General features: G+C 35.2%; 2 protein-coding genes and 1 pseudogene across 3 annotated transcripts; 2 read left to right on the top strand and 1 right to left on the bottom strand.

The window, feature by feature from the left end:
* Window positions 1–19,452: 19,452 nt before the first annotated feature.
* LOC149800955 (uncharacterized) lies at window positions 19,453–146,041 on the top strand. Its single transcript, XM_089955032.1, has 22 exons — window positions 19,453–19,498; window positions 32,947–34,387; window positions 34,802–34,934; window positions 40,310–40,441; window positions 52,849–53,048; window positions 57,601–57,690; window positions 69,894–69,980; window positions 70,939–71,064; window positions 78,257–78,379; window positions 83,899–83,976; window positions 88,927–89,060; window positions 91,265–91,354; window positions 92,254–92,343; window positions 96,401–96,523; window positions 107,431–107,650; window positions 119,591–119,731; window positions 122,399–122,484; window positions 128,384–128,457; window positions 132,480–135,073; window positions 140,618–140,801; window positions 141,212–141,285; window positions 145,237–146,041. Exons 2-22 carry the CDS (start codon window positions 32,950–32,952, stop codon window positions 145,248–145,250), a joined length of 6,231 nt encoding a protein of 2,076 aa, XP_089811158.1. The 5' UTR covers window positions 19,453–19,498; window positions 32,947–32,949; the 3' UTR covers window positions 145,251–146,041.
* Window positions 42,215–43,111, top strand: LOC149800956 (uncharacterized; annotated as a pseudogene).
* Window positions 146,042–153,407: 7,366 nt separating the features above from the next.
* Window positions 153,408–194,661, bottom strand: LOC149800957 (m7GpppN-mRNA hydrolase NUDT17-like). 2 transcript variants are annotated; one of them, XM_089955034.1, is made up of 7 exons: window positions 194,457–194,661; window positions 187,761–187,889; window positions 174,142–174,325; window positions 169,643–169,668; window positions 161,348–161,449; window positions 157,915–158,162; window positions 153,408–154,322 (listed from the first exon to the last, which is right to left on the bottom strand). In XM_089955034.1, the coding sequence occupies exons 1-7, from the start codon at window positions 194,634–194,636 to the stop codon at window positions 154,163–154,165; spliced, it is 1,029 nt and encodes a 342-aa protein (XP_089811160.1). In that variant the 5' UTR covers window positions 194,637–194,661; the 3' UTR covers window positions 153,408–154,162. The 2 variants fall into 2 exon arrangements, with proteins under 2 accessions (XP_089811160.1, XP_089811159.1); XM_089955033.1 differs by having other exon boundaries at window positions 187,746–187,889.
* Window positions 194,662–220,142: the final 25,481 nt, after the last annotated feature.

A 220,142-nucleotide genomic window follows, 5' to 3' on the forward strand; every position in this document is an offset into this window, starting at 1 on the left:
TACCTTTCCTAGTATTATACTGATAATATAATAAATATAGCCTGGTATATAGCAATACATTGATTAGTAACATAGTTAATTTAATTAACAAGTCAATAACCCACCTAACATCCCTAATTCGGTTTGAATAATACTAAACCACAACCTCCATTCATTTTGTTTTTATTTAGTGATTTTCTTAAACACAGTCACCCCAATTCTACAGCAATTTCAACGACGAAGTGAAAGATCACTACACACAAATACTGAAATAAAAAACGAAAATTCTAGAGTCCGTGGTGCTAGCTTAAGTTAAGAAAGGATAGCCTTTCCGCCAGTCAGTAATTTAGGCAAGATTAAGTCAATCATTACAACACAAAGTTTTCGAACAATAAATAATCAAGCTCGTGCATTCCATTAACCAATAATCAAATTAGTGTGTGTCCATTAGTACTTTCAAGACTGGACTATTGTAACTCAATTCTGTCTGGTTTACCTCAATATCTACTCCAGAAACTTCATAAAGTTCAAAACACAGCTGCTCGGATCATACTTAAAGTACCACGATCAGAGCACACCTCCCCGCTGCTCTGTACCATACACTGGTTATTCATTCGATCCAGAATCAAACACGAAATTTGTTCTCTGTGCTACGTTTCACTGACGGATTCCAGTCCAACATAACTATCCGACTTCACCCACGTGTACACACCAACAAGATACTTATGCTCCTCTTCTGACAATCGTATACTCAATATTGCCACTATGAAAACAAAGTCATGTGGACTACGTTCTTTTGCATTCCAGGGACCAGCAACGTGGAATGAATTGCCAACTGAACTTTAGACACAAAGACATAGTGATCACATTCAAGAGTGCTCTTAAAACTCACTTATTTCGACTGCAAGAACAAACTTGAAGACCTAATAAGGTTTCCTACCTTAAATATTTTCAGCTTGTTTTTTATGTTTTGTAATTTCATGGTGTTTGATTTTGTAATCGTATTATTATATATGTTTTTTATGTTTTATGTGCTGTGTAATGTTATAAAGCGCTTAGAGCTTCTAAAGATTAGGCGCCACACAAAGTATATATATATATATATATATATATATACGTATGAAATATCTTTTTTATATGATATTGGACATATTTGTACTTTCGGTACGAAACAAGTATAGCACTGGACACGACACGACCATCATCGTGGGTACAAAACGACCATTGCTTTGGGTACGAAACGACTCATTTGGGTACGAAACGACTTGGGCACGGAATGACCAGATACCGAAGTCTAGAATTTGATTCATAAGGTTTCGAACTGCTCTGTATTCCTTTTCTCGAAATAAGAAACTTATGTATGTTAACTGATGTCATATTAATTAAGAATGATTCTGATTTTAAAACGCTTTTTTCATGTTACAGCTACTTTTAACTATCATGTCATTGAACTCAATACTTTAGCTTGAACTAATACAAATTTAAAATATCATGTAAGTTCATATGTAAATATGCTGGGAAACAGAGAAAATAGTGTTAAATGATGCTGACATTTGAAGTAATCTAAAACAGTTGAGAGAAATTATACAAAATAGGATCTCCAGAATGTTTGTTATCACCATTGGAACCTCACTAATTAGTAAACAGTCTAATATCTACTAATTAGCTAATGATGAAACTGATATATGCTCTCTTTTGGGGAAATAACACTTATTATGTATGACCATAAGAAAAAGGTCTGTTGATGTTAACTGAGCATAGGTCTAGGGGGAACAATCCGTGGATAACATTATGCTAAATTATATTTATCATAAACTTTAATGCAAATTGTAATTCATTTATACTCCAGTTTTGCCACTGGTTATTTCTATGTGAGAATTTGTCTGCAGAACATCAATTGTTCACAGTATCAGACGCGTTATAATTTTGTTGCCAACTTTCTTCAATATCTGCATTGAATGTATATATTTATCAGAATCCCATTACCTGATGACCGACGCCGTGAATGAATCAGACACATCATAAACATTTTATGTGGCTCTATGTTTCAGAAACATGAAACGCGGGTTTCACTTCCACTTTGTCACGCACAAAGTATTGCACCTCTTCAATTAAATACGTAATGTTTAAATATTTGTAAAAATCGCCAGACACGTTATTTCTTTGCCAAGTTCCATAAAATAATGCATCTGTATAGCCTAATTTGAATAGATAACCACACAACCAGAATGAAACAGCACGAAGTCTATTTCAGACACCTTTAGATCACATTTGAATTGTAATTTTTTCAATTAGTTTGGCTTGGTAATTATCCTTTTAATGACTTCTAACGAAAAATCAAGTTCGCAGTACATTGGTAGGTTTTGGCTGAAAAAGTCTTTCTTACCATCTGTGTTTGGCATAAAGATAAAATATCAAGCAACCTATTTACACTAATTGCTTACCAGTCAACAACAACCAGGCTACTAAGTCACTCTTTAACTGTTTTAATCCAAGTGTGAAAGTATTTCACGATCGCGAGGGAGGGAGAGATGACAGATCTGGGTCTGTGCAGTTTGCATTGGGACTCGATTTATACAATAGTATATATGGTAATTATACTTTTCAGATGGATTTGTTCATTATTATAATACAGTTGTTGTTTTCATCCAATATGTTTTAAATATAATAAATAATATTGAAAGCAGAATATGCTATGACATTACAGCATAATGTCTACACATCTAAATCATGTGGTACTATCATTGATTGAATAAAATAATGTCAAAGACAGATTCAGTGGAATATGAATAAATGTCAGTTTTAATTTTCAAAACTTGATTCAGTGTTTTTCTTATAACAATAAGAGTCTGGCTACTCACAAGAGTGATGGCATTGTTTTAGCAGATGTAAGAAGGTCAAGTCCTGCATGTTCAGCTGGTGATCAAAGAATTGCTTTAAAATGTGACCTTGACCCCAATGTCAAAAGGTTGCATAAAAATGTTCAGAATTAATTGCCTTACCTTTATAATGATTCATCTCAAGTATGAAGAAAATCCATCAAAGTGTTGATGAAATATATGTAACTAAAGTAAACTTGAATGAAAACCCTAACTCAATTTTTCAATGACTGAACTTGGGTCCAAGTTCATGGGAGGAGCGAGTATGTCATAGAATGAATTGCTGAATCTTCATAATGATGCATGCCAAGAATGGTTAGAATATATCAAGGTGTTTAGGAATATCAGCAAATTAGAAAACTTGAAGCAAATAATCTATGACCGTGACCTTGAACCCAAGGTAAACGGGGTTAGAAAGCATGTCATAAAATAAATTGCCTTAGCTTTTTATTAGCGTGCAAAGTATAATGAGAATATATTGAGGAGTTTAAGAAATGTGGCAGAACATGTCATGAAATACCATCCCTTCTACTAAAATATAGTTTCTCAAGATGGGTCATAACAATGTATACTCAAGAAAGCAGTGCATGAAGAATCTGGTTTAAGCATAGGTGGGCTCTCAAAGCAGTGATCTTTGACGACAAGATTTTGATGTATAAACAAATTAAAAACATTTACAAAAAAAAAAAAAACATAAGAAACTGTTCATACTGCCACCAGAAAAGTGACTGCTTTGTCTTTCTTCCCGTTAACATGATCAGTAAAAGTGAGAAATTATATACAAGTATTGATTCTCTAATCTAATATCCTCCTGTTTCATCACCCTATACAGTGCATGATGACATAGAGGTATTTATCTCTTGAAAGTGCATTTGCCAGTAGGAACAATTATAACGTTACACTGTAATAAAGAAATGCGCAACTAATGATTACATGTTGTAGTACTAGTGTGATAATTTGTAAGTCAATGTTATAATCAAAATAACGATTTAAAGGTATATTTTTATTTAAAAAATTTAAATGCTGCAATTTTTACATATTCCTCTCATGGTGATTGTGTGGGAATTAGTTCAAACTGCAACATCAGAATCTGGTTTTTATTCAGCCAAACACCTTTTAGAGTAATAAAGGATAAACTAACATGGACTTCTATAAACCAAAGTGTTGCAAATCAAATCCCAAATAGGCCTAAACGTTCTACCACAAGTCCAAATGTATAAATTTCCTATTAAATTCCAAATAAATTCAAATATTTATTCGTTGATGTTCCTATAGTATCAAGGGTGCTGACATGCCAATGGCCTGTATTGTGTCAATGTGCTAACAGTTTTTTTTTTTGTTGCATCGCAATAATATAATCATAAAATACTCTTGTCTTAATTTAATATAATTCCAAATTAACGTTTCTGTCAAAGAATATAATTGAACACTTTGTAATGCTGGTGAATAATGATTTGAATAAATAAATCCATCCAATATAAAACTTAATCCATATATAAGATTGATTCAGTTGCAGATGTTAAAGCAAGAAGGAGAAATGTTTCAAGTAAGCAACAATATATAAAAAGCTAAGACAATACTAAAGCCAGGGTGTAAGTCAGCCTCCTCTCTAAACCATTTAAAGGTATCAAAATGTGTAAGAATATCCAAATGGAACATTGATATCCCTGCCTCAGATTCAAATAAACATGTTTACCTCCATTAGCAATGATCTAAATATATAATTCGTGATCTTCGAGAAATATTAGCTATGTAATATGCTGTTCACAAAATAAACTTCACTGGTCAGGTACACAATTAACTTGATTTTGGACAAGGCCAAGTGCAAAAAAATGATATATAAAATGCATACTCATTAAGAAAAGTCAATAAAATAATACAAATTAAATATACATAACAATATACAGTAGACTCTAGAAAACGTTGGATAATACTTGGGTTTTAATATCCAAAAGTCATGAAGGTGCAAGTCTACCTCAGGTTGAATAAGTTTCTTTTCGCACATAACAATGTTTATTTGAGCTCTTCTCAGTTTTTTTTTTTTTTTTTTTGATGAAAATTTTAGCATCTCAGACAATAAAACCTGTACTTAATGTACATGTATCTTCCACAGAAGTAAAAGAAAGTATCATTTTATTTATTCTTGTATTCTGTTCCCTAACTATGTATGTAGGAAGCCATTTCATTTGCACAGCATAAAAAAGACAAAAATGTTAGTGACAATTATTATTGGCATCATAATAATTGGCATGGCGTACAATAAAGACAAACTTGTCATTGTCTTCATCATTTCATTATGCTTGAAAATAATCAACAATTAATAAATATCAGGTATGAATCAATGAATCACTTGGTAAGTTATTTTGTCATATGATATTGCCTGCTTTTATAATTTTTAGACAACACACATAAAGAAGCTTGTAAGCACAGCTTGTTTTGTGCGTTTTCTATTGAAATCGTCTTTTGTCACATTATCATTCTTTTGCCAAGAGTTCACCGGTGATTTTCTGATTTTTATCATACATACTTTTCATAAACATTACTGCCATTATTAGAATTAATAATGGGGTTTTCAAAAGTCCAGTCAATTACTGGATTAGTGACAAACAATAATTTTGATTAATCACTTAATATACTCTCAGTCTGGACCAACATATGTCATGATTCAAGAAATCAAACATGCGCTCATTACAGTTTTCACACGTTGGATAATGTATTGTGATTTCAATAGGATTAGAAGATTTTGGACAAGTAAATTACTTCAATTAAGTGGGTGTAATTAAATAATCAATGTTTGGATAATGGATAAAAAAAAGATATAAACAAATGCCAAATTTAGCCTGGACAGGACATATAGTGCAGATAATAATGACATATGTGGATAATAGGAACTCAAACAACTGAGAGTCTACTGTACGTTTACATGGGGGTGGATCTAAATTACATTAGGAACCAGGGACCATTTATTTGAGGTTGGGACTTCAATGTCAATATAAGTTGTTACATGCACACATGCACACAAGTGTGGTTATAGAATGGGATTCTCAGCAGTTTCCAAGTTATAATACTGGGGCTAAGGGCCCTTCAGTCAATACCACTTGCATATACCAGTATGGCTTTAAATTATAATACTGGGGCTATGGACCCTACAGTCAGTATCAGTTGCATATGCAAGTTTGTCTTTAAATACCCATAAGTGTATACTTGGTTATGATGTGGGGATTTCAAGAAGCTCAGTTCCTGTGGGAATGGAAAGACTCCAGGGAATCAAGACTGCCATAAAAGACCGACAATCTACTGCCCGTAAAGAATTTACAGGAATCAATGAAAGACCATTTCTTCTTGTTAAAATTTTTGTTTTGAAACCGTCATTCTTGAGTGACAATATCTTGAAATTAGCTATTATTATTATTATTATTATTATTATTAGCTGTCATATTTTCAAATAAAACATCAGTTTAAGACGTTTCGTGAAAATACCATGCCATCGATTCAGAAGTAGTAGAAGATTTTTAAGATAGCTGTCATGGAAACCATATTTGACACATGACTGACACCATTTGCATTTAAGCTCAACAAGATAACAGAAGTGCATTTGTGAAAACCATATAGTGATATGACCATCAAGATTTTCAAGATTGCGACCATGCTTGACATATTGGATGTAATATCAACATTAGACTCATTCAGAACCAACAAGACTTCATAAGAAGTCTTCTGGTAAAAAGCATTGTCAATATGACTTTCCAGCTAAGCAGAATACACTGGTCAACAGTGAAATCATTACTGACTTGAAAAGGCCCTAATCTGTAGTATTTTGGTGTGCCGAACACGAATATAACCGTGAAAAATTTGTATTGGCTCTCGTTTTGAAGATATTCATATACCTCATTTTCTATGTTTCACTGTGTAAATTTCTCCAGTAGGACTGCAGCAACATCCGGAATAATGATGTAACATTGCATAATACCATCATGCTCACATCATCCACAGTTGATTGCATCATTTTCTGATGCAATGCAATACTAATGCCATGCGGCTGCTGAAGTAAGTTGGCGTCAGCAGTGTACTATACATGTGTAGGCCTATTATACTAATGCCAGGCGGCTGCTGAAGCTGACGTAAGCAGTGTACTATATAAAGCCCAATCAGATAGGTTCAGCATTTAAAATATTTTAGACGTTGTGCGAGACAGTTCAAGCTACTGTTACATAAAACTTATTATTTTATCCATTTACGTACAATAAAGAACAGTAATGCCTCGAAAGTGTGTTAATACCGCGGACAATTTTTGCTATATTTGTGGGGAAGTGACATTTGCCAACCAGAAGAAAAGTATCAATTCTCAAGTGAAGAAGGCATATCATCTTTACTTCGGATGCAAGGTTGGTGACCAAGACAAGCCTTGGGCTCCGCATATATGCTGTGCTACATGTACAACACAGCTTTCACAGTGGTTGAATTGCAAAAGGTCATCAATGCCGTTTGCAGTCCCAATGGTGTGGAGAGAGCCAAGCAACCACCTAAATGACTGTTACTTCTGCTTGGTTCCTCCTCTTTCCGGCGGAATAACGAAGCGAAAGAAGTCGAGAATAGTCTACCCAAACATTCCGTCTGCATTGAGACCAGTTCCACATGGTGAGGGACTTCCTATTCCAGAACCTCCAGCAGAATATTCTCTTGATTCATCTGACGAAGACAAAGGTGAGTCGACCTGTTCTTCTCCTGGTCCATCAGCATGCAGTGATCCAGATTTTCACTGTGGTGCATCATCAGCCCCACACAGAATAACACAGGAAGAACTAAATGACCTGATTCGTGATTTGGACTTATCAAAGAACAAGGCAGAATTGCTAGGATCAAGACTCCAACAATGGAATCTTCTAGAAGAAGATGTCACAATTACTGCATATCGAAAGCGCCACCAGCAATTGGAGCCTTTCTTCAGAAAGGAAAGTAATCTGATATTCTGTTCCGATATTGAGGGCCTCATGAATGCTTTAAAAATCACTCATGACCCACAAGAATGGAGACTATTTGTGGACTCTTCGAAACTGAGTCTCAAGGCTGTGCTTTTGCACAATGGAAACATTCTTCCATCTATTCCAGTAGCGTATGCTGTCCACATGAAAGAGACATACGATAACTTAAGGCAGCTACTGAATTCCATTGAGTATAACAAGTACAGCTGGCACCTCTGTGGTGATTTGAAGGTAGTTGCCCTTTTAATGGGACTGCAGCAAGGATATACAAAATACATGTGTTTCTTATGCGAGTGGGATAGCCGAGCAAGGGAAATGCACTACATGAGGAAGGAATGGACTCACAGGCAGAATGTAGCCATTGGAGAGAAGAATATCCAACACCCAGCTCTGGTTGAGGCTCAGAAAATCTTGCTACCACCCCTTCACATCAAACTAGGTTTGATGAAGAACTTCGTGAAAGCCATTGACCGGACTTTGCCAGCATTCCGATACCTGCATGAAAAATTCCCTCGACTCAGCGAAGCAAAGATTAAAAAGGGAGTTTTTGTGGGTCCTCAGATTCGAGAGCTTTTCAAAGATGACCGGTTCAACAACTTGCTGGAAGGTGACGCGAAACAAGCATGGAATGCTTTTCGCCTAGTTTCTACAAACTTCCTCGGAAATGTTAGGGCAGAAAACTATAAGGAACTAGTAGAAGACATGTTGATGAAGTATAAGAAACTTGGCTGCAATATGTCTCTAAAGATTCACTTCCTTCATTCCCATTTGGATTTCTTTCCTAGCAACTGTGGTATTGTTAGTGATGAACACGGCGAACGTTTTCATCAAGATATCGCAACAATGGAACAAAGATACCAGGGAAAATGGTCCACTACAATGCTGGCTGACTACTGCTGGACACTCCTCAGAGATGCTCCCGAACAGCTGTACAAGAGACAGGCGAAGAAATCTAAGATGTAGTCAATGACTTGATTTTTTATAGGTAGGCTATTACAGTTGACCTTTTACTATTGGAATGCATTTCGTTATGTAAACATTAATTTCTTGCAGATTACAAAAAAACTAGAGCCAATTTTGCAATTTGACTGTCATATTCGTGTTCAGCACATAAAAATTGATAAGAATTGACTAATTTTATTTCAGTAACATGACTTTTGTAAAAATTTGTTGTCCAGTGATATCAATAACAATATTTTCAAAATGGCTGAGATCACAGCCAATTAATCATCATAATAAGTCTTTCAGGAAAATGCAAGGTTGATCTTTCATTATGGAGGAATAGCCATAAAAAGATTTTCTTTTGGGACCAACTAAATCTTACAATGAATGCATGTTCTAAGTGTCATGGCAATAATTCAAGTAGTTTAGAAGGGGTAGTGATAACAAACGTGTTCTAACAAGCAAATAGATGACGGATCACATACAACAGTAAATGGGCTGTCCCACAAGAACTTGTGGTCTATGACCAGCAGCGTTCTGAAGAAATTATTTGTACGGTGTGCCATTTTCACATGAATCACACACTATCTTTCCAGTCACAGGAATGTAGCCGATCAAAATACAACACACATCTGTGTACAAATAACGGTTTTCAAAGACAAAGTGGCTAGCTGTTATCAAGAGGCACATAGATGTGCCAATTCATATCGCTGTCTCTCCTCCCCCCCCCCCCCAAAAAAAAAAAGAGTAAAAGTTTTGGAACTAGGACCTGTCCATAAATATAAATGATGCATGACCTTGACCTACAATAATTGCAACATCCCCAAGTGGATGATTACAATATCACCTCTTTTGTCATCTTGACTTTGACTTGGACATTAATGAGTGCAATAATGCCACTCTATGGATGACAACAATATCCTTTTTGTATTAATTAAGGTCTTAGCCGCCTGAGAAGAGAATTATAAACTTTAGTTTTTACTTCAATGATTTCATATCCATTGGTATTTTTTTTTTCATTTTCTACTAACGTAAATGAAATCAAGAGACAATACTATGTTTTAATGATTATCGAGTCTGGTGTCTGAGTTTATTTTGAGACTAAAACAAGATCACAACTAATTTAATCTGATGTAGATAATGATAGCGTGGCAGGTTGATTTAATACTAATTAAGATCAGATCAGATGAAAGATAATAATTGAGAGAGATACTGATATTCTTTTCCCATATATCGTTGTTTATATAATGCTATAAATTTCTTTATAATATCTGTCTAGATTCCGTTTTCTTTTTATGTCACTAAGATAGTATATTAACATTTATTATGTGCTCATTTTATTCTCCGTTAACTTTACATTGTCAGAATCGTTCAATATTTTACTATATTGCACACCTTCCTATTGCATTCACGTGCATAAAGGAACTACTCTCTATTGTAAACAAACAAGAGACGCAGCGCTAGCACTTTTGATTTGTAAACAAATCATGTACACTCGCGTAGTAGGCGCTTTACGTTTTGGTTGATTAAATTTGTTTCGTAATGAAGTAAAGCAGATGTTTCGTGGACTGCCACATTCCAGCTGCTTTGGCACATTGCGCGTTAACTTTTTTGATACAATGTTTCGGATTTAGGGTAGTTATACATTTGAAGTCAGAAAGGGTCCTTACAAATAACATACAAGTGACAAGGGATAAACTGTCTTCTTTGTCTGATATTAAGAATGCCCCAAAAATATACTTACAGTTTTACATCCAGAATTTCCTCAAAATGTACTTTCTTATTTCTGCAAATCCGAATTACATGAGCCATGTCATAGGCTCTCAATCTGGATTATACATTTCGAAATTGATGAATATGTGCTTGTGTATTTAATTTGGAATACGACATACATTCAGTTACATTGTTTCTTGTAGTGTATTGTCTTAATATAATTAAGCATTAGGTAAAATAAGAAAATATGCATATAGTAAAATGTTACTGAACTTGTATGGGAAAATAACTCGTTTTGTCGGATTAATATACTGCACTCCCAAGGTCGTGCAGTATTTACATCCGAAAAACTCATTCATATTTTCCCATACAGATGCAGTAACCTATAACTCTAGTATCCAACACCCGTACTTCAGCATCATTACTCCGTTTGGAATGATCAACATACAAATATTTACTGTACATAATCCAGGTATCTACTATTCAGTATTCACACAATATCACCAACACATTCGGCTGGAGCGACCAGTATCCCGCTCTTACTATCGAACAAAATGTTAGAGCGACCATTAACTGGTTATCCACTATCCAATACCCTCACATTTCCTGTTACCAGTATCAATGGGAAAATGCACAGACTGTACTCACAAGCACAAATATACATTTACACAAGAGGCTAGGGTTTTGAAGAAAGGCAACGAAATCACACGCACTATCAGCCACATATACTATCACTCATAACCATGAGTGTGAGTACTTACACAATATACCCACAAACATAAATGATATCGCACAAGATGGCATGGGCGGTTAAGAAATCCCACAAGAAATGCAGTCATTAGAACAAACCAATTTATTAAGACGTTACCATAATCCAACAATAGGCTTGCTTAGCATTTGTATAATTGATATAGTCTAATAAACAGAATGTACACATATTTTAGATGCTCTAAGGATCATTGCTACTAGTATTACCCCGCTGTTCGGTAAGCCCGACTTTGTCAATGCATAGAAGTTTCTCCTCTAGTATGGCTGCATTGAACAGGATTCCCTGATTTCCATTCTCCAAAGCAGACGCAGGTCTCTAACAGCTATAACTTAATTATGACAACCTATGAAAGAAATATATGAGTTGATTTTTTTTTTCCATCTCGTGTTTTAAATATGAATAAATAAAATGTGCAAGCTATCTCTTTGATTAATGTTTAATTATTACCGCAAATGAACTTTAAAATTAATGTAACAAAGTGAATACTTGCACAAGTAATTATCGCGGGCGCAGGCTCATTCGGACAGATTATTAAATACATGCCAGTTGAAATATACCAAATTAATTACACATTACTATAATCCAATAGCGGATTAGCGGCATACTTGTTTAATTAATAACAGATTATTGCCTTGTGTTATTATTTCTGTTTGTTCACTGTCCATTTGTTTTATATAAAGTGCTGTACTTGTGTCTATTCGGATGTCCTCAGTGCCACAGTTTCTGAGTGTTCGTCTGTCTATGTCATGCATGTTCTATCTTTCATAATGAAGCCTCTGAACTTTTGATATAATTTTTGTCTTTGTTCATTAGTTTATGTCACAGATTCCGTCTTAGAAATTTGAAACTGTCTGCAACTGTCAGCTTGTCGGAAATCAATAGTCCCTAGTAATGCACTTCTTAGGTCTTTGAAGTGGCCATCTACCAAGTCATTTAAAAGAGATACTACTCAACAATCTACTTTAAAAAGTGGTTAACCGATTCGCAATTGTTATTCGTCCATTCATCGTCGATCACAACCCGTTGTACTGGTCCGTTTACTTGCATCGGCAACTGAGTTTTCAGCATAAAGACAATGTTTTCGATGCAAACAACACTTTCAAAATTGTTTGAAAGTTATACTTCATTATAAAAAATTTACTGAAATATTAATAATAAAATAAAATATAAACTTATTGAAACGAATCAAATTATCTGCCATATCTTTTCGTATCCTGCCTAGTGGTTAGAGCGTCCGCCTCGAATACGGGAGGTCGCGGGTTCGAACCCCGGCCGAATCGTGCCAAAGACTTATAAAAAATGCATTTACAGCTGCCTCGCTTGGCGCTCAGCATTAAGAGGATAGCGTTAGGACTGGTCGGCCTAGTGTCAGGATTATGTGACTGGGTGGGACATGATGCTACATGTCTGCGGCATGAAGCCTCCCCGCCCGCCCCCCCCCCCCCCCCAGTGCTAGATATCACTTTAAACTGCCACACTGCAGACATCGTGGCGATATGACTGAAAAATTATTAAAGGTTCGATAAAAATCCAAATCACACACACACTCTTAACCTACAAGCACTGAGATAACGTCTTCAATGCAAACGGTATTTCAAAGTATTTTAAATTCATACTTCATCATAAAAATGCACTGAAAATAGGAATAATAAAATAGTGAACGTAATTATTGAAACGGAAAAGTAAAGTCCTCATCCAGTATAAAGACAAGCGCACAACACATCTCACAACAGTTTTTAATTTGTATACTTCATGTTAAGAATCAAATTCACTGGATATAGGAAGAATCAAATAATATAAAAAATTAATACGACGTATATTGGTTTAGACACCACATACACTTAAATACTACAGCATGTATTAGAGTAAACGCGGCTCGTAAAAGAGACTGACATAAGGAAATAGTAACAAAGTTCCAAAGTTTCGTGTTTTCAACAAATCGGCGCTCGTTCAGCCTTTTGATCTTTCCGCTGACAGGGTTTTTCATAAGATTTTATTTTGGATCGCGGTCCTTTTTAAAACAATTATGTGAACTTGACGAATGCGCTCCTGTGTTTTTTTTTGACTCGTATTTCAGTGGATCCCTTAAGAACTTCCGCAGAGGTTTTCTTTGCCTTTACTTGACTTATAGTGCCAGTGTTTATCGGAAACCATGCCTCGTTTAGCCGATAATTACCGTCATCGTAACACCAGGGGTTGCTTCCGACGGTGGGAGAGGCCGACAAGTCTCACTGGACAGCTTCCTCCCGCCTCAAGCTGGGCAGCCCCCAGACAATAAGGTTCGTCTGCCTTTCTTGGGTGCGTAGGGCTTAAGGTACGCGAGTACCTGACAAAGCGGACTGCAACTACAGCACCAAAAAATAACAAACGAAAACCAACAAGGAAACCTCCAATCCTCAAGCTAGGTACCTGGAATGTTCGGACCATGCTGACTGGACTCTCGGATGATCTTCAGGCAATCAGCGATGTTCAAAAAACTTCAATCATCAATGACAAAACTTGCAAGACTCCAGGTCGACATCTTCGCACTACAGGAGACAAGGCTACCAGATTCCGGGTCCCTCAGAGACAGGAACTACACGTTCTTCTGGCAAGGAAAGAACGCTGATGAAGCCATAGAGCTTGGTATTGGATTCGCCGTCAGGAACTCTCTGCTGGGGATGATAGAACCCTGCCAACAAGAAAACGGAAGACTGCCATCCCTCTGCCTCCACACCACATCTGGGCCTGCCAACCTGATCTGCGTTTACGCTCCCATGCTAAGCGCCACCGCAGATACCAAGGATGAGTTCTACGACGAGTTAAACTCGATCATTGTCAAAATTCCCAAGGAAGAGAACTTGATATTACTGGGCGCCGTCAACGCTAGGGTGGGTGCCGACCATGACGCTTGGCCTTCATGCAATGGCAACTTTGGCATTGGTAAGATGAATGAGTACGGGAAGAGACCCCTAGAAATGTGCTCATATCACGACCCCAGCATCACCAATTCATTCTTTCAGACAAAGCCACAGCATAAAGTGTCTTGGAGGCATCCCCGGTCCAAACACTGGCATCAACTGGACTTGATTATTACGAAGGGTGTGCTTCTTACCCGTACCTTCCACAGCGCTGACTGCGACACTGACCACTCGCTGCTGTGCTGAACAATGAAGCTTCAGCCAAAGAAAATACACCACTCCAGGCAAGAAGGTAAACCACGCACTGACGTGAGCAAGACGTCATATCCAGACAAGGCTGAGGAAATCACGTATGCCCTCTCCAAGACGTTTGATTCAGAACCTCCCAACGGCAGTGCCAAAGAGAGATGGGATCATATCAGAGAAACGGTGTACAGCACAGCCACATGGATCTTTGGTAAGAAGCAGTCAAAGAACAACGACTGGTTTGAGGCTAACTCCGCCACACTAATGCCAGCCATAGAAGAGCATTGCAGTGCTCACCTGGAATACAAGCGATCTTCCTGCCAGAGGATTCGGCAGGAATACAGGTCTACCAGAAGCAAAGTGCAGAGGTTAGCACGGCAGTGCGCTAATGAATACTGGATTCAGCTGTGTCAGAGCATCCAGTTAGCAGCAGTTATCGGAAACATCAGAGGCATGTACGATGGCATAAATAAAGCAATGGGTCCCACGAAGAAAGTGCAGCACCACTGAAGTCTTCCGCAGGCGATACCATCCACGCCAAGGGCAAGCAGATGGCGCGATGGGTGGAGTACTACTCTGAACAATACTCCAGAGAGAACCACCTGACCAACTATTCCCTCAACACCATTGAAAACCTACCGCTCATGACCGAACTGGACGAGAAACCTACTGTGGCAAAACTAAAGAAGGCCTAAGAGAAACTGTCCTTAGGTAAAGCCCCAGGGAAGGATGGCATCTAAGCAAAAGTCATCAAGTACGTCGGATGGGTGACAGATGGATACTCAAAGATCTTCTTTATTCGGAACTTGTCTCTGGCAAAAGGTCGATCGGACGGCCACATTTCCGCTTCAAGGATGTCTGCAAGCGCGACATAAAAGCCCTTGACATCAACGTCAACACCTGAGAAGAGCTCGCTTTAGACAGGTCCAGCTCTGATCACTGGTTTGAAAGCCAGCGAAGACAAGCTACGCTTGCTAGCTGACAAAAAGCGATCTCAGACGAAGAAGAAGCAGCTCAAACACACACCAGACCTAACCTTTATGTGCAGCAAGGACTGCCACTCCCATGTTGGGCTACATAGCCACAGCAGACGCTGAACATCCACCAACCGGGACATCTCTCATGGGCGCACTTCCATCGTCTCTCGAGACTAACAGATGCCAACAACAACTGTCATCGTGCAGGGCATTTCATAGGTACGTGATCTGCCTGCTGAACATCTCCCTTATCACCTCCACAAATTCAACGAATGACTGTTGCGCATGTCTGATAGCTGTCTTGATATTCCGATATATCTATCCCTCAAATATGTGTTGATACTGATGGACGATATGTATGTCTGATGTCACCTTTTCATCAAAATGTACAATTTGTCTGCCTGCACATCTTTCTGGAAGAAACCTGCGTACACTTTAGACACATACCGGTAACTGGTAATAGCCATATCGAGCGTGAAATTCAAAATGGCCACAGGACAGAGGGCTGTCCTATTCCACGTGGATTTGCATGTCACCAGACATAGGATTAGCTCCAGAAATATAATGTACATGCCACCAAAAGAATCCTTCAGCCGACTGTAGCTCCACAGCCGCGAGAAATGCTGGTATGTGTATAAAATATACACCGATGTGTGCAGTTAAAAGTGTCTGTAGAATTTTTCATGTTTTAATGAATATGTGATATCAGCCTTTAAACCGAAATCAATAACATCACGGGGGTAGGGGGTGCTTTATCGGCCTACTATCTTGATTGTATTGTTCACAGATTCGGCATTGTTGTTAGTCCATCCTCGGTGGACAATTTCATTTCTCACTGGCATATACCCATAAGTTTTTTAATTTGTCTGCTAAAAAGCAATCCCAGTGTTTTTAATTATTTTTACTTTTTGAATGTAGACCGACAGATTGCTTTGTCTCCTTGAGTATTCGATTGAATCACCCGTGCTAAACACTGTCTCCTTCACCAAAGACTAGCTTAACAATATCCTCACGATCCTTGTGACAATCACCATGTTTTTTCAGATGTCTTCTAATGATAACTTGTATGTCTCGTGCATAGAAGCAAATTACAATGGTGAAGATTTTTTCAGAATTGAATTTGACAAGGCTCTCTATATTCGTCTCTAGCAAACTTTTTTTCTCGTCTTAAAAATGAGACAGAGTGTTACAATGTTTTCTCTTCATAGTCCCAACAAATAAGTACTGGTACCATCATGATCGCATTTTCTCATGTTATTCTACTATCAACTGCTCGATTTTTGTTCGATGTCGCGAAAACGCAATATTTACCAACTTTGAACGTCCTGTCAGTTCATATAACACTATTGTTTGGTCTTCGGGGGTAGAGAATGGCGGTGGGATGCCTATTTTTAACGCGAATAGCAGACTGAACATAAGGATTTACATGAATCTGACTGTATTCACTTCCGCCTGCTCATCTGCTAAGTTTTTATTGGTATACATCGAATTTGGGTTTCTTTTCATAACAGGGTTTCGCGGCACACATTGTTCATAATTTGCCTTTCGGATCACGGAGCACGAGTTCTGCATCTTTTTTCAATTTTTGTGAAGACGACACTTGCTGATTAATTGTCTTTATAGATATGGTATGCAATATTCAAAACAACCGGATTCGTGAATATCTTAACTTGGGTATACATTATTGTTTGTTATGAAATTCTAAAAATATAACATCTTTGCTAAGTATTCTTCAGGTTATTCAGTTATTTGTATCAAGTAGAATTTAATTAACGTCTTCTCGTGATTAATTTCGACATATTGGTCCGTGTCTTTTATTGTTCATTTTGTCTCACTGTACTAAGGAATCCTTACATGAGGTGTATGTCAACTTGGTCATGTGGGCTCATTTACTCAGATTAAATTAAATAAAATAAAATTAAATATTATTTGTTGTTTTCTTATAGTACTGCAGTTTCGTATTATTTTATATCACAACGTGTTATATATCACTTTATGTAATTCTGATTGGTCCAGTAAGCCCATACATTTATTGTGCAGTATTCTCTTTACTGATTGGATGTGATCGTGGAAACACCTTTTTAACCCCGCCTTCTGGAGTTTTTTGTTTTCAATGAACATTTTGGAGGCCATATTTCGACTCGACTCCCGAAGGGGATTTGTGAGAAAATGGTCTTCAAACAGTCTGTCCGAATATAGCCAATTGACCCCGACATAAGTTTTTTTTTTTTTTTTTAAATGTCATTTATAACAATATCATCATATCAAAAATGGCGTAAAACCCCAAGACAAGAACAACAACAAAAAATTAATCCAAGGGTCTTGTTCATTTGATAGCGGGTGTGTGGGGTGGAAGTTGGGCGGTATATCTGTAAAATAGAATCCAACCTATATACAAGCATGGTTTAAATGTTAACTTAAAGAAGTAAATAAACTCACCTCTGTTAATAGAAGAATGTGGACATAATCCTGTCTCTCAACTGACCGAACTTTATCCATCCAGAGTATATTTACGCGGTTAATACATGTTGCAAATTCGACTCAAAAAGAAGGTTGTTTACGTCTTCTGTACAGTCTACTGTTCCAAATCAAATACTGCAAACATGCGGTCACAAATACATTACAGTAAATATGAGAATTTCTGCACACAGTATTCCTCTTTTCACATGAATATCGCAACAATGTATAGTTCAGCTGTGAAAGTGACGTTTAGGGTGAACATGGATCATGTACTCTGGGCCTACTCTAACTGGTACTATGTACTGTATCAAACAATGTGCCATCACACGCACTGGGCATTCTGTGTTAAAAACTGATTTTGTCTTTATAAAATGTTCTGTTTCTTCGGATGGATGCTTTGATTTATAGTTTGTGAAAAAGTATAATCTACTTTTACTAGTTCAACTTTGTTGGGATTGTCTTTTTACAAATGAAAGTTGCATTGTCTGTCAGAATAAAGGAAATCAAGAATTCTGTATATCTTAATACTTTCCACTGAAATAAAAACTACGTGATGAAAATAATCTCAAATGGGTAATGATTTAATATTAAATTTATGAAACGAGTTGGATAATGTCCAGCTTGGATCGCAAAAGCTGGACATTATTCAGCTCGTTTCATAAATTCACAACTGAATTGAATTTGGTTAAGATATAGATCATCTCAAATGGGTAATGATTTAATATTCTCAAATGGGTAATGATTTAATATTAAATTTATGAAACGAGTTGAATAATGTCCAGCTTGGATAGCAAAAGCCGGACATTATTAAACTCGTTTCATAAATTCAGTATTAAATTATGGCCCATTTAAGATGGTCCATATCTTAACCAAATTCAATTCAGTACGGTCTGTTTTATGATCTGCAACTTAAATGTCATCAAAAATATTGCTGTGGATTTTACAGTGGTTGTCAGGTACTAAACTGGGCCTCGAAAAGATGATGCATGGTCTTTCATAATGAATACCAGGGTTGTTGGATTTTTGTTTTCTTCTTCAAAACAATTGCAACTATCATTGTGACATCACAGAGCGCAACATTCAAGCTTGTCGTGTGTTTGTCGGGGCGTGTGTATAATGATCTTCCAATGAATATGGGTGTATGAGCTCGAAATAAAGTGACAAATCGCCATTTAAAGTGATGTGTAATCATATTTTATAAAATTACACACATATCTAAAATAATCGGTACCGAATGTCTACATGACCTGTATTAATTGTACATTAACTAGATACTAAATATCACGATGCACATATGCACTGAACGTATAGAAACATACAACGATTTTTAAAAATTTTAAACACTACGAAAGACGGCTGACAAAAGATAACGCATCCGCATCATGATTATATAGATCGTGGACTGATAGGCCGTGTACGTAATGGGCCGATTTGGGTAAACTGATCTTGTTATGGGAAAGTTAGTGGTCCGAGTGGTCCCTGAATCCTTTAAAATAGTTTACTTGCTCGTGCCGGGCATACATATATATATCCGGTAGCTGCATACTAACCGGGAACCAGGCTAGATACAAGGCGAGTATTAAAAAGATACAAGTATACCAGACGATTCTGGCTTCCGATTTACAAGTGGGTTTTTCACTGTCTTGACAGCGTAAGAAAGATTGACCAATTTATCTTATGTAGTAATGCATGAAAAAGAATTTCTGTAAGTATTTGCTGTTTGTTTTTGATCCTGCAGCTAGAAAATAAGAATATAAGATTCTTTGTGTGTATTGAAGTTTGAAAAGTCTTGCCTGTTTAGTCGTAGTCTACTTTCAGTTTAGATTCCAGCTGATAACATGCATCACAGTACAAATTGTTTTTCCATAGACCTATGTGTTAATGTTTGGCGAAATAGATATACTTTCTATCCTACCTCAGCATGTATTTCACAAACTGTTCATAGAGAGCAACGCTAGATTGTCATTTTGACAAAGACAGAACCAGGTACCTGATCGCATATAAGAGAGATAACTATGCTGGAACTAAACATGAGTAAGAGTTATCCAGTCACAACAAATACCTTTTCATTGTGTAAAAATAAAAAATAAATTTTTAAAAATAAAATAAATTATAAAAAATAAAAATGATCTAGATATGAATTAACATTGTTTCACATCTTGCAAAGAGACAACTTTTTTAAAAAGCTGACAAACAGCATAACTCTTACATAAATATGAAAGCTAATGTTTTTTTTATGTCTGAGTACAATGTTCCCTACACATTAAGCTCCATCCCACCACCCCTGGGGTTGTTCAGTTGGTACCACTGTAACTACATTGGGGAAATCATCTGTCACACACACACACACACACACACCCATTCCTTTTAAAAGTCAATAACCCCAATGCTAACCTAAACTTGGGTTGCCAGATTGTTTAAATTCCTGTGTGGGCCAAACTTTTTTTGAGGGTATTGTTTGCTTTTTTTAGAATACTGTTGAAAAAATAAAATGGGAAGAATTTTAGAGAGAGGATAACTTTTTTCATGAAGCTATTTTAAAAAAATTATTCATACTTTTCAAAACTTTTGATTTTTATCAAAATATTTTGCCCCATCTTCAGAAGCTTCAGGTAGGACTGAAAATCACCTTTTTTGGTGTGGGAAATGAAAATATTTCATTCTGAAAAAGGTTGCTTCGAAAATATTTTTCCAGAACATTTTGCCTTTGGCTATAAAGCAGGATGCAGGATTTGTTATGGCCAAATGCAGGATGTCTGGTAACCCTAATCCAAAACATATGCTTTCATTTATACATTCACATTGATATTGTCCTCTATTTTCAAGTATTTTATGAGTGTAAAAAGAACTTTTTATACCAGGGTGGTTGATTACTTGAGGTAGAAAGCCATATACTATGAATGTATAAACAGTGTTTATCATCAATATTAATTGTTTTTCAATAATGTCATTCTAATATAGTTCAGACAAAGTCTATTAAGTCCTAATTGTTGAATGCACTGACCCTTAAATGTTGTGGGGAGAGAAAAAAAACATTTTGATGAAAATTATTGATCGTGATGTGAGTTTTATAACTGTGATCAGTAGACCAACAAGTTGTTCTCCACTTCAGCTACCATTGAAGACAGAGAACATCTTTTTGGAAATGGTAACCAGATAATAAACTTGGTCAAGAAAAGAGGATGTCAGGTCTTTCACAGTGATGTCATTAATAACAGGATGTCAGGTCTATCACAGTGATGTCATTAATAACAGGATGTCAGGTCTATCACAGTGATGTCATTAATAACTGGATGTCAGGTCTATCACAGTGATGTCATTAATAACATGATGTCAGGTCTATCACAGTGATGTCATTAATAACTGGATGTCAGGTCTATCACAGTGATGTCATTAATAACAGGATGTCAGGTCTATCACAGTGATGTCATTAATAACTGGATGTCAGGTCTATCACAGTGATGTCATTAATAACATGATGTCAGGTCTATCACAGTGATGTCATTAATAACATGATGTCAGGTCTATCACAGTGATGTCATTAATAACAGGATGTCAGGTCTATCATAACAAATAACAGGATAGTACCAATTTTATTCAACATGTGTAGCTTTCATTGTGACATCACAGTGTGTGACATTCAGTTGGGTCAGATCACATGACTGTGTTCTGACCAATGGAAATCTTCCCTTCATTTATCAACTCATGCAACTGCAATTATTCTAGTTTGTACTGGATGTGTAATATGTAGGATGATCTTGTCAAAAAATGTCCACATACTTTAACATAATAATAATAATAATAATAATAATAATAATGACCTTATTTAAAGAGGGTAACACAATTAGCTAAAAACTAATCTACCTTGAGGCCCTCATACAAAGGAATTTATTTATTTAAGCTGCATCTCTGAAGCCACTGAATATATTGGGTTTGGAAGAAGGAAATAGAGTGGGCATTTCTAATCTCAGCTGGAATACTATTCCAGAGCAGAGTTCCAGAGTATTGGAAACTTTTTTTAAATAACTCCTTATTTGGTTTGGGAATTTTATACTGTTTGGTAGACATGGATCGCAGGTGGGGAGTATTACCAGGTAGCCTATACTGGAATAGTGATTGTAAATATTCAGGAGCACTATTCTGAGATATCCTGTACATTAATTTGGCTTTTCTCAAACAGATTCGGTCTTTAATAGGTAATATTTTTAACCTACCAGCTAAACTTTCCTTGCTTTCTTTCTGGATTGATATTAGCCCAAATGCTCTTTTTTGAAGATGTGCCAGCTTTGCTATGTTTTTATCATTTGAATTACCCCATACTGTACTACAGTAGTCCAAATAGGGTTGTATGTAACTGTTATAAAATAGTTTCCTGTGCCTTTCAGGGAGAAAATGTCTTATCCTACTGAGAAGCCATAAACTTGAATTGACTTTTTTACTGGTATGTTTGATATGTTCAGTCCATGATAGGTTATTATCTACCAGAACACCAAGTAGCCTATCATGACAGACTATTTGCAGATTTGTATCCTTCCATGTCAGACATAGTTCATCACTATCAAGATTTGTCCTTCTTTGCCGTGTTGAGATAAGTAATATTTTAGTTTTACCAGTATTTACCACCATGCCATTACATGTGCACCAGTTTTCCAGTTTGTTTAGTGCATTCTGTAAAGAAATTTCAAGCTCATGCTTTGTGTTTTGGATGTCTGACAATGTTGTGTCATCTGCATAGAGATCTGTAGATGATATTGAGTCTCTTAGTAAAAGTGGTAGGTCATTAATAAATAAAATGAATAGTAGTGGACCTAGAATTGAGCCTTGTGGTACTCCATATCTAATTGTTTCAGGTTCAGACGGAACATTATTTATGTAAACATGTTGTGTTCTCTCATTTAAGTATGAAGTAAACCATCTAATTGTTCTTTCATCACACTGGTAGATTTTCAGTTTCTTCAAAAGGATTTCATGATCCACCATGTCAAAAGCTTTCCTGAAATCTACAAATACAGTTCCTATTATTCTACCTTGGTCAAGTGCTTGAAGCCATTTATCAGTTAGGGAGATCAAGGCAGTCTCACAGGAATGGTTCTGTCTAAAGCCTGATTGATTAGGGTGTAACAGCAAGTGTTTGGTTAAATATGACATGAATGAGTCATGGACATGTTTTTCAATCAATTTTGACAAGTTTGGTAGTATTGAAATTGGTCGGTAGTTATCAGCATCATCCTTAGAACCAGATTTGTGAATAGGAGTTACTTTTGCAGTTTTCCATATTATGGGGACAGATAAGGTTGCAATACTTAAATTAATTATGAATGTTATGCTATCTACATAACATTGATTTTTGCCACATATATTACTCGAGATGTGTAAATTAAATGATCTTCCAAAAGAAGATGGATATAAGAGGAACCAAATCAAGTGAATTTAAATTTAATCTTGGTTATGTGTAATCAAATTATACAAAATGACACCCACTACTGAAATAGCTAGTCAATTATCAGAACACCTACAAGACCTCCATGACTTGCATTATAATGATAAACATTTGCAGAAACCGTCAGAATTAACACCATTTAAAGTACATTCCACCAGTTATTATAATCATGGAGCACATTTATTCCAGATAACACCTGTACAAACATGTTATTATAATGCAACCTAAACAGCAACAGCAACTCTGCTGCTATCACTAATACAAAAAGGCAACATCTCTATGAAACGAGAACCAACTTATGTACAAAATTATTACAAATTATGTAACTATTTTGGCTTACACTATACACAAACTATATATGTAAATTCAGTAATTCATGACAATGAGAAATCAGAAAACTTGGAACAAATATTACATGAATGATCAAGGATTATCATAATAAAGTAGAAACCAGAAACCTTGAAATTGTCCCAAATATTCATTTTGCAAAAACAAAATCCCCAATTCTCGAGATAGTGGCCTCAAAAAGTTTTATTGTTGGAATCATCCCTGACATTTTTATAATTTTATCCCAAAGTTTTTCTAAAAAGCACCATGATATGTAGTATCCTACATTTGTCTGTCTGTTCATCTGTACCTTCATCTGTCCATTTGTTCATCTGTACCTTCATCTGTTCATCTATACATCTATCTCATACCACATTTACTTAAAAAACACTGGTCAGTTATTTTACCCGTGCAGAGTTTATTTTAGGCTTTACTCTTGCAATATTTATTTTTCATCTTTGGTGCAACAAAGTTCTCCCAATGGTGCCCATCAGGACCATAAATAAGACCCAAGAAAATGAAGATAAAATTTTTTACAGAAGATTTTTCAACTGGGTAACTCTAGAGTATGTCAAATGGAGTACACCTGTTGGCAAATAAGCATAAGAGAATGAATTTTTTTGGCTGACAGAAATGTCTTACTACTGAGTTTGGTTATCTTGGGCACCAATTGAGAGTCCCTGGTATGTGGTTGATAATCATTGATAGAAAATGTAAAGAATAAAAGAAGAAATCTTCAGCAAAAACTTGCTGCATTCATTTCAAATGAATCTCACAAGGAGGGAAAAAAATGTATGCTCAAATGGCAAAAATATATTCTGGAGGGGAATGGTTACTTGAGTATGACGAATTAAAATCCCAGAATGGAAGCCATGTGATGGGGAGACCGATAATGATCACAGGCACTTGAGTCATAGCTCTGTTAATTGCTTTAATATTTTACTGGTATTCACTTTTCCAGCATCTTATACATTAAATCGGTTGTTGAGTCACTCTTTTACACAGTTTGCTTGTCCACCTAAATTACAGTGTTCTGAACAGTGAACAAAATTACAAAAACTTGTAGTCTGACTCCACAAGGACTGGTTTAGAGCATGTAATGGTGGAAAAATGAATATTTTTGGCAGAAATCTATGACAAGTGCACATTTTAATAATATGTCTCTGAATTTTATGATTAAACAGGTAAGAAATAATCTGGGGTATTTTTCTTCTTCTTTATAAACAACTACACTTTTTGACCTGGTAGGGGCCCTTGGGTCCTACTTTTTCTATTTCTGGAACACTGCACTTGTAATTAGTCTGACAGTTGGATGTCATCGTTGGCTCCAGCATCTGTGGTCAGAGTTGAAATGCACAAAATTGGAGATGGTCAGAGTTGAAATACACAAAATTTACAATTACTATGGTATTTTAAAACATTGTTCTGACCAAACTTCATGTATGCAGTCATAGTAGGAAGACATATCTAGTGATGGATTTGACATTTTGATCCCTTGGTCACTGTCAGGGGGTGTTGGTGAGCTATTGCAATTTTTTTGTCTTTTTTCTATTTTTTTTTTATGTAGGGTCAAGTGGTCCATTTTGGTCAGCTACTGGTACCATATATACTAGCTTATAAGACAAGGCCAACTGCAAACTGCATAGACCTAGACATCTGCCATCGCATAATGTGCTGACAGATCTGGGTCTGTGCAGTTTGTTATGAGTAATCAGAAGAACAAACAACATCGACCCTGATATGCAGGTGTATTATGCTATGGCAGATCAAGATCTTTGTTGCTTTCACTTTGCCTCGACTTATAAACTAGTATATGTGGTACTCAGTCAAGAAGAATTACCTTGTCTGCTCAGATGAGACTCTGTCATATTAGACAAGGGTTATTCAAAAAGTAAACAAAGCATAGAGCATTAATGAAACAGTACATACAATAATAGCAATATACAACTCTGTTGACAAATTTACTGGTTACACAGGGATCAAGCTAGACTTGAATTTTAGGGAGATATGACGTTTTCTATTTCTCTTTATCCATACAGTATTTCCGTTTAAAATTGGTTTTAAGCAATAGTTCATTTTCAGTTTGAAAAATCTGTTTGTTTTGTATGTTTATTGTAAACACTGTTGGTACATGTATAAAAATTGTCACATTCATCCTCATTGTATTCATACTTGAAAGTGTGTACGTTTGAGCAACGATCGTCAGAATTAATTGAAGACAATCACAAAGATGACTTACTGACTTTACTCATGGATAAGTAATAAGTAACATTTCCAATAATGTTTATTTTGGCATAAGACTTCAAGAACCTGGTGAAATTTTTAAATTTCAGAAGCCAAGCCACGATCCTATTAGATTTGAATTCATACGCGAACTCTTCCCCAAAATGATAATAAACATTTTACACACCATTTCTCATACTTAAAAAAAGTATTTTTTCAGGTACAAGAAATATACATGTACATGTATTTAAAATTTCAGGAACCATTCCACGATCGTATTATATATCGTATTATGTTCTAATTCATACACGATCTCTTCCCCAAAATGGTATTATTTTTTATTTTTTTCACAAAGTTCAGAGAATGAATCGCGTTTGTGAACATGCTTTTCCTTAATGGTAAAATATTTTAATAAAAAATAGGAAATTAATAACGAGCTCATAAACAAACCCCATAAACATGTAAAACCCGAGAACTAAGCGCAGTAGGCCTGCAATGGTCACAAGTCACTTTTATAAAAAAAATTAAAGTTGAACACATGTACAATTTCATACCCTTTCAGTTTCCAGCTAATTAAGCAGACATTATCTACTGGTCAACTGATTGCATCTAATAACACGCTAAGTCCAGCAAACATCTTGGCGGATTTTATTTTTTGATGTTTATTAAACTGAGAATCTTTCATCAACCACCGCATTGTCTGATGCTTGGTTGTGTATGCAGTTAAAGAAGAAGCACATGTTGGCTATTGTATTCAGAACGATTGTATACAGAATTAATTGAAGACAATCACAAAGACAACATACTGGCTTTACTCATGGACCAGTAATAAGTAACATTTGTGATAATGTTTATTTTGGCATAAGACTTCAGGAACCTGGTGATATTGTTAAATTTCAGAAGCTACACCACGATCGTATTATATTAGAATTCATACGCGAACTCTTCCCCAAAATGATAATAAACATTTTACACACTATTTCTAGTACTTAAAAAAAATATTCTTTCCTGGTTCTATCCTCTTAAATAATCAAACGGCAAAGTCGTTTTCACTTTCCTATCAGAAGAAGGCAAAGTTTACATTTTTAGGCAACTTGTCACCCACTTACGAATGGCATTTTGTCTAAGTCTCAACATGTCTTGATTCTGAGGTCATGTGCTCTGCTTATTCCGCTACATTCGGAAATGAACACAATAACGAAAGCAAAAGTTGTTTATTTGATGTACTTTTATGAATGACCACATGTACATCTCTGCGACTCTCTGAATTCAATCACTGTAAATATCTACATTTACCCACCCGGTGGCCAGTCAGAACCTTTGAACTTGCCACCCAGCTATTGCATCGTGGTCTTTTTTATGTACTCTTATTAAATGGCAACATGTATGTACATCAAGGGGTCTTTCATTCACTGAATTCTGTCATTGTAAATATCAGCACAGCTAATTGATCAACACATTTTCCCATAAAGCAGGTGGCTGAACCAGTACTGGCAAGTCTTTGAATTTTGCTGCACACCTATTACATTCTCAGTGATTTTCTGCATCCCAGATCAAAAATTGGCTTCCAAATACGCATAATTAAGCGTTTCCTAGATCTATTACAGAATAGTTTTTGAAAGCTAGTCTATAGCTGAGTAGCTTCCACTTGAGTAGTTGTAAGGCAGTGCTTCAGTGGCTTTATCTGTATAGGCCATCGCTTGGGCCCTTTTCTTTGGCAGGTAAGTTTCAACAAAATACTATATTAGCCCAGTAATATCCACTTAATAAAGCAATGTTTGGCTGGCTACATCTTTATAAATATTATCTTTATTTATATTGACAGAGTCAAGAACATGGACAGTTCTAAGTGCATGCCATGTTAATGCTAAGGCCTGTAAGATAACCATTATGCATGTTTAGTATGTGTGTGGTCTTGGGAAATGCATGTCAGTTGTGCACTGTAATGGATGGAGAGTCAGTGGGGGGAGGGGGGGATAATCTAAACAAAAAATGGAAAGAGATATGCATTTTGAGTGACAGTGATGTCATTAACATGAATGCTGATGCCGCTTTAGTCAATGGATAGGAATGGAAAAGCAGAGGGCTCACCAGCCAAGAAGCAAATCAGGCATTTCCTTTCAGTGTATACAGCAGGCCCAGCTGGACAAGATGTCTTTGGTGGTACCAATAGGGTGGTACCAGTAGGCCTGATGCCTCAGTCATTTGATGGCCAGTCTTCTCTCCCTACCAGATACAAGCCACATTGAGAGCATGCCAGTCCAGCTCAGATACTGTCTTGTATGCAGGTAGCAACTGGAGGTTAAGCTGGCTCTGTTCCATTATGGTTGGACCCTCCCATCCTAATCAGATTGCATAAGGTCGACACCAATGTTGGAATGATAATGTTGTTCTTACCTTCAATGTCAGGTGAGGGAATATCTTTGTCTAGTTTGCAATCCCGAAATCAGAACACTGGCATTCATATGGATCAACCTACTCATTATAGTGCCATAGAGAACCATGTTTACTTAAAGTCCAGTTTAGTGCCATAGCACCCACAAGATGGGGAATCAACTTGATTAAGAATAAGGAACCATTCCTTACCAATATACAGAGCCAAATAGGCATGGTACTTCTACAGTTCCTTCATATTCCCATGCCACTCAAGGTCAACACATGAGGACCATAGGACAGTCTGTCAGATTTAACTTTTATGGTGCATCTGCTGAGATATTTCAGTCTCAGGGACCTGAGACTATCCTAAGAAGGACTTGCTTAGTAAATAGACTGAAGTTATGGTATTTCAATTGGGACAAACTTCCTGTTGTGTTAGCCATAATTTTGGACAGTTATCACCAACACCATCTAAGATTGTATAAGAGGCATCTGCATTGCCACACTCGTAAAGAGACAACAAATCATGCTCACTAGCTCCACCATCCTTACTCAGCCTATTGATGACAAAAAGAAGACCCTGCTTTCTGAGCATCAGTCAAGGAAGTCTTTCACTTGTTACAACCAGAACTGTGTCCACCACCTGCTTTGTCAACAGCTTGGTCCAAATGCGGACAAAAAGCAGAGAAGGAGATCATTTTTGCCCCAGTTCTTCTCCACAAACCCCTCAATCCATAAAGAAATGACACTATTTTCTTGTCACCTTTCTCATTTATCCCCACCTTTGTCATATATCCCAGTGTGGAGATAACTTCATTTCTTTGCTATTGAATGGGAAAGAAGTGAGCTGATGATCCTTGGCTTCTGTATCATATTCAATGTCCCCCCCCCCTTCCACTGTCCAGGTTCCACTGGAGTAATTGGCCCATTTAGGACTGTCTGTTTCATATCAGTATCCTAGAGATAAAAGCCATAGTGAAAGCATTTCACTGATGGCGGGAGGAAAGGAGCTGGTTCACCAGACCTCTGCATGCTTGTTCAGGATTTTCCAAGGTGGTGTCATCATTAACAAATCCATGTGCGAATTCATAATATTCCAAGCAGACTAAGAGTATTAGTCAGAGTTGTTGCTGTCCCAAAGAAATTAGTTAATTCAAACTGAACGGTCGCTATATTCTATCTTCAGTTCCTTTGAAATGGGTCAGAATCACTTTTCACAGCACCAGCATTCATTTCCAGAAACAGCATCCCACTTCTGTGGTGAAACCTCTTTCCAACCTGGACCTGTCAGTTCATGGTTATCTACAGGACCCAGGAAGGGCATAAGTGGTGCCTAAAATGATTTGAGCGGGTGTGAAGAGGGACATCTTATCTATTTTTACCTTTCAAAGAGGTAATTGTTGATATCTCAGCTCAGGTTGTATGATCCTGAATAAGATGGATTATTCATTCTTCATACAGAAAATTTACCCAAGATCAAATAAATTTGTTATGCATTTGGCTATAGATCAGTCATGTCAAGGAGTCTGCAATCGACCATGTTCCCTTGCTGATATCATACAAGCTTAGCTGTGTGATGGAGGTCAGAATCAACTTTCTCTAGTTTCAACCTCTCAGACCTTTCACCCAAAATCTCACTTAGACCTGATAGGAACTGTAGCATTAGTGCAGTAGAGTCATTCAGCTGCTTTTCATTGATGTGGCAATGTGACATCTGCTGGATTGGAAACATTTTTTCCTTTCTCCCAAAAGTCAGGTCTCTGCCTATGGAGACACTACTTTTGCGGAGTATATCAAATATTTGGAATCTGTCTCACATACCTTAGGGGACCAGAGATGGCCTCTCTCTAGGATAAGGGAATGTCATTCCCACCACCTCTTACCAAGTTTCCCAAGGTATCATGATCAAGTAATATGTTTGAAGAAGAAACACATTTTTGGAGTGAAATTTATTTTTATAAGACTTCCCCAGCCATGATATGGATGCACCCTCATAGACTTCCTGCAGTTACTAGGAGAGTGTGCATTCCATTTTAGTAGTAAGTAGTGTACAGATAGGTTTTCTCACTAATCCCAATATCTAATGTTATGAGTCTATGCTCTTAAAATAAGTAACAGAAAAGGGTGAAAGACAAGATTTGTAAAATTTAACAAATAATTTATTTCCCTATCATACGTGAAAATGAGACAAAAGAACCTAAGGTATTGTAAATTAAATCCCAAAATATTCGAAGAATTACAGGCACAAGTCGTAATAATTTAAAGTCCCAAATAAAACTCTCTACAGGTCTATAATAAATCCAAAACCTGACAGCAATGATGTGTCTGTTATAGCTCCTAGTGTGTTGATGTGCCAACATTCTTTTGTTGAATTACAGAAATAAAATTACAGATTTGAATTCACTATAAATTCCAGTGCATGTTATATCCAAGAATTTTATAAAAGCACTTTTGTATTTCCAGAGAAAATAATCACTTGAATTCAATAATTAAAAAAAAAAAGATTCCAGTTCAAACTACTGGTCATGATATATGATATACTACTTGAATGTGCTAGATGTTAAAACATGAATGCTACAATCCTCTCATTTACAATATATATTGTTCTCTACTTGACCTCGGGTCACAATTAGCATTTTCTATTTTAAAAAATTAGATAATGGAAAATAACCTTCTAGAATGATCGTGATGTTTACAAAATAAAAACAATAATCTGTAAAGTTCACTTAGGAAATTCTAAAACCTTGACACAAATAAACATATTTACTTCTTCTATTAATGACCATACTGATGTTAAAAACATACACATAGAGAATGATTGAGCTATGTATTAGTTGTTTACAATGAATAAAATAAAAAAGTTAATTTGGATCAAGCAGAAATGAACTCAATTTTAGACAAGGTCAAGCCCAACATACAGTGTTACATTACAATAGCATGTAATGAATTATAATATAATCAAACTAACAAACAAACAAAGGAAATTAAATAATACATAACACTAAGAGGAAATCACTCTCACAGATATCTATGTGGGCAGACAACATTTGGTTTTGATAGCTAAAAAGTTTAGTCTGGGTTTCTGGGAGGGCTGGATTTGCAAGGTACTGTATAGGTCATACTCTTATGGTATTATGATCAGGTAAGTATTATTGAAGAAACATCTTTTACTCCAAATTTTTTTTTTAAAAATTGTAATTATTTGAAAAAGACAAAAGGGCAGTTTTCAGATTAATTGATATGTTTCAAAAAATGTATGTGATTAATTAATGGATATTGTCATGGAACAGACTGAATTTAATTATTTGTTTTAATTATTTGTTTTTGCATTTTTTTTGTTCTAGTTGTACAGTTATTGACCTAAATAATATGTTGCTATGTACATAATGATTGACATGTTTATTTATTGAAGAAGTCAAAAATAAGATCTTTAGACTACTCGGTTCTTTATCACACGCTTATAATATATCCGTCTGATTATTTGTATCTGTCCATTGAAGCGTTCATTTGTATCTGTTTCCATCCATTCATCTAAATATCAATCCATCAGTCTATCTATCGATCTGTCAGTCTATTTGTCGATCTAGATAGGTAGTTAGATAGCTAGATGGATAGGTAGGTAGATACACAGATACATAGATATATAGATAGAAAGGTAGATAGATAGGTGGATAGATGGGTGGATGGATGGACAGACAGACAGACAGATGGATGGATGGGTAGGTAGATAGATAGGTCGGTAGGTAGAAAGGCAGATAGATAGATAGGTAGATAGACAGATAGATTGTTGTTGTTGTTGTTCTAGGGTTTAATGCCATTTTTAAGCACAAGATATGCTATACATGGCGGCCAGTATAACTGGTGGAGGAAGAACCCTGGAAAACCCAGGGAAGAACCACCAACCCACAAGAAGCTACTGGCAGGCTTTCCCACGTACCCACACTAGCCAAGCCTTGGACTCGAACCCAACAGATAGGTAGGGAGGTAGGTAGGAAGGTGGGTGGGTGGATGGATAGATGGATAGATAGATAAAATAAATAGGTAGTTAGATAGATAAATAGATAGGTAGTTAGAGATAGATAGATAAATAAACAGATAGGTAGGTAGGAAGGTAGAAATTAGAAAGGTAGATAGATAGGTAGCTAGTTAGTTAGATAGATAGATAAATATATAGGTAGTTAGATAGATATATAAATAGATAGGTAGATAGGTAGGTAGATAGGTACAAAGGCAGATAGATAAAATAGGTAGTTAGATAAATAGATAGATAGGTAGAAAGGCAGATAGGTAGGTAGGTAGGTAGCTACATAGATAGGCAGGTAGGTAGGGAGAAAGGCAGATAGATAGATCGATAGATAAATAGATAGGTAGTCAGATAGGTAGTCAGATAGATAGATTGTTTAAAATTTTGGTTTTTGACTCCTGCTGCATATTGTTAAATCTCTTTTGATCTGTACCATGTGTCATAATGTTAAGAGTAAAATATTAAAATTCCAGTGTAACTGCAAACTGCAGAGACCCAGATCTGCTGTCATATATTGTGCTGGCAGATCTGAGTCTGTACAGTTTGTTAGGAGTGACCAGTAGAACAAGCATGATAGACCCTGAACTACCTGCACATTATGTGGGATCATATCAGGGTCTGTACAGTTTGCCTTACTGATTTTTAGGTGAGTATATATGGTACAAGCACAGCCAAAGCTCAAAGGTCAATCTCATTTTTTATATTGTAGAGAATGAATGGTGAACTTCAAGAAGAATTCATCCCCACAAATATAAACCCTGCTTTAAGAAGATTTAGAACAATGACAACAGATGACAATAGGCTTTCATTGGCAGCCATTAATGCAGACCAGGCTTCATGGAATAATTCAAAACTTGAAGACCCCACCTCCAATCTTCACTTTTTTGGTTGCTCTCGAACCAGACGACAGAGGAATTTAAAGACAGGATATCGGTTAGGACGTGCACATGAGACCAACATGTCCTCTGAAAGTGATGAGGAAATGAATGACTTGGAAATATCCGATTCTGATGATGAAAGAATTGAATCACACTCAGAGTCAGGTGATGCAGAAAGTGTCGAAGTTCAAACTGGGCCTGTAAGTTTCAGTACTTCAAGTTTGGAAGGAAATACGTCTGTCAGTGACAATCTTTCTCAGAGTTGCAAAGCAAGTGATCCTCAGTATGGTGAAAAATATGTGGATGAATCTGCAATTCAGACTGAACTTCCCCTTTCTGGTCAGTTGAATAGTTCAGAAGGTAGTTTGATGACTAACTCATTGTTAAATTCTGACGATCAAAAGATGTGTGCAGATGTGCCAAATATGGATCAGCCATCAAATGACAACACACTAGACAGTACTTTAGCACAGATGTGTGCAGATGTACCAAATATAGATCAGCGATCAATTGATGACAAACTAGACAGTAATCGAAAACAGGAAGAACAAGACTATCTTGGGAAGTTAAGAAGAAAGAAAACAGTTATTGAAGATGATAACAGGCTTGCATTTTATGACTGTCACATTAAAAAAGATAAAGTTTTTCTTCAGAGTAATCAAAATGAACAAATGAATTCAGAGAGTCAGGAAACAACAGTATTGAGTACTTCTGAACCACAGATGAAGATTATTAGCCAAGAAAATTCAAGGACTGCAATGGAAAGTAAGACAAGTAAAGACTTAGATACTGTTCAACACTATGAAACAAGGCCAGAACTTGATCAAGAACATATGGCATTTTTGGCTAAACTTAAGAAAACTAAAACAAAATTTACAGATGATAATAGATTGACATTCTTCTTTGAAAATGACACTGTTGTGCAAGATATACCAGAGGGAGATAACTCAGACCCAGTCCCAGTATCAGGAAGAAATAGTTCGGTTTCTAAAGGACAAAGAAGCTTTGTACCCGATTCAGATAGGCAGACTGTAAAAGACAAGATAAATGAAGACAAACATTTCATAACAGTACAGAATCGGCCTGCTTCAACTGATTCTAACTCAAACAGAAGTACAAGGTCAGAGAATAAATACAAAAAGACAACAGTGTCAACAGTACGAAAGAGCTCAGACAAGGCAAATAATCATGGTCCAGTTCGAAATGTCAAAAGTGATTTACAGAGGCTTTTACAGTCTAAGTCACCAATGGAAGATAAAAAATCAAGACAAGGTATAATGTGCACTTAAGATGGTTTTGGTTAGTGAAACAACTGCATACTATTTTGCATAAGTTTAAGGACATATTTTTGTCACAGTGATGATAATGGTGATGATGATTCACTCTAACTAACCTAAGTTCAGTCAGTCTTATGAGAAAGTCATCTTAGGCTAAAAAGAAATGTGTTTCCTGTTGCATGGTTTTAAAATTAGGTTATTTGGTTGTTATTTTTAACATTATATGTATATAATGTGATTTCGTGTTGTTTTTTTTTACCATGGGGGAATAAAAGTGTTAGAGTCAGCAATGAGAAACAAGGACAGTCGGCAGACCAGAAACACATTTTTTTCTCAATCAACTAATTAGCTCAGTTGATAAGTATACTTACTAAGAGACACTAATTAGTGTTATATGCTGTTCTTGTAGATACAAAAATAGCAGAGAGAAAAACACCACAGACATCACTGAAATCAGAGCCATCACCAAATGTTCCTCCAGCTCAAAAGAGCACTCAGGGGTCAGCAAGTCAAGGGAAAACTTCTGACTTGGACAATTATGAGTAAGTGATTATTTTCCCATATTAAGCAAAGAACTTTAAATAGGATCTTTCCATTCATCCATCCTTCTTTCAGTCCATCCCATATTTGTACAAAAGCACTGAACATTAAATTGGATCTTTCCATTCATCCATCCATCTGTCAATCCATCCCATATTTGTACAAAAGCACTGATCATTAAATTGGATCTTTCCATTCATCCATCCATCTGTCAGTCCATCCTATATTTTGTTCAAAAGCACTGAACATTAAATTGAATCTTTCCATTCATTGATCCATCTGTCAATCCATCCCATATTTTGTTCAAAAGCACGGAACATTAATTGGATCTGTCCATTCATCCATCCATCTATCAATCCATCCCATATTTGTACAAAAGCACCGAAATTTAAATTAGATCTGTCCATTCATCCATCCATCTGTCAGTTCATCCCGTATTTGTACAAATTAAGCACTGAACATTAAATTGGATCTTTCCATTCTTCCATCCTTTTGTCAGTCCATGCCATTTGTGTTTCCACACAGAGATTTTTAATTATTATTAGATTTCAGCCAGATTTATTATACAGATATATATATATATATATATATATATATATATATATATATATATATATATATATATATATATATATATATATATATATATATATATTTGAAATCTGAAATTCCTTTGGTTTTCACCATTATTTAGCTTCAGCATGCAGGAATAAAGTTAGTTAACAATAATCAATTATTCTACTTATTTTCCCATTTTTCTTATTTTTTAATTGTTTGGAAGGCAGTAACTTGATCAAATTACCTTTATTGTAGGTAATGTACATTTGTGTACATCCACTTGTTTTAATTTTTACTTCCAGTCTTGGATTCACAACTTTAAAACTCAAGACTAATAATGAACTTCAAAATTTCAGCATAGATATTTCATAACCTTAAAAAGATGATTGTATTAAATATGCTTGCTTATCAGGGTCTATGTTGTTTGTTCTACTGATTACTCCTAACAAATTGAATAGACACAGATCTGCCATTGCATTATGCATTGACTGAGCGTCTGTGCAGTTTGCAGTTGGACTTGACTCATAAGCAAGTATGCATGGTATTGCATGCACTGAAGTGTGAAACAACATAGCTCTAGATTTATAATGTCCGACATTGTGATAGCAGATCAAAGAAATCTTTTTTCATGGATCAAACAACATGTACAAGCATTTAGAGAGAGAGAGAAGAGGTGGTAGACGTCCATATAATTCTGTTTAAGAGCTGAATCACAAACTCTGATCATTACAGTTCATAAGTGGGATTGATATTTCCTTTTTTTTAATCGATTATTGTTTTTGATATTTTTTTCTTAAGAAACAGTAATTCATTTTTTATTCCTTTATAGTATTTCTTGAAAGAGTTTGGTTATATAAGGCCCCAGAAATATGTGTTTTCTATATCACTGGTTTAAAAATTAGGATAGGTAAGGATTGTTTTTAACATTTTATGTATGTATATATTATAATGATTAGTATATATAATGTACTAAGCACTTCAAATTACTGGGCAAAACCAACTCAGATGCACAGATCAATTTTGGGAATTTATTTTACTTTCTATAAAATAATTTACCCAGGAGACAAAAAGTACTAAGGTCATTGGGTCACTGGGACGATTGACCAGCTGGAAACACAAATATTTTTTCCTTGTTGACCTATTTGTTAGTTTACTATTTTGTGTTATCCATGTCATATTGCAACTGATAACTGAGAATTGCAATCAATGTCATAATGGCATGAGCTTATATATCAAGTCAAAGAAGTTCTAAATAGACCTTTGGTTTGTTTGCAAGTACTGGTACAGTGATGTTTTCAAATATGGATCAAGACTGTCAAAAGGTTCACTTCTTCTTTCTCTCAGTGTAGTCCAACTTTGGACAAGTATTTTTGTAATATATTATTAATCACACTTTGAACTCATGAAGATTTGCCAATGAGAGAGAGGTAAATAACACATTTTGATGATATTATCTTCTCTAAATTTAGAATTATCCATAGGTAGGGCTGGATGAAGTTACTTAACACCTGACAAGACTTGATATTGGACCCTATTAAACCCATTGCACCCAGGTATCTCAAATCTGTATTAGAGGAAACCCATTTCACAAAATTCAGCAGCTGAAGTACACACACTTAACTTAGGTCACAGAGTGAATGAATGATTATTTTCAGACCTTCTTATATTCTGGTAAGAAAGGCAAATGCAAATGTAGTTAGGACGATTTGCCCAAATATATGTATGCTCCAGTATATCCAAATACTGCCCACTATATGCATATACTACCTAAATTTGACCCATGTATACCCAAATACACCAAAATGCTGCCATCATATCCCCAAATGCACCCAAAGTTTGACCAGATAAACTCATATTCTGCCTAGATATTCATAATAACCCAAATATACCCAAATACACCAATATATTGCCACCATCTACCCAAATACACCCAAGTACAACCATCATATCCCCAGATTGACCCAAATGCTGCCATCATCTACCCAAATTAACCCAAATGCTACCCTCATATCCCCAAATTGACCCAAATATTGCCATCTTATACCCAAATTCACCCAAATACTGCCATGAGATACCCAAATTCACCCAAATGCATCCATCATATACCCAAATTGACCCAAATGCTGCCATCATATACCCAAATTGACCCAAATGCTACCATCATATCCCCAAATTGACCCAAATGCTGCCATCATGTACCAAAATTGACCCAAATGCTGCCATCATATACCCAAATTGACCCAAATGCTACCATCATATCCCCAAATTGACCCAAATACTGCCATCATATACCCAAATACACCCAAATACTGCCATCATGTACCCAAATACACCCAAATACTGCCATGAGATACTCAAATACACCCAAATGCTATCATGAGATACCAAAACACTGCCTAGATATTCATAATAATCCAAATATACTCCAATAATGCCCAAATATATTTTGAGATACTGCTTATATATGACCATTGTATACCCAGATACAGACTAGATATATCTAACTACTGCCCAGATACACCTAGATACTGCTCTGATTTACTCAAACCCAGGTATACCCAAATACAGTCTAGATATACACAAATAGTGCCCTAATATACTCCTTTGACCAGGTGCAGCTTATTAAAATACTGCCCAGATATATCCAAATGTTATACATATATTGAAAAGACAAACCACAAAACACATAAAGATAAATTTATGGAGTTTTCTGTACTTCATTTCATTGAAAACATTTATATATTTTAAGATACAGCTGGTAATTAGTAAGGATAGATGAACTAAAGAGAACAAAGATGTTTTGAGAGCAAGTAATGGCTGCAGATTTGAAAAACTGTGACCCTTTTTGCAATTAGGAAACCTCTTGTGGAAAGTCTATTATGGTTTTTTATAAAATACTTTTGACAAAAAAATTGAATGAGAAATGAATTTAAATGTTACTATTGGTAAATTAAAATATGAGAAAAAATTGCTTATTATTAGTCCAAATTGCAAACTTTTACTTATATGCCTTTGAAACATGAATAAGTTTTCCATGTAGATAATATATCAGACACACTGTGAAAGTGTATTAAAAGGGTTCACATTAGCATATATTGGGTTATTTGGGGTGCAAAGTAGTGCTTTAGTCCGAATAGCCCATGAGTATGTTTGTAATTCCAATGAATATTTTGAATAAATTATTACTCTCAAATTATATCTGAACACAACTAAAAATTATTCCACAGACTAATATTGAAACAGTAATGAATAATTGTTTATGTTGCCCTTTATATACAGACTGTCATTTGACCTATGACCCTAGATATGGGTCATTTCTAATGTTAAATTCACTAATTTGTAAACATGGTCAGGCCTTGAACATAATGTTTTAGTAAAAATCTTGTTTGCCACTTGTAACTACGACAAAACAGAGGTAGACAAGTACATGACATTAGTCAAGTAAGTCACAAAACTACCCTTAATAATCATAAACGAAGGTCAAGCACATTATAATTTAAATATATATAACAAGTAAGTGGAAGATGCAGCATGCAGCAGCAGTTCAGTACACACTATAATACACTGACTAGTAGGGTAAACTTGAGTAAAAGTACATTTTCTAGACTTTCAGTTCCAAGTCAGATTCATGTGCTCAAAAGGCAATATGTGTCACTGTTTGAGGCAGCACTAAAATGGTATGCCCCATCAAAAATTTGGAATGGACATTTAGTATTATAATTGTCTACCCATCTGTATGCCCCTCCTTCTGATTAATGTTTGCATTTAGGTCAGGGAAATTATATCCAGCATAATAAGGGATGATGAAGAATTAGTGTTTTATGAAAACTTTTTTTGTTCTGTTTGTATGAAGGGAATGATGCTGGGCAGATGTTAATTAAGTTATTATTAACAGTTTTCTGATTTTACCTTTATTATTAGGTAACGCTGCTGGATTGATGCTAATTGTAAAGCTATTATTAACAGTTTTCAGGTTTTACCTGTATTAATGTAACACTGCTCAATTGATGCTAATTATTAAGTCATTATTAACAGTTTTCAGGTTTTACCTGTATCAAGTTAATGATGCTGCACTGATTCAGATTGTTAAGCGATTATTAACACTTTTCTGGGGATTGCTGCTTGATTGATGGTAATGGTTAATTTAATGTTAACTCATTAACCCCTGGAGATTTTTGTCATTTTTGCTTGAAATGTAAGCAAGAAAGGTATTTTTCATTGACTATTTTGTTCACGCATGTACAGAATGGAAACGTTGGAGTTTTTTTATTGTTTTGTTTCTTGGACAAATCATTTTCATGTCCTGGTCACTTTTTACTCCACATTTCCAACTTGTCTTATATTTGAATAAGGTTTGCCTGTCTGTGTGCAGTTCAGACTGGTCTGCCTTAGATGTCAGGCCATAAAAGTCTAAAATCCAGACACAACATCTGATTCCAACAATGGGCAAAGTTTTAGTGTAAAACAAATCAGGTCACAGAAACTATGTTTTTCTCTCTCTGTTTTATAATGCAAGTAGATTGTCCAGATTATTTAGTATCATTGTAGAGCTACTTTTATGTAATGCCACCCACTTTGTGGTATCTTAAATGACCTTGATGCAACAGAGCATGGAAGTAGGGTACTACCACCTGATGCATAAAAGTGGCACCAGGGATTAATGAGTTAAAACTTTTCTGGTTTTACCTATATCAAGGTAATGATGCTGAACTGATGCTAATCGTTAAGTTATTATTAACAATTTTTTCTGGTTTTGCCCATATCAGGGTAAAACTGCTACACTGACACTAATTGATTCTGTTAACACTTTTCCTCCCAGATGGTATTATAAGGGCATAAACCGAGCAGAGAGTGAGAAAATCCTCAGAGATGAGGGGAATAATGGCTGCTTCATGGTACGAGACTCTAGTCGGCCAGGCATGTATTCAGTATCTCTCTTCTACAAGGCAAGGTAAGTTACTGATAACTCATTTAATTTTGTGGTTGTCAGTTTTAGAGGTTTTGCAAACTAACTTTTTTGTTGGTATACCTAAGTTCATTGATGGGAATGTGGGTCAGTTGTTTCCACAGAGGGGTCATTGCTCATTTGGTCTTTAAATTTTGCTGCCTGTAGCAACCATAAGATCCACAAAAATTGGGAACCAATGATAAACAGGGGATTCACAGGAACCATGGTCCCTGTAATTTGAATAGTTTACGATGGTAATGGTTCTGAAGTTAGTGCATCATAAGAAATGTTTTTAATCTTGGTTCAGGATTTACGTAGTCAATGTAAAAAAATGTCATCATTATTGGACAGATGCCTTGTATTAAGGATACATGACCTTATCGTTTCTTTATGACATCACCAATATGATATCACATGTTACCAACATGAATGTAGCCATATAAAATCAAAGATAGATTGGACATAAAATAACATGGTAGTGACATCTCTCCTATTAATAATGAAAAACAAAGTGCTTATGCAATTTGAATAATTGCAGAGATTGCTTCTCCATTTGAAAGTTGCCCAGGCAGTCCCACCATAAAAGGCAGGCCACTCCTGTTATAAGGCAGACTTGCCTGACACCAAAATAGTATATTTTAAGCACTTTATTCCTCATATGTGAGGTAACACCTTTTATTAGACCACCTTTCTGATGCAGAACCTCTGACCTTACAAGAGGGGAATCACTGTAAGAGTCCTGAGAAAGAAAACAATGAAGAAAATGAAAAAATTTAGAGACTGGGGGAAGTTATTAGCAATTTACAATCTGCTGTAAAATGTGAGTGTGCAGGCTTTCTTTTGTGGATAATGATCTACCATATTGAGTCACTTATAAGAAGAGTCCAAATGCAAACTGCACAGACCTGCCATCACAAAATGTGCCAACAGATATGGGTCTGTGCAGTTTGTTAGGAGTAATCAACAGAACAAACACCATAGATCCTGGTCTGCATTATACTATTCCAGGTCAGGATCTTTGCTGTTTGTATTTTGACTTGACTTATAAGTGAGTATATTTAGTAATTTCAGTAATTGTGTCATAGTGAAATTATTACTTCCCAACATATACTTCTCTTTGTTTACATGATGATAAAAATATGTGATCTAGAACCTGTGTAAATTTGATTTTTCAAAAATACTCTTTCACTTAATTTGTATGGACAATTAGTGATCGGGTAATATTATTTTCTGTAAAGCCTTTGGCTTCACATGTATACATAGCATGTTACTCTGTCATTGACGGGAACAGGCACTCTTCAGAGAAAAGGAAACTTTTTTATCAGTCACATGATGTGTCACCTGAAGTATCCTCTATAAACAAGCCACCCACATGAGGTATCTCATAGTTATTCTGGCACTGTAGCGGAGCGGTAAGTACTATTATAGGCGTGTATTTAGGTGTTTTTTCTATCCAGCTTTGGATGTAGTCCAAGCTGTATGTGTTATTTGTCAAAGTTTCTTTTTGTTTATTTGTAATGGCTACTGAAGAGGACAAAGTCCTCTCAGTTACCAACCTCGAAGCTGACTCTGAATTTTTGGGTTTCGGGCCTATGGATTTTGCAGCCTTTTGCGAAGCTGAGGCAAGTTCCTCAAAAGGAAATGGAGTTATGAAGCCACAAAAACAGAAAAATAAAGAGAAAAAAATTTAAGTCTGTTGTGACTAAAGTTCAGAAAGTGGCAAAACACAAGCCTGTTATGGCGACTAAGTAAGCAAAAAATCTTGGAAAGTTGAGAATGTCCAGTCTCATAGATATAAATAGCCTATCGGAAACAGATATTGAGGTTTTAAAGAAAAAATTGGGCCTAAATGAAATGCATCCTGTTATGGCAGATGACAATGAAATTAATGTCCTTTTTGGTGAACGCTACCTGAACTACATGTAGAAGTTGAAATGAAGGGCCATATATCGATGTTGATGTTACCCCAGCAGAGGGTGATGCAGTTAGACCACTCAAGCAAATTTCTTTGAGTGGAAAAATAAATGGGGCATTGTTTGATACTTTGCAGCCTGATTACAACAGTATTTCTACTACCAATGCTGATAATATATGGCAGTTACCCAAGCTGTTCAAAACTCCCCAAAAAGGAGAGCCAACACCTAAATCCTTAGCAGAGCTGATTAATACCGCATGCACTTCTTTATGTACAACAGATATTGTACAGAAGTACAAGATACCAGAAAACTGATAAGTTGGGTCCCCCACTTGTCAATCAAGAAATTTGGAATGACCTTAAAAACGAGTCCACTCTTATGACAAAGCCTTTAGGGATATACAAAATCTTGTTGCTGCAGGCATTATGCCAATTGTCCAATTAGCAGAATTACTAAAGTCTCAGATTGCGACTAATGAAAAAGCAAAGATCCTAATTTCAGGTGCTATTTCCCTTATGGGTCAGGTGCAATTTCATGTCACCCTAAGAATGAGGTATATGATTAGACCACATTTGAAAAGAAATATTCCAGTCTTTGTAATATGAATATCGCCATAAAGTCCATGCTTTTTGGGGATGATGTGGCCAAGGAGGTTAAAAGATGTGACACTGGGTTTGCACTTGCGACAGAAAGTTTAGCCCATTATCACAGAGGTTACAATAGAGGCCATGGTGCTAGAGGTGGTGGACCTATATGAGGTCCGACCAGAGGGCAAGATTTCGATCTCAACTGTATAGTGCTCAAAATATGTACAGGTATCAACACAAAATTCCAATAAAGGAAGGAGACCTGCCTATACTAGTCCCCCAAATGAGCCTACAAATTAAAATCTATAGAGGTAAGTTCTGTGGGAAAATTTAAACACTATTTTACTATATGGAATAATTTTACTTGTGATCCGTGGATTTTGCAAACAGTTTCAGGGTACAAAATTAAGTTTGATTCCATGCCTTTCCAGTCCTTTTTTCCAAAAAAAATTCCCTTTTCGAATGAGCAGAGAACAATTATATCCAATGAAATCACTGAACTTGTACACAAAGGAACTATAGTTCCATCCACATGTGAGAGTAATCAATTTCTTTTGAATATTTTTATTGTTCCCAAACCTAATGGAAAATATCGGCCAGTGATTAACCTAAAACAGTTGAATAAATTTGTTCATTATGAACATTTTAAGCAAGAAACGTTTCAAATTGTTTTAGATCTCATCCAAAATCATGATTTCTTTACTTATATTGATCTAAATGATGCTTATTTTAGTATTCTAATACATATAGGTTGTCAGAAGTTTCTAAAGTTTACCTGGAATGGTCAACTTTTTCAGTTTGTATGTTTACCTTTTGGGCTTTGCTCCAAGAGTTTTCACTAAGATCCTAAAACCCATTTATGCTTGGTTTAGGCATCAATGCATTAGGTGTTCCTGTTATGTTGATGACTCATTGAATTTGGATGGTGATAGTTACCTTTCCTTGCAAAACACATGGACTATGATTGAGACATTAAAATCTCTTGGCTTCACTATCAGTCTTGAAAAATCAGTGCTTATTCCATCTCCATGAATTACCTTTTTTGGTTTTGTTTTAGACTCTGTACAGTTTAAGGTTTTTCTTACTGAGGAGAAATTGGAAAAGATCCATGTTTTTCCCAAGAAGCACATTGATAGAAAGTATGTAAGAGTATGAGAGTTGGCATCATTTATTGGTATGCATTTTAATGCCTTTTATGCAATCCTGGAAGCCCCAATGCACCACAGCTATTTGGAACATGAAAAAATTAAAGGTCTTAGTGAAAACAAAAATTTTGATAGTACAGTACAGTTATCTCCACAAAGTGTCCAGGAATGGTGGTATCTAAATGTGGCAGACAGGAATGGGAAATCTATCAGAGAAAGATAGAGTGCTACGATTCAGACTGATGCATCACTAACAGGGTGGGGTGCTTATGCACTTTATTCAAACAGATCAGTCTCAGGTAGATGGGACAAGAGTGAGACCATTTTTTCCATAAATTACCTAGAGTTGTTAGCAATTTCATATGCCTCACAAGCTTTTCATTCAGATAACAGAAATGTCTATATTGAGATTCAGTCTGATAACATATGTTCTATCTTGTATATTAATAATATGGGTGGAATGGCATCGGTTCAGTTGGATCAACTAGCGAGACAGATTTGGGAATGGTGCTTGGAAAGGAAAATATTCATATCTGCAGTCCATATTGCTGGCAAACATAATATACAGGCAGAGATTATCTGCCATGGAACTTTTCTGACTTCACTGAATGGATGCTAAAGAAAGAAATTTTTCAAAGATTGTGTGCACAGGCTTTTGTCCCAGACATAGATCTTTTGCATCTAGATTAAACTGTCAGTTAAAGAAGTTCACCTCGTGGTTTCCAGAACCAGGTGCTTTTAAAATTGATGAATTTTCTTTCTCCTGGCACAATTTAATCCCATATATTTTTCCCCCTTTTAATGTTGTTGGGAAAATATTGAATAAAATTATTGCTGATAATGTTAGTAAAGCACTCTTAACTGTTCCACATTGGACATCACAATCCTGGTTGGGGGTCTCGAGTTGCCGAGTGGTCAAAAGCGCTCTCCGTTACGGATCACTGCCATCTCACCTCTGTCTGTGTAGGTTCGAGTCTCGGATTCAGCCAATGTGGGTATGTGAGAAAGCTTGCCAGTAGCTTCTCGTGGGTCGGTGGTTCTTTCCGGGGTTTTCCCGAGTTCTTCCTCCACCATTAATACTGACTGCCATGTATAGCCTATCATGTGCTGAAAAATGGCGTTAACCCCTACAACAACAACAACAACAACAATCCTGGTTTCCTTGACTCTTGTCATGTTTAATTTTCTCTTCCAATTAGACTTCCAAGGCACAAAAATACACTCACTCTTCCACACAATGGCCAAACTCATCCTCTAGGGAAGACTCTATCTTTAGTCGCAGTGACTGTATCAAGAGATTGCTCCAAAACCAAGGACTTTAAACAACAGTTGTAGATATCATTAACAATTCATGGAGACCAGGAACAACTAAACAATATAATTTGGCATGGAAGAAATGTAATTTTTGGTGTAAGGTCAGGGAAATTAATCCCTTTTGTGTCTCTGAGGTAACAGTTATTTCATACTTAGAGTCTTTGGTAATTGAAGATATCATCAATACTCACAAGGCAATGTTACTTACTACTTTTGAGGATGTTTGATAATGCATGGTGCCTCTACCCTTTGTTGATAAATAGATACTTGAAAGGACTGTTTAACAGAAGTCCACCAAAACCAAGATATGTTGACACTTGGAATGTAAACCTAGTCTTAAAATACCTGTGTACCCTTTTTCCTTTGGAAACTAGATCTTTAAAGTTATTAACAATGAAGCTGGTTGCTCTTATTGCTTTATATACAGCTCCAAGAGCACAAACTCTAACATCTTTGAATTTACATAACATGACTTGTATGGCAGATAGAATAGTATTCAATTTTTTGGATTTGTTGAAAACTTCACGACAAGGTAAGATTTTCCAGTTGGAACTACTGCATTATAAGGATGAGAAGCTTTGTGCTATGCAAACTTTGTTGCATTATCTTGACAGGACTAAAAATCTTCGGAAATCTACTCAGGTTCTAGTATCTTATTGTTTCTATAGAGCTGTGACATCTAGTACTATTGCAAGGTGGTTAGAAATGGTTTTAGAACAATTATGAATTGATACGTTTAAATTCAAGTCTCATTCTTACAGAACTACTGCAGCATCAGCTGCTTTCAGACAAGGCTGTTCCTTGCACAATATCTTGAAAACAGCAGACTGGACATCTGTAAAGACTTTTCACAAATTTTATCTGATAGATATTCAGGCTAATAGTATGGGTTTTTCTGAAGCAGTTATTAATAGCATATAAATAGTCGTTTTTGTTTGATTACGATTTGCAGGTTAACACTCATTTCCTTTTTCCTATTGATGTTTGTAGCAGATGTTTTGCTGTCAATCTTTAAAGATGCTATGTATACATGTGAAGCCAAATGCTTTACACAAAATAATGAACCCTTCATTCAAGCATTTATGTAGGATGAGGGGCATTATTGGAGTAAAGTCAGAGGCTGAGCATGTATACACCCACCCATCCTTTGTTGCAAGTTAAGGTTTTACTACAGTGGGGTGTGTCTCCCTGTCTTATATAGACAACAAAACACTTCACTTTAAACTATGAGATACCCAGTGCGGGTAGTTTGTTTATATAGGATACTTCAGGTGACACATCATGTGACTGATAAAAAACGTTTCCTTTTCTTTGAAGAGTGCCTGTTCCTGCCAATGACAAAGTAACATGCTATGTATACATGTGAAGCCTCCAGCTTACTCCAATAACGCCCCTTATTCTTCACAAAGGCTTGGATGAGGGGTTCATTTTCCACTCTTTTCTGTGTAGTTACCTTTTGAAAATGAACATGCGTCTATACATTTTAGGTGATTTTGGATCACTTGAACTCTAGCTCTGTGTAAATTTATATTTTTGAAAAAGTTAGATGCTTTAGAATTTCACAATTAGAGCAATTATCTAAAATTATCTTCCCTAGATTTTTCTGATAATTAACATGGCAGTCTGGTACTTGTAAAATTTGATATAGCATTCATAGGAGATATTAAAACATTTAACATTTAAGAAGACATTGATACACTTAATAATCAAAAAATTTCCCCCAAATTTTGACAATTTTTGATTCCAGATCAGCTCATACTTCATTTTTAGTATTATCCATCCATTCTTAGTTAATTTTCTCTTAGACAATGTATTTATAAAAATGATTTTTTATTTCAGAACTCTATCATTTATAATTAATCCGACAACAGTATTTATGACACTCTACCATTTTTTAAAAATGAACACTAATAGATTGCAAGCAAGACTTACTACTGGGAAAATACACAATGCTTAATTAACAGCATTTCTGGTCAAGTCATATAGCAGGGTTCACTCTCGGATTTTTAAAGTAGGAGTTCAGGACCATTTTAAAACGTAGGAAAACCAATAACAATACGTTTCTTTTTCTTACAATAATTCAGAGCATTGTATAGGTGTGTAACCAGTATAATGGTCATCTGATTGCTAATGCTTGTATATATTGTCTTACATTTAGTATTAGTATAGGTGAATTAAACTAGTAGAGAAAAGTGGTAATTTTTTAATTGTGCAGCTAGAAGGAATCAAGGAAGAGTTTAAAGTTTCTTATTTATATTAATTTATTTAGCTTAATTCCATTTGAAATAAATATGCTTGCAAATGTACTGGAAGAAGAAATAAATAACGCTATTTAATTTTCTTTACTTTTGTTTCATCTTTAAGCAACACAGCAAACTACATTTAGTGACTTTTTAAACAAACATAACAAACTTTTCCACTTAGGTTTGGGATAAAACTCCTTCTGTTCAGGGCCTTCCTCCATCACCATCACCAATTTCATTAGCTCAGTCCTTGCTATAAACATCAGTCTCACAGAAAACAGATTTCCACTGTTCTACATGAATATGTGACAGCAGCTGCTTATGGGTCATATTCTGGTGACTATGTTTTTACTATAATAGCTAATTTTATCAGCCAATAAGATGAAGTCTTGTATCTTCAAGTTTTGGGAAATTGATCAGCATGGCTGAAGACCATCAATGTATGCCAAATGATTTCATTCACACTCAGATTTCTGAAAGCTGCATTTCCATTAGGTCACCAGTACATGACCCCTAAGCATCATACCACATTGTTGCACCTTGAGTAAGCCCAGGGGACATTTTCTACCAGATCCCCATATCTTGATCATTATTGGGGAACAGTGTTACATCATTTGTTTCCTTGGCATACCTGGTAAATGTTGAGCTGTGCAAGTTCAGAGTCTCATGAAGTGAATTTTTCCTTCCATATTTGAGACACATGTGCATACGAATAATAAGGTCCCATTGAAATGTATGATTCCATACTTCATTCCATAAATCTCTCAGTCTTTTAGATGTTATGTTTCTTGATCATAATCTGATCCATTATTTACTCTGTTGGCCAGTCTTACAAAAAGTGGGTTCGTCTGTAGATTTGTGCTTGGTAAAAAAGATATTATGGCCGGTTGCCATTGAAAAAGTACATGTCTGATAATCACTCAAAAATTAAAGTATATCTGCATGTGACACTGAAATACTGCTGGTATTATGACAGTTAACATGTGAGTTATTGCTTTTCCAACAAAGTAAATAAATTGTGCTTTTGTGAAGAATTCCAAGAAGTCAAAAAATGTGTGCACTAGTTTTCTTGGGGTATGTGATAAAATTCAGGTTTTCCAAAGATTGTGAAATGTTTTTATATATGATGGACTCAGGTGTACTGAATAATGTTTAACAAAACCAACCAACCTCAGCCAGACTCAAGCGTGGCAGTGTGAGCTCTTGAAATAATTGCCACATGAGGATCTGGTAATAAAAGTTTAGCCATGGTCATCCAGTCTAGTTCCATCTTGCTTGGTATGCAATGGAAAGCCAAATCAGGGCCTGGAGAAAAAAATTAAGTGAAATGAAAACAAGAGACTCAAGGTAACATTATTAGTAACATCTTTGTGACATTTATGATGTCATAATATCAATGATGTTAACCATTTCTCATTGGATGAGATTAAGATGGGTCCACTTGATGTCAACACACTGCAAAGGGGCATAATTTGGGCCATTTTACCCAAGACTGATATCAGCACAGTCTCTAATCAGATAACATTATGGGCAGATAGAGGCTAGTAAAAAAAATGTTTTTCTTGTAAAACCAGAATGAAGCTTCCCAAAAATTTGGAAAAGCAGTTTCATTTGCCAATGCGATGGGGTGATGTCTAATGTAGCTGTGATGATAAGACAGTAGTATACATATAGACATTTTCACTGGCTGAAAGACTGACCTCCTGCATTGGTAATAGTATTATATTGTACCCTTTACATTATTTAACAATATATTGGGTTTAAATTGTTGTTAAAAATGTTCTTTTTTTTAAATTTGAGGTAACAAAGAGATGTCTTTGTAATTTGACTTCTATAAAGTTTTATTGAAGCAAAGCATCATCTGTTGTTAACAGAGATCATTGTACCCAGTCCTGGTATGATGAAGCTCTCATGGAGTTGCAGGAAATCTGGTTGGAAGAGACTAATCTAAGCAAAGAGTCATAGCACATGCATGTGTAATTAGGCTGTTAATTAAAGCAATGATAAGGCACTGAGAATTAATTAATATGAATCCCCATATCTGCATATCTATAGCCTGTGTGACATCATCTAATCCCTTTACAATTATCACATAGATTCCTTTTGTTAACCCAGCCACTATACAATGGATACCTGCTTTGTAGAAACACAGAGCAAAAGAGAAGTTCACTGTAGGAATTTTCATGTGTTCATTAAAAAACAATACACATTGTTTTGTGTGGATTTCTTTATTACAGTAGCTTAAACCTTGGTTGGTAAAGTTTTATTTGATCAGGTCCTATAAGAAGTGTTGGTGGATGATAGTACAGGTTACATGTTGATAGAATCTGTTTCCTTTTTGAATTAGGGTTTGGTTACACATTCTTAGTACTAAAGTTGGATATGTGCTGGCCCCAGTACAATATACAAAGCACATCATGTTAATGACTGATGTAGAATCTGAAGAGATGCTTTTACACCTCTTTTGTCCTGTACTTTGTGGCTACAGAGTGTTTTAACAATGTGGAAAACATCAGGACCAAAGAAATGCATGCAGAGGGTTATTATGCAAACCTAATGTGTAATGACTTTCATATCAAGCATACAGACTGTCATTTTGGCTCATTTGTTTATCACATCTGGCAAATTGTAACTGTCTCATCATTGAAAGAAGACATGAGTTATATCCATTTTCATAATTTTCAGGGCAGTCCTGAGTGGCCAAGTGGTCGAAAGTGCTCTCTATTACAGATTACTGCCATCTCACCTCTGTCTGCATGGGTTCGAGTCTCAGATTCGGCCAATGTGGTTATGTGAGAAAGCTTGCAAGTAGCTTCTCATGGGTCGGTGGTTCTTTCTGGGATTTTCCCAGGTTCTTTCCTCCACTATTAATACTGGCCACCATGTATAGATTATTGTGTGCTGAAAAATGGTGTCAAACCCTACAGCAACAACAACATAATGGTCAGGGATCATTCAGTATTTTAATTTTAAGTAATTTAAGTTTTGGTTCATGGCTCACATGGAATAGTCACCCATGGCTTCACTTGATTCCCTGTTATCACAGTTCTTGGATAAGCCAACTGTCTTTTAATCACTGAGTTGAGTAACTATATGATAATATTTTTGAAGCTTGAATGGCTGTTTCCAAATCTAATTTATGCAAGTTGGCCGACCTAAGAGTCTGTTATTAGTATTAAGATTACCGCTTTGACTTGGCGTACAAAAAACAAAGATTAGTGATTAATTAAGTCGGTGCTGATTTATGGCATGGATTAAAGTGAGCAGGATGCAATAATCTTGTGTGGTACATACATTTGGGATAGCAGCATTTGCATATTTTATGATCTTCCTGAATAGTGCATATAAAACAAACTTGACAATTTAACAGTACTAATAATAATTTTTATTGCGTGTTATTTGTTCATAAACCAATTTGTAAAGGTGAACCTGTGAACAGTGGTTACCTTCATACAAAGGCCAGTTTTGCCTTATCCAATGGTTGGATATATATATATCTATATATATATATATATATATATATATATATATATATATATATATATATATATATATATATATATATATATATATATATATATATATATATATATATATACATAGAAAGAGAGAGAGAGAGAGAAAGAAAGAGAGAGACACACACACCTACCTGTGTATGAAAGGACCAAGTTCTTTAAAGCTAGACCATTTGTAAATTCATGTCTTGAAATGATTTGAGCTTTGCATTAGGATGCCATCAACATGTCACTTTTAATCTATATGTATCAGTGTGCTATGAGCTCAGGGAGAGATTGAGATATACTGCCATAATTGCTGTGACTTCCTTCTCTTATAAAACAATGTTAAAGAATGTTTTTTATTTAGTTTTATTAATATCAGTATATATTCTTGTGAAAGAAAATTATTTAAGTCAATGGAAGGTATATGAGAAAGTTGAAATATTTTGAGATTTTTGACCTGTCATAAATGGATCATACATGCTTTCATATTAAACCTGATATTTGCCATGCTTGCTTTTATATTAAAATTAATGTGATCTCTCTATTTGTGTCATAGTGATAAAAGTTCACTCACCAACAGTCCTTTTTCTTTGTGTATTTTACATTAGGAGTCTATGATCATAACCTGTGAAAATTTGAATTTTTAAATGATGATTCTGCTATTATTTTGTGGGCAGTTAGTGTCAGGGTACTTTTCTTAATAATGACTCATACTTGGATTATCAGATAAGAGTAGCACAAGAAAATGTGTGTCAGCCTATGACAGTTTTTAGGACTTGGATTGATTGGACTGTTAGCTTTGTGGAAATATCAATGTCCATCCATCTGTCTATTATTAATTTCAGTCCACACAATGACTTGAGTTGTCCATCACCCACAATTGCCCAACTTTGTGTTTGGCTTGCACTTCTGGTAAGGAAAAACCATATCAATTTTAGGTCAAAATGTCAATGGTCAAAGTCACTGACTCTAGAAGAAAAAAAAATCTTGCACAATAGCTAATGTTCTCAACCTTCTACAGTTCCCAAAACATTTTTGCTGGTTTACACTTTGGGTATGGAAGAATCCTATCAATCTTGGGGTTGAAGATGTCAAAGGTCAGGGTCACTGTGACTGTGACTGAAAAAGAAAGATAGCTTCTACAATAACTTGAGTTCTGCATCATCTGCAGATGCCAAACTTTGTGCACAGCTTACACTTGGTGTAAGGAGGAAGTTATAAGATCAGAAATCAAAGGTCAAGATTCTGTGACTGAAAAAATAATAATAGTTTCTGCACAAGAACATTACTTCAACATCACATATCTGGACCAAACTTTATGAATGGCCTTCACATTGGGTAAGGAAAATGTCTATTCGTTTTGAGGTTATAAAATCAGTGGTCTGAAGTTCACTGGGAATGAATGAAGAAAAATGGTTTCTGCACAGTAACATTAGTACAATATCACAGTCCAGGAACATGATTAACACTTGTAAGAGTGAAGCCTATTGATTTTGGGGTACAGAGGCCCAAGATTGAGGTTACAATGACTGAAAAAAGAAAAGTGTTTTCCACACCAAAATTTAAGTTATCTATATAGAAGAATATTAGACACATGTAAGATGTGTAATTTGACATTTTATAAAATATCATGCTTACATTCCAATAAAGGTTTAACTGTACATGTACAGGGAGTTATTATTTTTGTTTCCAATTGCATGTGTAGGGGAAGAAGAGGTCAAGTGAAGCATTACCTTATATCTAAATCAATGAATGATAAATTCTACCTAAATAAGATGAAAGAATTCACCACTATCCCAGAATTGGTGGACTACCACAAACGTCATGTTGGATGCCTTATAACTCATCTTGGGAATCCACCAGTCAAGAAGAATGATGACACTGTCAGGACAAGCATCGGATTTGGTAAGTTGTCTCCTTGAATGCTTGGATACAGATAATGCTCTAATTCTTTTATATGTATATGTATACTGTACTGTATATACATGCTTATAATTTGAGTGCCACTGACAACAGAACAGACACATATTGACACAAATTTGGTCATTGACAATTTCAGTATTTTTCCTGTGGTCTCTGAAGTGACTGCAAAATCACTGCTGACCACTGGTTGAACAATTTCAAGATTTTTCCTGTGGTCTCTGAAGTGACTGTAAAGTCACTGCTGACCACCAGTTGAACAATTTCAAGATTAAATTGTTTTCTTCAGGAAGTTTATATCATAACATATATAACATAATTATATAGTCAGTATGAAGAATACTAAATGTAAATAACAATTTAATAATTAATATTCAATTAAATTTAAGCACTCATTGCAAAGAGTAAAACTTAAATCCAGTCATGTGATGAATTCCCAATTGCTTGAATCTTATTTTGTGATTCAAGATTTCTTTATAAAGCAGGTAGATTTAATGTTGAGATACCAATCTCAGATATCTATCAAATGAAAACCGTGAATTGTTTTTAGCATTATGGCAGAAGTTAGTGGTGTCAAGAATACACTAACGATAATTACCATTTCAAATTGTCAAACAACATGATGATAATATGAATTCCAGGCAAGGACAGTTGGCATTATAAAGAAGAAAATTTGTGCAGAAAACTATTTTTGTCCAAAATGTTGGCTGGTGAATGATAGTAGTTGAGGGTGTTGGGAAAAATAGTCTGGAAATCTGTTCTGGGCAGTTTGTCAGGAATAACACTATATAAAGTTGAACATGACATCATGTTATACTTGCTGATCAACCCATTTATGGACCCTCATTATTAGCATTAAAAAACAAATCCTTGGCACTCCATACTACATTATGCACTAAACTTTACAACATTCATCCTTACTTAAATGTTGTTTCAAAGCTGGCTGGTCTAGAACAGAAAAAAAATTCCAGTTATCTCCCTTTTACTCTTTCGTTCACAACAATTTGAAAACCATTAATTTAATAAATTTAATTAAAATTCCTCTGAAATCGTCAACCTTGAAGTCAATTGGACCACCAGAAAAGTGCAAAGAAATAGTTAACTTTATCAATGGTCAGGATATTGACATCTTTTTCCTAAAAGAAACATCACTAAAAGAATGAATCAGGTGATCAGCCAAAGCTTGTGGATCTAACACATGCGAGTAACCCCATCAGGTCATTCCCACATCACTCCATGGGTGGAATTGCTGTCATCGCAAAGAACTCCATAATTCATGTGTGTCTTTAACTACATTACAACTTTCAAATTCGAACACACATTGTTTGAACTGGTCCAAACTTCACTCAAAATGCAACAAAGGTCAGTCAATTTTTCTGCCTTGTCCACCCTTCTCCTAGTTGAAAAAACAAGCTGATGGAATCTCTATTTTTGGAGCAGTTTCCTAACCTCCTGGAGTATGGAAATTAATAGGTGGCAACCTAACAATTCTTGAAATTTTCAACTTTAATTTTGATGCTCCTGGAAACCCATACACATCAAAACTCATAGATTCTATTAACTGTTTCAACCTCAAACAGTAACTTAGCCAGCCTACCCATACACATGGTTACATTTTAGGTTGGATTCTTCATAGACCTGATGACAGTATTCTAGTCTTCACTGGTGTCCTACGAACTTGAATCAGATCACCTCTGCATCATATGACATCTCAACATATCAGTTCCTAATCCTCCCTTTCTGTTCGCTACTAAGCGAAACCTACATATGATAAATTGATCCCAAATAATGCATGACATGCAAGCAATCCTAAAATCTTTGTTACCTCCTACGGCAGTACAAACTGCCCCGGCAACCACATGCGTATCAATTCAAAAGTGTTTTCCATGGTATACTGAATTTGAATCTCTTTGGATTTGGTACATACATTTATAATGAAGATCACCCCAAAGTCATATGAATTTGATCTGAGTCCGACATTACTGCTGCTTGAGTGCTTAGATTTAATATTGTCTTCACAAACCAATGTTATCTGTATTTGTCTCTCATCCAGGGAATTCCAGTCATTTTTCAAAACTGCTATTGTGAAGCCACTATTGAAGAAACCGATGCTAGACCAAAATGATTTAAAAAACTACCACCCTGTTTCTAACTTCTCATTCATGTAAAAAAAAATGTTAGAAAAAGTTGTTCTATCCCAACTTGTATCTCATCTGAATTCAAATAGTCTTTTAGCAGTCTATAAATTGCATATCACCCTCAACATAGTACTGAAACTGCCGTTCTGCCGTTAATGACCTTTTCTCAGTTTTGAAAAGTAGAAAGATTTCAATCATCTCTTTATTTTACTTGTCTGCAGCATTCTACACATTAGACCATGATGCATTACTTCACCATCGCCAGCACTTATTTGGTATTCACAATACAGCCTTACTATGGTTCAAGTCCTACTTAGTCAACAAGACACACATCATGTCTGTAAATGGAAAACATTCAAGCCCAGTTGATTTATATTTTGGTCTTCCTCTAGGCTCTGTTCTTGGCCCCGTTTTCTTCATTCTGTACAGACAGCTGCTCTCAAGTGTCATAGATCGACATCCAGTGTCTCACCAGTTGTTTGCTGATGATACACGTCTAGCTGCCCAACTGAAGTCGAGGCTACCATCCAAGGCGTAGGGAGGTGCATTTCCAATGTGAAGTCATGAATGACATGTAACAAGTTGTAGATGAATGATGATAAAGCTGAAGCCATTCTCATCACCATGTAAAGACTTTCTCATTCACATCCTTTACCTCAAACAATAAGTATCAGCAATGCCAACATTGAACTGAGATGCATCAGCTCCATTCGCAGTTTTCTTTTGGTTTATGCCACAAAAACACTTGTGTGTTCTTTGGTGCTTTCAAGACTGGACTATTGTAATTCACTTCTATCTGGTTCGTCTCAGTATCCACAGAAAAAACTTCAAAACACAGCTGCTGACTGAGCACACCTCCCCCCATTGTAACTTCACTAGCTACTGGTTTGATTCAGAATGAAACACAAAATCTGTTCACTATGTTACATTACACTGGCTCCAGTCCAATATACCTATCTAACCTCACCATATTACACCCCATGTAGAAACTTGAGTTCCTATTCTAACACTTCTAGTCTGATCATTGTTCCCACTGTTAAAATGAAGTCATATCGACAATGTTTTTTTGTGCGCCAGGGCACAGCTGTGTGGTACGAATTATCCATTGATCATAGACACAAGGACACTGTGATGTAATTCAAGAGTGCTCTTAAAACTCACCTATTTCAACTACAAGAACAGACTTAAGGATTTTATAATGTTTGCTTCCTTAATTATTGTCAGCATGTTTTTGCTTTGTAATTTCATGGTATTGTTTTTGTAAAATCTTGTTGTTATATGTTTTTATGTGCTATCTATTATTGTAAAGTGTGCAGAGCTTCGACAGATTAGACACTGTACTAAGTCCACATTTTAATTATTATTATTATTGTTATTATTATTATCATTATTATTATTAATGTATGACTTTAAAGTAAGTGTTTGTGTGTGTGTGTGTGTGTGTCCAAAACATTTCATCTATTTACTCAAATTTAGCAGTAATCTGGGGTAATCAGTATCCAGTAACCCCCCCCCAACAGTATGAATGATTTTGCTAATAGTGTCACCATTTCCTATCTAAGGTTATTGATTCAGATGTAATAATTAGGGAATGGTAGGTATTTATATGTTTGGGCATGTATGTGATAAAGAGTTACATGTATAGAGTTGGGCTCATTAAAATAGGCTTGGTTAGGTTACTGTTTTGTCTTAAATGTGTGTGTGTGTGTGTCTATATATATATATATATATATATATATATATATATATATATATATATATATATATATATATATATATATATATATATATATATATATATATACACACACACACACATATATATATATTCCCATTATGCAGTGTGATGCTTTATTGTGACTGGGCCAACAGAAGTTATTCTTGCAGCAAGAAAAACATGCACTTTGTGAGCTACAACAAATAAATGGAATTGAATTACTTTTCAGGCATAGAAATTGATTTTTGCTGAAAAATTTGACTTGTGTCTCTAAAGTTATTTCCCCTTACTACCTTGACAGTGATAAACCTGCTGCATTACTGAATTAAACTTGCATTGTGGTCAGATAGGGTTAAGAAGTCCCAATTCAAGCCCCTGTCTTAAGTGGCTGATTATTTTATATGATCAGCCTAATTGGGTTAAAAGTGAGGTGAATCTTTGTGAAGGGGGTGGATGTGTTCAAGGAGGTTTACTGAATAGTGAGTTTGGAAGAAAATATTTTTCCCTGTGCATTAATATTGTGTATATTTCAATTTGTGGCCCAGAAATTGATACCTTTTTACTTGTGGCTATGCCACTCATTAAAATGTCACCTTTTTTGTACTACAAGATGAAATATATTCAGTATTAAAATAGGAATGGAATATATATAAACACTGGGTGTTCACCTGATTTATTTTAGTTAGTGACAGTGATGACACAAGCTCAAGTTCAGAAGAGTCATTTCAGGGTGTAGATGAGAGTCAAGGAGACTTAATCTTAGTGGGACAAGGTGTGTATGATTATCATTGAACTTACTCTGAAAAAATATTAGATGTTGCTGATGTTTCATGTTAGCTGTTCTTCTTCTTTTTCTTCTACTTCTTCTTCTTCTTATTATTATTACTGCCCCCTCCACCCCCAGAATAAGCACTTTTACCAGTAAAATTATAACCTGTTGCATATCAAATGAAGAATAATTGCAGCCCGAATGCAAATGAATGAAAGCAAACATATTCAAGAGTGAAAGTGAAATGAATGAATTTTGGAAAGAAGAAAGTGCAAATGCAGAAGGCAGAAAAATGATTAATAAAGATAAATGGAATGAAGCACAAATGCATTACATGAATGAAGTTTTGAAAATCAGTTATTTTCAAGCTGCCATCATATTTGCATGATAATCCCAGATCTGATTCTTTATACAGACAGTTTTTCTCCCCTGACAAGCTGTGACATTGTTCTTGAGGCAGGCATTTAAAATTGCTAATGATGTGATGTCATATATCATTGTCGGAATGAAATGAAACAAACATTTGGAACATCTAAAATGTGTACATCGGAATGAAGTGAAATGCAGTTGAGGTTATATTTTAATTTTGTATGATAAATTCAGTGTTATGCAGTTAAATTCCTTATTTTTAATAAGAGAGGACATGAAAGTTGAAGTTCTCTCCCTTTTACATTCTTAAAGATGGTAAACCTGTTTTGGTTCTGAATGCATTTTTTAGATCTCACTATAATTGAAGAGCTACAGGATGATGGAGACCGCTCTGGTGGTCTAAGTGGTTAGAGTGTCTGCCTCGGATGTGGGAGGTCTTGGGTTGGAACACACATGGATTGCAAATGGTTGTTGTTGTTGTTGTTGTGGGGTTTAACGCCATTTTTCAGCACACGATAGGCTATACATGGTGGCCAGTATTAATGGTGGAGGAAGAACCCGGGAAAACCCCGGAAAGAACCACCGACCCTCAAGAAGCTACTGGCAAGCTTTCTCACATACCCACATTGGCTGAATCTTAGACTCGAACCGCCGCAGACAGAGGTGAGATGGCAGTGATCCGTAATGAAGAGCGCTTTAGACCACTCGGCCACTCAGGGCCCCTGATTGCAAATGGAATGCATATGGAACATACATGGATTGCAAATGGAATGCACATGGAACATACATGGATTGCAAAGTGAATGAATACAGAATGCAAATGAAATGTATGCAAAAGGCAGAATCGGTAAAATTACCCATTTCAGGGTGTCTAGTTGGAATTCATTATTCTTCATGGAGTGCCAGTTTTTTCCTCATGAATGAGTAGGGATGAATATTATAATACATTTCATCTGTCCATCCATGTGTCTGTCCACGACATCTTCTTACCTCGGGGTATACATCTGTAATAGGGGTATCTTCCTTGGCTTACATCATTTGGGCAGGATCAAATGTCAAATGCATAATATTTTAATATTTTCTGATCAGTTTTCATACATGCAACCATAGAAGAAAGATGCATCATATATGTTGGTGGATGTTTGCATTATGACTAAACTGGGTCACTGTTTGGGAGTGGGGATGAGTACAGGGTGGGGTGGGCTATAGAGGTGGTGGAATGTACAATATTAAGTATGGGGATTTGTGATGGCAAATCATAGTAGCTGCTGTGGTCATTCACATAGTATTTTGTATCAGCCATGAATTTAAAGACCCAATGGACAGTAATCCTACAGTGGAAAGAAAAGAACCCCATCCCCAATTTATTTAAAGTCTCAGTGGATAATGATCCTGCTGTGGAATGAAAAGGACCTCATCCCCAATCCATGAATTAAAAGTCCCAGTGGACATTTATCCTGCTGTGGAACGAAAAGGACCCAATCCCCAATTTATGAATTTAAAATCTCTAGATAATGATCCTGCTGTGGAAAGAAAGGACCCCCTAATCCATGGATTTAAAGTCCCAATGGACAGGGTTCCTGCTGTAGAAAGAAAATGACCCCATCCCCAAATCCGTGAATTAAAAGTAACAGTATGCATTGATCTTGCTGTGGAAAGAGAAGGACTCCATCCCCAATGATTTATGAATTAAAAGTCCTAGTGGATAATCAACCTGCTGTGGAATGAAAAGGACCCCATGCCCAATCCATGAATTAAAAGTTCCAGTGGACAATCAACCTGCTATGGAATGAAAAGGACCCCACACCCAATCCATGAATTAAAAGTTCCATTGGACAATCAACCTGCTGTGGAATGGAAAGCACCCCACGCCTATTCCATGAATTAAAAGTTCCAGTGGACAGTCAACCTGCTGTGGAATGAAAAGGACCCCATGCCCAATCCATGAATTAAAAGTTCCAGTGGACAATCAACCTGCTGTGGAATGAAAAGGACCCCACACCCAATCCATGAATTAAAAGTTCCATTGGACAATCAGCCTGCTGTGGAATGGAAAGCACCCCACGCCTATTCCATGAATTAAAAGTTCCAGTGGACAATCAACCTGCTGTGGAATGAAAAGGACCCCATGCCCAATCCATGAATTAAAAGTTCCAGTGGACAATCAACCAGCTGTGGAATGAAAAGGACCCCACACCCAATCCATGAATAAAAAGTTCCAGTGGACAATGACCTTGCTCTGGAATGAAATGGAATCAGTCCCCAAACCGTGAATTAAACATTCCACTGGACATTGATCCTCCTTGGAAAGAAAAGGAATCTATCACCAATTCATGATATGTAACACTGATGAAAATGCCAGTATTTGTTTGGCAAAAAGAAATTATATTGATTTCAGAAAATAAATGAATTGACATTTTTTTTATATACAATACTGCTATTACTAATAGTTATTATTATTATTATTATTAATATTATTATTATTATTAATATTAATATTATTATTATTATTAGTGATGGTTCTGGACTCTACCACTATTGCCATTTCCAACTCATACCAGCTCTCATTAGCAACCAATTCTCATTCTGGTTACAAAATGCTTTTATTTTCAAATTGAAATTAATGTGGCATTTTCTTTCCTTTAGTGACTTTCACGTCAAGTTTAAATACCAACAACCAACATCAACTTGTGAATGTTTTTTTTTCTTTACAAAAAACAGACCTGAATCACAATGAATCGATGTTTACTTTGCATTTAAAGGGTAGCACATGCTAAATTTGCATGTGCACAAAAGCAGACCAGATGGGGAAAATCATGAAACAATTATTTTATTACATGCTCATGTCATTGGCTTTTAAATAAATATATACATATAAGAATAAAAGTAGGAATAAAATATGTAAATACATTTATCCAGTGTATAATGGTGACTTAACATTAGTTTGATATATACTAGTTCAGAAAATGTGAGCAACCCATTGATGCAAGTCTCGATGTCTTTTATAGATCAGAGGTGCACCATGACCTGATTATAATACAAGTCACAAGGGTCATGGTGGCATTCAGCAGTGACTATTTCAGTAATGGGCATCAATTTTTAGAATTTGACTCTTCATACCTTAAAGTGGCAGCCATTTACTTCATTTGGATTCATATACATCCATATTCTTTTGGAAGGTCATTATTTAGATACCCTGAGAGGCGCATACTGCAAAATCAATGTTAAAGTACGTAGACATTTTTGGACAAAATGAACCTTAAGGTGTGATCAAGTACTATCCGGATGTGATGCCACAGTGAAAGCTAATCATGTTGATAAACAAATTCATGCTAACCTCGATTCTGACGATTCCACTCAATGCACTCTTATTATGACCCAAGTTTAGTACATGGCCACCATTGTAAAAGTCCATAGCGATAGATAATTTTCATCTGGAAGTTTCTTGGTGACAGTTAAGGTGCAAAGCATTCAATAATCAGGATTGAAAAGACTGGTTAAGAAAATTAGTTTTACATTTTAAAAGAACAATTTCTATTTAATTTAAAATGAGTAAATGTGCATACATGACCCATGTGACTTGTACTATAGAGAATGTAAAAGGAAATGCACTTACTGAATTTAAATAAATCATTTAAATAAATATATCACCGTACTGTATAGATGGATGATGCAACTGTTCAGACAGTGATGACAGCATGTTATAAAAGAATGGCCTAAAAGTGATGACATGATGTTATAAAAAATGGCCCAAAAAGTGATGACAGGATGTTTTAAGAAATGGCCTAAATAGTCAGGCCAGGATTTTATAAGAAATGGCCGAAACAGTGAGGACATGATGTTATAAGAATAACTTAAACAGTGAGGACAGGATGTCAAATGAACCAGCTTAAAAAGTTATGGTTGGATATAATAAGAGACTGCTAAACAGTGATGACAGGATGTTATAAGAAATGGCCTAAACAGTGATGACAGTATGTGTTATGAGAAACAGCCTAAACAGTGATGACAGTTAGGATGTGACAAGAAATGGCCCAAACAGTGATGACAGGATGTTATAAGAAATGGCCTAAACAGTGATGACAGGATGTTATAAGAAATGGCCTAAACCTTTGATAATAGGATGTTACAAGAAATGGTCTGAACTGTGATGACAGGATGTTATAAAAAATGGCATAAACAGTGATGACAGGATGTTATTAGAAATGGCCTAAACAGTGATGACAGGATGTTATAATAAGAAATGGCCTAAACTGTGATGACAGGATGTTATAAAAAATGGCCTAAACTGTGATGACAGGATGTTACAAGAAATGACCTAAACCATGATGCCAGGATGTTATAAGAAATGGCTTAAACAGTGATGACAGAATGTTACAAGAAATGGCATAAACCATGATGACAGGATGTTATAAAAAAATGGCCTAAACAGTGATGACAGGATGTTATAAGAAATGGCCTAAACAGTGATGACAGGATGTTATAAGAAATGGCCTAAACCATGATGACAAGATGTTATAAGAAATAGCCTAAACAGTGATGAAAGGATGTTATTAGAAACAGCCTAAACTTTGATGACAGAATGTTATAAGAAATGACCTGATCAGTGATAATAACAATTAGGATGTTATAAGAAATGGCCCAAACCATGATGACAGGATATTATAAGGAATGGCCTAAACAGTGATGACAGAATGTTACAAGAAATGGCATAAACCATGATGACAGGATGTTATAAAAAAATGGCCTAAACAGTGATGAGAGGATGTTATAAGAAATGGCCTAAACAGTGATGACAGGATGTTATAAGAAATGGCCTAAACCATGATGACAAGATGTTATAAGAAATAGCCTAAACAGTGATGAAAGGATGTTATTAGAAATAGCCTAAACTTTGATGACAGAATGTTATAAGAAATGACCTGATCAGTGATAATAACAATTAGGATGTTATAAGAAATGGCCCAAACCATGATGACAGGATATTATAAGGAATGGCCTAAACAGTGATGACAGGATGTTATAAGAAATGGCCTAAACAGTGATGACAGGATGTTACAAGAAATGACCTAATCAGTGATAATAACAATTAGGATGTTATAAGAAATGACCTAAACAGTGATGACAATTAGGATGTTATAAGAAATTACCTAAACAGTGATGACAATTAGGATGTTATAAGAAATGGCCTAATCAGTGATAATAACAATTAGGATGTTATAAGAAATGACCTAAACAGTTATGACAATTAGGATGTTATAAGAAATGGCCCAAACAGTGATGACAGGATGTTATAAGAAATGGCTTAAACAGTGACAACAGGATGTTATAAGAAATGGCCTAAACAATGAAGACAGAATGTTATAAGAAATGACCTGATCAGTGATAATAACAATTAGGATGTTATAAGAAATGGCCCAAACCGTGATGACAGGATATTATAAGGAATGGCCTAAACAGTGATGACAGGATGTTATAAGAAATGGCCTAAACAGTGATGACAGGATGTTACAAGAAATGACCTAATCAGTGATAATAACAATTAGGATGTTATAAGAAATGACCTAAACAGTGATGACAATTAGGATGTTATAAGAAATTACCTAAACAGTGATGACAATTAGGATGTTATAAGAAATGGCCTAATCAGTGATAATAACAATTAGGATGTTATAAGAAATGACCTAAACAGTTATGACAATTAGGATGTTATAAGAAATGGCCCAAACAGTGATGACAGGATGTTATAAGAAATGGCTTAAACAGTGACTACAGGATGTTACAAGAAATGGTCTAAACAATGAAGACAGAATGTTATAAGAAACAGCCTAAACAGTGATGAAAGGATGTTATTAGAAATGGCCTAAGCTGTGATGACAGAATGTTATAAGAAATGACCTAAACAGGGATACAGTTAAGATGTTATAAGAAATGGCCAAAACAGTGATGAAAATTAGGATGTTATAAGAAATGACCTAAACAGTGATGACATTTAGGATGTCATAAGTGATGACAATTAGGATGTTATAAGAAATGATCAAAACAGTGATGTTAGTTAGGATGTTATAAGAAATGACCCAAACAGTGATGACAGGATGTTATAAGAAATGGCCTAAACAGTGATGACAGGATGATACAAAAAATGATCTAAACAGTGATGACAGGATGTTGTAAGAAATGGCCTAAACCATGATGACAGGATGTTATAAGAAACAGCCTAAACAGTGATGAAAGGATGTTATTAGAAATGGCCTAAACTGTGATGACAGAACGTTGATGACAATTAGGATGTTATAAGAAATGGCCAAAACAGTGATGACAATTAGGATGTTATAAGAAATGACCAAAACAGTGATGTCAATTAGGATGTTATAAGAAATAGCCCAAACAGAAAGATGTTTTCATTAGATCAATTCAGGAAGTAGTTTATTTTTGCTGGATAAACTAATTGCAATCAGTTAAAAATGAAAATGTTTTGAAAACTGCCAGTAACTATAGTGCTCCCTCATTATGATGCTGTTTTGGGAGATTAAACTGACCAGTAAATGAGGGAGTCTTATAATGACAGATGGTCCAGTAAGGTTGTTTTGATGAGTCATTAAAGTGACTTGTGAGTGAGTGAGTCTTATAATGAGGAATGTTCTGCTAAGGTATTTTATGGGAGCATTAAAGTGACCTGTGAGTGAGGGAGTCTTATAATGAGGGATGCTCCAATAAGAATGTTTAATCATAGTGCCCAAATACAATATTAGCATGTTATTCATGTTAAACTATCATATCTCCTGTCATATAATATATATAATATACCACTCCCTTGATAACTCATGCCCTGATAACTTGCGAACCCACTTATAATGCGGGGTCAGGCATGGATCCCATTTTTTTAAACCAGAAAAGACCCCAAAAATTTATCCATATTTGTTGAACTTGAAGAAAATCTCGATCAAATTTGGTAACAAAACCTTTGATGTATTGCTCATTTTATTGTCAAAAATGGTAGATAGGACCTGGAAATTTTAATCAACACTCTGAAATATAAAATTTAAAAATAGGTCATACAATTTTTTACATTTTCTTTCCAAACAACATTCCTAGTACACTGCAATTAATGATATGTAAGGAAATTTCAGTGAAAATGTCACATTGAGTGGAGGCAGTACTTTAATAAATAAGTACTGATTAAATAATTTTTTTATCTATCAATTGAAATTTGTGTTCTAGTTCTATCTTATAGTTCCTTTTAAGTGTAATTGTCATAAATGCAATGTGTCCTCTTGTAATTAAATGTAAAATTCGTCAATCTACTGTAACAGCTATGTCTGCGAGCATTTCTCTGAGAACCTAATTAAGTGCTGGCCGTGTTTTGATAACTGACATTCAGAAGTATTTGTTGTATTGTTGCACTGAACCAAAAGCTGGCCTTCTTTGTATTATCATGTTAATTATGTCTTTTGAATCAAATAAAGGAGGTGGAATGAAAGAAAAGTTAAAAGGCATGAAATTCCTACAAACTTAAAATCTAGTGGCCCTGGTCATACATTGGGTGAACTCACTTCATTTGATCAATCGAACACTTATAAATGTTATTGTGTATGTAACATAAACTACCTTAAATTAACCGACTCTTTCATAACTGTGATCAAAGAAAACTGGACAGTCAAGCGAAATGAATACTTCGTAAAATAAAGAGCTTGATTTCACAGATGCGGAACATTGTGGGCAAGCGAGTTTCAGAGAATTCTTGAACTGGCACTAAATTCCAATTAACTAATTCATGACATCAATATTGTACTAATTGAGCAATACAAAAATTGAGTTTCAACATATATGATTGTCTCACGAATTAAATGTTGCATGCTTTTTAAGAAAAGGAATCTTGTTTGATGGTGTATCAATAGTTAATTTAGTTCCCTGCACTGGGGACTCCGATTTGGCAGGATAATATTAAACACCACTACAGGAACCAGACTCATCAAGAAAACAAAAAGCAGTGATGTAATACAGATTTTTTTCGTGTACACATGTTTGTTGAAAGCAGTTGGAACAATCATTCATGCGTTGGACATTTTGAAAAAAATGTTATTTGAACAGAATGATTGTTAAATGAGGATTTAGTCAATAAACAGCCCAGTTCCCTAATGCCACTCCCTCCAACGATTTTCTCGATGTCAAAGCTATTTTTTTCTTCAATTTTTGGAGTCCCATATATGTTGACTCGAGCCTCACTTATAGTGCGGTCTGTTTGTGGACCCCGTTGTGCATGAGTTATCGAGGGAAAGGTGTATGCTGACTGATGAGACTCAAAGCAGTTCGCTTGGAGTAATCAGTAGAACAAATAACATAGACCCTGATCTTGAAGTGCATTTTGTGTTGGGAGCTCAGGATCTATGGTGTTTGCATGTAGACACAACTTTTAAGCGAATATATATGGTGCATTATAGTTGGTTCTCATTAGCAAAAAACTAAAACAGGGTGAAATAATTAAAGTAGCTTTGATAAACTAAATTCAAGCAATGTAATGGGATCCATGACCCTATCTTATAAGCAGCATTATACTGAAGTGGGTCACTGTACTACTACTTCAGCTATTAGCAAAATTTTAGTTGTATAGACTGATCTGAGATATATATATATATATATATATATATATATATATATATATATATATATATATATATATATATATATATATACAGACACACACACACACATAAAAAATGATACGGCTTTTAAAGTGTTGGTATAAAGCAATTTGATACACCAGTGAATACTGTTGGCATATCAACTTGAGATCTGCCCATGGTGCATTAATATACATATATATTGTTTCAACATTAGGTTATACTTCAAAAGCACTTCTATATTCTTCTGTTTAGCCTTATTTCCTTTTAATGAAAAATGTATACATCTTGTGGTATATCAGTGATATATAAGATAAAATAAGATAGATGATAAACAACACCAACCCATAGAATGTGTGATCAGTTTCGCTTTATTGCTTCTTCAGATGTTCGCACTGTACTTTCATGAATGAAAGTACTTCTTTCAGTAGTAATACTACAAAAGAAACATTTAATATGCACTGTGATACCAATTGTGCAACATTATATATATCACAGGAATAGTTCAAGATTTGGCAAATAAAGTACATACATACATACATACAGTCTCACTGCATCTCAACCATTCACAATGATGCGTAAGTCCTAGGCAACAGCTTGAAATGAGTCTCATAGGATGTATGCCCAGGGGAATAGGCCAAGGTAACTAATATGATTGTACAAATTTTACATGTACATTATTTGTATTTTCTTGGTGAAGCATTTTTTGTTTAACTCAACACAGCCTGTATACACACTGATATACCTGTAATCATGAAAATTCGTGAGAGGATGTATCAGGATGACTACTACACCTCCTTAACAAAAGTAGATCACTGTGACCTATATTTCATGCTTTGATGACTTCAGCTCAGTTTTTTATTTTAAGTTTATTTCTCAAACTCTGTTCATATTTTACCAACCTGGGAATAGTTTTTGCAGTTAGCTCATGTCTATAAAGGTTTTGCACACCCTGTACACATACATTTTTAAAAAGTGAAATATATAACTTGGATGAAGGGATGTGTTTTTATAAGAACCATACCCTTTTGGGTCATTTTTACCATTATTTCCTGCTTCACTGACTCCAGTTCAATTTTATGCTTTATGTTTATTTCTCAAGCACTGTTCAAGCTATAATTATCAAAACTGTAAGACAATCTGCATCTCAATTAGTACCACCCTTTCAACAAAAGGTCACTGACCTACATTTTACTTTTTTTTAGACTGTTAAGTTTCTAAAATTTTCCAATGACCACATAGGTTTTTTGTACCTGTTTACATTTGTATCTATAATAATGAAACTGGGTGAAGGCTTTGTCATGATGAGTACAATACCCACCTTACAAAAGTTGGTAAAGGAACTAATTTTCACACCTCATTGACTTTGGGCACATCATTTATCAAGCATAGTCCATGCTAGAATCATTGAACCAGAGTGGATCATTGCAGTTATCTCTTGGAGCCATAAACCTTGTATCTCAGCTGCAAAAGTAGGTCATTGTGGCCAATATTTTATACTTTATTGACTTGAGTTAAATTTTGTGTTTTGATGTTCATTTCTTATGCATTGTTCATGCCAGAATGATAAAATTGATGACATGCATCTGTTTTAGTACCAAATCCTTACAACAAAATATTACCATGACCGATATTTACTAGCTTTGGTTTTTGTATTTTAGATCATGACCTATACACAGTGCCCTACTTTGTAATGACATGCAGCTTGACCTTCTCAATAACTCATGGGGGCCCCGAGTGGCCGAGTGGTCTAAAGCGCTCTTCGTTACGGATCACTGCCATCTCACCTCTGTCTGCGGCGGTTCGAGTCTAAGATTCAGCCAATGTGGGTATGTGAGAAAGCTTGCCAGTAGCTTCTCGTGGGTCGGTGGTTCATTCCTGGGTTTTCCCAGGTTCTTCCTCCACCATTAATACTGGCCGCCATGTATAGCCAATCAAGTGCTGAAAAATGGCGTTAAACCCCACAACAACAACAACAACAACAATAACTCATGCTTCAATGATGTCCTTGAACTTAAAATTCAGGACTTCATTGCTCTTTATGTTAAAATCTTGAAACTTGGTATTTGGAAGAATCTCTATTTGTACTTCACCCTTATAACCAAATAAAGTCACTGTCAGCTGCATTTTATGCTTTGCCAGCCTAGGTTAGGTATTTGTTTTTAGCTCATGATAATGAATATTTCAATATTATTTACATCCTAGCCTTCACAAAATGACCTTTCTAATCAGTTCAGTAGAGAGCAGGAATAAATATGTTTATTCAGTAGTAAACTTTCCAATGGGGAGCCATGGTGGTTCAGTGGTTAGTGTACCAGACTCTATTGTCCTTGGGTAAGGTCTGCAGTTGCCTTGGCACAAAATAATGTACTTGTGTTGCTGTGCTGTAAAGCACAAACCAAAATCAAACCGTATTAATTACAATACATTCTTTGTTATGATAGGTTACTTGCAACAAGTTAACTTTGTGTTGACCATGTGAATGAAGAGGTATTAGGACAGTGGACTGCATGCATTTTGAGTTCTCAGCTGTCACTTTGAAGCCTGTGAATTACATCCAGTAAAATCTGGCATCTAATAGAGGTCATACTGGCTTTCACTCCAATGTTTCTCAAAGCCTGTGACTTGCATCCAGTAAAATCTGTTTTCTAGTAGAGGTCACTGCAAGGTTACTCAAAGCCTGTGGCATGCACCTAGTAAAATCTGATTTCTAATAGAGGTCATGCTGGATGCCACTCCAAGGTTACTCAAAGCCTGTGAATTACTTGCAGTAAAATCTGACATCTGATAGAGGTCATACTGGCTTTCACTCCGATGTTTTTCAAAGTCTGTGACTTGCATCCAGTAAAATCTGATTTCAAATATAGGTCATACTTGATGTCACTCCAGTGTTACTCATAGCATGTGACTTACACCCAGTAAAATCTTGTTTCTAATGGTGGACAGTGATGATAACTTTTGACTAAAATTTCATAGTACCTCTGCTTTGATATGTGTTATTGTTTAACAGTGTTTATGTACTGTCACAGGGTCAACATTTTGTTGGTCAAGATCACTTCAGCCTGAATTTGTTTTCTGCATGATAATTAGTATAATATCGTTGACTGTTGGAGACTACTCAAAGCTTTATCGAGGCAAGCTATTAAAGAATTGATTACGTTCTATTTTCTGTTTCATTTAAGCTTTAATCTTAAATTTCGTCCTTACCTTTAATAGGTGACAACAGTTTGGATACAGAAGATGGACAGTTTTATTTAGAAGAGAGTGTGTGGGACAATGTCTTAGAGACTGAAGCAGACAGATGTAGGTATTAGTGTATTAGTGAAATTTATTGTTGAGATAAATGTAGCAGAAACATCCCAACATTCATCAGCTAATACTGTCTCTTGTTTCTGGTCAGCATGCTTTCTCAAGATGTCTCACAAATGTCTTCTGTTTTTTGCCTTGTACCAAGTTTGAGCAATCCTTAGGGGTTTCTTATCAAAGGGAACTAAACACCATCCACATAAATGGAGAATTAGTACTTTAGAATAAATTTAAAAGTTATTTGACTTGACAACAGTGTGGAGAATTCAAGAGTTTTTGCCAAAAAAATTTGTGTTGGGAAGATTCAAATAAACAACATCATAACAGATAAGGAGAATATTCTGCAGCAGTGAGAAAATAAGTAAACATGGAAAGAGAATTATTTAAATGCTAAGCAATGTATGTACCAAGATTTAAATGACATTTTTTAATGGTTTTACAACACGCATGTCAGCAAGACCCCACTTGCATTTCACGCTTAAGAATAAGAACTATTAATTTATTTTAATTTGAAATAAATCTGTTCTTAAGACAAGAACATTTTAATAATTAATGCTACTTTTAAGTGAAGATATTAAATGCTTTGAAGTTATATGTAGCTTTCCTACTATACACACATACTTTTCACAAATATAGTCACCCTCTGGAAAGGCCACCTGTCTTATAAGGCCACTTTCCCAGTGCAGAAGGGGTGGCTGTTTATTAGGGGGACCACTGTACTTACATAATTCAGAAGAATTCATCATTGTGCAGCAATTGCCTTCATGTGGCAACAGGTATATATCCTCTAGACAGTATCATGTGTCATTTATATATGAATGAAAGCTTAAGGGGGATCTTCACTAATGATTTTTGTAAAGTATATTACCATTATCTTTTATCTCATTCTCTATAGACCATTCAGAAATGTTGTATTTTTATGCATGTTTTCTTTTTCTTCATTTGTTGTTGCCAGGTTTAAAATTGAACCCACTTCCAATTGGTGGAGGCAGAAACACAGTTTTATGTATTGATATATCTGCCAGCATGTCTGGAACTGCCTGGGACCAGATGAAGACAGCATTAGAGGACTTCTTAGAAGGTTAGCAAGAGTATTAAAAATGCAAGAGAGTTTGATATCTCTGAGCCTGAGCAAGATCAAGATCGATCTCTCTCGATCTCTCTCTCTCTCTCTCTCTCTCTCTCTCTCAAGGTCTAACAGTTTTTTAATCCATTTTGTTTTTCATTTCGAATTTTTTTCTATTTTTCCTTATGCATGTCCTTCTTTCTTTATGAATCAGGTTTCTCCTTCAGACCAGTCTTTCTCACAAGACATAAGGCTTTATCATACTTGTATGTATTAATTCTGTTTGGTATTGTATTATCAAGGTTTCCATCAACCATGGTCAGGGTACATTGTACTTGATTACTTTGTACTCTAGAGTCCTGAAAACCCAAGTACTCATCTTCTTTTTTAATATCTGACTTGTTCATGTACGAATGCACATACTCTTACTTTGAAGTGGAAATACCCTATACTTAGAGTATTTGTTGGAGTAGCAATTAAAGTTGAACATTCCCTCCCTGTTTTAAGCTACAACTTGAAGCTGATAAATGTACAAAATTAAACTTAGAGAAAATGGGAAGAAAATAAATATTGAATTCCCGAAAAATGATTATATTTTCTTTTTTGTCAATTAGTGACCTTTATTTTGGGGTCAGAAAGAATCATATTCCCAGGATGTACTGGCAAAGACCAAGAATATTTAATTTATTGTTTATGGGCAACTAGGCATGCTTGTGGTTCAGATCTAGTGTTACTTTTATCTGGTAAATTTTTATGATGATTAAATACACACAATACTGATATTATAACAATTGACTGAAACAGACTGGTAGACCATCCTTTGTCTTAGCCATTAATGTCGTAACACTCGACTGGTAATCCATTATTTGTCTTAGCTATTAATGTCATCACACCAGACTGGAAAACTGAGTCTGGAATTATAATGTAAACTAAGTTAACATTAAATCACAAGTCTGATTTACTTTATTCCATTTTGAGATACAGCTGTGAGATTTTTATCTGCTAAAACAGCAAACATATCCGTAGATATGCAGTTGCTGATGTCCCATACAATCAATCAGTCAGTGCTTCTGCATTTAAAAATGTTGCCCTCAAAGACTGAGGCCACATTCTAGCTTTTTCAAGAACTGAAAATTTAGGAAGAAAATTCACCCCTTCGTTTGAAGAAAGGTGGATGTTTTAAATATAGGAGGGATTAAACTCTTTACCTACCACTGATGTGTATAACCACTGCATACGTGTGACTTGCTTCTGCAGTAATTGATAAAATCCGCTTGTAAACAAGCACTACTATCTGCTATAATGGATATGTCCACATGCAGATTATGTGGACTAGATATTAGAGACAGATCCATTCTGTATGTTAATGTTTCAAATGATCTAAATCATTAATAATGGCAGTAGAAGGATATTTAAACAGTTAAAATAAAGTAAGAAGTGATGGTTCTCTGTGTGAAAGATGTCATATGCAAAATACTGTTACTAATAGGGTTGGGGAGGGGCATTAGTACCATGTGATATTTAATACATGTGGTTGTGTTGATAGACAATGGCATTTAGTAGCGATTTGAGTTTTTTGGTTTTTCAAAGAGTGATATTTCATGATATTTAATTAGTAAGTGTTGGCAGTGATATCGAACCAATCTGTCAAATTCTGAATAGGAGCAAGACAATGAAGATAACACATTGTAGACCATGTGCCCTGCAAGTCAAAGAGTTCACTAAAAATTTGTGTCCTGCCTTCATTTTTTTAAGAGTGGGAAAATAAAGATTTCTTCTTGAAATATTTTCCCTCTGGAGATTTTTGTCATTTTCATCTGAAATATGAATAGGAAACACATTTGGGGGCTGCTTCTGAATACATCCGAATGAATTTGTGTTTAAATGATTTCCATTTGGCCTGATGCCTAGTTGTGTTAGAAATGTCATTTTTCATTGGCTATTTTGCTTGTACATGTGCAGAAGGGTAAAAGTTGGAGTTCTTGTTTTTCTTTTTTTTTTTTGATTAATGGACCCTTAATTTTTGTGTCCTGGCCACTGTTTACTTGAAATCCTACTTTTTGCAAAGATTCACCTATGTGCAGTTCAGACCAGTCTGCTTTAGAACTGAGGCCAAAAAATCTAAAATCTGGACACAAAATCTGATTCCGACAATGGGCAAATTTATTGTGCAAAAGAAGTCTAGTCTCAGAAAATATGTTTTTCCATCTGTACTTTGTAATGTGAGTAAAAAGTCCAAATTATTTGGTATCCTTGTAGAGCTGTGTTTGTCTACTTTTCTGCAATACCAACCATTTTGGCGTATCTTAAATGAACTTGATGCTACAGAGCTCGGAAATAGGGTACTACCTCCTGACACACAAATGTGGCACCAGGGGTCAATGAGTTAAAAAAAAATGGCTGAAACTAAGAATTATGCAGCAAAGTGTATGAAAGAAAAGCAAGATTCTCTTTGACGACCCACCACAGAAATGCTGGTCTTCTAGAGATACATCTTGTAATGTCAGTCTTGGCTCTTCCAGCTTATATCTTACCTTGACAATCTTCATGGCCTTTCCAGACACCTTGTATTCCAGAAATTACAACTAGATTATATTTGAAAAAGTATTTATGTGTACAAATTTGACCTATAACTTGGTATTAAAAGAATGGCAGACTTATTTTAGTGTTAAGTGTGTGTTTGTGTTCAGTTCATATGGAATGGATTTTATTATGAATCTTGTGGAAGTCATATGGACTGCCAGGAAACTTTTCACAGACATTCATTGCAAGGTCTAGTTGGTCCTAAATGAAAATGGTGCTATTAGAACACCCAGTAATTATTGCTACTCTTTCTGAGTGGATGCCCCCTTTTAACATGGGTTTTCCACCAAAAGACTTCTTATGATATCTAGTTAGTCCAAAAATGAAATTTTTATAATCTAAAATCCAGTACTGCTGCCACTGTGATTTTAAAACTCCTCCTATTGCTACACATCCTGAATGGATGGATGGTCATATCAACATGGGATTTTCACCATAATAGTTCATATGATCTCTAGTTGGTCAGTAAATGAAAATGGTGCCTATGTGACATCCATTATGTTCACCGTGGTTGCCATCTTTAAAATCTTGTTATCAATACTTCATCTTAATGTATGGTCACATTGACATTGGGTTTTCACTAAAAGAATTCTTATGATGTCTAGTTGGTCCTAAACAAAAATAGTGCTGATTTGGTATACATTATGTCTGCTATGGAGGCCATCTTGAAAATCTTAATATCACTGCTACTCCTGAATGGATGGTCTTGTTGACATGGATTTTTTTTAATGAAACGTCTTATTATAATGTCAACTTTGTTCTAAATTAAAATAGTGACTCTCGGACATCCAGTAAGGCACTATGTTACTGTCTTGAAAATCTTGTTATCACTACACATTGCAAAAATTATGGCAATGACACAGACTTTTCACTGAAATACTTCTTGCAATATTTATTTTGGTTCTGAATCAGAATAGTTTACTTCTGAAAACCAAAATGTCTGTGCTTTTTGTTAAATGGCTTTTGAAACTAGACCTGATTTTCCCTGGAGTCAAACCCATGGTCATTGCTTGGACATTTGTACTTCTTTGAGCTTATTAACTCAATGGCTTATGTAAATTTATTTTGACCAGACCTTTTACCTGCATTCTAATGAACAGTTTATAGTCAGCACTCTGACATTGATTTCAAGGTCAAAGGTTTTGACTCAGGTAGTGAGCTGTTACTGGCTTAAGTTTATGATAAGAGAGACAAATATGATGGTTTTTACCAAATCCAGTCTGTGGATATACCATATATACTTGCTTATAAGTCACGTCAAACTGCAGACAACAAATATCCTGATCTCTGTACCTAATGCACCTGCAGATCTGGGTCTGTGCTGTTTGTGCTACTGATTACTCCGAACAACCTGCACAGACCCATATCTGCTGGTGCATTATGTGATGGCAGATCTGGGTCTGTGTACTTTGAAGTTGGACTTGACTTAGAAGTGAGTATATATAGAATCTGATGAATGCCTTGAAGAGTACCACTATAGTAACTTTTTATTTTTTTTAATTTAAAACATTATTTATAGATTTAACCCAAAAAGCATTTGTGGGTAAATCTTAACACTGTCACAATGGTGTTCTGTCCATGATATCAGGTTCAAGGTCAAAGGCCATTTGTAATGCAAATTATATAATGAATATATGGCCACATTTGAAACAGAAAGTATGTAATGAACACATAATTGCATTTTTAACAAATAAAGTATATAATGAAGTCACTATTAACCACGTTTGTAACAGAGAAAATATATAATGAATACATTACCAATTTTGTAACAGAAAGTATATAATGAATACATGACCACATTTTTAACCAAAAGTATGTAATGAATACATTATCACTTTTGTAACAGAAAGTACATAATGAATAAATTACCACTTTTGTAACAGAATACATGTAATGAATGCATTACCACTTTGTAACAGAATGTATGTAATGAATACATTACCACTTTTGTAACAGAATATATGTAATGAATACATTACCACTTTTGTAACAGAAAATATTTTTGAATACATGAGCACATTTGTAACAGAAAGTATGTAATGAATACAGGACCACATTTGTAACAGAAAGTATATAATGAATACATGACCACATTTTTAACAGAAAGTATCTAATGAATACATTACCCCTTTTGTAACAGAAAGTATGTAATGAATACATTACCACTTTTGTAACAGAAAGTATATAATGAATACATGACCACATTTGTAACAGAAAGTATGCAATGAATACATAACCACATTTGTAACAGAATTATATTATGAATACATGACCACATTTATAACAGAAAGTATGTAATGAATACATTACCATATTTGTAACAGAAAATATGTAATGAATACATGACTACATTTGTAACAGAATGTATGTAATGAATACATTACCACATTTGTAACAGAAAATACGTAATGAACACATGACCACATTTGTAACAGAAAATATGTAATGAATACATGACCACATATTTAACAGAAAATTTGTAATGAACACATGACCACATTTTTAACAGAAAGAATATAATGAATACATGACCACATTTATAAAAGGATGTATTTAATGAATACATGATCACATTTGTAACAGAAAGTATGTAATGAATACATGACCACATTTTTAAGAGAGAAATTATGTAATGAATACATGACCACATTTGTAACAGAAAGTATATAATGAATACATGACCACATTTGTAACAGAAATTATATAATGAATACATGACACATTTGTAACAGAATGTATATAATGAATACATGACTACATTTATAACAGAAAGTATAAAATGAATACATGACACATTTGTAACAGAAATTATGTAAAGAATACGACTGCATTTGTAACAAAAAGTATGTTATAAATAATGATACTGCATTTGTGTGTTGTTCAGAGTCAGAGGAAAGAACTTCTTATGGATTATGAATACATTTCAGCCCTATGGCTATAAAATGTGGGAAATAGTTATCACATGTATGGTAGCTTGAGACCACATTTGAACTGTTAACATAAATTCATACCCATTGTAGGTATTATTAGATATAACAAAAAAGGGCATTGTTTATTTGTCAATCAAGTGCTAGTGCTTTCACTCACTGTAGAACATGCAGTTTCTTTGAAGTATGTCGAAGAGGCTTGAGTCTAACCTTTAGCTATTGTGCAGGCAAGATGTAGGTGGGGATAACACACTCCACAAAGAGAAATGGCATGTCTTTTGAGAATTTCATGTGTATTGGATCCAAAAAATTTGTGAATATTTAGTGAAAACAATGCTTAAATATGCAGTGAAAATCTTCCCGATGGTAGGTCCCAATCTGCGTATTTTCGGATTTGGAATTGAAAGGACTTTGAGGAAATAGGAATTCATTCACCATGCTGTAAGTTAATTTAATTCTTTCACTCCTGTAATTTGAGAAATAAATTATTTTCAATTATGCAAAACTTGGTTGTTTTGCTATTTCTTGTTGCGTAGTTTAAGTACATGGAGTTGTAACAATGAATTAATGGCAAAAGTAAAAGATCAGTGAGCAAAATTAACATATATTACTTAACCCATGTGGATTCCTGCTTGGTGACACATTCCTTCTTCAAAATATCACAATCAGTGACTTGTGCCTTGATAAGTATATCACAGAACATCTACTTTAACTTTGTATCATATCTCAGACCCGGATGCCCAAGTTTGCAGCTGTAGAGAAATTTTCTGGAACTTTTGACCCGTTCATCATGATGTGGTGTTGCACTTGAAGCATTGCTACCATCACTACATGTAGATGATGTTGGACTGTCAGGTATACCATCAGGTTCAGTGGCTGTGTTGTCTGATGAATTTGCACTAAATCCAAATGCTATTAATTTTGCTAACTTACTCTTAGGATGACACGACAAACACACAACATCTTACTTATGTGTTTAACCATGATAAAGTTGTACTATTGACAGCATATAATTCTGATTGAGATTTTTTCCATTTGCTTTGTATTTATACACAGCAATCGGTACTTCAAAGGTAATAAGTTTTCTTTCAAATTTCAGCAAAACTATTTTATTGGTACAATTAAAGAAAAACAACAGAAGGATTAACCTGTGTTCAATTAATTTAGCTGTTTCTGTTCGAATCTACAGAGGTCGATCAATGGTAGGTATAGTCCGGTAGCATGACTGAGCATATCACAGCATACAGTACTAGGGCCAGATGTCAACATAAGTGGATTATGATGTAACAATCCACTGTAAAGATGGGTTTGCCAATACAAACAAAGGATTTGTTTATGTAACATAAATTCCAGTGCATTGTGTATCCATGTTTTTTGGCTTCCTTTCATGGTTCCTTTGAATGTCTCCATTCCAGATCCATGATTGTATGTACAAATTAAACAGCCAAAAAGGTTGTCACCCAAAAAATTGCCAGATGGTATATTTTTTGGCCAATAAGAAAAATAAAATCATAATTTGTGATTGGCAAAGCCCAGGACAATCCCTGCATGATGCCTTATGAATGTATACACATAATTAATTATAAAAAGAAAGTTTAAAGGTTACGAGTCTTTTCATATTTTAATATACATGTACTTATAATAATATACTTCTGTTAATATACAAATGATCCATCCATACTGATTTTCTCTTTCAGGCCTGGAAGAGAATGCTAAGGAGGATGGACCTGAAGAAAATGTTGCCATTATAACATTTGGGCACCAAACAAGAGTTGCTTTGACTCTTACAAACGATTATATACAAGTTAAAAACACTTTAGGTCAGTTATTTTCATACTTTTTTTTCTCCAATATCTTTGGTAGATTTTGTGAAAAGGAGAGACATTTCTGTTTTTTAGATTTTCATTATTAACTGTCCATTAACTGTATATATAATTTTATATGACTAGGGCAAGTCAGGAGTCTGAACTGTATATTGCCAGCTTGAATTGTGTGCATAATGTGACACCGTTAAAAGTTTACACATAAGAAAATGAGTATGCAGTCAGTTATAATCCACTTGGTTGTCATCTTTAGAGCCATCTTTTTGTCATCTTTACTGCATTCATTCAGTCTCTGGCAAATCTTTTTTAAATGTTTTATTCAGATTTCATTGCTGCCTCTTTGAAAGACTGTTACCAGCATCCATTAACTTTTCTAACTTATTTCATCTTATTAGCAGGATAAGACACATTCCCCATCCTAATTAAATCCCAAAAGGTACAAAACTACTTTTAAATTAGTTGCCAGATCACCTGCTCCACAAACTACAGTGTACACAGAATTAAGTCATTAAATTATGTGATGAAAGAAAATCTTCTTAGTGTCATACAGAGGATCTCAAAATGGTAATGATTTAATACTGAATGTAGGCAGGTGGAGTGTGTAAAAAGTATGTATGTGTACAGGGAGGGGGGAGGGGTCAAGCTTTGCCAGATTTTTGCATGCATACTAAATTGATGGCCCCTAACAAGAAACATTAGATGGTTGGAGCTATTTTACCAAGTAAAAATGCTGTGATTGGATAAAGTTCTGTCAGTTGGGAGATCGGTTTATATCCACATTCTTCTGTGAACAGAGGTGAGTTTATTTACAGCTATAAGTTATATTTAATCCACACTTGTATATAGGGTGGATTACATGTTATAGGTATACTTCCCACACCTCTCCCCATGCCTGCGATAATTTGACCTGTATTCTTAGTTTTGTTTGTTGTTGTTGTTCTTGTTTGGGGTTTAATGCCATTTTTCAGCACATGATATACATGGCATAATGAGCCTCCATGAGGTAAATTGACCATATTCAGGCTGACATGACCTTTTTTCCCAATTCCCATATGGCAGTTGACATGAAAAATGGCAACCAAAATGTTGATAGTTATAGTAATAACAAAAAGTTCCAGAAGGCTGGGTAAGGAAAATTTTCCCACAATCGCAGCCAGTGAGTAAAGGGAATACTGCACAAAAATTTCATGTGAATATTTGGACCAATCAGAATCACATTAAATGATATGTTAACATGTTATCATATCAAGAATATTAAACTGCACATATTATATGTAAAGTGCCAACTAAGTCATAAAAAAAATTATTTATTTTTATATCTCTTACGATGTTTGAAAACATTGTCCATATGTGGAATAAAGATATTTGACTTAAATTCAAGACATCATGAAAGTTATAATCTTCTTTGTATTTATTACTGTATCAGATCACAACATTGTGAAGAATTCTTGTATCATAATTTATTAAAATTTTATAAGAGAAATTCCTACCTGCTATAACTAACCTCATCGACAAGCATTTCAAGTAAAGTCCAATGGTAAAAATATATTTGATCAGGTCCCCATATCATAAAATACCCTTATTAACAGGCATTAGAGGCAAAGTTGGATTGTAAAATTTCATTTCATCAGGCCTCCATATCATAATATACCTAATTGATTGGCATTTCTAGTAAAGTCAGATTTATTTGATGAGGTCCCCATTAGTATAATACACCTAACTGGTAGGCATTTCTAGTAAAGTCAGATTTAATTGATGAGGTCTCTATAGTATAATACACCTAACTGATAGTCATTTCTAGTAAAGTCAGATTTATTTGATGAGATCCTCATAGTATAATACACCTAACTGATAGTCATTTCTAGTAAAGTCAGATTTATTTGATGAGGTCTCCATAGTATAATACACCTAACTGATAGGCATTTCTAGTAAAGTCAGATTTATTTGATGAGGTCTCCATAGTATAATACACCTAACTGATAGGCATTTCTAGTAAAGTCAGATTTATTTGATGAGGTCTCCATAGTATAATACACCTAATTGATAGGCATTTCTAGTAAAGTCAGATTTATTTGATGAGGTCCCCATAGTATAATACACCTAACTGATAGGCATTTCTAGTGAAGTCAGATTTATTTGATGAGGTCCCCATAGTATAATACACCTAATTGATTGGCATTTCAAGTAAAGTCAGATTTATTTAATGAGGTCCCCATATCATAATATACCTAATTGATTGGCATTTCTAGTATAGTCAGATTTATTTGATGAGGTCCCCATAGTATAATACACCTAACTGATAGGCATTTCTAGTAAAGTCAGATTTATTTGATGAGGTCCCCATAGTATAATACACCTAATTGATTGGCATTTCTAGTAAAGTCAGATTTATTTAATGAGGTCCCCATATCATAATATACCTAATTGATTGGCATTTCTAGTAAAGTCAGATTTATTTGATGAGGTCTCCATAGTATAATACACCTAATTGATTGGCTTTTCTAGTAAAGTCAGAATAAATAAAAACGTGAAACAGAACTTAAAAATGATATTGAATATATGACACTGTAAAAATTACTTTTTCAAAAAAATTAATCGATATATTCCTTATAGTCATGCTAACAAAATGGGGAATCATTCTTCTCAGTGTGACTGGTATTTTATTCAGTAGATTAACTGAACCATGAAAAAAAATTTGAATGAAATAGAGGAATTGGCAAACAAAAACACAAACTAATATAACAATTACATGTTGATTATTTCATTGGAGTTCTCCACTGTTTTTAGTTTTAGCCTAGAATCCACATTTAAACACTACTTGTAGTTATCAACAGCTCTGCAGGTATCAGATACTAAATTCAATTTGACAGACCATTTCAGACAAAAAGAAAAGTTTAATTTTTGTTGGGTTAAGTTCTAATTTTTTAAAAGTACAAAAACAGCATTATTTAATGTCAATAAACATAGTAGGTAATTCCTGGTATGGAATTCAGCTTCTTATATTATGAAATGATCTGATTTATTATAACTTCTACTAGAAAATGATTTTCTAGTATGTGCCACATACTAGATAAGATGAGTCTTGTCACTCTCTGTAAGTAAAGCTAATTTTGAGCTGTTGCCTAACTCCTCCCATGTGTGATGACCAGACTTAATTTACCTTAAGAATTCAAGACCATTTTCTATCGATTCCTCCATCATAAGACTGTTAAATATTGGGGGAGGTGGTATTTTTTTTCCCCTTGAAATTCTGTTTCATGTGGAAAAAAATTCTGCCCTCAATTTTACACATTTTGCTGCCTGGACAAAACAGCTACACAAATAACAAGCATAATAAGACTGAAGATGAAATTTTAATAGAATGTACATCTTGACATATATATGCTTAAATGTTTGGTTGTTTTTTTTTTTTTAACAGCACATGATGGTTAAACCATGCCATGGCAAGTAAAAGTGCAATGTCCATTTGCGTACAGTGACCCATATATCACGCATCACTGACTTTGGCTAAATTGTGTTTTAGGGTGCAAGGGTCCAATTTTATGCACAAATTTAATGCCACATTCAGTGGCCTAGTATAAAAAAAATCATAAAAAGTCAAATACACAAGTGAGGTCAAAAAGATCCATATTTTTGGATATCTATGTTAAAACAAAGCATAAGAATATTCACTGTAACAGAAGTCAATGGCAGTTCATAGCAAAAGGAGTTTATGCACCCCAACCCCAAATTTATACCTGCATTTTTCATGGCTGAAGGTCATTTTGACACCATTTGATGCTCACAGTGCAAACACAAGCCCTTTTCCTAGCTGATTATTCTGAAAAAGCATTGTGTACTAAACAGGCTGGTACAATTGAAAATAGTTTTCATTCAAGCCATTTTTGTGATATTTTAATTGCCCTGATCCCACATGTTTACTGCTATGGGGTGTATTCTAACTATTCTTCCTAGCTGAGTATTGCTATCTACATACTGCAGAGCAGTTATGAGATCAGTACATGCCTCACATCAATTTCAAGAACTACATAAGCCCAAAGACCTAGTTCACAAAAATATATCCATATTTTTAATTAGTAAACAATAATAGCTGAAAAATCACACCATTGCAGGGTACAATTTACGAAACTATCCCCTGCCACCTTAACTGTTGGTGTTAGAATCGTTAAACTAGATGATTGTGTACATGTCATTAATATCACACCCACAAACAATGAAGGTCACTGTGACCTAACATTCATATTTATGGGCCTGAGTTTAGTTTTTAGCACAAGATCATTGGTTTTTTTGTACATACTCTCCTAATTGGAATAATGAAACTTGGTGAGAGGATACATCTTGATGAGCACTACTCCCACATTCCAGAAGTAGGTCATTTTGGCCCATATTTTGTGGTTCACTGACTTAAGTTTTGTATTTGATGTTCATTTCTCAGGCACTGTTCATGCTAGAATCGTGAAATTGATGATGATAGGCATCTACTGTGATCTATATTTTATTATTTTTACAAACTTTGGACAAGTTTTTGCATTTTAGGTCATGACCATGAGATTTTGGCATGCTGTATGAATATTATTTAATCCTATAATCTTGAAATTTAGCATGAGTATAAGTACTGAGCCCTTTTTATGTGAGGTCTTAGCTCTAGTAGCTGTCAAGGTAATTGCAGATGCATGTGCTTCTTATATTGGTCATACTGGTTGTCACTCCAAAGTTACTCCAAGCCTGTAACTTATCACCCAGTAAAATCTGATTTTATTGAGTGGACAGCAATAATAGATTCTGAAGCATAGTTTAACAACACTAATTCAAATTCAAAAATTACATATGGTTTTCATCAACTGATTATAGGACCCATGCTGTAATTGTATCCTGGAGTATTTCCATGGAACTTAATTAAGATAGAAACTATTAAGAAACACACCCATTAATCAAATATACATGTACTGGGCACAAAAGGACAAAGTTATCAATTCAACTGACATTGACCCTGTTGTCCATTTCTACCCACATGAACTTAGTCCTTGGGTCACACTTTGGAAACTTAGATCCCCACCCTATAGCTGTATGTATGTGGGCATGCAAAGACAAAACTGTACATGTAGCCGACACTAGTTCTAGCACCCACCCCTATCTCAGCAGCCTTAGCCTTTCATTCATAAATATGGATATCTCCACCCAATAACCATACATACACTTCAAAGGCATGATAAAATACAATTCTTATATGCAACTGATATTGGCCTCTGGATCCCTCCATACCTCCTGAGGGGCTTAGTTCCTGGGTCTTCGCTTGGAATCTATGAAGATCCCCACCCAATAACTATCAACATATGTACCGAGCAGGAAAAGGCACTGTTCCATCAGACATTTTCCTAAGGGACTAAGCCTCAGAGGCATAGACTTCGGGTGGAGGTCAAAACAAGGAAGCATAGCATAATATATTTTACAAACAAAGAATTCATCTTTAAAATTAAACACAGTACATGCATAAATAAAATATTTCATTTTTGTAGATCAGCTATATCCTGATGGGGTCTCCCCATTAGCTGCTGGTATGTGCTTGGTTATTGTACCACTGGTTTGCATACAAGGTAAGATATGACTTGAGTTATCAAAAACATCACACTGTATGCTTGATGGTCTTTGGTATTATTTTCACAACTTGTTGAATGTGTGGATTTGAATGAGTTAATTTCTGGCCCATAGAAGACTGTTTTAAAAAAACAACTACCATCTGCTTTATTTAGTGTAAGTGCTACTGATTGAAGATTTATGACATTTTTGTCTAGTTTTGTTGGTAACTTTTCTCTTTCTTCTTCAGATACATTACCCAACCTTAGGAGAACTATTACTACTTTGCAAATCCAGCCCTCCCAGGTTAAAACTTTGTGTCTAAATAGCTACAAGTTATCTGCCTACATAGGTAGTGGCAGTTAGAGTGATCTTCCCTTCATACCAGGATTGGCACCAAATCCTGTAAATTTAACAGTTACTACTTCCAATTATGCCAGGTAGCATGCTCTACTACAAGTTCAAAACAAGTTATCTAACTTTCAATATGTTATCATTTTGCCATGTTTACACACTCTTAGGTGGCTATGGTACATACCTGCACGGGTCACAGTTGCATCCCCTCACATTGCTATAACCATATTAATATGTTCATGTCTGGTGCATGATACAGAAAACTCATTTATTATTGCTGTATAATTTCCACTGAGACAGGAAAATTACACTTTTAATATTATCTTTTCTAAGCATCTAATTTCATAGTTGTATGCATGATGCTTCATTTTTTTTTACCTGTATGGAACATCATTGGGCCTTTCTTACAAGTAACATTGTCTTATAATGGATATTGTAGCACCCACTTTATAAGTATCAATAATAGCACTTTAGGTCGTTTCTTATGTGCAGGTTTTGTGAATAATATAGAAAACTCCATTATTTTATTGCATAGCTTGTGTCTTGAGAGGATAAGTACAGGTAAGTTTTCTATATATGGTTTACTCAACAGCATCCAGTTCATACATGTAATTAGTATCAGCGATGTTTTTGTGAGTTTTCCTGTACAAGCAGTCAGTTGGCCTTCCTACGGGTAAAAATTGTTACTGGAATTGAATATTCAGCATTGTAGTTACTATAAGTGATGCGTCATTGCTTTTACCTGTATAGCCATCAAAATTTACCTTTTACAAGTTACTTGCTATTAGAATTGATTATTTAGCATCCACTTTGTAAACATTAATAGTGATGCTCTAATTTTCTACCTGTACAGGCTACATGTGCCCCTTTACAGGTATTTGTTATAGTGGGTAACTGCATAAATACTCATAAATTTATAAAGCAGGACACTCACTACACTTCATATATATATTGTCTGCTTTATTTTGTCATACAGATTTAGACCATGAGTGAGACCAGTCTGACATCCACTCAGCATGAGTAGTTTTCTCTGGTTATCATTCATTAAATACATTTCGTACTTCTGTATCATGGGCAGATGTCAATATGTGGCAGTTCTTTGGGTACTAAGGGCAATGCACAGAACATAGCATAAGGGACCTTGCCCAGAACATAGCATAAGGGATAAAAACATCTGTTTGCACACAAGGGTCCGAAACCATATAATTTACTTGGGAGTGAGATGGAGAACAACAACAGCGTCAGTTGCAGTCTCACATATCAAAAATATGGACCAGCTATGTGGATCAATATCCCATACCCTGTCTCACCTCAAGAACTGGACAACATCATGCCGGCCAAGCTGGCCATGTTCCTTCATGACCACTCTCGGTCAATGCATTGGGCTATGACCATGATTGATCATACGGTATCAGCCACTACAAAATGAACTTATCCAATTCCACGAATTGCATTGTGCAGCTAGGCACTTCCTGTGTATGATGCCCAATTTTGTGCCACAATACCCAAGAACCCATGACATGAACCAGTTATACAGCAGACAAACCTGGATAGTGTAGCACTTTGGATGAATCCAGTTTATATAGGCACACTCATGGATCAATCTAATCCACATAGTACCTCTAGTCACTTATGTTGTGTGATGTCCATCTTAGTGTCTCAGTTTCTAAGAGAGAGATCTTTGCTTGCCTCAAGCCTCTGCCACCCAGAAGGAACCCCTACTTAGTGACTCCTTATAAGGAAGTGAATTTATTCCTAACTTGCTGCAAGTGTAGTGGAAAAGTCAAAAGGAGATAAATCATTTTTCCAGTGTCCCAAGAGATCCTCCATATCTCAAATGATATACATTCATGCTCCCCTTATCACAGATCCTTGTAAGGACAAGGCTTCAATCTTTTGTTGCTAAATGGGGAAGATTTACCATGATGTAGACCCAACAAGTGGTTTTATGAGAACTCGGTATCATGTTCAGCGCACCTCCAAGGCCTTTACCCAGAGTTCTTTTAGCTGCAATACAGCACTTATCAATTGTTTGTCAACCTAAGTACATTCAGTCAACTCATTTATGCTCTTGGGTTCATGATTGGATGCAACAACAGGTTCTAATAAAGTCCATTTTAGAGATTGCACAATCAGTGTGGACTTTCAAGAAGTGTGGCTTTATGTCCCCACTCACATGGCTTCCAGAAGTTTTGTGATTCGCCAACAACAGACTTCAAAACAGCAGGACAGTTATTTTCTGGAGCAAGACATGATTTCACAATATATGTTACTCTCCATCTTCTTCTCAATCTACAAGTCAAGAAGGACATCTCCGACCTCATACTCTTTCAAGATTTTGGTTGTTACCTGACTGAACAAGAAACCATTTTAACTGCTCTCAAGAGCTTAATTAGTTCACCTCTCATACAAGTCCTGCATCGTCACTGCTTTGTCAATCTGTAGGCAAGATTAGTGAATATATTTCCTATCTACATGCAGTTCCAATGAGATGGATCAGTATCACTTTTGAATCCCCCTGCTTTCATTGCCAAGTTCAAGATACTATTAATGGGGAATCATATATTGGTAATAATTACTTTCTATTCTGAACACTTCATCTCAAGGTCATTTACAGGACCCAGTGCAAGCTCTGACGTGGAATTTTAGGAAGATTAAACCATTGCATCGAGAGAGATTATGACTCTTTTGCCTTCAGAGAGGTGAAGGACGATATATCAACATGAAAACTTTTGTCCTGAATATAGTAGGCTATCTGTGCTTCATATCAGACTAATCCCACACCAATGAATTTGCGTTGTGTATTGGCTTGCAAAGTTAGAACATTGGCCACAGATGAACGAAATGTTTTCTCTAACTGTAATTTTCCATGCCATGGGTTGGAGATCCAAATGTTTTCAGTTTTTATCAGAGCCTTTTCATCTTAAAAGGTTCATTTCAGTCCGGAGGAACCTTGACCAGTGTTGTGAAAGGTTACCTTTCCAGGTCATTCGACAGCTTCATAAAGATGATGCTTCATGACGTCTGCTGGATTTGTGGAAGGGAACCTTTTTTCCTTTTGAAGCCACTCCCTGACATATGGAGTCTATTTTCCAGTCTTATCTAACTGCTACCTAGGTGGGCAGATAACTTTCAGCTTCATAGTTAACCTGGGAGGGCTGGATTTGGGAAGTAGTAGCAGTTCTCCGAAGGTGTTATGATTGGGTAAGTATTATTGAAGAAACATATGTTACTAGAAAAAATTGGTTTCCTCTAAGAAAGACATAAAGGTGTTTATTTTTGGAAAGGTTGTAAAATGGCAGTCATGATAAATCATAGTTCAAAAAACTTTTATCCAGCATTTGTTGTACTTGAAATTTTAATTTCAGGCATTTTGAACTTTATCAGATTATTTTAAATAAAGTTTTCTGTAGCCTAAAATTGTAATCATGCTAAATTATGTGGTTGTATAGGTAGATATATGTTCTAATGAACTCTGTTAGGGACTTTTGAATATAACATATTGTTTTAATATTGTAACTATTACATATGCATACAAAATGTAATTTTTCAAAATAACGAACATTATCGTATATACTCACTTATAAGTCAAGTCCAACTGCAATCTGCACAGACCCAGATCTGCTGTCACATAATGTGCCAGTAGATCTGAGTCTGTGCAGTTAGGAGTAATCAGTAGAACAAACAACATAGACCCTGACTGACAGGCACTTTATGCTACGGCAGATCAGGATCCTTGTTTTTTGCAGTTTGGCTTGACTTATAAATCAGTTCAGATTGTAATTCATTTCACTAATTCCTAAATACACTGTTGGTGTATAATATCATAAATTTGGATGATGATACATATTGTCTGAGTGATATATGACCTTACATGACCTTTCTAATAAAATTTATGAAAAGGGTCAACTGATTTCTATCTTTTGTAATCCTCAAGGAGTTTCATAAATTTCATTAGAAATGAGGACATATTTAAGATTCTGTTTATCACATGATGAAAAATACTGTTTTGATTTGACCAAAGCATAGAATAGATCTGTGAAATAACTTTGTAATTTATCTGGATGCCTTGATCATTATCTCTTTCCTTTGCATGATGCTATGACATCATTTGTGGCACCGCTAGGTCTTATTACACAAAAATTTACATATATTAAAATAACAATATGGGCATATTAAAGGAAATAACATAGTAGTCACGTGACAAATGATTTTTAAAAAAATATTTAACTTTTATAAGGAAACATTACAATATCTATAAACTTCATTACTTATTGTCTCAAGTGAGATTTGTCCTCCATTTCAAGACCTACATAAATATTTATCTTTTTATCTGGCTCAAATAGGTGAAGAAAAAATTAGAAAGAAAAGGACATTCAGTTACAAGTTATACAGTTTCTCACCATTTTCGCCTTAAAGAAGGTACAGAAAGTACTTTATTTTCATTACAGACTGACAGCATTGTTACATCTTTGCAAGAAAAAATTCTCAATACCTGTTCACTGTTCAATGACTCAGAAGACAAAGACATTTTGTAATACCATTTGGTACTAGCATGCAAATTAAGACCATGCAGATATCTACATATTTATGGAATCTTTTTTCCACTTATTCAGTCACTAGACCAATGCATGTCGATCTCCACGGGATACATGTCTGTCCAAGAGCTGTATTTTTCACTGATGGCAAGGCAACACCAGTTGGTATGATATCTGGTAATGACGAATGTCCAGAAAAGATTCGTGGTGAGGTAAAATGTAATGTTAACTCATTATAACACTGTTTTAAAAGTGACCAGTATTACAGTGAGGGAGGGGCACCTTATACTGATTAGTTTTCTGACATGGCTGTGTGATGATAGAGCATAAAAACAAAGAAAATGTTCGTGAATGATATGAAATTACATTAGAAATGAATTCTTATTATCCTAAAATTTTAATTAAGTGAAATACTCATAATTAACCTAAATAATTACACTCTCCAATTTTTGGGACACCATATTTTTAAATTTGTAATGATTTTAAATTGTGTAAAATAATTGCCAGATACCAGGCAAGTTTTATTTTTAGCCAATGCTATTTATAAAACAACTAGTTGATATGCAAATTTATGAATGCTTACCTATACCCAAAAACTGTGATGAATCAAATTTTGACTTAAAAAACCATTGACTGTTTAGCAAGTATATACGGCAATAAATAGAGATATGAGGACACGCTCCAGTTGATCCACCTCCCTCCAAGCAGTAGATGGTTGACTGGATCATTTATTCCTGGCAGGAGTTGTTGAAGTGCATTGACATAGAGAGGTCCATCTACAAGATGCATGGTACCAGCAATGTCCTTAATGGAAGAGAGGACCATATGTTCAGAAAGGATGATATTCTAGACTCACTGTCACACAGTATCGCACAGTGTCACATTGTATCACACAGTGTCTCATTATATCACATACGGTGATGAAAAATGGCTTGAAGGGTTTGAACCCCAGGATTTCATGTAGACAATTAATATTCTCAATTAGCATGTATGACATAAAGTATTTAACAAGTTTATGGGCCATTATCTTTGTTTTTCCTTCTTCGGTCAACTAAATGGGTTTAATAAAATGGTCAACATCTCCAACATATGATTTCCATACATTGTTATAGTCAGAGTTTTATTCAGTTGCAGAATTTCCTTTTATACTCTCAGTTTTATTGTAGTTGAGACTTTACACCTGTAATAACAGTACAGAAAATGGTTATGCCACAATTAAATTCCTGAACAAGGTTAAGTGATTTGGCTATCGAGGGCAGTCATTGCCACATTTAGATTTGTAGTGTAGAGATAACTTAAAGCATATTTGAAGGAAAATATGGATTATCTTTAAGATTTTTAGAAGTAAGATAATCTGAATATATGTACATCCTTTGGGAGAAGAATCTATTGACAAAGACAGTCTTTACATCATGAAACAGTATCAATAAACAAATTAGTTTTCCAGATAATATATTCAGGAAAATGTATTATTTTCATTTGTACACAAATTATCCAAACAGAAAAGCACAATGTTTAATTTAATATTTGGATATTTAGGTCAATTACAGTAAATAAAATAGCAGTCAAGCTAAATTAAAAACAACTTAAAAACTAAATTAAAAATGTATTGGGCTCAGTGACCCTAACAATGTTATCGGAGGGGCAGGAGCATTATAGTGAGTGATTATTGTACTGGCATCGACATCAGCAACATCATTGACCACTCTGGTGGCCTAGTGGTAACAGTGTCCACCTGAGATGCATGAGGGCATGTGTTTGAACCTTGGCCGAGTCATACCAAAGACTTATAAAAATGGTACTTACAGCTGCCTCGCTTGGTGATCAGCATTAAGAGGTTAGTGTTAGGACTGGTCGGACTGGTGTCAGGATAATGTGACATGGTGGAACATCATGCTATATGTCTGCAGCATGATGCCCCCAGTGCTAGACATGACTAGAAACTGCCACACTGCAGACATCATAGTGATTGACTGAAAAATTGTTAAAGCTACATTAAAAATCTAAATCACACACACAAACAACATCATCATGTTTAGCAAAATCAGCAACTACAGTAACAACTTGTACTACTATTACTGCATTGCTACAGTACTACCGTTACTACAGTTACTAATACCAATGCTATTCTTACCAGTAATAGTGACTATTTCTGAAAGATAGTTGTAATCTGGACATTTTTATATGACTGTTAATGTTACTTCATTGATATCTTTATGAAACTTAGCAGCACTTGTGCTGCAGAATTTGTCTACTGACATTTTTCTATGCAACTGTAAACAAAACAGTGCTTTTGCTAAAAACTGTGATAAATGTTTGCTGATTGAATTTTGTTTCTGACAGGCTTAATGCAGTGATTTTCACTGTTTCTTTTACATACAAAGTTAACTTCTGTTTTGTTTTGTATCCATTTCAGGTTCAGGCAGACTTAATTCATAAGTGTGAAAAGATGTGGGCTGAAATAAAAGTAGAGTTTGTCTTTGTTCCCATTGGAGATGCAGATAGGGTAAGTAAACCAGTCTGCTTTTTCATAGCTTTGTTTATTCTAAATTCACTTAAAATGTCTGCATGAGTGTGAGCTGTGTTATGCATGTTGGTTCAGATTAATTCAGTGTAAATAATAAGTTTAAAATAAAGGTTTGAAATTTCATTTTTCCTTTATATGCACCTGCAATCAGTATAGTAAGTACTATGTATTGTAGTTGATTTTTGGGGGATACATCAAGCTAAAAACCAGTGTGTATTATTTATTTGTGCACTCGTATATTTCAAAACTAATTATTCATGCTTTCATTGGGAATGATTCAGTTTAAGTTACTAATAATAGTATGTAAAATAATGCTTTATGTTAGGTGCATAATAAGTGGAGATTGCAAAATGCAGAATGCCTGAATGATTTTCGTTTGTAAACCTGATATTTTGATTTTATCAGAAAATTGGCTTTTATTCCATAATGCTGAAAATCAAGGAAATAAAATACTTGCCTCCCTGATGTGGGGATATGTGATTTTGGAGCTCTTAGTTATCCATCTAGAATGAATACAGCTGGCAAATTCTTGTCTCATATTTACATGAAAATACTGTCATATGATATGTCCAGAAGACATTTAATTGGTCTAGATGAGCACCTAAAATATTTTCCATGCTTCATTTTTACATTTTGAAAACTTTGCTTATAACTATCACCACATAGCCATTATTGTGCTGATGTGTCTTTAAATGCTTATACATGCATTCATACCAAATAAACGAAAGGTTTGGCTATTTTGTTATGTGATGATCATTGTTTTACTGTACAACATTCTTTGCTATATACAAACATTTGCTAAATCTATGTTCATTACCAATAACTCAGATATGTGTAAAATCTCAAAACATTTAATTTCATTGTTAATTTACTTACAGACAATTTTGGGTACTTTAGCAGAAGGGCAGAATGGAAAACTTGAAGAATACACAAATATGAAGAGATTGACAAGTCTGTCTCGTAACATGGTAAGAACTGTACCATTTTTCAAGATTGTGTAAGCATAACGCTACACTCTGAGTTTTCAGTGGGGTTTGCAGATATAAACTCATGACCAGTTCAGTCTATTTAACAGTCATTGGTCCAGACTTTATGTGTTCCTCATCTTGATTTTGTTTTGGACATTCCTATTACTGCAGATTTAAAATTTGGTAACTTTGTTTAAAAAAAAGTAATTTTCATTTTGGCCAGTGTTATATTTAAGTAATGCCAGATCCAATATCTAAGATGATACACTCATTTATTAGTCAAGTCCAACTGCAAACTGCACAGACCCAGATCTACAATTGCATAATGTGCTGGCAAATCTTGGTATATTCAGTTTGTTAAGAGTAATCGGTGGGACAAACAATGTAGACCCAATCAGTTGCCACATTACATGATGGCAGATCATGGTCTATGTTGTATGCACTCAAATAAAAAGTGAGTATTATACAGTAGTTAAATTTGTGTGCCTTTCAGCAAAGGGTTTTCCATCTAGAAATCTGATGGATACATAAAATTTTGTGAAACTTTCTTGACCTCAAAAACTTCACAATATGGTGAGATGGTAGCTACTTAATTGAGAGAATTACACTCTAGATTAGGCATGTAGAAAGACTAACATTAAGAATATTGGTCCTCTGTCTTTAATGCTTGGTAAAGTTTTATTTCTGGAAAATAGTGTCATGGTACCAGTCATTGATCAACTATTTCAATTTCCAAAGTGCATATTGCTCAGGGCAGCCACAACAGTAATTTTTGGCAACAATTAAGATTTTAGCTGACTGAAAAAGTTGGTACAAAAGGATAACCTAGCAAATAAGCCACTCCTGTATCATCTGTATTTATCTATGCCAATGTGAACATTGATTAGTGGAGTAGGACACGGAGGTTGGGCTGTCTGGAGTCGAGTCTGGTTGTACAAGTTTGTTATACATGAAGTAGCATAATAGACATGCAGAACCATTGTAGGTAGATTTTGCAACTTTTTTCCAAGTAAATAAACACACACAAGATGAGAAAAAAGAGTGCCCCAATGGTTGCATAGGGGTCAAAATTGAGGGTGCATAAGACTAAAAATTCGCATGAATTCACATCCAGCAAATGCAGCACTGTATGGAGACATTTGTTAGATTTAGCCTTATCAGAACTCACAAGCTCCTTATTTGATTTTATATTTCACTGTAGAAAAATGGGGACAATCTCAGTAGTTCATCACATGACTTATCTTTCATTACACGGCCTTCTGCTGTAGTCACAGTCGACACAAACTAGAAAAAAATCTCTAACTTCCATCATTGCTTTAGCATATACTCACCATAATCATGATAAACAATAATTGCAACACATTTACATTCTAAAACATGCAGCAATTTTAGTTAGTGTCCCATAAACCTGACGTTTATTATTTATTAAGATGCAGCAGTTGAAGTTAGTGTCCCATTTACCTGATGTTTATTATTTATTGACATGCAGCAGTTGAAGTTAGTGTCCCATTTACCTGATGTTTCTTATTTATTGACATGCAGCAGTTTTAGTTAGTGCCCCATTTACCTGATGTTTATTATTAATTGACATGCAGCAGTTGAAGTTAGTGTCCCATAAACCTGATGTTTATTATTTATTGACATCCAGCAATTGAAGTTAGTGTCCCATTTACCTGATGTTTAGTAGTTATTGACCAAGTTACATGAATAGATGCTGTAGTCTAAGTCAAAAAGATATTGTTGTATTGTTAGTTTTTAAATTTCAACTTCTGAATTATTATTTTTGAAAAGAAAATCAATTGTAGACCAATGTTTAACTGATGACTATATCATTATTTTTGTCCATCTCATTTAATCATAAGCCTAAGGGGGGCGGTATTTTTCTACCTGTTCACATTTGTATCATGGTGCAGGCTGTCTTCCATACACAGTTTAGATGCTGTGTACTGCCATCACCTCAATGGTCTCTACCACTTTTATTTGAATGCTGGTATCTGTTTAAACATTATTTAATATTTATGCTGACATTTTTAAACCTAAACATTACACTATTTGAATGTGAGAAAACACACTTTTCAGTAATGTACTGTTTACACTATTTTAAGGTGAGAAAACACTTTTCAGTAATTTACTCTACACTATTTTAAGGTGAAAAAGTGCTTTTCATTGATTTACTCTTTACATTATTTTAAGGTAAGAAAACACACTTTTCAGTCATTTATGCTTTACACTATTTTAAGTTGAGAAAACCTTTTCAGTAGTTTACTCTTTACTCCATTTTAAGGTGAGAAAACACACTTTTCAGTAATTTACTCTTTACACTATTTTAATGTGAGAAAACACTTTTTTAGTAATTTTTACTCTTTACTCTATTTTTATGTGAGAAAACACTTTTCAGTAATTTACTGTTTACACTATTTTAAGGTGAGAAAACACTTTTTAGTAATTTACTCTTTACTCTATTTTAATGTGAGAAAACACTTTTCAGTAATTTACTCTTTACACTATTTGAATATGAAAAAACACTTTTTAGTAATTTACTCTTTACATTATTTTACGGTCAGAAAACACTTTAGTAATTTACTCTTTACTCTATTTTAATGTGAGAAAACACTTCATTAATTTACTCTGAACAGTATTTTAATGTGAGAAAACACTTTTCATTAATTTACTCTACACTATTTTAAGGTCAAAAAATGCTTTTCATTAATTTACTCTTTAAACTATTTTAAGGTGAGAAAATGCTTTTCAGTAATTTACTCTTTACTCTCTTTTAAGGTGAAAAAACACTTTTCAGTAATTTACTCTTTTAACTATTTTTATGTGAGAAAACACTTTTCAGTAGTTTACTATTTGCACTATTTTTGGTGAGAAAACACTTTTCAGTAGTTTATTCTTTGCACTATTTTAAGGTGAGAAAACACTTTCAGTAATTTACTCTACACTATTTTAAGGTGAGAAAACACTTTTCAGTAATTTACTCTTTACACTATTTTAAGGTGAGAAAACGCTTTTCAGTAATTTACTCTTTACTCTCTTTTAAGGTGAAAAAACACTTTTCATTAATTTACTCTTTACTCAATTTTAAGATGAGAAAACATTTTTCAGTAATTTACTGTTTGCACTATTTTAAGGTGAGAAAACACTTGTTAGTAATTTTTACTTTTTACTCTATTTTTATGTGAGAAAATGCTTTTCATTAGTTTACTGTTTACACTATTTTAGGTGAGAAAACACTTTTCAGTAATTTACTCATTGCATCTTTTTAATGTGAGAAAACACTTTTCAGTAATTTACTCTGTACACTATTTTAAGGTGAGAAAACACTTTTCAGTAATTTACTCTTTACTATATTTTAAGATGAGAAAACACTTTTCAGTAATTTACTGTTTGCACTATTTTAAGGTGAGAAAACACACATGTTAGTAATTTACTCTTTATGCTATTTTAATGTGAGAAAACATGCTTGTCAGTAATTTATTCTATACTTTTCAGTAATTTACTCTTTAAAAGTTGAATCAGTATTCACAATACACTATTCTGACTTTAACTATCAATTTTCATTAGGATGGAGATAAAAACAATCCTTCCTTACATATTGGTATTGGATAGGAAAATTGCAGTGTCTGATGCAGAATTCTGATGCATGGGTGGAATTTTCTTCTACACTGAAGTTTATAAGGGTTTCCATTAGAATATTTTATCAGTTTTTTAAATGATAACTTATTATAATGGTGCCACACATCTGTCACTAAATTCCCTTGTTAGTTCAAGGATATTGAAAGCATTTATGAGGAAGTGTTCTTTTCCCCATATTTTTAAATTTGAGAGAGTTTGGGGTGGGGAGTAATTCTGATAGATGTGCAGACTTTAAGACTGGCACAGACAAACAAACAGATTGATTTATTTAGGAACTTTGATATTACTCTGCTTTGATAATTAATGACTTTTCCTTTGCTTAAGTAATTGCTTACTTTGCCTAAATTTGTGCTGTTTCCTAATCCATAGACATGCAGGTCTTTTGATGCAACATTCTCCAATTTCAATTTTTGTCCAGGGATTGGCCTGTCAGATTGGTGGACACATGCTGACTGGTATGAAGCCCTCTGATAAGCTGGACTCATTTTTCTTCCAGTCCTTGGTGGCGGCCATCTCACCCAAACTGACCAGTCAAGAAATGGTAATATTTATTGTGAAGACATTTGACCAATTATTCAGGCAAATTGAGTTCAGAATGTTATATTCAATGATTACAGTGAAGTATGTTGTAATGTAGGGGTCATTACCTGTTAGCTGTGGTGTGAGGGAGGAATTTAAGCCAGGGATTCCGAGTCTTTCCCTAGTACTCTGGCAAATGTTTGCACACTGGAAACCATGTATAATGATTTTTGTAACATAGGCAATTTCTATATTTATTTTCATGGATATAAAATGTGTTTTTACCAGAAATGACATTTTTTATTAACATTTAAATTCATGGTTGATGGGGAGCCTCATCGTCATCATTATTATAATTTGTGTCTTTAAATTTGTGGTTGTAGCAACCATAAATCTGGAAAAGAACAAGTAAAAAATGGTGACTTTATAAATTATCAGATATAAAATGAAATTTTTACAACAGTAAGACTGTACAGAAACACATGTAGTTGCAATTTGAGTACAGCTGACACAACAAAATTGTGAACCAGCAAAAACTGTCTCATCATGTAAGAATCTGAGACATCTGTTTGCACAGGGATGCAAGAATCTATAATAATCACCTTTTCCATTTGTCCATTCATTCATATTGCTTATAACCACCAATCTTTGTAGCCTATCACACAATTTTTGATGCCACTTGGTGAATTATATGCAGTTTTTTAATCTCCAATCCAGGAAATCTGTGGAATCATTCAACATATTCTGATGCAGTTTGGTTTGTCTCATAAATGTGATGTGCCTCATATGGTATCACGGTACCAATTGTTTTTCCATAGACCTTAATGCTATAGTTTGGGGAAATAAATATATTTTCTATCCTACTTTAGCATGCATGTCACACACTTTTCTAGAGAGCAGTGTTAGATTGTCAATTTGACAATGACAGAACCAGGTACTCCATTGCATTTAAGAGAGATAACTCCACTGGAACTAGACAGGGGTGAGAGTTATCTAGACACAACAGGCACATTTTCAGCCATGTGTACCATATTTTAAAAAAATCATAAAAAATACAAAATATAATCTAAATAGAAATTAACATACACTCACATGTTGCCAAGAGGCTACACTTTTTTTTAAGCCTAACAGAAAGTATAACTCTTACATAATGCACCAATCACAGCTAGTGTTGTTCTTTATTTCTGAATGCAATCTTCCCTACACCTTAGGCTCCGCCCACCTGGTCTTGCGCAATTGGTACCGTTATACCATATGGGTTTTATCTTGTTAACTCAATTTTGTATAGAGTTATGGCCCTTTACTATTAACTTCATATTTTCACATGGAATGTTGTTTGAAATCTGCATACAGACCATGAAACAGTTATTTTTATTAGTGAAACATAAATAAAATGGAAACAATGTAAATGAATAAAAGATTGAACAAAAACAAAATAATCTGTTTTGAAGAAAACACCATAATTTCAAAATGCAGAATGAATGAAAATGATGAAACATCAGTACATTTCATAAAAGCATTTGAAAATGGATTATTTTCAAGCTGTCACTACAGAAGTCCTTTTGTATAATAATTTAGGATCTAAGTAATGTCATCTTTTCACCGTATACATGCTGTGACATTGTTCTTAGCAGAAATAAAAAGAAATAACCACCATTGATGACATTGCAAGTAGATATATCTGTAAAGTCTTTATTTGAACACAACAATATACGTTTGCCGAGATATACTTTGTAACTATATTTTAACACTTTGTGCAGTTGCAGTTAAATTTTATTGTAAATGTTTGTCTTTTGTACTTTATGTATTTGCTATTTCATTAAATCACACTTTTAATATGACAAAACATGAAGTAAAAGCTATAGTTCTCTCTCTTTAAAACTTTTGCAAACCAGAAAACCCAACGTTGATAAATAAGTCATCATTTTGGTCTAAATAGTGAAAATGAAAGGAAATTAAGGACAATAGCAATGAAAAAAACTTAATACATTTTGAGAACCTAAATGAAAAATGACAAGATGTTAGATGCAGTGCAAGGTGGATGCAATGTAAACATAATACAAACAAGATTCAGTATACATTGCAAACAGGCTGCAAACGTAATGCAATGAAATACAAATAGAATGCAATTAAATGTAACCATAATGCAGATTTGGTAAAATTGTCTATATCATGGCCTGTAGATTAGAGTCATTTAACATAGTCTGATTATGGCATAAGTTTTAAACACGCAGCCTGTGGTCTGCTTTTGAACCGCCAAGCCGTATCCTGTGGCTCGCAAAATGATTGTCATCACAAGGTGTCGTTTGAGATAACAAAGATGGTTTGACCTTAGGCCATCAAAAATGCCCTCATGTGGCCCTCTGGGTGGTTTGAGTTTGAGACCCCAGGATTATGATATGATGATTGTGTCATAGACTTGCCTTTTGAGGGGTTTGTCTCATCTATTCCATTTTGAACAGAGTTAGGTCCCTTGTGAAGAAAATTCTTGTCTTCAGCTGGAAACTTGAAATGTTGCTGAAGTTAATATACCTCAGGAATGACTCAGCATATTCTGCTAGAATTTAATAAAATCATAGCCTTGTAGACATTGATGAGCCATTTTGGTTCTCTCCTTATATGTATCTCCAAGAGCCTTTTACAACTATATGTCACAATATACTCCACACAACAGACTATACTACTGAATCTAATATTTCACAATACCTACTCATGTCACCTACATCACAGTACTGAAACATCTGACTTTAACTCGCCAAGCATAAATAACTCCAACATCGAAACAGGTTTATTATTAGAAACTTGACAACTCCTATTTATAGATCATATGCAGTGTTTGGGCCAAGATTAAAACACAAAATAAATACTCATGTACACAACATTACACAAATTTTAGATATACATAACAATTTATGCTAGTATGAAGTTAGATTCAAAATTTGAAATTTTGTCATGCTGATTTTGTTATACAGATATAAATAGTTTCATTCAGAATTAAGGATTTTGTTAATTTTGTCCTGCTGATTATATAAAAATGGACTTAAAGTATGAACATTTAGCTTTAAAAATCGTGATTGTTTTAGCTGTTCACATGACTCTTAGAGCAAATTTGAATGTTGTGTATCTTAATGTGTCACAATATCTGATGAGATGAATTTCAAAATTGTTATCAACATAATTAAGAAGAAATTGTAACATTAAATTACTGCTTATGTAGAGTATGCTTAGTAGCCTTTTGAAAAGTTTCATCATAAAATTATATAGGACTTTGTTTTCATAGTGGGAATAATGAGTATACGATTGTCAGAAGAGGAGCGTAAGTATCTTGCTGGTGTGTACACATGGGTGAGATCGGATAGGTATGTTGGACTCGAGTCCGACAGTGCAACATAGCACAGAGAACAAATTTCATGTTTGATTCTGGATCAAATGGATAGCCAGTGTAGGGTACAGAGCAGCGGGGAGGTGTGCTCGGATCATGGTACTCTAAGTATGATTCGAGCAGCTGTGTTTTGAATGTTTTAAAGTTTCTGGAGCAGATATTGAGATGAACCAGACAGAAATGAGTTACAATAGTCCAGTCTTGCAAGTACTAATGAACACACAAGTGTTTTAGTGGCATCAACTGAAAGATATTTGCGAATTGAGCTGATGTGTCTCAGCTCAAGATATGCAGCCTTGCATATGTTCATGACATGTGGGTGCAATGTGAGAGTACTGTCCAGAGTAACACCTAGGTTTCGTACTGATTGTGTGAATTTAATGTTGGTGTTACTGATATTTATTGTTTGAGGTAAAGGATGTGAATGAGAAAGTCTTTGTGTTGTGATCAGAATGGCCTCAGTTTTATCATCAGTCATCTGCAGCTTGTTACAAGTCATCCATGATTTCACATCAGAAATGCACCTCTCTACACCTTGGATGGTAGCATCAACTTCAGTTGGGTGGCTAGATTTGTATATTTGGGTGTCATCAGCGTACAATTGGTGAGACACTGGATGATGATCTATGACACTTGAGAGTGACTGAGTGTACAGAATGAAGAGAACAGGTCCATGAACAGACCCCTGTGGAACACCACAATACAGATCAACTGAGCTGGAGTGTATTCCATTTACAGATACAATTTGTGTCCTGTTGACCAAGTAGGACTTGAACCACAGTAAGGCTGTATCTTGAATGCCAAATACATGCTGGAGATGGTGAAGTAATATATCATGGTCTATTGTGTCAAATGCTGCAGACAAATCAAAGAGGTTGAGGACTGTAATCTTTCCGCTATCCAACGCAGAGAGAATTTCATTAACTACTCTTAAAAGAGTAGTTTCAGTACTGTTGCAAGGGCGATATGCAGATTGTACATTGCTAAAAAGACTGTTTGAATTCAGATGAGATACAAGCTGGGATAGAACAACTTTTTCTAAGATCTTTTATATGAATGGGAGATTAGAAACTGGACAGTAGTTCTTTAAATCGTTATGGTCTAGTGTTGGTTTCTTCAGCAGAGGATTTACAATGGCAGTTTTGAAAAATGATGGGAATTCCCCAGATGAGAGATTGGTATTAATAACATCAGTTAGTGAAGGCAATACTGGATCTAAGCACTCAAGCAGCAGTGATGTTGGAATTGGATCAAGTTCACATGACTTTGGTGCACTCTTCATCAGGACTGTACATACGAAATCCATAGAGACAGGTTCAAATGCTACTAATGGTTGCCGCTCAAATTCTGTATCCCAACTGTATGGTGACAATGAGTCAGTTGAAATTGTCATGTCAGGCTTATCTCTAATGGTTTGTACTTAGTCACAGAAGAAATTTGCAAACATGTCTGGAAGGTCGACTGGAGAGAAGGTAGTTGGAAGTGGTGTAGATTTGTTCCTTGACATTAGCTTGTTAGTAATCTCGAAGAGCTCTTTGCAGCTGGAACTTTCCATGATCTTAGTAGTGTAGTGGGCTGATTTCGCTGCATGGACTATATTTGTGACATTCTTCTTAGCGGCTTCATAGATTTGCTTATGAATAGTGAGTCTGGTGGAAAGCCAAAGCCTCTCAGCTTTACGGCAGTCTCTTTTAGCAGTGTGAAGCTGGTCCTTAACACTGCTATACCATGGAAAACACTTTTGAATTGATACTCTGCACTTGTTAGCTGGGGCATGTTTGCCGAGCAATGAACGCAGGCAGTTATCGAGTTGTTCTGCTGTAGGAGGTAAGCAAATTGTTAGGTTTGCTTGGATGTCATGCATTAGTTTGGTTCTGTTTATCATACAGAGGTTTCTCTTAGTAGCAGATACAGGTGGAGGGTTAGGGACTGATAAGTCATGATGGCATATAATGCAGAGGTGATCTGATGCAGGGTCATGGGATACCAGGGAGGACCGTAGAATGTTATCATCAGGTCTTTGAAGAATCCAGTCTAAAATGTGACCATGTTTATGGGTGGGTTGGTTAACTGACTGTTTGAGGTTGAAAACATTAATGGAATCTATGAGTTTTGATGTGTTTGGGTTTCCTGGACAGTCAAAGTGAAAGTTGAAATCTCCAAGAATAATCCGGTTGCCACCTATCAAATTTCCATAGTCCAGGAGATTTGGAAACTGCTCCAAAAAGAGAGATTCAGCCAGCTTGTTTTTTCTAATAGGAGGAGGGTGGTATAGGCAGAAAAATGGACTGACTTTTGTTCCAGTGTGAATGTGGTTTGGACTAGTTCAAACGATGTGTGGTCGAAATTGAATGTTGTGGTGTGGTTAAGACGTTTGATCATTAAGTTCTTTGTGATGACAGCAATTCCACCTCCATGAGAGCTACGGGGGAACGACTTGATGGAGTAACCAGTGGTTGTTAGATCAGCACACTTGGGCTCATCGCCTGATGTTTTTAGCCATGATCTGTCAGGAAAGAGACGTCAATATTCTGGTCGTTGATAAAATTAACTATTTCTGTGCGCTTTTCCGGTGGTCCTACTGACTGGGCATTGAATAATGCAATACACAGAGGTATCTCTTGGATAGTTGACACAGAGGTTGACAAATTAATAGGGATTTGAATTAGGCTATCTAAATTAATGGTCGAATGTTTTTTAAATTGTTGAGCTGAAATATGGGAGATAACTGGAATTCTTCTTCCTGTTCTACGCCGGCCAGCTTTGAAACATCGTACATTTTTTCGCTTCTGTTTACATTTAGGTAATGATGAATGTAGTCCCAGTTCATTTAATCTAGAGCACAATGTAGTGTGGAGAGCCAAGGAGTGATTATTTAAAGCAATTAATGAGGGTCCATCATAGCATAAATGGGTTGACTGGCGAGTATCACATGATGGCGGTTTGTTCAGAAACAGTGGAGCAATCCAGCTGAGATAAAGTCTAATTGTTCTCATTTCCAAAACAAGGAGATGAAGAAACACATACGAATTGAACAGCCAATACATAATGAACACAATAACATAAATGAAGACAAGCAACAAGCACAAATATCATGAAAATGGCACAAAAAAACAGAACAGCTGCTTCAGGCCACTTAAGTGATAGCAGCCATTTTTATTCTTTTCAAGCTTTAGAAATCCCCACAAATAAAAACTCCTTTTTCCATCCACTATTGAAAATGTTCTTTCTTGATCATATATGTTATCTCATAACATTAACTCAATCAAGTGAATATCAGGAGAAAATTACTTTCAGGTACCTTGGAATCCAGTCTTCAATGAGAGATAAAAAAAAGTCTCTCCATCTATGTGATAAATGGATAAAAAGAAGTAATTTGCTCATAATTTAATAACCACTTTTACTTGATGTTGATTTGTGTCTTCTCTACTTTCATCGAATTTGAAGGCTAAACTTGTAGTGAAATGTGAAATGTGTTACACTGAATTCTCATTGGGGTTAATGCTTGTTCTGGTCCATGGTAAATAATAACCACCAATCAGAACTTAATGTACCTTATTTCTTGCATGACAAGCAGAAGTATTGGCAAAATAACATAGAAACTTCGCATAAAAGTGGTCATTAATTGATCTCTTTAGTACTTAAAAAGAGATTCTGCCAGGGTGCATAATTGTGTGAATCATGCAAAAAATATTCTGATTTGCACATTCAAAGAGCAGTGGTGAATGACGACTCACACAAAGTTCTTGTCACAACAAAAGGCAAGCCGCTAGTTGTATCACTTGTTGCGACATCTATTTTTCAGGTAGGCAACTGTTTACACATCTGGGTTCTTCAGCTTTACATGAATGGTTGTTAAACTAAATTTGGTTGGCACATAGAACTGGAACAGTACTTTGTCATAGTTTGAATTTTGCATCAAGGATGTTTTACAAATGTCTGTTTGATTCCGAGCATGGTTCATCTTTAGATGACAATTTTGTTCGACAAATACTGGCTGATGATAGTGAGAATAACAGTAATTTTTAAAGTTTTGAAACATATCAAATTATTGGAGTAGAGAAAGTGTTAATAGAGATACTGTTGAGTGATTTTGAATCTGAAAATGGTGTTCAAGTCTGATGTAAATGGTGGATCAACAAAAATAGATGGCATGCCTGGGAATTCCCCTTTCAGCAATATTTCAAAATTAAATGTAGAAAAGTCATAATACTGAACTTAATTAAAATAAAGACAATTAAAAGAACAATGTAATTTTTTATTTCTTTTCTCAAAACACTTAGCTCAGTTGGATCATGTGCTACAAACTATATATCCCTATCAGGGTTAAGATAATCTAATTAAAAAAAAATGAATAAAATGAAGATGAGATATTTTATTTTCATCAAAATACTGATTGGATAAATACAATTTTGGGAAGTGGCAGATTTCAACTGCACAAGTTTGTTACCTTGCATGAATTTTTAATATTTGTTTATACAGTGGGAGTCGATATTGTCAATAGTTTTCCTTCTTTACTAAGAAAAACAAAAAAACCATGGCTATTTTGTTTGTATTTTTTCCTACTCTCATGCCCAGACTTGTTGTCAGTGACATTTTCTTTAGGGCTGTTCCATTTAGACATACATGGTACCAGGGAAGGCAGTTTTTAAACAATACGTGCCTGGGTACTTTGATTTCACAGAGTTCATATTTAAATGATAAGAAATTTCTAAATTGCATCTATGGGTGAGTACCCCACTTTAAAAGTGCCTTCCCTGGGTCCCATGTATGTTTTAATGGAACAGCCCTTACACAAGGAAATTGCATTTTTTTCTTGTTTTGAAGATAACATTACAGTGTCTTCCAGATTTGAGATATCAGATTTGTAATAAGATGTTTTTAAAGCATTCATACAGTGCAAAACAAAGGGCATGGTTGCTAAAATGAGCCCTGTATCTGATCAAATGGAGCCTACCTTAATTGTCCTAAAATGTTGAACAAAACTAACGGACAACTAGCAGGTACTTTGTTGGAAAAGTATTTTTGCTATCTTGCCATTGATGAGAATGACTTGTAAATAAATGTGAAGTATGTCTCAGTGACTGTCAGTAAACTGCATACTCGAAATACAAACACTATGTCAACACACATACAAAGGCACCACCTACCACTAACAGACTTTCTAAAGATGGAAAGACCATCGAGATATATGTTTATCAATTATGTATTGTATCATAGAATTTGTATCATGAATCAAATGAATATGCAGCACAGGTGTATTGTTTCACCCCTGACATCCACATGGGTCAGAGAATATTTTGCTTTGGATTGATTTAGAAGTTTCAGAGGGAAACAGATTCTTTTGCTGAAAATGTTACTAATTTATAATTTTTCCAAAATTGAACTAAATTCCTTGATATCTTTGAAATGGTTTATGCAAAACAACTATACTTTTGCAGGAGGTTTCAAGGAAATGTACTGTTGGCTATGAATATTTATTATGAAAGTAAGATTTGATTGTAGTCACAGTCAATTATTTTATGAGCTATTGAACCAGTTTATGTGTATGAAGGTTGCTCATTGAATGAAAATAATTGATACAAAAACTTATGTAATTATTCAGCATAAGCCTGTGTACAGGTAAATTGTATGCATTGTTAGGCTTGAACCTAAAACCATTTTGTTTTATTGCTGTTGCACAGGTACTAGTGGATTTAATGGGGAGATCTTACCTGAGTTTTTATGGTGGGCTGCTATAAGAGAATTTTTATCAAAAACAAGGCATGCAGCATAACATTTTCATCGTTTTTAAATTTTCCTCTTGGATAGATCATTCATTAGATGTAAGCATGATTTACCGCTCTTACCACAAAAGTATAATGATTTGCCCAAATATTTATGGTATGGTCTATGGGAATTAAGTTAGTTGTCAGTGCCCATTATGATTAACATCCTTGTTACAAGATTACTATCCTGATGTTAACACAGTAATTGTAGCTATTGAAAACCATATTATGATTCAAATCCACCAATCCTCCTCACATGACTGTAATCCTTATGCTTACACAGTATTGGTAACAATAATACAATCATTATGATTTGTTATAACTCTTTGGTCTTAAACTAAGTAACAGACAAGAGTGTGAACCAACAAGCTTTGTAAAATTCAAGAAATAATTGATTTCCCTAGAATGCAGAGTGAAAATTTAAAAAGAACTTACAGTATTGTGAATTAAATCCCAAATAGTCTAAAAAGTTCTATCACCAGTCCTAATGAATAAAGTTGTATTTAAATCCCAGTCATGTTCCAATAAAAAATGTCTTCAACTCTGAATGTGTTGATGTGTCTGTAGTGGCATGTGATGTGAAAATGTGCCAACAGTCTTGATGAATCAAAGTAATATAATCCAAGATGTTCTTGACTGAAATCACTATAGTTCCAAATTAATGTTCCAGTCCAAGAATAGTATAGATGAGCACTTTATATTTCCAGTGATTAATAATTTGAATAAATGATTCAACCCAAAAGAAATACAGAACACTACAATAAGACTGATTTTATGCCTCAGATTTTAAATGCAAGATTGAGTAATTTCTCAAGTGAACAACATACAAAAAACTAAGACACAAAATAGAAACAGGATGAAGGTCAATAGTTCATTTCTTGAAAATTCTAAGTTGTCCACAAAATAAAATCTGTTACTAAAATTATAATAAAGAACATGGTAAACATTAGGTACAACAGGTTTTCCATGGGGAAATATCAGTGTCCTAGACTCAGATTAAGATAAGTAAGTTTACTTTAATAATGATCTGAATATTTAATCCACAATCATAGGAAGCAGTGTATTCTGTTGTTTCAAAATTTTTGCTGGTCAATTACATGAACTTGATTTTGGACACAGTAAAGTTCAAAATATGATTGTACATAACATGTAATCATGGAGAAAAAGTAACAAATACAAATTAAATTATACATATCAAATTGGCATCGACAAATCCCCCTCGTATAAATATTATCCCCATGCTAACACAGTATATGTAGTTAAAAATATCATTATGATTAACAGCCATAACTCCTGCTCACATGACTGTTATCCCAATGCTAACACAACATATGGAACAATAAAACCATCATTATAATTAACATCCACAAATCCCCTTACACTACTTTTATCCCAATACTAACTCAGTATTTGTAACAATATTGCCATCATTATGACTAACAACCACAAACACTATTCACATTACTGCATTACAGAGAAGGTCATGACAGTGACATTAAAGTTTCTGTTAGTCTATTGTGGGTTTTACTGCTGCATATGTTGATATTTGATTAATCAGAAAGCTTGTTACTTTATCAGACATGGTAAAACAGTTATACTGCTAAAATAATTGTTTTCTGGCTCTGGTAACACATTGACAATATTCACCTTGTTACAGTATAATTATTATTAGTCATCCTTCAGTTTGTTGGCTTAGTTGTTAGACTCAAGATTGAAAGGGTGTTGTGTGTCCAATTCAGCTACTGTGTCCCTCTGAATGTTATGTTTGTTTTACAACAGTATGACATGCTGGAGATAGTGGAGATGTTTCACACCCAGAAGAAGAACCAGGAACCTGATTCTTTAGGGAGTTCTCTCTCTGAAGAACAAGACACGTTTGAAGAGTTCAGGAGAGACAAGTTACCTCCCTTAGGAACCCGTGTACGACAGGGTCGCAGCTGGAAGGGGGGTAAGCAAGACTCCTCAGGGCCAGGAACAATAACTGGACATTCTAAACAAGGTAAGATTGATAGAGTGTGTTTTATGGTAGGGTAACCAACAAATTAGCACAAAGGAAAATCTGTTAGTCTTTCTGATGGCATGAAAGAGAGTTGAAAGACAGTTTGATTTCTGCATTGTTGATTTAAATATCATGTACTTCTGTTATTCTTCAACAAAAATGGTCTGCATGTGATTGCTTTGCATTAGTGTAATCCATTGCAGAGAATAGCATATCAAAATCCCAGTATAATGCACATAAAATTATGTCTGCTTCCAGTCTTTGTATGCAACAACTATACCACACTTTGCAGAGCAGTTAGAAATGGTCACATGGTACATGTATTTTCAGAATCGTCATGTGATCCTGTTGAAATTTTACAGTTCCATAATCTTAGCTTGGTATTTATACTTTCGCACTTTAAAAATTGATTCTGTATACACCTGGTTATAAGTAGAGCCCAGCTGCAGACTCCATAAGCCTAGATCTGCTGTTGCATAATGTGCCAGCAGATCAGGGTCAGTGCAGTTTGTTAGAAGTAATCAGTAGAACAAACAACATAGACCCTGATCTGCTGGTGCATTATGTGATGGCTGATTGGGATCTATGTCTGGTTGAGTATATATGATACATTAAAAGGTATATTTTTATTGGAAGTATAACACTTTCCATAAAAGAAACCTTCATATAAATACAAATGGAAAATACTTTAATTCTTAACAGCTGTTTTTAGAATCAAACGTTCATGTGAAAAATAGTAATTTGTGTAGATAGCTCACACAGAAATTGTCAACTAGTCAGATTCTGTTGGACAGTTATTAGTTAAAGGGGGTACTAAGCATTAGTTGTTCTGTTGGGATGATTTTGAAAACAAAGTACTGGCATAGACCAGATGGAGTTATCTTGAATTCTATCTGGGATTAGATATGTATTTTACCCCATGTGGAGACAAGCGCTCCCTATAATGTCATTTAACTAACATCGTCAATGCACATACAGTAATGTGCAAAATTGCACACAGATTTTCATTTTCTGCCGTGTTGTTCCCGAAATAGTAATGGATGTTGTGGATGGTGAGAAAACTAGAGTGTAATCATTGATTACATAGTTCACCAGTACAAACTTTTTAGTAGTTTTCAGTATTATTTGTAAACATTAATTATAGAAAACAAAATGTTGGTCCCTATAACAGGGCATAAAAGATATAAAGCAGACATTCCTTTTAGTGATATCAAAGTTGAGGTACTACAGTAAAACCTGTCATTCATCATGCAAGGATCAATCAATAATTTTATTATATAAATGCACTGTTGTGAATTACCACCTGCAGAATGCAACCATCAAACCATTGTAGCCACAACCACTTAGGATTGTCTGCAGGCAAAGGGCAAATTGTTCTCAACAATAATTCTTTGAATGACCACATTATAACCTTCATGATTTTCATTGCAATCAATGACCACATTATAGCCTTCATGATTTTCATTGCAATCAATGACCACATTATGTAAGAGTTTAACATTGTTTTATATGAGTTCATCGTGGTATAAACTGTCAGTTGCCGACTCACACGGCAAATAACGCCCGAAGGGCGTTATGTAAGCTGTGTGAGTCGGCAACTGACAGTTTATACCACGATGAACTCATATAAAACAACGTTAAACTCTTTTAATTGAAATTTTAATTATTTGTTATGTTATTTTGTTTGCATCATTAAAAAATATAAATCTTAATTGAGCGTAGTAATACATGTTTGGGGTTTTTCTGTTACGTAGCTATTTATAGCAGTTAGGCTTGTCCTGCTTGATCGTAACAAGGTCATCATAATACCAGTCCTTCAACCAACGAAAGCCCATGTAAGGAATTATAACAATGCTGACATGATTTTTATATTTTGCCTTAATGGACACATTTATTCAAAGTGAGAGCTCAATATTTCAAGTCACGATGTCATGGCTGTAAGAATGTATGCATTTGTAGACTGAATGTGATTTGGCAGATTCATCACTGTTCTGACACGTGAGTGATCTAATTTCGCAATTCAAAACCTATTTTCGTGTTTATAAACAAGATAGACTAATACATTTATGTGTATGAGGTTAGGTTATAGAAAGTCTATGATCAGTTTTGTTAGTTCAGACATACACATATACACAGATCTAATATAACTGAGTATTTATTTTATCCCTTAAGTTATTCCATGATTTGATTAGTGACAATGGTTTATAACCTGATCCCTCTCATCAAATCTGTGACATCATTGTTGAAAATAGACAGACACACAAAAGGACAGATGCAAACAGAGGCAAATGCTGATATAGAATGCTCCTTGTGGAAGAAGCTATGACTTTTTAACTCGGAGGTCCAAAACAGCAAGACAATTTAATTTGTTGAATTTTGTGTTTATTGTTTACACACTTTTCTAAGTATAGTGTAACAATAATTACAATACAGCAATATCACTATAAAAATGAAAAATTGTATGACACATTCATGTATTTACTACTTTAATATTTGTTATGCATTTTCTTAATTTGTCTATAATTATTCATTGAAAATTGCCATATAATAAAAACCAGGAGTTGTACATGATGTTTTGTAAATTATTATTCTAGCCTGGATAGATGAGATGGGGCACTTAACTTGAAAATCATGTATTTCCTTAACTTGTTTGCACTTACTCGTTTTAGCTGGAACTAAACTGGAATGGGCAGTTATTGAAATGACAGGTTGATTGTGTAATGAAACCTGTCATAGAGTTCATTGTACTATGTGACAGTGCTTGTAGGTGATTTTGAGCAGATTCAGTGCTAACATTTATTTGATTTGTACTGCTTGAGTTTGTAGTGGTCATTTTAACATTTTCTTGATTAGTACCACTTGAGTTTGTAGGGGTCATTTGAACATTTACAGTTGCATGAGATAGCATTGCTGAAGAGTCTTGAGCAGACAATGCTACATTTGAACATACATTGGAAAGAATGTTGCTAATTTGTTGTTTATGTTGAGTGCTGGGCCTTGTGTATGGTTTCATTGATAGTTCATTGGAGTGGTCAGACAAAGACGTAATGTGCCTAGCTGGAAGGTTGGCATCTGTCATTGCATTCAAACCTGTGGCACGAAGAGAGTGAGCAGTATATCTTGCAGATATATGGGCATTTTTGCATATGTCAGGCATAAAACAGCTAAATTGTCTCTTTCCAACACATATCTTTTTGTGTACCATATTTGACACAATTAGGGATTTTCAAAAGCATTTTTATCAGTGTGACAAAACAATGATTCAGCTTTTGGATTAATGCGTGTGAGGTAGTATTTTACTGACCTGACTGGGCAGTTTTGACCACCAGTTGCATACATTCTCTTGTCAGAATTTTCCTCCTTAGCATTTAAATCTCCCTGATGATTTTTTTGCATAGTTTGATGGGTCAGAATGACATATTCAGCCCCTGTTTCATCACACCTGATTTCAAGACTGTTGGGTGTTAATTGACTGTGAAATTGTAATCAACGAGTAACATAGTGGATGGACAGATATAACCAAATCCTGTATCTGAGTGTGATAGGGTTATCTTGCATAAGGTACTTATTGATTGCATACATGTCTGATGGAGGAGTAATGGGTTTGTGTTGAGTTGATTTTGATAAACCATTCTTTGTGTTAAACTTTAATTTTCCATTTAACATGTCATTTGCTTTTCTAAACTCAGGGTCTGTAACAATATTGATTTGACGACCACATTCAACCTGCATGTAGCGATTAATAGCAGCACGGACATTTTTTGATGTGTTTTTATGGTATTCCTCAGCTTGGGCTTCAGGGAGCATCCTCTTTCTTGTTGCGGTGACCTTGGGGGCTGCTTCGGCATAAAATATGGCTAACATTTGGGCCAAATGTGAAGACTCAGCTGACTTCAGATCAATCTCAATATTCTTCTCTTTGCACCATTCTGAAATTCATGTTTTTCAGCTTGGTAGTATCTAATTTTTTAACATTTAAAATATTTAGATCTTTGGGAAGAATCATTCATGCATTTCTTCTTTTCATTTTTTTTTATTATTTACTATTATATAAAAGATTGGTTACATTTTTAGGCTGTCACAAGTATTACTTTAAAGATAAAGTACACCTTATTCACTGCAGAGCAAGTTAAGTCTCATTTTTATAAAACAAAATGGCATGAATGATTTATAATTATTTTTTGTTGTTTCTTTTTGCATAAAAATTAACAAAATAATGCCTTTTCATAACATAATTTAAGAAAATAATAAGTAAGAGCAAATTAAGTATCAAGCAATGTTATTTTAAGCTTACATTGATGAACAGTCCAATATACTATTACTAATTATTATTATTATTATTATTATTATTATTATTGTTGTTGTTAATTTATTATGATTATTAAATGAATAAATAAATCTACCTGCGAAAGTGTTGTAGCCCCATTGAGTATTTTACTTCGTAGACTTTGAGTACCGCTGTTCAGATATGTTTAAGAGATCTTCCTCTTTAAGTGATTTGAAGCGTTTTGGTTTGTGGTCATCCTTGTTGTCAAATGGGAACGGGACTGGTGTTGGTTCATTCAAACTAAATGGTAATTTACTTTGTGATTCTTCCACTTCAGAAGGCTCGTCAGATATGAATGGGTCAAAATTTTCAATATCTTCCTGCATATAATCTATCTGATAAGGCAAAGTTAGCGAAAAATCTCCAAATTCTGACATATCAGTTTCAGCGTTGGATAGTTATAAATACCGTATACTGGTGACCTTGACCTAGCGCATTTCAAACATTTTTATCCGTATTTTGAACAAATTTCCCCAAAGAAAGAATGATTTTATTCATAAAAGATGAGAATTATCGGTTGCTTTAGTCTTTAAGATTTAATTCTTTTTGTTTAAGTTGTAAGAATGTTCTTTTCCTTTATTGCTTACATCGTGTCTGCCTTCACTAGCAGTGTTTATATTATGCTGTACACGTGACTCTATTTATAGAAGTGGGTATTCTTAGAAAAGTAGTTCTCCTTACAGTTCATACAGAAATGAACGCAATTCATTTTGATCATGTGGTAAGATTCTGACCAATGGAAATGTTACTTTCCTGTACCAGCTACTGGCATTGCAATTATAGCCTTCATGATTTTCATTGCAGTCAATTACAACATTATAGCCTTCATGATTTTCACTGCAGAAAATGACCACATAATAGCCTTCATGATTTTCACTGCAAATAATGACCACATAATAGCCTTCATGATTTTCACTGCAGAAAATGACCACATAATAGCCTTCATGATTTTCACTGCAAATAATGACCACATAATAGCCATCATGATTTTCACTGCAGAAAATGACCACATTATAGCCTTCATGATTTTCATTGCAGTCAATTACAACATTATAGCCTACATGATTTTCACTGCAGAAAATGACCACATAATAGCCTTCATGATTTTCACTGCAGAAAATGACCACATTATAGCCTTCATGATTTTCACTGCAGAAAATGACCACATTATAGCCTACATGATTTTCATTGCAGTCAATGACCACTTTATAGCCTTCATGATTTTCATTGCAGTTAATGACCACTTCATAGCCTACATGATTTTCAATGCAGAAAATGACCACACTATAGCCTTCATGATTTTCACTGCAAATAATGACCACATTATAGCCTTCATGATTTTCACTGCAAATAATGACCACATTATAGCCTTCATGATTTTCACTGCAAATAATGACCACATAATAGCCTTCATGATTTTCACTGCAGAAAATGACCACATTATAGCCTTCATGATTTTCACTGCAAATAATGACCACATTATAGCCTTCATGATTTTCACTGCAAATAATGACCACATTATAGCCTTCATGATTTTCACTGCAAATAATGACCACATAATAGCCTACATGATTTTCATTGCAGAAAATGACCACATTATAGCCTTCATGATTTTCACTGCAAATAATGACCACATTATAGCCTTCATGATTTTCACTGCAAATAATGACCACATTATAGCCTTCATGATTTTCACTGCAAATAATGACCACATAATAGCCTTCATGATTTTCACTGCAGAAAATGACCACATTATAGCCTTCATGATTTTCACTGCAGAAAATTACCACATTATAGCCTTCATGATTTTTATTGCAATCAATTACCACATTATAGCCTTCATGATTTTCACTGCAGAAAATTACCACATTATAGCCTTCATGATTTTTATTGCAATCAATTACCACATTATAGCCTTCATGATTTTCACTGCAGAAAATGACCACATAATAGCCTTCATGATTTTCACTGCAGAAAATTACCACATTATAGCCTTCATGATTTTCACTGCAGAAAATTACCACATTATAGCCTTCATGATTTTCACTGCAGAAAATGACCACATAATAGCCTTCATGATTTTCACTGCAGAAAATGATCACATAATGGCCTTCATGATTTTCACTGCAGAAAATTACCACATTATAGCCTTCATGATTTTCACTGCAAATAATGACCACATAATGGCCTTCATGATTTTCACTGCAGAAAATTACCATATTATAGCCTTCATGATTTTCACTGCAGAAAATGACCACATAATAGCCTTCATGATTTTCACTGCAAATAATGACCACATAATAGCCTTCATGATTTTCACTGCAGAAAATGACCACATAATAGCCTTCATGATTTTCACTGCAGAAAATGACCACATAATAGCCTTCATGATTTTCACTGCAGAAAATGACCACATTATAGCCTTCATGATTTTCACTGCAGAAAATGACCACATAATAGCCTTCATGATTTTCACTGCAAATAATGACCACATAATAGCCTTCATGATTTTCACTGCAGAAAATGACCACATTATAGCCTTCATGATTTTCACTGCAATAATGACCACATTATAGCCTTCATGATTTTCACTGCAGAAAATTACCACATTATAGCCTTCATGATTTTCACTGCAGAAAATGACCACATAATAGCCATCATGATTTTCACTGCAAATAATGACCACATAATAGCCTACATGATTTTCACTGCAGTCAATGACCACATTATAGCCTTCATGATTTTCATTGCAGTCAATGACCACTTCATAGCCTACATGATTTTCACTGCAGAAAATGACCACATAATAGCCTTCATGATTTTCACTGCAGAAAATGACCACATTATAGCCTTCATGATTTTCACTGCAAATAATTACCACATTATAGCCTTCATGATTTTCACTGCAAATAATGACCACATTTATAGCCTTCATGATTTTCACTGCAGAAAATGACCACATAATAGCCATCATGATTTTCACTGCAAATAATGACCACATAATAGCCTACATGATTTTCACTGCAGTCAATGACCACATTATAGCCTTCATGATTTTCACTGCAAATAATGACCACATTATAGCCTTCATGATTTTCACTGCAAATAATGACCACATAATAGCCTACATGATTTTCACTGCAGAAAATTACCACATTATAGCCTTCATGATTTTCACTGCAAATAATGGCCACATTATAGCCTTCATGATTTTCACTGCAAATAATGACCACATAATAGCCTACATGATTTTCACTGCAGAAAATTACCACATTATAGCCTTCATGATTTTCACTGCAGAAAATGACCACATAATAGCCTTCATGATTTTCACTGCAGAAAATGTCCACATAATAGCCTTCATGATTTTCACTGCAAATAATGACCACATAATAGCCTTCATGATTTTCACTGCAGAAAATGACCACATTATAGCCTTCATGATTTTCATTGCAGTGAATTACCACGTTATAGCCTACATGATTTTCACTGCAGAAAATGACCACATAATAGCCTTCATGATTTTCACTGCAAATAATGACCACATAATAGCCTTCATGATTTTCACTGCAGAAAATGACCACATTATAGCCTTCATGATTTTCACTGCAGAAAATGACCACATTATAGCCTACATGATTTTCATTGCAGTCAATGACCACTTTATAGCCTTCATGATTTTCATTGCAGTCAATGACCACTTCATAGCCTACATGATTTTCACTGCAGAAAATGACCACATTATAGCCTTCATGATTTTCACTGCAGAAAATGACCACATTATAGTCTTCATGATTTTCACTGCAGAAAATGACCACTTCATAGCCTTCATGATTTTCACTGCAGAAAATGACCACATTATAGCCTTCATGATTTTCACTGCAGAAAATGACCACATTATAGTCTTCATGATTTTCACTGCAGAAAATGACCACTTCGTAGCCTTCATGATTTTCACTGCAGAAAATGACCACATTATAGCCTTCATGATTTTCACTGCAGAAAATGACTATACATTTTTAAAGTCAGATATTAAGTAAACTTTTCCTAGGCACCAGTCCAGGACAAGTTCATTTTTCATATTTTACAACAAAATCAGGCAAGCTTTAATTTTCATCCTATAATCACTTTATCTGACCATTGATGCCCTCTGGGCATACTGAATGCTTGACTCCATTCATGCTATCTGGGCATACTGAATGCTTGACTCCATTCATGCCCTCTGGGCATACTGAATGCTTGACTTCATTCATGCCCTCCATGCATACCGAATGCTTGACTCCATTCATGCCTTCTGGGCATACCAAATGCTTGACTCCATTCATGCCCTCTGGGCATACCAAATGCTTGACTCCATTCATGCCCTCTGGGCACACTGAATGCTTGACTCCATTCATGCCCTCTGGGCACACTGAATGCTTGACTCCATTCATGCCCTCTGGGCATACCGAATGCTTGACACCATTCATGCCCTCTGGGCACACTTAATGCTTGACTCCATTCATGCCCGACTCCATTTATTAATTCACATCCTGTGTTACTACAGTAAATTGTTCACAAGTTCTATTACTACTTGAATGCATATTGGGATAAGTGTCCAAATTATTAACCAATGAAAATGTTTCAAACAGATAAATCTGGTATGATTAATTAGCAGTGCTTTACACAACATTGTTATGTTGTGTTTATTCAACACGAATACTCGTAAGCGGATCCAACTTTGATTTCAATCCACCAAGTGTCAATGCAATGAAATTAATGAAAGGCACTTTATCAGCATTAGTGTCCATTTCCTTTATAAACTGATTAAAATGACAGTAATGAGTCCATCATTAATTTAATTGATCATGCAGAGGATCAACTTCAGTGTTTGATATTATGTTTGAAACAGAACAATTACACTGAACTGCTTTTGAACAACAAAATCTATGCTATAATGACTTTAGCAGAAGTAGATTTCAAATCTGTTGATCTTTTCCATTTGGATAAAATGAGTTTACTAAATTATTTTCAAAAGGAAGGTCATAAGGAAGATTCAGAGGACAATTTACCAGAAAGTGGAAGAATAAAATGTAAAGTTGCCACTGTGTCGGATGTAACTATTCCTCCAAGGAGACATAATCCAGACTCTGTGGCAGCAAAATATATCGAATATGACACATCTAAGAAAAAGAGAAATCTTCAGCCAAATTGGGTTCATAATTATCCATGGCTTGAAACCATTTTCTCTGCAGAAAAGATGCTACATTTGCAGATATTGCAAACAATATCTTAAACTGGCACCGATCGAAAATTACACCATCATATTTGTCAATGGAACCAAGAAATTCAGAATTTAATCAAGGAAGTCTTATGACTGCTTTGAACTTCATAGACTCTTTGCAGCCTAGTAGATGACTGTTTTGAACTTCATAGACTCTGTGCAGCCTAGTATATGCATGACACAAACCAGCATGTGCTGCAAATTGATGAAGTTAGAGTTGGTATCTCTCCAAGGGAAAGGCCATTTTCATCCAAAATGAGAATGAAATGAAAAACAAATAAAATGAGAGTTCTCTTTAACACAGTCTATACCCTATCCAAATATGGAAAACCAGTTTACATGGAAAAGCAGTGTGTGTTCCAAACTTGGTACTAATTATAACAACAGACTCAGCTCAAGAGACTTTGTTCTGACAATTGATAAAGTATAGAGAGAATAAGTTAGGGATGGTCAAAATTTCAGTAAATTCCTTTCCATTCTTGCTGAAGGAAGTATTAATGCTACCATATTGATGCATGAAATAGTGTGTATAAGATACCTCGACAATAACAAAAACTATCAAACTAAGCTCTTTGTAGAAATAAATATTTTGTAAATTTTTTCATGTGTTTTTAATATGGATTAGAATGTGTACATCTTGTTGAATATAGGCATAGAACAAGTGAAAATGTAGGTGGGACAACTGAATTTTCTGAAATCATTTGTCAAGTGGTTGGGAAAAAACATCTGATCAGCTGTGCCTCACTAAATTGTATGATTATAAAGAGAATAGTATTTACAAATCATGCAAAATAGTCCATGTGGTCATGAGCTAAATGCAAAATCTTAACCTAAACCAGTAAAAGATGAAATGCAGGTCACAGTGACCATTATTTTTAAAAGTGTGGTTCTAGCATGAACATTTAAAACACAGATTGGACCAAAGTCAGTGAAGCATGAAATATTGATTACAGTGATCTGCTTTTGTGATGAGGGTGTGCAACTGCTCAAGATGCATCACCTCATCAAGTTCATGATTCAATGTATAAAAGCATGTATAAAGTGTGCAAAAAACTGACTAAATGCAAACACTTGACCTAAACCAGTAAAATGTATAATATAGGTCACAGTATCCTTATTTTATGGTAAGGATATGGTAGTAATAGAGATAGTTCAGTCCTCTAGCTTGATGATTCTGGTATATAATGACCATGAGAAATAAACTTAAAACACAAAATTTGAATAAAGTCATTGAAGCTAAAAATATGGGTCATAATGACCTGCTTTTGTGATGATGGTGTAGTACTTTCCAAGATGCATTCCATCACCTATTTTTATGATTCCAAGTTTAACAGTATATATTTATTTTGCAAAACACATGTTCATGAGTTAAATACAAAAATGTAGACACTTAAAATGTAAAATGAAGGTCACTCTGACCTTTTGTTGTAAGTGTATGGTACTCATCATGATGCATCTCCTCACCTCACCAAGTGTCATGATTCCAGCTAAAACAATATGTATACAACAGTAACAGTCTATATACAAAGTGCAAATATTCTGAGCTAAAAACAAAATTTAGCTAAGAATGCACCGTTAATGTGCATTTATGTACAAATTTAGCCACATCAGTCCCTCCACTGGGGGTAGGTGCCACAAAAATCTACTATAATCATTGTTTCCTAGGACTAAGAAAAGAAAGAATGATTATGATTGAGATGCAGTGAGACTGTTCATATATATATATATTTAGCAACATTAGCCCCTCCACTGGGGGTAGGTGCCATGAAAACCTACTATAATCATTTCATCCTAGGACCTCGGAAAGAATTATGATTGAGATGCACTGAGACTTATATCATTGCAGACATTGATGCTGCTTGGTACAGTAGCTTTCCTCAGCTTTGTAGAGGCAAGATAATACATTTTTCCCAGACAGACAATGACTTCTAACCCTCACTAAATACCAGGAACTTAATATGCCTTGCCCTAGCCTTTATTCTACAAGGTTAGAGCTTCTTGTAGTGCCTACACCTGGGAGAATTCTATTAATCCCTGAAATCTAGCACATCTTTGCCATATATATTCTCATTATTAATAAAACCCAACTGCAGTCTCCACAGATCCAGTTTTACTATTGCATACTGTACCACAAGATCTGGGTCTGTATAGTTAAATTTTTAGGAGTAATCAATCCAATAAACAAAGAACCTAATCTGCCACCGCATTTTGTTAATTTTTAGTGTGAGTTGATTGTCTCAGATAAACAAGACTATTGAAGTTGTATTTTACAATCATTACAATGTATGAATGAAATCCAGCAATACATATATATCTTGTATTTATATCATTATAAAAAATATATTTGCAGATGGTAGTAAAGTTTATGTGCAGTGGGACAATGGCTTTAAATATAGCTATGAAGTTGGGTCAGAAGTTGAAGTCGTTGATCAGCCTAAACCCATGACACTAGGCAGACTGTCTGTCTGTGTTGGATGTATGGTGCGCAGAGGTAAGAAATAAATTGCAGATTTCAACCCTATATAGGTACTACTTACATTTTTTACTGTCAAAAAGTGACTCATGATTATATCCCAATCATTTGACAATGTAAATGAAGATCTATAAAAAACATAATGACAAATATCCATCCATTGGATGTTGATTCTTGTCATAATTTTAGCACATGAGAAAGGCCTCAACCGCAGCATGATTAAATATCTTTCAATCTTTAAAAAAATATTAAATAGAGAATCTTGCATTTGATACCTCTCACATTTATGACCTCTGAATAATGAAATTCCAGTCATTTTCATTCCTATAATTCTAGATATTCTCAGACCAGTTCATGTGTCATCAGTGTATGTTTAACTTGTGGAGGTTCACTAAGGAGTCGAGGTGAATAAAAAATTGGGATAAATGTATGAAAATAATGGCAGAAAACACAGTGTAAGAAAATAGTGATAAAAGATAGTGTAAGAAAAGAACAGGGATGATTAGCCTTAAAACCATCAGAGAAATACCATATAATGATGCATTTAAGTTACACATGGTTGTTAATGTGACTTTTATTGTGTTTGAAAATTATTGTATTCCCTTTTCTTGCTCAGGTGGATATTGAGTTATCGCTATCCTTTAGATTTGTTATGATATCTTGATAGTCCTAAATGAAAATGGTGCTACTCCAATGTGGCTGCCACAATGACCATTTTGAGAATATTGTTTTTGCTACCCCTTCAGAATGGATGGTGGTATCAACATTGAGATATTTTACTAAAAGACTTGTTATGATGCCTGATTGGTCCTAAATGAAATTGATGTTGCTCAGACATCCAGTATGGCCAATCACAGAGGCCATCTTGAAAAATCTTATCACTATTCCTGAATGAATGGTCATATCAGCATGGGGTGTTCACTGAAAGACTTCTTAGGATGTCCAGTTGGTCGTAAATTAAATGGTGCCAATCTGACCTCCAACATGGCCACCACAATGGCCATCTTGAAAATCTTGTTATGGCTGCTTCTCCTGCATGACTGTTCATATCAACATTTCGCTTTCACATGAAGACCTCTTATGATGTATAGTTGGTCCATCATGGCAACCATCTTGAAATCTTATTATTGCTACTCCTCTTAAATGGAAAGTCATTTCACATGTTAGTTTCATGTTCATATCGTGTCTAGTTGGTCCTACATAAAACGTGATGCAAACGTACTCTCAGTTTGGTCATTCCTTCCAAATAGATGGCTATATCAACACCTGGTAGAGTTCTTATGATGCCTTGTTGGTCCTGAATGAAAATGGTGCCAATCCAATTTGGCTGTCATAACGGCTGTCTCGAGAATCTTGCTGTCATTACTCCCCTCTAAATGGACAGTTGTTTTGAATGGGATTTTCGTCAAAAGACTTTTAGTGATATCTGCTTGTTCCTAGATTAAAATTTTGCCAATTGGACATGTATGTCCACTACAGCAGATAATTTGACAAACATATTATTGCTGAAAAATATCATAGATGGTTTCAGTACTCAGCATTGAAAAGGAAGAAATGATGTTATCTTGAATTCTGAGAAATTCTTTACACCCAGTAGAGCATCAGTTCCTTCAAGGGACTCTTGTTTATTTTGTCAGTCTTCAGCATTAATGAATTTCTAAAACCAGTGCATGGATTGGATTTAAAAAGCACATCTTGCATAACTTAGTCACATGTACGTTTGGTATGACACAACTACTACAGTGTAGTTTTCTGGTTTTTCTTTCAAATTATGGCTGACAGAAAATAATTCTGAGTTGGTTTTATTTTTCATGTTTAGTGTGCCATGAAATCTACAGTTACGCCAATTGCTACTTTATTGTGGCTTTTTAACCAGATAGGTTATTAAATTGATGGATTTGGATATTATCAAAATGACACTAGTGTATTTTTGACAGGACCTTTCAAGAGGTGATAGTTTCAACAATGTACTGAACAAAGTATGTTTTAATCCCCACCTCTGTAGAGGTGAGGGTATGTAGTAACCAATATGTCTGCCTGTTTGTCCATCCTTCAACTAAAAAATTAAAAATAACCATCATTCACCTCAAATTACCAATGTTGACTGAACAGTCATTAGTCTTATTTCACAGTGATATCACAAGAAAAAACAAGATGGTAGGGTAAATTTGTTGATGGATGATATTGAGTAGTGTTACATATACGTTTTACACATTAAATTAACTCTGTTCAAATTGGCATCCATTCTTAAAAAAATTAGTGAAAAGCTGTTATAAAAGTTATTTGTTTCCTTTAAGTATGACTTTGATAAGTATTATTTGAAGTTTTTTCTCTCATAAAATTAAAGTTCATTATCTTTCTTTGATAATATCATTAATGAATTGTAACAGAAATCACCAGTAGCTATTCTTTCAAGCAGAAAAAACTGATGAAAGTTTCAACACTATCTTAGCTTTGAACACCCCAGACATATTTTTGTTGTTGTTCAGTAATTCATCTGAATAATAGTGACATGGTTTACATCATCCCCTATACAATATAATCATACACTGAACCCACTGGGTTTCTTTACATGTGTGCTGTTTTATGGATGTAGGTCTGTTCTGTATTTGTTTATGGATGAAATAATTGTCATCCATATTCAGACAAGAAAACATGTTACTCATCTGAATTCTTTCATTGCAGGTCCACATTGGCAATGGGGTAATGTAGATGGTGAGCCAGGGGCCCTTGGTACTGTATACAGAATGGAGCATGATAATACTGTACATGTCAGTACCCATCTAGAAAGATAATTGCTTATGCTATTACATACAGTATATACTTGCTGATAAGTCCAACTACAAACTGCACAGTCCCAGATCTGCTGGTGAATAATGCACCAGTAGATCTGGGTCTGTGCAGTTTGTTAAGAGTAATCAGCAGAAGAGACAACATAGATTCTGATGTACAGGCACATTATGCTTCGGAAGAACAGGCTCTTTGTTATTTGCAGTTTGACTTAAAATTATATATATTACAACCAAAATGTTGTTAAAACACCTGTTCCTATACTTCTCTACATTGTCTCATTCACTTCCAAAACCTTAAGGTAAAATCCTAGTGGGTAAAAAATTTAGTTGCATATCTGAACAAACATTTTGCTCAGTAAATGTATATATGGTAATAGGGTGGGGATGTCAATAGTTTCCAAGTTGTGACCTAGGCAATAAATCTTGGGTATGTATGGGCCCCATGGGCAGGGCCCACTGCATGTATCAAGGTGTCTTTTCAGCCTCAATAAGAGTATGTACCTTATTTTACTGTGTATAATACACACCAATGTATAATGTGCACCCTGTTTTCAACCCAGAATGTGGGGAAAACAGTTAAGTTCTGCCACATCACATGCATCTGATATGAAACATACAAATATTTTGATAATTTCCCTACATTTTCATGGCATTCAGAACTAATCAACTTTTTCTGGAGTACCTGCCTAGCCATTTTCCCCATTCATCTTTTTATCCAGTCCTTCACTAATGTTTCATCTTGTCCTGACACCTAAAAAATTATCCCCTTTGTTCATACTGCATCCTTTGAAAGTCTCTTCCTCTTGAAAATAATGATGGGTTGGGGAAGCTTTCCACCATCAGCAAGCATCACTGTAAAAAGGATTTTTTTTAAATTATCATTCGTGGTTATGATGTTACTGACTCCTTTTATAGATGAAAAATCATATGTCCTGGGGCATCTGGTCAGCATTTCCTATCTGGCTTAACTCAAACATGAATCAACCGCTTCAGGGGCCTAGTGGCTAGAGAGTCTGCCTCTAATGCGAGAAGTCGTGGGTTCCATCCCCGGCCAAGTCATACCAAAGACTTACAAAAATGGTACTAACAGCTGCCTCACTTGGTGCTTAGCATTAAAAGGCTAGTGTTAGGACTGGTCGGCCTGGTGTCAGGATAATGTAACTGGGTGGGACATCATGCTACATGTCTGCAACATGATGCCCCAGTGCTAGACATCACTATAAACTGTCATATTGCAGACATCATAGCAATATGACTGAAAAAGTGTTAAAGCAACATTAAAAATCCAAATCACACACACACACACACACATGCACACACACACTCACACACTCAAACATGAATCTTTTCCACTGTTTAATGATGGAGCTCTAGAATTCAAGCAGTTTTTCCTCATAATCTTCTGGGAGTTTCTGGTCTATATATGCATGTTGCCAAACTGATAGACCATGCCATCATAAAAATGCATATGCCCAACTCACATACTCCTCTATTTTCTTCTGTTTTGCAATCAGCCTAAGAGAGAATCTCTGTTGTGGATACTGAAGTTCCATTTCTTCTATCCATGACCCATTAAAGGACTCCACACTCGCTGTCATGGATATTGAGATTCCATGTCTTCTATCCATGACCCATTAAAGGACTCCACACTCGCTGTCATGGATATTGAGATTCCATGTCTTCTGTCCATTACCTGTTAAAGGATTCCACTCTCTATGTCAAGGATATTGAGATTCCATGTCTTCTGTCCATTACCTGTTAAAGGATTCCACTCTCTATGTCAAGGATATTGAGATTCCATGTCTTCTGTCCCTTACCTGTTAAAGGATTCCACTCTCTATGTCAAGGATATTGAGATTCCATGTCTTCTGTCCATTACCTGTTAAAGGATTCCACTCTCTATGTCAAGGATATTGAGATTCCATGTCTTCTGTCCCTTACCTGTTAAAGGATTCCACTCTCTATGTCAAGGATATTGAGATTCCATGTCTTCTGTCCATTACCTGTTAAAGGATTCCACTCTCTATGTCAAGGATATTGAGATTCCATGTCTTCTGTCCATTACCTGTTAAAGGATTCCACTCTCTTTGTCAAGGATATTGAGATTCCATGTCTTCTGTCCATTACCTGTTAAAGGATTCCACTCTCTATGTCAAGGATATTGAGATTCCATGACTTCTTCTATCCATGACCCATTCAAGGACTCTACTCTCTATGTCAAGGATATTGAGATTCCATGTCTTCTGTCCATTACCTGTTAAAGGATTCCACTCTCTATGTCATGGATATTGAGATTCCATGACTTCTTCTATCCATGACCCATTCAAGGACTCTACTCTCTATGTCAAGGATATTGAGATTCCATGTCTTCTGTCCATTACCTGTTAAAGGATTCCACTCTTTATGTCATGGATATTGAGATTCCATGACTTCTTCTATCCATGACCCATTCAAGGACTCCACTCTCTGTGTCAAGGATAATGAGATTCCATGTCTTGTATCCATGACCTATTAAAGAACTCCACTATCTGTGTCATGGATACTGAGATTCCATGACTTCTTCTATCCATGACCTATCCAAGGACTCTACTCTTAATGCCATGGATATTGAGATTCCATGTCTTCTTCTATCCATTACCCATTCAGGGACTCCACTTTCTATGTCATGGATACTGAGGTTTGTTTTCTTTTTCTGTCCATGACCCATTCAAGGACTCCACTCTCTATGTCATGGATACTGAGATTCCATGACTTCTTCTATTCATGACCCATTCAAGGACTCTACTCTCAGTGTGATTAATACTGAGATTCCATGTCTTCTTCTATCCATTACCCATTCAGGGACTCCACTTTCTATGTCATGGATACTGAGGTTTGTTTTCTTTTTCTGTCCATGAATAATTCTAGAACTTCACTCTCTATGTCATGGATACTGAGATTCCATGACTTTTTCTATTCATGACCTATCCAAGGACTCTACTCTCAGTGTGATTAATACTGAGATTCCATGTCTTCTTCTATTCATGACCCATTCAAGGACTCCACTCTCTATGTCATGGATACTGAGGTTTGTTTTCTTTTTCTATTCATGACCCATTCAAGGACTCCACTCTCTATGTCATGGATACTGAGATTCTATGACTTCTTCTATTCATGACCTATCCAAGGACTCTACTCTCAGTGTGATTAATACTGAGATTCCATGACTTCTTCTATTCATGACCCATTCAAGGACTCCACTCTCTATGTCATGGATACTGAGATTCCATGACTTCTTCTATTCATGACCCATTCAAGGACTCCACTCTCTATGTCATGGATACTGAGATTCCATGACTTCTTCTATTCATGACCCATTCAAGGACTCCACTCTCTATGTCATGGATACTGAGATTCCATGACTTCTTCTATTCATGACCTATCCAAGGACTCTACTCTCAGTGTGATTAATACTGAGATTCCATGACTTCTTCTATTCATGACCCATTCAAGGACTCCACTCTCTATGTCATGGATACTGATATTCCATGACTTCTTCTATTCATGACCTATCCAAGGACTCTACTCTCTATGTCATGGATACTGAGATTCCATGTCTTCTTCTGTCCATGACCAATTCAAGGACTCCACTCTCTATGTCATGGATACTGAAATTCCATTTCTTCTGTCCATGACCCATTCAAGGACTCCACTTTCTATGTCATGGAAGAAAAAAATATTTATCAGCTTTATATGTCTTGATACTTTGCACTTGTCTTTTAGTCAGCCTGTTTTGTTCTCTGCATTTTGTCAGTCTCTCTTTGATTCTATTCCATTACTTTACAGTAGACTCTCCTACATTGAACTCTGTACAGCAGCTCTGTTACCATGTGGTTCTGCATAGGCTATAATGGCTATCTTGTCTTTCATAGTGTACAAGTTTCTAACAAGGCCCATGTTCATACTTTGATTATGTTCATTCATCTGTGAGTTTGAACGAAAGATGTTGTGTGAAAGTTCAGGTCATGTATTCATACTTATTTGGACTATCATGACACCTCTAAAACAACTGCTATGGTGGCTTAAGTTGTTAGAGCATATGCCACAGATGTGGGAGGTTGTGGGTTCGAACCTAGGCTGAGTCATACCAGAGTCTTACAAAATGGTACTAGCAGCTGCCTTGCTTGGTGCTCAGCATTAAGAGGTTAGTGTTAGGACTGGTTGGCCTGATGTCAGGATAATGTGACCTGGTGGGACATCATGCTAAATGTCTGCACGATGCCCCCACTATCAACTGCCACACCACAGACATCGTATCAGTATGACTGGAAAATTGCTAAATCAACGTTAAAGATATAAATCACACATCTAAGAAGTATATTCCATGTCCAAGCAAGAATTTAGCAAGACAATGCATTATATTGAATTAGGCACATCAAAGCATTAAGAGCCACTGATTACATTTAAAAACACCATGCTGAATCAATTAAACAATGCTCCGTGTATTGTAACAAAAAGTTATCAGATTCTATGGTTTAAGATGAGAAATAAAGAACCAAGTTTATTTTCTGAGGAAAAGTAAATAAATTGCAAGTTAGCATCAGCAAAGCAACATAACTGTTTGCATAACAAAGCTCTAGCCAGCACCAATATCATGCAAAGACCACACTGAGTCAATGAAGCATTGATGACTGTATAATCACAAATATTCGATACTTTGATTGTAGATGAGAAATAAAACTAAGAACCAAATTTATTTTCCAAAGATTAATTTTATTATTCATTTCCACATTATGTGTTAATGTTACTGTAACAAACAAACTGTAGTCATGAAAAAGATGCCCCCTAAAACTGCTTGAATTCTAAATATTATACAACGTATTACAGTTCAAACAATAAAGAAATTAATAAATAAAGAAAAAATGTATTAGATCCAGTTATCGAATAGTGAACATTACAGGTATGGCAATCATACATTGGTTCTGCTTCAGTGAAGCACCTTGCACAGTTTTAGATCAACAAGTTTCCAGGCTTTCTTTACATATATTTCTGGTCAAAGCACAGAGCATAATGCTACACAGTGATGAGAAATGAAACAAGTTAACATAAGCAATCATGAAACAAGGACCATCAAGGTTTGTAAGCCTTATTTAATTCTTTCATAAGGCTAGTACCAGTAAAAACTTAGTTACAGTACAACATGCAGCTGATGAACAAATGTTACATTTGACATTGAGTGAAGGTGCCGTGTAAGCAGGTATAGTAACTTCATCTTTTCATAGATCAACCTGGGAAAAAAATGTGCACACCCACCTAAAAATAAGAGAATTAGTTGGATTTTTTTAAAGTGTACATTATAAAACCAGAATAGAGTATAGGGGTTATAGAGCAGGTATCTCAATGGTTGCTAAGCAATGATCCAGTGGCCAAAACTTGGTGCCCCCAGGGAATACTCCAGGGGACTCATTCTAACTTCACATCTGATATGTGTTGACAATGATGACACACACTTATTCTTAGATTTGCTGGTCTCTTAATTTATTTGTTTTGTTGTGCATATGTACAGACCACCCTGAATCATATCTCCTGGTTCATAGCCTCTATCTTACATCAGGTTGGAGTTGTGCAAAACTACAAACACATGCATGCACAGATGGGTGTTGTTATATAATTCTGACCTTTATTCAAACAGTTCAGGGTTTAACATATGCATGTAATTATTTTTAAATATATAAATTTTGTTCTGAATATTTTTATCTTAAACAAAACAGCTTATCCCCAGTAAACATCTTGGTATTTCTGTATATCACCATTCAACTTTACAACTTCTAAAATTGAGAAACTATTTTTCAATTTCTTTTATGACTATGTTTTATAATTCTTTTCTTATAATTTTCAGGTAAGGTGGCAGAAGACAGGTAACAAGGGAAATTATCGCTGTGGTCGTGACGGAATGTTCGATGTCATTGTTTGGTATGATCTTGCAACCCACCTAGTCCACAAGCTATTTACATCTAATGAAATTCTTGATTGAAATGGCCCTAAATTTAAACCAAATAATGTATTCATGATGAAATTCTTTGGGTTTTTTTGTGATGATGATGGAAGAATTGAGACTCAAAGTGTATCACAAATTAAATATGGACATGTACCTTTTTCTTATCAATAAGGAAATCCCTTTTATTTTTGATCATCACATTGAAATTTTTGGCAACAAATAATTATAAACAAGTCAATGCAGTTTTCTGTTTTATTTGGTATGTTCCATTTAAACATCCATATTGTCACATATATCTGTATTGTGTGCTTAACTTTTGTCCATGATTGTGGGTTATTTGTAAACATCATGTGTGCATGCCTGACTTTTGTCCATGTTTGTAAGTTGTAAACAGAACAAAGTTGGAATATTCTAGAAATATACTTGTTTACAGTTTGATTGGAATCTGCTATTAGAATGACTCACATCTTGGTCAAGTCTCTTGGAATATGTTTGTTTTTGAGTTTACGGTAATTGTAATTCAAATATAATTTGAGACAAATTTTTTTTGTAAATTGTTCATTGGAAGTACTGTGTGCTAATTGTCTTTAGATATACACTACTTTGGACTTTTGTAAACTCATTCAAGGACATTCTGGACTGCATTATTGTTATATCAGGATCATTGGAATTCATTTGGAACAACCTATATTTTGTACTTGTGATAGAACATTTAGGATTATTTGGGATTTAATTCACGATACTGCATATGTCTGTTAAATTTTCACTTTATAACTTAGAGATTTAAATAACCTATTGATTTCACTTCTTTCTGTTATATATTTTAAGACCTAGAGTTATAACAATATATGTAAAGGGTAAATATAGGATCTTAAAATGGATATTAGGATTAAACAAACTAGGGCCTCCAAATATAGTTCATTCCTGCAAGTCTTTATTTAATTTCGTTTCCATGTACATCACCCATGCTGTGCTAATTTTTTGTCTTAGCTGTTCTTTTTCAGTTTCAAAGATTTTCTTATTTACAGTACAGTAATATGTGGTCATTTGATAACATCCTTTCAGTGTTCCAAAATGATCCTCATCAAATTGAAAATGGTATTACTTGACTTCAGAAAACGAAGCATTTGATTATTTGGTCATGTAAAGAAATTTTAGATGTTGTATAATATGCAGCAGGGGACAATTAATGCAATAGAAAATCCTTTTATAATTTTCTTCAATTTTTATGGATGTGACAGGTACCCTGTTGTCCTTGGAAATAATTGATTCTGACAGGGCAATGAACCAGATGAGTGCTTTCAGATTAGCATTCATACCATATCAGATTGACATTCCTACCATATCAGATTATTATTCATACCATATCAGATTAGCATTCATACCATATCAGATTATTATTCATACCATATCAGATTAGCATTCATACTATATCAGATTGGCATTCATACCATATCAGATTAGCATTCATACCATATCAGATTAGCATTTATATCATAATCAGATTAGCATTCATACCATATCAGATTATTATTCATACCATATCAGATTAGCATTCATACCATATCAGATTGGCAATTATACCATATCAGATTGGCATTCATATCATATCAGATTGGCATTCATACTATATCACATTGGCATTCATACCATATCAGATTGGCATTTATACCATATCAGATTGGCATTTATACCATATCAGATTATTATTCATACCATATCAGATTAGCATTCATACCATATCAGATTAGCATTTATACCATATCAGATTAGCATTCATACCATATCAGATTATTATTCATACCATATCAGATTAGCATTCATACCATATCAGATTGGCATTTATACCATATCAGATTAGCATTCATACCATATCAGATTATTAGTCATACCATATCAGATTAGCATTCATACTATATCAGATTGGTATTTATACCATATCAGATTAGCATTCATACCATATCAGATTAGCATTTATACCATATCAGATTAGCATTCATACCATATCAGATTATCATTCATACCATATCAGATTAGCATTCATACCATATCAGATTAGCATTTATACCATATCAGATTAGCATTCATACCATATCAGATTATCATTCATACCATATCAGATTAGCATTCATACCATATCAGATTAGCATTTATACCATATCAGATTAGCATTCATACCATATCAGATTATTATTCATACCATATCAGATTAGCATTCATACCATATCAGATTGGCATTCATACTATATCAGATTGGCATTCGTACCATATCAGATTAGCATTTAAACCATATCAGATTTAAGTAATCATACCATATCAGATTTAAGCATTTGTACCATATCAGATTAGCATTTATATGATATCAGATTAGCATTCATACCATATCAGATTGGCATTCATACCATATCAGATTAGCATTTATACCATGTCAGATTAGCATTCATACAATATCAGATTTGCATTCCTACCATATCAGATTTAAGTAATCATACCATATCATATTTAAGCATTTGTACCGTATCAGATTAGCATTTATATGATATCAGATTAGCATTCATACCATATCAGATTGGCATTCGTACCATATCATATTTAAGTAATCATACCATATCAGATTAGCATTCATACCATATCAGATTAGCATTCATACCATATCAGATTGACATTCATACCATAGCAGATCAGCATTCATACCATATCAGATTGACATTCATACCATAGCAGATTAACTTTCATACCAAATCAGATTAGTATTCGTACCATATCATATCAGCATTCGTACCACATCATATTAGCATTCATACCATCTCAAATTTAAGCATTCATACCATATCAGTTCAGCATTCATACCATGTTTCAACAAGCTTTGCTGTTGGTTTATTCAAGATGTTTTCTACAAGAGTTCTCTTTGAGAAGGTTTATTCTGCTTGTCAACTTTCTTAGTTTCATCACTGAATGTATTCTAACACAAAAGGGGGCATGCACTTGTTAACCTCTTCAAAACCTGACCACCTTAAGGTGCTACTCTTAACAAGTAGTTTATTTTCCCCATGCTTTCAGAGTTGCACTGGGATGTTATGATACAGTCTTAGAATTTGAATGGGCATATGTATGTACATATGTGTGTGAATTGTGTATGTTCACATTTACATGTGTGTAATGTCAATGTACATATGTATTTACATGTGTGTAATGTCTATGTACATATGTATTTACATGTGTGTAATGTCTATGTACATATGTATTTACATGTGTGTAATGTCTATGTACATATGTATTTACTTGTGTGTGTAATGTCTATATACATATGTATTTGCATGCTTCTTATGGTGCATGCTGATGTTTGTTATCATAGCAATCCTCAGGATCAGACTTGTCGAGTTTCAGTTATCAGTGTCCCTATATACCTCGTATCAGCCCCTTGCTGCTCCACATATAGGTGTCAGACATTCTTCACAACCCTACAAACTTATGTGCATATGTGACATATATATGTGCATGTGTATATACAAATGTGTGTGTGTGTAATGTCTTTGAAAGTCTTCTACATTGTTAAAGCCAGACACATGGAATGCATGCATGCAACTGGCTATGATCCAAGGATCCATCCCTACTCCTTGAGACCTGCCCCAGGGTCCTAACTTGGAAACCATTGATCCCCAACCTATAACCAGATATACATTTTCTTGACATGAAAAGACAGATTTGTTACTGACATTAGTGTTGGGGTACAGCCATACTCCAGGAGTATAGAGTCGAAACTGTTGAGATCCCCACCATATATCTGTAATCATATACATAACTACTAGGCAAGAAAAGACAAATGTGTGTGCACACTCACAGACACACACACACATGACATTTGCCTTTTGGGGTGGAGGTCATCATGGGGAAGTATGGGAAAATGTGTTTTACAAACACAAAATTTTAGTTTAAGGTTTCTAAAATCTGTGGTAACATCATGTATGATTTCCAAAGCTTCTTTACTACATTCCAGTAATCCAGAAGACCCTTATGAGAGTAAAATTACAGAGGAAGTATTAAATAAAAGAAATAAGGAGAAAGAACAAGACGCTTCATCAAATCATCTAAAGGTGTCCAGCATTGGGAAAAGATTTCAGTCTTTCAAAAGGACAGAAACAGTAGCAAAGGATAAAAAAAGCGTATCCTGGTACAAAGAACCTATCACCCAGCTCAGCCAACCAACTGAAAGGAATAGAAACTTAGAAGGAACTCAAGAATTATTTTTGAAAATGAATGAAACATCAAGTGGAGATCAGATTCTGTCAGTTATACAGGAACAAAATTCCATTAAGAGTGAGAAATGGGATCTATGTGAACAGAATAATGAAAATACAAGTTGGGAAGTGAAGGAACTACAAGATATTTCATTAGAAAAAGAGAAAACTTTGAATGGTGGAGTGGCAGATGAAAGGAAACTTGCAGAAAAATCATTATCACCTGACACTCATGATGAAGAATTAGGAGAATCAAATTCAGTGGAGAAGTTTGAAAATGCTGCTTTTTTCAATGTTAACACTGGTGCTTTAGAAATAATTCAAGACCCACTTATGGAAAGGAATGAAACTTCAAGTGGAGAACAGATTCTTTCAATTATAGGGGAACAAAGTTCCATTAAGAGCAAGAAGCTGAATCCATGTGAACAGAATAATGAAAATACAAGTTGGGAAGTGAAGGAACTACAAGATATTTCATTAGAAAAAGAGAAAACTTTGAATGGTGGAGTGGCAGATGAAAGGAAGCTTGCAGAAAAATCATTATCACCTGATACTCATGATGAAGAATTAGGAGAATCAAATTCAATGGAGAAGTTTGAAAATGCTGCTTTTTTCAATAATTTAGAAGTGAACAATGATGTCTTAGAAACAATTCAAGAACCATTTATGGAAATGAATGAAACTTCAAGTGAAGATTGGATTCTGTCAGTTACAGGGGAACAAAGTTCCATTAAGAGCGAGAAGCTGAATCCATGTGAACAGAATAATGAAAATGCAAGTTGGGATGTAAAGGAACTACAAGATATTTCATTAGAAAAAGAGAAAACTTTGAATGGTGGAGTGGTAAATGAAAGGAAACTTGCAGAAAAATCTGTATTACCTGACACTCATGGTGAAGAATTAGGAGAATCAAATTCAATGGAGAAGTTTGAAAATGCTGCTTTTTTCAATAATTTAGAAGTGAACAATGATGTCTTAGAAACAATTCAAGAACCATTTATGGAAATGAATGAAACTTCAAGTGAAGATTGGATTCTGTCAGTTACAGGGGAACAAAGTTCCATTAAGAGCGAGAAGCTGAATCCATGTGAACAGAATAATGAAAATGCAAGTTGGGATGTAAAGGAACTACAAGATATTTCATTAGAAAAAGAGAAAACTTTGAATGGTGGAGTGGTAAATGAAAGGAAACTTGCAGAAAAATCTGTATTACCTGACACTCATGGTGAAGAATTAGGAGAATCAAATTCAATGGAGAAGTTTGAAAATGCTGCTTTTTTCAGTAATTTAGAACTGAACATTGATGCTTTAGATCGAGAACCATTTATAGAAAGGAATGAAACTTCAAGTGGAGATCAGATTCTTTCAATTATAGGGGAGCAAAATTCCATTAAGAGCGAGAAGCTGAATCCATGTGAACAGAATAATGAAAATACAAGTTGGGAAGTGAAGGGACTACAAGATATTTCATTAGAAAAAGAGAAAACTTTGAAAGATAGAGTGGTAAATGAAAGGAAACTTGCAGAAAAATCTGTATTACCTGACACTCATGGTGAAGAATTAGGAGAATCAAATTCAATGGAGAAGTTTGAAAATGCTGCTTTTTTCAATAACTTAGAACTGAACATTGATGCTTTAGATCAAGAACCGTTTATGGAAAGGAATGAAACTTCAAGTGGAGAACCTGATTCGTTGGAGAAATTTGAAAAAGCCAATTTTTTCAGTAATTTAAAAAGAGATATTGAATTAAGTGATGGAAAGGATCAAAATAGACACCAGATTAATGAAGAGAGAAACCATACTGAGGACAAAACTATGGATGAGGAAAAATTGCCTGTATTGGGTATTGAAATCAGTAATCAAACAGACAGATTAATTAAAGATATCAGTCTTTCTGAAGATAATCTACCTAGAAAAGAACAAACTGTTGTCAGACACAAAGAGGATCAGATTATTAGTGTGGTTCATATACTTTCAGGAGAGGCAGACTACTTGGATTATTCAAAAACAAATGATGTTTGTGAAGAGAGCTATGATACTGATGGTACGATTGTCTCTGAACAAAGTTACTCCACAGATGAATCACAGTCATCAAAATCTAGTTCTTGTGCTGATGAAAATCTTAACTATGGAGACTTAAACATGCAGGAAACTAGTCCTTCTTCAAAGACTGGTTCTCAGATCGATTCTCTCCAAAAATGGAAATTGAATGCTTATTTTGAAGCCAATCAGGAGCAGACCGGTATGCAGAATTCAAGTGAAGATGGGATGTTTTCCAGTAATTTGCCCATGTCAAGCCGTACCATGTCACAGGAAAGCCTATTCACTCAGGATAGTTCTTATGACTGGAGAGGTAATTGATTGGTCATGAATAATAGTTTCAGTTCCAAGTTTGGTCTTGTTGAGAACTGGATGTTTTTCTTTTGATGGCATCTTATTTGGGGGGGGGATGCCTAAGTCAAGTGAATTTTTGGTATGGTCCTTCAGCCATCGCATATAATCCATTCATAGTTGCTATTTACAAACTCTTCTCAGAATCTTTTTAACAAAATTGACCAGATTTAAAATGAAGCATCCTGGCAAAATGCTCTTCTGATCTGCCATCAAATATATCCAGTTACTAAATGTAGAAAAACCTTTTCATGACTTCTCAAAAACCACTGAAGAAAATTTGACAGCATCCTGGCACAAAGACCTTTAAAATTTGTTCAAATGATGCTGCTCTGCCATCAAATATGGCTGCTATTGCTAAAAATAGAAAAAAACTGATGCCTTCTGAAAACCACTGAACATAGTTCGACCAAATTTGATGGAAAGCATTCTGGCATGAAAGTCAGTCTGCAGTCAAATGTCACTGCTGTTATCAAGAATAGGAAAACTTTTAAATACCTTTTTCTTAAAAAAGCTTATTGGAATTTGACCAAATTTTAAAGAAAGCAACCTGGCATAAAGGTCTTTACAATTTGTTTCATTCCACAATTAAATATGACTGTTGTTATTAAAAATGTCTAAACGACATCTCTAAAACTGCTCACAGAATTCAGCTAAATTTGACAGCATCCTGGCAAAGGTGGCTTTCAATTTTGTTACATTTGATGCCAATCTGACATCAGATAAGGTCACTGTAACTAAGAAGAGAAAAATTTATGAAAAAGTACATATTTTGAGACATCGCTGAATGGAATTTGACCAAATTTGAGAGAGCACCCTGCCATAAAGGGCTTAAAGATTTATACAAAAGAAGAGAATCCACTATCAAATGTCACTGCAGTTACTAAAAGAAAGATCTTTAAGCAACTTAAGAAATTTATCAAATTTGACAGAAAGCATTCTAGTAATAAGGGCTTGAAAATATATACATGTGATGCCTGTTGACTATCAGATATGGCCACCATTAATAATAATTATTAAGCAGTTTATAGACACCATTAAAAAAAGTACTCAGCACAATATGACCAAATTTTACAGAAATACATTCTGGTGTGATGCACTTTTAATTTATACAAATGATAACAATCCTCCATCAAATATGACAGTAATTGGTAAAAATAGACAAAAGCTTAAATGACTTCTCAGAAACTGCTCCACAGAAATCCAGAGATATCATAGGTAACAAGGACTCTAAAATGGATGCCATTTTGCCTTCAAATATGGCTGCCATTATTACAATTACATTCCATTAACTGATTTATTTTAAAAACACAATTTGATCACATTTTATAGAAAACATTCTGGCATGAAGAGTGTTTAATTTTATGCAAATTAGAAGTGTGTGGTATCAGTGGTAATACAGTCTACCTTGGTTGCTTTTCTGGTGGTATGGACAAGAATACCTTTGTCTCATGTACCAGCGCTTATGTAGTTTCTCTCAGTAAGGAATGTTCTGAAATCTTGTAACAGATTCAGTGATATTAAAAGCACATATTTATTTTTCATTACAAAGTAATTCCTGAAACCATTAATTTCTTTTTACACAATTAGTAATGTTTTTCACAAATTAATTTAGAATATTACAAATATAATTATGTGTATGAACCTTAATCACATATTTGATATGTATCACAAATGCCAACATGGCGACCAAATGGGATTTTGTGAAAGATATTTGGGCCATATCCAGTTTTTTTGGTAGTTGTTTCCTAGCATGTATGAATGTGTCAAACACACATGTTCCTTTAAAAGACCAAGAATGATCCTACAAATTTCAGAAAGCCATCTTTCTGTGTTTGAATTTTATCTTCATTAAATATTTTCTTGTTTGCTGAGTAGTGTTTCATTTTTACTGGCCCTCTCTCTTAAATATCCTGAATCGCTGTTTATATTCCATTCAGTTTCCCAGCCTATTATATAAGTAGTGTAACGAGTAATGTAATTTTTGGAGATGGCAGATGCAATTTTCTTTTGAGCAGAATTTTTTTATTTTATCTCAGGTTAATTATTTTTTTAACTTCAAATAATATAATGGATATAGCATGGTATTATTTTGCTATAAATCAGAGCAAGATATTTTTTCAGCTCTTCGAGAGCCAGGCATTTTTAAAAATCCCAGGCTTGTCTCAAAAACTGAAACTGTTGGTCCCTAATATAACTGCACATCATTGCATACTCAGAAATATTGCAGTACAAATTTTGTTGTGGTATCCAACTATAATGCAAATGATGCCAGACTGCTGTTACTAATGAAATAGAAAATAATGTTTTGTAAAACACAAGAGACTTGGATCAAATTTTACAGAGAGTGTCAAAGTTGAAATACCTGTAAGATTTATTCAAATGATATAGTTGCACTATCAAGTATGGCTGCCTCTAGTAAAAGTGGAAGAAAAAATGTTTATACATGTACAAAAAAGCTGAAAATATGCAAAATTATTTTTTAATACATAATGAAAAAAATTCAATGAAAATATTAATAAAACATTAACACAATTGTTGGGGATTATTATGAATGATTTATAATTTAAACTGAAGAAACCTCCAGTAAATATGCAATATTTACAGGGTACTGCATTTGTATGGGAAAATATGAACGAGTTTTTCGGATGGAAATACTGCATAACCTTGGGAGATTCATCATTACAAAACAACAGTAATGTGCACATAACAGCCCTCACATCAGTTTGAACATAGTCGCACACTAGACATAGCTTTTGAATGAAAATGGCATTTTGGTCTACTTAAAATTGAAATTTGGAGTCGTATTGTGAATGAATGTGCATTCAAACAACTTTTACATTTGATCTGGAATGAATAGATTTTGGTAATTTTGTTGATTCTACGAAATTTTTTGATTATGGACTGGATTTATCTGTGCCAATTCTACAGTACATCAGATTTCAGCAGCGTGTTGACATCTGCAAGTGTGTTTCTAATCTGTCACTGAATGTTTGAAATCATAATATGGGAAAAATATGAAGTCTTTCAATCGCAATTATCAAAAAGATGCTATGGAATATAATGTTGATTTCATTTTGAGTGCAGTAAGGAGGATATAACTGCACTTGGAATATAGTCGAAATTACAGTACAATTTTGAAATGTGTAATCAAGCTTTAGAACCCATGACATGGCTCATGTAATTTGGACTTGCAGAACTAAACATTGTATGTATCAAGAAAGTTAACACGGAATGTGGCAAAGCAGTTGGTTATTGGCAGTCCACGAAACAACTGCTTTAGTTCATTCAGAAACAAATTTAATCAACCAAAATGTAAAGTGACAACTACATGAGTGTACATAATTTGTTTATAAAGTAGTGCCTAATACACTATTAGGCACACACGAGTGCAATATGAAGTGCATGAAAGTGCAATATTCATAAAATACTGAACAATTCTGACAATGTAAAGTTAACAGAAAAAAATAAGCATATAATAAGATTGTAACACTACGCAGAAAGTAATTGATATTATCTACAAGTAATTTTTTTTTAAATACTGGAGGCTAGTGTGCTGACCATCAATGCAGGAGTACCAGGTTTGATTCCCAGAGGATAATGGGAAATGCCATCTTAAATATTTTGAGGCAAATTTGGTTAGTTTGACAGTTTTAAATACTTCCATATTTGTATCACGTTATTTTGCATTTTTTCAGTATTTCATATATTAGTACCAATACTCACAGATTAATTTTGGTGTATATAGATTGTATACTTTCCTCCTGAAAACTTACAGATTTAATTACCAACAACAAATAAACACATGACCTTAAAAGCAATCAAGAGAAATTTGGACATCAATCCAGGCTGATGGTGGGAATTTAGGGGGCGCTCACCAGTTATGCACTTTTGAGAGTGACATATGTAAGGTGAAGTTATTTGCATTTGAAACATGCACAGTGGAAAGAATGTTGGCATATCTCTATGCTACTTCGATATACTGTGGCTAATATTTCTTTGGATATTGTACATGTGGAAATTGTGTATGATCTAAATACACAGCTAACTAAAATGATTGCTCCCTTGTGCTGAAAAAAAAATCAGCCTGAATTAGTCTAAAGTACAATATCTTTAGCAGTTATTAAATGGGGAAAATGAATTTTGCCAAACTAGACAATACCAGCTTCTGAAAGTGCAATGAATGAATTACCAAATATATAAAATGTAAAAAAAAGTTATCAGCTGTTTTTTTTTATCACAATTTACCTCAGAAGTCCAGGAAGTGAAAATAACAAAGTGGAGCTAGCAGTTTTTTTTAAAGGTGCACATCTGAAGTCAGGCCAAGCTTTATACTCGATGACCCATTATACACCCACCAATCATACACCAAAATAAAAAGAATTAAAGGTTCTTTGAACAATACCTAAGATATACAATGTCTTTTTTAAAAAGCCAGAATAACCATTGAGAAAACCCAGGGAAATTCTTTTTCTTTAAACTTTTAACCCTATGCACGGTACAGTACTGTAGAGTGCCAACTTAGCCCACAATCTTCTGGTTATATGTCCTATGTTTTAACCCAAGATCCACCACGGTTCTCTTGGTGCAGATCTCAGTGGTTTGCAAGTTAGATTCCAGCAGTAGGGTCCCAGAAGTTTAAGGATTGATGCCAAATAAAGTGTATATGCTTCAAGGGTGGGGCTGTGAATTAGTTAAGTCCTCAGAGGCTGGGAGGAATCCAGGGTTCAATGATGCATGTCAAAATAACTTCTCATATTTATGCTGAGAAAGTGATACTGTATATATGGTCTTAGAGAGAATGTAGAGCACACCAAAATTAATAGAAGTATAACAACTATTGCTTCAAGCTATTCTTCCCTTCTACAGTTTGAATGTGTGTGTGAGTTTGCATTCAAAATATGACATATGTCAACTAATCATATGAGTGGTATCAGGCCCTCTTGGGTCTCTTGCTTTAAGATGGTATATAATTTCATGGATAAGCAGTCTTCCTAAAATTTTTGACCAAACAAACATGAATCGAAAATATTTTCCCCTTAATGAATTGTAATGTGAGAAAATCCAAGTCTGTGCACCATTTTTATCAGCAGAGCTACTGGAAACTGGCACACGTACACTTGTTATTACTTTGTAATTTCAGTATATAAGGAAATACAAATTTAGAATTATGTCAACAGTTTCCACCTAATTCAGGCTGACTACAAACATTTCTGTTAAAAAAATTAATTTTTTATTATTTGCATTGCTGGGCGACAGTTCTGGAGAAAGTTTTGGATTTACTTTCTCTCTACAGTAAATTATTTGTACTGTCAGATATTTCCCATAATTTGGAAAAGAAGGTACCCAAGGCTTTGAGGGTACCAGGGTTGCTGTTTGTACTGGATTATTGCTGATTACCTGTATGTACAAGGATCCAGTTTATGTACAATAATGTTGTATAATTATTTGTCATGCAAAAAGAGGACAATATTAGCTAACTGTATTTTTTTGCACTATTCCACAGGCAGTATGTCCGAGTTGTCAGACACCTCCTTATGCCTCGGGGAGGGGGAGGTGATGCCACAGTGGGTGTGGCTTAACCAGGACAACATGTGGGAACCATTCTCAAGGGATATGAATATGAAACTTGAGAAATCCTTTAGGAGAAATCCAAAGTCTACAACAGTGGTACAGATAGGAATACAACTGTAAGCAGATATTTTTTTTAGTATGGCTATGCTTATGAATGTCATTATGTAGGTTAAATAGGAATAGAGTTTGGTGTTGGAACAGAGCTGACTGATGGCACATTAAATGGATTAAAGGATTCCAATATCCTCTCTGCATAAGGACACAATGATAAAGCCAGTCCTATAGCTTAAAATTAACACACAAAAATTCTTGTACACCCCACCCCCATTAATTATATGATGCACTGTTGTTTCATTTGACCAGGCTAAGACCATATATGCATTGTAGCAAATCTCTAGTGCCCAATGATGTCATCTTTACATGCTTTGCCCATTTCACAGTAAAATAAAGTCAGTTTACAGGTTCTATATTCTTTTAATTAATTCCTCCAGTAACATATCTTTCATGCGGTACTTTTCCTTTTCAGATACAGAGTTATCTTTAGTCACATGGTTCAGAGGAATATTGAAACAAAAGAGGTCTTCAAAATACAAAGACATGGTATGCTTATGGTTACAAACACGACTATTTCTTTTGATTGGTTTATTGTCTTTCTTATTGCTAAATTCAATTTATATAATGACACATACCACATATTTATCTTATGACTAGAATGACATATTCTTAACTCCATTCTAGATCATATCAAGATAATAGGTAAAAATTACCAAGTACATGTGCTCCCCACCCCCAAACAAAATTTTATTGTTTTCAGTTCACATGGCAAGAAGGCCAATTAAGTGAGTTTATGGTATGGCCCTTCGTGTGGCAAACATTGTCAGTCTGTTTCTCATCAATGAACATCTGCTATTTTCAGTTTATTTTAAAAACACTGTTTCAGCACCAATTCCAGCCCAATTTGGCTGAAAGCACCTTACCAGCAAGGTCTTCCAGGTTGATACAACCAATGCCAATCTACCATCCAATATACACCACTCCCTCGATAACTTGTGCCCTGATAACTCACGAACCCGCTTATAACGTGGGGTCAGACATGGATCCCATTGTTTTAAACCAGAAAATACAAAAAAAAAATTATTCCTATTTCTTGAACTTAAAGAAAATTGCAATAAATCTTGGTAACTGAAGCATTATATATTGTTCATTTTATGGTCGAAAATGGTAGATAGGACCTGGAAATTTTAATCAACATTTTGAAATTATCAACTTTTAATAAGAAGTCATATTATTGGTTACATTTTGTTTATAAACGCCATTCTTAGTAAAGATATTCAAGGAAATTTTGATCAATGAAAATGTCATGCCTAGTGTAGGCAGCACATTAATATTTAAATGTTAATTTAAAAAAAATTATTTTAGTGAAATTTGTTTTTCAATTCCATCGTTTAGTTCCTCTTAAGTGTAATCATCATAAATACAAGGTGTATTTAAACATAAAATGTGTCAATCTAACATAACAGCTATGTCCACAAGCGTTTCTCTGCGAACCTAATTAAGTGCCAACCATGTTTCGATAACTGACTTGAAGAAGTATTTGTTGTATTGTTGCACTGAATTAAAGGCTGTCCTCCTTTGTATTATCACGTTAATTATGTCTTTTGAATCAAATAAAGCAGATGAAATAAAAGAAAAGTTAAAGGCATTCAGATCCTACATACTTAAATTCTAGCAGCCCTAGTCGTATGTCAGGTGAATTCACTTCAGTTGATCAATCGAACACTGTTATACATATTGTGTATGTAACATGATTAAACTACCTTAAATTAACTAACTCATTCATATCTGTGATCAAAGATAGCTAGGCAACCAAGCAAAATGAATACTTTGTAAAATAAAGAGCTTAGTTTCACAGAGACGGACCATTGTGGCAAGCGAGTTTCAGAGAATTCTTAAATTTGAACTTGGTGATATCCTCAAGGATGATAAGAAGTTTCATTATTACTTCTGATGAAATTACGACTTCAATATTGTACTAATTGAACAATACAAAAATGAGTTTTGATGTCGACGATTGTCTCACAAAATAAATGTTGCTAGTTTTTTATAAAGGAATATTGTTTGGTGGTGTATCAACAGTTAGTCTAGTTCCTTACTACTTTGACTCCTGACTTGGCATTATACTATTAAATACCACTCCGTGGAGCCAGACTAATAAACAAAACAAAAAGCATTGACGTAATACATGATTTTGCATACACATTATGGTTCTTGAAACCAGTTTGAACGATCTTTCATATGTTGGACATTTTGAAAATAAATGCTATTTATACAGAAAAACGAACTTCATTAGAAAAAGCTCAATATTAACAATTATTATTGACATGATTGTAAAAAACAAAGATTCAGTCATTAAACAGCTCAGTTCCCTACCCCCACTCCCACCCCACCCAACAGTTTTCTCAATGTCCGAGCCGATTTTTTTACATTTTTAGAGGTCCCTCTGTAACTTGCGCCCTTGCTTAGAGTGCAGTCTATGTTTGTGGACCCCATTGTGTGTGAATTATTGAGGGAGAGCGTAGCTTCTACTTTAAAAACAACAAAAACAGAATGGTTTCTACTCAAACACACATTCACAGAATTTAACCATACCGGACAGAAAGCATACTGGCTTGAATGCCTTTCAAGGATGTTAAAATGATGCTGATCTGCCATTTGGTATGGCCAGTGATCTGATCTTTTATTTGGCATGGCCAGGGTACTGATCTGCCATTTGGTATGGCCAGTGTACTGATCTGCTATTTGGTATGGCCAGTGTACTGATCTGTCTTTTGGTATGGCCATTGTACTGATCTGTTATTTGTTATGGCCAGTGTATTGATCTGTCATTTGGTGTGGACCAGTGTACTGATCTATCATTTGGTATGGCTTGTGTACTGATCTGTCATCTGGTATGGCCAATGTACTGATCTTTCTCTTGGTATGGCCAGTATACTGATCTGTCGTTTGGTATGAAAAGTGGACTGATCTGTCTCTTGGTATGGCCAATGTACTGATGATAGAAAATTCTAAATAACTCCTTGTGAAATGAAGCACACAACAGAATTTGACAAAATTGATTGAAAGTATCTTGGAATAAAATATTTCCAAGTTTTTAAAATTGACACTTCCATTTAATGTCACTACTCTAACTAAAAATTAAAAACAAAGACTTTAAACAACTCAAAAAATACTTGTAACAATTGGAGAAATGTAATAAAAACAATCCTTGCATAAATGTCTTTCAAGATGATACAGAGATACAGATGATGCCAGTCCACTATTAATTGCTGAAAAACCATCAGTCAACTTCTCATAAACAAACAACAGATTTTGATAAAATTTGACAGAAAGAATTATACTAAGATTATTTGACAAGCTGTTTGCATTTGGCTATCAGGGGGATGTTAGGCGAGCAATCATGGATCTATTTGGATCTCGTTTGTAATTTCATGGGGGGGTACTGCTGTGCTTCATATATAGATCACTCATATGAAATATGATTTTTATACACCTGCCATAGGTCAGATTATCATGTCCATCTGTCTGTCTGTTGGTTTTTGCACATTAACTTTAGTTGTCCATCATCCACTTTTACCAAACTTTGTGGATGGCTTACACTTGGGATAAGGAAGAACTATCAATTTCATGCTCAAAAGTTTAAAGGTTAAGGTCACTGTGACAAGACCTGGAGACTGTTTCTGCACAATAACTTTAGTTGTCTACTATTTACCATTACCAAACTATATGGATAGCTTGCACTTGGGGTAAGGAAAAACCCTATCAGTTTCAGGTCAGGAAGTCAAATGCCAGGGTAGATGTGACTGAAGAAAAGAAAAATGGTTTCTGCACAGTAACTGGAATTCTCCATCTTCTACATTTGCCAAACATGCTGGATAGCTTTTACTTGGTGTAAGAAAGAACCCTAAAATTTCAAAGGGTGAAAGGTCAAGGTTACCATTGCTGAAAGAATTTGTCAAAATTGTTTTCAAACAAAGACATAAGTCAGCTAAATATTTTGGATGGCATGCACATGGGGTAAAGAAGGCTATTGATTGGGGGGGGGGGGTCAAATAGTCATGGTCACTGACTGAAAGAAAAAAAACTGGTTTGTGCAAAATAGATCTAGCCAAAACTTTGTGTGAAGAAAGAAGTCTATTAATTTAAGGGCAGGTCCATATCACTCTGTAAGAAGAAAACTTGTTTTTGTGTGAAAATTTCAGTAATATACAAAGGGAACCATTAAATATGGGCAAGCATATAGTGTACTGTTTAGGTTCCTCTTCTTAACCTCTGTTCATTGAGCACTTTAAATTTTGCATATCAATAAATTTTAAAAATTCTGCAAAGCTTCAAAAACTGTTAGAATACCATTATTGAAATCAAGATTCAAACTACAATATCATCAGCTGATCAGTACCAATATTTTCAAAGACAACAAGGAACTCTGTCAGGTTTTCTATATTCCGACTTTAAACAAATATTTCGTTCTATGTTACTTTATTTATATTTCAGAAATTTCCAACTAAACGCATAAGTGTGAAAAGAGCAATTTGCCGAAGTGAGATGCAGATTTGGATCGTCCTTTTCCTCAAGGTCCATGATCACATCAGTCTTCCATTCATTCCTGACTAGGTCCCATGATTATAAAGAAGAATTTTCTGACATAAACTGAAATTCAAAATTCAGACATCTGATTGGCTTACATACAATAAGTGACCAATAAGATATCAGAATTTTAAAATGAATTTTATGTTTTGGTGTAAAGTTTTGGATTGCAAGTTCTGGATTCTGAATTATGATGAATTTTATTTCAGTGCTGATCAGAATATATTACATGAATGACATAGACAAGGAAATTTTTACTGAACAAATATCACAATATTAAATATACAGATAATTGTTTTATTGAATGGAAGAGCTACGTTGGCTAATTTTGGTTAATATATTTTAATTGGATGCAATTTGTCCACAAACTTTTCATAATGTTCTAAACATGCATGTAATAATGTATAAAATATATTGTCAATTACAATCATCATTTTGTATATACCTGCTTAAAAGTCTAGTTGCAAACTACACAGACCATGATCTTATGTTGCAAAAACAGAGTTTATGCATCTTGTTAGGAATAATCAGTCGAATAAGCAAGATTGTCCCCGATCTGCTGACATATATGCTGTTTGCAGTTAGACTTATTACAAACCTTTTATGGTACTTACAGTAAAGCCCATCAAATGATGTTGTTGTAATTTAGGTCTTGGGCTTTTTAAAACAATGTGGTTTATATGTAAAAATATTACCTTATATTTAAGGATTATATCTTCTTGTTTTGTCTTTTTGTTTTGTATGCGAGTTTTTGCAACATCTTCATCTTTGGTTGGGGGGTTTGTCTCCATGGTGATTTTTCCAAGGCTTATGCTTATGCTGTTTTTGCTATATGGACACTATACAGCCAGGATTAAAATGTGCTATTAAACTTCAACATGTTTTCATTGTTGAAAAAGTTTTCTTGCAGCATTTTCACACAGTGTACCAATATTTTTATTTGGTACACTCTGAACATAATTTTGATATTCTTTTTATTTCTTCATTGAACATGTATACTCTTCTAGTTCAATTCAATAATTGATATAAATTTAAAGTTGCAAATTCAATCACTTGAACCCCATATACATTTTTTAGAAATTCAACCAATCGATCGAGTTGACTATCAATAATTATATAAGGCCTCACAGCCATCCTTTCAAACTTACAGTGATGTTATAGGGTATGAATTCTGTGAGTTGTTGTGCCATGCCCCTGCTTACCATGGTAAAGTTGTTAAAAGTGTATGCTGATAAACTCTGAACTTTCCGACGTAGTTGTAGATAAACTGGCGTGGCATGGAAAATAATCAAGTTTCATGGCTCACTCTCAGAAGGAATTCAAGTAGTCAGTTGGTACAAAAGGACCTTAAAGATACAACCTTGACTGTGTCACAAGACTTGCTGTTAAATTGAGAAAAATAAGTTTATCAGTAGTCTTTGAACTAAAAGAAAATAAATCTAAATTATTGACCTGTGACCACCAGGTTGAAGATTGTACCCTGAAAATGGTCAGTAACACATCTAGTGATGATACGCAAGTTAATCAAGTCTCATCCATTTATCGTATAAAGGAGTTTTGTTGGTTAATGGAATTTGTATGCATTATTGGGTATATCATGCCAACAGATTGGGAGCTAAGTGCATTTCTGAAGGACACATCAAGGAAGCAGGCCTGGGTGAGTATTGAACCTACAAACCTTGGATTATGCATCCAAGGCTCTACTATCTACTACAGCAGTTTTCTATGAAGAAGAAGGGAAAATGAAATAAAAACTCAAAAATACTGATCACTGACCTTGTCCTTCAAAAAAAGGACTCCCCATGTGATACATGACATACATTCTATTGGTTATATATACATGTACTAAGTTTTCTGTTCTTATCTCAGACTATTTTGTAAGCTATTGAGTGGAAGGGAAAGCATGACAGAAAACTTTTACATCTTTTTAAATTATTTTTCTCAAAAAGACTCGTAACAAAAATTGACATGTGCTTTTTTCACTGAAATATAGTGATTTGGAAAAGAGTGAATTCAGAGTTTTTTTCCCCCACCTACCATGGGGAGATCATAAAAGTTCACAATAATGAAGTCTTACTATATCCTTAAGACTAGTGTCAATTTACATGGGAGACAGAGACAGTAAAGTTTCATGGCCCTCTTTTAAAGGGAAAGACAAACAGTGATGAAAACTTTTAAAATACTGAACTATGATCTTGACTTTGAAGATAAATGTGGTTCACAATATACATTTCTAATAGTGATAATACTAAGTATACCAAGTTTCAAAACCCTTATCATTAGAAGTCTTTAAACTTATAGAGTGGAAGGGGAGGTAATTGGGAAAATTCAGAATGTTGAGCCATGACCTTCAAGATGGAATATCAGTTCCAAGCCGTAATTCCAAACGGTTCTTAAGTCGCAAGAAAAGTGTGATGGAAATTCAAAATACTGAGCCAATAGATTTTAACCTTGAACACTGGAGCATGAAGTTTCAAGTGGCTTAAATTTATGAAGTGGAAATGAAAGTGTGGTAAATGGGAAGAAATGCACAATTATCTATCTGTTTGCAAAAATAGATGACAGACAAAAAGTAATGGGATAATAAGCATATGGGCTTTTATACAGATTTTATAAATTATAAAATATATAAATCTGCCATCTATTTTGCATAGATCCCATCCTCTTCTAACACTCACACATACAAACATGATTATATACATGTACATTTATTTATGCCATACTGTGAGATGACCAATGCTAATTACTTCGTAATAGTGCAATTCAATTTTTATTTTCACGAAAGTCTGAAATTGCACCAATCATATTTATAATGTGTTTACAATAAGCTGTTTTGTAGACAGTAAAAAAATAGACTAAAATATATGCAAAAAAGTATTTTTATTTCAGTTTGTTATGAATTCTACTATGTGTGCTGTATGTATGTATATATATATATATATAAATTCTTCTAAAACTTTGAATATTGAATAAAGCAATTGTTATTGAATTTTTAAGAAGATTTCTTTTCAAGGTTTGTTTTTAGAATTGTGCTTTGCTTTATTTAATAACAAACAAACTGTATACTTGCAGCCTATAATTCTCTGTCCATGGAATCGGACTACTTAATAAAATCCAACTTTTCTGTTAAACATGTAGTCAGTGTTTCTCCATTATAATTTTGACTGAATAATGCATCAATACTAATATAAGTGAAATCTGCCTCAAACAACACCTACACATCAAGAATACCCATCAACAAAAGATATTTTTCCAGAACATCCATTTAAAACCCTTTTTGTCACCTGTATTATGAACACCTGTTAGATGGTAGACAAAGGGTGCCTACTGCAGATCCCAATATTTACTAGTTCTTCTTTGTGTATTGACAATCAAATTTGATTGATACATATAGAAATGATAATCATAAAGAACAAGTTTTCTGAACTTGAAATTTAAAAATTGCATTATGCAAATTACAGAAAAATGTACTTGATATTCAACTCAAACTTGCACATAATCTCTTGGATTTTGTCTTGTAATCCTCACGATATAAGACTGCCAGTCAAGGTGCATCATACATACTATATGATTGCCAGTTAATGTGTATCATACAGTATACTATATGTACAGTCAGGGTACATCATACATACTAAATGACTGCCAATCAAGGTGCATCATACGCATTATATGATTACCAGTCAAGGTGCATCATACATACATTGCCAGTCAAGGTACATCATATTTACTAAATGATTGTCAGTCAAGGTCCATCATACATACTAAATGATTACCAGTCAAGGTCCATCATGCATAATAAATGATTGCCAGTCAAGGTCCATCAGACATGCTGAACGACCACCAGTCAAGGTCCATCACACATACTAAATGATTGCCAGTCAAGGTCAACATACATATTATACGATTGCTAGTCAAGGTCCATCACACATATTATATGACTACCAGTCAAGGTCCATCACACATACTAAATGATTGCCAGTCAAGGTTAACACATATTATATGATTGCTAGCCAAGGTCCATCATATATGACTGCCAGTCAAGGTCCATCATACATATTATATGACTGCCAGTCAAGGTCCATCATACATACTAAATGATTGCCAGTCAAGGTCCATCATACATGCTAAACAACTGCCAGTCAAGGTCCATCACACATACTAAATGATTGCCAGTCAAGGTCAACATACATATTATATGACTGCCAGTCAAGGTCCATCATACATACTATATGATTGCTAGTCAAGGTCCATCATACATACTAAATGATTGTCAGTCAAGGTCCATCATACATACCTATGCATCATACACACTATAAATGTAAGTCACAGTGACCTAGTTTTCAATGATGGCTACAGTACTCCTCATGAAAGATTTACACACCATGTCAGGTCACTCTTCAAGCTAAATGCAAACCATAACCTTTGCAATGACACTAGTCTACAAGCTAGAATTGCTTTGCAGTTTGGAGAAAAAAAAAGTGTTTGGGATCAGTTGAAATTTAAAGATGGATTCTTGCAGGGTTGTATCCAGAATTCAGTAGATTTGGGCACTGTTCCAGTCTGATTCAAATCAGATCTATACAGTTACATGTGGAGATTTGACAGATAATGATAAAAGTTCATGTTCTGGTGATCTTTGGAATTTCCCATCCTCTTAAGTTAAATATCCCATCAGGTAAAGCTTTAGAAGTTGTGTTAGGGAGATTTATAGTGAGTAGTGATATGTTCCAGAAATTTGAAAGTTGTGACTTGACTAATGAAATACAAAGTCAGCAGACCATGACCTCTTACTGGTGCCCATCAGATCTCCACCCCACCATTAATACTGGCCGCCATGCATAGCCTATCGTGTGCTGAAATATGGCGTTAAACCCAACAACAACAACAGATCTCCACCTAGGACTGGTTTTAAGTTTTCTTCCACTTGCCAGTAAAAGATCGTAAACCAGGCTGCATTTCCACCATACAATTACTCAAATATACATCCTTAAGCTTTTATTGGTGGAGTTTGCTATGGTTTTGGGGGTTTAACACCATTTTTCAGCACATGATAGGCTATACATGGCACAGATTTGATGGAGGAAGAACTTGGAAATACTCTGGGAAGAACCTCCGACCCACAGGAAGGTACTGGCAAGTTTTCTCAAATACCCATGTTGGTCAAGGTGAGATGTGAACTCTGCCAACAGAGGTGAGATGTTTGAGTGACCTTAAGTTTTTAATCAGCAATGAATGTGTTAACTTTGCTGTCACTGAAAAGTAGATTTGAAATGAAAAATCTCCAACAACACATCCAGAACATACTGTTGAACATCATGTTTGATGCACCATCATTAGTGTCTAAGTTGATCATTCAAGTTCAGCAATATAATAAACTGGTGTATATCAAGATCCGCTGTCACATTATACAATAGCAGTTCTACAACGTAAGATGCCAACCCTGATCTGTATGATAGCGGAGTGGACGTCTCACTGCCAAACAAATCAGTAGTATTTCTGTTCTAAAAGCGCTGACTCGGGCACTGGTGACCATATCTTCAAGAATATCTCACACAGTTGGCAGCCCATATTGATATTGCACAACTTAGAGACAGATTGTTGTATTCATACTATACTTACAGTGATGCCTATCTCCTTATCAAAGTAAATCCAAGCATAATTAAGTAGCTGCATTTTTTTTTAATTCTTTCTACCACAATTACAGTTGTTTGAAGAGTGGATGGTAGATAAGAAATGTTGAAGTCACTTGAAACAGAGTTGCATTTCCTTTAACAGAATAAATATGTCTAATCGCTTTCAGCCTTTGATATGTGCAGGTACTAGTGTAAATACAAGGGTAGTATAATAGTTTTCTACTCAATAATGAGAGCCAAAAACCACAGCACTGCCAGTGAAGCCATCCTAAAACTAATTCTAATTAAGCATGTCCTATGAAAAATTCTAACCAGTTTGATCAAGACAGTCTAAGCTGATTTAAAGAAGAAATATAATTGTTTTGTTAAATTTGGTTGCTATGGAAGCTACACTGTTGCTAAGAGAGCCAACTCACCCCACCCCCACCTACATGATCTTGATAAAGCATATCGTTTGATAGGGTTCTTCCCAAATCAAATTAAGTTACCCATTCTGGAAATGTTTAAAATAGAAAATAGCTGCTTTGGAAGCGACACAATTATTAGAAAAGTCAACTGGGAAATAAATTTAATTAATTAATCCTAATTAGTTTTATAAAAATTGGCTCAGCTGCTCTAAAAATAAGCTGAAAACAGACTTTCTACTTGGTTGCCAAGGAAGTCACACCACTGCCAGTAAAGTCAACCCAGATATTGGACATAGGAGCATTCCCAAGAATCAGGTTTGATCAATATTGGATCAGTCATTCTTGAGAATAAACTGAAAATAGGTTTTCCATATGATTGTAATGGAAGCCATACAAACTTGTCTCAACTTTTCTAGAAAAGCTGAAAAGTTTTCTGCCTGGCTGCTAAAGACGCCATAAAAATAAAGAGGGAGCCACAACAGACACAATTATGTCTGAACATATCCAAATAACCATTCCTACTTAGCAGGATCAAAACTGGTCCAGGTTTTCGAACAAAGTCCAACACAGTTTTTTCCCCACTGGTTGCTAAGGATGTCACCATTATTAGAGGGAGTCACCCCAAGTACAAATGTGATAGAACACATCCTAAGAAACATTCCTACCATGTTTCATCAAAACATGGCTCAGTCTTTCTGGTAAAGAAATTAAAAACTGGTCCTCCATATGGTTTCTGTGGAAGTCACATTGTTGCTAGGGAAGCTACCCTAAACAAAATTCTGCAGTGCATATGCTAAGAAACATTCCTGGCAAGTTTGAACCAAACTGGTCTTCTTGATTTAGAAAACTTCAAAATATCAATTGTGGATGGACATATGGACACATTTTAATAGAAGAACTGGAAATCTTCTAATGTCCACAGACAATTTTTTATAAAATAATATTATTCTTAACAGGATTCAACAGTTTATATGCATACTAAGATCGTAACTAAGTGATGAAAAAAAAAACAGTTAACATGAGTACCATGAATGACACAACTGCCCACCCATATTTAATAGTTCTCTAAGTAGACACTAGTACACCACGAGACTACTAACCAACTACCATCACTGAGACATCTGAATTTTAGCCCCAAGGTCAGCCCCCTAAATCTTCGGTTTCTTTATTACCCAAAGTAAAGCCATTTACAAAGTATCATTTAGAAACTTACCCCAGAACAAAATTTATCTTGCCAAACTTGTAACAGTGACCTTGACCTTTGACCCACAAATAAGGAAGCTTCTTCCATACCTTACAAGCAAGAACTCCACAAACTCTGGTCAAAACGTGTGGTCATGAACTAAAGTTATTATGCAAAACTTTTTTCTTCTTTGAGTCAATGATAGTGAGTTTTTGAACCAAAATCAACAGGCATTTTCTTAACCTAAGTGCACATCATCCACAGAGTTTGGTCCAAAGGTGTAGAACTAATGTTATTGTGAAAACCATTTTCCCTCTTAAAAATAAACCTTGACCTTTGACCTCTTTTTTGCACACAAAATACAGTCTTCTTCCCTACCAAGCCATCCACAAAATTTTGTTCAAGTAAGGGATGTAGAACTAAAGTTATTGTGCAGAAACCATTTCTCTTCTTTCAGTCAGAATAACCCTGACCTTCTATCTTTTGAGTGCAAGATCAATAGGCTTCTTTTTTAACCCAAGGACAAGCCATAGAGTTTGGTAACTATAAATGGTAGAGAATGCGAGTTGCAGTGTAGAAAAATAAAACAGGTAACAGACTTTCATCATACATTGATGGCAGGCATATCAAAACACTGAACATTCAACAACCTAATGGATTGTATCATAAATATCTGATAAATCAGAATTTATTATCATTTCAGCACAAACTTAAAATATCTTATCATTTGTAACAGAAAAAGTCTTATTTTAATACATCCCTGATCCATGCATTTTACCTGTTAAACATAATGAAATATGTTCAACACACCAGTAACATATACATTAAAGTTTAAAACAGATACAAAATGTCACCAAAAATGTACATTTTCTTTAATTACAGAATAAAACTGCCCAATAAAAATGCTATGATTGTTCTGATAATCTCCTTAAAAAATTGCTTCACAACAGCATATGTGATACATATACATATAATTCAAGTTCACCTGCAAAGTGCATTGACCCAGACCTAATGTTACATAATGCAATGGCCAATCCATTATTATGCAGTTTATTAGCACTCAATATAACAAACAACACAGAACTTGATCTGCTGGAACAGTATGTGATGGCAGTTCTGGGTCTGTGAAGTTTACAGTTAGAATCGACTTGTATAAGAGTATATACTTAATATGCACATTGTAATTCCACAAATTAAATAACAGGACAAGTGTTCTGTATATACAAATGTATATTTTCACATTTCCTGAGAGTATTTGTCTTGATCAAAGGTCATCCATCTGCATTGTCCCACGCCATCCATTGGCATACATATTTAGCTGAAAGTGTTACAAACCAATGTCCTCTTGTGGATGAAAGAGTAACTCCCCTTAGCAAGCTAAATCAATTGACCAATGACAGACCTTGTCATAAATGTTAGGTTTTCATTATGACACAGTTCCATGATATCAACATGTCTCAACTCAAAAACAAAATTTCTGTTTGAATAATTAAAGCTTGTCTAGGAGAAAACTATCTTCCTGGGTAAGGAGAATGAGCAATCCTAGTCAAAGATACTGGGTGAAATGAAGTGAAAACTGATGACAGCTAGCAAACATGGAGGTATTATTTTCACCCTAATCCATTTATAGACAACAGTTCTTCCAAGGCAAATTTGGTACCAGTGCTGACACGTCCCATCTGATCCACCAAGTCTCCAGCTGGCTGCAGGAGTGGTGCAAAGGGTAAATCACTCTCAACTTGCTCCTTTTTTTCATTTATTAGTAATCCACTGAAATAGAAATAGGGACATAAGGTTATATAATGGAAAACAATCCTGCCAACTGAAATTGAAATAGGGAGAAAAAAGATTATATGCAGTGGTAAATAAATCTACTAATCCCAAATTATGAGTTTATATATTTAACAGTACAAGGTGTCATATCATATAAAAGGTCTATTATTATTTTTCTATAAAGGGCACCTGTCTTCTTTGGACAAAGTCAGATATTTTTGTCCGAGATCTTCATTCTCAATGCAAAGGAAGAGCTTTCCTTGTCAAACACAGTTCTGTAAATTTTTTCAAGGAACCTTATTATGTACCTGTTTACTTGATTGCAGAAACATGCTATGAAACATTTAATGAAACAAATAGTTTACTGAAGATGTCTTTTACTGAATTTCAAATACGTAAAGCCTAAGGCAAGTGCAGAAGACTGACTCACTCCCTAACTCTGCTCATGATATTATGGAGATGTCTCACAATGCAACACATGTCCCTAGAAACTACTTCACTTCACAAAATACATCATAATTATAACTTTATTACTGTCTGTATTTTTAGATGGCAAAATATTTTTTATTAAAAAACTGTTTTGCAACTAGTTGTAAGGCATTTGCTAAAGAGGAGGGAGTGAAAATGAGCTGATTGTAACACTCTTACTTATTTCCAATGCTCAATTCTGTCCAGATTTCACAACAAAGTTCTTAGTTAACATTTTTTAAGCATACAATATGGAAAATCTGTGTGTGTATATATATATATATATATATATATATATATATATATATATATATATATATATATATATATATATATATATATATATATATATTATATTTTTTCTTTTTTTTTTCTTAAGCTCACTTTATAAGCTATAAAATGAGCAAATCTTATATTTTTTGCACTGGTGAATGCAAACACCTTTCTGAGAATTCCTTCTTATAGAGAACATCTCTAGTGAAACCTGTCAATAGTGGCCATGCATGATTAAAGACCAAACTAACCTCTGTATACAGGTGACATGTGGATATAAGTTCACCTTTCACACGATGCTTCCTCATGAAGCAAAAGTTTAGTTTGTATACATGAGTGGTCACTGTTTATATTCTCTAGTGAGTGCCTAAAGCAGTGAGAAGCTATTATTTAGAAATAACTAGTGACTGACCATGGAAAGCAGGCAACTGCTAAGGTGACCACTAAGGACAGGTCTGACCGTATCTATGTTGTTGTTGTTGGGTTTAATGTCATTTTTCAGCACACGATAGGCTATACATGGCGGCCAGTTATTAATGGTGGAGGAAGAACTCGGGGGAAACCCTGGAAAGAACCACCGACCCATGAGAAGCTACTGGCAAGCTTCCTCACATACCCACATAGGCCGAATCCGAGATTCAAACCAGCGCAGCAGAGGTGAGATGGAAGTGATCCATAACGGAGAGTGCTTTAGATCACTTGGCCACTCGGGGCCCCTGACTGTATCTATAACATCTTCTAGTTAAAAGGTTACAAGAGTTTTATTGATTGGTGTTTTTAACTCTCAGTGAAGCAGACAATTCTGAATGTTATGTGACTGTATCTATAATATTCAGATTTGTCTGCTTTATTGAGAGTTAAAAATCAATAAAACTCTTGTAGCCTTTGAACCAGACACACTACGAACATCCATAATAATATCTACTGAAATTGTCTGCAAATTGATCATTTATGAATGGTGAGAGAATTATGACCATTTCCAGAAATTTTAACCAAATGGCTCCTGTGACCTTGACTTCTATGACACTTGAAACCTACAAAGATTGTGAAGCCACAGTGGATCAGGGCATACATGCCAAGCCCCCTGACTGGTATAAGCATAATTATTGTTATTATAAGTTGCAAAAAAGCATAATTTGGGTGTAAAAAGTGTAATCTATATATTACATGCAATAATTACAGCACATATGAAAAGATACATTTTTATGACTAACCTGGTTCTGCAGCTGGTCAAAATTGTTGTCAAAAGGACAAAATCCATATGGATTAGAACCAGAATACAAAAACAAAATATATTTATTTATTTATATTCAGCACTCACTTCAACTAGTCTACATGAGTGTGTAACTTTCTTTGAATGATCATGAACTGGAATTCTGCAATAATCATGGTCAGGTGCTCAGAGTGCTGTATTACATTAAATTAGTCACATATTCTTCTTTTAAAGTTTGTAAAGCAGTGTTGATTTGTCACTGTTTTTACCTGACATGTTTTTAAGTTTTCAAAGTTTCATCTGTTCTAACAATTTTCACCATATCACATCCATTACCTCACAGCATAAAACATTTCACTTAACACCCAGTGCCATTTTCTTTAAAAATACAGACTGGTTCACTAACTAAATGATTGTAAATAAAATGCATCTATTAGGCAAAGAGCACTTTTCAAGGAAATGAGGTCATATATACAGCTTACTATAAATAGCAAATAAAGAAAGTCTTCTTAAGCAGCACACATTTTAAAAATATTCTCAAATTTATAAGAGTGGAATTTACGAAATGATAATCAAATGACAAAACAACTTTTTATTGCTTTATTTTTATTTTGCTTTTTAATGGAGCAAAAAAGCATAATCCATATGCCGTCATGCAGAAAACATAATTTGCTGAAAAAAAGCATAACGATTATGCCAAAAACATAATAGTTGGCATGTATGCAGTGGTCAGTGTGTATGACTCACAATCCAAGAATCATGGGTTTGCCCAGATTAGTCTGAGTCGGCCTCTGTGGGGAATCTGTGGGCAAGAAATTTACCACCATTGCCTCATAAGTACATGTATAAAGCTTTCATGTTTTAATGTGATACACCAACCAACCAACCACACAAAACAGACCCTGGACACAAACTGGACTGACCACACAAACTACACCAACCACACAAACTGAACCAACCACACAAGCTAGACCAACCACACACACCTCATCAACCACACAGACTGGACTGACCACACAAACTGGACCAATAACATAGACTGGACCAACCACACAAACTGGACTGACCACACAAAATGGACCAACCACACAAACTGGACTGACTACAGAAGCATCACCAACCACACAAACTGGACTGACCACATAAAAAAGACTAAAGACACAAACTCAACCTACCACACAAACTGGACTAATCACACAAACTGGTCAAACCACATGAACTGGACCAATCACACAAATGTACTGACCACATAAACTGGACCAATCACACAAAGTGCACCAACCACACAAACTGGACTGATCACACAAACTGGTCAAACCACATGAACTGGACCAATCACACAAATGTACTGACCACATAAACTGGACCAATCACACAAACTGGACTGACCACACAAACTGGACCAATAATGCAAACTGGACCAACCACACAAACTGAACTGACCACACAAACTGCACCAACCACACAAACTGGACCAATCACACAAACTGGACCAACAACACAAACTGGACTGATCATACAACATGGACCAACCACATAAACTGGACTGACCACACAACAGTTTTTATGCACTATTCATGTACTTGACACCAGCCTCCATTTCTGAAATTCAATTCAACCTGCAAGAGGACTTACCATATACTTTGACCTTTAAGTCCATCTAAATCGAGATCAGACCTTGGCTTTCTTCCTTCTTTCACAGACACTATTGCCTCAATATGCTCCTTGTGAAACAGGGCACATGCTCCTACTTCCTCTGGATCCATTTTGATATTTGACCTGAGCCAAGCTGAGTCATGACCTGGGGTCATGACTCCATATAAATAGGTCACAATGTGGTGCCTTATGGGCTGACCTAGCGACAGCTTTGGTGGATACACAGACTGAAAATATAATAATGCATCCTATTAAAGCCTGTGTATAATAGAAACCCACTATGACTGACACAGACCAAATCTGCCATCACATAATGTGTATAATAGAGACCCACTATGACTGATATAGACCAAATCTCCCATCACATAATGTGCCTGCAAATCTGGATCACTGCTGTTCATTATACTTCTCTCATTCAACCAGACTCTCAAATTGCTCCACAAGACCTTTGCCATGTGAGCATCTCATAAAATGCTTCACTAATTGCTCTTGGCGATAAATGTTGCTTCAGCCACACCTTGCATAAGTGAAACTACAAAGATATTTCTCACCATCTCAAACACATTTAAACATACTTCCTGTGATGGTCCAAGCTAAAACTCTGCCGTGAGCTTAAAAGGATATCATTATCTTAATATTTACACAGTCACTGATACAGGAGGTTATCTTCAATTTCAAATAATATGTTATAAATTGTGCAAAAGATAACTGAATCAAAGGTCCCTGGAATTTGGATATAAATAATATTTCCAATCTAATATTGACATAAAGAGAAGTGATAAATACACAGTGATAAAATTACAAGAATATGAATGGAAACAAAATGTCCAACAGCCTACACCAGAATCTGTTGAAACAAAATGTGCCAGTAGTTGAAGGCCAATTCTTTGCACTTGAAATCCAAATTAAACAAACAGTATGTTATGTGATGGCATATCTGTGTCTATGCTATAAAATATCTGGGTGCATGTAATACACATAAATAGTAATATTAATACTTCATTCCGAGTTGGCAGAAAGAATGAGGTATCAATGATATGACTTTACTTTCATGCTTTGTTCCAATTTGGCAGAAAGAACAATGCTGATATGACTTGGGGATCTACCTTCATGCTTTGTTCCAAGTTGGCAGAAAGAGCGAGGCTGATCAGGGATATGATGAGGCTGTCAGACTGTAAGCACTCACTGAAAAAGTTCTTTCATGTAAATTGGAGTAAGACACTAATGCAGTTTTGTATTTAAAATATATACTTGTGTTTATAAATCAACTGCAAAAAAAAAATAATAATTGATCTGACTTAACATAATGCACCTGCAGATCAGGGTCCATGATGTTTGTTCTACTGATTACTCCTAACAAACCACACAAACCCAGATCTACCAGAGTATCATGCCACAGCAGATCTGGGTCTATACAGTTTGCAGTTGGTCTCATCTTATAAGCAAATTACATATGGTATAACATAAACTTCTTCTATGTTTTATAAATATTTTTTAGCTTTTAAGTGCAAATTAAATTAAAAAAGAATTGGGATCTGTCCAAGTTTAATCAGTGTATCTCAAAATAAATTAGTCCAGATGTAAGAGATAACACCTAAATAGTCCTAAACTTGGTGTGTGATGCAGAAATACAACCAAAACAACCATTTAAGACCAATAAGGTACATAATAACAACAAATATGGCAAATAATAACAAACATGACATCTATTTGTATATCTCTATTAACAATCATACCATACTGAAAATTTGTGCCAATCTTTATTATTTGGCAAATATTTGCCCACACAGATTAAAACATTCGGCACAATTTTTTTAATTTTAGTGCGATTTTTACAGCAATATGTCCTAGACAAAATCTTTTCTTCCAATTAGGACAAACTAGACATCTTAAGAAGTCTTCCAATTAGGACAAACTAGACATCATAAGAAGTCTTCCAATTAGGACAAACTAGACATCATAAGAAGTCTTCCAATTAGGACAAACTAGACATCATAAGAAGTCTTCCAATTAGGACAAACTAGACATCATAAGAAGTCTTCCAATTAGGACAAACTAGACATCATAAGAAGTCTTCCAATTAGGACAAACTAGACATCATAAGAAGTCTTCCAATTAGGACAAACTAGACATCATAAGAAGTCTTCCAATTAGGACAAACTAGACATCATAAGAAGTCTTCCAATTAGGACAAACTAGACATCATAAGAAGTCTTCTGGTAAAATCTATACGTCAATACATCTTTCCATTTAGCAGGAGTACTTATAAAACAAGATTTTCAATATGGCTGCCAAACTGGATGTCAGATCAGCGCCATTTTCATTTAGGACCCACTAGGCATCACAAGAAGTCTTTTGATAAAACCTTGTGTACATATCCATCTCTCTAGAAGGATAAGCAATGACAAGATTTTCAAAACGGCCAGCACTGGGGCCATAATGGATATCATATCAGTACCATTTTCAATTACTGCCGACCAGACACCAGGTGAAGTCTCTTAGTTAAATCCTGTGTTGATATGGTCATCTCTACAATAGCAAATACAGATTTTTAAGTGGCCATATTGGCTATTTGAGATAAACCATTTTCATTTTGGAATAAACAAGACATAACAGGATGTCTTCTGGTGAAAATCCCATGGTGATATGACTTTCCATTCAGGATGAATGGCAATCTACAAAACTGTGATATAAGATCAGCACCATTTTCATTTAAAATCAACTAGTTATCATAACACTGCTGAGCATCGAAAGCATCTCAAATTTTCATAATCGACAAGATTTTCAACTCAGCCACTGTGGCAGCCATACTGGATGTAAGATCCGCACCATTTTCATTTAGGATAAACCAGAAACCGTTAAAAGACATTTGGTGCAAACCTCATGCCAATATGACCATCTGTTCAAAAGAATTAGTGACAAGATTTTCAATATGTTCATTCTGGAAGTGATGCTGGATGTCTGCAGGGTGCCATTTTCATTTAGGACAAATTAGATAACATAAGCAGTCTTTTGGTGAAAACCATACATCAATATAACCAATGATTTGAGTATCGATAAAAAGATGCAGCACTATATTCATTTAGGTCCAACGAGACCTTGAGATGAATGTGCTTGTAAAGTTTCATGGCAATCCTCTAAGTAATGTGGGAGGTGTAACGATAATAAACTTTGCTGTGGATGGATGACAGACAACAGGCCATCACATAAGCTCTTCTTGTCTGTGAGCAAATGGGCTTAAATACTGGTACCCAAATAATGGATGCTAGTCTACAGTACACTTTTGAAAAGTGGGTATTGCTTATCATTAGAAAAGATTCTGTGAATGACAATTTGGCAATTTTTGTACAAGTTGGCAAAACAGACTTATGAAGCATGGGTTTATTGTGTGGGAATCATCGCAATTACTTACCTCCCATAGGGCTAAAACTCGGAGCTCACCCCCTTCAATGTCTGATGAAGAGATCTTTACTCCTGTTTCTTCATACAGCTCCCTCAAACCAGCATCAAAAAACTGAAATTGGTTAATAAAAACAGTGATCTGCCATGGCTAATAAGGTGCAATGGAACCATTTCAGCTTCATATTAGCTCTACTGTTCCCCCCTACACCCACCTTGACCTCCTACACCACAATTCCCAACTACAAGTTGTTTCAAGATCGTTTTGAAGATTCTAATGCAAGATCCAGACCATGACTGATGGGACTTGAGAACACCAGTATACTTCAAATGAATAGAATCATGAAAGATAAACAAAAAGCTTCTAATGTATCCTGACAACAAGGGGGCAAACTCAAGCTGGGATTAAAACCCAGTGAAAACACAGGTCCTTATAATGTAGTGTAAAGTCTCATGGCAAATGTTAATTTCTTTTTATTTATGATTTCCTTCAAAAGTTATCCTGCTGAAATAAACTTTGCCACAGACGGTAAGGGATGGGATGGGATAAGACAAACTGAGATCGGAATTTACCTCCCTTCATATATATGCCTAAGCATGACAAGAAACTGCTTGTCCAAAAACAATTGCCAAGGCAGCCATTTTGGAGGCTAGATCAATATCATTTTAACATGGAAACAATTATATAGACCTTTTCATTATGGTTTTAAATGGCTTGGATATATTCATATCACATGACCTTCCATCAGTACAGTACTAGAGAAACTGTATCAGTAGACATTTCCTGTAAATACCCAATATTTGCACAAGTATCTAAAAGTCCATTAATTTGAAACAACATTTGGTGAATTTAGGACACAAGTTTTACTGCTTTTATAATATGGATCTTTTCCTGTATACCATATATCCTTGCTTGTAAGTCAGGTCCAACTATAAACAATATAGATCCCAATCTGCCATCAGATAATGTTCCAGCAGATCAGGGTCCATGTTGTTTGTTCTACTGATTACTCCTAAATACATAATGTGCCAGCAGATTCGGGTCTTTGTATTTCAACCCAACTTATAGTACAGAAGGTAATTTCATATGATTATTTTGTTGTTATCATCAGGCAGTAATTCATGGGCTGACATTTCCTATTTACAGTTGCCCAGACATCCATTAGACCATCAGACCATGCATTGGTTTAAAGTTTTCTTTTACTGAATCTATCATCAGAACAAATGCACCATCCAAACAGAACTGGAGATAGTATGGGTTAACAGAGAGGGCATACAATTCACCCACTCTGCAGGCCAAAGCCAAGTCTATAAAATGACACATTGGTAGCTTCAGTGATCTTTCCGACAAGTGCTAGAACTCAGAAGAGTTGAACAATGCCAAAACCTAAAATATCTTCCATTGGAGGAACAAGGTGAGTAACCAGAGCCAATTCAGATAAAAAAAATTGGCCATTAAGTCTGTCAAAGCCTCCATCATGAGATCAGAAAGTGTCTGTAGTTATGGAGTGGTAACCGCTGATCAAAATATCCAGACACCTAAAAATAATTATTACTTTTCTGTCATGATAATTCATGTAGCACTTAAAAATTTTCCAAATATTGTCTGGAAAATTACTAAATTTATTGTCATGATAATCCCAGCAAGTACAGTGTCTAGATAGGCCAGTACAGTGTCTAGGTAGGCAAGTACAATGTCTAGGTAGTCAAGTACATTGTCTAGGTAGGCTAGTGCAATGTCTAGGTAGGCAAGTACAGCTTCTAGGTAGAATTGTACAACTTCTAGGTAGGCAAGTACAGTGTCTAGGTAGGCGAAGTATAATGTCTAGGTAGACAAGTACATTGTCTAGGTAGGCCAGTACAATGTCTAGGTAGACAAGTACATTGTCTAGGTAGGCAAGTACAGTATCTAGGTAGGCAAGTACAGTGTCTAGGTGGGCAAGTACAAAGAGGTTGCATTATATCCTTCCTTGCCAGTAAAGAACACTTTCATGCTAATCTTCCAGTGCTCTGTTACAAATGAAGGATACAGGGGTGTATTTCTAGCATTTATCTTTTCATTTGTAAATCTATGGCAGCCTGTTCATTGTGTTCATGTACTGCCATCAGTAATAAGTCTCGCTAGAAACTACAAATATGACCCATTGCTAATACTGATATTGTTTTATAATGTAAAGATTGTCTTTGTCAACAGGATGATAAGTCTCGCTAGAAACTACAAATATGACCCATTGCTAATACTGATATTGTTTTATAATGTAAAGATTGTCTTTGTCAACAGGATGTCTCACCAAAATAAGATACATTTATTCGTATTATCTTACATCTGAAAATTTGATAGATAATCATATTTTCCTTCCAATATGAAAGAAGTGATCTCAACATGCAAGCTCCTAATAAGGATATCATTGCCCTATATATGTAATCACACCAACTCACACAGACTGATTCAGGAATTGCAAAATACAATGTACTTGATGATAGGCATGAAAACCAAACCAGTTAAATCTAAAATGAGATTATCAAGGGGAAATATGCCACTGAATAAAACTGCAACTACAAGAACTTGTGAACCTCGTGTATCAAAGATTTTGAGAGCTTAATAAAAAAAATATAAACCCAGATTAGTTTACATGAAAAAAGGGAAAAACAAAGCTAACAACCCACAGACATATTTACTTTATATTATACAAGTTAATACACTTCAGTTAGATGAGTAATTGATGTACATGACTGCTTTGTCTCCCTTTGTATGCTCTCCAGTGATAATATAAAAGAACCCAGCAATCATGTCAGCTCCATGCAATCAAAGCAATTTTATGGCCAAATAATTATCAATCATAAGTACGTGAGTACAGGTAACACCTTCTTTAATTTACATTCTGTTCCTAATTGAATTTTTATAATTTTTTGCCAGCTTTAAAAAAACTCGCTTGGTTTTTTCAAAAGTTATTATACATTTTGAAATTATGGTGTCTGGAATATTGGAGGGTATGACTATTTGGATAAAATATGGTACATGTTAATTTCACCCATCAAAGATCAGGAGGAGCAAGTTAGCCAGCTGTGAAACTGAACTTCATAAGGGGATAATGTTGCTGTTCCTGCACCAGCCAATAAAGACATGCAACTTTCATCAATACACCTTCAAAGTTGCGGGCTTCAAGCTCATGCAATTCTCTCTATTCCTTAAGTGATGAACTTCTGTGAAAGGATTTCCTGACATGCGCCAGGCATGCAGGATGAACTTGTCCAAACAGAGATAGAAAACCTGTGATTGCAGCTGCCTGAGCAGGTAGGCATAGCCAGGATTTTCCTAAGAACTTCTACTGCTAAATAAAGCAAATCATTTCCGACCCAGGATCTGTCATATCAGCAAGAAGCAATCTTTGCTAATTTGCATGTCTAATCCCTTATCTTCCGAATTACTCTTGGAATCATAATAGGCAGAGGTAAAGCATGTCCATGAATTCCTTCCCAACAGACCAAAAGAAATCTTTGAATCTGGAAATGACAAAGGTGAGCTACTTTTGTTCAAATGTTACAAAGAGATCTATCAATGGATGACCCTAAATGGTGCAGACCCAATTAAAGACCGAAAGGTGTAGAGACCTGTCAATCTTTGGCCTCTTTTTGATAATGATTTTGCTAGGCCAATGAGCCCATTTGGGATATGCCTTATCTGGTTAGTGAAGTGGTACCAAGAGCACAAGTGCATAAAGTTAAAGTTGCAGAGAAGGACAAGGCTGCTGAGTTGGAGCCGATACAGCACTGCATTGCACTGACAGAGTAGTGGCAAAAACTTCCTTGCAGAAATCCACTCTACGCTGGAAATTTACTCACAGAGCTTTACTATCTGTACAAAGCACTCAGGAAGCAAGTAAATTAGATTGTTTTTCTTTTATTTTTGTTGGTTTTAGCAGCAATTTTAACAGATTATCACCTATATCATGCCAAGAAAATGTGAGCAAAGTGGGTCCCCCATAACACAACACATATAATAGTATGGTCAACTTGTCTGAGGCCGAACTCATCATAATAACTAACCTCAGCGGTTATGGATGGACAGCTGGTCTGCTGGAGAGGCTGGTCAGTAACTGGGATGGCAGCAGATGGCAAGGATGGCTTGTGCAATTAATGGCAAAATCAGAAGAGATTGGGATAAAACCTCATGCGACCAGACTTATGGGCACTTGAGCAGGGAAAGGGGTCTTCTGCCCTTTACACTGCCAAAATGTCAGAGAAAACTCTCATAAAGTCAAATTCTGTCATAGATGTCACAGAAATTCAAGAAGAGTCAAGAGATTATGTCCCCCAACACTAGCATATGTGACATCATCTTCTGCATCAGGATCTCATCTCAAGCAGTGAATGGGAAGGTGGTAGTACTGTTGCATTCAATATATTCAATTTTACCAGTTCTGGCTGCTCTGAGGTGACAGTCAATGACAATCAGATCTGAGGAATCTATGTCTGAGGAGGGGTCATCATGGAATCCCTCACTATACTGGCTACCAATTCCATGTTCGGGTGCAAGCTCAATATGTCCTTGTTTGACGGTCTCAACTATGTTTCTGTCTGCCTTTTGCTGTGTAAAACATGAACCAAATTTTCTATGATCATTTAGAGCACTCATGCATACATTAGTCAATGTACATATTGTCAGCAATAAAGACAAAAGATGCCAAAAAATACCAGTGAAAGAACATAAATAAGGCTACCAATACCGGAAGTAATGCTAATATCACTTTATTATACTGACATTACAGGCAGATGGTTGAAAATTAAATCAAAATTGAACAGATTTTGGGAGGAATGTTACAACAGTATTGCAATAACTGACAGTAATGCTGTGGAAGCTTAAACTAAAAAAAGAACATCTGGTATGCATGAAGCCACATGGGGTTAGTGACAAGGGGAGGTAATTATAATAGTATCCTGGAAGAGTTAATTCCCAGAAATGCTACTTTTATCATATATGGGGGCGCTCACCAGTTATTATGTTCTTTAGAGAGAGTGACATTTCTAAGGTGAATTTGTTTGCATATTAAACATGCACAATGGAGAGAATGTTGGCATACCTCTACACTACATTATTGTAATGTTGATGATATTTCTTTGGATATTGTGCTTTTGGAATTTGTACATGATCTAAGCACACTGCTAACTAAAATGACTGCTCCCTTGTGCTAAAAAATCAGCCTGAATTAGTCTAAAGTACACTATCCAAAGCAGCTATTAAAATAAGGAAAATGAATTTTGCCAGACTAGACAATACCAGCTTCTGAAAGTACAATGAATGAATTACCAAATATAAAAAATGTAAAAAAAAGTTATTGGCTCTTTTTTATACAATTTACCTCTGCAGTTCAGGAAGTGAAAATGACCAAGTTGAGCTAGCACTTTTATGAAAGGTGCAAATCTTGAGTAAAGCCAAGCCATATATTCTATAACCCATATTACACCCATCAGTCATACACCAAAATAAAGGGAATTAAAGGCTCTTTGATCTATATCTAAGATATACATGTCAAAAGGTCTGAACAATATCATTTTCACTCTGAACCAAACAGATGTCATCAGAAGTCTTTTAGTGAGCACCCAATGTCTGTAACCATCTGCTCAAAAAAAGTAACTATAGCAAGATTTTCAAGATGGCTATCACAGAGGTCTGATTGCCACCATTTTCATTTAGGATCAAATGCATATCATCAGAAACCTTTAAGTGAAAAACCTCAAGCTGATATGACTATCTGCTGAGATGAAATTGAGATAAGACCACATCAATACATCCTACTGTTCAAGAATAGTGATAAGATTTTCAAGATGGCAGCCATGGCAACCATAATTGATGTCGGAGCAGCACCATTTTGCTTAGGACAAACTAGACATATCAAAATAAGCCTTTTAGTAAAATGTCCATGTCACTTCTGAGAATGCCTTAGAGTTGCCTGGGTTGCAAAGCTGGCCATTAATCTCTTCGATTTTTGCCAACTGGGGAAGGACAGTGTCTCTACCTCCTCCCCAAACCAATGCCTTGATTTTAAAATCTTGTGTAGTGGTAGGGAGTGGAGGGAATTCTGAAATGGCCAGCACCGGCTAATTTTCCTTGATGGTAGCTTGAAAGCTGAATTCAGTCCACTCCACAGCTGGATTGGAATATGGTAGATTGTTGGCATCTCATCACTCTCACTTTGCACTGGGTCCAGTTCAGCTCCTAGCTCTACATAAGTCAGGCTGGGTGGCATCGACAACTCCAGCCAGTCATAATTGGCAAAGTCAATGGCTCTCCACTGAGAGCAGACAGAGAGTAATCTAAGCATAAATATGAAGCGTCACTAAATTACTTTTGCTTTTACGGGCTCCAAGACGAATAGAGTAAAGGAAAAAGGTCAAAGTCACTCAAATTCAAAAAGACCTTGTACAGGTCAACGATAGTAAGGTGGGATGAAGTCTTAAAAGATAAAGTCCCAACAAGTGACAAAATCACTCAAAACTCTGCAGAAATTGTAATATAATACATACAACCTGCAGTAAGCAGATCAATAAGCCCACAAAATAAATCCAAAAGGAACAATGGATGGCCTCCTGGAACACAGAAACAGATGAACTGTCAGAGGATAACTGTACGACATGTGCACTGTACAGCAGACAGGCTAAAAACTAGCAACACCTAGTGGTACAAAGAGCAGGTAATAAGCAAGAGTTACTGCCCTTTGTTTATTTAAAATACCAATATTCCTAACATAACATGATTGGGAACATATTTGATGGAGAAAATAACTGACTTAAAGGCAAAAACTTAACGAAGAATGCATAAATGAGGTACATGTACAAAAGTTAGCCTTATCCCACTTTCTCAATATGTAGGTGCCATGAAAATAAACTCCAAACTGTTGAAGAAGTATAAGTATAAGCTTTTATATGCATGGATGCTAATGCCAACATTTGGGATAGTACAAGAGCTTTCCTCTTTGCAAAGATGAGCTAAAAGTTTCTAGGAACAAAAAATTATGTCACCATGACTTATATTTGCCATGGTGTGTATTACCTTCCAAGATAAACACATCCATAAAGTTTCATGACTACAGAAAAGTTGGTACAGAAAACAGTGTCAGAAATGCAGAGCTAAACAAGAAAACGTAAAGATGAATATATCCTTCTGGTTTTATAATTGCACAACAGTGTCTAAAGCACAAGAATACACCATTCAAGTTTCATTACTGTAAAATTCTCTCAAAGAAACAAAGCTTATATGGAAACTTTACATAATCATCAGAGCATAAGTAGGTCACTGTCATCTTCTTTGCTTGAAATGAGTAGTACCCTCCAAGATGAATACACCAATCAAGTTTAGTGACTGTACACTCTACAGTGTCTGTGAAACTCAGTTGCAGGCCGATGCCAACAACATTTGGAAAGTTACCCACCATCTCACTGGCATAATAAAATCTTTAACAAAAACTTCAACAAAAATATGGGAATTATCTTAATGCAATAAATTATAAATTTGGAAAATCAAGTTACGTTATACTTACCGTACATACTAGCTTTTAACTGCCAACTGCACAGACTACGATCTAACATTGTATAATGCACTGGCAGAACTGGATATATGCACTTAGTTAACAGTAATCAGAAGAACAAACAATAACACAGACCCCGATTTGCCAGTGCATTATGCAACAAGAGATCATGGTCTAAGTTGTTTGCAGTTGGACCAGACTTTTACCCAAGTGTATATATGGTACTACCATATTATCTTTCACATTTCATCAGAATGAAGTAAGCTGTACAACTGCTGGAATTTTTTAACCTTAATTATTTAGGACCAAAATACATAATAGAGATTTATGCTCATGATACATAAATGACCTGTCACAATGACCTAATTTTGGTGGAACAGTGTTGTGATCACCAGGAGTTATCTACAAAGCTGCACTACTGTAACCAATAATTCCCCATAAAACTGACCTAACCAATCAACAAATTTTAAAAAAACCAACAAAATAAGCATAGAGGTATCAAATAAAGTTCAAAATGGCCTACTTTGGGTGGGCTGGTTCTCTACTAAGACACCTCCAAATATAAGGCTTCTTTACCTAAAAAATGACCTCATCATAAATGTTATCCCACTCTGACAAGTGGTCAGACAAGGGAAACACTCTATATCCCTTCCAAATTAATTTCGGGGTATAAAAAGTAGGTCGGTAACAGGAACATAATTTGTACTTGTAACACCTGTTGATCCTGGTGATCAAGGAGAAACTGAAAACATTATCTGTATTATGTGCAAAGAATGACTCACTGTCTCATTTTCTTCTACGTGTCCACCTAAAAAAAAGGATAAAAATCAGTCTTGTTGTGTGTGTGTTAGGTGAGAATCATCGATAAACAAAACACCTCAATTATAATAAAAAAAGAGAAAATATTTTAATTAAAATTTCCTCTCAATGATACTTTCCCATTAGCTCAATTAAGAGAGAGAAAATCTACTATTTGTCAGAAAATATAATTTTAATGAAGTGAAAAAAAGGATATTTCTTCTGTCATATTTCAATTTAAAAAATGTATGTTCAAGAACTGAAAATTTTAGCTGCTCAACCCAGTTTTAAATATGTCTCAATGTTGTCAAACTAGGATTCTTCACTTGCACTGATTGTGCTAAGAGTAGTTCCTGTACATTCATAATTTAAAGGCATTTATATAAATAATAATTTTGTTGTTTGTAATTATAGTGAAACTTAACTCTGATAGTCCAGGGACCAACTATTTATTGAGGATGGCACCTATCTCTGTATGTAGGTTACCTCATATTTATGGTCAAATGGAAGCTAGATCTGTATGTAGGTACCTTATACTTATGGTCAAAAGGAAGCTAGATCTGTATGTAGGTATCTCATATTAAATTTTACGGTCAAATGGAAGCAGCTCTGTATGTGGGAACCATAAAATTGATTTATGGTCAAAAGAAAGCTAGATCTGTATGTAGGTACCTCATATTTATGGTCAAAAGAAAGCTAGATCTGTATGTAGTACCTCATATTTATGGTCAAATGGAAGCTAGATATGTATGTAGGTACTTCATACTTATGGTCAAATGGAAGCTAGATATGTACGTAGGTACCTCATACTTATGGTCAAAAGAAAGCTAGATATGTATGTAGGTACCTCATATTTATGGTCAAAAGAAAGCTAGATCTGTATGTAGTACCTCATATTTATGGTCAAATGGAAGCTAGATATGTATGTAGGTACCTCATACTTATAGTCAAAAGAAAGCTAGATCTGTATGTAGGTACCTCATACTTATGGTCAAATGGAAGCTAGATATGTATGTAGGTACTTCATACTTATGGTCAAATGGAAGCTAGATATGTACGTAGGTACCTCATACTTATGGTCAAAAGAAAGCTAGATATGTATGTAGGTACCTCATATTTATGGTCAAAATAAAGCTAGATCTGTATGTAGGTACCTCATACTTATGGTCAAATGGAAGCTAGATATGTATGTAGGTACTTCATACTTATGGTCAAAAGGAAGCTAGATCTGTATGTAGGTACCTCATACTTATGGTCAAATGAAAGCTAGATCTGTATGTAGGTACCTCATATTTAGGGTTAAATGGAAGCTAGATCTGTATGTAGGTACCTCATATTTATGGTCAAATGGAAGCTAGATCTGTATGTAGGTACCTCATACTTATGGTCAAATGGAAGCTAGATCTGTATGTATGTACCTCATATTTATGGTCAAAAGGAAGCTAGATCTGTATGTAGGTACCTCATACTTATGGTCAAATGGAAGCTAGATCTGTATGTATGTACCTCATATTTATGGTCAAAAGGAAGCTAGATCTGTATGTAGGTACCTCATATTTATGGTCAAAAGAAAGCTAGATCTGTATGTAGTACCTCATATTTATGGTCAAATGGAAGCTAGATATGTATGTAGGTACCTCATACTTATAGTCAAAAGAAAGCTAGATCTGTATGTAGGTACCTCATACTTATGGTCAAATGGAAGCTAGATATGTATGTAGGTACTTCATACTTATGGTCAAATGGAAGCTAGATATGTACGTAGGTACCTCATACTTATGGTCAAAAGAAAGCTAGATATGTATGTAGGTACCTCATATTTATGGTCAAAATAAAGCTAGATCTGTATGTAGGTACCTCATACTTATGGTCAAATGGAAGCTAGATATGTATGTAGGTACTTCATACTTATGGTCAAAAGGAAGCTAGATCTGTATGTAGGTACCTCATACTTATGGTCAAATGAAAGCTAGATCTGTATGTAGGTACCTCATATTTAGGGTTAAATGGAAGCTAGATCTGTATGTAGGTACCTCATATTTATGGTCAAATGGAAGCTAGATCTGTATGTAGGTACCTCATACTTATGGTCAAATGGAAGCTAGATCTGTATGTATGTACCTCATATTTATGGTCAAAAGGAAGCTAGATCTGTATGTAGGTACCTCATACTTATGGTCAAATGGAAGCTAGATCTGTATGTATGTACCTCATATTTATGGTCAAAAGGAAGCTAGATCTGTATGTAGGTACCTCATATTTATGGTCAAAAGGAAGCTAGATCTGTATGTTGGTACCTCATATTTATGGTCAAATGGAAGCTAGATCTGAGTGTAGGTCCCTCATACTTATGGTCAAATGGAAGCTAGATATGTATGTAGGTACCTCATATTTATGGTCAAATGGAAGCTAGATCTGTATGTAGGTACCTCATATTTATGGTCAAATGGAAGCTAGATCTGTATGTAGGTACCTCATACTTATGGTCAAATGAAAGCTAGATCTGTATGTAGGTACCTCATATTTATGGTCAAAAGGAAGCTAGATCTGTATGTTGGTACCTCATATTTATGGTCAAATGGAAGCTAGATCTGTATGTAGGTACCTCATATTTATGGTCAAATGGAAGCTAGATCTGTATGTAGGTACCTCATACTTATGGTCAAATGAAAGCTAGATCTGTATGTAGGTACCTCATATTTATGGTCAAAAGAAAGCTAGATCTGTATGTAGGTACCTCATACTTATGGTCAAATGAAAGCTAGATCTCTAGGTGTAGACCATATATTTATGGTCAAATGAAAGCTAGATCTGTAGGTGTAGACCATATACCTCATATAACACAGGTGTCACTCTACAGTTACATATTTTGCATAGGGTTAGATTTCGCAAGAAAAAGATTTCCCTGGCTTTCCTCACTGGTTATACTAGCTATTTAAAAAAAGACCTTGTATATCTTAGGTATTGTTCAATGAACTTTTAACTCCTTTTCTTTTGGTGTATGATTGGTGTTAGTAATATGGGTTATAAAGTATACAGCTTTGCATACTAAAAGCTTCGCTTGGTCATTTTAATTTTTAAATTTCTGGTTTTCTGAGGTAAACTGTATAAAAAAAAAGAGTCAATAACATTTTTAACATTTTATATGTTTGGTGATTCATTCACTGCACTTTCAGAAGCTGGTACTGTCTTGTCTGGCAAAATTTTCATTTTCCCTATTTTAATAACTGCTAAAGATTGCATATTTCAGACTAATTAAGGCTGATTTTTTTAGCACAAATAAGCAGTCATTTTAGTTAGCTGTGTGTTAAGATCATGTACAGTTTCCACAAGTATAACATCTAAAGAAATTTCAGCTACAGTACATGAAAGTAATATAGCGGTATACCAACATTCTCTCCATTGTGCATGTTGTAAACGCAAACAACTTCACCTTACATCCACCACTCTTCCAGAAGCTAATAATAATCAGATTGTCATACTTTCTGTTTATTTTTATCTTAGAAGTATACTGGCCATTTTTAACGCAGACACTGCTATATTATCTGTGATGATGTTGAGCTCCATGTATGAATCAACTGTTATAATGAAACATTACAATAAAAGTATACTGAATCCACATTTAAGATAATAACTGCATAGAGAATTTCATATCAGTGATGCTCATTGTGGGAACCTCTGCCCGAGTCATCGCTTGGAAGTGGTTCAGGTTAAATAGTTGCCCTTGTCCATTTTATTTCACCCAAATAAATTGATAACATGAAATTTACTTCACCTCAACTAAAACTGTGGGCGTCTTCCCACCCACCCCACTCCCTTTTCAGTCTAATGAATGCTTTTATATTATGAGTGCAACATAAACTCCTCTGTCTTCTTTTGTGTTGGATGGACACTGTAAAACATTTGGTGCTTGTGACCAACTTTTGTGTCAATCTCCAAGACTAAAAGGTAACTGCAGATTTAATCATTCACATTATTTATGTCTGCAATTATGTCTCAATCAATGAGATTTCCTCTGAAAATCTGCACATGTGTACTGATAAAGTGGGTGAAATTCCATCCATTTGTACCCCAAACCAGAGCAAATTATTACTCGGTTTAGCTTTACATGATGATTGCTAGCAACAGTAAACAAGATGATTACTAAATTTTTCATTCTGACAAGTAGAAAGAGAGGACCTGTATCTCATTATCTTTCCCCCAGTTTTAAAGTAATCTATTTGAGACATTTATATCTTTTGCCCAAAAAAAGTCATACAACAAATTTACTAAATCAACCCCCACCCCAAAGATAACATTTACATAGAGCTTAATGAGTATTTCTTTTGTTTTCATATTATTTTACTTCAAGGTTAGCAATGCACCTGTTTAAAGCCACTTCAATTTTTTTTCCCATTACATTGACATATTCCAGTGGGGTAGAAGTCCCTTTTCCACACAATGGAGTCTAGCATGCACCCTGATCAAGAGTATTTAACAGTACCTGGTGGGACCCAGATCCCTGGAAAGGTCTGGAGGTGGTTGGCTCTACGTGTGAGTAGAACCTTGCCATCAGATGTCTGAAGGATCACTGCTGCCCCTACTTGCACCCCCCGAGTCTTGATGGCCTCAGGCAAGCTTTCAGCATCATTAGAGGTGAGATGATGAATGGGACAAAACTCTGGGTGCTGTCAGAAATAAAAGCATAATCACTTTTGGTGTCTGATATGATAAAAAAATTCATTTTATATAGGAAAGCTCTTCCTTAGCACAAAGTGTTAGTTACATAATATAAATAGTAAAAAACAGTAGTAGAAATAGTCTCTGATTAAATTAATGTTGCAGTTTATGAATGAATGAATGAATGAATGAATGAACGAACGAACGAACGAACGAACGAATGCTACACGAGGCAAAACACTGGTGCTGCCTAACAGTCCTAATGAAAGAGTAATTTTATATTTATACATGTAGTTGGGTGACAGTTACTAAGTAGAGGTTAGTACAATGGAACATCTTTAACAAAGACCTCCACTGAAAACTTATGATTTCTTTTACCACAATAAACACAAATATTTACACAATCCAAGGAAGAAAGCACAACAGATAAAATATATGGAACATTTTTTAAATTAGTACTTCCAAAATGCTGCAGCTGGCTTGCACTTTCACCACCAATGATGAATTTCCTGTATTTCATACCATTTATTCCAGGGTTGTTTTCCTCAAGTTCTCCACAGAACAAAACACAAGGCAATGTGAGGAAGTGTCTTATTAGGTACATGTGATAAAGTTTGATAAAAAATGTACGCTTTTAGAATGTAATGGCCTTTTACAATTATTTATCTACTACAAAACAAAACAAGAAAAATTTAACTGAAACTTTTTTTTATTTTTCTTAAAAATCCCATCTGCAGAGACACTTTTTAAAATAAGTCACCTGTTTATAAAATGCACTGTCAGGAAACACAAAATGAGCTCTTTTATATATATATATATATATATATATATATATATATATATATATATATATATATATATATATATATATATATATATATATATATATATATACGCATGCATACATAGAGACCATATTTTCTTCAGGTTTACAGAGAGCAACAACAACAACAAAACTGCTGGAGCTGCTGGTGGATTAGCAGCAACAACAAAAAATAATAACAGGAAAAGTAATTAAAAAAAAGGGGAAGGGGTCTAAGATTACCAGGAACTCGTCATTGATATGGCTGAGGACTGAGACTTCCAGGAACACTTCATTAATTCTTCCTATGTCAAATTTTGATTTACTTGATACTGCTAAAAAATTAAATATAAATTTTTTTAGAGATGTTTTTATACGTGATGAAATACTCAAAACAACCAAACAATATTGAAACTGGTATTACTAATATCGATAATAGTTCTGGTCTGGTACTCATTGGGTGGCATACATAATTGATCCACATGGAATTATTTATTTTGATTCATATAGGTTGACTCCACCAAAAGAATTGTTAAATTACATAAACACAATAAAAACTCCAGTCTGGTATTCACATTACCAACACAAACAATAACCAATCATCCAATATGTGGCCATGAATTTATATAACTGCTGTTCTGTCATCATCAACATTACCACCTCATAAAGTCATGCACGATTATACAAGTAGACCTGTCATTTTAAACAGATCTTAAAGTATAATGGTAGATATTTACGGAAGACCTTCCTCAAAACAAAAACAAAAAAATGATGGAATAACTCATGAAAATATAAGTAAACAGATTAGCGATGAAATATCTGAATTATTAAATCTTGCAAATGTAGATCCAAACGAAGTGGTTGTACTTCAAGATAAGCAAGGAAAATTAAAAACAAGCAATCTTTCATTGAAGGATATTATCATTAATATTAATTGAGTAACTGAAAATAGCATAGCTGTGTTTGATAATAATGGAAAAATTAAACCCGGTATTATTATGTCAACAATATTAGATAATATTCATGGACGAGTGCAAAAATCCAGTGATAGAATGACTGGTTCTAATAAAATTACTGATCCTGGAGAACCAGAATCAGACAATGATGCTGTAACAAAAAAATACATCCTTCCAATGATGAACACATTAGTTTCAGTTAATAATGAAATAACCTCATTTATAACTGATTATTCTAATCATGTACAATTGTTTATGAGTTTTTGTAGAAACATAAATTGATCCATTAATGAATTTTTTGGAAGTCCACCAGCCATCAATATTAAACTCTCCAACATAAAAATGTTTAACAACAGCATAGTATATACAGTAGCGTCAGGACAAGCATTATGGTCACCACTTAATAAATCTATCAAATGTCACACTGAGGTTACCAGTATATACAGGCTCTCAGTACTTGGCATTACAACATTTACATTATCTACCACAATTTCACAGCATTATCCACTCCTGACTCCATCAGGTGGATCTCCTGGATTTATATTACTGATATTGAAATAAAACAACGAGGAATCATTTAATGTGGAACTCGAATAAAAAAAACTTGACTTGATTTACTATTGGTGTCTTGAATTAGTCACCAATTCCCATCTAGTTAAAAAATAATGAACATTCTGATCAACGTTCCACATGCAGCACAACATTACAGATATAATCAAGTGAATGGCAAACAAAAATAAAAAATATCATCGATGAGTATACAGTAAAGGTAAAAAAATATCGCAGACATATATTTGTTGTTAACATAATTGTGTATTCAGCATCTGCTGTTATTGCTGGAACCAGTGTATTATTATCAAACATAACACCATCGCTATCGATCGTACCAGCAGTCGTTACAATCTGTGTTTCAGTTGCAACAACAATTGCTGGCCTTCTTAATATTATTGCAAAAAAAATATGTACATGCACAAATGCAAAATTACATGATTATATAATAATATTACACACAGCAACACTAGCATACTCCAAATTAATCAACAAGTCTTTGTGATGAAAAATATCAGATGTTCATGGAGGTGATTGGAATTTATAAAGAAGCAATGACTGTGATAGAATCCAAGCCTGATTTAGAAAATCAGGATTTAGAAAATAATAATAATAATATTATTGTCAACTCCAAACGAATTACTACAACAGACTGTCATTAACACAACTCTGTAAAAAACAATGATGACATCAGTAAGCTCAAATAATCTTGAATTTAGCATTAACTTTCCAACTGCAATTCCAGAAAAGACATAGCGCTAGCTCAGTTATGAGTATATTACAGCTGGCCAAATATCAGATTAAAATCATTCGGTGGATTGCCAGCAAATAATTTGCTTATATTTTTGTATAAAAATAAAGATTATGGAATTCCCAATTGGCCAGTTGCCAGAATAACCACAGGCAGTTATCAAACTGAACAAGTCAACGATGAATTCCAGCGCTGAATTAAGTCTATCATAGGAAAAGAATCAAAATAGATATTACTGTTCATGAACCAACTTTATCAGCTGTGTTTGAAATAAATTCACCAGATTACATCGTTGATATTTATCAATCATCAATCCGATCTGTTTTAGGTGCCTGAAATCCGACCGGAATATTAAAAACCACCAGAACCAAACTTAAATGACTTCCTCACCGATGAATTATTTTTTATAACAACTCCAAAATATTGAGAAGAAGAATCTCAATTACACCCTATTCTTCAACATTTCTATTTTCCTAAAATGGTCGTATCAGGAAGAGGAATTTATACTGTTTGAGAAGAAATGTTCAATTCTTTATCTAGCAAAATTTGAAATGAACATTTAAGTATGTCTACATCATTAACAAATCTATTCAAAAATTACATTTTAGAATACCCTAATGATGACCTAAAAAAGAAAATCATTGAAACAATACAACATTTAAATCAAGCTGAATCAGACCTTGACTATATTTATCAAAAAAGTGTTCAGACTATAACTCATGCAGTCATTACAACACCACAATATAATATAAAAGAAACTTATAAAGAAATATTTCTCGATTATTATAGATTAACTGAAGCAGAATTACCAACGTTTGTAATACCAGGCCTTGTAACTGAAGGACTAAAAAGAAAAGTCAATAATATTATCAAAGAATATTTTCCAAAAATTGTTGTAATGGAAAAAAGTAACCCCACCATAAATAAATCTCAAACATAACAATAATCTGCGGTGAAGTCCGTCATATTTCACCAGGAATCATTAATATAACAACAGTCGCAGTTAATCGTGTATGTGATGTAATTGATGTCAGCTATCAAATAGATCTTGAACAATCCAATCAAGCTCAGCAAGGATATATTCTGTATTCATTTACACCTCAAGTATATCCTGGATATTTCATTGTACAAGAACATATTAATCTGGTTTATCTATGTTGTCATAATCTGTTTTTATCAAGAATACATTTCAAGCTCACTGACCAGACTGGACACCTTACTGATTTAAGACAAGAAATTCTTAATATTAAATTTAATGTAAGATCATAGACCTTCACGTTCGTGAGATTATAACAGATTTTTTTTTTTACTGATTCTCAGTAAATAGTACATAAAATAAGGAAAATCAGTCAAATTTTGTAATTAGATGGGGTAATAGGCACACGAAATTGTAAAAATCTCATCAAAAACAGAAATAATAAAAAAAATTACATAATAACAGAATACATTTTTTTGACAAAGTTTAACTTTCACTAGCCATGACAGGGACCCCAATTGCCATAACTTTCATTGTCACTACTTTCACGTTCACAATCCCTCTTAGTGATGTTGTTACTACAGTCACTGACAGTACTTTCAATTTCACAATCACTGTCATTTTCACGATCTGACATAACTTTTTCCACTGCCTCACGTGTGTGTTAATAATCTTTTCCTTCTTATATTCATCAGCTAATTCTGATCTAATTTTTTCAATCGCACGTTAGATACGAATTTTTTAACTTCTGTATCTTTAACTACAACCACAGACTGTTGGATGAGTTTAATAAATCTGTACTCTGCTGGTATTGTATACAATCTTAGTTCTAAGGGCTGCACAATACATATAATGTTAGTACTATGGACAGCACAATACATATACAGGGCTTTCTCTATGTTCAAAAGATTTCTGCACACACACCCCAATTATCAACCCTGGAAGAGTGCAAAAGAGAACCCACCACGTGGTGACATTGTGGGAAGCGTGTATTTTTTTCTGTTGAAGATCAAGACAGGGGTAAACCCCAACTTTTTTAATAAAAAATTGTAAAATATCAGCATTGTCAACAGTTGTCAGTCACGGAATTTGAATGCCGGACCTTGATTATGAGAATCCAACACATTTGTACTGCGCTATGGATATATCTTACAAATACATGTATATGTTTTAGAAATTATTATGAAATTACCTATACTGGATTTCCTACAAATGAACCACAGCATGGATTTATTTTCCATTTTCCAGAACACATCATTTTAAAATAATTTTAAATTGTATATATTTCTGCCTTTGACTATGTCAGGTTTAAAATACATGTATTTCTGTATAACAGAGACATCTAAAAATAACTACTGCATTACAAAGTGGGTGATTGATTCTGTTAAGGGAGACGAAATTAAGATGTAAATACCCTTTCACTAATTTGAGCTATTACATTATATTACTTAACTGATACTAATTATCACACAGATGGATAAATTACTTAATATCTGTATGAAATTAGTTATGATGACCAAACAAAATGCAGTCAATTACGCAGTAACAAGCGAGATAACTACTTAATTACTCCACTGGAGAGCTTAGCTTCACAGATTTATCTCCCTTCAACAATAATGAAAAGTTATTTTCTGTTTATACTTCTTCGAAAATGCAGATCTGGTAATTTTATCTGCAATATATTTTACAGAATGCATTCAAATTAAATATTTTCCAGCCGCGTTCATTGATTGAAATATTACTTCTTCACCAGTTTCTGTATTAAAAGACTTAACAAGTTTTACAGTTTTTTAATATTTACCAGTACCATCAAATCTGCTGTTCTGGCTTTGTGTACTGGTTCGCAAATTATCTAAAGAGTTATCAAGTTTCTGAATTAATATGATCAATTACAAGACCGTCTTTGACTAACCCCTGAAAACATTCGTAGATAAATCTATGACTGAAATGTTTATTCCCCTTAGTACCGATCATGAGATAACCAGTTTTAGTCGACAGTTCCTGATTACACCATCATGAGATACTTCATAATTCTTGATGACTGGATGTTTTACAAATTCTTTTTGCTCCATTTATATAATATTATTTGTTAAAATGATTATTTGTCTAAATGATTATTTTGCAAATATGGCAAGATAATCTTCAGCGCTTTTCATGACACTGTCATTAATATCAGTGATTTTTTTTATATCATAATATCTTTTCAGTTCTCTTATTTTTTACCACCACATTGCATACTCAACTGCGTTTTACCTCTAACCCCATCACCACATTTCAAACATGGTTTAGGTCCTAAACTCCCTCTCCGTACGTTTTGTAAGTGAAGTCCACAGAATTCGTTTACACAAGCTTTATTACAGGGAGTTGTAGAACCTATCATAAGCCATTTGCATTTATTCTTTGTTATATATATATATATATTTATAATCTCTGGTTCATCCGAAGGAAACTCTGATTAAAAGCAATTGTAATGCTAAAAAAGAATCTTATGTGTGGTCAACATTTAAAATCATACGCAACACCGATGTTATTGATGCTACAATGAATGAAAAATGAGCAGCAACGATTATTATCTCAGCAATCAAAGATATTTTTCAGAGTAATGTTTATCAAGGAAGTAGACAATACTTGGATTACCAGTGACAAACATGACCCTGTCCCTCATAATGAAAAAATCGCCATATTAAGTAAAAATTCCAAACCAGGAATGTTGACTGGTACTGACAAACCGTGTTATGAAAGAGCATATCCTGTGACTGCAGTTATTTATACAATATATCCACTGAATGACAAACCCAGCATTCAAGATCTAAAACCAATGAAATTTTTCGCAAACAAATTGTATAGCCAAACGAGTAACAGAACATTTTTTTACAAATTCTGACTTATGGAAATGGTTAAAAGACATAAAATAATAAATGATTGGGCAGAAATAAAGATACCTGAGCATCTATCAAAGACGTTGCTGAGCTAGGGAAACAAGTTTCCAATAATGGTAAAAACGACAACCGGAGAGATTTTGTATGAATCAAAGTATAAATCAAAAGGAGCTTCGACTAAAATTATTGATCATAATGCGCATGTATGGACTATTGCACTAACAATATTTCCATGAAATCAAATTGTTAAATTTTACCAAGGAGATATATTTTATTTTATTAACATAATAAGAACAATCCTGTACCAGTATGGTTATTTCAGAGTTTCGATGATGGAAACTATGATCAGTTTGTACGACCTAATGGAGATATTTATCCCATAGAATCTCTCCATGAAGAAATTAAAGATATTGCATCAAAATACACCCATGACAATGTAATGTATGGAAAGTTGCTCAGTTTACAATTCCATCAGTTGTGGCTCATTTTGCTAGAGAGAAAAATTCATGGAAGCCTATGAAGGTTGATTTTCTCACTGATATAATATCAAGCTGTGTCCAATACAGACACTGTGGATTATGGAATACCAGATATGATTATAAGGATGTTATCTCGGTTGATATGGTTGCATGTTATCCTGGAAGTTTTCTTGGTATGCGAGAGTGTTGCAAGTATTTTGAGCGATTTGGACATCCAACACATGAGATGACTAGAGTATCAATCAATGGACCATTACCAGATTTTGACCTGACTAGATTTGCTTGTATCGAGTCATTTAAGTTTGCCAAAGATCTTCATCCAATTTGTTATGTCTGGTTTGGCAAACATTTTTCAGAAAAAATGTGAGCACCAACAGTATTATTACGATATATGCTCGATGTAAAAATACTGATATCGTTCGTTGTAAGTGAAGCAATTATATCATATAGTTTGCTGAAATAAGCTTGGTTGGCACAACAAAAGAAATATTCTGATGATGAAAATCCCGATATAACTGATTTTGAGAATAAAATCGCAAAAGATCTTGTCAGAAAAGTAATCGGTAAATTCACCCAAGAAGGATCATATGATGATAAACGACATTGTACAAGACCAATTATAGACGATGCTGAGTTAGATTTTATAATTGCTGATACGAATAGAAATATGTTTATAAGTCGAAGTAATGTTAACTTATCAGACAGAACTAAATTAGGTACAAATTGTGAGTTATATTGATGGTGAGTCACTGCAGTTTACTCATTTAAGATCTTCAATACTTGCATATGTTTCCATAAATCTATTATCAATGAGTTTGCTGTCAGAGTCACTATGGATTCATTTTATATCAATTTAAAAAAAAACAGGATTGCTAGAACAACTACATATCGGAACTTACGCATCATGGATTGAATGGAGAAAAAAATAAGAAAATATACTTAATCATTCTGAATCCACCGACATTGAGATTAAGGATATTTATTACCAAAAAAATCAAATATCAAAATTATCATGTGCCATTGGTATATGATCCTGTGACCAGAAATATGACTGTTTATCTCAATGGGAATGAAGGTTCTAGTAAAACAACACATGATCGAATTATTTCTGAATTTTGATATAATAGTTTTATTAACACCTACACACGGACTTGCAAGAGAAATGAAAGAAAGAAATATTAAATCATGCACTTATCACAAATTCTTTTGATGGAAGGGAGATAAATGGACTCCTGAACAAATGGGAGAGAGATATATTCCAAGGATTATTGTCTTGGATGAAAAATATATCGTTTCATTAGAAACGTTAAAAATATTTCTTGAATAGTTATTGACAAAAAATACTGCTGTAATAATGTGTGGCGATCATGGTCAACCAACGCCTTTTGTTGGATTGTCTCTACATAAATGGCTGAAAAAACTTGTGGATTATTATGAAGAAATAACTGATGATCATAGAGCACTTGATCCAGAATTAACAGAGTTTAAGAATTTAATCAGACTACAACTGAATAAAATTCAATGTGAAATAATGCATGAGATAATTTCAGAAACTCCTATAAATAATGTTTGGAATTTATGGAGACCAAATGATTTGATAGTTGCAAATAGAAAGATAGTTCATCATACAAGAATTATTTTTGTTACATAAAGAAAAACTTCAAATCTATCTGTACCATTGTGTTATCAACCAGCAGATACACTACAACAGAATATCGACACTGATGTATCGGGATCGTCAGAGAAACAAAATCTTGTATTAAATGATATTGTTTTAATTCCTGTTAGTGTTGTTGAGAGGGTGTTGAACTATGGAAAAACTCCATGGATGCTAGGATACGCAATGACCATTCACCAGAAGGATTAACCATCTTTGATACAAATGTCTGCATCGTCAGTGATCATACTGAATGGTCAAACTTAGTTTATCTTGCAGTGTCTCAGGTCACAAGAATAGATCAGCTGCGGAGAATTGTCATAAACTTCACAGAAAATAATAATCAAATTCAGGAAACTAATGATGATATAGTAAGAAAAAAATTAGTTATAAAAGGTGTGACAAAAAAAATAAGCATGACTTTGATCTCGATGTTAAATTTATCATGACATTGAAACAACAGCAAAATAATCACTGTGTGAGCTGTAAGACAGTAATGTTGTGGAAATATTCAAATAATAATCCAAGATAGTTTACCATAGACAGAATTAATAGTAATTTGGTCACACATGCGAAAATGTGATACTGACCTGTCTTGAATGTAATCCACATTGAGGTGCTAGTATACAAAAGTGAATGCAGTGGTAATCGTGTGTCTTCAGGAATTACTTATAATTGCTCGCATACAAATCCATGTTGAGGAGCAGTTGAATCTAATCTATAGATTGCAGGTCTACCTGTGGATCTTACCATGCTGGAAATTTTATGTGTCGTAATACTCCAAAAAGGATCAGGCGCTTTTTTTTTACCACCTTCAAGTTCACCAGGTTCATACAAAATATCATACAGTAATACTACCTAGTACTGGTTGTTTTGAAAAGGAGTCGTGTCATTTTATTGGTATATGTTTTTTTGTAATTGCATTAATGTGTTTCATTGAAATTACACTAGTCTAGTAATTTCATTATTTAATGCAGCTATCACACTTGGTGATCTTGCAACCTATTTGCGAGATCTCATATCTTTCTGAATTATTTCCCTTGCATATTGATATCCAAATAACCGCTCAGCAAGTGTTCGATTAAATCATTCAACAACTGCCTGATCACGATGAATTGCAGTATGTCCTTGTCTAACTTTGATGTTATGTTTTTTCAACAGAGATAATACTGCACCAAGAAATTCCTTGCCAGCATCAACCTGTAGCAACTGTGGCCATAGTTAGGGTCCTCACTGATAAATTCACACAAAAAGCAGATACAACTTCAACTGCTGTTTTAGTTGATAGTGGTTCTGCTTCCTTATATAAACTTGCAACGTCAATGGCAGTCAACAGTATTTGTGTGTACGTGATTGACATCTACCAGTTTTAAAAGTATCATGTGGTAAAAATAAAATATCTGCTTGATGAACTTCACTAGGAGTGCTGACATCAAAATGTGCATGCAGAATTTTTGTAGGTGGTGGTAGATAAATTTGCCATATTGCCTGCCATTCTAACCAATTTGCAGCAACAGAACATGTAACATTTGCTGCAACGGCAAATTTACTAATTACTGCTTTACCCCTCCAGTATCCTCTTGGGCTATAATAAATCAATTCTATTATTTTATAATAATCGGTTGCTTAATTACAGGCTCTTAATACTTGTTTACCTTTCATCGCAGATCTTACCAACCAATTAGCTAATGATTCTCTGAAAGATTTATTTTTTATGGAATTTAACAAATGAATCAACTTTACATCTGCAACATTCATCATCTTACCTCTGTCTGCGTGGGTTCGAGTCTCGGGCTTGGCCAATGTGGATAGGTGAGAAAGCTTGCCGGTAGCTTCTCGTGGGTCGGTGGTTCTTTCCGGGGTTTCCCCTGGTTCTTCCTCCACCATTAATACCGGCCGCCATGTATAGCCTATCTTGTGCTGGAAAATGGCGTTAAATCCAATAACAACAACAACAACAACAGCAACATTCATTGTTGTAAATCATTACTTTTATAAGCTAAATCATGACTGTGACATGCTTGATCAACAGCATTTATTGGATACTCTCCAGGTCTTGGTTGATCTCACTCATCAAGTCGGATATCAAGTCAGGTTCCAGAACCACAATAATTATATCCTGGAAGATGTTTTTCTCCTGGGTATTTAGCCCATGGAGTTTCTGGTAATTTTCCTAATGAAGTAGCGATATCACCACCAGTCTTCATGAGATGAAATAAATTTATATTTGTACAACATTTCACACACTTGCCTGTAAGTGCATGCTTTTTATTTTTTGTTATTATTGTTGTTAATCCATTTGTGAGGGTGGATGCTCTACATCGAACACAATATCAATTCATATTATTTATTATATTTGTATAACATGGATGTCATTGATTTCTCAGCGACACAAAAGCAAGAGCCAGTCAAGCATCATCCAGTGCTACCAAATTATATCAGAGCAATTATCATAGGTCCATCCGGGTCTGGTAAAATGCAATTGTTACTTACTCCGATAATGAGATGACTCAAATGGGATAAGTTGCATTTAATAGCTCCGTCAGTTGATGATCAGAGATGTTATGATGTACTTAAAGATTTTAATGAAAATGCAAAATTGTTGGATGAGGACTGTAATGATATTATTGATTTTATCACCGATATTGATGAAACCCATCTGTAGATGACCTCGATGGATTTATTAATAATCTTGTGGTACATGACGACAGATTGCTAGACAAACAATCAAATCCAGCTAGAATATTTTCTCGAAGGAGACATAAAAACACAGACATGATTTATGTTACTCAGCAATATTCACAAATACCTAAAGTGATCGGACATAACTGTAATATTTTAGTTGTGTTTAATGGAGAAGAACCAGACAATGCACTGCAAAATATTCATCAGACTTGGGCATTCAGAAGACATGAACATGATTAAGTTCAAAAACTTCTTTTAAAAAGCACAATCTAAACCACAAAGATTTATAACGATAAATTTACATGATCCTCGATCATTATATCGTATAAGTCTTGATAAAATCTTTGGATAAAAAGACAGCAGCAGAGAGGGTGCGACCTCAAATTAGTGTCATGGCAGGTAAACTAAATTTTGAAGAAAAAAAAACAATGAAAAAAAGTAACAAAAAAACTAACCCAATTAAAGAAACTCTTGGCTTTAGTTAGAGGCTTTGGTTTGACATTATTGACCTTTTATTTTATTTTTCGTAGAAGGCTTTATATTTCAAAAATGGACCTTCCAGCAAGTGCTCTGTTCACCCTCTCTGCTGCTAGTTTTCACTGAATTTACTAATCCACAGAGACTCACAGATTATCATCTAATAGGGAAATGTGACTCAATTAAGAGCAAGTTTTTTTTATTCATAGGCCTGAACACTCAAAACTTTGATTTTTGGAGAACAAAATACATTTCAACACCAAAATGGAAATCTTCCTAATATCATTTTCAATATTGTACACATATTTCATCCCCATCCCTCACTGCTAAACCAAAACAATGTCACATGATGGCCTGCTCAAAATGGTGATCATAGCAAAAAATGAACGTAGTGAATCTTTAATGTCAAGTGACGCAACGCAATGTTATTTTAGGTAGGTTTGTGACTTATAATATCCTGTTAAGTAAGCATTAGTATTTTCTGAGATTATTAGGTACCTATTTGTAATCAACAGAAGCAAACATTGTCTGTTTTATTGCAGACTCTGAAGCTTAATACGGTTGCTTAAAATTTCTTTTGAGTAACACATGTACTGTTTACTTATTGGTAAACAAAATACAAGCCCCTTCCAAACACACTGAGATTTTGTTTGAAAATGTGTGACCATGATTCCTTAGGTTGTATCTAAAAATATAAGTTCTGAAAAAAATACTGTAAAACTTCATGAAAAAATTACAAGGCATTCAAATATTATTCTAACAAATAATTTTTGGTGTCAGAATACAGAAAGTGTTGCAAAACATACAAAAATATCATCTCTCTCTATATATATATATGTGTGTGTGTGTGTGTGTGTGTGTGTGTGTGTGTGTTACTGACACATCTAATATTGATAAAGACTTATTAAACTCTGACTGACATAATAAAAACATCAAAACATCTCATTATTGTACACCTGTTAATAATTTTTGCTAAAAAATAATTCAAGAACTCTAACTGAATAAATATAAACATTGAAATCCATCTGATCCAGTATATGCAAGGGAAAGTATTATTTGTTTATCTGCAAATACAGAGACCTACTGGGTGATACTGGGCTAATATGTAAAAAGGACACATGTCTTTAAAGAACAACTGTCTATAAAGAATGTGACCAAGATTTCCATTGCTTCACTGCGTTAAGACTAATCTTTAAGTTTTCAGAACATTTTCTTACCTTGTCACAACTTACTTTTAATTTAACACCAGCAGTATTTTCTGCAGGTTTTGATAATATCAATCTGTTACCACTCAGTTCAGCAATTATCTGTGTTGTTAGGTTCCCCTTTGAAGCCTTCTCTTGGAAATGCTGTACAATACACTGAAAAGAAAAAAATCACCTTTGCAAAACAGAATAAAACAAGCATTCTGATGTATTCTCTCCTGCATCTATGTGCTTGCCAGTAAAACCAATGTATTTGACTTTCGTAAACTTGAAACCAACACCTTAACATTGCTGACCATGATGCTTAAGCAGGTGAGACAGACAAGTCTTGTCACATGATGCTTAAGCAGGTGAGACAGACAAGACTGTCATGTATCAGTATTTTACCTTTACACCTTGAGTCATATCATCCTAAATCTTCAGTTGAATAAAGCACCTGATATTGAAGATATGTGACTCAAAACTTTAACTCAAAACTTTCATAATGTTTGTAGAGATAAACCAAGCTTTCTGCTAAAGCAATCAAGACAGGAACTCCATCGATATATAAACTTTAGAACTTGAATGGAAAACTTAACATTATTTATCATGATGATGAAGCACATGAGACAGTCAAAACAGGATCTCCTAGCATATTATAGAGCAAAAGTGATATATTCAAAGAATTTCATTTCATTGCTGTGACAGTTGTAGATACATGACTTTCAAAAACTTGCATTGCTGACAACGGTGCTCTCCCTTATGTTGCCAGAAAAAGTGTTTGAGGAACCCAGTCTCTCACCCAAGTCCATATGCTTGTCAGTACAAAAAAAAACATTGACTGCTCCAATGGCCCGTGTAGTTAGAGCATCCACCTCAGATGCGGGAGGTCGTGGGTTCGATCCCTGGCTGAGTCATACCAAAGACTTATGACAATCGTACTAGCAGCTGCCTCACTTGGCGCTCAGCATTAAGAGGTTAAATGTTAGGACTGGATGGCCATGTGTCAGGATAATGTGACTGGATGGCCATGTGTCAGGATAATGTGACTGGATGGCCATGTGTCAGGATAATGTGACTGGATGGGACATGATACTACATATCTGTAGCATGATGCCCCAGTGCTAGACATCACTGCAGACAACAGTGATATGACTGAAAAATTGTTAAAGCTATGATAAAAAACCAAATCATGCACACACAAACATCTGATCTACACAAAACTTTAACATTGTTGACAATAATGCTTATGTAAAATTCCAACTAACAGATAAAAAGAATCACTTTATCAAATGAGAAATCACCTTTTAAATGCAAATAAGGAATTTTCAATTCACCCATTGATTTGGAGAAACCTGGATGTGTCATAACCCTATTACTCACTACTACAGTTTCCCATTGACGGGTGCCTGATTCCTGAAGCACCTTAACTAGCTTTTAGCATGTGAATAAACCATTCGCTAGAATTCTACAATTATGCACCACATTCATATCTGGGGTCCATAAGGCAGTGAAACACAGTGATCAGTCTTTAGTAAATGGTCACATTTGCATCGTCTACATCAGTCTAACGTAATTAACAGCTTAGCGAAATTCATAATCATCCACTACTTAGCATGGGTTGTATTATGAGACAAGGAGTCTTGAAAAAAACAAATAATTGGAGTAGATTATCATTATCTCTTTTTCCAAAGACAAGGTCTTTAAATACTGGTGGGAACTGATAGATAGGGCTGCTCTAAAGTTTTGTACTTTGCATAGGGTTTGATTTTTACAGAAAAACAATGTCACAGATTTTCCTCACTGGTTATCCCGGTTTTTAAAAAAGACATTTTATATCTTTGGTATTGCTGAAATATCTTTTAAACTGCTTAAGTTCAGCTGTAGCAAATGACTGATGGGTGTAGTTTGGGTTACAGAGTATACAGCTTGATTTTAGCTGTAGCATATGACTGATGGGTGTAGTATACAGTATACAGCTTACTGCATTTCTCATAATTTTAGCTGTGGCATATGACTGATGGGTGTAGTTTGGGTTACAGAGTATACAGCTTGATTTTAGCTGTAGCATATGACTGATGGGTAAAGTTTGGGTTATAGAGTATACAGCTTTATTTTAGCTGTAGCATATGACTGATGGGTGTAGTTTGGGTTACAGAGTATACAGTTTACTGCATTTCTCATAAGACTGCTAGCTCTGTTTGGACATTTTCACTTCCTTGACAATGAAGGCAAATTGGGGGAAAAGAGCTCATAACATTTTTTACTTTTTATATATTTTGTAATTCATTCATTGCACTTTCAGAAGCTGGTACTATCTAATCTAACAAAATTAATTATCATAATAACTACCACTACTAGTTTTTCAAGCACATAGGAGTGCTATTTTTATTGACAGTCTGCTTTAAATAGTGCAGCATCTCCATAATTACCACATATAAAGAATCTTAAGTCACAGTACAGGAAAGCAGTACAAAAAGGTATGCTTACATTCTCTCAACTGTGCATGCTGCCAATGAAAACAATGTCACCTTATCACCTTATACCAGTCACTCTATAAGAAATACGAAATAACAGTAGAGCAGAGACATTAGAACACAATTGTCTCTGGGGATTACCTCTAAGCTATTCCAAACACTGAAACTTTATTTCTTTCTTAGAATGAAAAGTGTATAGAGGTTCCAAAGTTATGCACATAGAAACTGCTGAGTGAAAAGCTTACAAACATATAGAAAAAAAGAATTAGTAAATTTGAATTTTTAAAAAATGTTCTATTGAATGTTACCTTTAAAATCTTTTCACAACATAAGTACAGATACAGCTTTGCTTACATTCATTTCTCCAGACTATCAGGAACAGACTTCACATGATAATGATATAGTCATTCAGAAAAAACATTGCTCATGTACCACTATAATCTTTATACATATGGGTAATAATTCATGCAAATATATTTCTTTCTGTCTACCACAGAAAAGAATATTGATATTTTAAATCCAAATACACATACAAGGGAAAACTATATTTTTTTTTACTTCATTCTACCCCATACATGTGAACCTCCCAAACATAGGTGTTTTTCTCCCAAGTTTAGGGGTGTCTACTGTCCCTCACTGAAATCTCCCATGCACGCAAAATTATAAGTGAAAAATTTTATTTTTCCATTTTTTCACATTTTGGTTCCAATGTAGTATATTTATGGTAATACTGCTTGCAATCATATAACTGAACTGGCTTACGTAGTGCAAGACAACATAGTTGTCAATTTCACTCATTGATCCTGCTGACATGGTCATTGTTTGAACTTCGTCAAGGTGATTTATACTATGTTGCAGCAGAAGTAATTCAGAAATGACTAAATATTTTAATCGATCATGGTTGGGTTGCTAAAGAGCCCTATCAGCATAAAACAAAAAACATTACTCTCCACAAGGTACGTTCTGCTTTGATGCTTAAAGCTGCTGAGATGGATTTGAGTAAACATATACAAGTATATATGTACTATGTATGACGTGTTATTTATATTTAATTTGCATCAATAGTTAATAACTATAGCTGACTTTTCTTAATGATTATATGCTATGTACATCTGTACTTTGTATCTGACCTTGTCCAAAATAAAGTTCATGATGTAAAGAACCAGTGACAGTTATTTTGGAAACAACATAATACATAGCAATACTACTCTGAGATTACAGATTTAATATTCAGATTATTATCAATGAAGACAAACAGGTTTATTTTGATCTGAGTCTAGGAGATCTGTTTTCCACTTGGAAATTCCTAAACATTTTGACAACTTTGAATGTTTTTTTAAAGGAAACTGACCTACATCTGGCTCTATTATTGTGCTACCTTTTTATAGCTGCAGATGAATGATGATAAAACTGAAGCCATTCTGATCACAACACAAAGACTTTTCATTCATATCCTTTACCTCAAACAATAAATATCAGCAACACCAACATTAAATTCAGTCAGTGCAAAACTTGAGTGTTACTCTCGACAGTGCTCTCACATTGCACCAACATGTCATGAACATATGGAAGGCTGAATATCTTGAGTTGAGACACATCATTTGCAAATATCTTTCAGTTGATGCCACTACAACACTTGTGTGTTCATTAGTACTTTCAAGGCTGGACTATTGGAACTCAATTCTGTCTGGTTTGTCTCAATATCTACTCCAGAAACTTCAAAAAGTTCAAAACACAGCTGTTCAGACCATCCTTAGAGTACCACAATCAGAGCACACCTCCCCCTGCTCTGTACCCTACACTGGCTATCAATTTGATCCAGAATCAAACACAAAATTTATTCTCTGTGCTACGTTTCAATGACGGGCTCCAGTCCAACATACCTAACTGACCTCACCCATGTGTACAGTCACCAGCAAGATACTTACTCTCCTCTTCTGACAATTGTATACTCATTATTCCCACTACGAAAACGAAGTCATATGGACAATGTTCTTTTGCATACCAGGGCTCAGCAACATGGAATGAATTGCCCACAAAGACACAGTGATTTCATTCAAGAGTGCTCTTAAAACTCATCAATTTCGACTGCAGGAACAAACTTAAAGACCTGATAATGTTCCCTACCTTAAATATTTTCAGCACATTTTGTTTTCTCATTTCATGGAATTTGTTTTTTGTAATCATATCATTATGGTTTTTTATTATTATGTCTTATGTGTTGTCTAATGTTGCAAAGCACTTAGAAGTTATAAAGATTAGACTGTATACAAAGCCTTCAGTCTTATTATCATTATTATTATCATTATTATTATTATTATTATTATTATTATTATTATTATTATATTATGTTGTTTACTTGAAACATTACTCATTCTGCCATAACAGGACCAGTCTTATTGTTATGTTCAATTCATAATTTGAGGGGATTTATTTCTTTAAATTTTTCACTTGAATTACAATGTGCTCAATAATATTCTTAGACAAAAACTTTCATTTGGAATTATAGTGAATTCAGGCAAGGAAAGTTTGGATTATATTATTATAATACATCAAAAGATGGTTAGCACCTCACCACACTCTGGGCCATTGGCACATTAGCAAATTCAAGACTACAGACACATCAAGACATTCAATGTTATAATTTATTTGGCATACCATGGAAATTCAATTGGAACTCTATACATTTGAACTTTTGATAAAACTTTCAGGACTATTTGGGATTTAATTCACAATACTGTAAGATTTTTTAATTTTCACTTTGTATTCCATGGAAAAAAATTATCTGTTGAATTTTACAAAACTTGTTGGTTTCTGCTTTTTTCTGTTACTTATTTATAAAATGGCATAGATTTTTAACACATGAAAAGTAATTTGGACAGGATTATAAATGTTAGCTGATTAAGATTGGATTACTCAAGAGTTTTGACTCTGGTTTTCAAATGTGTTGAGAGGTCTAAGCATGCCAATGTCAAAACACAAAAATCCATGCAAACAAAATATCCTAAAATCCAATCATTTGAAACATGTTCAAAGGGAAATGAATAAGCATTCTTTTCTTCCTATAAAGCTGATTTTAAAGTTAGTTATGGTGGCAAGAACGACATCATGCTTCATGAAAAACACTGATCTCATAAAAGCATATTAACTGCATATTAAATATGCTATCATTGAAATCTATGTTTGCAGAATCTGCACCAAACTAAAGTACATGCCACTAACTCCCATTGTAATCTGTAATGCCTGGAATGAATGGGGTCTTTGCTTCAGTTTATAATACTAAAAAGTGATAATTGTTTGCAGATTTGGCTGTTGTTATTAAAAAGTGGCAACAAAGATGATAATGATAAAAATGGTATGAATAAAATGTATGTGTTTGTGCTTCATCCACACAATCTTACTGATATTAAAACTATATCAGAATTAGACCCAGACAGTACCAATCTTGAGCAGTTCTGGCAGGCAATCAATCTGAACCTACTGACACAGGCTGGAAATGATTTAAACTTTAGTAGAGTTGTACCAACGTTGCCATATTCCAATGCATAAAATAAGACATACACTTTCCATTCTGACGCAAACACAGTACATCATCTCCTAAGTGTTAAGATCAATGTCTATATAATCCAGAAATGAACTAAGAAATTATAAAAAAGCTTGTGGCACAAACAAGAGTTTTAATGGCAACACATTACTATGAGAGGGTTGATTTGATTAATGATGTGAATATTTTAATATTTAAAAAAATGTAAAACCTGTTAAATGGTTGTAATTTTTATCCACCTGCATGCTAAACATTGGGATCAGTGAAAGTCCTCCCTCTTTTGCGGTCCAAACTCCTAACCAAAATTTTGAAAATCTCCTAATCTGTTCCGACCTGACCAGTCATTTAGAACACATCTATGCTAACCCACTTCTTCCTTACACTCTATCACTTCTGCCTTTTCAGATGGAGTGAAAGATCACTTTCCATTATTCTGACACTAGTATGAGCCTGTTTATGTCGGTAATACATGCATTACTGGGACTCATTTCATATGTCAGTGATGAAGCGTAAAACCTATAATAATATTGTCCAAAAATAAATGACGCCTGCAAGGGCATTCATCAGATCTTTGACCGGGGGTGGGTTGGGGGTCTTGTAGCACCATAGTCCTGCAATGTAAGACGTATCACATGTTATTTGTGTTCTGATGTAGCACCAAAACAAAAATAGCATGCGACACGTCTTACGTTGTAGGACAAATAGCATCACAATGCTGTGCACCTCTGTAAAATCAGCCGTAGCAAGGGAATCGCTGTCCTTAAGGTGCAGCAAAATTCTCTGTCCAGTGAATGCCATTCTTCTCCGTGCTCGAATCTGTATCACTGTTGGCAACACTTGCTTTCTGCTAAAACACTGCCTTGCTACATTTGCAGGCAATACTGTCACCTTAAAGCATCTCATGAGTACGAAATTGTAAAAGAGTAAACAAACGCCTACTAGGAAAAGGCCGAGGGGACTCCGATTGAAGCTAACCTATTTTTATTAAGTTCACTGGATTCGGTTCTATTAATCAGTTCAAGCGGTGCGATCAGCCATGACTTCATGGTAATAGTCCAGATACTGAAACATTAAAGAACAATATTTTTGGGAAACAGAATGTACCTGCTTCTCTTTCATCCAGCTTGGAAACTTTTTCACAAGGCGTATATTTAAAAGACAGACAATTAAAGTAATGGATATAAATACGTTATTTTGTTTGTTTTATCTAACAGTTAAAACAATAATAGTTATTTTCAAGCAGTGTGAGGGAAGAAAATTATTTTCCAGGTCCGACTTAATTAACATCTATATTCTTTAAATCGTGTATATATTAATTGTTTGTTCATTCTAATGGTTATAATTACGAAATAAATTATAAAGTTCGATAAAAGATGCCCATTGCTATTGCTATACAGAGATTACAGGCGGGGGGTGCGTTTTAAAAAAAAGGAAAAAGGACTGACTTTAATAAATTTATTCAGGAGGCCGTGTGTTGGCAACCATGTTTATCTGCTCTAAGCAGAACTGCTGAATTTAAATTGTATTCTCTCTCTCTCTCTCTCACGTAAAATCTTCTAACCCTTCGCAGCAACACGGCTGTATGCATGACGTAAGCGATTAAGAAGCTATTCAATAAATGTCAGAAAAGCTCTGTGCATATTATACAAATATAGATAATAGTACGATCGTAGCTAGGAAATATGGACGTAAGTAGCGAATGACTAAATCTTTCATAAAAGGGTAGGACCTTAGAGGGAAATGATCACAGAGCAAACAATGAAATTTTAGATTAATTGTGGATACTGTACACCTCATGTCCCCTATCTTTAAATTCGAGTTTTATTGCTTGGCTATTCATGTCCATTTCCAGTTGGTATAACGGTGTTGCAGATAAAAACCGTTCCCACCCAACCTGGAAATTCAAAGCTGAATCTCGCATGCAATAGAAATGAATGCATTCAGACATATAAAATGCCGTTTAACCTTTTATTTTTATTTATATAGTTTTTTAAAGTAGTTAATTTAAAATAGAACGTAAAATTAATCCATGAACGAAAGAAAACAGCCACAAAACAGAAAGCATATATATATATATATATATATATATATATATATATATATATATATATATATATATATATATGTATATATATATATATATATATATATATATATATATATATATATATATATATATATATATACCGCTCATTTGGCCTAGTGGTTAGAGCGTCCGCCTCGGATGCAAAAGGTCGTGGTTTCGATCCCCGGCAGAGTCATACCAAAACGACTTACAAAAATGGTATTAACAGCTGTCTCTCTTGGCGCTTAGCATTAAGAGGTTAGTGTTAGGATTGGTCGGCCTGGTGTCAGAATAATGGTACTGGGTGGGACATCATGCTACATGTCTACGGCATGATATCCCAGTGCTAGACATCGCTATAAACTGTCACACATCATAACGATATGACTGAAATTATTTTAAAGCTACGTTAAAAATCCAAATCACACACACGCACGCACACACACACACACACACACACACACACACACACAATTTTGCTTCAGTTATAAGGTGGTGTTTTCTGATTCATGAATCTCCGTCTTAACTTATGACAGTGCAGTTACGTCTATTAGTTTGCTCCATGTGTTTCATGGTGTCATATTTGTATGTGTTAAAACGTTCAAAATAGGAGGAATGTTTTGGGATTTACCAACTCTTTTAGCAAATTGTTAGCTATATATGTTCACGCAGATGAAAGATAGTATACAAAGTAATATATACTGGTAGTCAAATTTATATTTTCTATCTCTTGGGTGACTTTTAAAAGCAGATGCTATCTCGTGCATCAAATCACTTTCTTTAGCCCGCGGCGTACTACAGCAAATAGTTAGTATTCGTTTATTGCATTGAAACATCTAAGGAATCAAGTCTCACAATATCGTTCTAATCAGATTTTCCTACCTTTCCCACCCTTTATTTGGATCTCGACAATGAGAGGAGATAACTTCTTATACACGTGGTGGGAAAGGTCAGAGGAAACGCGGACTAAATATCTTTCATACTTTCTTTAAATTAATTATCAGGTGATACAGTTGCGGATAGATGTGTATTATTGATTAATAGATACAAAGTAATTGGTTATAGAAATTAACAAATTATATGATGTCATTGTGCTGTTGAAATCGTTGCAATAATGAAACACACTATAGATGGTATTGTTAATGGACAGTCTGGGGCCGTGCCGAGCAGTTGCGAGCTAACAATAGAAGTAATAAATGCCTAGCCTAGCCTAGTTAACAAGTAGCGTGACAATAAGCCAGACTGGCAGACACATTGTCGAATCGAGAAACTTCATCAGAAATGCCGTGGAATGTGACCTATCCTTTAGCATATTTGATACGGTAACAAGCGACAATTAATGGATTTTGGCAAGCAGGTGACAATAATAATCAGCAACTTGGCTGGCAAGAGAGCTACAAGAGAGCCTAGCTCAAGAAACTTCCCGATCTCGGCTTAGTATGTGAGGCTTCCATACAAAAGCTAGTGACGAATCATCCTAGGGCAATTGGGTGTACCGGTGAATACATTATTATCAGGGCAGATAGGGGTGGGGGCAGCCTATGATATATCCTGAGGGCCCGGGCCGAACAACACTTTAATTTTATAAAAGAAAACTTTTGTTTGAAAAAGAACTGTTTCTTACACCAGGGCCCGTGATCGCTCTCTACGGCCCTGATTATTCTGCCGCTGTTACTGCAGGTGAGTGACTGCTGAGATGGACATAGATAAATATGTACCTCTGATGGTACACCAAAGGACATCTGTCTACATGAAGGATGTAAAACCTGAAATAAAACACGTGTGTGTGTGTGTGTGTGTGTGTGTGTGTGTTATTGATATATAATGCAGGAAGGGATAAAGTGAAGTGTTAGTGGGCGGGAGGGGTCCAAAATTTCAAAACGGCCCTGATTTTCCTCAAAAAGGCACCAAAGCAAAAGTCTGTTTATTTACTCAAAATGTGCATCATACCCAATAAACGTGCTCAACAATAAGTTCAAGTGAGCAGTATTCCATATTTGTTTGTGTACAGTTTTCTTTTTTGTTTTGCCGCGGACTCCAGCCCCTCCGACGCTATGTTTCTAATGATGAGTAACATGCGATGATAATTTAAAGATATTGTTACGTCGAATAATTATTTAATTATAAATTTAAATATTTATTATTGAAAACGAGCAATTTTCTGTCGATTTTATCTTTATTATATGGGTATTTCTTGATAAATTCGCAGTTTAGCTATTTCTTGACTCTTTCACAAGTTAGTTTATGCATCTAGAGGTCAGTATGTGTGCACATCGGTTTCAGACATTCGATCTGTCCACAAGGAGTGGGGGGGGGGATGTGGGACTCTCTCGATCTCGATCGCTCATACTATGTAGAACAGGCTGGAAGGGTACATATAACTTACAATACATGATGAATTTATTTATTTATTTATTTTTAAATTTACTTTCGTTGAAATAGTTAAGTTGCTAGTTACTTGGTTGGGACACCAAGTGGTCGAGAGGCCTAAAGCTCTCACCGTTATGGATGATTGCCATCTCACCTCTGTCTGCGTGGGTTCGAGTCTCGGGTTCGGCCAATGTGGGTATGTGAGAAAGTTTACCAGTAGCTTTTCCTGGGTCGGTGTTTTTTTCCGGGGTTTATGTCCAGTTGATTTAAGCTGGCAGCTTGAGAGGGATTCTCGTTATTCGGTGGTAAGTTCACCTCCAAGTTTATAATATATTTCTCTGGCATAATGAGGTCGCCTATCATTGTACCTCTGGATTTCTTGACGTAATCACTATATACCAGTTTTAGTGCCAGCGTCACCATCACTATCACCTCCGACTACTGTTCCGAATTTCGTGTAATAAGTCATTCTATTACTTGTCCGATATAAAATTGTTGTTTGCATGCTATATTGTGCCGTATCACTGGGATATAACATTTTTGTTATACCCGATCAGTAAAATAAGGAGCGTCTTTAACTCCGATACCGAGAACTTAATTAAACAACAACACAATCATAAACTGTCATTACCTTATTGTTGAAAGAATAGCTTCAGGTAAAACTAACCTGCTGATGAGCATGTTAATTAACGGATTCGTGAACTATGATCGTGTTTATATCCACACGATCAATCCACAGCATGACAAATGCCATTTGTTAAACGACAGGACGTTACGCTAAAACACGATTCAGGGGATAGCTGCTTACATTTTTATCATTAAGGAGCCAGATGAGGTCAGTCCAGTAACACAGCTTGATGCAGAGGAAAATAAGATTGTTGTATTTGATGACATTCCGCTAAACAATAATGAAATGTAACAACAGTCAGCAGACGAAACTGCTAGACTTTTCAGAGCAATCACGAAAGCAGTGCTCGGTAAACAACCTGAAGATACTGAACTGCAGGCACTTGGCAAATATGATATTATCGAGAATTTTGTGCAGAGCCAGCTAGCAGCAAACAAACCACTTGATGAAAATACGGATTTGCTTACACGGGAACAACGTGTAATAATCTCTTACAAAGCGTCAATTGGGGATATTAGAAGCAGTGCTATTTTAACATTTGCCATCACAAATTCCTCGGTTTCTGGTAATATATGAAGCTATTTTGGATGATATTAGAAAATGGACTAAAACGAGCAAGATAAATTTAAATGGGACTTTATGTCGATGCGATATATAATTTACAAGAATTATTGAGAGATTTTATTTTCCAATAAAAGTAAACGATATGGTTCAACACAAAAACACAATGCGTCAAAGGTTATTACGCTATCATATTTATCAAAACCGTAGATGAATTTATTATTTGAATCGACCTCACAAGGTATCATCTGCGCGAGTTTTTTAACAATATGAGTTACCCAGGATTATGCATGATACAAAATCACAATTTGATATTGGTCTTCAAATAGGTTATGGCATTAAGATTTTCAATAACTAATTTCAAATCGCTGACTGATTGATGCTAGTAATATCGTTGAAGGAAGCATGCAATGTCAGCATTGAAATCGATAATGAAATTATTTAAATACTTGATAATATGCAGGCCAACGACAACAAACCAGTACGCGGTGCTTCATAACAATTTAGTGTGACCCAACAAATAATGCAATCCGCAACATTACGTTTTGATCAGTGGCGTTACTAGGGGGTGCGGATCAAATCCGTGTGACACCATCACACCATCAGATGGGGTGACACCAAAATGACATTACAAAGGATTCTGTATGATCTGTTACGGCATGGAGGTCCATTGGGTGACACCATGAGTTACCGCAATGGGTGACACCAACTCTAGTGACGCTACTGTTCTTGATTCAAGAACAACTACAGCTGATAGTGCTAATTTTTCAGTGACATACATGCCATAGATATAGCTAGATCCAGCATGACAATACGAAATCTGACTGATATCAGCAACCGCTTGGAATTCGATCTCGATTGTGAGGCAAGGTTATCAACGATAATGTTACGCACTTTACCGGTCTTTGGGAACATCTGTGTGTGTGTGTGTGTGTGTGTGTGTGTGTTGGATTTTTAACGTAGCTTTAACAAATTTTCAGTCATATTGTTATGATGTATGCAGTATGGCAGTTTACAGTGACATCTAGGACTGGGGGACTATGCTCCAGACATGTAGCATGATGTCCCACCCAGTCACATTATCCTGACACCTCTCCGACTAGTCCTAACACTAACCTCTTAAAGCTGAGCGCCTACTGAGGCAGCTGTTAGTACCATTTGTATAAGCCTCTGGTATGAATCGGCTGGGATTCGAACCCGCGACCTCCCGCATCCGAGGTGGACATTCTAACCACTAGGTCACCAGAGCGGTCGGGAGACTGTTAAAATACCACTGTGAGCATACAGTGTTACAGTTCTGAATACCACGATAACATCGTGATAACAGCGGAATGTGCCTATGCCGACAATTTTACAACTGAGCCAAACTATAACACTTTTCGAGCTAAGATAGCACTGAAAAATAATTTTCTTGTCAATTTCAGTATTAACACTAGCATCAGATCATTGCTCGGGTTCAACAAAGGTTCGGTTACTGCTGCGCTGACATACGAAGGAGAGGCCCCTGTCAGTATCACGCACGTTAGCACGATACTTATAAATTGTGCAATTGCCATGGGATCTTAGTACGAGGTAGCAGAGGACGAACGATATACAGTTTTATCCCCAGGATTTTTGTTTCAAAACAACTGCACCAGTCAATTTATTTATTCGATCAATGTCACGAATCAGATACCCAGTATCACAATGTCACTTAACAATCAATCGAGCAGCCAAGATGATTTAAACAACGAGCATATGATATATTACTTACACTTGAGATCGGTACGATGAAATTAATCTAACAACCGATTATAACACGAAGCAAAGTTTACTGACGCAAAATGGTTGAAGGTTTCTTCGGCAATATATTTTCCAAAATTGTTGAAAATGTACCTGGAATTGCACAAAATGTGGCGCCTATGGCACTATTTGTTTCAAAAACCTTGCCACTGGAGCCGTATTAGCAGCCGGAACAGCTATCGGACAAAATAGCTGATAAAATTATGAGCAGCCTGGGTCGCAAGTGATCTTGCCATCTCCACAGAATAAATCAAGCGGCTAAAAACATTTACACCGACTCCTGAGACAACCTAAGCAATGATAAAAACAACAAACACAAATGCTGTCACCTAGTGGCGCGGAGAAAGTTAGCAAATTGGTAATGAGATCAAAGCCAAAGTTCGCTTTTTTGTGAGGTCGTTTGCAACCCATAATTTTTTATAACGGAGGACACAAAAAATCAGTTAAAGTTTATCTTGATCTAGTGAACAAACTACCGTTGATGACTCCATATCGGAATTCGAGTACGTCGAATATCTTGACAACTCTAACGATCAGAACAAGCCCGGACAAAGAACTATCAGTGCCTGAGACAAAGATGTATTTCTACTGCCCCACAAAACAGTTCTTGAAATACGTGGCCTGTTGCTGACATTAACCAATACTAATGTTGTCTTTGCTGCTGATACAGAAATAGCACTAGTAAACAACGGTTGAAGTTTGTTGCACAGCGCACGATATCAGCTTACTAATCTAGGACATTTCTTTGCATCTTCCTACTGAAAGTACGATACTTAATCTATCGTCGTTTAGCGAGGACGACTCGCAGAGTGTTGCAACTAATATGCTATGGTTCAATGACACTGGAAACTAGTGCTTTATTGTCGGTTGAATCGCTGTTGGGCTCTGTATACCCAGTTGCCAGTATTGACGACGCTGCCACTCGGACTATTACTAATCATTTTGCCGATTCAACTCATCTCGGAACTGTTCCCTCGGGGAACATCCTAAAAGCGCTGATTGCTGTCTCTGGAAAAGTTAGGATTACCGCACCAGATGCTGCATCGATCTAGCAAAAGCTCAAGAGGTTGTTCGTTCCGACGTATAATGAAGGTTATGCTAAACGGCGAGCTTACACAGCAGCAGGAAATCCTATTAGTATGTTTCTGCCGCCAAGCTACATCTTTGGCTTCAGCCGTGATGTTAACATTGCGTTTAGAAGCGTAAATCACACGATTATCTTTAACAGAGCCGAGCATAACAACGTAATAATTCGAGTTGGTAATGCAGATGGATAATTTATAATGAAACGCCTGTCACTTTTGGATTACAAGGATCGTGCCATCGCTCACAAAGCAACTATAACTCAATGCTTCTCTTGATGCTTACACAAGAAAGATTTACCTTGAGCAAAACAAAATATACCAGCAATAATTAGCAGCAAATACAATAATTACCACTTGGTAGATAACACGTGCTTCTCGTGAACAACTTCCAAGGCATGTGCTTATTCTGTTTCAGTTGCAAAACAGATGTAAAAATAACGTTTTCGATAACAGTATGCTCGTCAGAGTAAATTCGAGAAGATACCCTGACAAAATGTTAGAATGCTATTTTACTCAAGCAGGGATAAATGTGTTTCGTGCTTACGTGATGATGATGGAGGCTATGCAAAAAATATCAGGATGCCGATAGCGGATGTCAGATTTAAATCGAGGAGTTAAAACACTCTATCGATATTTCATTTGGAAGTTTCAAAGCACCAGGAACGATTAACAGGATCACCAGCTGATATAAGGGTTACCCAGATTCTAGCGAGAGATGCAGCTGTTGCTTATTATGCCTAAGCGCTGGTTACATCTGATACATGCATGGCACTTGATGCTCTGAAAGGCAAGATGACAGTGCATGTGTAAAATAAAAAATATATTGTATAACGACAGAATAACAATGAAAAATATTTCACATGAAATCAGTTTATGATATAGAAAAGTTATTTAAAAAATAGCAACTGATGTTGCTAAACGAGAAGCAGATTCACTTACTATAGGGTTTAAGCCAAACCGCGAGAAATGATGCTTTTGACGACCACACAAATAAAAAAAAAGATAAAAGCGGGCATACTTTTCATACTCAATCTGTCTGTAACACAAACAACAGCGATGGCTCTGAACGGTGGGTTTTCTCGGACCTGCACTTGCTAGGATAGCTGAAACAATTTTACCAAAGATACTTCCGGCGCTTGGAACACTGGATATTTCTGCAGCCTTGGGCACTATCTCTGGAGCAACTAGAAAATCGGCATCTGGAGATAGAATTGCCCGAGACGGCCTAAAGCTGTTGGGCTTTACTTTATTTAAACAACTTTTAAGTAATGTAAATGACACTGGCATTACGTTGATGCCATTTGCGCGTAAGCCACATTTTAATTTCTTCTTCATCTTCTCCTAACATGTCGTCGAAAATGACCAGATGGGTTTGACTGGGATCAGACACGATCCCGTCGTCTTGGCTAGGAATGCCTTCCACAAACACGATGGAATCGCTTTGATAGTACGCCGAATGCCACTCTTTGTAACACCACACGATCCGTTGAGGTAAACGACCGATCAAATAATGTTTATGTTAGATCAAACGTTTGACAAATTCGGTTGTGCTTGAATCGCTAGGTCCGGCAATTGACATCTTAAAGGGATGGCAAATATACAAGGCTTTCCTACTAGTACGATCTAAGTGTTCGTCAAAGACTTTGACGGTGGAGTAAGAGGGAGCAGACACAGTAGAGGTAACCATAGTAGTGTACGAATGTTAATCTTGGCACGATAACAGACAAGACAAGAGCCTTGTCCTGAAGGGAGTGGTTGTCCTCGGTGAGGGGTTCTTCTAGCGCTGTCACTATAACAGGTTTAAAAGTTACTTTTTTCACTGGACATTTGAATTGAGGGTAACAACTCTTGGACATAATTAGCCACTTCTTTGGTCCAAGCCTCGAAACCACAATTTTTCCAGTCACGTACATCTGTCCAGTGAGGGTATAAGCCACAAGCTACACACACATCGTCGTACACTTTAGTACCTAAAAGTTGACGAATATTTTTTCCCCGCAGAGGTCGAGAAGTACGCAGATGAAAACACAAGGCTTTTAGCAAAATGAGTTTCTCGTGCTCATTTAAAGGGATCACTTTCATGTTTTATTTTGTGGCAAGTACTGTTCGTAAAGAGTCCACAAGGAATCGGCTGGTAAACGAAATCCCAGAAAGGAAGTCACTAAGACACACACCACACCTCGACCCCAATTCAACGGACATAGTTCTCGTAATAAGTATTGGTAATCTTCCACCGGTTGAATACTCTCATTGATTTCCTTCCACGGAATCTGTTGTATCACCACTGATAAAGGTCGTGGCATGGTAGCCTGTTTTTATACCTCTTTTTGTCGGAGACAATAAGCGTACTTTCTGCACAGAGATGATCGTACCCCAGTAAAGAAACTAAATGGTTTAGTCACTAACTTGCACATCACACTCCGTTCAGAAGTTTCCTCCTGAACTAAGTTGACATTGTGTAAAAGATTTTGGTAACCCTCTAACTCATACTCTGGAATTCGTTGCAGTATATCTACCTTGTAGTAAAAAGAGGCAGTGACAGCAAACCAATCCTTCCAGTTTAACAATGTCTGACCACTGGAACACTTTCATCTGAATCAGTCCTCTTACAACGTTCAGGTGCCAGTGGTTTAAACAACGGTAACCTGACGGTGCAATTTTTCTTTGCCTTTCACTTGTATTTTTACCTGCTCTCTGTAAATGCGTTCTCCCCACTCCACAGGCAAACCACGAGTGTTCTCTCGTAAAGTATCCACGATCATGTCAGTCAGTATTATTTTATTTAAAATCTTCTCCTAGAGCGAAATTAATGGACATAATGATTAATTTCTGACCACTGTCATTCAGGGTAACGGTCAAGAAGGTCAAGAATGTCAATGAAATCTTCTGATGTAAACGGTCTAAAGCGGAATAATCGGATGAACGCAGACTTGATCCAGAGAAATCTGACGCGTTTGTTGACTTTTTTCACTTTCCTCTTGTGAATTTCTCGACACAAACGTTCTACAGTCACCAAATGAGACTTTACTCTGGCATGTCCCTATCAAACTTCCTTGAATATCTTCTCTTGCAATTCGTTTGGTAATCCTTGAATATTATTTTTTAAATTGGGTTTAAATACTTGTCTATGTGTTGTCCAACGTTTTACTCCTAGCCAAGCTGGTTTCTTAAACGACACGGTATACCACTTCAGTGCCTAGAGGTAAGTAGTGACAATCCGGAGGTCATCGAGCATGTTCTAGGTAAGCCGAATCTGTCTGCTTCCATTCGTGAAGTGACACACCACAACTGAAGCACTTGACTTTATCCCCTGTACCCAAGCAGTAAAAACCGGCTCTGGCTAATTCTTTGGGGGTAGGTCCTCCCAGATATTGAGGGCATTTTCCTTGGAACGTTTGAAGTCGACTTTCATAGTTGCAGTATTCGGGCAAACGCACAGGGAACAAATATTCGTCTTTCACAGCATGGTTTCTATGAGGGTACGGTGATATCCGCAGGAGTTTGCTCAGTTTTGGATGACATCCGTAGAGTAGTAGCTACATGGTTTCACGTGGAGGTTGACATCCACCATGCAAAACAGTGAATAATCTACGATAACGAGTGGCATCGCTTTCGCATTTGTCACGTTTGACACGCACATCACTTTCCACTTTAGGTGTAGTGGTAATAGTAGTAGTAGTTATAGCAAAGTTCCCTTGATGTGGTACTGAATCGCTGATGTCATAGCGTACGGCATCGCTCTCATCGCAAGCACAGCATCGCACTCCACTTGAGAATCACCGAACTTGAATGATGTCTGTTTAAAATGATTCATCTTTCTCGCTTGGTCTTGATAATTTCAAGGAACTATCGGCCTTGGACGTTGTCCATTTTTATATGCTGACCAATATCGACGCGCTAAAGTGAAGCGGTTGGGACGCCACACTCGCTTCTGGTACATGATTTCATACACTTTTTCCAAAGGTCGACTAACAATTTGGTGTGTGGGTAAACGTACAATCTTGTGCAGTTTGTAGGTAGTCACTTTAAAGTTTCCATCCTGTCCAGACTGCAAAGCTTCTTTCAGTACGCTAAAGTTCACCACTCGACTGGTGCGATAATTGCGAGGCAATCTTTTCACTTTTCACATGGTGTGCACTTCTCGTTTGTCCCGATATTCATAGATGTAATTTTTGGGACCACCACTAGCAAAACTTAAAATCTTGTCGTCGGGGTGCTCGTCCATCCAGGCTCCTAAAAGTCTGCTTCAAATTTAAGGTAACAATGACTAAGGCGATCGATGTAGATGCGACTATCCGTGTCAAAATACAGGACGCGATCGCCTAATACTTCTAAAACTTCGTACAATTTTAAGCGAGAATTGGCTGTCACGTAAGTTACAATGATGAAAATTTCCAAATTCGTCGGCTTGTACAAAGTCCAGTTCTTCTTTGTAATTGACTAAGATCAAGTCCTTACTATGAACGTCCACGTTTTCATTTATTGGGTTTTGTCGTGAATCATCTGGAAGTAGCGGAATATTTCTGTCAAATACTCTGTCTTGGGTAAACACGGTCGTTGTGCCATTTTACTCCACAAGCAAGTTAACATCACTTAAGCAAACGATCGCCTTCCTTCGTTTTTCTCCACTTGGTCTAAAGCGATTTCTTCCTGCTCCCAGTATTTCTCTTTGAATTTATTTTGGTCTTCGGGAGCGTGGCACCAGGAAGTATAGCCGCTGGTTTCTTGTTTCAGTTTTAAAAAGGCATCCACGTAGTCTGAGAAAATGCTTTTTGAGTTTGGTCGCCCTTGTGGTATTTTTCTGTCTTGGGAAAGTGGTAAATTTCGTACACTTCTAACAATTGGTTTCCCAGGTCCAGAGCTTTGAACATTTCCACGCTGACCCACGTTCCCGTCAAGGCGCGTTCTACCTGCGTGTGCTGAAAAAGCTGGTCTTGATTGCAGGTTTCGGCACAAGTACGGCACAAGGGAAACATCAGTTTCCCCTGGCAATGGTGAGGTAAAACGTGATGGTACAAGTCCGTGGGAGACAGACATTGCACTTGATCAATCCTTCGTATTGTCGAATGTTTTCCACGTCGATGTGTTCGGTCAGCAATTTTGGGTGCCCTGTGGAAAAGTGACAATATTTGCACACGTAAGGATACAGCGAACACACGTCCATGTATTTGATTTCTTCTCCTTTCTCCTCGTTGGCAACCAGTTTGTAACTTTCCACGATACGTTTAAACTTGAGATTGGTTTTTAAACGGTGATAGTACTCGTGTTCCCACATTTCCATTACTTGGTATCCTTGTTGTTCTAACTTTAAGCGCCGCTGACAAGTGGCCTGGTACAAGTCTTCCATGGTACGTTGTAAAAACTGATTTTGAGTGTCACGTTGAGGGTAGCAGAGGGGACATCCGTGAAATAAGCACCCGTTAAACGCGTACACTATCTGAGGTTTTTCTATGTCTCAGCCATCCACCGAATACCTTCCAATGGTCTTTTCGCCTCCTCCGTTGCGGCCGTTGTCTTCCTTGTCGCACAAGTTATGCAGCCAGCGTACGGCTTTGACCGAGAATTGACGTTTGACAAAATTCGTCGTTTGAGGGCTGATGACAGGCATAAATCGTTGGCGGTACACTAAGGAACACGCTTTGACAATGATGCAGGCTTGTTTCAACGAATCGATCCCCCTGTGCTCCATGAATAATTCTTGAAATTTTCAACAGCATCGCCGTAAAATGTCCACGTCGGAACGACAATACTTTTACATTTCTTCATGAAAGTCGAAAGGTCTGAGGCGTGAGTGTGGTACCAAGCGTAAAAAGCTTATCGTAGTTCGGTGCGCATGTTGTCGGGCTCGTAGTAGTGAGCCTCGTACAAAAGGGGTAGAACAGCATGTTGATTGGCTTCGGTATTGAAAAAGTGCGGAATCAGCCTTTGGCCATTTCTGCCATTCCAAACCTTGTAGACATTCATCTCAAAGGCATGGCCAATTAACTCATCGAATCTTTAAACTGCATTCGACCCACTTGCATGTAAATGATTTTGGCTTCGTTCAAAGTCATTTTCGTACGTCCGGTACTTTGCTCCGTATAGTATCTCAAAAGAAACTGTCCATCGTATCCCGAGAAATTGTGAGTCATCACCGTGGCATGGCGATGACAATCTCCGTAACGTTCGATGCGCTCTTAGCCCCACGTCTCGTCGAAGGGGTATAAGATCAATTGGGCGAAATCGGCTAACGTGTTCGACCCCCGAAAGATTTTTTCCTCCAGGAACCTTGCTGCAGTGAGGACAATGACTAAAGATAGGCTCTTGGATGCACTTCTCGCACGCTCGGTGAGCCACGCAGAAATAATGAATGTGAATGACAGTTTCTTGCATGCATTCGAAATCGTAAAAGAAGAAATTGCCTTTCTTCTACTCATTTTCTTCATTTTGTGGTTGGTATTTTTTAATGTAGCAATCGTGTTGCACGATTGGTTGCAAATGTGACATCGTTTCTTTACTGAACATGCGTTTGCCTTGGCATTTTTGCTACGTATGACTTGTCCACAAGTGGAACACACTCTCAGAAGTTGACAAACTCTTTTCTGCTGTGAATCTTGCGTCTTCAGATTTTGTTGGTAACAGTTAGTGCTGACAAAAGTGCGTTGACAAGCAGGGCAATGCACTCGTTTTTGTCCTTCGTCCAGACAGTGCTGAGAAGCAAAGCATGCTGAGCATTTCGATCCACAATGCTTGTTTTGCTCTCGATAGTTATAGCCATAGTCACATTTCTCACAGTAATAACCTTATCCTAGGAATCCATCCCTTTCGTCCCGATTGAGGTCAGCTCCTTGCTACATTGTTGCAACATTGTTACCATTCTTCAGTACCGTGACGTCACCTTACCTGTTCCATTCATATTGTCCTTATGTAACAATCCCACTTTCCCTTGTCGCTCGACAGACCCAATATTCCCCATGTTAAATTCCCCTTGTCGCTAGACCATCCCAGGGTGTACTATAATAGGTTGTCGCCAGACCGTCCCGGGGGGGGGGGGGGGGCTGTAATGTATTTACCCATTGTCGCTAGGGTATCCCACTAAAATACTGTAGCACCAAAGAGCTTTAGAATTTATTTTAAAATGTGGAATATATGTTTTGTTTAATCTTTAAAAACGAAAGCAGACTTTAATGATTAAACCCATTTTTGCTAGTCAAGGTTCCGATATGTTAACCGTATCTACACCTTGGCGGGTCGTGCATATATTTTAGTACACGGGTCTTTAACCTACGGCACGCGTGCAACAAGTGGGTGCGTCAAGAGGTTTTGTGTGGCACGCGAAGGGCAGACAAATATCTCGATTTTAACAGTGTTACTCTCGTATTGGTGGCACGCGCTCGTTCATTTTGTAATTAATCCGGAAAAAAAGTGTAACGCTATGTAAAATAGGTTGCCAACCCTTGTTTTAGTACTTTGTCCTAGCGACATTTCTTGGATTTCATGAGCTGCCTCCCTTAGTATGTAATACCAACTAACCAACAGCATGTAACAGCAGTTAATTGTAAATCGGGCGAAAATGGTGGGAGCAATTTACTTCAAAAGGATACTTGGTAAGTTTAACATCAAAAGGATGTCAAAGTACCAGAGAGAAGCCATTACAGGTGTATTTGAATGAAAAGTATTTGTACAAACATGGACCGGCAGTGGAAATTGTTTATTTTTTAGTCCATTCAAGTTGTCTGTTCCCCTTGTCTCGATCATTTAGGAACGGTGTTCAGAATTGAACAACTTAATTTCGATTGGATGCTGTAAGTTGCCGCCGCATCCAGTAAAATTCACAGATGCGAAGCAGAGCAATATCTGCTCGATCCGCCAAGGTATAACCAGGGTTAACGTATTGGAATCTTGGCCAACTCAGATGGATTAAGCCATCAGAATTAAAAGTTGCCACCAACCTTTGGTATAAATGTTCGTAAGCACTTATGTTGGGACAACTTTAAATACTGACGGTTTTAAAGGAAAATTAGAAGGTACACAACGCAAATTAAAACAATTACGGGTGCAGTCACGAACATAGAAACAAAAACATTGTAAAGTAATATTTGTGCACCTTTTTAATTTCGTTGGTGTGTGCATAACCAAAACGAAAATTCGCGTTCGATGAACATTGGTTTCAAAGGTAATTGTTGCTAAAAACGTGGAAGTTTTTGTGTGATTTGATCCCCAGTTATGATAATAATTGATACAACATCGTAAACGTTTTAAGTTTTAGAAGACATAGGAATCCGAGATAACACCGTCAGATAGTATTGTCATGGACACAGTTTTATAATGCATATGTTTACATGTCTTACTCAGTCTACCTTAGAAATATGTTGTACAGTCACATGTTTTCTAATCTTTTTAACTCGCTTTCAAAATACTAATTAGGGGTTTGACCTTTTCACCCTCAATAAACTGTGAAACAACCTACAGGTGAATACTAATTTATGTGTTTTGCAGAAGCCGAAATAAACTGTCGCAAAATATCTTTTCTTTCCTCATAGTTCGCTAAAGCACAAAAAATATCAGAGACGTCTGGCAAAATAGTATTTCTCTGTATATGGCAACTTGATTCATTTTTAAGCGAGGGCGTGGCAGCTAGAAAGTTTTCACGTGAATATATTCGGAGTATGGCTACCTCATATTACTAAGTCAGCGTCTCTGCTAAACAGTTTTGGATATCATCTCTATCCTAACCAGCCTGGCGGACACGTATGGTATGTTAAGAGTCTTACAAAATACTTACAAATACTTGGGGTCCCTTTTCTTTCTTTTGTTTTCACTGTAATTTGAACTAAGTAAACTTCATTTCGTGTATTATCATGTATTTTTCACTTCCATCATCAAGTCTTCACTTCTATATGTGCACGCTTTTTTTGCGCGTTGTCGTGCTCTTCGGGGTTAAATAAATCTTGCATTTAGTCGGCTATCGATTTATGAAATTTACTGTTTTCGTTAGCGCTTCGTGAAACGGGAGATAACCATTACCATTGTTGTTGTCGTCACTAACTGGTTTGATTTCTGTGAGTACGCGATTGGCTGATCAAAGGACGGTGTGCTCTGAACTGTCTTTGGCAAGCCTGTTAGAATATGTCGCTTGGGTCTGCTTGAACAACAGGAGTCATCCTCAAGTTCTGAGATTTCCTTTGCTCGTGCTTTTGCACTTCCTATTCAATTCTCCTGCAATCAGATTCTGTAGCTCCAGTATGGATGAGACTCCGCAAAGTGAAACAATCCTGTATGAGAACTTCTTAAGACTCAGGGTCAATGCTGAAGTATTTCATTTATGATTGGAAGGAATCTTTAAAGTGTTTCTTTTCGCCAGCCTCTTTCAGCTCACCGCAGAAGATCCTTGGTTGTCGCTCTTCTGAAATTCCCGGTGACATGGCCTGCCCATCTCAACTGTGATTTCATCAGCAGAGTGTGGATGCTTGGAATATCTGTCCGTGTGAGAACTTCAAATCCTGTCCTGCCATATTATCCTCATTAGATTCCTCAGGCGAACCATGTGAAAATGATTCAGTTTCATGGCATGGCGTCTGTATACCGTACATGTTTCGTAAGCTTACAGCAGGGTCGGCAACACTGTGGCTTTGTGGACATTCAGTTTAGTTTATAGTCTGATCCCTCTTCGCTCCCATATATTTGCACTTATTCAGCGTAAGGTCACACTTGCTTTAGCAAATCTCGCATTTATTTCACCATATATGGTGACTGCAACTGACATAAGGGGTCATCCATTTAGTACGTACGCAAAAATCTGGCAAAGCTTGACCCCCTCCATGTACACATGCATACTTTTTTTTATACCCACCCCACCTGCGTACATACGCTTGACGCACCCCCACCCACGAATTCTATAGAACAGTCTATATTTAACCCACGCCGAAACCATACAGGATTAACAATATTAACGTGTTTAATAAAACAGATAGTCCACTGACGTTGATTGTATGGCTGCATCAAAGAAATAAGCTGCGTAACTTTAAACAGTTTGTCTAGTGTCCGCTAAAATTCAAACGCCGACTGAACCCAGTCGAACAGGTTACGTATTATACAAATTATTATCGAGGTTTCACCACCCACCCACCCACTCCGTTTCCTAAGCGTACGTACATTATCAGTAACGTGCTCTGAACTGTCTTTGGCACGCCTATTAGAATATGTCGCTTGGGTCTGATTGAAGCGTATGCATCTGGGTTACCCCTCCCCCTCCATGCGTACGTACTAATGGACGCAAGCGTATGCATTTGGGTTACCCCTCCCCCTCCATGCGTACGTACTAAATGGACGGCACCTAACCACGCCACCATCAGTTCACCTGACCTTTTTCGAGCACCTGTTCCCAGCTCACTCACTTATTATGTGACCAAGTGTAACTTTGCTTGAAGCATTTTTGTGTTTTTCCAACCAAAGCAGGGTATATCTTTGCACCAATTAGTTTATATTTGGGCTGCAACGGGTATTTGTGTTGGTAACAAATTAAAAGTTTAAGTTGAATGTTTATTGATACACGTTTATCTAAAGGACAGAATCCTAACAAAAAGTATAGGAACGCTTGTAATACAATTATTGAAACTATACATTGTAATGAATTTTAGATAATATGATTCCTAGATAAAACTACTGTAGTTACAAATAGATAAAAATATTTAGTTAACTGCCACTTAAACAAGTAATTTAATTTACAATTTTATTTTATTTTCGCGAGTTTGAAGCCCGGCCGAGTCATATTAAACATATGCAAAAATGGTACTAACATTTGCCTGCTTGGCGCTCAGCATTACGAGGTTAGTGTTCGGCCTAGTGTCAGGAAAATGGGACTGGGTGGGGCATGATGCTACTTGTCTGCGGCATGATGATCTAGTGCTAGACATTAATATAATCTGCCACACTGCAGACATCGTAGATATATGACTGAAACGTAGTTACAACTACGTTAAAAATCCAAATCTCTCTCTCTCTCTCTCTCTCTCTCTCTCTCTCGCACACACACACACACACACGCACACTAAAATCAGATAAATCAGAACAATAATAGTTCTCTTCAAGCCATGTTGGGAAGAAAATTAATTTCCAGGTCGGTTTTAAAACCGTACATTAATATTTATTCATTCTAATTGGGATAATGGCGAAATAAAAATTATAGACTGATGAAAGATGCCGCTCTGCTACTGCTATACAGAGATTAGTGAGGAGGGTGCGTTTTTTGGAAAACAAACTAAATAAAAATAATAAATAAAGGAAAAATGACTGACATTTATAATTTTATTAAGGTGGCCGTGTGCGGCAACCAGGTTTATTTGCTCTAAACAGAACTGCTGCACAACATAAATTGCATACCCTTAACTTAAACTCTCTCTCTCTCTCTCTCTCTCTCTCTCTCTCTCTCTCTCTCATATATTTAAAATCTTCTAATTTGTAACAGCATCATGGTTGTATGCATGATGTATTAATAACCTATTCAATAAATGTAAGAAAAGCTCTGTATGGGCAGCCGTCGCCGCCAAAATTACATTAATCAAATGATCTAGTATGAAATCAAATGATTTAACCTAGCAAATGAAATGATCAATCCAGATTCCAAAAGATGTGGTGTCACATGAAATGATTTAACGAACAAAACCGAATGATGCATTTAGATTTCAAATGACGTGGTATTAAATGAAATAATGTAGAGTGAAATGAAATGATTTAACCCATCAAACGGAATGATGAATTCAGATTCCAAATGATGTTGTGTGATATGAAATGATGTAGCATGAAATGAAATGATTGAACCCCAAAAATGAAATAATGAATTCAGATTTCAAATGATGTGGCATTAAATGAAATGATCTGGCATTAAATAAAATGATTCAAAGAACAAAACGGAATGATGATATCTGCTTCCAAATGACGTGCTAGTAAATAAAATGATGTAGTCTAAAATGAAATGATTTAACTCAACAAATGAAATCATGATTTTAAATTCCAAATGATCTGGTATTAAATAAAATGATTTAAAGAACAAAACGGATTGATGAAATCTGCTTCCAAATGACATATTATGAAATGAAATTACGTAGTATGAAATGAAATGATTTAACTCAACAAATGAAATGATGAATTCAGATTCCAAATGATGTGGTATTAAATTAAATGATTTAAAGAACAAAACGGATTGATGAAATCTGCTTCCAAATGACGTAGTATTAAATGAAATTATGTAGTCTAGAATTAAATGATTTAACCCAAAAAATGAAATGATGTATTCCGATTCCAAATGATTCTGGCATTAGTTGAAATGGTCTGAAGAACAGAATGGAATATCAGCTCATATTCCAAATGATGCGATATTAAACGAAATGTATGGAATGTAAACGGTCTGATCAAAGTGTAAATCAGCTAGCGTAAATCCAAACAAACACTGGGGGTGGGGCTGTTATCTATGACGTATGATGTCAGCGCGCCGAAACATAATCGACGGTCGTATTTACAGCATTCGGCTGAGATTTTTGCAGACGACAGTTGGAGAGCAAAGCATTATTCGTCCAAGGTCTATATGTTATCAATTCTTCTTTTTCCGCCATTGAATCCAGTTTGCAGCGACATTTTAGAGTTGGTTTTTTTCTTTCTTCTTTTATATTTCCTCTTTGATATCGAATATAATTTTTCTTAGAATCCCTTATTCACCACTCTAAGCATACTTCAAACATCCCACTCTCCTTTCCAAACGTAATGAAAATGGGGTCGGGGAGGGAACTTAGTCATATATTTTGAAAGAATAATACGTGAACAATAAACAGTTACCTCCTTTGGAGTGTTTTATGGCGAAGAAAAAGCACAGATCATGTTTGAATAAACCCAAAATTTAGCAACTGATGTATGAAAATAACAAGGAAAGGCCATGGATTCTATCAGAATTTTATTTAAAAAAACAACAGCATCAGCGATTTGTAAGTGATACCACGTAGCCCTTAGGGTAAAGACGTGTTCTCTCTCTCTCTCTCTCTCTTTCTCTCTCTGCCATAGAACGGTCGAAGCTTGTACTTTGAGCTTTCTGCTGACTGCTGGACCCATGCTAGATTTTACCTGATATCCATCGATTTAAGTAGTGGCTATTTTTGGTATTTATTTGTACCTAGCTCACTTGCCTGTTTCAACATTTAAAAAAATCTCAGAAAGTAAACAAACAAAAAAAAAATAATGGGATGAGCAAACTTTTTTAAAAAAAGTTTGAATTTAAAAATACAAAAAAGGTGTTTAAAAAATTGTGACCTCTTGTTAAACAGCCTGACACATAGAAAGATAAATGTGGGTATCAATATAAAAAAGCGATACATTTTCAAGATAAAAATTGGAAAAGTAAAATTGGGATGACCGAATTTGAAAGAAATTTTGAACATAAAAATGCCAAAAAAGGTATTTACAAAAGAATTGTGATGCCGCCGCGAGTTTCGAACTCTCGTCTTGTTTTACAGAAGCGAAGCATATTTTAACACTTTTCTACTTTGGTGTCATTGGCAGTGCCAACAAGAACATAATATCAATAATAATAATAATAATAATAATAATAATAATATGTCATGTCAAAAGTAACAAATTGTCATTGCCACAAGAGCAATGTTTCTTTTAAAGTATAAATACATTCTAACTTGGCATGCAAGCAGTGGAGTTCTAAAGGTAAATAGCGTCAGGACGACGATGATAGCCTAAGGTTTTTTTTTTGCGCCACAACACCTCTGGCTCCCATCCATGGTTTTGGTGCCCCAATGCCACTAGCGCCCGGAGCAAACACTCCGTCCGTACCCCCACCCTCCTTTATAACACTAGTGCATGCAAGTTTATATTATATACTTCCTTCTCCTGACATCATATACCTAAAATCAAGGTTTCTTAATCGTATGCTTCCAAGTATAAGTCAAGCCCAATAGCTCAGTGGAGCACCCCTCCCCCAAAGTTTGATCTCCTTGTCATGCCACTTAATATCAGATAAAGTGAATGAGCTATATTAGTTTATTACTAAAATAGTCCATTTTAGTCAGAAGAGATTCAAACTTAGAAGTAAAGTAGGACATTATCATCCTTGTGTATTCCGAGACGAGAAAATATAAGGTAGCTAGGGTAAATCACCCGTAGCTGATGATGTGATAATCTGTAGAAGTGAGAAAAAATAATTTATACGTTTGTGTAATTGTGTCACATACACACAAATATAAAAACCAATTCCACAAAAGCACTGCACCTCATCATGAAATATTTTAGTCCAAATTTCATCGGTTCCCAAAAGTGTTTTAGCAGAAGAGTTTTTTTTAGGTGATCACAAATATATACAATCCGGTTAAAAAACAATGTTCAAGCAAAAAATAAGCAACCTCCAGCTCATCATCATTACCATTAGCAGCACTATCATCATTGTTGTCATCACCATACCATTATATCAGTTTAGATAATTCGTTTTCTTCTTGTTCTTGCTTTTCTTCTTCTTCTTTTATAATACTAATAGGAAGAGGAATAAATAGATTTATTTATTTATTTATTTATTTATTTATTGTCATGGTAGCTTATAACTTTTCAGTACTGACTAATTTTAAGATCAACCAATAACAGCGTTGTCTCCAAAATTGTATAATCCTGTCAGTTTTACAGGCTTCCACATATCAAGAAACTCACTGTATATATTGCTTTATTTCTTATATACTGGTCACTATAAAGGAGGATGTACTTAAGGCATGACATTGTTTTTTGGCTATATTTTAAATGTATTACCAGTAAACGGTAATAATATATGGCTATATGTATATTAGAAGTAACACTGAAGAAACTATGGCCATTAAAATATTAAAATATTAATTAAAATAAATAATTTAAAATTAAAATAAAAATTAAATTAAAATAAAGTTTTTGAAATGATATTAACATGGAAGTTTATAAAAGTTTATGATTAAAATTTACACGAACCTTGTGCATGCATCATTCGTGCAACAAGTTTTATCAATTTGCATACTAATTAAATAGTTATTCTTTTGTAGTGTCTATTTCTGTCCACATTTTATCTTTTTCATAAGCCAAACTTTTAGTCTTTTATCTTCCAATATATATATAACCTAGTACCAAAATAATAACTTTGTATTTTATAAGAATATCTAGTTTGAATGAATTATTAATGTCAGGTAGTTTCATAATTCCATTCCAGTTTCCATCTGCATATTATTTCTGGTGCGTCTACAGTTTTAATAAAAACGAAGATGGAACATTCATGGTAATATATGGTTTTGTAAAGTTCCTTGAACAATTGTGAAAACAAAATATTGTACAAGAATCATAGAGACATGATACTGGGATAATTCAGAAAGAAGAAAAGAAATTGATTCCATTGCTGTCTTTCTTTCGATATATGTTTCAACACTACAAGGACTTCCATATTTGTAAAGTGGTATGTGATGAGCCCTTAAAAAGACAAACTGTCCACATCTTCAAAAAGATCAAGCAAATCAACATGGAACGTGTATCAACAATTAGCATCTCTTGCTACTTTAAGTTTGGGTCTATATGAAGTGTTACAACTATATGGTGTTAAACTAAGTAACAGAAACAAGCGAAACCGTAAAGTTTAAGAAAAGCTAACTTTGTGCACAATCAACAGATTTATTATGTCAATTAACTTTTTCTTCTTCTTCTTCTTCTTCTTCTTATTATTATTATTATTATTATTATTATTGGTGAACATGACATTTGTGCTACTGGTGTCTTTAATTTATTCTCTTGATATTGTTTTATTGTGGTGCTGTACACACCCTCAAGCACTTCTCCGCATTTTTCTGACATGACTGGAGGCGCCATCCAGTTATTGGTCTAAGTGGTGCTAAATACTGATGGTGATTATAATGTTTTGTTATTGAAGAATAACTCCAGTAGGGATCTATAACTTTTCTCATAGATTTTATTCCATAAAATATGTATATATGTCAGCAGTATCACATGTGCAGGCGCGCACTGAGAAAATATATTATGAAAAGAAGAGCCATAGATGCATTCCAATCAATATGTAAGGTATGTACAGCAAGTATGACTTAGAACGCGATTAAGAATAATGATAGCGTATGACATGAAATTAATGTTACGTATAAATATGAGTGACAACATCATACGTGGAAATTTTGCTAAAAGAAGTTTGTTCAAAGTATAAAGACTTAGTTTCTAATGATTCGACGCCAAACTATATAAACGATATGTTCAGCAAAAGGAAAAATAATGTCAATACAGTTTCTGGTCTATCGATACATCGCTCTATGAAAAATTATAACTTTCTTCTTTCTAAGCCCGAAATGGAATTGCATAAAAAATAGTTTGGGTCCAATCATTTGGAACTGTCTACCTATAGATGTTAAAGAAGAACCATCAGAGCATTCCTTTCGTCACATACGTTTGAAATGGATACAATCTAAATAATGTCTATAACCGGTTATGGTCAGCTCCCCCCCCCCCGTGTGTGTGTGTGTGTGTGTGTGTGTGTGAAAAAGCTTTCATATAAAAAGTGGCGGGCAACAAATTGTTGGTTTAGTGCGTATGCTACTTTAGGTCTTTAAACATGGTAATTACTATTGATCAAATAAGATGAAGATTTAATCTCCTTAGCTGATAGTTCTAGCTGAGATGAAGCATTGAAAACTCGTGCAGTACAAGGCAGATTCTAAAATAAAATACACAGACATTCATTAATGTGGATAGTCAATTTATCCTGATTGGAAAACATAGTTCTTGTTTATATCAAATGAGAAGAAACACTAACCTTAGCTGTTAAATGTCGTCTGCTAAAATCTCAGACGAATTCTGTAAATACGCCCGTCGATTGTAAGTCTGGCTAACAGCGCCCCCTGTGTTTGTTTGGATTTACGCTAGCTGATTTACACTTTGATCAGACCGTTTACATTCCATACATTTCATTTAATACCACATCATTTGGAATATGAGCTGATCATTCCATTCTGTTCTTCAGACCATTTCAACTAATGCCAGATCACTTGGAATCGGAATACATCATTTCATTTTTTGGGTTAAATCATTTAATTCTAGACTACATAATTTCATTTAATACTACGTCATTTGGAAGCAGATTTCATCAATCCGTTTTGTTCTTTAAATCATTTAATTTAATACCACATCATTTGGAATCTGAATTCATCATTTCATTTGTTGAGTTAAATCATTTCATTTCATACTACGTAATTTCATTTCATAATATGTCATTTGGAAGCAGATTTCATCAATCCGTTTTGTTCTTTAAATCATTTTATTTAATACCAGATCATTTGGAATTTAAAATCATGATTTCATTTGTTGAGTTAAATCATTTCATTTTAGACTACATCATTTTATTTACTAGCACGTCATTTGGAAGCAGATATCATCATTCCGTTTTGTTCTTTGAATCATTTTATTTAATGCCAGATCATTTCATTTAATGCCACATCATTTGAAATCTGAATTCATTATTTCATTTTTGGGGTTCAATCATTTCATTTCATGCTACATCATTTCATATCACACAACATCATTTGGAATCTGAATTCATCATTCCGTTTGATGGGTTAAATCATTTCATTTCACTCTACATTATTTCATTTAATACCACGTCATTTGAAATCTAAATGCATCATTCGGTTTTGTTCGTTAAATCATTTCATGTGACACCACATCATTTGGAATCTGGATTGATCATTTCATTTGCAAGGTTAAATCATTTGATTTCATTACTAGATCATTTGATTAATGTAATTTTGGCGGCGACGGCTGCCCATAGCTCTGTGCATATTTCTGTTATACATAATAGCAACATCGTATTTTCGAAACATGGACGTGAATAGCGAATGACTGATTCGTTCATATAACGATCGGGTCTATTGGAGGGAATCGGG

This window comes from Sinohyriopsis cumingii, chromosome 4, assembly GCF_028554795.1.
Source record: "Sinohyriopsis cumingii isolate HCF-2022 chromosome 4, ASM2855479v2, whole genome shotgun sequence".
Classification (NCBI taxonomy): domain Eukaryota; kingdom Metazoa; phylum Mollusca; class Bivalvia; order Unionida; family Unionidae; genus Sinohyriopsis; species Sinohyriopsis cumingii.

Excerpts from the sequence above, each read along its gene's own strand:
- LOC149800955 (XM_089955032.1), top strand. The coding sequence starts at position 32,950 with ATGAATGGTGAACTTCAAGAAGAATTCATCCCCACAAATATAAACCCT. Across the intron at positions 83,977-88,926 it reads ACCACTGGTTTGCATACAAG|TCACTAGACCAATGCATGTC; the intron begins GTAAGATATGAC and ends CCACTTATTCAG. Across the intron at positions 135,074-140,617 it reads TAGTTCTTATGACTGGAGAG|GCAGTATGTCCGAGTTGTCA; the intron begins GTAATTGATTGG and ends ACTATTCCACAG.
- LOC149800957 (XM_089955033.1), bottom strand. The coding sequence starts at position 194,636 with ATGAGATGCTTTAAGGTGACAGTATTGCCTGCAAATGTAGCAAGGCAG. Across the intron at positions 169,669-174,141 it reads AGGGATCTGGGTCCCACCAG|GTGGACACGTAGAAGAAAAT; the intron begins GTACTGTTAAAT and ends CCTTTTTTTTAG. Across the intron at positions 158,163-161,347 it reads GAGTTTTAGCCCTATGGGAG|TCTGTGTATCCACCAAAGCT; the intron begins GTAAGTAATTGC and ends TTATATTTTCAG.